This window comes from Podarcis bocagei (genome assembly GCF_964188305.1).
Source record: "Podarcis bocagei genome assembly, chromosome: 7".
NCBI lineage: Eukaryota > Metazoa > Chordata > Lepidosauria > Squamata > Lacertidae > Podarcis > Podarcis bocagei.
Genome location: NC_138132.1, coordinates 32,992,600 through 33,226,945, shown reverse-complemented (window position 1 = coordinate 33,226,945; position 234,346 = coordinate 32,992,600). Strand labels below are relative to the sequence as shown.

Genomic DNA, 234,346 nt, shown 5'->3' with positions numbered 1-234,346 from the left:
CATCATTCCTTGTGGCTTTCTCCCATCAGTTACTAATTATTCGTAACTGAAGCAGTTCTTTTGGGATCTTTTCCAATGGGCACCAGATGGAACGTTAACCCCCAAACCAGCACTGGCAAATCACACACAAATCTGCTTTTTAGTGGCATGGGGTGTGGGGTGAAGGGGGGGGGGCAAATGAGATAAATTAGTCTCCATAAATTGCTTTTAAATGACGCTCAGATATTCAATGACTGCATCTTTTGAAGTTTGCCTTCCTGTGCTGTGCTTGCGTTTTTGATATGGTTGGTTGGGTTTTAAAATTTAATTTCAAAAGGCATATCTGCCAATTCTTACTCTTCTTCCCCTCCCCCATTCTGTCTCTGTTTTGGAATTGGGGGGGTGCGGTCATCTCTTCTCTCCATTTTGTCTATTTTTATCTTCTTGGTTGCAAAGAGTCAGAGGATTTTTTTTTTTTGTCTTGGCTTATCTAGGGGATGGGGAATCAAATGTAAAGCTTCAAAATTGATGTTTTCAGCTTGGCATTCAAATAGTTTTGTGTAAAGGGTTTGTAACTGAATTAGGCCGGCAGCCAAAGACTCCATTCCCATTTTTCATGAAAGAAAACAAACAACCCCCCAAGCTTCCCCAAAGAGATGTGTGTACAGACTGTTTCTGAAGATCAGTGAGAGCCCCTTCCCCTTTCACTTCCTCCAATCCGCAATCTGACTGAGAAATCCTCTGAGCCTAAAATATAGGCAAGATTTCGTATTTGGGAGATAAAAGATGCAATCTTTTACATAAGGCGAGTGTGCATATATGCTTTTTCTAGGGAAATTTCACAAGCAAAAAACCAGACAAACTAACCTATAATTCTGTTCTTTAGTGTTAGGTATATTAATACAAATCTTCTTTTAAAATGTCTTAAATGTTATTATTTCAATAATGTATCCCCACTCATCTACATAACACTTTGCCACAGATGAGACATGGAGATGTATGGAGGCATCAACATCTGCCTTGCAGTTCACTGTAGCAAAATTATGTAATTTACATAATTTACATAAGTTGCATTGTCGTTACCTTACTCCAGCTATTAATTCAGAGGCAAAGGAAACCCAGTACATATTGGGGGATGGGGGCGAGGAATCAATTATGTATTGTTTGCACACTTAAAGCAACAATCATAGTGAATACTGATCGTATTTGCTGGTTGATTTCCATTCTGCACACGGGACGAATAAGCAAACAGTACCAATTTCCATTCTGGGTTCCATTTTCCTTGGAATCAACTGAGAGGGCAGGTCCCTGCCCCAAGGAAACTACAACCTCTCTTTCATTACAGGAAACAAGTGGGAGCAGGAGAAATATTTGCAATCAGGGGCATTATTAGGGATGGTACAGGGATTGCCTTCCCTGGGTCTCTTATACTGGGGCTCAAAGTGTCTGCTTTTTTTTTAAAAAAAAAAAAACTGCTTGCAGGACTTCTGAACAAAGAAGAGCCAGTAAGATCTCAGCCATCCAACATCTTAATCTGCTCAGTGATCTGAATTTGCATCTGTACATACAAAGTAGGTAGTGCGTATTTCATGCAAATTTGCACCATGAATCTGTGCCTGAAAGTATCAAGCAGTGTCCCTCTTTATGCACACTTAGGCTTATTTGCAGCAGGCAGTGGCGTAGCATGGGGGGGCATAGTGGCAGTTCCCCCAGGTGCAAAATTGTTAGGAGTGCAAAATTTCAACACCCTACGCTGTCTCAATGCAGCTGCACACTTCCCTCGCTGAGCTCCATTAGACAGGAAGTAACCTCTCCAGACAACAGAACCATTTTTCTTTTCTTATATCTGCGGCTGTGATTTCCTGGGTGACATCGCTGCCGTTAGACAGTTGAATGCACATGTGTACTCTGTCCGTTTCCTTCCCTCCCACCCATCCTCTGCACAGCCCCAGGTGCTGGCAACCCACGCTATGCCACTGGCAGTAGCTTCTGTGTCCAAGGCTTCACAGAAAGAGAAGAGCACTGTGGCACTTAGGCTCCTTCTTGCTTCTTATGGGCTTCCCATGAGGGCAACTGGTTTGCCACTGTAAGAACAGGATTCTGGACCATATCAGCCCTTAGTTTGATCCAGCTGCAGCAAGGTTCTTCCCATGGAAAGGAGGGTTTTGAAGGAAGTCAGGATGGGGCTATCATGGAGATGTTCCAGGTATACAGGGCAGAAGGGAGAAAGAATAGTGTTGTTTAAATAGATGCAGGAACTTCTGAATATTAATGCTTCCGTGATCTGAAGTTGTGCCACCCCTTCACCACATAAAAGTGAGCTTGCAAGAGCAAATAACTGGAGAGCTGCTGTGATCTCTCACGTCCTGGTGACGTTTAGAAGAATCACTTAAACGTTCTTGGAAAGGTTCAGCTATGGAACCAAAAATTATCTTTATGAACTCACTCCTTGCAAATCGTGCCTTTGGATTTACTAAGCAAGTTGTAAAAGATTACAAACCTCACATAGTTCACTCTTACTATGGAATAACAATCTCATAAAATGCTCAAATTGGAACCATGCTAAGGAGGTGTCTTAGAAGTGGGAACACAGTCTCGCCTTGGATCCTCTGCAGGACTCCTGCCTCATCCCTCTGGGTTTGAAAATAATTGGTGTCAAATTTGAATACGAATCTGACATGTCCCTCTGAGCATGCAACCTTTGCCAACTCAGGAACTAACGTAGCTATTCTTAATAGCAACTTTTGAGGCGGAATAGAAGCGGCTTCACTGGTCTATATTAGCAGTTAATGGCTTGCCAATCTGCAGTTCATTTCCATCCCAGCAATTTCTGAGATGGAATAGTTGATGTCAATAGAGCATCGCTTTCTGGAACTTAGGAAAGAGCTGTGCAGATTGCATTGCATCAAAAGCAGCAGTGTCTTTTTATGCACCTGCACAATGACACAATTCAAATCTCAGCTCCCTAGGCACACTGCAGTCAGCTCTGGAGCAAATGAGTTTTCATCTGTGAGAAACATGAAGTTTTATTGTCAACACTAGTCGGGGGGGGGGCGGATTCCATTCCATCTGCATTTTAATGCAAACTTACCTAATCCACACTTCCTGGACCAATAAGCAAGCTGTAATGAAGCTTTTTCTAATTTTGCAATGCATTGCTTCAACCCCCAAAAGTGTGTCCCCACAAAAGTAACCATTAGAGAAAATTGTACACAAAAATGTGTACATCAGTGAAAAAAATGCACAAAACATTCTTTCCGAAAGGGGGTATTAGGAGAAATGCACACGCAAAATGTTTTTGGATCTTCACACAGATTGTTTTAAGGAAAAAATTGTGGAAATGTGGCAAATTTTGGAGGTGGCAATATTAGAAGGGCATAGAAACTAAAAAGCTGAAAATAATAATGGTGGTGGTGATGATGGAAGGGAGATCCATCAACTGCCAGACCCAGTATTCTTCATGAGGGCATGATGCCATTTTATCCCGAGGAAGACACCTCTGGCACAGGTGTTACTTTGCAGGGGGAGGGAAGGCACAGTGGCACCTGCTTTGGAGTTCCCCTCAAAGCCGAGGAGGCCAGCTGAGATGGCAATGAGAATGTCGCAAGCCTGGTCAGGCTCCCCCAAGATGGTGCCCTTCCAAGATGTTGTTGGGACTACAGCTCACATCAAGCCCAGAGAGTAGGGACAATGAGTGAGGACTGCTGAGGCTGATTGGAGTTATAATCCAAAATATCCTTACACTGGAACTGCTTCAGGTCCAAGAGCATATATATATATAGGAGGAGGAAATTTTCCATGTAAACTGTCCTCAAGCTTTTAAATACTTTAATACCAGCACTTTGAGTTGGGTCCAGAAACTGATGGGATGCCACTGTGGATGACAAGATGTGTGATGTGGTCATATTTACCATTCCTCATCAATTAACTTCGTTGCACTATTTTGGAACAACTGTAGTTTTCAAAGGTACCCCCATGACAGCAGTCTAGCTGGGAGGCCAGTCTTTTCCTCTTGGTCTTTTGCAGCTTAAGATTCTGGCTTGCCTCCTCCACCCGAGCTGCACCCAAATAACCAAGAGGCACCTGTGACTCTTTTTGCAGTCATATTCCACATGGCGTGACCTGTGGACTGGTAAGAAGAAACACACACTGTGGTAGCTGTCTGACAGGTATGTGCATGCAGAATCTCACCTGCACAAGCACAGTCACTGGATCACGACACACACACACCCCATGTCAGTTCATGCAACATCATTGTTTTACAGCTCACCTCCTGTTTGTCTCCAAAATACATAGCAGTGCTATGGGGGAGGAAATAATTGCCCAATAAAAAAAGGATTATAAAAGTTGGGTGATATCTCATAGCCAGCAGCTCTAATTACCCCCCCTAATTATCACTGTGTAACTAGGACTGGAATAAATCCCCTGTTGCAGAGTCTTTGGGGGTTGTCGGGAAAACAAATGGCCCACGGTTGCGCTTGAGCACTGGAGAGACTCTTCGGTAATCATTCTGACCACCCGCGACATCTCCTTCGCCATGTGCGGAGGAAACGATCAGGTGTTAATTAGATGCCTGCTTATTGAGATGCATGCATGCATATTTGTTAACCAAAAAGGGGGGAAAAAGGAACCCTCTGGGAAAATAGATTTGTCACCATTAAGGAATGAATCTGTGCAGAAAAGAAGCAACTCTGAACTCTGACGGTCTGCCGTCAAGCTAGAGAGCTTGCAGTGTCACTCGCAGTGCCTCCCTCCCTCCCTCGCTCTAATTCTGTGTTGTAGTGTGAGAGTACAAACTCAGGCAGACAACGACCAGCAGTTAAAATGGCCACAACTTTATTGGCTGCAGGCATTGGCTGTAGATACATTCCAGCTGCCTCCTGGAGAGCTGGAACCCCTTCGGGGTTGTGCTAAGGATTATGGCCTCCCCAAGACGTTGATCTACCGAGGTGGCTGTCCTATGGCCGCCACTGGAAGCCCTATGGCCCATCTGCCCCACTCTGGCTTCTGGACAGGTACATCCACCGAGACCCCTTTAACAGAGTACCCTGAAAACATAGCTGATCCAGGATGGGCTGATGCACCATCAAGGACTAAGATTCCACCCAATTCCTTAACTGCCTAAAGTTGTGACGTTTTGCTCTGGGGAAGGCAAAACCTCTACACTGGTCAATTCCTTCCTGGCTCCGAACACAGAGGATTTGGTGCATGGGCAGGGCACCCTGTAAGAGGGATAGGGAACCCATAGCAGATGTGTTGGAACTCCATTCCTATCATCCCCAGCCAGCATGGCCACTGGGAAGGGCCACAGCAGCTCAGTGATGGGGCATCTGCTTTGAAAGCAGGAAGTCCCGGGTTCAATTGCCAGCATCTCCAGATAGGGCGGGAGAGCCTCTGCCAGTGAATGTGGGCAGTACTGAGCTAGATGGACCAGTAATCTGGCTCAATAAAATGCACAGCACAGCCCTGTGTCAAGGATGATGGTAGTTTTAATCCAGGAGCAACATCTGGAGGACCACAGGTTCCTTATTCCTGCAACACAGCTAATTAAATAATAATAAATGACCAAAGGAACCACATGCAATTATGTCAAGATGTTAATACACTGAAGAAAATTACATACTATAATGCATTATATTAGGGGGAAGTTGCTTTCCAAAAGAAGTAGTATTAGTCATATATATTAGGAGAAATTTGCACTAAATTTTTGTCTTAATTTGTTTTTAATATTGTTTTTAATGTTGCAACCCACCCAGAGACCTTGGGGTTAAGGATGGGTAATAAATACATTAAGAAGAAGAATGCTGATGAATTTTCAGGAGGGCTTTTAAAATTGCAAAGTAATGCAAAATGTGCAGAACTGAATTTAAGAGTGGAAAAACAGAGAGAAACCAGAATTAACTGATTTGTCTATCCCCACTTCTCTCACAAGGCTGTTCCTGAATCTGGATGCTACAACCAATAAATGCCTCATCTTGGGTGCCCATGCACTGGGATCTGGTGGTTTTGGGGAGGAGGGAGGATTGCCACACAGTGAAAAGCCTCTGAAGCAGACTGAGCTTCTTGGGCAGGTTGCTGTGGGAGGAGGTGATTCTGGGGATGCTCAGGCTGGCCCCAAGCCATGGAGAGACTTAAAGGTCAAAATCAGCAACTTGAATTAAGCCCAACAACAAATTGGCAACCTGTGAGGGCTATAAAATAACCGAGGTTTGGGCAGCAATCTAAATCTGGAAGTGACTAAAACATGACTGACTGAGGCCAGGTCTTGTTTCTCAAAAAAGAAAAAGGGGGGAAGCACTGGGGGCGCGGGGAGTGGAATGCCATACAATGGACAGATACCTTGGTGGTGGCCTCAATCCAGCTACTTATGCATGCAGCTCCTTCAAAGCTATTGGTCCATCTTCCCCAGCTTTGGTTAATCTCAGTATATGCTTCTGGCATAGAAAGATGTCCCTGTCCAATCCCAGGAGACTTCTGGGATAGGGACCATTTCCTCATATATTGCACCCCTTGCAAAATCTGTGTTCTTGAAATCACACCTCTGCCACCAGTGGAATGAACATGCAAATCAGTAGCCCAAAAACTTCCGGATGGCACCAAACTGGCCAAATCCTTAATGTTTTGGATTGCATAACTTTACAGCCTGGGAGCAACTCCTGGGTGTCTGTTTAATGAGCTGCTGTTTCCTATGAAAATGTCAACAGACCTGTAGAGCAAATAACTGCGGACCCTGCAAAAAAATAAAATAATCAAGGATTGTGTTGAAAAACAAGGCTCATTCCTACCATCCTGCCAGGTATGGAATAATTTGAGTGTGGGGGGTGGTTTGAGTTCAGTCTTCTCTACAGAGGTCTGAAAATCCAAGGCTAAGACGGCAGCTGCTCTCTGTCTGCTGAGGGAGGCCTCTTGCTAAGCGATTTCCCAGCCAGAACTGCCAGGGGTTGCAATCCTATTTCTTCCCTGCAGTTCCTGGAAAATCGCTTTCTGGGTCTATATAAATCTGTAGATGCCAGAGAACTTCTGAGGTTTTCAATTTTGCCTGAGTCAGCTCAGGACTGTAGCGGTGTGTGTGTGTGTGTGTGTGTGTGTGTGTGTGTGTGTGTGTGTGATGTACAGTATATGGAAGATGTGCAGTTCTGCAAAACATTTCTCAAGGTTTGCCTTTGACTCAGGGCTTAGAAATGTCTCCAAGCCTTGCATTTCATTTTTCCATTCCTGGGGGAAACCCTTTGTGGGGACAGTTCTCTTCAACGCAGCCTAGGGAGGAAGACTCGGAGTGCAATTGACTGCAGGGGTTTGTGAAGAAAGCAAGAATCAAGGGAAAGAGTTGGTTGCAGAGTTTTGTATTGTTTTTGCAAGCTGTTCTGGGGTGTTTTAAAAATGTACACATATTTGCATCTCTTCCCCCCACCCCCGGCCAACTTTGTACTCCATTTTCTTGCGTATGAAGCAAGAGGATTCCAAATTGCAATTTGTGAAAGGGCCGTAGCTCAGTGGTGTAGCTCAGGTACCAGGGCTGCATATGCCACCCACCAAAGAATCCTGGGAAATGTAGTCTGTCCATCAAAGAGCTGCAATTCTCAGCACCCATAACAAACTACAGCTCCCAGGAATCTTTGGGTGGTCATGTGCTTTAGTGTAGTGTGTACATGGCCTAGGTTAAATCCACAGCACGTCCAATAGGAGGACTGAGAGGACACTTTCAGGCAACCTATTTATTGAGCATTCATCCTGATTTGTTTGCCTAGAGATTAGATGATACATCAATGCAAGGGTTACCCCACAGTTTCTGGTGCATTCCCTGTTACTTTCCTTAAAACAAAATGTCTGATCTTTTGCGGAAGGGAGTTTGTTGCACAAGACCTCCCAATCATTTATAACTGGGATATTCGAACTTGATGGTGTTCAATTGAATGCTACCTCCAAATAGCCACTGTCTGGAAGCATCATCCAGAAAGATGTATTCCTGAGACCCTATAGCCTGTAAGAGTAGAAAGTAGAGTATACTGAGTTATACTGACCAACAGGCTGTTAAATACAAAGTGGTTTCCTATGTTCAATAGCCACAAAATAGCAAATTTGATTGTGGTCCACAAACTTTTGCCATAATAAATTTGTTAATTTTCTGTATTTATATGTTGTTCTTGTATTTACCTGAAAAACCAATAAAAATTATTTGGCTAAAAAGTTGTTACTTTTTTTTAGATGCCACAAGACTCTTTGTTGACATTCAACTGTGTTTCTTGGAAGCTGAACAAGGTTGGTCCATTATGCATTTTTCTTCGACTTGTGTTTGCTGCAGAAGATAACACAGCCACCCCTCTAATAAGCTGTAATAAACTAAATGTCCAAGTGGTTGTGCAGTTAAGCCCAATTCGCAAACAGCCATGATCCACATCTGCATTATGCTACTTGAATGGGGAACGTGATGCACTATTAAGATAACTTTGGGTCATAATATGCTTGTGTTGTGCAACAACTACTTCTCTCATCCGCGTTGGGAAAATCACATATTTGCCTCTCTAGTTAAATAACCCAAACATGCAACTCAAACACTGGAGAAGGTGAAATATATCCGTAGAAATGTGGGGCCAGTTTCACATAACAACCTCGCCTGAAATTTGAGAAATTTCCCATCATTTCCAGCACTGTCTGTTCCAGCAATTTTAAAGTATTCAGCGCTTAGGAAATTGGCCTCTTTATAAAACCTCTCATTTGAAAGCTTGATAGCTGAAAGCCACATCCAGCTCTCTCTGCCTGGGTCCTGACAATGGGGATTCTGTCTTGCTTCTGTCTCCTATGTCCAGGCTTCTATAGCACTTAACACACATTGTGTGATGTGTGAGCCAGGACTGCATTCAGCAACCTTCTCCATAACCAAGTTGGCTGGGGAGGTCTGTAAGGAAAAAGTAGCATTAATGGCAGCTATTTTAGTCCCCAGAAAGTAGGCTGTAGTTGTTGGCTGCTCCAAAAGTCCTTGGCAAATTTCACTGTGGATTTTTCTCTCCTTCCCACTACTTATTAGTTTTCTTACATTTTCTAGTTTGCTCTTTCTTTTTTTGCTTAAGGCAGGCAGCTGCCATTTTAGAACCTGAGGAAGAAAACCTGAATAAAGCTGCTGGTAAAGGGGTGACAGATACCTCGGCGAAGCCATAAGCAACCATGTTAGAACACAAGAAAATATCCTGCCAAAGAACTATCAAGTCCAGCATCTCATGATGACCAACCAGGTGCCTTTGGGAAGCCCACAAGCAACAGCACTTCCTCTCACTCTGGTTGCCTGGCAAGTGAAGTTCAGAGGCCTACCACCTCCATGACTGGAGGCTGAGCATAGTCAGTGTGGCTAGCATAGTCAACCCCCTTTTAAAGCCATCCAACTGGGTGACCATTGCTACATCTAGTGGCAGACACTTCCACAGGTTACAGTAACTATGTCCCGTACAGATAAGTCCTTCTTTTTCTCTGTCTTGAATCTCACACCTTTAAGCTTCTGTGTCTCCACCCTGACAGAAATCACTCCTCTGAAGCTGCTATTTGGTGTGGAGGGGAAGCTGCCCTCAGTGCTTGTTGTGCTGCCTCCCTGTGCTTCAGTCCTGGTCCCAATTGGCCACTGATCCTGCCACACTTGCAGCTGCCATTTTAAAGGTGGCATTTCACAAACCAAGCCTCTTGACCTGGGGCTGCTTTTTGCATGAAAGGCCAGAGGGGAGAACCTGCCTGCAGTCTGTATTTTCACACTGCAGATGTCAGGACCTTCTGCACACAGGATGCATTATTATTTGTTCATTTATATCCTGCCTTTCCTTGAGGGAAGTCAGAATGGCATACAAGATTCTCCCTCATCTTATCCTCACAACAACCCTGTGAGATAAGTTAGGCTGAGGGACAGTGGGTTGTAGTTAACTAAGTTCTACTCTCAGTGCACCCACTGGAATGAATGAACCTAAATTAGGCCACCTTCACAGCTCTGGGAAGGGAATAAGCCAGCTAGACATCTGAAGGGATTCACGCTCCCTCACATCCATTCCCAACCTCTCTCTCTGCTTCCCCCTTTGTAATGCCTCAGATTTTCCATTGAGAGCAAATGCAGGGCTAATTTCTTTCGGCTCCAGAAATGAGCACTGCTCTGTTAATGTAAGTAACCAAACCACAGTCTGGAAGACAAACTGTACAACAAGGCACTGTGGGTTGGCAGGGAGAGGCCCCATTCAGGGATTTGCTTCCATGGGAAGACAGCTTCTGCAGACTCTCTAAGCAGCATTTCACGAATGAAAATGGGGGTCTGCTTGCAAAAACAAACCCCTGCCCTTGTTATTTACTGAATTACTTAGATATTAATAATCCACGCTTTCATGATGTATATCATTGAGGCTTACAGCAAATGAAATACAATAAAATCAGGGGTAGTTCAGCTGGTAGAGCATAAGACTCAGCATTGTGGGTTTGAGCTGTGTGATGGGCAAGAAATTCCTGCATTGCAGGAGATTGGACTAGACTACAATTTTATGATAACATCAGTAAAACATCTTCATTTAAAACTTCAGTAGATACTGATGGGTTAAAAAGAGGATTTCATATTGTGAAGACCTGCATAAACAGTGCAGCATTCAAAAGACGCCTGAAAACCGGACTTCCGGGTTGGCGCCATCGCCGAATGGCGGACTCCCTCCGAGCTCCGGAGGGAGTCTGCTCGGCAGGGGCTGGGTCCTACCGCGCCGGCGACGCGGGGACCCTTAAAAACCACAGGCACGGAGCCCGTGGACATGGTGACTCGGCTGGCACCAATAGCGCCCTCCCGACTCGTGAAGGAGCCTTTTTAAAGGCTTCGGATCGGGTGCCGGGGAGCGGCGTGGTGCTGTGAGTCCTCCGCTTCCCCTGCCGAGCGCAGCCGCATGCCATTCGACGGAGAGCGCTGGCTTCTTCCATTGGAAATTCGGACTTTTAACAACAACCCGTGAGTAATTGGGTAACCGGGTATAAAAGGAGAAAAAAAGAAAAAAAATTCGGATTCGGCACGAGCGGGGGCGATCTAAAAAGGAAGTCAGTCCCCCCCTGATTGTAAACATGCTAAAACAAGGACTGGGCAACCAAGATCGATCCAGAAGTTTATTGCTGATAAAAATTATTAATTCCACGATGCGAAATTACAAGAATTGTGCTGGAGGAGAAAAGTGGAGGGTGAGAGGAAAAGGCAACCCCCCCTGGGAACCGGGGCGATTCGTAGAACCTGGCGAAGAGAGACAGAGAATTTGACAGCTGTCAAAGTAGCTGTCAAATCTTGAGAATATAAAGAGGACTTTGTTACAAGTATTTTGCTGGTTAATTCTGTTACAATTTGATATAATATGGATACAAACTGTTGGGGGAAAAAAGAAACAACAATTTGACTTTTGGATTAGAGGATACAAAGTTATTGCAATCCCCCTAGAGGGGTTTCGGGACATTACAAGCGGTCGTATGTGGGAAACTACTCTGGGATGTGCACAGGTCTTATCTTCTGGGAAAGCTGCAAAACTGAAATACTATTTTGTCTACAGAGGTGTTTATATTAAAAGGAGACAATAGAATTTTCTATTGAAGAAAGGAAGGGACTGGACGTAAGTTTTTGTTCCTGAATAACAAACCTCTGTAGAGATACTAGATTTTGGAATAAGAACGTTTTAGCAGCTGAACAAGACAAGAAACCTGAGAAAGTAAGGAATAAAAAGAACAAAGGACCAACTACGACACGGAAAGAACAATGGGAGGAGCAACAAAGACCAAGGAAACTAAAGGCCTCTATTAGACTGGATTTTTGAAGTTAAACATCAATAAAACAAATAAATTTAAAGAAAACCGGCAAGGTGGAATGAGAAAAATTTGGCTGTGGACTTGAGACCTCCAGGCCGATAACACACAGACTGATGGACATGGGGAATTCAAACCGGGGAAGGGAGGGGGAATTTTGGAATCCGAAGGCTATGTAACCAACTTTTTGAATCTTCTTATATCTTTTATCTTCTATTTCTTTATATAACTTTGGTATCTTGATTTAACATGTTTTCTTTAAAAAAGGGGGAATTCATGGAAGGAAATTGGGGCAGATCTTGGGGGGGAAATCTTTTTTCTATTTCTGTTAAAGATGAGGAGTGATGGTAAGATTGTATAAATTTAAATTGGCTAAAGGGTTAAACATATTAGGTTTTAATTGGGAATGAGAGCTTGTGGAACCAACCTAGGGAAAGGGGAATACGGTCGGGAGGGGAAGGAGGGAGTCCTGGAAAGAAGGTTATGAAAGCAAGAATGTAAATTTGTCTTTCTTTTTCTTTCTTTTCTTTATCTTCTCTATTTTTCTTATTCTGTTATTATTGGAAATGCTAATAAATATGATTATAAACAAAAGACGCCTGAAAGAAGTCAGGGGCAGTTCCTGCCAAACCTCTACTGGCAGGGAGTTCCACAGGTCAGGGACTGCAACTCTAAAGGTTTGGTTCCTGGTAGAGGCAAACAAGGCATCCATGCTGTGGGGAACCACTGGAAGGGCCCCAATGGAGGATCCCATGCTAAGGACCACAGTTTAATCCTCCTTCCCCACTGCACCCCATTGATGTATGCCAGGCTTTGCCAACTTGGTGCCCTCCAGATGTTTTTGACTACAGCTCCCAATATGCTGATGGGAGCTGTAGTCAAAAACATGGGAGTCGGTGGTCTGATGGGTGCTGTGGTCCAAAAATATCCAGAGACTGACAGGCTGGTGAAAACAGGACTCAGTGCTGTGCTGCTTTACCCTGCAAGAATTTGTTCACTGTTGAGTTCAAAGCCAAGAAGTTGATTAGCGAAAAGAACATATATTTCAAAAGCAGAATTGTCCTCCAGTAGTTTATCGGCAGCTTAAAATAGGGGCAGTGAAGAGATTCAATTATGTTTGCATGTTAATGAGAAACTACCTAATTTGCACTTATTGAACCAATACACAAACCAAATCACAAGCTATCCCTTGGAATTCGCACATCTCTGAACTTTGCGATGCAGTTCTCCAACGAAACAACATATTTAAAAATTCATGTATTAGGGTAAAGTGGGGGGGGGGATGCACACATTACTGAAAATAAGATACAACACTGCCATTGTATTATAGGAAATTGTTTGCAAAAATGTACAATGGCTATGCTTTGCCTCCATGGTCAGTGGCGGCAATGCTTCTGAATACCACTTGCTGGAAACCACAGCAGGTAAGGCAGAAGGCTCTCGTGGTCAGATCCTGCTTGCCTTTTTCCCTACGAGCATCAGGCTGGCCACTCTGAGAATGGGATGCTGAGCTAGATGGGCCATTGGCCAACAGGTTCTCTTGTATTCTTATGGTCCCCAGAAATATTTGGGGGAAGCCATGGCTGTTTAAAGTGGCATGATACTGCTTGAAAAGTACAAAGTGGATAAGGCCTCAGCCTCAGGCAGCTTCTCGTGTTCCCATGACAATGGCATCCGAATGGGTTGTCAGCTTGGCTTCCACCTGCAGCAACTCCTTGGCCCTGAACAATCTCATTAAGACGTGTCAAACATTAGGAAGGCAAAGAGAGAGAGAGAGCACTATAGAGAGAGCAGAGCAGCGGATGAGGTGGCTGTGGCTTTCGTTGCCTGTAGGCCTTTGTTCCTGTCCCAGCTGGGCTTGATTAAGCTCTCTTGGCATTCCGGCACGTTTAATAGCTCTTTGCTTCCAGCGCAGGGGCCTGGCAGAGAACGAGCGTTTCGTCACAGAGGCAGCCTCAAGCGCTTAAGGCAGTTGGGGGGGGCAGGGCGGGGGGGGGAGAACCTTCAATTTTCCAACTCAAGAGGGAGAGTCTAAAAGAAGAGCTATCTGGGTTCTGAGCTGTCAAAAACTCTGTAAGGACCCCATCAAGCCTGCTCTGCAGCAGAAGCTGGGATCTGTTCTCCTCGTTGCCTCTGCTCCACCGATTCTCCGCTCTTTCTGTCTTGCACACCAGCCAAAAATAAGGGGGGGGGGGAGTTGCAAACAACTGAAAAGTTGGAGAGGAGGCTTGCCAGATCTGATGGTGACGTGGGCTGCAAGCTCCCTGCTAGTTTGCTTGCTTGCTGGGGACACAATTGCTCTCCAACGCTCCTCTTCCCCCACTGCTTAGGAATATGGCCAGCTGTGTGTAGCACCTCCGACAGGTAAGAGAACTAATCCCTCCCAGTTTGATTCAGAACTCTCTCTCTCTCTTGAACATCTGTTTGCAGGGCTGCGAGAACTTTTTGCTCCTAGGTGATTTTGCTTGCTGAAGCAAGGATGCTGTTTGAAGCAAAGCAGGGGGAGGGGGGTGTCAGCTGGAAGACAACTTTTCAGGTACGGTTTTCAGGCCACCTAAGCTGAGGGAGGTGATTAGCTAAGCTGCTGCAAGTTTGCCATACCACCGTGGATCTCATGCTTTATCACCATGGTTGACTCCTGGATGAAATCCTTCCAGAACCCGCCTAAAAAGCAGCTCTCAGAGTTATCTTAAATTTGCTTAGCTTTAGGGCTCTGTGTTGTTGGGTGTGGGTCTGTATAGTGTAAGCTTAGGGAGATGCGTAGGAGCAAAGACAGAGGCTTTGTAATGCATCATGTACCTTTCCATAAACACCTCCAGATGTGCTTTATGTGCAATAAATCCTGTTTTAAGGGGGGCAATGAGAGGAATCCTTGCCTCTTAGGAGAAGCTTCTTTTCAAGCAAAAAGCATGACTGTATCCTTCTGGAAACAGGGCACCTTTAACAGGAGGTGAAGAAAAGGGGTAATTGTTGGAAGGGGATTTAGCACAAGCTTTCTGTACACACACCTGCGAGGAAATTGTAATGTGGGCTATGTGAGGCCCCCTTTTTATTATTTATCTAACTTGCAGAATTTACACAGGAGTGTGAATTCCCTCCCTCCCCCTTTCATTTGACACATCAATCAACCTGGGATCAAAGGAGGATCATAAATGCAGATCTCCAGATGGTGCCTTGCAAGTTTTTCCCTCCATTTAAAACTTAATCACTTTGGAGATTCCCACTCCCTGCTTCAAGGCAGATCAGCTAAAATGAACCAGGATTATTATTATTATTATTATTATTATTATTATTATTATTATTATTATTATGCCAGTTTGTGGAGCTGCTCACTGTAGGATATGGCCTGGCATAGGGTGGAGGAGAATTTTGTTTGGGCCAGGTATTTCAGCAAATTCATAGAACAATTGAATGGTGGATTGGAAGAGACGCAAAGGGTCATCTAGATGAATGCCCTGCAAATTGACCTAACCCGCACCTTCCAAACATAGCTTGGGACATAGTTAACCTTCCGATTTCAGAATTCTCAGGATTTTTGTGATCTTGGCTCAGAAAGCACCAAATTGCATACAAATGTGCATATTTTAGAACAAATTACATATAGGAATACATAAATATGCATTTAAAAACTTGCTTAAATACCAGTTTCTGTAGAGATTTTCTATAGAAAAACAGATTAATGGGGAAACAGAACAGGATAGACTTATTAATGAGCACCGGTCAAATTGGCACAAAGTGTAAATAGAGGGATTTGCCCCTCCTTTTGCCCCTCCTTAGTTCCTCATGCCATCCAGTGCAAACACCCCTGCAAAGATTAACTTGATGACTAGAGCCAGGTTCCTCAAATTATTTAAAGCAATGTATACTATGAAGGGGCCAAGATACCTGCATAACTTCCTGTGTTTCATTTATGCAGCACATAAATGTGCATCTGAATTTGGCTCACCATGCTTGAAGTTCTCCTAAATGTGTAGGGACATTGCAGAGCTTACCATGGACTGCTGTTTGGGAATGCTTTGCAGTGTCCTATTTCCACCCCCCCCCTCCCTTTCAGTTTTGGAGCTAACTGTGGCTAGCATTCTGTCTGCACTGGTGTTTTAGTTACCCAATAATTAGCCCAAACCCAAGCATGTAAAGCTGGTTCTTTTAATCACAGTTGCAAAATGTGGCTTGGCATCAGCTACGGTTCATGGAAAGACTGGTGCGGATGTCCTTCTAACATCACGGTTAGCTTTAAAACTAGAAGGGAACAGTGAGTCACTGCACAGGTAGCCAAGGTAGGAGGGATGACGACGAGTGTGCCAGCTGGTGGGGCACCCCACTTCCCTACTCACAGGGGAGCCTGGGCTGCGCTAAGTGGGAAAGCGCTGGCAGAGGAGGTGGAAGCCTCTGCCTTGGAGAGATTTCAAAAATCTTTCAAATGCTGGGGCAATTGATTTGGGCTATAACCCATGCATTTAAGAGAGCTTTGCTGGCCTCTGCTTCAGAGTCCCATTCAAAGTGCTGGTAATTGCTTTCAAAGCCTTAAAGGGCTTAGAGCTCAGGGGGCCTGACAGAATGTTTTCTCCCGTGTTGATCTGCCTGTGCCCTCTTAGGCCACTCACTAAATATTTTCGTCAAGTGCTGCCTTGGTCAGGTGTGAGGTGAAGCAGGTGGCAAATGAGGAAGGCAGCATCTATGCCTGTAGCACCCTGACAATGGATCATTGCCTGATCTCTAGGATGCTGACTTGGCGTCCATGTGGTTTTCCTTTTGACATCAGGCAGAGCACACTTTTGGTTTCCCAGGCCTTTTAAATTGCTGAAGTGTCTCTTCTGTGGATTGAACTCTTACTTACTGTTTTTATCTATGTGCAGGTTCTGTGTTTTTTAAAAATTTATTCTTTCTTTCTAAAAGGTGTTGCATAGTGATGCATATGGTAGGATGCAATAACAACACAAACAGGACATGACATAACAGTGCACATCAAAGAAGTGTCAGGCATCACGCCCAGAGGGTCACGTCCAGAGATAAAGAGCAGCTTGAGAATCTGTAGGAACAATTTAATCAAGAAGGTGTCTGGGTAATAGGTCCAGCCAAAAGGGATTTGTTTGTTTGGTTGGTTTGGTTTGGTTTGGTTTGGTTTGGTTTGTTATGTTTTTTAAAATAAAAAAAATTCCTTCCAGTAGCACCTTAAAGACCAACTAAGTTAGTTCTTGGTATGAGCTTTCGTGTGCATGCACACTTCTTCAGATACACTGAAACAGAAGTTGCCAGATCCTTCTATATAGAGAGAAGGTGGGAGGGGTATTACTCAGAAGGGTGGTGGGAATGGGAGATTGGCAGATAGCTGAGATGAGCCTGTTGACGACTCTTAACGACTGCAATAGGTCTTACTGGAAAAGGCAAGGGGTGAGAACGTGAAAAATGGCTAAGTCATGTATAATGAGATAAGAATCCAATGTCTTTGTTCAAACCAGGTCTCTCCATGGTTTTAAGTTTGGTAATGAGTTTTTTAGTAGTTGGTAGTATTATAAGGTCTCCGTGCCTTGCTAATGACACAAATGGGGATTCCAACTGCCTTCAGATTAATTTATCGCATTTACTTTCAGCCCTCAAAACACATTGCTGTTGGGTCAATTTTTTTCTGGCCACATTATGGTCCACCATCCTTGAATAGTGAAGCATGTTGACTTGTTTCCATTGATGGGCAATTTCCATTCTAGCTGTCGCTGAGAAACAAATGATAAGGCATATCAAGCCATTCATGGGGGGGGGGGATGATAGGAGAACCAGTCCTGGATCTAGAAACACAATTTGATTTTACCGTAGTAATTACTTGGACTACTCTAGACCAAAATCCCTGCACCACTGAATACATCTACCACTTGTAGGACATTGTTCCTATCCGATTGCACCATGGTTCATGTGACTTAGCTTCACAGTTTGAGTGTGGCCTCCCTCAGCCTTATTGACACTGGCTTCATCAGTAGTTTTAACCAAATAGCTTTACTCTCTTTTTTTTATTTACATTTGTGTTAGGGGACTCATAAAGTGAGTTTTATGTAGGGCTGTAAATAAATGCTTTCAATAAATAAATATAAATAAAATATCTCAACAGTTCACTCCTGGGCAGGCCCTTCATAAATCTCCAATTTCCCGGTGTTATTCAGAATGGCTTGTTTCCCTGGGTTAGGAATGTGTGCACAATCCCTGGGCTATTTTGCTACAGGCGCTCCCAAGTCCTCGTAAAACACAATTTGCAGAAGAAGGTTAAACCTCTGTGTCTCTGGAAAGGCACAGCAAGCTTCCAGGGAGTCCAGACATTCCCCCTGGAAGTAAAGATGGAGTCCAAAGAGAATTATGTGACGGAATTTCACTTGGGCAAAATTTAAGCCATGGGACTGCACCCCAGGAGTGGGCCCACTGACAAGAGCCCCCTAGACCTGGTGTGGTGAGGAGGTAGGATCACTGGGGGAGGGGGGTCACAGAGAGTCCTTTCCCCAGAGTCCCTCCAAAACCTGGAGTCAACACTGTTCTCTTCAGACTAAACCCAGGAGAAATCTGAGGAGACTCAAACCATTTTACAAAGGGTATCCCATAAATACCATAACCGAGACTGTGGTTTGGCAAAAGAAAAAACTGAGCAGACTCTGGAGATGGAAGGGAGATGTGAGGGATTTCAAAGGGAGTCTGAAGACTTTTGATAAGACTTACAAAAGCATTCAGGGGTAAGTGTGTGTAAATTCCTATCTGCAATAGTTGGTCCAGCCTGAGATGGGCAGGGAAAAGTTTGGTTATAGGATAGGAGGAGGAGGAGGAGGAGGAAGAAGAATAATAATAAGAAGAAAACACATAGTGGAGCAGTTGTAGGTGGCTAGTTACTGATTGGCCACTGTGTGAATAGGATGTTGGATGCCTTTGGATGCTTTTAGCTCTTCTTGTGAACTTGGAACCTCCTCCTGTGCTCCCCCTACTGAGGAAAACATAGAGGAAGGGTCCAGAATTGGTGCCCTCCCCCATCTGCAGACTGGAAACTTGGCTGTGATTCCTGAAAGACCTACTCCCTGCCTTGCAGGCGTTTTCCCACCTGGGCTGGGAAGGAAAGGCCCTGACTGACTCCATCTACAAAAACTGAGGCTGCTGAACTTTATCTTGGGCTGGGGTGTTGCTTAGGGTTTTTTTTAGTGAGAGTGGGTTTGTTGCTGTTGTCACTGTTTTTTTTTTGTATCTTTATTTTGTATCTTACGATTTATGTGGAAATTGTTCAACTTGGTTGTGTGCTTTTTGATGTTTCGTTTATTGCTTATGCCTATTTTTATTATGTTTGTACTTACGTAATTCTTAATATGTTGCATGCCGCCTTGAGCATGGTTTTAACCTTGGAAAGGTGGCATACAAATGAAATGACTGATTGATTGATTGATTGATTGATTGAGTGAGTGAGTGAGTGAGTGAATCGGCATAGTCCGATCCATTCAGAGGTTAAACAACCAATGATTTCTGGATATCGAGACATTGTAAATTAACATTTTGTATTAAAGACATATGGTCTTCTCCAACTACGTTGATACTCAGAGTGGACCCATTGAAATTGCAATCAGTGGGTCTACTCTGCATAGGACTAACATTGGATACAACCCACAGGGGACAAGCCAACCAAAGTTGTTCTTGTTGTTGTTTAGTCTTTTAGTCGTGTCCGACTCTTCATGACCCCATGGACCAGAGCACGCCAGGCACTCTTGTCTTCCACTGCCTCCCGCAGTTTGGTCAAACTCATGCTGGTAGCTTCGAGAACACTGTCCAACCATCTTGTCCTCTGTCATCCCCTTCTCCTTGTGCCCTCCATCTTTCCCAACATCAGGATCTTTTCCAGGGAGTCTTCTCTTCTCATGATGTGGCCAAAGTATTGGAGCCTCAGCTTCACAATCTGTCCTTCCAGTGAGCACTCAGGGCTGATTTCCTTCCAACCAAAGTTAGTTATATGGAAATTCATCAGGTTTCAGTGGGGAAGTTAATCTTAGTAGCTGTGAGATGAGGCTGCCCAGAAGGGGACAGAGCAGGGCAGCAGCAGGGTCGGGATAGTTTTTGGTTGTTGATGCCATGGCTACAAACCTTGTGCTCCCCAGGTTCACCCCACCCCAGCTCAGCAAGTAGGAACATTGTTGCAAACAAGGAACCCCTGCCTCTCCAACACCATTCCTCATGTGCCACGACTAGTTACTGGAATAATAACGGAGTTTACAGCAGGTTCTTTCCTGAGCTGGCAAAATCAGTCCTCCAAAGTTCAGTTGCAGCCTTGCTAACCATCCCGACGCACCCCAAAAATATTTCTATCCTGTTTTCTGGACACTGGCACACATCTCGCCACTCTTGGAACAAATAACCCCCCTCTGCAAACACCAGTTTCTTCTTGTGTTTGAAGTTTCATCCAAGGTACAGGCCAGGAGCAAAATTGGGCCGGGGGAAATTTAGCCAAAAATGAGTCGGGGACACTTGGTCTTCCTTTACTCGGCTCTCCCCTGTTGTCAGAGCTGCTTCCAGATCCTAGCTCACAGGATCACGCTAGCCAGCGATCATTAAGTAAAAGTCTTTATTGAATTACAGTTTCCATTCTCACGCTGCTGCGTGCAACTCTACGTCTAGTGGCTAGATCGGCGAAGCTCCGTCTGAGTCTCCGCCCCTTGTGCACCAACTTAATATCCTAGCCCTGCTCCACCTTTTCCGCCTGACTGTTCTCCTCTGGGTCCCTCTGCCCCCCGGGGTCTCTTCCTTCCGGGATTCTTCTGACGCCGACCCCCCGGACCCCCCGGTCTCCTTGCGCCGGGCTTTAGGACCTGGCTCTCTTTCAGGGCTGCCTACTGCGTCACTTTCCTGTGCATTTGAACTTGGCACGCGCGCCCAACCTTCCACTTTCCGTCTGACCGTTTCTTCGCTCCCCGATGGAGGTGTGGCCACTCCTGACTCATGCCCTCCCCCCTGTTGTGAGCTGCCAGCGCTTCCTCCCTGGCTCCCTTCCTCTTCCCTGCTCTCTGGCGGTGACGCTGGTCCCGATTTCCAACTGCTCTCCTCTGAGTCCCCTCTGGCTCTATCTTCCTGGGGTGCCCCCCTAGACTCCCCCCTTGCCCTGGCCACTGGTGCTCCTTTCTGTGAATCTTCTGATTCACTGGAAAGGCTCGGAGATCTCGGGTCGTCGTCATCACTCATCTTTTCTTCTGCCTCCTCCCCTTCGCTCTCTGTTTCCTCCCTTGCTCTTGCCTCTGCTCCTGAACCCCTGACATCCATCCCCCCCTCGAAGCCCCCCGTTCCCCCCTCCCCTCCTTTCGGTGCGGGAGCTGGGTGCTGCTGTGTCAAAGGGACGAACGTCGGATACCGTTCGCTTCCCGTGGCGGGCCTCCATCTGAAGTCTCCCGGTTCTTCCTCCCTGCCCTCGTCGACGACGGTCACCTCCGCTTCCATCTCTGTGCCGCCGTGCTCGAAACCAGGGTCGTCCCCGAAAACGTCCATGTCCGTCTCTCCCTCACTTCCTCCTGGCGGCGTCGCTCGTCCTGGACCTTCCAGCCACTTCCTGCGCCACTGCTCCTCTGGTCTGTCGTCCCACCAATACGAGGGTTCTGAGGCAGATCCCGAGGGGGACCCCTCCGGGGAACGGGCGTCTCGTATCGGGTCCTCGTCCGAGTCGAACCCCCGGAACGTGCTGGCAGAAAGCGTGGGCGTGAAAAGCCAGTCGTCGAAAAAGTCTTCTGGCATTGGCCTATGTGGGAAGAGGGCATGAAACTCGTCTTTGAGCAGAGGTTCGTCCAAGGCGTAGCCCGGCACCCAGCTGTTCGCACTGGCCGGGGTGCCCTCCTTGGCGAGAAAGTATTCTACCCCCTCTTCCCCCCATCTGGAGTCCAAAATCTCCGTGACTTCGTTGATGCGCTCCTCCTGTGCCACTCCCGCGTGCCCGGTTCTTTCTCTGAGTGGACTCGGTGCCATTCTGGGTTCCTGAAACCTGTGCGGTGCCTTGTAGGGAGTGAGCACCGATCTGTGGAACACCGGATGCATTCTGGAACCCTCCGGAAGCGCCAGCCTGAAAGCTACCGGGTTGACCTGCTCTTCGACTTGGTAGGGCCCCAGTTGCTTATGCCCTAGTTTCTTCTTGGCCAACGACCTGGCCGGCACTGCGTGGGCTGCTAACCAGACCCAGTCTCCCACATGGATCTCTTCGCCAACCCGTCTGTGTTTGTCCGCTTGTACCTTGTATGCGTGTTTGGCCAGCTCCAAGTGCCGCCGCAGCTGATCGTGGACTTCCTGCAACTCCGACGCAAACGCATCTGCTGTCTGCGGCTCCCCCTCCCCCATTCTTTCCAGTCCCGGGAAGGTTCTGGGGTGCCTCCCGTTGTTGGCGAAGAACGGCGTGACCCCCGTGGACACGTGCTTCGTGTTGTTGTAGGCGAACTCGGCGAGCGGCAGGTAATCCACCCACGTCGCAGGCTGTTGATTCGCATAACATCTCAGGTACTGCTGCATGATGGCATTGACCCGCTCCGCTTGCCCGTTGGTCTGCGGGTGTCTCGCCGACGCCAGGTTGATCTTGACGTTCAGGAAGCCCATCAGCTTCTGCCAGAAATTCGAGATGAACTGCTGCCCCCGGTCGGACAGAATAGACCGTGGCAGACCGTGAACCTTGAACACGTGGTCTATGAACAGTTTGGCGGTTTGCTCCGCCGTGGCCACCTTAGCGCACGGAATGAAATGTGCCATCTTGGAAAACAAGTCCACCACCACCAGCACTGCCGTCTTGCCCCTCGAGCTGGGCAGATCCGTGACAAAGTCCAGGGCCACCCTCTCCCATGGTTCGACCGGAGTTTGCAGCGGTTCCAACAGTCCGGCCGGCGGTCTGTGCACTGGCTTGGCCCTCTGGCAGGTGTCACACCTCGCCACGTAGTCCGCGACCTCCCCTCTCATTCCGGGCCACCAGAAATCCCTGGCGACTAATTCCACCGTCTTCTCCTTGCCAAAGTGCCCGGCAGTGGGCGCATCGTGCAGCTGCTGCTGCAGCACCTTGGCGCGAAGTTCGTCTCCCGGCACGTAGATGGCCCCTTTACGGATGAGCAATCCATCTCTCAGCTGGAACCCGTCGGTCGCTGCCGTGCCCCTTTGCACCTCTGCCATCTTTGCTTGCGCGAAGGAGTCATCCTGCAACGCTCGTCGCACCGCATCCAGGTCCACGGTTGCCACGGCGCACGCCCACACTGTCGGTGCGAAGATGTGCATGGCGGCCGCTGGCGTTGCGTCCTCCAGATACTGTAGCTTACGGGAGAGAGCGTCCGCCATGATGTTGGTGTCCCCCGGGACATACTCTATTCGGAAGTCGAAGTTCGCAAAGAACTCAGCCCAACGTATCTGCCTCTGGTTCAGGAACTGTGCCGTGCGCCAGTGCTCCAGATTCTTGTGGTCCGTGCAAACTTGCACCGTGTGCTTGGCGCCGATCAGGAAGTGCCTCCAGGCTTTGAACGCTGCATGAATGGCCAGCAACTCCCTGTCCCAGATGGTGTAGTTCTGCTCGGACTTGCTGAGCTTCCTGGAGTAAAACGCTCCCGGCCGCCAAACCCCCTGCGGGTTTTTCTGCAGCAGGACGGCCCCCACGGCTCTGTCCGAGGCGTCTGTCTCGACCCTCATCGGCCTGCTGGGATCGACATGCAGCAGCTGCTCCTCCGACGCGAAGAGACGCTTGAGTGCCTGAAAGGACTGCTCCGCCTGCTCTGTCCAGATGAACCTCTTTTTCTTGGAGCTAAGCGTGTCCGTGATGGCCGCTGTCTGCATAGCGAAGCCTTTGATAAACTTGCGATAGAAGTTCGCAAAGCCGACAAACCGTTGGACCTCCTTCCGGTTGCGTGGGCTTTTCCAATCCAACACCGCTCGCACCTTGGCGCTGTCCATGGCGAGCCCCTTGTCAGACAGCTTGTAGCCCAGAAAATCCACCTCAGTCACGTCGAATTGGCACTTCTCCAGCTTGGCGTAGAGCCTATGCTGCTTTAGCCTGCTCAGCACTTCCTTGACGTGTCTGTCATGCTCCTGCTGCGATTCCGAAAAGATCAGGATGTCATCTAAGAAACAGACGCACGTCTTGTAGAGAAGTCCCGCCAGCACGTGATGCATGAATGCTTGAAAAACGTGGGAGCCATTTTGCAATCCAAAAGGCATGACTCTATATTCGTAGGTGCCCAGTGGCGTGAACATGGCTGTCTTCCACTCATCTCCTTCCCGCATGCGAATGAGGTTGTACGCCCCTCGCAGGTCTAACTTGGTGAACACGCTGCCCTTCCGTACCTTAGCGAGGAGGTCGTCGATCCGGGGCATGGGGAAGTCCGATGGCTTGGTCACACTGTTTAAGATGCGATAGTCCACGACCAGTCTTTTTTGGGGCGTGTCCCGCTTCTTAACAAAGAATACCGGACTGCCCCCCGCTGCCTTGGACTCCCGGATGAAACCGCGCTCCAAATTATGATCTATGAACTCCTTGAGTTCTTGCAGTTCGTCCTCAGACATGGAATACAGCTTCCCTTTAGGCAGCGCCGCCCCCGGCAGCAGGTCAATTTTGCAGTCATATGGTCTGTGAGGGGGTAGCCTGTCTGCCTCCTTCTCGCAGAAAACCTCCAAAAATTCTGCGTACTTGTGGGGAATCGCTTGCAGCGTGCCTAGCAGCAGCTGTGTCTCCTCTTCCTCTCCTTCCTGCCGGGGCACGATGCAGTGTTCAGCACAAAAGGAAGAGCCGAAGGTCAGCTGCCTCTGGTACCACGCCAGCGTTGGGCTGTGCTTGTCCAGCCAACTCATGCCCAATACAATGGGCGTGTCCGATAGTTGAGTGACGTTGAAGCTGATGATTTCCCTGTGATTCCCAAGTCGCATCACCATTGGTGGCGTCTGCTTCACCACTTGCCCCCCGAGCAGCTCCCTGCCATCCACCGTGACAACCTGCAGGGGCAGCGTGGCCGGCAGCAACTGTATAGCGTGCCGGTCGACAAAGTCTTGCCCTATAAAGTCCGCATTGCTTCCTGAGTCAATGGTGATTGGCACGTCCATGGTGATTCCATTGGGCAGCTGGAGCGATGCGGTGAGCCTCACTACTGGTTTGGGCGGGAGGGGGTTCACGGGCTGTAAAATCTCTGGGGACTGCTTCACTGACACGTCTGGCTGGGCCCCAGTGCCTCTTCCTCCAGCCAGACTGCGTCGTTTCCCTGCTGTGGTCCTCCGTGCTGCGTTGCTGCAGTCACCATTGCTGAGGCTGCAGTGTGCTTGCGGAGCCTCCGGGGACACTCTTTCGCCATATGCCCTGGCTCCTCGCAGATGTAACACTTCCTGTTCCCTCTAGGAGGCTTCGCCGTCACTGTTGTCGGTGCTAGGGCTCTGGCTGCTGACTGAGCCCTTGCACTTCCAACCTCCATAGGTTCTGTCCCTCCTCCAGACGGAGGCGTGGATTGCGCACGCGCTGCTTCTCTGGGAAGGAAGGAGGAGCCCCTGGCTGGTTCACGCCCTCCACGCCCTTCGTCCCTGCTCCACGGACGTTCTTCCAGCCGCACCCCCACCGCCAGCGCCCTCTGAACGATCTCCTGCGTGGTCCGGGGTCTCTCCCCCCTCGCAATTTCATCTTTCACAGAGCCGTGCAATCCCTCCCAAAACAGGTCTCTTACAGGGGCCGAATCTCTGTCCCATTCCAGGGCACTGACCAAAGCGAAAAAGCGGGCATGGTACTGCCTTACGCTGGCCCTTCCTTGCTTCAGTCCATGTATCTGCTGCCGAGCAAGATCCACGTCAATGCTTGATAAAAAACATCCATCCATCGCTTTAATAAAGGCATCCGCATTTTGGAGCGCCGGATCATTATCCCTCCACAAATTGCGCAGCCATGCTTTAGCATCCCCATGCAAATGGGACATGATGAATCCCACTTTCTCTTGCTCATCTCTAAAGTCTTTATTCAGCAGTTGCAGTGCGCACATTACGTCTGCTCTAAAATTGGGGTACTGTTGCAGGTTCCCATCGAAGTGAGAGACCAGACCGCCTGTTCGTCTCGCCAACCCAATTCCCTCCTGTCTGGGTGTCAGTTGCCCTTGCTTCGTAAGCATGTCCAACCTGACCTGGAGATCCCTGCAGGCGGCAGCTGCCTCCTCCTCTCTCTTCCTGGATGCGAGAGCCTCGGCATTCAGTTGTGACACTGCTTCTCTGAGTTCCGCTATCTGCTGCTCAGCCGTCATGTCGGCTGCCGTTCGTGAGCCCGCTAGTAGGCACCTGCTTCTCTCCTCTCCTCGAGGCTGTAGATGCCCACAATTGAGTGACGGAGCTTACTGTCAGAGCTGCTTCCAGATCCTAGCTCACAGAGGATCACGCTAGCCAGCGATCATTAAGTAAAAGTCTTTATTGAATTACAGTTTCCATTCTCACGCTGCTGCGTGCAACTCTACGTCTAGTGGCTAGATCGGCGAAGCTCCGTCTGAGTCTCCGCCCCTTGTGCACCAACTTAATATCCTAGCCCTGCTCCACCTTTTCCGCCTGACTGTTCCCCTCTGGGTCCCTCTGCCCCCCGGGGTCTCTTCCTTCCGGGATTCTTCTGACGCCGACCCCCCGGACCCCCCGGTCTCCTTGCGCCGGGCTTTAGGACCTGGCTCTCTTTCAGGGCTGCCTACTGCGTCACTTTCCTGTGCATTTGAACTTGGCGCGCGCGCCCAACCTTCCACTTTCCGTCTGACCGTTTCTTCGCTCCCCGATGGAGGTGTGGCCACTCCTGACTCATGCCCTCCCCCCTGTTGTGAGCTGCCAGCGCTTGCTCCCTGGCTCCCTTCCTCTTCCCTGCTCTCTGGCGGTGACGCTGGTCCCGATTTCCAACTGCTCTCCTCTGAGTCCCCTCTGGCTCTATCTTCCTGGGGTGCCCCCCTAGACTCCCCCCTTGCCCTGGCCACTGGTGCTCCTTTCTGTGAATCTTCTGATTCACTGGAAAGGCTCGGAGATCTCGGGTCGTAGTCATCACTCATCTTTTCTTCTGCCTCCTCCCCTTCGCTCTCTGTTTCCTCCCTTGCTCTTGCCTCTGCTCCTGAACCCCTGACATCTGTCATAATGGACCTTCTTCCAGAAGACTCGTCATTCCAGAGGCTGGGGTTGTAAGCAGGGTTTCCACTGAGAGCAAATAAAAAAGAAGAAAAGAGGAGACACTAATTTGAACTACAAACAATTCTACAAAATATCCTGTCAGCTCATCCCTTAGCACCAGAAGGCTCCCATAATTGCTTCACATCAAGGAGTCCACAGAAGCTGTGCAACGCTAAACCACGATTCCCTGAAAGCAGCTTTCCAGATGTAGCAGCTAATCTGGGCTCTACTCATTACACACACACACACACTCCACCACACAACCACCAGAGGCTTATCGCTGCAGCCAGTGGATATTGCTGAAAATGACATTTTGATGCAAATTTGGGCAAAACAGGACTGAAATTTTGCAACCACCTTAAAGGGCTTTGAAAGGATGGGTGGCATGCCTTGAGGTTGTACAGAGCAGTCGTGTACCCCTAATTTAGCACCACTTAGGGTAAGAAGTAGCCAACTTGGTGCCCTCCAAATGGGATTGCTGGGAGTTGGAGTCCAAAAGTATCTGGAGGGCATTATGTTGGCTACCGTGACTTAGATCCTGACTATGAGGTACAGTCATCACTTGGAAAGTAGTGTTAAATAGCCAGGCTCTGAGTGTTGAATTCTGATGCTCTTCCTGAAGCAGACAGAGAAAGCTGGAGGGAATCATAGTCTGCTTATCTTATCTCCCTTTAGTAGCTAATATTACCACTGGGTTGGGAAGGGGAGGAGCAGGGATAATTAGCTGCTGAGATAGAAGGTGGGTCTTTTGTTGTTCCAATGAAATGGCAGAAGGTTGACGCTTCTCTTTTCTCAAGGGGCTTTTGCTGACATCTGCTCCCTCTCTCTTCTAGGTGCAGCATTCCCAGCAGTGCCTTCCTGGGCTACCAAAGACCCACCATGTGGGGAACCCCTTTTTCCATCTTGTGCTTGTTTGGCATCGTCTTTGGCACCAGCAGAGGAGGGAAATTGCTTGCTCCTCAGGAAGGTAAGAGAACCATCATGGCCGACACAGACGACCAGTTCCTTAATGGGATGTAGATGGATCACTAAGATTGTGTTGTGCAATACACCTCAGAGAAATCCACAGAAATGGATCCAGGCTCCTGGTGTTTGGAATGAATGTTGGGTTTCAGGTGGTCTGCACCCTTTGCGGAGGCAGTTTGGCTTTGTACACGCTTTCCCTTTTCACATCTTACAGTAAGTGAAGTCAGGATTCTACTGGAAATAATGTGTAACTTTTAATGAACTAAAGCTGAGCCCTACCGTTAATTAAAGTGCCAGCAAAGCAAACTGAAAAACATCCAACTGAAAGAGTTGCAGCAGTTCTCAGCATTAATTAATTCAAGTTTCAGTGTTGAATATATGCAAATCCTTTTGGCACTAAAGAAAGGTTCCAAAACTATGACACCGATGAAAGATGGGATCCAAATCGTTTTGATGATTACTGTGGCTAATTCACGCAACACTGTGTGAGGTGGCAATGTCTTTTAGGGCTGCCTTTCCCCCTTAATTTTCTTAACATACTGTTATAGGTTGGGGGTGGTGTCAGTCTGGATGATGCCCATGAGTCCCTTCCAACCTGTGATCATGTGACTGTGAGGTTACAATCTACAAGAGGAAACCTGGTTAACTTTTGTTAAGGTTATGGTCTCAGCTGGCCTCTTAAGTGCTGCCATTTACTAGTCCATAGAGGGAGTAACACCCCCTCACCTCACCTAGTTGGAAGAGACATCACCTTGTAAGGTAGCAGCAGTACAATGGCCAGAGATTTGTATGTGAGTTTTGGCTGATGCTGGAAGTGTCAAGACTGTCAAGACTGAGGCTTGTCTTGCTCGGTGCTGGTTCCAAGAGCTTGGGGATTCCCTGTAACCCTAATGGGGAAGCAAGATCTGTTGGGGTGTTGCTGCTGAGATCCCCTCCAGCCTATGGTCAGGTTGTATATACGTGTAAATGAAACCATATATCCTAAAGACACTACAGTCTCCATTGACTTTTCATTCCAAGGAAATGGAACCCTGGGGCAAGCACAGGAACAGGAACCCCTGAAATCTCTTGCTGCCTGGAGATTGAGGTGTGAGCAACAATACAATGGTTTGGTGTCAAGGATGAAGGTGGCCTTGGGGCAAGAACTTGGTTATCCACCCCATTATCGCATATGGAATCAAGCCTCTGCTTCAAAGAGCTTACACTTTAAAATTCAGCACCAGGGAATCAACAGAAGAAAGAGAGGAAGGTGAGGCAGAGGAAGAATATGCAAAACATCAGGCTGCTCCCCCTGATAATGTTATAGATTGATAGGTGCTAGAATTCAATTAAGGTTTGGGGATGTCAAAGCTAATTTCCTTAGAGATGATAGCCAGATTCATGTGTATTTAAGGTAGAATAATTGAATCATAGAGTTGGAAGGGATCTCAAGGGTCATATAGTCCAATTTCTGGGTGTGTATTTAAGCTGTGTGATATTCTGTTAATCCTTTAATTAGCATGTGTGAAGGCTCATTAAATCAGACCCAGTGTGCTGGATTGTGTGTCCGACATTCTTAATCCTGTGAAATCAACATGGGTTCAAAGGCAATGAAGTCAGCCTTTGAGGTGAGAGTCTGGGGGTGTAAGCACTGCAAAAGCATCATAGAACTAGGTGTGGGAATACAGATGAGTGGGGCCTCTCTCTGTGTTACAGAATACCAGGGCTTAGGTTAGCAAGGTGAGAGCAGGTGGGATGTGACTGTTCTCAGGAAAAGGCAAGGCTGCTACTGCCTTTGTAAGAGGCTGGCCCCTCATGGGATGGGATGCTCAGAACCCCCTTCATGAGGCACAGGTTGTATATATGTTCAAATAAACCATATATCATAAAGACACTGCAGACTCTGCTGTGCCCCATTGTCCAAAAGGGGACACAGATCCTGGTAAGCACACCTGGTACCCCTGGAATCTTGCACCACTCAGAGATTGGGGTGGCATGTACCAATATGTAAAATAAGAAACAAAGGGGAAATGCTCCTGAGCATGTGGAAAGGGCCTCTTTGTGACCACTGGCTAACTTCAGCTTCACAGTTGCTACTGCACTTGTGCACACTGCTGACCATCCTGCAAAACTGGTGCATGTGTCAGCCTCCAGCAAGAGGAACTGCAGGGCCTTGTGTGTGTTTTCTACTGCTTGCAAGCCTGGTGTTGCCTGCCACAAACATCTGAGAGGCAATCTTGTCCCCAGGTGTGAAGGTCCTTGCAGTGACCTCCGGATCAATCCCAGGCCGAAAACACTGTGATTTCTGCACCACCTCCGCAATCGTGCAGGACTCTGGAGGGCAAAATTCAGCTGTGAAAGGCAAGATAAACCTCGGCTCATTGCTGAATTAATCTGCTGGCATCTCCGACTGACGGATAGAAGTGCTCCAAGGTGCATGTTCAGCAACAATTTGCTGTGACTGATAGCTGCCTTCATCGCTCCTGGCATTTTGCTGCAGGCGGCCTCTTGAGACTTTCGTGGGCTGTCCATGCAGCAATATGAAATGGACTCCAGCACCCCGCCTGGGTTATCATAACTGGATGTGCATATCTGTCCGTTCAGTTCAGATCCCCAATTCGGTCTCCATTCCTGGGGAGCTGCTATATCTAGCCAGGGAAAGGCCAACTTTAGCATCGTGGAGCGATGGGTGGTGGTGGGGAAGGAAGGCACTCTGCTTCTGATGGGGGCCAAAAGTGCATGTTTGCCACAAAATTGGCTTCTTTGCAGTGGGAAAATGTAGAAACCCCAAATATAGGTAAATATTAAAGAAGGGAATGATAGCTTGATGGAGAAGGGACTCCAACTCGCTAGTGTCAGAGGATAATGCTTTGTATGCAGAAGGTAAAAGATAAAGGTAAAGGGACCCCTGACCATTAGGTCCAGTTGTGGACGACTCTGGGGTCAGCATTTGTCCGCAGACAGCTTGCGGGTCATGTGGCCAGCATGACTAAGCCGCTTCTGGCAAACCAGAGCAGCAAACGGAGACACCGTTTACCTTTCCGCCGGAGCGGTACCTATTTATCTACTTGCACTTTGATGTGCTTTTGAACTGCTAGGTTGGCAGGAGCAGGGACCGAGCAACGGGAGCGCACCCCATCGCAGGGATTCAAACCGCCGACCTTCTGATCGGCAAGTCCTAGGCTCTGTGGTTTAACCCACAGCGCCACACGATACTGTGTCCAAATGCCAGGATCTCTGGGGTTGTTGTTTTTTTTTAAAAAAAAATGATTTGGTAGCAGGTGATGTAAAAGACCAATAATTAGAATAGAATCATAGAATCATAGAGTTGGAAGAGACCACAAGGGCCATCGAGTCCAACCCCCTGCCAAGCAGTAGGCAGTAATGGGCAAAAAGTACAAATAATCTAGCCAGGTATTGGGAGCTTCCTATGTTTCAAAAGTGTAGATTCTTTCTCTCTCTGACATATAAGGGAAATGGTGACAAGATTTCTACCCCACTCTGGACCCCTCCAGACCAGAGATGCTTTTTGTGAGTTTATTCTGCAACAGGTCATTGATGGAACAAGCGTGCATTAAGTGCTCTGGAGGCTGCTCCACTATAATAGATCCAGTAAGAAATGCCCTGTATGGGAACATCTTATGCTCAACAAATGTGTTGAGGGGTGTGCGTGCATGTGTGCAAACTCGCATGTGGGGGTGCTGAACTGAGTCTTTGCCCTGGGTGAAAGAAAGCCTAGATTCACCCCTGGGTGGTGGAATGTCCTTCATGGGATGTTTTTAAACTCTACTATTCTATTATCCTATGACCCGAGTGCAACAGCAGCACTCTCTTGCATTTTCCAGCAACTGGTCTTCGGGGATACAGTATTTTGTCTCCAAAACCAGAGGCCTCCTACATGCATAGCACTTGCTTTGCCACTGAGCTATATAGACCTTCCCCAGAGTTGGAAGAGGGAGTGGCTCAGAGGAATGCAAGAAAGAAAAGGCAAGCAGGGAGAGAGAAAGGGAGAATTGGCAGGAGGGAGAGGTACAAATGGGCAGGAGCTGGAGGGCAACTTTTACATATGGATTGTTTAAAAAGAACAGAATCTTTGGTTGCAGGCCAGCCAAAACTCAACTGGGAGGTGTCTGTTGTGCAAACACTGATGGGCGTGGAATTAACACACGATGCATTACCGAAAAACTATTGTTGGATTAAAGGATGGTTCAATTACTCCCTGACAGTCTTCTGCACAAAAACTGCCTGCAAGATATCTTGAGCTGAAGGACTGCTGAGAGGATTTGACAGATCAAACATGAGTCACCTTTTCCTTCACACCTCCCCCCTCCCTCCCTCCCTCATAATTTTTAAATGTGTCTGGTACTCAGTGAGCAGATACCCCTACCTCCTTCCAGTCCACTGGTCATATTTACAGTGCTGGTAATACACACGACACTTTGTACCATAAGCAAAACTGATAATCCTCAGTCCCCAAGGAGCCTACAGTCTAAAATTCCCACTAAGTTTACCGAGTGGGGGCTTCTGCAACTCCAACGCTAAGTGCATAACCCTCCAAGTGTCCATATTTTCCAGGGACAGTCCTAGAATTACAAAAGCCATTGTGGCTTCTGATTTGATCCCAGAATGTCCCAGTTTCCCCCGCCAGCACTGAACTCAGGTCATAAGCCAGCACTTGTCCTGAGTGGCAGTGGCAGCCACGGCTGCAAGGAGGCATCCCGTTGCCTCTGCCTGCCAGCCTCGTCCCTTGGGCAGGTTGTAGCAGCACTGGAGAGTGGGAGAGGAGGTGGAGAGGCTGCAGTTGCTGGAGAGGCCCAGCCCTGCAAGGCTACTCTGGGCAGGATGAAAGGGGGAATGGAGCAGAGCACAAGTCTTGATTTTTATTTTTATTTTTAAAAAAGGTTTTAGGCATCTGTGTCAAATCTTGCCCATTTCTAAAATTTATTTACAGTCATACCTCATGTTGCATCTGCTTCAGGTTACGTCTTTTCAAGTTGCGTCCCGCAGCAACCTGGAAGCACCGGAACGGTTACTTCCACATTTCGCTGCTCGCGCATGCACAGAAGCACTAAATCATGCTTCGTGCATGCGCAGAAGCGCTAAATTGCACCGGCGTGGTGCTTCTGGATGTGAATTCTTCGAGTTGCGGACGTGCCTCCAGGATGGATTGCGCCCGCAACTCGAGGTTCCACTGTATTGGTGGGTGGGTGTTTTTTTGTAAATCTACCAAAGAATAAAATACAATGCAATGCAATGAAATGAAATCAGGATTAAGGGGTTTTCTCAGGACAGTGGGCATGTCTGCTGGTGTAGCGGTGGTGGTACTTGCCCTTCTTCCAATAGGAAATGCTGTGCAGGGTGGGGGAGAGAAATGGGGGTCAGTGGGGGGAGGGAATGAGAAATGTCCTTATTTCCATCTGATGAATGTTGGAGGGTATGTAAGTGGAGGGCAGGGAGAACTGGTGCCCAGACATACTGGCAGAGTGGTAAGCAGGGAGACCAGCAGTAGATGGAGCCAAAGCCAATGGCAGGCAGAACCAATTCATTGGCATGTATAGTTATGCAGCTCCCGCAGGATCAAACGAGAAGAGGAGAGCAGTGATAGCATAGGAATAACCCCGCAAGGCCCTTTGAGACTCCAAACACAGAGCCTGCTGCAATTGGAGGCAATCTGTTCTGGTTCCTTGGGCACAGAGTGCTTCATTTATGCATCTGTCTTTGTTCAGTGGCAGATGCACTTATTCCAAGCACATCTGTGGCTCCCGCTAGCTTTGTTTCAAGTCTTGGGGTGGGGCGGGGCGGGTGAGTTGCTTTCCTCTGCTGGATAAAGGAGGGGGTGGAGAATGTAACATCTTCCATGGTGGCTCCAGACAACAGGGTTTTTTGTTTTCATTTATTGCAGAATGTTTTAATCTAGTTGGCAGTCCCTCTCTCCCAGCCCGACCCCTTTCCCCAATTGAAGCTATGAATTTGAGCTGGCTCGCTGGTCTATCCTGCACAATATTGTCTATTCCTGCCTGGCAGTGGCTATTATCATAAGAATATGAAAAGAGCCCTGCTGGAGTGGACCAAAGGCCTATCTCATTCAGCATCTTGCTTTCCCAATGGCCAACCAGATGCTTAAGGGATTTTTGCAAGCCAGGCCTGAGGAGAACAGCATGTTCCTCCTCGTTGACCCCAGCAACAGGCATTCAGAAGCATTACTGCCTCTGGTGACGGAGGCAGGGCCTAGCCATCATAGTTAATGGCCATTGATAGCCTAAGCCTCCATGAATTTGTCTTGTAGAGCCATCCAAGTTGGTGGCCGCTGGCCATCACTACATACTGTGGCAGAATACTGTAGCACACTATGTGAAGAAGTCTTTCCTTTTATCTCTCCTGAATCTCCCAGCATTCAGCTTCATTGTGTGGCCTCTAGTTCTAGTACAGTGGTACCTCTGGTTGCGAACGGGATTCGTTCTGGAGCCCTGTTCGCATCATGAGCAGAACGCAACCCGCGTCTGCACGTGCGCGGGTTGTGATTCACTGCTTCTGCACATGCACGTGATGTCATTATGAGCATCTGCGCATGCACGAGCGGCGAAACCTGGAAGTAACCTGTTCCATTACTTCCGGGTCACCGCGGGACGCAACCTGAAAAGACATAACCTGAACTGAACGTAGCAAGAGGTACGACAGTATTATATGAGAGAGAGAGAGAGAGAGAGAGAGAGAGAGAGAGAGAGAGGAAGTAGGGGGGGATTTTCCCTATCCTTTTTTCACCCCATGTATATGCACCTTTTAGTCTCCTTTTAGTCAGTCTTTTTTCTTAAAAAAAGACCCAAATGTTGTAGCTTTTCCTCAAAGGGAAGTTGTTTGAACTCCTTGTTTTGATCATGAACATACAAAAAGCCTGCTGGATCAGGCTAGTGGCCCACCTTGTCCAGGATCCTGTTCTCCCAGTGGCCAACCAGATGCCAGTGGGAAACCCACAAGCAGGATTTGAGCACAGGAGCCCCTTCCCCTCCTGTGGCTTCCAGTAACTGTTACTGAGAAAGATTGCTGCCTCCAGCTGTGGAGGCAGAGCAGAGCCATCAGGGCTAGGAGTCATTGATAGCCCTCTCCTCCTCCAATCCTCTTTTAAAGCCATTCCGGTGGCCATCACTGTCTCCTGTGGGGGCAAGTTCCATAATTTAACTATGTGATGCTTATTTTTTTTGGTCCTTTTCCAATCTCCTTTTTGAGGTGAGGTGATCTGAACTGTACACAGGATCCCAAGTGTGGCCTTGATGTAAATTTGCACCTTGGCATTCCTTTCCAGCGTTCCAGGCTGAGAAAGGTCTTTCCCCAGCACTGCTGCGTGAGATCCTTGTAACTGGAGTTGCTGGCAGCTGAACTTGGGCTCCATTTCTGCTCTGCTGAGGCCCTTATTTATTCTGTCTCTTCCATTGCCTCTCTTGCACTGAAGGCTGCTCCCCTTTTAAAGATTTGCTTCCCTCTGCCAAGTGCCTGAGGTGACATTTCCGGGCTTAGGTTCAGCAGTGGCTATAGAAACCATTTCCAACCAAATGGGACCTTATAAATGGATGTTCTGTGTCACAAATAGGACAAAGCCTGGAGATACATCTGCAGTTGCTTATTGGTTCTATTTTTGGAGCTGAAGATACTTTGATGCCAGGCCCAGGCCCAGGCATTTTGCTTCCTGGGGTGGAGCAGCAAATTGTGCCCCCACCCCTACCAAGGTAGTCTACTCCAGAGTAAGATAATGCCAGTCATGTGTGCCTCCTCCCACCCCAGCTGTCAAAACACAATAATAGCAACACACTAAGTTACCAACCGCACGCGGGTGGCGCTGTGGGTAAAACCTCAGTGCCTAGGACTTGCTGATTGCAAGGTCGGCGGTTCGAATCCCTGCGGCGGGGTGACCTCCCATCGTTCGGTCCCAGCTCCTGCCCACCTAGCAGTTCGAAAGCACCCCTAAGTGCAAGTAGATAAATAGGTACCGCTTTATAGCGGGAAGGTAAACGGCATTTTCATGTGCGGCACTGGTGCTGGCTCGCCAGTTGCAGCTTCATCACGCTGGCCACGTGACCCGGAAGTGTCTTTGGACAGCGCTGGCTCCCGGCCTCTTGAGCGAGATGAGCGCGCAACCCTAGAGTCGGTCACGACTGGCCCGTACGGGCAGGGGTACCTTTACCTTTAAGTTACCAACCATTGGCTGCCCTTTCATCTCAAACCAGTTGCCTAATGACAGGGCTGGCTCTTTTCCTGTATTTCAGGCCCAAATAGAATACAATAGAGCAGGATACGGTTCATGAGCAAGCAGAATGACCTAAGAGAACCCCATGGATAGAACTGTTGCCCTGTATCACAGCTTCCTGCCTGGATGGGCTCATTCCTGATCTATCTATTTGTCCAATGCTCACATACTCTGGTAGTGAGCATAATATATTGAGGCAATTAAGCTATTCAGGTTAATGCTGTGCTGCCTCAAAAATACTGCCTGTCTCTGGCAGGGGCAGAATTTGGGTCCCCCAATGGCTAGCAATGCAGCCTCTCCCTTACCTGCTTGCACTGATGATGTCCAGAGTTCATCTGCACTCCCTCCAACTTTCACATGCTCTCCTTTCATTCGTCTGTGATGCATTAAACAGAAACATTCCGTCTTCCTGACTTATGAGCTTGTTTTTCTCAGTTATTGGCTAAGCACACGGTAAACAGCAGACTCCTCTCGTACGCTCACTGCCCCACTTGTTCTTGATCGTTTTCCTCTTCTCCTGTTTTGAGTTATCGTGGCAGCTGCCACCATTGGCAAAAAAGAAGGGCTCAGTGCCTATAGATTATGTGGGGGTGCAGCTCTGGAGAGCAGGAAAGAAAATGCCCCTTGAAATTTAAAGAGGCAGTTAAGATCTCCCTTGCAAAAGGCAAGCTTTGGGGAAATTGTGGGTAGGTGGGTGTTCTTGATTTCGTTCTGCCTTACTATGGTTTTATGATGGCATTTATAGTGATTATTTATTTTAAGAAAATGTACCCTGATTGGAGAATCTGGTTGAAGCTATCAATTGCCTGAATCAAATAAGTCAACATAATGCCATGATGTGAAGCCACAATTTGTTCTTGGCTTATAAAGTGTGGCTTGTTCTAACTATGGTTTAGCATTATGTACAAACTCAACAGCCTGCCTTAACCATGGTTTGTTTGTCCCTGACCCCACCCCACCTGCTCACTAAGCCACAGAGGCAATAGCAGGTGGTGGTGGGGAACAAGCTTTGGATATTCCAACTGTGGCTTGTTTTGTCTTTTGTCAGATGACTCATGTTTTGTTGAACAAACTATGGCTAAAACAAACTATGTGTTTATGTGTTGCATGCAAGCATAACCAGTAGCTAGGAACAAGCAAGGCACTTGGGAAAGGCACCTTCAGTTTTTCTAGCTCTGCTACAGATTACCCATTGTGATTTTGGTCAAGTTACTTAAGATGCCATAGAAAAATGTAGTATTATTATCCTGTGTGTTCTACCTGTCTGTGCTCACCTGTCCCTCACTCCCTTTGCTCACTGGTGCTCTTCCTTGGGGCCAGAAGGACAGCTATTAGAGTCAGGGAAGTTTGGTGGTCAACACTGGACCTTGTTGAATGCCTGACAATACCACTTCTGGCATCAGAGGGTCCCTATAGCTACCTGTAAATATCACAGAGCATGTTATCTACACTGCATATCAGTTGTTTGGCTCCTCCATGGACAGTGAAAAATTCAAAGCAGTCATTTTGGAAAAAAGCAGCATGGAGAACTAGCCACCTGCAAAGGCCAAAAGATTTTGCCTGTTGCTGTTTCAAGTCAGTATGTGAACTTGACCCTTCCACCCCTCGCCAGCTGTGGCCAGATGTAGCTCCCCTTCCCAACTCTTCTTTCAAGCCTCGTTCATATTATTGAAACTCTGTTGACTTCCTTGGAAATTCCTCAGACGTTGCGTCAGAACATGAATAACTTCTTTGAATCTCACTTCTGACAAAATCTGGAGACAACTTGTCGATGTGGGGAATCCCGCCACCAAACACTCCATCTTGAGACAGTTTAAAAGTTTTTATTCACTCTTTCTGTCACATTGCTATGTATTGATTTGAACCATTTCTCCCTTGCCTTCTGCCTAGAGGTGTTTGGGTGGCAGCTAACAGCTTCCCTCTCAAAGTCACTGTGGATTTTTGCTGAAGGCCAAATGGTTGTGATGTTGGTTCTTTATCTAGAATGTTCCACGCTCTCCTTTTGCTGCACAGAAAGTGCCCCAAATGATCTCCCAAGGGCATCCTATGGCCCACGCTAGCACATTGACTTCCCCTTCCCGTTGTTGTTGTTTAAATAGTCCTAGCAGAAAGATGTTAAGCAGATGTTGTAGCCTGGACCTCAGAAGGGCCCTCAGGAGCAGTTTTTCGGGAGCTGTGATGTCTCTTTATAGACACATGCTGCAGTGAACCGTGGCCACAGCTGCACACTGGCTGTGATGATGCAGCTCAAGCCAACACTCCAGGGAATGCCGCACTTCCGAGATCATTCATCAGGGAGGAGTCAGTTTCTGACTTTGCAGCTCTCTGGTATGACACCAAAGAACATTAAAGAGAGCTCATCCTAATTTCAGCATCCTAACCCTAATTCCAAGAAAAGCCAACCAGATGCGTTGAAAGAGGGGTGAATCTGGCAAATTTCAGTTTCTCTCTATTTCTAATTTTTCCAGTCCTGAAGTCAGTTTGCCACATTTCTGCACCACTAGAATTCATCAGCTTTTTAGTGTGCATTGTTCCTAGTGTTGACATAGTTCTATGCTATAATAGACACATGGAGGGGGCTTGCAGGACTGCATTGCAAAATGGGTGTGGTGCAGATTTGTGGTTTACACATTGCTTTGTGAAATGTGAATTGGGTAGATTCACATTAAAATAGGGAGTGAACCAAATTTCTCCCCCATCCCCATCTCAGGGTGAAGAGGCAGCAGTCCCCCCCCTCTTGTTTTCATTGGTGTAATGTCTTCAAAGGTACACTGCCTCTGATTGAGGAAGTTTCGTTTAGATAACCTGGCTAACCATGAGCTTGCCTAATTGTGAGCTTCCCTTTTAAAAGAATGCCAGTGTCCACAGACACATCCTGTGGCAGTGAGTTCCATAAGCCAGCTGGGCTTTGTGTAGAAGTCCTGTGTTCTTCCTTTTTTATTATTAAATGTATTTATATCCTGTCTTCCTCCAAAATCAGGATTCAAGGCAGCTTACAACATTTAAAAAACATCATCATCAAGTACAAAGTGACAATGACATACTAGCTAACGGCAATAGTTAAAATATATTAGAACACATTTAATAAGATATTAACAGACTTAAGAGATAGAGGAGACTTTTCTCTCCCAGATTTGAAATCGTATTTTGAAGCAGCATGTCTTGTTTCGATACGGGATTGGATAAAATTGGAAAAAGAAGAAGAGTTAGAACTAGAAGGACACGACAATAGATTTGGCTGGCACTCATATTTATGGTATGGAAAAGGGAAAAAACATAAAGGCTTTTCAAACTATATAATAAGAAAGTCATTAATAAGAGTGTGGGGAAAATATAAAGATCTGTTAGAGCAGAAAACACCATGGTGGCTGTCACCCAATGAAGCATTTTCACTTAAGTCAACCCCCAAAGTAAGCTGGTTGACATATGTTTTGTTTGTTTAGTCGTTTAGTCGTGTCCGACTCTTCGTGACAACATGGACCAGAGCACGCCAGCCACTCCTGCCTTCCACTGCCTCCCACAGTTTGGTCAAACTCATGCTGCTGGCTTCGAGAACACTGCCCAACCATCTTGTCCTCTGTCATCCCCTTCTCCTTGTGCCCTCAATCTCCTTGTGCCCTCTCCTTCTCCTTGTTCCCTCAATCTTTCCCAACATCAGGGTCTTTTCCAGGGAGTCTTATCTTCTCATGAGGTGGCCAAAGTATTGGAGCCTCAGCTTCATGATCTGTCCTTCCAGTGAGCACTCAGGGCTGATTTCCTTAAGAATGGATCGGTTTGATCTTCTTGCAGTCCATGGGACTCTCAAGAGTCTCCTCCAGCACCATAATTCAAAAGCATCAATTCTTCGGCGATCAGCCTTCTTTATGGTCCAGCTTTCACTTCCATACATCACTACTGGGAAAACCATAGCTTTTACTATACGGACCTTTGTTGGCAAGGTGATGTCTCTACTTTTTTTGACATATAGAGAGTTGTTAACAGAAGAAGAAGGTAAACTCAAACTAAAAGAGTATGATGAGCTGAAAGACTATCTACAAAGTTGGTTACACCATAGGCAATTAAATGAAATTTTAAAGGAAGACAATAAAAAGGGGTTTAGTTATACAATCTCCGGATTTCAAAAAGAAATAGTGGGGGGAAATGTTAAATTGTTTAAAAAAGCATATAGTATTTTATTAGAGTGGGAAACCAAAGATTAAAAAAAACCCTTATTGGATCAGAAACACAGATATTTCTGCCAAGGGAAGAAGAGGTAAGAGTAATGCAGAAAGTACCACATCAATTTGAGGCTAAGATCTCCTGCCCTCCTGGGGCAGGTGCCAACTGACTGGCCTGGCAGAGATCATGGAAAAAGGAGTAGTGGAGAATTGGGTGGAATTAATCCTCTTCTTTGCATTTGATTACAGTGGTACCTTGGTTTACGAACTTAATCTGTTCCAGAAGTCCATTCTTAAACCAAAGTGTTCTTAAGCCAAGGCGTGCTTTCCCATGTGGGGGACTCAATTTACAAATGGAACACACTCAACAGGAATCGGAACATATTCTTATTCCAAGGCAAAGTTCACAAACCAAAACACCTACTTCTGGGTTTGAAGCATTCTTAATCCAAGTTGTTCATAAATTAAGCTGTTCTTAAACCAAGATACCACTGTGTGTATTTATTTTCCGCAATGAATATTTAACCACTTTTACTGTGTTTTTTTGACCACATATATTGTTAAGGGCAATGTAATGTACCATGGATGGATTCAATGTCATATTAAACATTTTCTTTGTGACTTATTATTAACATTATCTTATTTTATATTGCTAAAGCTGGTTAAGTCTGAAATGTACTTGTACTATGTTTCAATCTTGTAAAAAAAAAAAATTGTGTAAGATACATTAAACTTAAAAAAAGAAAAGACAGGAAGGAAGGAAGAAAAAAGAGCCTAAATTGTCCACCATCCAAGCAGATCCCAAAGTGATGTTGAATAAGAACAACAATAATATGCAATAAAAGCATAACATGTCAAGTGCGAAACAATAAAAGCTAAAAGACAACTGCTGAAGAACAAAAAGGAGGACCAAAGATGAATGTAGCTTCTTTAAAATGCCTGGACAAATGATGTCTTAACATGGCGCTGAGAGGACTGTGAGATCAATACCAGGCAAATCCCTCTAGGGAGAGTATTCCAAAACTGGAGCAGTTTAGGGCTTTAAAGGTAAGCCCTTGAATTGGGCCCAGGAGCAGATAAGCAGCTGGGGAACTTATTGAAGAATTGATGTAAATTGCTTCACCAGGCAAAGTACTTTCCGCCAGATTCTGAAGCTTTGGAGTCACCTTCAAGGGCAGCCCTATTGTGTAACACATTTACAGTAGCCTAACTTGGAGGTTTCCAGAGCATGGATCACTGGCGTTAAGCTATCCAGTAAGTGAACTACAATGACAGATGCTAAATGTTAAATGCTAATTTGGCATTCCGGGCGCCCCCTAACAAACCACAATTTCCAGAATGATTTTCTTTTGAAGGGGGTAGCCATGAAGTTTAAATACGTACAAAACTGACAAGATGTTTGTTGTGTAGGTATGCTCCAGGTTTTCGCCATAGTTTATGAAGATGTCTCTCTCCCTTGCAACTTCTTCACTCTCTTAAAGGTTAAGGTACCCCTGACCATTAGATCCAGTCATGGACAACTCTGGGGTTGCAAGCTCATCTCGCTCTATAGGCTGAGGGAGCCGGTTTTTGTCCGCAGACAGTTTTTCTGGGTCATGTGGCCAGCATGACTAAGCCACTTCTGGCGAACCAGAGCAGTGCACGGGAACGCTGTTTACTTTACCGCCGGAGCGGTACCTATTTATCTACTTGCACTTGACATGCTTTCGAACTGCTAGGTGGGCAGGAGCTGGGACAGAGCAACAGGAGCTCACCCCGTCGTGGGGATTTGAACCACCGACCTTCTGACTGGCAAGCTCTAGGCTCTGTGGTTTAGACCACAGCGCCACCTTCGTCCCTCTTACTTCACACTTAATTTTTCTCTTCTTAAAAAGAAAGAAGGAAAGAAAGCTGGAGTGACCCACTTTCACTTGGGTTGGGGCACTCCCCATTAGTGGGGTCTCCCTATTTTCCAGTTAGAGATCATCGATGTGTCATAGATAACTTGTAGGACTTTGCTCACTGAGACCAAGTTCATTCTCCATTGAGCCATGAAAAGTACTGGGCAGCCTCAGGAAATGTCTGGCTCTCAGCCTAACCTACCTCATTGGGTCATTGTGAGAGTGAAATGACATGACTCCTTGTGAGGCACTTTGAGCTCCTTGGCCAAAGGGTGGAATTCATAGGCGATGAAGAAATGCTTTGCCTCTCGGCAAGGATGACGCGGAAGGTTTGGAAAAAATGTGCACATCTTTTACTTATCTGTCTCAGAATATCCACAAGAGAGATGCATCATCCCGGTTGTCATCTAATGTGGAAACTGGATAGGGATCAACCCTCATTTTGCCAGAGGCACCTTGAAGGAGCTGGAAGATATCTGTGCGTATGCAGAGTGGAGCTTCCAGCCATGGCTTACTCTGGTGGCTGTTTTAGATCTCAGCAACATTGCAACGCATTGATAAAATCTAGAGTATTTTTTTGTGTAGTGCAAATAACTAGATAATCTTTGGGGACAGAGAAAGCTTCACAATAGTAACAGAAATAGTTAGGAGGGAAAGGGAAACTGGGTGGAGCATGGCATCACCTACATTTTATACACATTTATTCCTGTTCATGGAGAGATTAAAATGAGGGTTTTTTGTCACCAGTGCTTTTTTGGGGGGGGACAGACGCAGGGGTACACATACCCCCAAACATTTTGTGAATCTTTGTACTTTTGTCTATTTACTGTATTTATTTTTCCTGATTTGAACTTTAAAATGGTGATTTTCTTGAGTCAAAGTGAGAGTACCCCTAAACATTTTTTTTTAGAAAAAAGCACTGCTTGTCACCCTCCTTTTTTAAAAACAACAACAATCCAAACTCAGTTGACTAATTGTATGAGATTTAGGCCGGTTTACCTGTATATAAGCCCTACTAAATCCAGTGGGACTTCTGAGTAGAAAAGGGATTTTCTATTAAGATTGCAGCCTTCATTAATCAACAGAAAGAGCCCCTTGTTTTGCAAGGGGAAAGGGTTGTTTCCAACTAAGTTTTACTCAGAGTAGACCCATTGAACTTAATGGGCCTATTTATTTCAACAGGTTAACTCTGAGTAGGACGAGCATTGGCCACAACCTATGCTTGCACAAGGCTTGTTCAGGACATTTTGTTGTGTGGGTCAGAGGGCAAGACGGTGCCTCCTCACCCCATTCCAAGTTTTGAAGCCAGGAAGACTGATACCTGAATATTACTTCACTATGGGTAATGAGCAGCATCCTGCACCACACCTGAAGAGAGAAGGCTAGTTTAGGAGATGCAGGGCAGACATTAGTCACACTGTCCTGTTCTACAACACCTGCCAATGCTCTAACACCTTCCCCTGTTCTCTAACACCTTCCCACTTATCCAGAAGCTGCCGCCTGAGGCAGCTGCCTCCTGCCTAATGGTAGGACTGGCCCAGAGGTCTGCATCTTGATTCTGTTCCCCATCTGCACAATCTGTGTGCCTTGATTTTTGTCTGTGCAAGGCTCTAGTGTAATCAAGGCTACCATGAAATGTGAATGGTGGGCTTACCTGCTCATCCTCATAGTCACTTTGTTGTGATGGCGTCTTGCACACGTCTGCTTAATTTCTGTGGGGATATGTTGTACCCAAGCCAGCTTTCAGCACAGGCTTGCTGCCGGTTGGGTGGGACTGCTATGAAGAGAAAACAAGGTTTCTGGTAAATGCATATCAAAGGGCTGAGTCATTTGCTTTATACTACACTATTATTCATTGTCTTCGTTTCCGAAATAAAGTGCAACACACTGGAGTAGAAGGATCTCACATGGGGTCTTGGCAAGGCAGGACTTAGCGTCATAGCATATATGGAGATTTCTCAACAGTTCCAAAGTTCATAGCAACACCCCCTAATTCTGTTTGTAATTGTTATTCAGACGCACTTCCCTTTGTAAAACAAAAGAACAGACTAACAAGTTGCAGCTTAATTTTTAATGGCAGGTTATATGGGCAGCTTTCAAATGTATTACAGAGGTACCGTGGTTTATGAACTTAATCTGTTCCGGAAGTCCGTCCTTAAAGCAAAGCGTTCTTAAACCAAGGTGTGCTTTCCCATAGCAGCAGGGGATTCAATTTACAAATGGAACACACTCGACAGGAAGCGAAACATGTTCTTATTCCAAGGCAAAGTTCACAAACTAAAACACCTACCGTATTTTTCGCTCTATAAGACGCACCAGACCACAAGACGCACCTAGTTTTTGGAGGAGGAAAACAAGAAAAGAAAAAATTCTGAATCTCAGAAGCCAGAACAGGAAGAGGGATCGCTGCGCAGTGAAAGCAGCAATCCCTCTTGCTGTTCTGGCTTCTGGGATAGCTGAGCAGCCTGCATTCGCTCCATAAGACGCACACACATTTCCCCTTACTTTTTAGGAGGGAAAAAGTGAGTCTTATAGAGCAAAAAATACGATTCCAGGTTTGCAGCGATCTTAATCCAAGTTGTTCATAAACAAAGCTGTTCTTAAACCAAGGTGCCACTGTACTCAATCCATGTTCAATGCACTGTCTTGCAGATGAGAAATGTCCCCAAATGCAAAAGGAAGGTCTCCGGTTGGACCAGACTAGTGACCAATATGTAAACATAACTGGTAAGTTTGTTTTGTCTCTCCCAAAAAATTCTTCTCCTCGCTGGCCTCTGGCTACAACCTCTTTCCTCCCTAGGAATTTGCAAGGGGGTAGAGATAAATCTATCTAATCAGCACCTGTGGATCTGAGACCCAGCAGAATCGGGCAGGAAGATGCACTTAGCTCAGGGGCAGCAAAGAGAAAACAAAACAACCACAAAGTCATGCAGCCCAAGGAGTGTCCATAAAGCTGCCTGAGGATCTCTTGCAGTGTCACAGGCAGGACTGGCAAGCGTTCTGGTCTTGAAGCTGGGAAGAAAGATGGGCAGTGTGACCTAGCATTTCATAGAATCATGGAATCATAGAATTGTAGAGTTGGAAGGGACCCTGAGGGTCATCTAGCCCAACCCTCTGCAATGCAGGAATCACAGTTAAACATTCCCTGACAGATAGCCATCCAACCTCTGTTTAAAAACCTCCCATGAAGTAGAGTCCACCACCTTCTGAGGGAGTCTTAGCCTCCAGAATTTGTTGGAGCAAAAGTGTGTGTTGTCATTTTTCAATGCCTTTCCTATTTAAATAAGTGAAGTTCTCCATCCCAAGAGGCATCTGCATTTGATCTGCAATTGTTTTTACACTTGCAAATGCTTTGACATTGTTTTTACAGCAATGTAATTGTTCAATATGTGTTTTCTATGGTAATGTGAAAATTGCTTTGAGATCCTACACAGGAAGTGATTCATAAATGAAAACTAATGAAATGAAAACCAATTGATTAGTATCAAGCTCAACAGGGTTTATATAATATGCATGTGAACAAGTTAAATGTGACAGGACAAGCCCTAAGCAAAGAATATTTTAAAATGTGGCATTCCAAACATAGAACTTTCAATCAACCAGGGAATAACAGACAAAAAGAGAGAAAGAAAGGATAAACTGTATTTTTTTGTAATGCCACACAGAGCCCTTCACTTTCTACTTTCTCACATTTTCGGAGTTTAACCTGCCCCAGCAACTTGTCTGTAAAGGGAGAATGGGAACTTGGGCGTCGGTATGGGAGGCTGGACTCTCAAGCTATGCTCCTTTCTCTTCTGTGTCTTTGGCAGGATTTAATCTAATTAAAAGGTTTGCTCTGCTGAAGACCTCAGCCATTAAGAAGATCCGCAACCCCAAAGGCCCAATGATCCTGCGACTGGGCAGCACCCCTCTGGTCCGACCGACAGAGTGAGTATGCCTGCTCTCGATTACAAAAACTAGTACGTAGCTGCATGTGCCTCAAGGCATCAGTGCAGTCGTTCAAGTTATTAAGCCAAGTGGGTCTTATTTATTCCCATTTAGGAACTGAGTATTCACTATTGCAGAGATAACAATAGAGCTTATTGTAAGACCCTGCTGGATCTCTGCAGACCTGCTGGATCCCTGCTGGTTCTCACAGTGGCCAACCAGATGTCTATGGGAAGCTCACAAGCAGGACCAGAATGCAACAGCACTCTTCTCATGTGTGAATCCCAGCAACTGGTATGCAGAGGTGTACAGCCTCCAGCAATTGTGCAACAACCTTGCAACATGTGTCTTGAATTCCCATATTGTGGATGGGGAACTGAGGGTGGCAGAGGCGCACAGAATGATTTGCCCCAGGCTTGGTGGGATAGTGGTAAATTTTGAACTTGCAGAAATACAGCATGGTGTGGTGGTTAAGAACGGTGGACTCGTAATCTGGTGAACCAGGTTCACTTCCCTGCTCCTCCACATGCAGCTACTGGGCTAGTCACGCTTCTCTGAAGTCTCTCAGCCTCACTCACCTCACAGAGTGTTTGTTGTGGGGAAAGAAGGGAAAGGAGCTTGTTAGCCACTTTGAGACTCCTTAAGGGGAGTGAAAGGCTGGACATCACGTCCAAACTCCTCCTCCTCCTCTCCTTCTTCTTTTTACAGCCTTTTGAGTCTGTACCTATACACAGTGGTACCTCGGGTTAAGTACTTAATTCGTTCTGGAGATCCGTTCTTAACCTGAAACTGTTCTTGACCTGAAGCACCACTTTAGTTAATGGGGCCTCCCGCTGCCGCCGCGCTGCTGGAGCATGTTTTCTGTTCTCATCCTGAAGCAAAGTTCTTAACCCAAGGTACTGTTTCTGGGTTAGCGGAGTCTGTAACCTGAAGCGTATGTAACCTGAAGCGTATTTAATCCGAGGTACCACTGTATCTTCAAGGTATACTGTACAGTGCAAGAGCTGACCATAGGGACAAATATTAGGAATAACTGGGCAGGAATAATCAGGTGCACAAATAAAAGATGAGGGGAGCACCTAGTTTGACAGCAGTACATGCGAAAAGGATCTAGACTTGCTCTCCACTGCACCTCAGAGCTAAGGTGATGCAATCTGCATTGGGTTGTGGAGGCTCAGCTTCAGATCCCCGCTTTTGAGTGTTCTTGGGCCAGCTGCTCTGGACCGGTCAGCTTAGCCCACCTCATGGGCTTATTGTAAAGATACAGTGGTGCCCCGCAAGACGAATGCCTCGCAAGACGGAAAACTCGCTAGACGAAAGAGTTTTCCGTTTTGGAGGTGCTTCGCAAAACGAATTTCCTATGGGCTTGCTTCGCAAGACGACAATGTCTTGCGAGTTCCTGCGGGGTTTTTTCCTCCCCCCCTTTTTCTAAGCCGCTAAGCTGCTTATCAGCTGATCCGATCAGCAGATAAGCCGCTAAAAGCCGTTAATAGCGCTAATAGCGCTAATCCGCTAATCCGTCAATGGGCTTGCTTCGCAAGACGAAAAAACCGCTAAACGAAGAGAATCACAGAACGGATTCTTTTCGTCTTGCGAGGCACCACTGTAAGTTGGTGGCCTGTGAGTGGGAGAACCATATCTGCCCCTTGAGCTTCTTGGATGAAGGCAAATGAGAGGCCCGTGGGCTTTCATGATGCAAGTGCTGGACTAGGCTCGGGGAGATCCAGGTTCAAATCCCCACTCAGCCGTGATGCTCACCAGGTGACCTGGGGTCAGTCACCATCTCCCAGCCTAACCTTCCTCACAAGGTTGTTGTGAGCATGAAATGGAGGTGGGGAGAGGAACCATGCATGCTGCCGTAAGCTCCTGGGATGAAAGGCAGGATGCAAATGTAGTAAATCGAATAGCCCTTGGGGAGTAGACATCTTATTGGGGTGTGTCTTGGACACATCTCATTAGGGTGTGTCCAATGAGTACCAGCCCCAAACTCAAATAAATTTACCCTGTTAACTCTATAAAAGAGCCTGCGGTCTCCCTGAGCAAGGATTGTGTGGGTGCCTCAGCCTCAGCCACAGCCTGATGGCTGGAAGGATGTTTTAATCCTAGAAAGTAAATCACAGCACAAGAGCAAAGGACTTGGGCCTTTTCCAGGGCCATTATGCAATCCCTGCACCATGTGTGTTTTCCTTCCTCCACTGAAACTTGGCAGGCAGCCTGACGGGTCTAGACGGGTAGATTGAAGCAGCTTAAGCTGTTTACTAGCTAGGCCTTTCCTTTCATCAGGACCCAGCAGCAGTGCAGAAAAAGCAGGCTTAGAAACTGGCTTCCCTCTTCTCCTGCCTCTGCATGTAGGACAGCCTTTAATGTCTAAAAGGGGAGGTGCTGCAAGGACTCGTCTCCTTTCCAGGACTTGCTTCAGTTCAGGCACTGGGGCTTTTGATCCCCATGAAGTAAATCAGAAAGCACAGCTGCACTCAGTTCCCAGTTTATGGGGCTGCTTTATTCTTCCTGTGCATTTTGGCACTTAAAAGTACGCAGAACGGAGAAATTTAAGCACTGCAATACAATAAGATTAACATTTTGATAAACCTCATAAAGGTGACCTGTAACCATAACTTAAAACAGCAACATAAGTAAAACTGAAAGCAGCAGGACCTCCAATCTTCACAAATGTCAAAACACACATACACACCCACCATGTCAGTTTACACAGTAGCCTCCCTCTAACATTGAACATTGGGTGGCTTGGGCCAACAGCTCTGTAGGCAAAGCAGGACCAGCAGGAAACAAGGGCAAGACATCTACATTCTCAGGGAACTCTGGAGTTTGCAGATGGACATAAAATCAGTAAAGAGGGAGAAAACATCAGTGGCATCCCCCCGTTCCCATCCAACAACAGGAAAAAACATGCATGTATGCATGTGGTTGCATGGAAGTGAATGCACACACAACACACAACTGAGCCTGAAATGAAGTCTGGAGTGGTGCTTCAGACCCTCTCTTCCTCTGTACAGCCTCCCTCCTGCCATCCTACCTCATGAGGCCTGTAGAAGGAGATGCAAGAGGCCAGAAATAACAGCTTCCCCTGGGAGGAACAGAACATTCCACTCGCCTGCAGCTGCAAGTTTGAGGAGGAAGAGGAGAGGAGAGGAGAGGAGAGGAAGACTCCGCTCCAACAGTGAAGGGGAAGATGCAAATAGAAGAGCCCTGGGCACTCGGGCACATGTGCACAGCAGCAGCAGCAAAGGCAGTAGAGAACATACTGAGGACATTTTGTTGTGCATCTGATTGTCGGGAAGACCTTCAAGTAAAAACGCTCCTCCCTGCCAGAACTCAGTCTATCTCTTTCTCTTCCACAACTGCCTAACTTATTCTCTCCACTCCCACCCAGACTGGGGAGTGTTTCATAGCTAGTAGCCATTGGCCATGAAAGACCATCAAGGAAACCAAAATGATCAAAGGGAAGGAGCAACTCGCCTTTGAAGAAAGGTTGCGGTGTTTGAGACTTTTCAGCTCAGAGAAAAGCCGAGTTAGAGGTGGCATGATAGAAGCTTATACAATGGCATATGGTATGGAGAAAGTGGGTGGGGGAAAGTATTTTTTCTCCCTCTCTTACAACACTAGAATTTGTGGACTTCCAGTGAAGCTGAACATTAGAAGATTCAGTTGAAAATACTGTATTTTTCCATGCATAACACGTCCCCTTGTATAAAACACCCCCTATTTTGGGGGACTCAAATTTAAGAAAATGGGGGTGGGATTCCCCAGAGTTGTCGAGCTTTTTGGGGGGAGGGTTGCCCAGAATTGTTGAGCTTTGGGGAGGGGATTGCAAAATACCCAACTCACCCACAATACTGCTAGCAGCCTATCGCCAACACAGCAACCAATCGGCAGCAGCCATTACCACTCCCACCAATCAACAGTGACTAATCCCACAATCGAACTCTAAACTACCCATATATAAGATGATCCAAAAATTTTCATGGTAGTCTCTAAGAAAAAAACCTCATGTTATACACGGAAAAGTACGGTACTTTACACAGCACATGTTTAAACTATGGAACTCATTCCTGTAAGAAGTATCAATGGCCACCACCTTGGATGGCTTTAAAAGAGAATTGGACAAATTCATGGTGGAGCGGGCTATTGATAGCTACTCTCCCTCCATGGTTGGAGGCTTCTGAACACCAGTTGCTGGAAACCACACCAGGAAAGAGTTCTCCTGTGCTTGAATCCTGCTTGTGGATTTCCCACAGTAATCTGGTTGGCCACAGTGAGAACAGGATGCTGGATTTCAGGGACCATTGGCCTGATCCAGTAGGCTCTTCCTATTTTCTTTGGTAAGGTTTACTTAAGCCACCATGTTTGGGTCTTCTGTGCCCACTAAAGTTTTGTTTTCAACAAAACGGAAAGCCAAGAGGAAACGGGCAGAGGATGATCACAACACTAATTTAAGTGCCTTGGGTTTTCTGACACAGTTTCCCTCTCAACCACTAAGCCAGAGCACCTGCCCCACCCACACTCAGAAGATGTGGCATGGCAGAAAAGAGGCCAGTGGCTGCTTAGATCCCGATGGTGCCACCAACATCCAACACAAATATATTCCAGCATGTATGATGGTACTTTGCTTTAATGCTCATTCAGACACCTGGAATTCAGCCTTCAGAGAAGGAGGCTCTGCTACAAAGGATTTGAGGGCATTGGAAATAGCTGGTGCATGGCAGAACAGTTGCCGTGGCTCTCCTTTCAGAGTGCTCCCCTCCCCTCCACCTTCTTAGCAATTGCCGCTTTTGTTCTGTTCCAAAGAAGACAAGTCTGTAGTTGTCTGCAGAAGGCGTGCAGTCACCTCTCAGGGGCACATGTGGAGTAGGACCACTCAGATAGTACCAGCTTCAAAGGAAACAACGGTGAGGGCCAAAAGAAGACAAAGACAAAGAAAAAGAGGGAGTCTGTGGAAAATCTTACAACTGAATTCTGATTTCAGTCACCGAAACTCTTCTAAGAAATGACAATAACTAAAAAGATATGTATAGATGTTTAAGCTTTCTTGAATGCCAGAGCTGAAGGGTCCAAGCAAGGGGTGCCACAGGGCTACCACTAAGAAGTCCCTGTCTTGCCATCCTAACAGGTTTTATTGGTCAGTGCATAAGTAGGAGTTCAGAAGCAAATAATAGATTACAAGCAGGTTCACATAGATACATTTTCATATTTCAAGTATATTTTAAAAATTGTACACAATGTAACACCCTTCTAACACAGGTCAGTATTATTATGGCTTTATTATAAAAGGGAGTCTGAGAAAATAGTGGATTGCTTAACATGGCTACTGTGCTATCTCCTATCTTATCTCTCAGTTCATAGTGTGGGGCCTAAGGTGGAGAAGAAGCTCTAGGGCAGAGCCCTTGGTGAGCAGTGGCTGGAACCAAGCTGTGGAGTGAATCTGAAATTAGACAGTGGAGAAAAAGTGAAGAGATTTATTTGCCTTTCCTTTTTGAATTTGACAGTGCCAAAACATTTCCTTTGAGTCCCTTGGGGTTTCCCTCTCTCTCTCTCTCTCTTTCTCCCTCTCTCTTTATCTTCATTGACAGTTTTTAAACAGTTTCTTAATGCAGGGATGGGCGCTGTGGCAGTTGGGAATAGGTGTGTTTGTTTAAATGCTTGGCTAGCTGAGGGCGCCTCTGTTATGATCTCCTTCTGCTGGTTCTTGTTTTGCCTTGGTGATTCATGAACCAGGCACGATGACCCCACAATAAACACAGAGAGAGGAGCAAATGAAAGACAAACGACCTGGAGCAGGGCTTCCAAGAAGACAACAAGGAGATCAATGTGCATCCGGTACAATGGCAATGCCAGAGGTGCAGGGGCCAACAAGTATTAGTTCTGGTCTCATTCCTTTGCTGGGTAGGGGAGCCTGAGACCAGGGGACAGAAAAGCTCTCCACCCACACACTGAGACTGATGAGGAAACCGTCTGTGCAGTTCTTTTTTTGTGAAGGCTGCTATCGTTCTCCCCCATCACCAGTCACTACTCTTTACTCTGGCCTGCGAGACTCTCTTATCAGAATTCTTTGCTGCAAGTCAACAGTGGAAAGAACTCAGAGTTATTTTCCAGGTTAGGAAAAACAGCGGCGGCAATGGGCTAGCAAAGTGTGGCATTGGCACGCCTGCCAGTCTGTGGTGCGTTCAAAGCAGGGAGATTTCAGCTCCTGCTCCTGCTGCATGCAAAGTGCTTGTACCCTCCATCCCGGCTCTACATCCTTTTCTTTGCATTCTCAGCTTGACAGCAAAAAAAAGGAAAAAAGTATGGCAGTTTATCCAACTCATGTGGAGCCTCCATGTAGGATACTGTGAAACTGTTTTCAGCCTGGGCGGGGGGGCAAGTCACAAGTTATGCAGCCTGATCTCCATTATTGCTGATAATTTTGATGAAGTCAATGCAAATGTGGCCCACCAACCATGTCTATCGGCCTGGCAGGTGCTTGACGACCTCTCCCTGTTTTAGCAGCCCTAAGCAGAGAGAAAGAAAAATCTCAGACTGTTTATCGTGCCTCTGGCTAGGGATAAGAGGATTTCCCCAGCTCCGTTCATTTATTGATCTGATGCTTTCCTTTGCTCCGTCTACAATTCCTCCTGCATTCCTTTACTGGGGAGAATTTCTAAAATTAACATCAGAATTGGCTCAGGGGCAGCTTCTCCCCTGCTTTCTCTTCCCTCTTTTCATCTGCATCTTTCTCCACAGCTGCAAACCATCACTGATGCAAACCACCAAAAACTGAGAAATCAGCACCACCCCTCCAGGGCCGGCCTGCCTATGAGGCGGGGTGAGGCAGTTGTCTCAGGTGGCAGACCAGGGGACAGTTGAGAGCCTGGACAGATCCAGGCTCTGACGAGCACACTGCTCACCACTGCTACTACCACCACCTGCTCCTCCTCCACCACAGCCACCACGTACTTCTCTCCAACCTTGCCTTTTTCCTCCTACCTCAGGCTTCCTCAACCTCAGCCCTCCAGATGTTTTTGGCCTACAAGTCCCATGATCCCTAGCTAGCAGGAGCAGTGGTCAGGGATGATGGGAATTGTAGTCTCAAAAGATCTGGAGGGCTAAGGTTGAGGAAGCCTGTCCCAACTCTGACAGCAGCCGGAGGTGGGGTCAGCTTTAGGGAGAGCAGCTCCAGTTTTGCTTTGAGTGGTGTAGTGTTTTACGTACATTACTTACTTTCATCTTAATGGAACACTCCACAAAAAGATCTTGATCCAACCATGTGCCTCGTCACATCATGTATACTGTTGTGTAATGTCTCATCAATGCACCCGTGTGCATCAGGGATTTTTCTTTTTTTAAAATGTACCCAAAGAACTGTAAATGCAACCATGCAAACAATCAAACATGGATAGGGTAGACGCTTATGCTAAAGGGGGGAGTATTATGAAACAAATATGCTCATATTAAGATAGGGTGGTCATTTATGTTTTACCAAATAAGAGAAAATCCATTATCAGAAAAAAGAAGGCATAGGTTTGTGCAAAATTTGCATGCACTTATTTATATGTACAGTGGTACCTCTGGTTATGTACTTAATTCGTTCCGGAGGTCCGTTCTTAACCTGAAACTGTTCTTAACCTGAAGCACCACTTTAGCTAATGGGGCCTCCTGCTGCCGCCGCGCTGCCAGAGCACAATTTCTGTTCTTATCCTGAAGCAAAGTTCTTAACCTGAAGCACTATTTCTGGGTTAGCAGAGTCTGTAACCTGAAGCGTATGTAACCCGAGGTACCACTTTACAGGACTGTATACTCCAAAGCCTATGAAAAAATTCTGATGTAGAGAATTTTTGAAATAGCTTTCCCGAATTGCCACTGATGTCTCCATTGTTTGGTGGCATTGTCTGATGTTTTAAAGGCCTCTGTCAGGTGGGGATAGAAAAATCTGTCAATTTCGCTTCTCTCAGTTTCTCATTTTTCCAATCTTAAATTCAGTTCTCCATATTTCTAGAACAATTTGTGATTATTATTATTTTAAAAAAATATCCTCATGAAAAGTAATAAGCCTTTTAGTGCAAATTTATCCTAACAAATACATTTCTGTATACAGTTTGACTAACATACATATTTTGCAAGCAATTTATCCTACTATATGGTATGTTTGCATGTTATTTTCAGTAATATGTTCTTTGCCATTATGCACCCTTTCCCCCAATGACTGAATTTTTGCAAACATTGTCTGCTTGAAGAACTGCATTGCAGAATTCCGAAAGGTATGGATTTTGAGGGATGGCTACATTTCAGTGCCTGTATTATCTCACATAGTGTGAATTAGGTAGGTTTGCCTTTCCATGCGAACAGAATTGAATTTCTCTCCCATCCCTGGTGGCAGAACTTCACCTCTTAAAAGTCAAAGGGCCCTGATTCTGACCTCTGTCTGGCATCCAAATAACAGCTCATTCCTGACGCACCTCTACAAAGACCATGTGATGCAAGGGGAAGTCTCTGTAGTGGAAAAACTTGGCATAAATAACTGGTGTTGACCAAGCCCCAGAATTGGTCACTGATGGGCAATGAATGTTGCAATAGTAGGATGGATTCCACAGATGAAATTGATTCCTGCTCTGCTAGGCTTCCAAATCTCCTGATTCTGTCTGGACTGGAGATGGGCTGTTGTTGCTGCTGTTTCTCTTTTTGAATGTCCTGAGAAATGAACACAGATGTTAGTGGTTGCTGTTGCTACTGGAGCAAAATTGTTGGACTCACTCTGTGTCTACCATGACCTCATTATAGTAATCCTTTTAAAGTGTTATTTATGGTTTTTTTGGGGGGGGGGGAGAAAAAGCTTCTAAATGGTTTTTAGGCTTACCTCCTTTCCTATCTGACAGAGTCACTGTGCCTTTGAGCATGGCCAGAAGGTACTTTCGTGGCGTCCACGATAATGAGGGAAGCTTTGTTCTTGTGTTCATCTATTTCTAATTTTATGTACTGTCAACACACCCGCATTGTTTCATGATTTAAAATAATGAGTTACAGTGTTATAGACATGGTGGTACTTGAGGGGTAAGGAAGAGGAGAGGGAAATAAGCAAAAACAGGCACCATGGCTGTTGCATAAGTCTGTTCTGGAAGGGTCTGGGGCTAGCAAGAGTTCTGAGGAATGAACATCATTGAGAGCTCCATCTGAGACACATTTACACTATACGTTTCCCCACTAAGAATCCAGGAATTGTTGAGGGTGCTGGGAATTGCAGCTCTGTGTGGCCCTTACATGATACATAGCTCAGTCGGCAGAACACAAGACTCGTAACTTCAGGGTCGTGTGTTCAAGCCCCACATTGAGCAAAAGATTTCCACATGGGGGGAGGGGTTGGACTAGATGACCCTCATGGCCCCTTCCAGCTCTACAATTATATGATTCTCATTGTTCCCAAGCCTGTTGAGGTGATGGGAGACAAGGCCTAGTTGGTACTGACCCCAAGAAATCTTTGCCCAACCCCTTCTTTGTCCTCTATTAAGCAGGCTCTTATGACTATTTCATTCTGAGGTGCAGCTCTGAATTAATTAGAGCCCCCAGAGAATGAATTCTAATTTAATGTTCATTCTGTGTTTTATTATTCCATTTCATTGCTGCTTTGTTGTTTTTAGAATTGCATTGTAGATTTTCTTTGTTAATATATTTTTATGATTTTTTTTGCATGAAAGAAAGGAAACTCAACTGTAACCCACATTATGCTTGCAGTAAGAAATGATTTAGTGGGCTGGTAGAAGGGATTTATTATAGTCTGACCAATTAACCACAAATCCTTTGAGTAATCATCTGTCTTTAGATATATTAACGTTAATTAAAATAAATTGGCATATTGCTCATGGATGCCTTTTTTGGAAAAAAAATGAAGAAAGTGAAAGATAGTTTACTGCTTAATAAACAAAAGTGAGCACTCATTAGAGAGAAAGGTCATTGTTAATATGTTCTTTTTCTTTCCATAAGTCACCAGAGCCAAAATAGCTGCAAAACAACAACACCCCGACAGAAATTGAACTTTCACAATGAAAGGGGACCCCCACCCCACTGAATAAACTACAGCTGTTGTTGATTAATCTGCCAATTAAAGTTTCATTTCCATCTAATATGTGTGTGAGCATACGTGTTCTTATGGACTGATACGTATCTTGCCCAACATTTTCTGTGATTGTTTAATTAGTCTCCTTGAAAATAAGGTGCAAGCTTTGATTCAGTGTCTGCTTGGTGTATTTGCAAAGAGGAGGCTGCTTTATAGTGAGTCAGACTAGTGATCTATGTTTTATGATGTTTCATCCATGATTTTTTACTGAACTTTTTGGTGCACACCACCACAATATTTTTCTTATCAACTGGCAGTTCATAAATAACCGTAGAAACAAAATAATAATTTATAAGGCTAGTTATAAACCATGAACTCAATACGAGGTGACTCCCATAAATGTGGGAGTTTACCTCAATGGCCAAGTTAACTGATTACATCAAAATGAAAGAGAAAAGACAAAGACAAGATAAATTAGCAACAAATTGGCAGCCATTTATTAAATACAGCAAGGATTCAGGGTTACGTCAAAATATATTGTGCTTTTACACCGTTTTGAATTCAGTTCTAGCAAGGATGACAAGATTATGGTGTAATATATTGTCAAGGGTTTTTGTTATTCTTTTCCACTTTGTGTGTTGGGGGGTGGGGGTGGGGAGCATGTGACTGTGGTTTCTATTTTCCTATGATTTCCCCCCCTTTTCATTTCTTTACACACACATATGTATCCCGAGCAAAAGACCCACCTGCTATCACTACTTTCACTGGCATGGCTGCTCCTGGGCATCCAGCATTGTCCTTGAGGCAAAATGTCCCACCATGGGAATGATGTCATGAATTGCTGTAATGCCTTTCTAGAGCTTTCTTGCCTGCCCCCCCCCCATGGCTGCCTCCCTTTCCTCACATCTCTCCCCTCCTCTTTGTTCCCAGACAGCTATTCCCCCGGGGCTTGCCTGATGAATTCACCCTGGTGGTGACTCTACTCTTGAAGAAACAGACCAGCAAAGAGAACTGGTACCTCTTCCAGGCCACCGATCGTCAGGGGTACCCCCAGGTACATCACACTAGCATGGTGCATCCTTTCCAGGGCCTTGTGGCTCTTTCTGTCCTATCATGTGCCTCTTCTTTCCACTGAGGGCAACCAGCTTCCTATTCAGCTTCCTATTACCCACCTGATCCACATGGGCAAAGTTGCCAGTGGAGCTGCTGTACCTTGTAGATTCCAAAAGCTGTTGCCACCTATGCAGTTGCTATCTGCACCCATGCCTACCTACATTTCTTTCACCCAGGAAATGTGACACATGCAGCCTTCTCAAAATGGGTGCTCTCCAGATGTTGTGGGCTTTAACTCCCATCAGCTCCAGCCGACATGGTCAATGGTTAGGGATAGTGGGAATTGTAGTCCTAAATATCTGGAGGTCATTAGATGGTGGGAGATTGCTTTAATGGCGCAAGGCAACATCATGGAAAGCTCCCAAGTAAGCAAGTTGCTCCCATAAAGACCAAGAGTGGGCTGGAGCCTTCTGTGCCTCCAGGGCAAGATCACCCCTCCAAGGCGATGGAGGAACCCACAGTGGTGGCTCCAAACCAGACTGAGCAGTAAGCTCCTCCTGAGAGGATAAGCTAGAGTCAGGCTCTCGCAGTGCTGCAGAGGGTGCCAGGATTGGAGGTGAAGCTGCCACAGGAGTGTAGTAGGCTCAGTTCCCCTGGGTGATGTAAGAGGGGAAAGAGTGGAGTGCTGGGGTGGCTACATCACTGAGACCTTCCCAAGGATCTGACTCCTCATTTGTAATTCCCCTCACTTGGTGCTGCTGGTCCAACAAACCTAGCCAGCTCCTTCTTGTCTGAGTCACAGTTCAAGCCTAAGCTGCTACCCATGAGGAGGATCCTTGCCATAGAAGTGAGCCTCACAGATTTCCTAGACTGGCCTTGTGTTGTGCTTTCACCATTGAAAGCTAGCATGGGAGTGTGGCCTGGGCAAGGGCAGAGCACTGGATCTGGCTGGTTGCTTCCCACCTGAGCCATTTTGGCAGGTGGGAGGAACATTTATTGCTTTGTTCCTCTTGAAGGTTCCTCTCCCAGGTGGTTTCCTGGAGCCCAGCTATTTAAAGTTTCTGTTTAATCCTCCAAGCATTGATTAATCCTAACTTTTATTAGACCCAGGAATTGAGGGGAATCCGGTTCCCCACAAACTCATAACAATATGGAATATCTCAAATGGCTAAACTAACTGTTTTTCTCAAGAAGTTATTTCAGAAAACATGCTGATCCAAGTTAATGATAATAATAAAGCATTCCTCTCTGGAATAACAGGCATTGAGACCACATTTATCATTCTGTGTTCTTTATGATAATATAACTGTATTTTATATCTGTCACTTCCTTTAATAAAAAATAATATATAGCTAAAACAGACAATGATTCATAGTATGGCAAATATACCACTTGTGTTGTGGGATCTGATGGTCTGCAACATTAGATTTGACCCATTTCATAATGAAGGGTGTATGGACCAGAGGGAAGACTGCCCTGGCAAAAAAAGAATCACAAGTCTTCTCTCAGCTTGCCTGCTGCTGCCACAATCCTAATATCTCTCTGTTTAGTGTGCTTTCTTCATCTTTCTGTCTCCCTGTCTCCCCTCATGCCTTTCCTCTCTGCCTCTCTTTCTAGAACATTCTCATAGTCAGCGCCGTCTCCTTTCACCCCCTCAGCTCTCCCTGGGGATCAACAGCAAAGAGCAGAGCCTGGAGTTCCAAGCCAAGGGCCAGGACAAGGAGTTTGTCAGCGCCATCTTTTCCGGAAAAGGGGTCTCCGCCCTTTTCGACTTGAAGTGGCACAAAATGGTCCTTAGCATCCAAAGCCAAGTGGTTTCCATCCACATCGACTGCAGCTACATCTCCTCCAAGCCACTGCAACCCCGCCGGCGCCTGGCCAGGGAAGGCAACGCGTTTGTTGGATTGGATGCCGTGCAGGGTGCTCCTGTCACAGTGAGTCATGGTGGGGCTTTGTGGGCAAGCTGTGGCAAGCGGACCATCTCTCCATTTGGGGCTGCTTGGCCTTTTCTCAAACCTAGTTAGGCTCAAACACACATTGGTATCTATGAAGACACCCCCAACTCTAAGGAATGTTGCTAACATTTTAAAAAAGTGTTAAGCTTCACTGGGAACCTCTCATAAACCTTCAGGTTTGTCCTGGCATTCTACCGTAGGTGACCTGCATACTTTTTGCTAATCTTACATTTCTAAGAAGAAAGAACCTCCAAATTGTCCAAAAGTTCACTTTACACAAAATTCAGTTCTATTGAAGCTTCTGTCTGTAAGGGATTGTCCCTCACTCCCCAGAGAACAGGAGTTGGTGTCAGGATTGAGGCCACTAAGCTAGGCCACCTTTGAACTTCAAGACATAGCTATGAGCTAGGCTGGTTTTATTCTTTGGGGGTTTCCTTTTTGTGATTTCTGCCAGGCCTATGCAGGGATGCAGGTCAGAGGTTCCCCACCTCTGATCTACAATGACCGGCAGCAGCTCTCTCTAACCCTAACCCAATCCTACCTGCAGATAGTAAGGATTGAGCCAGGGACCTGCTGCATGCATAGCAGATCTTCCACCACTTGAGAATCTGCATGGTGACAGAGCAAGAAATGACTATATATTTCCAGGAAGAGATTTTGAAATGCTTGAGCTGATCAGCCAATGCATAATTAACAACAAACGAAGCTATTTTGGTGTAAGTGCATTCTGCAATAAATCAGGGAGCTTTAGCAAATCCTGTTCTAAGCCAGAAGCCAGCACACGAAATTCTTGGGCAAGGTTTGGAGCCTTGGCAAGGACTACTGCCACCACCACCAGGCTGCTGTTATAATGCTGGTGGGGACATCATTGGTCACTTCTACTGCTGCTAGCTGCTTCCCAGCAGCAGATAGAATGGACTGTGGGGTGGCCTCGAACATGAGAACATAAGAAGAACCTGGCTGCTGGATGAGCCCAAGTCTCTCCCAGTCCAGCAGTTTGCTTTCACTGTAGCCAACCAGATGCCCCTATGGGAAGCTCATAAGTAGACCCTGAGTGCAAGACCACTGCTCTCCCCAAAATGATCAATGGGATAGAGAGTGACTCCCCAATGAGAAAAGGCTGCAACATTTGGGACTTTTTTAGTTCAGAGAGAAGGCTAGCAAAAGGTGATATGATGGAGGTGTCAAAAAATTATTCATGGCATGGAAAAAGTGAGTGGGCAAATATATACTGGATAAGGCTAATAACAGTTACAAGCCATGATGGTTATGCTGTACCTCCATGGTTGGAGGCAATAATACTTCTGAATACCTGTTTCTGGAAACCCAAGGAGGGGAAAGTGCTCTTGTCTCTCAGATCCTCCCTGCAGGTTTCCCACAAGCATCTGGTTAGCCGCTGTGAGAATAAGATCGTGGACTAGCTAGGCCATTGGCTTCGTCCAGTAGGCTCTTCTTCCATTCTTATGAGGCACAGTGCCTCTGATATTGGAGACACTACATGGCCATCATGGCTAATAGCCATGTGAAGCTCTTGGAGTTGAGTGGAGCTCTAGGCCTGCACCCCTGAACATTTTAATTATGCCATTTCCCAGGGTGTGTATGTTGGGAGCAGGGCTGGTGAAGTAAAATGGCAGTGCTGGGAATTCAGTAATTTGGGCCCTGTGCAATTGTTGAGTTAACTCCTGAGCTGTTAAAAGCTTCAGAGTTTTACTTAGACTCCAGATACCTAGAGTATGTCTTTGTGGGATTTCCCTATGGCTGGAGGGCAAATGATGCCATAGCAGCCTTGCTGACACTAAGCAGGTCTAGCTCTGGTCAGTGCCTGTGTGGGAGACTGCCTGAGAACCCTCACGTATCCTGCCTTAATTTCCTTGATAGAAGGAAGGTGATATTTAAATGCAATAAATGAATAGATGTACTGACCCATTAGACAGGTATGAGCACAGTTCGACATGTGCCAGATTTCATCTCCCAACCCTGACCCCACCTCTGCTTCTAATTCATGTTCATAGTTGCGAAGAGGTCAAAATGAGGCAATTACCCTGCCAAGATCAGGATTTCTGATTGTTCTCTCTTTTCCTATAATAGAATTGGGAGTGACAGTTCCCTTTTGGAGAGGGGATTTCTCTCCCCACACATTTATCCCACTATGGCAATGCCAGTGGGGAATTTGGAGAAGCACCAAAGGAAATATTTCACACTATTTCCACTTTCAGAATGTGTGGCGTTGTTTTCTTCTTAAGTAGAACTTTAAAATAATGCTGCTCCAAAACTCCTAGGCCAACATTTAAAGGTGGCAATTTGTGCCTACCTGATGGCCTTGAGGGGAAATGTGCTGCCTTGGAAGAGGAGAGGTCCTGAGGATAATATATAGAACCTCATTCTCAGAACCAAGCCCAAGACCTACCAACCCTTCACCAGAAACCATTTGAGAGGCAGGTGTCTGAAAACGTAAAGACAATAGGTAGCTCACCCTGCCATTTCTCTTGCCCAGAAGAAGCTTGCCAGGTGTGGTGGAGCCCGGTAGGTATGTCACTGTCACTTGCTGGGCGGGAAGATGGCATGGAGGCTGCAGATGCATTGACAGGGGCACCAGATTGGCTCTGCCAGTGCGTTTTCACTGCACTGGTCTCCCTGCCACTTTTGCCCTCTCCTTCTTGGGAAGCAACTGGGACACAACTGGTGAGAAGTTATCATAATGGCACCGCCCCACCTGATGAGCCACTTCTGCTCATTCCTCCATTGGGATGTGTACTTGTACCACTATGATTTCCCATGCTTAAGTGAAGGGCTGGCTGAGGCCTCTTCTCCAGGATCTGAGGAACCAGGGTGGATATTGGATCTCCACCCTATAACAGTTTGCTTGTTTCTTTGTTTGCAGTTTGACATTCAGCAGCTTCACATTTATTGCGACCCAGCCATGGCAATGCATGAGGGATGCTGTGAGATCTCTGATAACGGGGTGAGTAATACTGCAGATATGCAAAAGCTGTCACTTCTGTTTATGTGTGTGCTCCTGCATTTCCTCAAGCTGAGGTTGCAGGACTGAGACATTTATCCACAAAAGCTGTCAGACAACTTTTCTAGAGTTGAAAGCACTGCTGTCTGTTTTGCAGGTTTTTATTATCTACAGTGGTGCATCAGGTTCCCCATTCAAAACCACAGGCAACAGCAGCAATTGATATAGATGTGATCTTGCATTGTAGATGCAATCTACTCAGTTACATAGCAACTTGCATGTAAAAACTGCTATGCTTTTTTTGGGTGGATCCGATAATACGTTGACACCTGCTGCCTGTTTGGGATAGTTATTTTTTATTATTTTTTGGGGGGGGAGTGGATAGTTATTTGAAACAATGTTGGTGTGGTTTTTGCTTCAGAAAACCTTCACTTTCAGGTCTATGCAGTCATTCCCCTCTACTTACTTCTCAACAAGCTCTGATCTTGTTCAAATAGTACAGCCTCATTGTGCCCATAAATTCAGTGGTGAAGAACCTCCTGCCCATGGGCCTAATCAGGCCTACGGGATTCATTCGTAATTTGGCCCTCAAGGCTGTTTTCCCCAAACCACGCCCCACACCTGACACCACACCTGACACCACACATGACATCAGGTGGGCACCTTATAAAGACACGGCTTGCAAAGGAATACTCAGGAGCTTAACATGTACCGTATTTTTCGCACCATAGGGCGCACCGGACCATAGGGCGCACCCAGTTTTTAGGGGGGGAAATCAAGAAAAAAAATCTTTCCCCCCCCCAGCCCCAAAGAGCAGCGTACAGGGTGCGCACAACCTCTCCCTGCCGGAGGGGTTGTGCGCAGCTATGGAGCAAGCCAAGTTTTGGCTTCCCCTTTAGCCCCATGCAGCCTCTCCTTGCCGGGAGACGCTGCGCAGGGCTAAAGAAGCCATAGCCTCGTGCAGCGTCTCCTTGCGGAGGGGTTGCGCACAGCTATGGAAGAAGGCAAGGCAGCGAGCGGGATGGATCCCGCTCACTGTTTTGCCTTCCCCTTTAGCCCCGCGCAGCGTCTCCCTGCGGAGGGGTTGCGCACAGCTATGGAAGAAGGCAAGGCAGCGAGCGGGATGGATCCCGCTCGCTGTTTTGCCTTCCCCTTTAGCCCCGCGCAGCGTCTCCCTGCGGAGGGGTTGCGCACAGCTATGGAAGAAGGCAAGGCAGCGAGCGGGATGGATCCCGCTCGCTGTTTTGCCTTCCCCTTTAGCCCCGCGCAGCGTCTCCCTGCGGAGGGGTTGCGCACAGCTATGGAAGAAGGCAAGGCAGCGAGCGGGATGGATCCCGCTCGCTGTTTTGCCTTCCCCTTTAGCCCCGCGCAGCGTCTCCCTGCGGAGGGGTTGCGCACAGCTATGGAAGAAGGCAAGGCAGCGAGCGGGATGGATCCCGCTCGCTGTTTTGCCTTCCCCTTTAGCCCCGCGCAGCGTCTCCCTGCGGAGGGGTTGCGCACAGCTATGGAAGAAGGCAAGGCAGCGAGCGGGATGGATCCCGCTCGCTGTTTTGCCTTCCCCTTTAGCCCCGCGCAGCGTCTCCCTGCGGAGGGGTTGCGCACAGCTATGGAAGAAGGCAAGGCAGCGAGCGGGATGGATCCCGCTCGCTGTTTTGCCTTGCCCTTTAGCCCCGCGCAGCGTCTCCCTGCGGAGGGGTTGCGCACAGCTATGGAAGAAGGCAAGGCAGCGAGCGGGATGGATCCCGCTCGCTGTTTTGCCTTGCCCTTTAGCCCCGCGCAGCGTCTCCCTGCGGAGGGGTTGCGCACAGCTATGGAAGAAGGCAAGGCAGCGAGCGGGATGGATCCCGCTCGCTGTTTTGCCTTTCCCTTTAGCCCGTACAGCCTCTCCTTGCCGGGAGACGCTGCGCAGGGCTTTCCTGGCTTTTCTGGGAGGTGGGGGAATTCCCTCACCTCTCGCAAAAGCCTGCAAAAGCCGTGAGCTCTTTAAAGGGGCTGCGCGGCTTCTCCTGGCTTTCCTGGGAGGTGGGAGAAGGGACTGATGCGGCCAGTCAGTCCCTTCTCCCTCCTGTGGAAAAGCCCGCAAGAGCGCACGGAGCTTGTGTGCGGCTCTTGGGGGCTTTTCCCGCCTGCCTCCCCCCTGCATTCGCTCCATAGGACGCACACACATTTTCCCTTGCTTTTTAGGAGGGAAAAAGTGCGTCCTATGGTGCGAAAAATACGGTAATCCTGTTTGTTCTTTGGCAAGCAGGGCTGCTGTCAGCACCAACCAGCTGTTTGGGACTGAAAGCTAGCAACTTAGAAGTTGCCACCTGATGACACACCTGTCATGATGGGTGAGGGAAGTGAGGATCCAGCCCACCAGGCTGAAAAGTCTTATCACCTGAGCCATAAACTTTGGTCTCCCAGTTCCTGGTCTGTCACTAACCCGTATTTGTTCCTAAGCAAATTTTCTGGGGCTCCCCAGACACAACCAATTTGGGCAGCAGTAAGAAAAAGAAAAATTGTAAGTAGACACAGTGCTAGGATGGGTGGAGCCCAGTTCCCTTATAGGGAATCAAAACTGCCTCCTTCCTGATCATCAGAATGATAATTTTGTAGTTTTAGGGGGGCATGCAGATCAGCCAATGGGTGGCTTGTCTACCTGTGTGTATGCAGGTGAGTGCATGAGGGAGTGTAGGGTGGCTTGCAGCCCCCAGAGATTGGCCAAGGGTAAAACCTTGGACCAAAACAAGTTAGCCACCGCTGCTATAAGCCCCAGGTCATGCTGGTCCATGAAGAGCTAATTGCCTTGCTCATCAAAGTTATTTCAATGCTTTCCTGTTTCATCAGTGCTTTCCCGAAGCATCTAAAACTCGTCGGGATGTGGAAGTCATGCAGAGCAATGACCTGATAGAGATCAACCCTCAGACTGAAGGCAAGGTCTACACCCGCTGCTTCTGCTTGGAGGAGACCCAAAGCAAGCAGGTGAGGAACACCAACCAGCAAGAAAGAACTAGCATAGCCCAGAGCATGGGCAGCCAGCATGGTGCCTTCCAAACATTTGGAACTACAACTCCCATCTGCCTCAGCCAGCATGGCCATTGGTCAAGGAGGATGGGAGCTGGAGTCCACAACATGTGGAGTGTACACTCCAGTTACTCCCAGTGTAGAGCTATGAATCAGGAAGCCGCTAGCTCAAATCTTGTTCCTGTTGTGAAGTCAGGACATGACTATAAGAAAGCCTCTCAGTCTCCCATCTGGGGGTTGATGATGCTGTCCTTCCCTGGTGAATTGTAATGGTTATGACAAGCTAAAGTATGTGGAGCATTTGTAATCATTACATAAGACAAAGTGTTATTGATTTGAAATCCTCTGGAAAATTCAATTTACTGGAATTGTACAGCCCAAACTGTGGAAATATGGGGTGGTTGAGGTTCATGGGTTTTTGTTGCATGTGTACTGACAGCACAGATGTAAGAAGACATAGTTTCTGTTTCACTCTGCCTTTGTTGCTTGTAGCACTGTTTCCATTCCACTGCATTTTGTCTTCTGCATAAACTGTCATTCTTCTCACTGTCCGCTGTGACAATATTGTGTAAATTATGTAAATTCCATCTTGTCATTATGTTATCCATTCATTTCAATGTAAAGAAAACATGATGCAAATGAGAGAAAATGCAATCGATTTTGTATCATTTGCAGTCTGAAAGTAACAACAGCAGTGAATAGCAATTGCATTTGCTGGATTGATTTCCATTCTGGACATGGGATGAACAAGTGAACATTGGCAATTTCTAGTCCTGTTTCTCTCTAGCAGACAGCTAGGTTGATACAATGTGATTAAATAGGATGGATTTGTGTGGAAAGAATTTTATTGCGGAAGAAAAGCTGTGAGATCATTACTGAACAACCATTGCAATGTTAGCCTGCATAAACAACACTGAAAACTTACATTGCGTGTGCTTAGCCATGTTCACCAATATCTTGCTGCCACCCCCAGCATCTGCCACCTGAGGCAGCTGGCTCACTCTGCCTAATGGTAATGGTTATGTCCAATCACATTGTGTTGGACATAGTACCATGGCATTGTTCCATTTACTGTGTGATCCCTGATAGGATGGGATCACCCATGTAACCATTATCAGAAGCAGCAGTCAGGATAAATAATGGCACCCAACAGTTTTGAGAAAAGATAAGTATTTGGGAGGGGAAATTACCCATCAAAATAAGTACTTTTGATCCACAAATCGGAAAGTTGTAGAGACTCAGTGCAGTTTTAATCCTCTGCTGAGATAGATTTAATGGTCCAACTGATGGGAAACTAATTTGCCTGTTCCCACCACCACTGTAGTATGGAATAGAGAGAGCATTGCTGGAATTAAACACCAGTCATCCGTTCAACATTTGCTGGGAATATGTTTGCTACCAATTTAGGGATTTTATTTTTCACTGTCACATCCTACTGAGAAGAAATACACATCAGAGAAGGGACTGGGAAGGGGGGAGCAAGAGGTTGCAATCTAAACCATCTGAGACTACTGCCAGCCAGTTGTGCGCTGACATGATGGATAGAATATGGAAATATTTACATCCCTGCTCACCAAAGATGGTTCTTAAGGGGGCTAGCAACATTTTTTAATACAAAAACATGATATAAAAGGAAACATCAGTACAAAAGCAAAACACAACCTTCGGCAGATTAAAAACAGCAGCAGAATTGATTAATCAATCATTTAAACACTTTATTATTCAATCACTTGGTACATAAACAGTTTTTTTACCTTCTCCCAGAGGTGCAGTTACTGCTTGATTCCTGTCCTATAACTTAAGTTTTCTTTCATCTGGTGAACAACATTCCTGTTTTTGATAGCTCAAGTGTAGGCATTCATATCTGATATATGATTAAATTGTGCTTCTTTTATTTACATAGAAAAGCCCCATTTAATTCAGCATATCTTGTAGAGGCATTGATTTGGTTTTGAGATGAATTGTAGGGCCAATAGATGCTTACATCCAGATGATTTAATATTAGCTTAGGCTACAGTCCTAACATGCTGATCCTTGTGGTTGAAGGGGGTTAGGAGGCAGCAGATGCATCCATCTGCTGGGCTACGTCTCTGTGGGACTCCGTTGCCCTGGAAGCCCCACTCCCAGCCATAGAAAGTGGTGGTGTTCCTGCCAGTCATAACCAGCATAGGACCCCAGAATGATCTGTAATGGGGCTGGGTCACAGCAGGGCCAGCCATGGATCCACTGGGTTCTGAACCAGTCCATTTAGCAGAGAGGGCTTCCTGGAACTGGCATGGCTTTGAAAAGTCACTAAAACCACTGCCCACTTCTTCTGCCCTGGCCAGCAAAAGCCAGCAGGATGTGATGGTCAACCCACCATGGCACTCTTAGTGAGTATATGCTTTTGTGTGCATTCTTTGGTTGGAGAACTGCATCATAATTTGTGTCTGCATTTTGAAGGACAGCTGCCTATCAGTTCTTGTCTTGTTTCGTGAAGTGGGTAGATTTGCATTAAGATGCAAACCCTGCTGAATATTCCCCTCATCCTGAAGTGGCATGGACATCTTTGTCCAACTGTAGGTATATATGACCCTGGGGCATTGTGTTCTGACTTGCCCAAGGAAGATATGCTGAACTCTTTGACTTGGAACTGCCTTCCCCCACATATGGGCCTCCTTTCCCTGTTGCTCTCCTCTCCATCCTTTGAGATTCTTTCATTGATGAGAACACAAGCCTCATTCATTCACCCTCTGGGACAAAAACAAACCTGCCTCATTTTTTCCACAAGATTTAATGGCGGTGATGAGACTAGGCCAAAAGAGCCAGACTGAAGAAAAATGCAACAAGAGCCAGAGGATAGAAAACAGAGCTTATCAAGGGGTGAATCTTGACAGGATGGAGCAACAGATAAGTGGGAGCGGGGAAAGTATTCCTACAAGTGTGTGATGATAAGAATCTTGCTGGTGGGCTGGGAGAAAGAGGCCAGGGTGTTAGGACGATGTGTAGGCGGACTAGTCCCTGGGTGGTTGAAGTGTAGGTGGATCTATGGCCCTTCAGAAATTGCTAAACTACACCGCCCATAATCCGTGGCCACCAGCCATGCTTGCTAGGGCTGATGGGAATTGTAGTTCTGCAATATCTGAAGGTTCCCCAGTCCTGACTTTGAGTGATGTAGAGACAGGCATGTAGCTGCTGCACAGCATGTTCCAGGGGCAGCTAAACAAGGTCAGAATGGGAGGAGAATTTACTGGAGACAAGTGGGTTTGTTTTTTTTTGCAGTACACAGATGGTGCAAAAGGGAGCAAACAGCCCAGAGACAGGCAGTGCTGAGACAATCAAAATATGTGTCTGTGAGCCATTTGGCAGATAAGGGGCATCACTCTCTGTTATAGTCTCTGATTTGAATGCAGCAGGTCCTGAGTTCCTGGCATCTCTGGCTAAGGCTGCAAAAAAGGTTTTGGAGAGTGATGCGGTGGTGCAGTAGAGCCACCATCCTGACACTGGCACCACTGCCTCTCACTGGGCTATTGTGTGAGTCGGGCGGGATGGTGGTGGGGTGGGGCTGAGCAGGTGAGAGTGCCAGATTGGCTCTGCCAGGGTGCCCACACAGACATGGCTTCACTGTCACCCTGCCCTGCCCCCACAAGGTCCCGGTTAGCAGCAACAATTTTGCTGTCAGGAGAACCACTCTTCACAAGCCGCTCCTGCCTTGAGGAGCAAGACTGGAGAGCCAAAGGCCAAGATGGGTGATGGAGGAGGTCACTTGACCTCCTGAGCTTCTGCCATTTCATTTCTTGTTTAACACAGGAAACTGAATTGGTACAAGTCAGACCATCCAGCTCAGTACAGTTGTAGCTTGGAAGTTGAACAGCTTAGTTCCTGGACATTTTGGCTCCTGAATGCCGCAAACCCAGAAGTGACTGTTCCAGTTTGTGAACTATTTTTGGAAGTTGAATGTCTGACGGGGCTTCCGTGGCTTCTGATTGACTGCAGCCAATCAGCCAATCAGCCAACACTTTAGTTTTCGAACGTTTTGGAAGTCGAACAGACTTCCGGAACGGTTTGCGTTTGACTTCCAAGGCATGACTGTACTGTCAACACTGAATGACAGTTTCTCTCCAGGGTTTCAGACTAGGGATGCTAAGCCCCTTGGGGAAGGGGCATAGCCCAGTGGAGTGCACCTGCCTTTCATATAGAAGGTCTCAGGCTCAGTCCCCAGCATATCCAGGTAAGGCTGTGAGAGCCTCCCTGTGTAGACAATACAGTGGTCTGGCTCCATATAAAGGCAGCTTTGTGTGTCCTGTGTTCAGGCAGGAGACCTTCCCAGCCATACTGCAGGGTGCCAGGATTTGAACTTGTGACCTTCTGCAAGCAAAGCAGATGCTCTATCACTGAACTGTGGCAGTGCACTTCCAAATGCTGTGATAAGCACCTGTTAAATGTTAATCTTAGTTCTCTGAACATCAGCCATTTTCTCCAGCTGCTGGCAACCTTCCCTCTTCACTCGGAGTGAAGGACAGAAAGAAGCTGTTTTGGCCCACATGGGAGGCTTTCTATGTGGGAGGGAGCATGAGAGCATCCAGCAGATTTATGGCTTTGAAAGAGGATTGGACAAATTCACTATCAGCGGCTACTAGCCATGATGCCTAGGCTCTGTCTTCACCGCTGGAAGCAGAAATGCAGAAATTGCTAAGAACCACAGGGGAGGGGAAGTTGCTCTTGTGCTCAGGTCCTCCTTGCATGTTTCCCACATGTATCTGGTTGGCTACTGTGAGAATAGGAAATAGGGATGCTGGACTAGATGAGTCCCCTTTGGCCTGACCCAGCAGACTCTTCTTATGTTCATAGGCTAGAAGAATGGTTTGTGGACTACTAGCCAATAATACTGTCTTTTCTCTGCTCTCTTCCAGGAGGAGGTGAGATCTTCTGGAAAGGTTGGGGTAAAAGAGGGCCAAGGTGACAAGGTGCGGAATCATATATGGAGCGTGAGTTAGTAATTTTGCTTACATAGCTGTAGCATCTTAGAAGAAATTGAGCTACTGATCAGGGAAACTCCAGTTCTGACCTCTCCTGTTATGAATTTTTGAGTCCTTGTGCCCATAGCTTTTTCAGATAATGCTCCGTGGTGACCTGGAAGTAACGGAGAGCGTTACTTCCGGGTTTCACCGCTCATGCATGCACAGATGCTCAAAATGACATCATGCACATGCACGGAAGCAGCAAATCACGACCCACACATGTGCAGACGTGCAGACACGGATTGCGTCTGCTTCAGGATGCCAACAGGGCTCCGGAACGTTCGCATCCAGAGGTACCACTGTATAGTTAAATAGGTTTGTTTGAACCACGACTTGGTAAGTTTGCTCTTTGATATATTCAGCTTGAGACAGTGTTGAAACATCCTTTTTGTATTTTTAATTTGTTTTTAAACAAATAAAGAACAGTGTTGAAACATTAACAGAGAGAAATATCAGAGGGGAAGTTGGAAATGTGGAATTGAAGGAAGGACAAAAGATCTAAGGTACAGAAGAAAAGCTGAGTGTCATCAGCATATGGGTAGTATTGAAAGCCACAAGAATTCAATATAAATGGTTGAAATTCTCATATTGGATTGTCAGAATGACATTTTACAAGGCAGTTTGAATTCAATTTCTTTTGAATGGGAACATTGGCAAATGACCTATGGAGAGTTTTGTAAGGTGTTCTACTTTGGGGAGAAGTTTCTTGAGGAATTTCTCCAAGCACACACACACACATAATTTCTTTCAGTGATATTCCAGACCTTTAGGGGCTGAGAATCAAAACCCTGCTTGTCCCTGCTTACCATGTAGTACTTAAGTCTTCATTGATGCTAATCCTTTCCTGGAGAGCTCTCAGTAAACTGTTCCTTCTGAGGGCTTCTTTGTATGTTCCAGACTCCTGAGCTATCAATGCCTAAAAGGAAGCAAGCAAAGCCTTCTGCGCTCTGGCGCTTATTACACAGTCAGGAATTGTAGCCTTCATAACATGCCTTTGCAGTTGCTGCTCCTTGTTCAGACCATTCTGGATGCCATAGTCATCCGGAAGATTGGATTGCTGACGTGGATATTGTCTTTCCATTGATGCCATCAGTTATTCTGAACCCACAGATGCCGGGGGGGGGGGGATGTTGTATAAGTGTAGGTAAATGAAGACCTCACTTGCCAAGGACCAAAGGAACCTTTCCTCCAAGTCATCAGAACTCTTCTGATGTCACTTCCATGCCACCACAAAGAAACAAAAACAACCTCGGCTCAGTCCTGGGACAAGCTTTAGAAATTATCAAAATTAAGTAAAAATGCAATTGGATGCAAAAACCTTTGCACAATTTTGCCAAGGTGGGGTGGGATTATGAAGGGGGTTGTGCAACTGAATTCACTGGGGAAAAGGGAAGCCTCTGCACTTCATTCCATGTCCCACTGTAAACAATGAAGAGCACGCCTTTAAAAAAAATGGTTTCTTCTGAATAATAATAATAATAATAATAATAATAATAATAATAATAATAATAATAATAATAATTTATTTATACCCTGCCCTCCCTGGCCAAGACTGGGCTCAGGGCAGCTAATATCAGGTATAAAAACAATTAATTAAAATACAACTTAAAAACAGGATTAAAGTACAACTTAAAATGCAGCCTCATTTCAGTGGAAGCCCAGCTCAAAAACTGTTTGGGGGGAGAAAACGTCAAATCTTCACCAAGGCCAACGATCCAGACTGGTCCTACGTGGGCCAGAAAAAAGCCAGGGAAGTCCCCAAATAGGGGTTCCATCACAGAAAGAAAAGTAAAGAGAGAGGGGGATCAGGCTGATTCCAAGCCAAAGGCCAGGCGGAACAACTCTGGCTTACAGACCCTGCGGAAAGAAATCAGATCCCACAGGGCCCTAGTCTCATGAGATAGAGCATTCCACCGGGCCAGAGCCAGTGCTGAAAAGGCCCTGGCCCTGGTTGAGGCTAATCTGACTCCCTTAGGGCCCGGGACCTCTAGAGTGTTGCTATTTATGGACCTTAAGGTCCTCTGCGGGGCATACCAGGAGAGGCAGTCCCGTAGGTACGAGGGTCCTATACGAGGGACATTATGCTCAAAAGCAAGGTGATCTATGGTGCTCTGTGGAGTTTCTGTGGATATCTGAACTCACAGGAATACTGTGCTGAAATAAATGGGCAGGTTTCACATATCCCAGCCTTACACCTTGCTGGTGTGCTGGATATACCCAGAAAGGCATCTCTGCAATTTCCACTACATTCTGACATCCCTATCAACAGTGTGTAAGTTTGCATTCCAAGCACCATTCCTTCAGTTGCCCCCGATGCAGGGAAACCGCAGCAGCCACCAGCTGCCTCGGCCTGCCTGGTTTGGCTTCTTTAGAGCTGACCATCCCATGGGAAGCATCTCACACTTAACTGGTTTGGTGGGAGGAAGCAGTGGTCAAGCCACAAACCCTCACATATAATAAGAGTCTTTCGCTGTGCCCAGAAATTTGCCAGGGAAAGGAGACGGAGCCAGCTGCCTTTCAGACAACTGAGTCCCTTCACTAGCTCACTGGAGGCTTCCACCCAACACCCCCTTCACTAATAAGCTGCTTGGCCTGTACTTGGGAATGGACTATAGGAGGATTCAAACCGATCATATCACAAGGCAATCAGAGAAGGTATTTGCTTAACCCCCCAATACTGCATTTTAGTATTTTCCTGATTGCATTAAAAATAGCCAAAGTTTGATCATTTGTGTCACTGCCCATCATACTAACAGTCACAAAAATGCATAAACATTACAGAGTGATTGATAGTTTAACTGGTAGATGGATGAAAGAAGTCCTTGCCCATGGGGCGTAAGTCAATGAATGAATTTATCTAGTAAACCCGCACATGTTTGCAAACAAATAAAGCAACACTGCTGAAGAAAAACACTCTCCCCTGACCTTTGATGGACCCTTGCGCCACAGCCAACATCACCATAAACATGGTGGTCCATCCTATGTGAGGAAAAAGCAGGGATGCCTTTCTTAAGGTGGTGCCCACCACATATTGATTTTTTTAATGTACTTAAATTCAAAGCAAGTTTCTTTTTTAAAATTAAAAACTGATGTCCAATTCATGGTGGCATCTTTTTAATTGATCAAAATGTTTTAAATGTCAGCTCTCCAACCTGGTGCCCCCCCAGATGTTTTGCCTTGGTGCCTAGGGTAGATGAGACTTGCCATCCAAAACATCTGGAAGGCACCAAGTTGTAGAAGGCTGCAATAACTAATTGCTTGACTGCTAGTCAATTAGTTAATACAGCCTTCTCAACTCACTTACCTGAGGAAAAGCCCCCACTGAACACAGCAGGATGTACTTCTGAATAAACATGCACAGAACTGCATTATAACTGTTGCAGCCTTTATTAGAAAGCATCTTCCTTTCCAGTTTTCTAATTGTTTTGTTCTTTTTGCAGTGTCCCCCATGCTCACAGAAGTCACAGCTTTCAAATGTAAGTCAACGGGCTGGTGTTAATATCACATTGATTTTCTAATGAGCCCTTGGATAAGGCAGGCTGATGGATGTCAGTTGCTGATGGTTCAAGAAGCAACATGGGCTCTCTTTAACTTCCAGGAGTGGGATCCATGCATTTGTGGATTTGGAAAAAAATAATAATCTCCATAGGTCCAGTGGGCAGGAACTCGGGTCCAATAGTAACTGTTCCTGGAAAACTGTTAATTAGGCAGGAGATGAGCTGAACTGGTGGTCAAGAAGGCAAGGTCATGCTTAGAAAAAGAAAGTACTCTGGGTTTGGCATCTCTGGTTGCCAGCTGGATATTCCACACCCATCAACATTCCTCAGATGTAAATAGGGACATTTCTCACTCCCCTCCAACTGAACCTCCTTGATCCTGCTGAGCATTTCCTATGAGAATAAGGGTAAGGCAAGACCAGCCTACCTCTTAGGGTTGTTGTAACCCCACAATAACACCCCCCCTTCTCTCTTTTTTAAAAAGACCCACAATCTTGCTTGCTTCAAGAGTTGGCCAAACACTGTTGGTACTCTTGGGAACATTGTCCCACCTACATCCCTTTCTTTCTGGTGTTAGAGCAGCATCATGACTGTTTTGCTGCCCCAGCTGCAAATGTAGTTGAATGTGCAGTTCGCCAAATTAGAGAAGCAACTGACATAAACTTCTAGTTGTGAGCAATGCTGAAATCACCTGACACCCCCCCCCCCACACACACACAGACACAGGGCCTCTAATGGGACAAGGCTGTATTCTTAGATCCTTCCTCATTTGGCAGCCGAACTGCTGACTCAAAAGGCTTCTCAGCAGCTGCAGAATTGTAACCTCAACAGGGACCATTGATTCATTCATTGATTCATTCATCCCAGTGGCGGGTTCCTTCCCCGGAACCTGGATTTCCATCTTCATTCTCCCCTGCCCCCCAAGTCCTTTTACCTGTCCCAGTTGGCTGAATATCCAACTTTGTCCGCATGCTTTCTAAAAGGAGCTGTCCCTGTGATCCCACCCCCCCATCCTTCCACCACTTTCCCCTGTTCCTTCTGGCTTGCATCCACTGGAACATCTGGATCACTGAAGAAATCCGTGATGGCTTCCAGATGTCAGCAAGGGTTCCCATGGCAACAACTTTGGCACATGGAACCACAGAGGATGAAAGGAAGAGGTGGGGAGGAGAGGCTGCATCAATGCTACTCTTTGCACTTTTCCCTTTCCTTGCTTACTTTAGTTACTCTTCTGCAGGGCTAGATGGTGGGACTGCCAAGCAGTTGCACAGGAATTTGTGGGAGGGGAAGCCACAGATCTGAGTCTTGGTGGCTTTGCCAGAGTCCCTTTTAGCCATTACTCCCCAGATGTAATGGGGACCCTGTGGCTTGACCCTCAACATGAACTGAGGGACAGGGGCAGATTTGTGTGTGAGAGAAAAGGACAATAAGAAGCTTCCTTATTCCAGTCAAATCATTGGCCCAGCTAGGTCCATATTGCCCACAATGACTGCCTCTTTCTCAGCCCTATCTGGAGATACTGGGGGTTGAACATGGGACCTCCTGCTCTACCACTGAACAATTGTCCTCCCTTAAAAAGCCCACTTTATTCCATGCCAGATGATTTGTCCATCTAACTCAGGATTGTCTACAGTGACAGGCAGTGCCTCTCTTGGTAGAAGATAAAAGACCTACCCAGCTCTATCCAGAAATGCTCAAGATGAGCAAGGTGCAGTGTTTTGGTCCTTCTGGCTTGCCGTACAAAGCTCAAGCCCTGGGCTCTTAGTTTCCATCTGCATTACAAGTGGCAGCCGGCTACATGACTTTCCCCTCCATAACTGTATTGTATTAAAGTTATTGTTGTTTGTGCATCCTGTTTGTGGCCTTTCCTTTGCGATACTTCTCAGCAGGGGACTTTTGCATACAGAAAATATGCTCCGCTGCCACTGAGAGCTGCCCTTTCCTTGACTGCAGGCTCTGATCTCCACCTCCAGACCTTTCTTGCTCCTAGTCCGAAGGGAGCCAGCATCTAACATATTAAGAGCTTCTTACAAAGGCCACCAGTTCACTCTTGATGAAATGCAAGGTGCTGAATCGTCTCAGCAGCCCTGGGCCACAACTCCTCCCTCCCACCTTGTGCACAACAATATCTCTGAACTTGTTAAGCACCATATCTCCATGACTGAGCCACTGGCTCCTGCTTATAACCTTGGAGAGCCCCCGTCAGTCAGTGTAAGCAGTACTGAGCTAGATGGTCTGAGGCAGCAGAAGGCAGCATCTTATGCTGCTTTATAACCAGTCTGTTGGTTAGCCTGAATGCTCTAGCAGAGACCTGCACAACCTATGATGCTTGGTGAGCTGAATGCAGACACTATACCAGACTTGTATTGTGGTGGAGAGGGGGGTTATATTGTAAGGTTTTGCCCACCCTCACATTAGGGTTAGGATGAAGTGAAATGCACTCTGGGCATGCTCAGGGGCTGCCTTTTCACATTGGTGACCTAAAAATGAGCTAGGGCTTGTCTTCCCCCTCTCAGATTAAGCTCAAGCCACTCTGAAAATGCAGGCTTTTGGGTGAGATTCTCTGTTCTCTGAAAGATGCTTAAAGCACTCGGTCTTATGTGACTTCCAGTCATAAGAATAAGTTTGCCTCCTTATGAACCTTCCTCCTGGCAAAGGAGGCCGTACGGAGCCAATGGATACAGCAGCTGCAGAATAGTAACTTTTGACAGGGGCTTTTCATTCATCGCAGTGGCAGCCAATTTTCCACTGGTATGTTTTAAACTGAAAGTCAAAGCTCAGGGTCTATCTTTACTTCAGTGTGTGAATGTGTGTGTGGTGGAGGGAGGGAGATGCTGTATAATTGCATGGATGGAACATATGGATGCCAGAACCATCTGCAGTGGGTCTTGAAGTGGAGATGTGCAAGGAGTTTTGAACCTGGATGCCATCACATTGCCCTGACTAGAAGAGTGAACAGTAATGAAACTAGCCAGTCCTGATTTCCTCACTTAGACCCACATCTTTTAGCATCTCCTTCTCTTTGCCACAGATTACCTCCTTGGATATCCACTTTGCCTCTAATCTATGTAGCTATGCAGACATCTTGCCCCTAACTTTAGCAGGCAGATGGAGCCCCATGGGCCTGACCCAGCCACCAAAGCCTGTGACTAATGCTGGCCTCCATCTTCTCCATCCGTTTCTGGATCCTTTTTCAGGTTGTTCCAGCAGTGTTTATAAGAGGCCTTCCCTCCCTCCCTCTCTCAATAAGACACCTACATTTTCCATCCTTGCAGCTTGACTAACTTTTCCATTTGTCTTTTCCTTGGGGGAAGGAGGAAAGAGTTCCTCTCTATCTTCTTTATGGCAGCCTCTCAAGTTTGAGGCCTGTTATGTTACCTTTTAATCTTCTTTTCTCTAGGCTCACGTTACACAGCCCCTGATAGTTTTAACGTTTTGTCGGCCTGAATGCTTGCTTTTCAGTCTGTTCCCGTTTGACCTGATTCCTCCTTTTACTTACTCTTGGCATGCAGAATGATCACCGAGGCGTCTAGCAGGTGCATTAATTTTGTTTTTATCTCTTCAGGCCACGCTGGGTCCGCAGGGCTTAAAGGTAAGTCTTTCACCTAAGCAGAATCCCAAATGGTGGCGGCTGCTTCAGGCTCCACATTCCTAATCTTATGCAGTTAACATTCCTAGAAGAATTGGCTGTCTGGCTTGCCATCATTAGTAGGGCTAAAAAGGACTGCTGATCACTCTGCATTTCCTTTTAAAGCCTTCTTCTGATTAGATTAAATAAACAAACAGACTACAACATAATAAGCATGTAAATTACCTTATCCAGAACGTTCCCCAGATTGTAGTGCATATTTGTGTCTTGATACTAACAGGCAATAATGCAGGCCATGTGCTCAGACGTCAACCACTCCTTTTCTCATTATTACTAGGGATTTGTTATTTTCTCTTACTGCATAATTATTGTCATCGCTTGCAGTGGTTCTCAACCTGTAGGTCCCCAGATGTTGTTGGACTACAACTCCCATCATCCCCGAGCTCTGGCATTGCTAGATAGGGGTGATGGGAGTTGTAGTTCAACAACATCTGGGGACCCACAGGTTGAGAAAGCCTGGGAGGTTTTTGAATATTAAGCAGTTTATAAATGTTTATATTGTTAACTGCAGATACTGCACACAATCCAACTTCTGTCATTTGCGAATATTTTTATTTCAGGATGTTTGTAATTATTTTAAGGTAAGGGTGGCTAGAGTGTTCCTACTGGCGCCTGAGGTTGTGTACACATTATATATTTGAAGCACATTGATTCCCCCAAAGAATCCTGGGAATTGTAGTTTGAGAACCCTGGGAACTGTAGCCAGCACCCTCACAGAGATACAATGCTCAGCACCCTTAGCAAACTAAAATCCTTGGGATTCTTTGAGAGGTCATGTGTTTTAAATAGATAGACTTGTAAAGAAGGCAAACAACCGCTGATGTTAGAAAAGCTGCTAAACCTGCTATTCATTTTCAGACTAGAGACCTCAAGCCAAGATTGTGGCTGATGCTTATGCACACCTTAATCAACAGACTGTGGGAGAAATGCCTTCCAATGCCACCCACCCATGCTGTTGCTGTCATCCTGTCTTTCTCTTTCTCTCTCTCTTTCTCATCCCCTCTCTATCTAAATCCCACCCACCTTTCACTCCCTGCTCCTAACTGGAGAGAGAGTATGCGAAGGGCAAGGATGGCATTTACATCTGAAAGAGATTAATAAACTAGCATATGTGTTTGCATCCAGACATCAAGTGATGTCATGTTTTTGTATTGTGCGCTGCTCACATCCACAGCATGTGGGCTTTTGTGTTTGATTTGTGCGCTCCGGAAGTGTCTTCTGCCTAGAGCTTCTGTTTTCTTTTCAATGGCATGACAACAGTGCTTTTCTCAGGGAGTTCCTTCTCTCTTTTCGTGCAGGGTGGGAAAGGCGAACGTGGACCACCAGGCGTCTATGGATCCAAAGGGGAGAAAGGCGATCGTGTAAGTACAGCATGGTTCTCCTCGCTCTGTCACACTTGGAACTTTGCTGACATGCTTTGGGGAGCAACACATTTACCATGTGGGAGAATTGGCATATCCAAATCCCAATGCCAAACCTTTGTTTGACATCATCATCATCATCATCATTGTTATGTACTTTGTGGTTTTGTTCTGTATTTTAAAGTATTTTTAATCTGTGAACTGCCCTGGGAACTTCAGATGAAGGGTGATATACAAATTTAATCCAGGCTGGCCCACACTCAAACCTGTAACGCTATTATTAATTTTCCAGGGTGCTGACTGTGTCCGGATCTCACCTGAAGCCCCATTACAGGTGAGTTGCTGCCCAACCCTGGAGAGAGGTCATGCCTGTTTGGCTTCTCTCTCCTCTTCTTTGTCCAGTGTTGCTGTCCTACTAACTCCCTGTCTGTTTGTTCCTTATCTTTTCTGAAGTGTGCTGAAGGCCCACCGGGAGAGAAGGGAGATCAAGGAGAAAAGGTAAGCATGTATATACAGCAGGCTTTGCCAACTAGTGCCTTCCAGAAATTTTGGACTACAACTCCCATCAGCCCCTAGTGCCAAACTGTTTAGGCCTTTACACACCATTGGCTCTTGCACCACCCACTTTTGCCTTGGACTCCGCCCACGCTCCACTCTGGCGCCACCCACCGTCAGCTTGCATCCCCTACTCTGTGCTTACTCTGTGCATTATGGACCAGAGGGAGGGAGAAGGCTCCTGCTAGGACTGTGAAAATGGGTGAGCTTTCCTGCCCAGGTATTTTTCAATTTCAAGTTGAAAATTATTTTGAATGAAATTTCTCTTCAGCCTTACCTGCAATAGATTAGTAGCAATCTTAAATGATTAGTTACCAATCTTAAATGACCCATTCCTGCCTGTGCTTAATAAAAACCCACTTGATCAGAATGTACTACCATTGTTATCACTGTGACATTTTGTTTTCTGCATGCAGAGAATTGTTTAGTGTGGAAAACAATCTGATCATGTGAGACCCTCACTTGCAACCTGAAGGGTTGCAGCTCAGCTGCAGGTTTACCACCTTTGTAAGGATTAAGGGTTGAAGACAGAGAGACTATCCCCAGGGGCCCAAACTCTGATAACCTGCCCTTGTTCATCATCTGGCATTGGACAGAACTTTTTTAGACTGACCTTTGATGCCAAAGAGTGCTGTGGGACCCAGAATTTTGCATACGCCTGCATCTTGCTTTCAGAGATTGGTCCACTCAGCGGCTTCTTCATTCATTCTTCCGAGTTCTCTAGTTAATAAGCTCCACAGACATCCATGCATAGATGCATCAAATTCAGCCCCTACTCCTTAGCCTTCTTGGTTTAGCCTGACCTTAGCAGGTCTGTGTCCATCGAATGTCACTTCAACTTGGCCCAAGTCACCCTGCTCTGACCTTTTGTTGACCAGCCACCTGTCTCTTTGCAATCTCTAGTTTGCTGTTTTGCAAAACGTCTGTTCTTCTTTCCCACTTTGAAAGCTGCTGATTTGAATAAAGGCCAGTGTGTGCTGGGCCAAAGTTTATACTGTGAATGATAAATATTTAGTCACGGCATCCTGTGGTCAGGCCTGTCATGACACTGTGTGTGTCTCTGTGTGTCTGTGCCTGGCCAGCTGCATCCTGCCCTGTCCACTTAATGCATTAACAAAAACCAGAAATATAGTGGCACTATATATTTTGTCAGAGCCAAGGGCTTTTGCTTTGTATTTCAAATTGATATGAAAAATTTAGCCTCTCTCGCTTAAGAACTGCTGATGGCAAACCATTCTCCTCTCTGCCTGTTCCCTCTCTCATCTCCCTTTGGCCTCCTCCATTCTCCCAGAATCCAACCTTCCTTTCCTCTTCTCTTCTGCCTTTTCAGGCCTCTGCCTCCTCTTTTTCTAGGCCCTTGCTGCTGCTTCACCTCTCTCTCTGAGATCACAGCAATTCAACCAATGGCAGCCAGAACCCATTCCTTATGTGACAGGTAGGCAGCTTAGCTAATGGTTGACAGAGGCTTCACCACTTCCGCTGCCACCATGTTCCGTTTAATGCTTTACAGTAGTCTTGATCTATAGGGGCTTGGGTCCCATGTAGAAACTGGAAGCAATAAACAGAGCCCTTTCTGGCCTAAGCAGGTCAAGTCAGGACCCTGGACAGCTCCTAATGGGATGTGATGGGAAAGCTGTGGAAAATGTTGTCTCAGTAAAGGGGCAGAGAATAGATCCACACTACGCATTTAAAGCATATTCAGTGCACATTTAAAGCATGTAATTTTCCCAAAGAATCCTGGGAACTGTAGTTCATTCAGAGTGCTGGAAATGGTAGCTCCAGAACAGGTGTGGATCTGCCTTGAGCTACTTATTTCAGCTACCCAAGTTATTTATTTATTATTTCATCCCACACGCCCCCCCCCCTCAATGAATATCAACAGATGATCACAGGGTGGGTACAAATGAAGAGGGAAAAAATCAATTAAAACAGTACAGTCATTAAAACAAATAATATATAACAAAAGTATACTTATTACTGTCTGAGCACGATGGGAAAGCTGTCATGGCCTCAGGCTGGGATGGTGTAGAAAGGGATGCTAATAACTCCCCTCCCCCTCCAAATGACAGTTGTGAAAGTCCTTAGGCTTATATGTATATGCTTATATGATGAAACCAGCCCTCAGCATTTGGGATAGCATGGACTTAACAAATCTACACCACTAATAAATAATCCATTATGTTTCTAACAGGGACCTCCGGGATTGGCTGGAACAGTTGGCCAAAAGGTAAGCACCCCAGCTTTGAGAAGGAATAGTTGGCTCAAGGGAAGACGCTGACCCCTTGAAATTTGTTCTCCCATGACAGAAGGTCCTGCTACAAGAACTTTATTTATTTGTCTTGTTTATTTATTTCCTGCGTCTTGATGCTACCTTTCATCCAGAATGCTCCCAAACTGCCTCCTAGCTTTCAGAGAAATGACTTACAAGAGCTCTCCAGGGGAGCTGTGATATTAGCTAGAAGAACTGAGGGCCTCTGGCTGGCTACAAGGACTGGATGTCAGGCAGGGAAGCAGGGGTGCCAGACTGTGGCAGTAATGAGGATGACCCTAGAGTGGCCTTCCCCAACCTGGCACCCTCCAGATGTTTTGGACCACAACTCCCATCATGGAAGTTGCAGTCCAAAGCGTCTGGAGGGCACCAGGCTGATGAAGGCTGTACTGGAGTGAGGCCAAGGCAGAAACTGAATTAATTGCTAAGACATGTCATCTCTTGTTTTCTCTAGGGGCAAAAGGGTGATAAGGGTGACTTTGGTCTTCAAGGAAAACCAGGAAGCCCAGGGCGCGATGTAAGTTGTGCAATTTTGATTCTCTCTCTTTTACATTCTCTTCTTCCAGCCCTCCTTCTCTTTTTCTTCCTTCTCTGTACTTAGGATTATACCCTGAATACCATGCATTTGGGGACCATTTCTGACTTTTCGGGGGTTAAGTGCACCAGAATTCGTCACTGCCCTTTCGTATGGGTGCAGGATCAGCTTCCTTCATTGTTATTTTTTTAACTGTATTTTGCCACTACCTGCTCAGTTATTTTGGCATTTTGGGGTGTGTGAGAGATGGCTGCCATGATTACCCTTCCCCAAATGCCTGAGAACAGCAAGGCATCTGCATAATTTGGGGGTTAAGAAAATAGCCCACAGGACAACCAAGAGCAAAGTCTTGTTCCTGCCGCAGCATGAAAGAAAGTTAAAAATAAGAAGTGCCCCCCACATGACAGCAAAGCCAATACACAAACATCCTACAAAGAAAACAGTGAATTCCTCTCCTGTTCAGAGGCCTGGATTTACTTCCCCCACCACAAGGATTGTTTGAGCGTTAACTTTGAGTGATTCTCCTCACAGTCCTATTCCTCACAAATTAAGATCTGGAGAGTCCTGCACATGCTGCAGTGTTCACTGTGTGGCTTTTTGGCTCCCTTGCCAGATTTGGGCAGGGTCGTCTTCCATCATGTCTTCACTTCTCTGAATCTGCCAGGAAGACCCTTACTTAAGCTATATACACATTTAAACACAACAAGGTGGCCTTTGCATGTTACTGTACACACTAGAGACGCAGGTGGCGCTGTGGTCTAAACCACTGAGCCTCTTGGGCTTGCTGATCAGAAGGTTGGCGGTTCGAATCCCCGCAACGGGGTGAGCTCCTGTTGCTCTGTCCCAGCTCCTGCCAACCTAGCAGTTTGAAAGCATGCCAGTGCAAGTAGATATACAGGTACCACTGCGCCAGGGGTCCTTTACCTTTACCTTATACATATTTAAACACAACAAGGTGGCCTTTGCATGTTACTGTACACACTAGCGAAGGGGTGGGGATGTCTTCCCCTGATGCTCACCACCTGATTGGCAATGCGTGCCTGCAAACCCCACCCCCCAAAATGAAGCTGTCATCTGTGCATGTACAATGACTGTCCCAAACATACACACCTCAGTGAATGTGGCTTAACGTTACAAACACCAGCTGTGGGAGCACACTGAAGCCATAGTAAATGGTAATGTGTACACAGCCATAGAGCTGCTCTACGCATGCATGGACATTACTTGATTAGAACTGGGGCAAATCTGTTCGTTTTGGTGCATTTCTGTTTCTTGTTTCTCACATCTCAAGTTCAGATCACCACATTTCTGCATAATTTTGTGGTGCTTTTAAAGAAAAAATTATCATGAAAATTTGTCAGCAGGTTAGTGCATATATCTCCCAATGCAGAAGCTTTTGCATGGAATTTTTCCTAATATACCATTTGTGTAAGCAAACTCCCCTAGTATTGATTATTATGCACACTCTCCGCTAATATATGCATTTCTGTATGCAGTGTTTGGTTGAAGAACTGTATTACAAGATTTGTAGAAGTGTAAATTTTGAAGGATAGTTGCATTTTGGTTTGCATGTTGCCTCAGGAAGTGTGAATTAGATAGCTTCACAATAAAATGTGAACTGGGCCAACTTTCTTCCCATCCCTACTGTGAACAGAGCCGTGTGTGTGTGTGTGTGTGTGTGTGTGTGTTGGTTTGTTTGTTTGTTTGGGGAGGGTCATCTGAAACTTCATCCTCTGGTGTGTCTGTGATGGCTCAGCCAATCACACATGCAAGTTATTCATAGATGCTACATGTACATTTACATCACTGGCTGACTTATCTGTGTGACCCAAGCTTTGATCTTCTCTAGCTGGTAGGGATACTTCAAACAGTGAGCAATGACACTGGGAAGTTGCTCTTATGGTGCTGTTCAAATCTGAAACCTCCAGATGTAAAAAGAAGTTTATTATCCAAATAAACACCCTTGAGGTTAAAGAAAAATGTATGAGGAAGATTACTCATCAGTTCACTTAAACCAAAATAGCATTTAATAATTTTTTATTTGACATCTCCCTGAAATCCTTCATTTGTTGCTTCCTCATATGAGTGCATTTCTGCCTGGCAAAACAGAGATATGATGCTGGAAGCTGAGCTGTTGAAAACAAATGTTGCATTTCCCATCATTGCTGTGTCTCCCATCATCAAATCTCATTTTCACCACATGGAGATGCGTTTCAAAGCATGAATGCTCATACTACTTTGGGTGACATTTCCCCTTTAACTCTATTGTACCATTTCCCCCTGAACTATTATTGTCCATTCTGGCTTCCTGGATCAGAAGAGCAGGGACTTTAGAACGATTGCTCAGAATAGATAAACCACACAGCACCTTGTACTTCTCTTCATTGATCTCTCCTCGACTGAGCCAGGGTCATGGAGGAACATGACATAAGAGGAACCCTGCTGAATCCATAGGGATAGGGGAGACCTCTTCACATTTTAATGCAATTCTGACAGGCAAAAGCACCCAAGGAGAGTGCAAAGTATGGCCAGTGATGGGTATTTCGTTGGACGAGGGTGTGTGGCTGGGGATGTGTGAGCTGGGAAGAATCCTAGAGAGGCCTAGAGGACCATATTTGCCCCCTAGACCTGAGGTTCTGCACCCTAGGATAGGGGTTGAAATATTGACCCCTGTGACTGGCCAATAGTATAAAGTCAGTCCAAACCCCTGCAATGCAGGAATACACACCTGCAACCTTGACATTATCAGAACCATGATGAGCTAACCAGCTGAGCTATCCAGGCTGGTACGTAGATCAGGGAGATTGTGCCCTTGAACTCTGCTAATGCTGCCTGCTTGACTGGATGGAGGACAGAGGGTGTGTGTGTGTGTGTGTGTGTGTTTTTGTGTGTGTGTTTGTGTGTGTGTGTGAGAGAGAGAGAGTAGACTACTGTACAAAGGGGAAAATTCTCATTTGTTGTTATGCACTGCTGAATGTGGCCCCTGGAAGATTGTTTAAAAGAGAACATGGCCCCTCGCACTCAAAGGGAGTTCTGAAGCCTCAGAATATTACCCCACACACACAGGCAGCTCCCTTGACTAAGCCCCACCCTCAGCCCATGAGGCCCCCCATTCATACCTACAGGTATAGGGCCCCCCATTCATACCTACAGGTATAGGTATATAAATTTAATAAATAATGATTCAAGCTCTGAAGGTTCTGACAATCTGGCCCTGTTAAGTGGAAAGAAGCCCCGCCCTCATGCATCCTGCTTTTTCTTCCTAACCAGGGCCGGCCTGGGGAGATTTGCGTGGTGGGACCCAAAGGCCAAAAGGTACGATTATGCTTCTCTTGGGGGTGGGGTGGGGAGCCAGCATTCTACTGATGGGCTTGTCACTAGTAACAACTGTGCCTGTCTTTTTAGGGTGACCCAGGGTTCGTGGGTCCTGAAGGTCTCGCTGGGGAACCAGGACCCCCAGGTCGGCCGGGTCCACCTGGAATTGGCCTCCCAGGAAAACCAGTAAGACTTTCATTTCTGCCTGCCTTCTATTTCTGGCTCCTTCACGGCTTCAATCCTTTGTTAAAATTATGTCTCAGATAATTGTGATGATGTGCCAAGCTAGGTATGTGGGTCTTTTGCCTGTGGGTGGAGACAAATCAGATTGGTACTGGCTGGTGGGGGCATTCAACCCCTGCTGTCCCCAATTCCATTTTCCTGATCTAAACCTCCCTCTTTCCAAAGCTGCTATTTGCCACGTGGGTGGAATAGAAACATGTAGGTTCTTCCCTGCAAGGCGAACAACAATTTGTGGAAGATAATTCGCCTCAGGGAAATGGGGGGGGGGGGGGTTAACACCACCTTCCCCATGCACTGTGGCACTGTGTGATTTCCCAATTCACACACACACCCATGTCCCAAATATCTGCTTTGAACTAGGGGGAAAGTAAGGTGCTCTGCCCTTGGGTCTTCTGCAGCATGCCCAGTCTGTCCCATGAAATGAAATGCCTCAGTTGGCCCTTACTTTTTGAGTGCAGCTTGTGGTTAAAATTCCTTGTAGCCTGCTTTGGGGGTGGGGGTGGACTGAGAAGAATTAGGCTGGGTGGTGGTACCGATCACAGATTCCTGGTCTGAACATGTGCTCATAGGTACCCTGTTCGTTAATTCTTCCCATACCTACGTCACTTGTCAGGCTTCCTCTTGGGGCATCTAGTTGGCCTGTGAAAACAGGATGCCAGAATAGGTGGCCCATTGGCCTGATCCAGCAACAGATCTCTTACGCTCTTACTGTAATGTGCCTGACTCTGGTTGGTGGACCTTGGTGTTTTAGGTAAAAATGAAGTAGATCCTGCAGTTCAATAGATCCTGCCCTTGGGATATTTGGAGGCAACTCTCCTATCTCCCCCTTTAACCACCTCTTCTTCAGCCTATGCCTACTCAGCTCTTTCTACCATCCATCATAGAATTGGGTTCCAGGCTCCTCATTATCCTCTAGACATGCTCTAGGTTTTCCGTGTCCTCAAAATGTGGCACACGGAACTGGACACAGAACTTCAAATGCAGCCCAAACAGTGGACCTATTACTTCTCATGATTTGTACAGCCTATGATTGCATTAGCTTTTTCAGCAGCTATATTGGACTGCTGGCTCATGTTCAGCCTGTAATAAACTAAGGCTCATAGACAGTGCTTTTTTCTTTTTTTTTTTAAAAAGGTGCTGGTAATCACCATGAAGTTGTTACAGAAAGTGCCACACTTTTTGACAACAACAAGATGTGCCAGTACTGTGCGCCCTTGAGTACCCCCTATGCATACATTCTTTTTATATGTACCACTGCCAAACCAAGCAAGTCTCTCCCATCCTGTACATGTGATTCTGATTCCTTCACTTGAATGAAGGACTTTATAACTGCCTCTGTTGAATTTTCCTCTTATTGGTTTTAGCCCAATATTCCAGCTCATCAAGATCATTTTGAATCTTGATTCTATTTAGCTATCCCTCTTGGCTTTGCATCATCTCCTCTGCACCCTTATTGAAATCATTCACAGGGCTTGGGACAGAGCCTTGTGGCACTTTATTCAAGATCTCCTTCCAGTTTTATGCAAAACCCTTAATCAACGTTTGCTGGGCATGATGGCTCAACCATCTGTGGATCCACCGAATAATAGTATCATCCAGCCCACATTGCACCATCTTGCCCACAAGCATATTATGAGAGACCTTGTCAAATGCTTTACTGAAAACAAGACCTATTATGTCCATGGCATTCCCATGATCTACCTGACTTATAACTCTATCAAAAATTGAGGTAAGCTTGACCTGGTATGGCTTGTTCTTGATATACTTGACTTGTGGCAACTCTTAGCAATCCATACTTTCTTTTCTAAATGTTCACAGAACAAGCACTTAATAATCTGTTCTAGAATTTTGCCTAATGTCAGACAAATTGGTCTGTAGTTTTCTGGTTGCTCCTTTCCCCTCTTCTTGAAGACAAGGACAACATTTGCCCATCTCAGGTCTCTTCTACAACCTCACCTGTTCTCCAAGAATTATTAAAGGGTAATAGCATCTGATTAATTACTCCTTCAGCAACCAGGGTTTTCATTCATCTGACCCTGGAGACCTGAACTCATTGGAAGTAGCTTGGTGTTCTTTGACCACCTCCTGGACTACAAATAACTCATAATCATTTCTTCTTCTCAAAAATAATCCCCTTGAGGCAATACAAGAGTTGAATAGTTCCTCCTCCTCTCTATTACCTATTAACTCTTTACCCCACTTCCCCAAGCAGCAAGCCTACTGCTTCCTAGTTCTTCATTAAATTTTTCCAAACATAACCAAGAAACCCCTTTGGTTGTTTATAGCACCCCTCGCTAACCACAGGATTTTGTTAAGTTTTAAAAATACATTTCCTTATGGTTGTGGAGATAAATTAGGAAACATGTAAGCAATAGTGTCAGATGACATGAAGGGAAGCAGGTGATGCTGAGCAGGACTTCACAGGGATCCAGGAGAGAAGCTCTGATGTTCTGCTTTACCCTTTTATCCCTCTTTCTGACAAGCAGCAGATGATGAGGATGAGAATTACAGCACTGTGCAAAGAAGAAAGCTCTGCCCCAAGGAGCTCACATCTATCTTTTGATAGCAGAGGGCAGGTAACATCAGGAGACAAGGGAAGGGAATGGCGAGGGAATGGCGAGGAACAGCAGAGGGTCAGGAAGAGTAAATGTGAGCAAATGGATTGACCCAAATCTAGGTTACATATTTTATTGTGCAAACAAAAATATGTGCAAGCTTTCAATTTGAACAATTAGGCGCAGAATTTGGAGCTCTTTTTAAAACTCGCACCGCCTGCAGTGTCATGGGCAAACAAACCCTTTTAATGCCTTACAGTTCCTCGTTAAGCTGTTGGCCCAACCACAGCATCACTCTGGTGATATTTTTCATTGTCTTTTGTGTTTGTTTTGGTTATTTTTCAAAAGTGTTTTAAAAAGAAAGAAAGAAAGAAAGGCATTTATAGAATTTTGGTCCTGTTCCAGCGCAGCCACTGGCAGCCAGGAGAAACATCGAGCAACAGCCAGTGGGTGTTGAGCCTAAACAATGCTCACAGCACTGACAGCTTTGTGAAAAGAATTGCTAAGAGGAGCTGCTTTTCAGGAATCTGAAATAGGGGCCCTGGGGGAAGCCTGTATGTGCAATTCATTCTTATCTTCCCCCAGATACCACCCAACCAGTCAGCCAGTGCCAGCCAGTGCCAGCCAGTGCCAGCCAGCTGCCTCTACCTCTGGGAGTCCAGTCTCTCATATATTCTCATCCACTTTGGGTTCCATATTAGTTGGGGAACCACAGGTCCAGGGACAAAATGTGGCCCTCCAAGCCTCTCTGCCTGGCCCTTGGGACTCTCTTCAGGCAACACCCACCTCTCTGGCCACAGTTTCTTTCCCCTGCCCTCTCATCCACCTTCACCAGCCTTGCTCCATATCCCCTTTGGCTGGAATGGTCCCTTGAACTCTGATAATGCTTCTTGCTTGCCTGGACGGAGGAGAGTGTGATCAGCTTGGGAAAGGGCAAGTACACACATTCCCACCCTGTCAGCATAATTTAACAGCTCCATAACCAAGATAGAAGGAATGAAGGAAAGGTCAAACTCAGGTTAAATTACATAGAAATATGCCAAATGTACACACGGTAACAAAGGGCACAAGTGTTTAGAAGACTGCAATGCAACTTCCCCTCTGTTATGCTTTCCATAGTCATGGGTTCAAAAGTTATACAGGATACAGGGTATGTAATGGGCACAGCAGACCTTGGCCTTATTCACACTTACCTTTCCTTCACGCTCCCCAGGCATGGCCTGTGCTCCACTTCCAGGCATCTTTTTTTTCCCTTCCCCAGAGCTTTGTCCGCAAAAACCCGCTCTTTAAAGGTCAATTGGAGCAAGGGGCAATTTACAGAAGGCCTGAATTGGTGTTTGCTCTGATTGGGTGCTAAAGAGCTGGTTTTCATGGGGAAATTCCCGGGGCAAAAAACAAACAAAAACAAATTCTTAGATGCAGAGCTTTTAAGCGCAGACCTGTGCCTGGAAAGAGAGAGTCAAGAAGCGGCAGAAGTGGCACATATTCTGGGTCCTGTTTGGGATAGCAATGACCTTGGTGGATCATTCAGCTTCTGAATACAACCAACTGTTCTGCTTTCATTATAGGGTGATCCCGGTGGCCCACCAGGTCCCAGAGGAGAGAAGGTAGGCATAACCATGCATATAGCTTTGGATAGTCCCAGTGATTATCATGTCCCAGAAAACTAGTTTTTTCTCTTGTCTAGACCTACTTACGTGGCTCTTATTCTCTGTTCTCTATTTCCAGGGGGACTCAGGACCTCCAGGGCCAGGCGGTTCAAGTGGAAAGCCAGTAAGTTCCTCCTTCAGTGAGTAAACCACCAAAGCAAAGTGGGGAGGATCCACAAAATTGCAGCAGATCCCAGAACCCCCATCATAGGATTGGGGGCTCATGCTTTGCATATTTCTGTGCTCTTGACTAGGCTTTCTCCACCCAGGTCATGTGACCACTGACTGACAGCCAGGGAAGCTGGGTGGGACCTTGCTTATTGGGTAGCTGCTGGGTTTATTTATGATATGTATATGACACTGATTTGTAACTCCTCTTGCTTATGGAGCTGGATACAAACCTATACCACCTGTGTGCAAGAGAGAGGCATACGCAGGCTCGAGATAACTGTGGTAGGTGGGTGAAAAAAATCTCTCAAATGGCTCTATAATAACTCAAATTCCAAAGCAAATGCAGTCCATTGTCCACAAACTGTAGGCTGAGAGAGGCTTTTGCGAAGCAAGACAACCCTTAAGTGTATTTCACAATGAATGGTGGAGTTCAGCTTCTGAATGGTTTACAACAAACTTGCAGTGTTGTCCAGAGGCATTAGCCCCCCCCCCCACTGCTGCCTGGGGATTTGGCTAAAGTGCAGAGAGCAGCTTATAATTAACCCAGTCGTGTTATCTATTGCTTGTATCACTGCGCTGCTGAGGTTGAGCTGTGAGAGTAGCACACAACAATCCTACGGTGTAGTTCACTGTCATATCCCTGTTGCAGATAGGAGGAATGTGCCGAGGCACAGTAGCTCTTAGCAGACCAGAGGTGGAGCTATCCCCCAGGTCAATTCAAACAATGGAGAGGGCTCAGGCTTTATGGGCTTGCATGCAAAATGTCCAAAAAGCTACAATAAGCCAATACGTTTTGGACGTGAAGATTCAAATCAGAGCCGAACCACCTGCCTTTGATGCCGATGCCGCAGGCTCAAGCAACACACATGTGCCAGGAACGTACTGCAGCATTCTGTTGTGGCGCTCCACTTGGCATTTAGTGTCACACTTAAACGATGACATAAAGGGAGAATAAACTGAATGTACCAATGCAGCTGTTGGGAATGAAGTCATGCCTCGTTCCACGCCCAGCACTTGCTCCCTAAGGGCTGCTTAGATTGTTAAAAGTCTACATTGCTCAACAGCTGAGGTTTCTGCCAGTGAGGGAAGACTGGCGGGAAACAGCAAAGCCAGAGGGGTTGTGGGAAGGCTTTGAGGGGGCATTCAAAAGACAGGCAGAGTGTCTGTGTGGAATGGGATCGTAAAGGCGAAATAAATCATTTTTGTGACAATGACTATAGGGATGGGGGAGAAATTCAGTTCAGTTTGCATTGAAGGGCAAACCTACATAATTCACACTTTCTAAAATAATATGCAGACTGAAACACAGCCATCCTTTGATCTGACAATCAGCACACCCCCTATAGTCCTATTATATGGGAACAGGGCAGCACAACTTAATGTGGCAAGCAGAACTGTCTGTTCATGCCTGTGCTGGCATCTCTATTACCTTGGCAATGGACGAGGCATCACCAACTCCTCTGCAGTGGGTGGAGTAGGTGGGGCGGCCTCTGACAACTTCAGAGATGGATGCTGTGTATGAGCTGTGCTCTGGGGTGACTGATGCAGAGATGGAGTAGGGAAACCCCTCCCCCACAGTAGGTCCTTCCCCATGATCTTCCTCCCCAAGTGGCTCATTGAGCTTCCAAGACTCTGGCATGATCTGTGCCTACCTACTGGGTCAGTTCCCAGGATCATCCATGGGAAACTCCTCTCCTCTCCGCCTATGCCCAGCCAGGTCCCTCACTGGGGGCCCATGACATCATGGCAGGAATTCCCATTGAAGTTTCCTAGGATTGATTTCCAGATACACATGAATAAGTGTAGGCTGCAGGTTTCCTGATCTGCAAACACATTAGCTATAGCTAGTTCCTGGTCTCATAGGAGCTTGTTTATTTGTTTCATAAAATGTATATACCATTTAAGTGTAAAAAAAACCTTGACACAATGTACAAAAAAGGAGTTGCATCACAAACGGAAACCTTCCTTCTTTCTCTGCAGGGGAAACCCGGGGTCCCAGGCCTGAAAGGAGACAAGGTGAGTAGAAGGAAGGCAGGATCAAGGCAAAGCCTGTGCATTCTCTGGTTTCAGAGAAGGGCATGAGGCTCCTACCCCACTCCCCACCAAGCTCCATTATCACCACATCTAATAATGAACCTAACCTGCCCTTCCCATAGGGTCCCAGGTCAGGTTATAGCAATATACTATACAGCTATAACAACAGATAAAACAGTTACAATTACATATGAAAAAGCAAAACTTTTCCAACCAGAGGAGGATAAATAAACAGCAAAAGAGGTGTAATGCTTAAGCTGTAAAAGGCCAGGGTAAAGAGGCTTATCTTCAGGAATATGGCAAAAGCTGTACAGTGAAGATGCAATAGGCACCATTATGGGGAAGGAGTTCCACAGTTATATCCCTTTAATTTGCTCTTCCCTCTATTCCATCCCCCACACCTCCCAAAAACTACTTGCCCGAACAAGAGGATCTAACTATGTTTTGTCTCAGGAATAATTCATCTTAATGCATTTTGTTTAAATAATTTTCTTTCCATTTTGTGGAAGGAAGCAATGGAGACCTTTTCCCTTTGGCCCTGTTACCTTTGATTTGTCTTCCTTTAGTTGAAATCTTCTTCACAGCATCTTGAATGTCTCTCAACAGGGGGACCCATGTGAAGTCTGTCCCACTATCTCTGATGGGAACAATGCAGTCAGCATCCCTGGGAAACCAGGGCCCAAAGGGGAGCCTGGACCTCCAGGGAAACCGGGCAAATCGGTGAGTCCCAGGTCACTGGGTGAAGGCTTTATCCCTTGAGGGTGTTACAGACAAGGAGATTCCTGCATTGGACTAAATGACCCAGGGAGTTCCCTTCCAACTCAACAGTTCTATGATTCTAAGAAGCAAAGGTGTTTGGTTGGTGGGGCAATTGCTGAGTTATTGGACCCTGGAGTTCTAAGCATTTCCTTTGGTCTCCTCCCTCCCTCCCCCCCCCCCCCACCTTTCTCTTTCAGGACAAGCCTGGCCCTCCAGGACTCAAAGGCAGCAGGGTAGGTGTCAGATTCACTTTCTGTGAGATTAAGAGCAGAGCAAGGGGAAGACCCAAGTCAGGGCACATGCTTTGCCTGTAGAAAGCCTTGGGTTGAATCCTTTGCATCTCTGGTTTAAAAAGCATCAGGTGACACAAAAGACCATCTCCCTTATATCCCAGACAGCCACTGCCAGACCAGCACGGGGCTTTGACCCAATTACAGGTAGCTTCCTATGTCCGTCAAGATGGCCTGTAACCAACAAGAACAGGTATCCCTTGACCCAGAAGCTTAGATGTTGTGATGGAATAATACCACCTACAGCCTTTGGGCATGAATCTTTCCTTGGCAGGTGTGACTGTTTTCCCTGCAGTTCCCTCCTCTAGACAGAGTGAACTGGATGATGGCACACAGCCTGAATGCCCCACCTGGCATCCTTCAGGTCAGTGTTCTTCAACCTTAGGTCTCCAGATGCTGTTGACTTGCACCTGCCATTGTTCCCAGACAGCTTAGCCAATGGCCAGGGATGGTGGAGGCTGTAGACCAACAACATCTGGAGACACAAGGTTGAAGGACACTGTCTCACTTCACTGGTTCAAGAACTGTGGCAGATTTCTGACACTAGGTGAATTTGTTACCTATTAAAATGCATATTCATTCATATATATATATATATATATATATATATTGTCAGGGAACTGCCATCAGAGCATCAGGTGGTGGAGGGACTCAGGCAGGATGAAAGAGACTCAACTGCTGAAGCAGGGACCAGCAGGGGGAGGAGTGGGTCTCTGAGGGAATGCGAGCAGGAGGGAGGGCTCAGGGAGGCTTCCAGCGAGAACAGTGGGGAGGTATCGGAGTCTCCCATAGGGAGACCCATACCTCGCAGGAAACTGTCACGCCGTGAGTCCAGGAGACGCGTTTCCGTTAAGGAACTTCTTTGCTGGAAACGCTTCCGCAGACAGCCACTGTCGGACTCTACTAGTGACTAGAGCAGACATGTCTGAGGAGCTCCGTCACACACGGAGGTTTGTGGGGGCGCACAAACTCTGAGGGAGCACGTTTTCACGCACAAGCAGCTAATCAAACCCTCACAGCAGTCCGACAGTCTTTGTACGCTGCCTGTGCAAGAGAAGGCATCATGAGCGAACCAACCGGAACCGGAGGAGCAGGGGCTGGAGCTGGTCCAAGCTTGGAAGATAGATACCGAGCGTTGGAGGTTCAACTGGCCCTGCAGACGGCGAGGCTGGAGGAGAGAAGGGCTCAGGATGCAGACAAGAAGGGGAGAGCCACTCAATTCCCCAGAAAGGTACCAGGATTGGTGCAGAAATTTGGGGGGGACCCCAAGGACTACCATGCTTTTAGGACAGAGATGCAATATGCCCTTAATGTGCAGTTCGATGAGTTCCCTGATGAGGAATCGCGAGTTGCTTTTGTAATTGGGCATCTTGAGAAAGGGGCTAGAGACTGGGTTCGACCCCTAATGGCAACGCACAATGACATACTAAAGGACACAATGAAGTTCTTTCGTGCAATGGATATCATGTTTTCCAGCGATATTGAGGAAGGGGTGGTGCGCAGACAGCTAATGGCTTGTAAGCAGGGGAGTCGATCTGTCCGTGAATATTGGACTGAGTTTACCATGCTGATTCACAGACTGAGTTGGGATTTATCGGCGGCACCCGTTCAAATGCTATTTGAAGAAGGTCTTTCTTCGGGGGTGAAAGACGAGCTGGCACGGAGCCCCAGGGCGGAGTCTATGGATCAGCTGACCAAATCTGCGCTGACCATAGGAGCGCGGCAGGAGGCAAGAGCCTTGGAGAGGCGGGAAGGGAGAGGGGAACGTTGGAAGGAGTTCCGCATTCCAGACATTCCTGAGCCAGCTTTCCCGCCGGCAGAGCCGATGGAAATCGGAACAGCGCGCGCGCGCGCATTTTCAAAAACCAGCGAGGGAGCTAAGAAGGAGGGAAAGGGCCCCCGGAAATGCTATCTCTGCCAACAGCCAGGCCACTTTGCCAGAGTCTGCCCCCAGAGGAAGGAATGGCAAGGGATGGTGGGAGCTGTTGAGGGGGGAGAAGAAGGGGGAGCGGAGCAGGTAAAAGCCAACGCCTGGTTGCCACAATTGGGGCACTGCAGCCAGGCCAAAGAGCAGTGAAAGTGCCCGTGCCAGAAGCTCCTCGACCTGCTCTAGTGATTGAAGTGTCGCTAGAGCTGCAGAATGGGCACCCCCTAAAAATAAAGGCGCTATTGGACTCAGGCAGCTCCTGCAATTTTATGAGCAAGGAGTTTGCTGCTGAACACCAGATACAGACCATCCCTTTAAGCAACCCCCTGCAGGTGACCACGATTGATGGCAGGGAGTTGTTGGGAGGAGGAGTCCGCTTGCAGACTGTCCCAATGATAATGAGGGTGGCAAGGCACACAGAACTGATAGCGTTTAATGTGGCCACCCTGGGAGGCGCTCCCATTATTTTGGGAATGAGCTGGCTAGCTCTACATGATCCGCTGGTTGGCTGGCATCAAAGAGTGGTGTCCTTTGGTTCAGCACATTGCCTAGAACACTGCAAAGAGGAGAAGGGTTCAGTAGGGGCCCAAGCCACCCTAGCAGGGACTGAAGTAATGGGGAAGGTGAAGGTACCACCACAGTATGCAGATCTCAGCGACGTGTTCAGCGAGAAGGAAGCTGACCAACTACCACCTCATAGACCCTTTGATTGTCAGATCAATTTACTCCCTGGAGCACAGCTTCCCGTGGGCAAGTTGTATGCCATGTCAGACAGGGAAATGCAGGAGTTGCGAGGGTTCATTGACAAGAACCTGAAGAGAGGCTTCATCAGAGAGTCCAAAGCAGCAGGGGGGAGCCCAGTGTTCTTTGTGGACAAAAAAAATGCGGACAAGCCGAGACTTGTATGTGATTTTAGGCGGCTGAATGCAGTGACTGAACCGGTGGCGTTCCCTATGCCCAGAATTGATGATATTTTGACCATGGTGAGGAAGGGAAAGATTTTTACAAAGCTGGATCTAAGGGGGGCGTACAACCTGATACGCATAAGGAAAGGGGATGAATGGAAAACCACCATGTTTACCCCTTTGGGGGCGTTTGAATACCTCGTTATGCCATTTGGATTACAAGCAGGCTCCGCGTGTTTTCAATCTTTTATGAACCACGTGCTGGGCCCTTTGCTCTACAAGAATTGCGTTGCCTTTCTAGATGATGTGTTGGTGTATTCTGAGAATGAGGAGCAACATGTGAGAGACGTCAGAGAAGTGTTGAGCAGACTGCAAGCCAACAGGCTGTGGGTCAAACTGGAGAAGTGTCGGTTCCATACCAAGGAGGTGGAATTCCTGGGGTACCGCCTGTCAGACAAGGGATTGGCCATGGATCCCGGCAAGGTACAGGCAGTGCTGGAATGGAAAACACCCAAAACCAAGAAGGATGTGCAGAGGTTCCTAGGGTTTGGAAACTTTTATCGTAAGTTCATCCGCAACTTCGCCCATCTGACGGCGCCCATCACTGACTGTCTCAGCAGTAAGAAGAAGTTTGTATGGACGGCGGAGGCGGAGCGAGCGTTTGAGGAACTGAAAAGGGCCTTCGCCTCTGAAGAACAACTTCTGCATGTGGATTTACGAAAGAAGCTAAGGGTTGAAACAGACGCATCTGACAGAGCCATAGGGGCGGTGCTTCTTCTGCAGCCGGGGAAGGAGGAGTCGGAGTGGCGTCCGTGTGCCTTCTTCTCGCGGAAGCTGAACAAATCCGAGAGGAACTACACGGTGTACGACCGAGAACTGCTTGCTATTCATGAGGCGTTCCGGAGATGGAGGCATCTGCTAGTTGGTGCACAACATAAAGTGCAAGTGTGCACGGACCATAAAAATCTAGAGTACTGGAGAACGGCGCGAGTGCTCAACCAAAGGCAGTTGAGATGGGCCCAAGAGTTCTCCAAATTTAACTTTGAGATTTGTTATGTGCCAGGCCCAGAGAATGTTAGGGCGGACGCTCTCTCACGCAAACCTGAATATTTGGAGGGGGAGGGAGCACCCGAAGAAACCCATATCATTCCAGAGGACCGCTGGGTGTGTGGGGCGACTTTGGTGGGGCAAAGGGAATTGGTAGAGGGTACGGTGCAGGATGCATACGCCCAGGGGAAACTCAGGGATCTCAGAGGGGAGGAAGACAAACCCGGTGGTTTTGAGGAGAGAAATGGGGCATTGTATTATAAGGGAGCGTTATATATACCTGAAGGGGAATTGAGGGAGAAAGTACTCAAGCAGCTGCACGATAGCCCCACAGCAGGGCACTTTGGGCAACACAAAACCATGTGGCTGGTTACCAGGGAATTTTGGTGGCCCAAGGTCAGGGAAGATGTGCGGGAGTATGTGAGAGGGTGTGAACAATGCCAAAGAGCCAAGGGGGAGAGGCAGGCGCCGGCTGGTTTATTAGAACCACTGCCCACACCTGAGAGACCGTGGGAAGCAGTGGCAATAGATTTCATGACTGATCTGCCAAGGTCTAGAGGGAAAACAGCCATCATGGTTGTAGTAGACCTGTTAACTAAAATGGCCCACTTCATAGCCTGCTCACATGCGGTTACAGCAGAAGAAACCGCCAAATTGTTTGTAGAGAATGTGTTTAGGTTGCATGGCGCCCCCTTGAGGGTGGTTTCAGACCGAGGGAAACAATTTACTTCCAGGTTCTGGAGGAAGCTCATGAGCTTACTGCATGTAGAGGTTAATTTCTCGACGGCCCGTCATCCTGAAACCAACGGGCAGGCGGAAAGAGCAAATGGGGTTCTCCAACAATATTTGAGGTGTTATGTTAATGACAGAGAGAATGATTGGGTGGAGAAGCTGGCGTTGGCAGAATTTGCCTACAACAATGCAGAGAACGTGTCCACGGGGATGAGCCCCTTTTTGGCTAATCACGGGTGCCATCCCAGAGCCTTCCCAGGGGGGGAGGGGGAGAACTGGAGCGTTCCAGCTGCAGAACAGTTCGTGGAAGAAATGGAAGCGATCCATCGCCAGCTCCAACTCAACTTAAACAGGGCTAAGGAGGAATATAAGAGGCAAGCAGACAAAAACAGAAGGGAAGGTGAAAGCATCAGGGTGGGGGACCAGGTGTGGCTGTCAACCCAAGGGTTGCCATTCAAAGGAGGTTGTAAGAAATTAAGACCCAAAAGGCTGGGTCCGTTTGAAGTCATACAGCAGGTCAATCCAGTGGCTTTCAGGCTCCGGTTACCGAACCACATGAAGCTGCACCCAGTTTTTCACAGGTCGTTGCTGTCACCGTATAGAGGAGACAGTGAGGGGAGGGTCACTAGGGGACCAGCAATGGAGGAGAAGGAACACAGCTACCATGTAGCGGAGATCCTCGATTCCAGGTGGAAGGGAGATCAAGTAGAGTATTTGGTAATGTGGGAAGGGGAACCGGAGTCGGAAAACACCTGGGTTAGGGCAGAGGATGTCAATGACGAGGTTTTAATAGAGACTTTTCATCAGAGGTTCCCACGTAAACCTCAGCCTGTAGCGAGGTTCCGAAGGGAATACTTTGCCACCACCGACGAGGAAGAGGAGTTGGAGGGGTTCCCAGATTCTGAAGAGGAGGAGGATTCAGCTGGCCAGGACGACGATCGATGGAGAGAATTGTTCGAGACGTCAGAAGATGAGGAAGATTCGTTTCGGGGTTTTAGCCCTTCACCTCCCAGGGGGGAGGAATTGGGAGGGGGTGAGGGGGGCCCTGGAGGGGAGGTGGATGTCAGGGAACTGCCATCAGAGCATCAGGTGGTGGAGGGACTCAGGCAGGATGAAAGAGACTCAACTGCTGAAGCAGGGACCAGCAGGGGGAGGAGTGGGTCTCTGAGGGAATGCGAGCAGGAGGGAGGGCTCAGGGAGGCTTCCAGCGAGAACAGTGGGGAGGTATCGGAGTCTCCCATAGGGAGACCCATACCTCGCAGGAAACTGTCACGCCGTGAGTCCAGGAGACGCGTTTCCGTTAAGGAACTTCTTTGCTGGAAACGCTTCCGCAGACAGCCACTGTCGGACTCTACTAGTGACTAGAGCAGACATGTCTGAGGAGCTCCGTCACACACGGAGGTTTGTGGGGGCGCACAAACTCTGAGGGAGCACGTTTTCACGCACAAGCAGCTAATCAAACCCTCACATATATATATATATATATATATATATATATATATATATATATATATATAAACACTCTTCAAATTAAAGCTGAAATGGCACAAAGCAGACCTACAAATGAGTGCATGGGAAGTTGACATGACCCAGGATACACCGATTCTGTGGAGGACTCAAGTGAGGGCCAGTTGTTGTGGCCCCTTGTGGTCTGTTGAGACTGTGAGCTGTGTGGATCCAGGAACACTTTTGAACAGAGGTTGGGTGGGCATCTGCCAGGGATTCTTTAGCTGTGGTTCCTGCATTGCAGGGGGTTGGAGCAGATGACCCTTGGGGCCCCTTCCAACTCTACAATTCTGTGATTCTGTAACATGTTCCTGGTTTGTCTAAACTGAAGCAACCACTGATGGGGTACAGCAGGTGCATCTCTTGCTGATGCCCTCTCAGCACCACCAGCACCACCCAGGCTCAGCTGCCTCACCCAGTTGCTGGTCGCATGAACATTTCCATTGCCTTCTGATTCTTTCCTCTCCCTTTTCTTTTTATCATTCTTCAGGGGGACCCTGGGATCAATGGAATTAAAGGGGAGAAGGTAGGTGGCCATTTGCTTTTTATATGATCTCTAACCCCTGTTTTTGGTTTGGTTTAATAGGGGTCACACTCTGTAGTGGGGGGGGGGAGTTGTGCACATAAGCCCCACCACAAATGTCCTCATGTGTGCTGTCTCCCACCTCCTGCCTCGCTTTGTCCCCAACCTTTCCCATGATGAACAAGGAAAATTTGCACAGGGATTCTACTTGGTGTTAAATTGAATTAGAATTATGTAATTGTGGATTTTGATAAAGCACAGTCCTTGATCATGAGATGCATTCGAGTGAATGTGAATGGAATTCCTAGGCAGGCCTTCTCCTTTTAATCCTGGGCTTGTCCAAAGTTCTCTGTAGCCTTTGGGGAGTGCTTGCACACATCTCTGCTTTAGTTGTGATTAGTGGCAAGGGCTTAGACTGAAAGCAATCTTCAACTAACAGCATCTTTTGCATGCCTGCAGATTCTCATTTTAGCTTGCAAACTGCAGAACTCCTTAGGGAAATACTGCTTCATTTGTAAAAAAACAAACAAACAAACCAAAAACAGTGAGCATTTTGAGTTGGGTAAATTTTGCATTCTGAACAAGGTGATGATGAAGTTTTGCTGATGAAAAGGAACAGGTTTTACACAACTCCTCCATCTCATTGCCTTTAGCCAGTTGTTCCTCACTGCAAGTGACTAGGCATGTGGTTATTTACAAGACTGCTGGATACCTTTGTGCAAATTATTTCAGGCACCCACAGCCACAAATGATACTTACTGCAAAGTCAATTTTGTAATCCATGTAAACAAGGAGACCCGTGCATTTTAGGCTTACTGAAATCTACCCATCTATGTCTGTCCCAAACCAGCAGTTTTCCCACGGTGCAAGCGGTTGGGGAGCAGGCTTGTACCATATCCTGCAATCTGTATCACCATTTGCATTGTACTGGTATGAAATGAGCTATTTCTCGCTAATACCAAGCATTGTGCTTCTTCTTCTTTAAGGGAGATCAGTGTCAGTCATGCAGCCCTGCAGCCCAGCACCTTCAGAAAGCACCCAAAGGAGAACCAGGACCACCAGGGATTGGCCTGCCTGGGCTTCCCGTAAGTATAGAGCCATTGTGCCTCTTGCCTTTAGTGTAGGGCACTGCAAGGATTTATGGGAAGAACAAGGGTGGAATGAATAGCAGTGCTGAAGTGATAATGTGAAATAACACAAGGGTTTCTAGTCCTCATGATCATAGAAAAGCACATGCAATCCCCATGGCAGTTTCTGTGAACAGGCAAGTCTACACAGTACAAACCCATTTAATCCTCTTCACTTCAGCCTGCGGAACTCTAGTTCTGAGAAGCATTCTTGATGACATCACTGAACTACAGTCCTCAGGGTTTGATGGGATGTCATGGCAGTTTCAAAGCTGTTTGGATTGGTTGTGTGAATAGAATGTTCCAAATGAGAGCAGGTCTGATCTTAAGGTACTATCCTGGTTAAAACCACATCCAGAACTTTTCCTGGTTCTGCCAACTCCTTCACTGAAATGATTCTTCTTACTTTTCTTTTCTTTTATTTGCTTTCAGGGCAAAGATGGCCTTCCAGGGCTGTCTGGACTCAAAGGAGAAAAGGTAAGAGCAAATTTTCAGGAGACAGTCAGAGGGCTGGTTCCGGAATACCTTGCTTTATCTCTGTTCCACTGCAAATGTAATTAGCCAGAATTTGAGGGTGAATCCAGTGATTTTTATCACAGGGTAATAATACCTCTGTAAAGATGCTTGGTGCCTTCTACTCTCTCTCTCTCTCTCTCTCTGTATGTGTGTGTGTCCAGGCCACATACAGTTTGTAAATCAAATAAATAAATAAATAAATAAATAAATAAATAAATAGGAAGTGAAACAAGAAGATCCCTCTTTCTCCCGGGCAGACATTTGTCTGACAATACGAGGAATATAATTAATATTCTAGAAAAACTACAAGTGAATATCAATACTAAAGCAGTCTTGATATTTGTGGATGCAGAGAAAGCCTTTGACAATATTTCTTGGAGTTTTATGAAGAAGAATCTACAGGGGATGGGGTAGGACAAGGTTTTGAAAATGGTATAGGTGCAATTTATTCAGAACAAAAGGCAAAATTAATTGTGAACAATGTGATGACAGAAGAGTTTAAGATTGAAAAAGGGACACGACAAGGTTGCCCAATTTCTCCATTGCTTTTTATATCGGTCCTCGAGGTTTTGTTAAACATGATTAGAAAGGACCAAGAGGTTAAAGGTATACAAGTGGGAGCTAAACAGTACAAACTGAAAGCATTTGCTGATGATTTAGTATTGACTGTACAGGAGCCAGAACCTAGTACTAAAAGGGTATTGGAACTGATTCAAGAATTTGGACAGGTTGCAGGTTTCAAGTTGAATAAGATGAAAACCAAGGTTTTAGAGAAAAAATTAACTATGAATGAGAGAGAGAAGTTTCAGGAGGAGACAGGATTAACATTGGTTTAAAAAGTGAAATACTTAGGGGTTAACATGATTGCTAAAAGTGAGAATTTATTTAAGGATAATTATGAAAAATGTCGGATTGAAGTGAAAAAGGATTTAGAAGTATGGACAAATTTGAAGTTATCATTGTTAGGCCGAATTGCTGTGATAAAAATGAATGTGCTGCCAAGGATGTTATTTTTGTTCCAAACATTGCAAATTTTGGATAAGATGGATTGTTTCAAGAAGTGGCAGAAGGATATTTCTAGATTTGTCTGGCAGGGCAAGAAGCCTCGAATAAAATTCAAGATACTAACTGATGCTAAAGAAAGAGGTGGATTTGCCCTGCCGGACCTTAAACTTTATTATGAATCAGCTGCTTTTTGCTGGCTGAGAGAATGGCTGCTTCTTGAAAACACTGAAGTGTTGGATTTAGAAGGTTTTAATAATGTATTTGGTTGGCATGCATATTTGTGGTACGATAAGGTAAAAGTACATAAAGCGTTTACAAATCATATTGTTAGAAAAGCATTGTTTAATGTTTGGATAAGATATAAGGATTTGTTAGAAAAGAAAACTCCAAGATGGTTGTCACCAATGGAAGCGACGGCACAGAAAAAACTCAATATGGAGGCCAAATGGCCGAAATATTGGGAAATTCTGGTGCAAGATGGAGATCGAATAAAATTGCAGAGCTTTGAAAAATTGAAAAACAAAGTGCGAGATTGGCTCCATTATTATCAAATAATGGAGGCATACAAATTCGACAAAAAAGTTGGTTTCCAGGTGGAAAAATCAAAATTGGAAATAGAATTGTTAGATTCAAAAAGCAAGAATTTGTCAGGAATGTATAACTTGCTGTTGAAATGGAACACTCAGGATGAGACGGTGAAATCAGCTATGATTAAATGGGCACAAGATGTTGGACATAACATAATGATGGCTGGCTGGGAACGGTTATAGACCACAGGTATGAAATTTACGGCATGTAATGTCCTAAGAGAAAATTTAATGAAAATGATTTATAGGTGGTACATGACACCAGTTAAGCTTGAAAAAATTTACCATTTGCCCAATAATAAATGTTGGAAATGTAATGAGACTGAAGGTACATTCTTTCACCTTTGGTGGACGTGCCCAAGGATTAAGACATTCTGGGAGATGATTTATAATGAAATGAAAAAGGTATTTAAATATACCTTCCTTAAGAAACCAGAGGCCTTTCTCCTGGGCATGGTCGGCCAATTGGTGCTAAAGAAGGATAGAACTTTTTTTATGTACGCAACAAGAATACTCATTGCGAAGTATTGGAAGACACAAGATTTACCCACCAGGGAAGAATGGCAGATGAAGTTGATGGACTACATGGAATTGGCGCAAATGACTGGCAGAATCCGAGACCAGGGAGAAGAGTCGGTGGAAGAAGACTGGAAAAAGTTCAAAGACTATTTACAGAAATATTGCAAAATTAAGGAATGCTAGAAGAATGTTGGAATGAAGTGATATGGCTTTAGTAGAAAGGTTATAAGGAATTAAGTACAAATAGATTAATAGAGTATTAAAAGAAAAATAAGGTTGAAATGTGTTAAGATAATTATAGGATAGGAAACAGGGGAAGATGGAAAGGAATTGCTAAAATAATTAATAGAAGTGGAATACAAAAAGGGAGGTGTGAGGAGGTCGTGGAAATATGTGAAAGAAAGATAATTCATTGAAATTTATTTATTTTTTCTTTTCTTTTCTTTGTTGATGTGTTTTTAAATTGTTTTTGTTTTGTCTTGTTAGTTTAATGTTTTAGTGTAAGGTAGTGTCTTTGTATTGTAATGTATTGTTTTTTCTTTTTTGTAGTGTTTAAATTGTTGTAAAAGCAATAAATATTATTAAAAACAAAACAAAACAAGAAGATCCCCCTTATGTCAGATTCATCTGAGCAGCAGTTTTCTTGTTTCAAGATGGTAGATCATTTGAGCATCATTGCAGCCATTTTCTGTCTTCAGCAACTCACCTGTTCCTCTTTGTACCTAGGGAGATACTGGAGCTGTAGGACCTGCAGGCAAAGCTGTGAGTATGAGAAAGTTCTGCAAGTTTAGAGTGCGTTGGTTGCCCTCTGGGAGCTGGCTTTTGTGATCTGAACAGCGTTGGAAGATATGAAAACAAGAACAAAGTCAGATAATAAAGGGATTTGGGGGAGTTAATAAGTCACTGTCACTCAGGGGGAAAACAGGTAAGTAACAAACACAAAAACAGTAATACAGAGTTGCAGATCTGCAGGATGAAATAACAGCAAACCAGGGTACCAAACATCCAGTTCTTTAATATGAAATATGAAACTCTGTGCAATTTTCTTTGTCTTTGTCTTTTACTTTGCTTGCTAGACAGTCTGGTGAATTGTCCCCTAGCATAGTTGCTAGACCTCAAGATTTTTATTGCATCAAGCTCAAAAGCTTCAGTTCATGCTTGAAGAGAAATGGCGTACTGCTCTTCAGTACATTCTGATGCTTCCAAATTAACTCTAATGGATGGCAATGCCATGATGTATCTCTACCACAAGGAATTCTCCGAATCTAGGAAAGGACCCCACCTCCTTCTCCTCAACCCTTCCTCTCATTCTGTGCTTAAAGCTCAGCAGTTTCTCACTCCTCCTGTAATTCTAGGGAGCCCGAGGGACGAAAGGGGACACTGGAGATTCAGGAGTCAAAGGCGAAAAGGTGAGAAAATTGGTATCAAAGCATGGAAGTGGTTGTGTAACTCGTTCAGATAAGTGAGCCTTTCATCTTGCTCACAATCTGTGGCCCTCTCCTCTCTTATCCATGTCCCCTGTTTTGCCATCTTGTATCACAATTCATTTTCTCTCCCCTGTAGGGAGAACCTTGTACTGAGTGCCCTGCCTCTCTGGAAGGTCGGGAGACCATGGTTTCCATTCCAGGGCCTCCAGGAGAGAAGGGTGAGCAAGGGCTTCCTGGTGCTGGACTTCCTGGAAAACCAGTAAGTGACCCTTGGCGTGGACCTCCTTTGGAGAGGAGCAAGGGGTGTGGCAATAGAGCTAGAGGGAAGGTGGGTCCCATAGGCGAAAGAAAAAGTTGCATTGCAGGGGGTTGGACTAGATGACCCTTCCAGCTCTACAATTCTGTGATTCCTGGGGCAGGTAGAAAGGTTTTGTGAGTCTATGGCATAGTACGTTCCTCCTAAATTAGACAAACTGGTGCAGAAGCTCAGTGTAGAAGATAAACAGGGCTGAGAATTGGGAACTTATTTCTAGTGGGCTTTTCTTATTAGGCTGCCTGGCAGACTTGATTTGTTGGAAGGACTGTCTTTGTGGCAGGATCCAAGGGGCCAGTGAAGTTTAAGCAGAAAAGCTTTTTCTCTTATATTGCTTGCTGTACTTTTTCAGGGAAAACCCGGGGAATCTGGAATGAAAGGTCAGAAGGTAAGAGAAGTCCGCCTGCTGGAGTGCTTCTTTGCGAGATTACATAACCCAAGGGGGTTGGTGGCCAGAGCTGGCTTCGGAAAGGGGTGAGGAGGTCTGGCTTTTTCACACTCCTCGAGACAAAACCAGGGGCACAGGAAATGCATCTCTAGGGAGCAAATATATTCTCATTATATTTACACAGTATAATTGGAAAAGCAAGCTACAAACAAAGTACAGTGATCTATAAGAAGTTGCAAAAGACCAGAAGGAAACACAAATATCAAATATGCATGCGGTGCAATAGGAGGAATGTCAACACCCACAGTCCAACACTGCTAAAAATCTCATCAGTGCAAATGAATCCCTTCTGTGCCAAATCGTGCCAGTTCCCGAAGGGCCCCATAGCAGTTCAGTTCCTTGCTTCTACACGTAATAAGGCTTTGGGTACTGGGGCTGGAAATACCCCCATCTCAGTACTTGTAGAGTCATTTGCCAGTCAGCACAGAGCAGTGGTGAGGAATCTTCAGCCTATGGGCCTAATTAGGACCACCAGGTCTCTCCATTTGGCCCACAATATTGTTTTGATCAAGCCATGCTCACCTGTCCTACACCAATGACAACCGATGTGGGGCTAAAAGCCCCATGCACAGTGCTTTGGGAACTCCAATGATCAGATGGTTGTCAGAACTCTTGCAGACAGTGCTGTGCAAAAATAGCTCATCTGATGGCATTGTGTTATCGGATGATTGACAGGTTGATGTCCCCACCTATTTGTCAGGCATGGCCTGCAGGGTGTGTGTGGAAAAGGTAAGGGTCCGTCCTGCTGGCTGGATCTAGTCCCCTTTCCTTCCCCCTGCCCCTCCCCTGGGTGCAGAAGACAACACTGGGCTACAGAGACAAATTGTATGGTTTGGTATAAGGCAGCTTCATGCACTATATTGACCTGGGAGTTATGTGGGTTACAGGTATAAGGCTTTGCAAGGAGGACAGGGTCATATGTTCAACAGCATGAGAGACAGCTGTCCCCAAGTGTGGTTGTGTAGAGTGCCCAAGAGGCAAAGGAACGTATGGCTGGTGTGTGTGTGGTTTTTTTTGGGGGGGGTGATTAAAAGAATTGTTTAGAAGTAATTTCATCAAGTGCAGGTTGCCAGGCAAGGCCAAGAGAAGTGGCATCTTTTGAAATCGATTTTACACAACTCTTGAAGGAGCAGTCTACCCTAGGCTATAGTGTTGTAACCACCGGTAAGCATCACTGCAAGAGAAAAGTGTGTCACAGCTGTTGTTGCCTACGCACAGCCACTAGAGGGAGGTGCACACCCCTTTCCCTAGCAACCACATTTAGGGGGGGCATCACCATGCAGCCTTTAAGTTGCCTGGCAACCTTGTATTTGAATTCTTAATGCTTTAACGTTGGTTCTAGTAGGTGCTAGGAAGGTTAAAAATAACATTAAGAGACCCTATTTGGGTGCTACGTATTTGTGATGCCTTACAACCACCAGCAGAGAACCACAGCCTCCATGTTTCCTAACAACCACTGCTCACAAAGCCCAGTCCTATCTCTACAGGCTACTTCAACACAAGAATATAGGAAGCTGCCTTATACGGAGTCAGATCATTGGCCTATCTAGCTCAGCACTGTCTACACTGACTAGAAGCAGCTCTCCAGGGTTTCAGGCAGGGGACATTCCCAGCCCTACTTGGGGATGCCACTGGGGACAGAACCTGAGTGCTTTTGTGGGCAGTACAGGCGTGCTACCACTGAACTACAGCACAAAACAATAGCAGGTTATTGTTATATTTATATCCTGCCTTTCCTCCAATTATCTCTCACCTCGCCCTCAGTATTATCCTCACAACAATCCTGTGTAGTAGGTTAAGTTGAGAGACAATGACTGACTCAATATTGCGTGGCGAGTTCCCGCCCCCCACCAGGATAAATAAACACACGAGACACCATAATTAAGCCAATGGCTTCTGAGATGGCTCGCCGATATGTAAAAGAAGGGGCGCTCCGAAGCGTTCCCGCCACGAGGCAGCAAGAGCACAAATAGATTTCCGAAGCGATCAGCTGGGAAGCGGGAAACGTGGGGCTAGCCGGAGAAGAGAGGGCGAGCCCCCTCCGCTCCGGCCCTAAATAGGGCAAGCCACGCTCCCTCCAGCCAGCCGATTGGCTGGCCGGGAGGCGTGGCCGGACGGGATTCCCCTGCTCTCGCGGGGGCTGAGACCAGCCCCCGCTCACGTGGGGAAGGGCGTGATGCCCGCAACCCCACCTCCTGGGGCAGGCCCGGAAGTGGCTTTATCCACACAACAGCCCTTCGAAGTAGGTTAGGCTGAGAGGCAGAGACTTGCACCCGAGCACCCAGTATACTTTGATGCTGAATAAACATTTGAATCTGGGTCTGCCCCACAGTTCTCGTCTGTCCCATGAGCCACTACATCCCACTGACTCTTGTAGTGTTGTGCCACAGATAATAAGGGTACTCACAAAGAGCAGCAGATTTTTACTTCATAAACTAGCAATGGAACCATTGTTTTGTGTGATTTCTACCGCATAAACAAGGCAGATTTTGGCGTAGTCTTGGAAGTCCTAGCAAAGAAGCTAGAGAATTCCTCTCCCCACCTCCCAAAAGAAACCCTTTCTGCCCACTGCTTTTGGCTGCCCCTGAGTTACAGCACATGGTTCAAGTAGGCCTATGAAAACAGCCACTCCAGTCTGTATCCCTTGTTTCTATGATGCTGTGCCAAGACAATGGGCTGCCTTTTGAAGATGGTTCAGAAACTTCAGGAAGTGAAGATTTCAGCAACCAGATGATTGACTGGGACCTGGTGGTCTGGGAATATACCACCAATTCTGGCCAAACGGTGCTGGCAGCAGATTGCCATTTGTTCTAGCATGAGTTTCCCCAGGGAAATGCAGCAGGGAAAAGAAAAATCTCCGCTCAGACACAGATCTGGAAATCCCTGACCTGTGCCTAAAAAGCATGGCACAGTGTGGATGAGCTCTATATTGAAATCAGCATCTTTCAGGCTCTCTCCACTTTAGTATATAACCTTTACTATTATTATTTGGATCTGAACTGTGCCTTGAGGTTGGGTAAAAAAAACAGGGAGGGTGAGAGGTCTAGTTTGTCATTTTAATCTTTTTGATAGGTTGTAAAAATAAATAAGAACAAGTGTGTATAAAAATCTATCCTGTCTAGGGTGCTTCAGGAAGCCCAGGCGATCCTGGCATACCTGGCACAGCAGGTTTGCCTGGTCTTTCTGGTGAACCTGGAGTAAGAGGTCCATCAGGAGCTAAAGGTGAAAAGGTGAGTAAGCCCCTTGTTGGGGTACAACCACCATGCGGCCAAGAGGGACCAAATGTTTTTGGAACAGGATGTGTGTGCGCACCTGTGCAAATAACCAAACTCACCCCAGGGTGAGCTTTCTCACCTGTACAGTGGAACCTTGATTCTCGAACTTGATCCATTCCAGAAGTCCGTTCAACTCCCGAAATGTTCAAAAACCAAGGCATGGCTTCTGATTGGTGCAGGCACCCCAGAAACAATAGCCAACAGCTGCACTGGATGTTCGGCTTCCGAAAAACGTTCAAACACTTACTTTTGAGTTTTTGGTGTTCGGGAGCTGATTTGTTTGTCAGCTAAGCCATTCGAGAACCAAGGTTCCACTGTATTGGCCTGTCAACCAGTAGGAGTATTTTATTGCACTTGCAGTAGTAAAATTGCCATCTGCAAACAAGGCACTGAGTGAGTGGGAGAACGGTAAAAATAATGGTTGCTATCACCATTATCTCCCCACCCCCACTCTCCCCAATGCTCTGGAGCAATGCTACATCTAAGGCAATGGGAGGAGGATACAAATTGGTGGCTGGGCCACTGAAAGAGGAGCTGGTGTGTTGTTGCTGCTGCTGTTGGTAGAGATTTTTGAAAAGGGGGAGAAAGGAAAATGCCCATTGCCATTGCTAAGGATGAGCTGCTCCTCTGGTGCCAATTTTTTTGTGCACACCTCTCTGATTTTTTTTTTATCCTTTATTTTTATTTTTTGGTGCGGGGAAAGAGGCTCTCCCAAGTTCACCACAAGCAAAAAGGGCCACAAAATTTGGAGCCCATTTAAGTTCATCCCTAATTCAGCTTGGTTCATATCAATTATTGTGTACCTGACCATTAGGCAAATGGTCCTCAAGCATATCTCTCAGTGGGGTGGGGTGGATCAGAATCCTGCTTGATGTCCCACCCCTGACTCCCCTGCTTTAAAGTTCATGTTTGCAAAGAGGAGCCTACACACACTAACTTTCTTTGCACGATCCAAACCATCCTGTCTGGCAGGGCGTATGCCCATAAGCACACATGTAAAGAGCCAGCAGACACAATTGCAGCTTGCCTCCTTGGTATGGTCAGTGACTATCCACATGGGCCTCTGGTCTTAAATGTTTACATGATGGAAAATTTTGATTAGGGATAATGGGGTAGGATATCTGGGACATCTAACCTGGTCTCCTGTTTGCTGACATATCACTCTGCATTCTTCCCCACTCTCACAGGGTGATGCTTGTGACTCTTGTCCCACCCTCAGTGGAGACCTCACTGGTGCGGTTGGGATCCCAGGAAAACCAGGTTCAAAAGGAGATCGTGGACTTCCAGGTGTGGGACAGCCAGGCAAACCTGTAAGTAGTTTTCCAACTGATCAAAATAGTGGTGCTGAGAATGCCAAATTCAGAATTTAGTCTGATAGTCTGTTTTAAGATTGGTTCAGTCATTAACTACCATTACTTTGAGTTATTTATGTGAACAAAATTGAACAATTAAGGCTGCATCCCTAGAACCAGATACATTTGGGGTTGTATAATAGATTGGTCAACTGTTGCACGACCTTTTAACCAGTTTAGATACCTGTGGGTATCACAAGCAGGCATGAAGGTGGAAGGCCTTTGCCCTGCTTCCAAGTTAGCATCTGGTACTCAGGTACTCTGTACATTTATTTGTTTATTTACAGCATTCTTATATCACCCATTAATAATAAGTTTTTGGAAATTCCATGCAACTACAATAGCTGTTGACTTTTGATAGATCTTCCACAAATATGTCTAATCCTTTAAGATAGCACAACTTGCAATAGCAACTTTCATAAGTTAATTACGTCTTGTGTGAAAAACTAATTCCTTTCATCCGTCTAGAACCTGCTGCCAATCACTTTTATTGGATGACCCAGTGTTAACTGCCTCATTTTTATTCCTTTAATTAACTGGCTCGATTTACATTTCACAACACCTTCACAAAGGATCTCAATAAAAGATCTTCCCTCAGTACAGGTGACCGTTTCTGTTCAGTATGAGCATGTCAAATAATTATAATTTTAAACACTAGCATTCCTTGGTAAGACAAAGGAAGACATCTTTGTTATTTTAAAAGCAAGTCATGCTCTAACCCTATTAAGTTTGTGAATATAATATCGTTTGTGAGATAACCGATGATGACGGCAGTATGGCTCTGTTTTCACAGATACTGATCTTCAAACATAATTTGAAACAATATGAATACCATTGTTCGTACTGGGAGTCTCAAGAGATTTGAGAAACATATTCTAAGCACACCCCATGATTTCATAAAAGCACAGGAAAGGCAGAGAATTTGCAACAGGGTCTCTGAATTCAGCATCTTGAAAATCTCATTTAAAAAAGAATCAAGTTTCTATCCCTCATGGCTATGAAGAGAGGCTTGAAAAGGTGTAGGCAATGTCTATTCCAGTGTGCAGAAGAGTAGGGTTGAAATGGTCCTGCACTGAGCATGGCATTATCCCTTCCTGCAACTAGCTGAAGCAGATGAAATTATGCACACTAGGGAAATTATGCAAATGTTCGTGATTTATGAAGGTTGCATAATTCTGTTTTTCTTGATGCAAAATTAGAGTGATCAAGATGCAGAATGATGTTATCTTTTGGTTGTTCATGACAGCAAAAATATCCTTTCACAGGATGAGGCTGGAATAAGAGCCTCATATTTCTTTGCTTTACAAATATCCTTTTTGGAGTACTTTTTAAGAAGTTATTTTAAAAAGTTTGTTTCACAAAGCTAGTAACTTTCTGATAGACCAGTATACTATTAAAAAAAAATATCTGCAGCACTGAAAGGTCTAAAAATGATTAATTGCGCCCATTAAATTTTCCAGAACTACTCATTTGAAATCGAATGTCAATTTAGAGCAAATGCTGACTGTTTTAGCTTCCTCGGATAAACAGCTAGCTTTCCCCCTAGCTTTCTAGCTCAGAACTATACAGCAACTGAAAACCTGCTGTGAACTCATAGAAGGTAGACAATACGTTCCTCTAAGGCAACAGAATATGGATCAGATGTGTTGCAACCAGCATGAGTGATTTCTGGGGGGCTCTAAATTATTCAGGCTAATTCTACTGCGTCTTCCCTCCTCTCACCACCAGGGAAAACCAGGACTTCCAGGAGTTCAGGGACCTCCTGGCTTGAAAGGACTGCAGGTGAGCAAGGGCATGTACCTAGTTTGCATGGACAGATGGGGCTGCTTTCTCCCAAGCACTGCTTAAACCTTGGCGTGGCTACCTATTTTGACAGCCAGGCCCAAGAGATAAGAGGAAGAGTGAATTGCCATTGCTAATGAGCCACAAAAGGTGCTCCACAACCATCCAGTTGGGGTAGTGAACGAAGAGGATTAAGGCTGCGGTGCAGAGATGCAGGAGGAGGGAGCATAAAATTCCAGGGAGGGAGATAAGGGGAATCACGGAGCCAAGGCTGTTGAAATAGCTATGACTCAGGTGTGCTTCATTCTTTGGGTGATTTGGTGATGTCGTGCTTCTACTAATCTGTCTGTTGCATCTTTCCAGGGGGAACCAGGTCCTCCAGGGATAGGAATCCAAGGTCCAGAAGTGAGTATGGCCAGTGTGTGTGTGTGTGTGTGTGTGTGTGTGTGTGTGTGTGTGTGTGAATAGTTTCTGCAACCATGTGTTGTGATTAGAACAAGACCCACCCACTTCTCTCTTCTTTCTCAGGGGGAAATTGGACAGAAAGGCTCTCCTGGCAATCCTGTAAGTAGAATCTCGCCTTGCCTTGTTCAGCCACATTAAGGCAGGTCAGCCACAGTAGACCTGTCATGCCTAGACAATGACTCAGAGGATCCCTGAACCAGGCTCTGGTGCTAACCTATAAATTGGTACTCACCTGGAAGGCCTTAGACTCAGGGTCTGCGTAGCCCTGATGACCCAGCAGCAAAGTCCCAAGAGGAGCAGTGTGGAGTTAACTGCTTTGCAAGGGGTTATGACCTAGCATGGAAATTAGCACTCATTTGCAGAAGGCTCTTCGATATTCCAGACAAGGGGAATGAGATGGGGTCTGGGGCAGAGTTTTATCAAAGCTCATTTTCCTTTTCTCAATAATCTTTATATGATTCCCCTACCCAGAGACCTCCAAATTTGCCTTGTCGCTTTAGTTGCAGGTATAGTCGACTCTGCCCTGAATGCATGGGCATAGCCAGAGGGTAGGGGTGGGGGCAACAGCTCACCCAATCAAGCAGATAAGTAAAAATACTTCACTGGAAGTAGCAATAATCAGAATGTTTGAGATTGAAAGACTCACTACGGTCACTTGGAGGATGATTTTTCTTAGGGTCAAAAAATAGTAATTTAAGCAACTCTTGTTGAGAAACTTCATTCTGAATCTACTAGACAGAGCTAGACAGAGGATGATGCCCCCCCCCAAATCCTGGCTATGCCCATGCCTGAATGTGTAGGCTTCATTCACCATGGCAAGTGGAGGATGCCCCAAAGGATGGCACACAGAACATATCTAACCCAAAACTACATCAACTTTTTTGTGGTTCCTCCAGCTAGGAATATACGGAACCTTCTGAAATTGATAGCAAGAAAATTCAATGGCATCTCTACTTTTTCCCCGAAAGGCTTTGCAAACTCCCAATGCAACCTTTGCTAACCTGGTGCCCTCCAGAGGTTTTGAGCCCATAATCCTCATCAGCTGGCTAGTCCAAAGCATTGGGGGAGGGGGAACCAGGTTGGCAAAAGCCTAACAAAAGGAAATGTTTTGCTATTGAGATATCTTCATGTTTCCAGAACCCGGCTTTGTTCTTCCTGTCTCTTTCACTTGTGCTGTGATTCTCTTTTTTCTGTGCCACAGGGACCCCCAGGACCTCGAGGGCCACCAGGAAATGTTGGGGGAAAGGGGGAAAAGGTGAGCATTGGCATCTGGGTTGTATAATTTTCAGTGGGAACTGAGAAATGGCATCTAATAGCCTTCATGGCTGTGGTGGGTTCATCTTTAATTTCTTATTCATTACCAGTGAACTGTTGCATTGAATGAATGATGAAACAGATAAAATATCAGTGAAGTGACATGTACTCCTATTCCAAGGTGAACCTCAGTAGAAAACTGCTTTAATTCTGTGCTGTTCACAGTGCCATTTCGCTGAGGATAGAATTACTGGTTTGCACCCTGCAGCAACTATCCCATATTCCATTGCATTAATATAGGAGCGTGGGAGACACTGCGTTTGCAAAGTATACTTTATATCCCACAATATCTGTGCAAGATATTAGAAAACTCTAGCATAGATTGTGTTGGGCCTTAACCATGTTTTAGAGCAAATTCCACCATTAACATCAGAATGTTGTCAGCTTGGATGTAATATTGCTCTTTTCGCTATAGGGCTCCCCAGGTCTTAAAGGTGCCATAGGACCCACTGGGCCTCCAGGTGCCAGTGTTACTGGCCCACCAGTAAGTGCCATTGCTTTGTAGCTCTGGAAATTTTTCAACCAACCAGCGCTTTGTGCTTTCTGACTCTTGTTGTCCTGATATTTTCCTCCAGGGCCGAGAAGGCCAGCAGGGCCTCCCGGGAGTTCCTGGATCCGATGGTTCAAAGGTGGGCAAGCTGTGTGCTTTGAAAGAAGACTTATCTGAAAACTAAAATGATCCTGTTTAATCATCTGGCTGCACCAGGTTCTTAATTACCCGTGAACCACTCACTTCTGACAGTCCCACTGCTGGCAAAAACCTGCACTGGCCTTGAAAGCCTTAAAACAAAAGGAACTTGATAGGCCTGTCGGATGCATCCTGCCATGGCTGCTACATGGATGGAATCCAATTAGTGAAAGATTCCTCCCTTTCTTAAAAATGCCCAGGTGCCAGATCCACCCTTCCTTTAGAGACAAACTTCTGCTTCTCACTTCCCTAAAAAAGCATGGATCTGAGGTTTTCCGTTTGTCCCACGTTTCTAGGGACAGGTCTGAGCAGTTTTTCATTTGTCTCACCACTTTCCCCAGGAAAAGCCTATGTTTGCTGCTGAATTGTAACAATCCACAGCAAAAACTTATTGACATTTGCTCTGATAGTGTAGTAAACAGCAGGTTTTCCCAGGGAAAAGCATTGGGACAAGCAGAAATGTGTGGGCGAGCCCTCAGTGCCCTCTTTAATATTGAAGAGGGGCTTGTGCAGCTAAGAATTCACTCATGCTGCTTCTCACCTTCTTGGATGCTCTGTGAAAAATTATCAGAGTGATGCCCCTGAGTGCTGCTGGCCCTTTGCCCGCCTCCAGGCCACAGCACTTGCCTGACCCCACTCTCTTTGGAAGCAGGCTCTGAAACGAAAGTGTTGAAAGCCTGAATTTTGAAGCTTTGGATCCAGCTTTGGCATGACTAATGTGTGGATGTTTCGTGTAAACACTTCATTTCCACCCTAAAATAAGACTGACTAAAGATGACTGAAGTGGCCGAGGGTCAAAGAGCGAAGCATGCAGCACAGAACATGCTTTCTCATTTGCAAAGCAGAGATGATTGTTCATGCCGTGGCAGTTTTGAAATCTGCAGTGCAAATGCTCAGCGCTGCTCTAATGACGAGCGGTGCCTCAAAGGCCAACATATGGCGCTGAAAAATAAATTGGATTTGGGGTGCGTACTTTTCTCTAATAACTCCCAATGTTAGCAAGAGAGATAAAGGGGGTTATTAATTATGCGCGCCTCTTTTGAGGGAAGACCTTCAATTATTCAATAGGTGCCACTGTGCGCAGCCTTCAAAGATCTGTTCCGTGGTCCTTGGTGTTCTCAAGTTGTTCCGATTGAATTTAGCATGTCACTCAGCTTGTTTATCAGTGCAGCAATGCTGTTATCATGTCGGGTGGAAGGTAAGGGTGGGCCGTGCCACAGATGCTGGGGGCGGGGAGTATATAGTTCAGTGGTAGAGCATCTGCCTTGCATGAAGAAGGTCCAAATTTCAATTCCCCATGGCATATCCAGGTGCGACTGGGAGAGACTCCTTGCCTGAAACCCCAGAGAGCCACTACCAATCAGTGCAGACAGTACTGAGCAAAATGGACTTCTGACTTTGAGGTTTAAACCTCCCTTCCCAGTGATTCTCTCTCTGCCCCTCAAGCTGGTTGGAAAATGCTGAGCAGCAAAAAAAGAGAGAGGGGAATTGCTCCTTTGGGAGTCACAGCTTCAAGGCATGCCAGGCACCTTGAGGTAGTAGTTCCTGGTGGAACTGGCTTCCCTCACTTTTCTTAGTGGGAAAGGTGAGATGCAAGGAAAGACTTTGGGAACTGCTACTTCAAGGTACCCCAGGTGAGGAAAACCTTTAGGAACCTGCACTCCAGGTATCTTGAGGAGGTGGATCCTGATGGAGCCAGCTTCTCTTACCATTTCAGATGGTCCTGGCAATGATCATCAAGTGCTTCAGAAGATTCCTAGGAAGAGCTGAGGGAACACAGAGGAATTTGTTTGTTTGTTTTTACTTGAAGCCACTGCCACACAAAACAGGTAGGTAGCTGGAAGGCCAGTTGAAAAGGCTTCAGGAGCTAGTTCTGGCCCAGGGGCCACTGTTTACACCCCTCTTGTAATGTAAGGTAAGTCCACATGATTTCTGAGCAACAGAGGAGTTTTCTAAATGTGGGCAAGGGATTACCGTATTTTTCGTCCCATAGGATGCTCCGTCCCATAGGACGCACCTAGTTTTTTGGGGGAGAAATAAAGGAAAAAAATTTCCCCTTTATTTCCCCCCCCCCCAAACCAGGTCAGGGAAACCGAACCAGGTCGGGGAACAGCGGGATGGCGGCGCTGCGCCTCCTTGCTGTCCCCCGAACTTGTGGGGCTGGCCGATGTCTGTCCGGTGGGCGGGGCGCTCTGCTTCAGGGTGCCCTGCGCGCCGGGCGGCAGGCTGCTATCCGCAGCGTGGGGAGCCCTGCGGGGAACTCCCGCAGGGCTCCAACACGCTGTGGATGTCTGCCCGGCGGGCGGGGCACTCTGCTTCAGGGAGCTCCTCGCGCCGGGCGGCAGGCTGCTATCCGCAGTGTAGGGAGCCCTGCGGGAACTCCCGCAGGGCTGCCTAGGCTGCGGATGTGTTCCTGAAGCCTGGAGAGTGAGAGGGGTTGGTGCGCACCGACCCCTCTCGCTCTCCAAGCTTCAGCGAAAGCCTGCATTCGCCTCATAGGATGCACCCAGATTTCCCCTTCATTTTTGGAGGGGGAAAAATGCGTCCTATAGGGCGAAAAATACGGTTGTTAGCTCAGAGCTCAGAGGTTCCAGACAGTGGGACGTCAGAAGGCATGAAAACGAGTGAAAGAAGCAGGCCAAAGAGAGCTGATCAAAGGAACTTGCAGGTGTGCTTCTTTGCACATCTGAGAAGCAAATGGGACCATGAAATCACTCTGCACATGTGTGCGCATGTGTGCTATTGCCAGCAGCATGCTTCTCCAAATATCTGACTCTTCTTTCTCTTCCTTTCTTTTTCTCTAGGGTGAAAAGGGAGCCAGAGGAGAGAAGGTGGGTCAGCCTCCTTCTCCATCCCAATTTTTGCAACACTTAAGTTCCTTTTGGTGTCTTTCCACACTGTCAGCATCTTATACAACAAACACCTGCTGTTTTGTCATGTGCTGCACACAATTCTCCCAGTTCTTATCTTTCTGGGGATGCAATGCACTGGCTGAGAGAAGCACAGTGCACCTTTGAGTAATCCAACATGTGGAGGAGCCAGAAACACCCTGCCACTCTGCCACTCCTTGTTCATGTGGACCAGAAGTGTTACTCTGGGAATAACAACCCCTGACTCTTGATTAAGTGTCCCATTCCAGAGCCCCTAAGAACATAAGAAGAGTCCTGCTGGTTGAAACCAAAGGCTTATCTATTCTTCTCCCACAATGGCCAAGCAGATGGCTCTGGGAAGCCCACAAGCCATACATGAGCTGGGATAGCTCAGCCAGTAGAGCATGGGATTCTTACTCTCAGGGTTGTGGGTTTGAGCCCTACATTGGGCAAAATATTCCTGCATTGCAGGGGGTTGGACTAGATGACTCTTGTGGTCCCTCCCAACTCTACAAATTCTATGATTCCATTGGCACAGTAGCCTCCAATAGGAAAGGATCCCTGTGCTCCCACTCCTTGGTCCCCAGGTGTCTCTCCCTCCTTACCCTCCTCACCTTTATCTTCTCAGGGAGATTCTGGTGAGTGCAGCTGCCAGCCCGGCCCTCGCGTGGACTCAAGCAACATTGGTCTTCCGGTAAGCATCACTACATGCTCCTGCTGCCCCCAAGGCCTTGGGGATTCGCTGCCAGGCTGGATGATGGTTCAAGCCACCTGTGCCCCCCCCATTCTCCGCTCAACGCCTTTGCTGCTCCGGAGGCTGGAACGCCCATGTCCTGCTTGGCCTTTGCTAAACGCTCTCCCCTTTTGGACCCGCAGGGTGCCCCAGGACTGTGGATCGGGACTTCCTGGCAGCCGCAGCCGGGCCCTCAGGTGTGTGGGTGTGTGTATGTGCATGCTTGCTCCTCTGTGCGTAGCGACCTTGGCTCCTTTCTCCCCATCGCCCGCCCCGTAGCTCTCTTAACCTCTTCCTCTCTCTTTCTTTGTGGTGTTAACAGGGACCGCCAGGTGTTCCAGGCCCTCCAGGCCCACCAGGAGCTCCTGGGAGGCAGGTAAGTGGTAGGAGAGCCATATACCCCAGCATCTTACAGACGAGAACAGGTATGCATTATCAGTGCCAGCTCCTGTATTCTTTGTGGTGGGGGAGTGGATAAGGCACAGCATTAGTGGACTCAGTTAACCTGGAAGAGACAGGGCTTCCAAGCCCAGAATTCACTCCCACTACCCCTGACTTCCTTGGTTGTGCAGTGCACAGGAAGAGTGACAGCTCTGCTTAGATGGGGACCCAGTCCTGGTGCTGTGTGTTGTGCTAAGCAAATGAGTTGTGTTGTGTCTGTGAGCCAGTGTGCTGCCCTCAGCAGTTCTCACCGCACCCTCATGGAAATGACCTGGAATGCTAAAAAGCTTTGGGAAGGTGGAGAAGTCCAGCAAGAGTCCCAATGCCATGACCCTTTTCTTGCTGGGTCATCCCTGTGTTGGTTGATCAAGAGCAGGAGGCAGAAATTGCTCTCCAAAAGCAACACTATACCTGTTTGTTCTATATGTTGCCCTGGCAAAGGGGAGCCCTCGGTACCACTTGGATGGAGAACCAGTTCACAACATTTCCTTTCCTGCCCTTCCTGCCCTCCCAGAACACAGATATCAGTGTGGGGTGATGGCTCTAGTTCCTCCATCCCAACTAAACATAACAGCAGAGGCTTGTTTTGACTTAAGACACATTGATTGGTTACAGAACAGAGAACTGTGGCAATGTTCCACATGGCACATGTACAACTGATGTATTCCCGTCTTATAGACCTTTTCATTCTAAAGGGCATCTAGATCTTAGGCATGCCTCCCCATCCCCTCTACACAATTGTTGGCTGCAAGAACAAAAGGTGTGCCTTCTAGAGGTGGGGAGAATACCATGCAAGCGTTATGAGTCCTGATCTAAGTTGCAGAAAATCACACCCACCCATGATACTTCTCCTAAGCCTTCACACCCCCAGCCCTTATCTTTATCTTATCTTTCTTTAAGTCTTGTTTCATCTTCTTGGATGCTCACCAGATTTCTATGGGTTCCCCATTTATTTCTGAGATTCATCTTCTTGACTGCCACTGCTTCTGTCGGTGATATCCACAAGGGTGTTTTTCTTTCCAGAATATCTCTGTATTTCCTCCATACATTGTACAGGCTTCTTCTTATTACATGATTGAAGAAGGCCTTATGTGTTTTTGCTTTGCCATGGGGGAGAAATTTGATTCAGCTCACATTTAAAAGTGGGTCTATCAAATTTGCACTTTCCAAAACAATATGAGAACCAAAACAGCATGCAAAAGTATGTTTATTAGGAGAAATTTGAAATGAAATGCTAAAAAAAATTCATTAGCATTTTTAAAAGGAAATTGCTACAGAAATGTGGAGAACTGAATTTAAAAGCTCATCCAGACTTCTGCTTGTTCCACTGTTCCCCGCCCCCCAGGAAAGTCTACTCTCTAGTACTGAATCAGAGCAAACATCAATCGGGTTTTTCATGAATTTACATTTGCTCTGAATGAGTGCCAAAGAGCAGGTTTTCCCTGGGAAAGGAGTGGAAGAAGTGGAAAACTGCTCGCACCCATGCTTTCTAGGTGTGGGATTGTGGAAGTGGGGATGAGCCCTAAGACTGGAAAAGCCGAGGACTAAGAGAACTGAAATTGACAAATTTTTCCATCCCTAGTGTGGATGAAGAGCCATGCTGGGGACTTAGGGGAGCTCAAAGGGAAGAAACAGGGTTCATCACATCACTAGATCTCTCAGGTCAGAGAGAGGAATAGGGAAGTCCTGACTTGGTGGTGACAGTCACCAGCAGACTGTCAATGATTGGTTGTTACCCTGATGAAGAAGGTGCATAGGAGGCTGCCAACCAATGGAGAGGCCAGTCTAGGAGCCAGTCAAGGCTTGAGGAATAAGTAAAGGAGTTGGAAAGGCACAGAGAGGGGTGTTCTGCTGCTCGCTGGAAGGTGTGGAAGGCAAGTATCGTAGGTCCCAAGTTCTGGTGCTTTTGAGGTGCCAACATCTTGCAGCAGAAGCCCTTTGAGATAGCAAAGATCACTTCAGGAGGCAACAGTTGGGAAGCACTCAAAATATTCAAAGTTTCTCCTTGCCTTTAGGGCATCCCAGGACACAATGGCTTGCCGGGACTGCCTGGGCCGGTGGGAGACTTGGTAGGTACAGGACTGCAGTGTCCGCCTTTTCCTGCCCTCGCTCAGGCCTGTGCTTAGTGCTGCCCCCTTTTGCTCAGCTCTTCCCCAAGCCTCCTCCATCACCCCACCAAGGAGAAGTGCAGAAGAGGTGCAAACTAGAAGCTATGTTTTTATCAAAAGCAGCGACCAGGAGGCTGCTGGAGGGAATCTGTTAGGTGTTTATGCTGCTTTTGGCACAATTCCCTAGAAGCTCATGGCTCCGATAAAAAAGAAAAGGAAGATGGCTCTGTTTTATCTATGCATTTTTCTCTCTCTTTCCTCCTTTCCATCTCCCCATTGCAGGGACCACTGGCTGCTGAGAGCATGGCTGTCCTCAAGGTAAGGCAAAAAGGACCTCTGGCTGGCTTTTGCTCCGGTGTGAGTGACAGAATGTGAGATGGCAGCAAAAGCTGTCCTCTCAAGAAACGGTTAGAAAATCACCTGCCCAAGGTGTTTCTGTGTTTGGATGGAGGGCTGGACTGCAGCAGTGATTCAGTAAGCCATGGTCTGTGGGGCATTCTTCAGGTGATCCTAGAGACTATGATAAAATAATTTTTGAGATTTTAATTATTTATTGTATTTGTTTATGTTTTTTATTTTATGTCTTTATTTTATTTTATTTTGAGTGCCACCCTGGGCAACTTTCCAAGGAAGGGTGGCATAATAACAATAACAACAGCAGTGGCAACGGCAACAACAATAATAATGGAAAATATCAGAATCACTTGCCACAGCAAATGGTGACAAACTGCAGCAGAATTGTGCTGAGCGCACAGAGCAACAGGGAAAACGAGGCAATTATTAGGAAGGCGTTGCCACATTTGCAGATGCTTCATCTTACTGAGATGCTAGTCAGTGAAAGTGCTTCTGTAACAAACCCCAGTGCAGAAATGACACAGACTGTCCTGCCAGTATCCTTCTCACCAGAGCTGGCAGGATTCCTCCACTCCTCGTTACTTGTGCATCATTCACAATACAAATAGTACATCATTTAATACAAATGTTGACAATTAATGTTGGAAAGGCAGCAGGCAGTGCTGGAATATTCTGCTTCTCAGCCTCTTTTTCTTCTTCCCTTGCCAGAACATTTGTGGAGACTGTGCTAACATACAAGCTTCCCAAGTCCCCGGCGCAACCAAAGGCGAAAAGGGTGACCAAGGCATGCCGGGAGCCCCTGGCATAGATAATTGTGCACGGGTGAGTAGCCAGTCAGGCTTTGGTCACATCCAGATTCCTGTAGCTAGGCCTGAAGAGCACTGTAAATCAGACTGTGAAATCAGTGACCTTGCAATAGCATGAGTCTATAACAGCCCATTCTGCCAAGATGATGTGACACATTTGTGAATCTTAGTAAGTGATGGGAAGTGCTAAAAACTCAGGACACATGAACATTTGAGAGCCATTTTTAAATATATATATATATATATATATCATTATGTTTATTGATTATAAAACAATTCTGAAGGCATGAAACACACATATATCCAATACAAAAATTTCATCTCAGAATGTAATATACAAATGTGTAATATGGTTCACCGTCAAAATAATTCTGCCAAATCTTTCACAACAAATCATTACAAGATCTGTCCATCCAGAGTTTCCACCTCTGTTATTTCTTTCCCAATAATTATATTGATCACTGCCCAGACTTTATTTTTCCATTATCTAACCACTAGAGTTTCTTCCTTTTTTCTGTCTACTGGCAATTCTTAACATTTTGGGAGGTGATATATGTTAAATGTGATAAATTCAGGGTGGTGTTTTTTTGTTTGTTTTTTACTGTCGGAGAGCTCAAATATCAGAAAGTGACTTTTTTCTCAATGTAATGAAATCCTGCCCTCATTCCCATAATAAACCAGTAAATGTTGACAAAGAGTGCAGGAGAGCCCCAAAATATGCTTGCAGAGGGAAATGCTTTCTGGTGCTATCTTGCTCAATCTCAACAAATCACAGAAATGCCTTTGGTCAACGTGCCAACATATAGTCCTATGATGAGTCCCGGTTTTATATACAGAAGGGGGTTGTGACTGTGTGGTCAAGTGGCCCCCTTACCCCACCCCCACCTATGCTTTGGACTTCCTGTTTGCATGAGAGCTACACAGATAGAGCTCACTGCATCAGTCATGGGATTCAGGTTGACACATGTTGGGCTCCACCTGTAGGGGTCCCTATGGAAGTGATAGGCCCAACACAAGGACATTGGGCATGACCAAGAGTAGGGCAATCATACATATTTTGCCTTATTTGCCAGCCCCTTTCCAGGCATGACCCAGAACTGACATAAGCAGCTCCAACAGCTGGGTTTTCTTAGATTATACCTATCAAATGCCACTCATGGTCCAAGACTGATGCCTTAGCATCCACTGAAATAGTGCAATGGATTCTGCGGTGCACTAATCAGGTCACCCACTGCTTCATTGGCATCCCTTGAAAATATGGCTGCTCACGTGTTTCTGGCAAGTGCTGAGCTGTAATGCTAAGTCGTACTACAAACTCTGGCTAAGAAATTAAATTTCTGCATCTCTTCTGCTTTCAGTGCTTTGCTCTTTACCCCAGAGCAGAAGAGGCTCGGGTGAGTAAAACTCTTGGCTGAGTATCTATGGAGAGGGAATCATGGAAAAGATAAAAGCCTAAAATATGCTGTGAGTTAATTAATCAATAGTACCTTTCTTCCACCCAGTGGTATGCAAAAAGTATCCTCATCAGCACATGCTATTTGCACTAAGGGTTCATCATCAGCCAAGTGAGGGAGACCAAGTTTTGTGTCCTCTTGATCATCATGTTCTCACTAGCAGTGCTGTACAGGTATATATATGCCTGCAGCAAAATGCCAGTCTATACTGATACAGTTTGAGACCCTTTTGCTCTATACTATCCTTGATCCAAGACACTTCACTCTTCAGCTCAAGTTGCTGAGACTTCAGGTTCAGCAAAGCTTAGGGGAAGCTTAGGGGATTCTGAAGATATGTGTATTTCACATCATTCCTTGATCTCCAAAGGTACCTTGAGTAGATTATTATGGTGAGCTAAAATCCGACGATAATTCCAGAAAGTCAGTTGTTGTGCCTTCCACGGGTGAAATACCATGGCAGAACCATGGCTTGGCATAAATGTGGAAGGATGCAGGTTCCTCTGAGGAGGAGATTGCAGCTACCCTTGCCCTCCATGGTTGTTTTACTGCTAAGTCATGGCCTGGACAGACCATGAGCTGTAGCTAAGAATAAACCTATGAAGAGAGCTTAACCACAAGCCCAGGTTTGGGTAGTTCAGTGTGGTGCAGTAGCAAAAATAATTGCGTAGCAAGGTCCCAGACCATCCCAGGATGTTGGAATAAAGACACATGAAACAGTATTTTGGGTTAATGGGTGAAAAAGGCCACAACTTTATTGGTTACAGAATGTGAGTGCTATTGCCTTAGGCATTGGAAACCACACGACTATATCTGACTCCTGCCCATCCGCAGGAAGTCTTGGAAGGGTTAACCACCAGTAGGGGGAGGCCTGTTGATGCACATCAACTAGAAACTCCCCCAGGGTCACTGCTAGGGGTCATGCCATGGCCCTAGCCCCCCCCCCCCCCGTCTGGGGTTTCGGACAAAGACCACGCCCCTCGGATTCCTTTAATGGAATACCCTTGAAAAGGGGGTGAGTCCTTGGCTGCGGGCAGTTTAAATAGCCCACGCCACGCCCCCAGACCGTCCGGATTGGTCAGCCAGGGATGATACGGCCGAGGACCCCCCAATGGTGCAGGGGCTATCCCGCTCCATGCGCATGGTTAGGTCTTGCTCCCAGCCCGCAACGTCATTTCCCTGGGAACCGGAAATGGCTCTGTGGAGGAGAAAACCAGGCCAGTGAAGGAAATTCATCCAGTTAACAAGCAGAATCGAAGGCAGTATTATTGTATCTGAATAGTATACAGCACAAATAATTAAGGGATGGGTGGAATCAATAAAAAGTATCTAACCACAAAAATATCTAAGCAAGCACACCAAACCAGATGGATTGTCTCTCCTCTGGGCGCCAAGGGGAGGGGCTGTCAAATAGCAAATGCAGCTTGGAACAGTGCGGTTGGGCAGTTTTAACTGGGTATTGGGCAGTTTTAACTGGGTATTGTTGAAAATAAGAGATCACCATGGCCCTGTTCTGTGATCCTGTTCAGAATCAAGGACCTTTGCAACTTTATTTGTCATTTTAAAAAAATGGTGGAGATGCAATGATATATTACCCACTTTAGAATGAGTCTAAATATAGAAGTATTTTGTCTGTAGTCAACAGTGCATGCAAATAGGCAGCCCGAAACAGCTGCTACACTGATTTAATTTTCTATGGGACTGTGGGTTCTGGAAAATGTAAGTTCCCTAGCCCAGTGCCAGTTCACTGATCTGTTCTGATGTGAATTCTGGCATTCAAGTTGGGTCTTGTTCCAAAGGGAAATGGATCCAAAAGTCTGAGTTGGCTCCTCCTTGAGGCTGCAACCCTATATGCACTTAGCCTGGAAGAAGTCCCATTGAACTCAGTGGAACTTACTTCTGGGTGAACATGCCTAGGATTGAACTGTAAATTATGCAATCTTAGGTCTGGCAATGACCAATTTTACTGCATGGTCATCATTGCTCAGTTTACTGAGATTTCTCTCTAGAAGCTGTTTTCTTGAAATAAGTCCAAATAGATGTTCATTGGTGGTGGGGTTGTGTGAAAATCCAGGACTATTGGACTAAAGCAACTAGCATAAACAGAGAGCTCATTCTCATGACCTATGTCTTAAATATTTTTTCTTTCTGTTTGTCTATTTAAAAAAATCTGGAAGAGGACAAAGAGCACATCAGGAAATTTTTACCAGTTGAATCACAACTACCAGAACTGCAAACAGCAAAATGTCTTGTGGCACCTTAAAGAATACAGTATCAAATTTAATTATGGCACAAGGTTTCATAGACCATGGGATTGAGCCATAATCCTGAACTGGTAAACATATATATCACATGACAGGGGAAGGAATGAGTAGGAGTGAATTCAGAGGGAAATGAAATGCAAGAACAACAAAGATTGACAATTATCTGAAAGCAAAATAGTTACAGTGACTGATTAACAAGGTGGGACCACTGCCTTCTTAACTGGACAATGTAACTATTTTGTTTTCAGGTAATTGCATCCTTTGTTACTCCCACTTTATTTTCCTCTGAACTCATTCCTGTGCTTTTTCACTCACTCATATTTGCATGTATATACGATTGCCAATTCAGGCTTACACTTAGTGCAATGGATGGAATGTGGTCTTCAGAAGCCATTTATTCATAATAAATTTGTTAGCTCTTAAAGTGCCACGTAACACTTTGTTGTTCTTCCTTCAACAGACCAGCATGGCCATCCTTCTGGTAATTGCAAGGATCACGTTAGCTTGTAAATTGAAGGCTGATGGAAGTCCTCCTCCAGTAGATGCCATTTTTTGTTTGGAAACTGCTGGCATCCTTTAACTGATTAGAAAGGTTGGGATTGACTCAATGCATCTTGTCTTTCCTTCCAGGGCGATAGCAGCAATGACCAAGATTGTGCTGGAGGTCCCGGCCATCCTGGAATCCCTGGATTACCTGGAGAGAGGGGGGAACAGGTAATGTCACCCGATGCTTGATGTTTTAATTATGTTTTTAGATATGCTGTAAGCCACCCAGAGTGGCTGGGGAAACCCAGCCAGATGGGTGGGGTATAAATAAATTATTATTATTACTATTAAGACACCAAGAAGCCACAATGCTGCCACAGTATCTTGAGTTTAGGAATTATAATTTTCTCTTTGCTTCTCCTTCTGTGCAGGGCCTACCAGGCCCAAGAGGACCTCCTGGACCAATTGTGAGTACATCAGCTTCTGCTTTTTTGTTTCCATTTCAATAAAGATTTTTAGCTGCCCTTCTGGTGCCTGTGCACCATTCACAATTTGCAACAATTTAAAATCACAATGCAAATGCTTTTGTTTCCTCCCTCAAGCCTTTGCAGCATCCTTTTCACCACAAGCTGAAACCTGTCCAAAGAGTCACAGAGAGAAAATGCATTTAAATATAACCTTCCTCTTTTGTGCCTGGTCCATGGTGTATATTTGGCCTTTTACATCCAGGCTGTGAGCAACTGCTCATTGTGTTTAATGCAAGTTCCGACTAAAAGGGCTCAAATTGCATTGGGGAGAAGGAAGGGATAGGCAGGTCTCTGTACTCTAAGGTAGCCTTGCTTTGGGGAAATACGGCGATGGATTCATTTGGAAAGGTGAGTCCATCGCATTGGTGCTGCGATGGGAGAAATTAAGTCCTGCTTGTATCAGGAAAGCCCTGTCCATTCAAGCCAAATCTCTGCTTTCAGTTTCCTCCGTCTTCACCCACCTTCCCTAGCCTAGCCAATGTGATTGCCAAGGTATGATTTCACTGTTTCTTCCCATAGGGCCCCCCAGGTTTTCCTGGAACGCCTGGCGCACCTGGATTACCTGTAAGAACCCAGTGTAGCACGTGCTATGTGCAGTCCTTTGTCGCCGCCGCTTGTTTGGCTTCTCACCCCTCCTCTTCCTCCCTCCTACTCCAGGCTCTGTATCTAATAGCACAGCCAACCTCCCATGCACACTTGGTCACATGATCTAACCCCTGCCCCCATATAGTCAAGTTGCTTGATAAAGGCCCATCTTCTGTAGATGTGGATCAGCAGGACTGGAAGGCTCTCCAACCTTTTGGCAACATGGGAATCATCTAATCTGGGATTCATCCTTGCCTCCAAACTGGTTAATCAGGGTCATTCTGTGGTCTTCCCTCAGCCCCATACAAGCATATTCTAAAACCTTCCTGAGTTTCAGCTGTGAAGGGACATCTTCACCTCTACCAAATGCTGAGAAACCTTGACAGATCTAGTCACATTTCTGCCCACAAAGATTACGCATAGAATAGATTCCCACAGTTAACTTTTCTCTCAGTGCATAGCTTGTCCAACAATTGTTGGCTGTTCATTGTGAGTTGAATCCCTTCAGATGAAGTGGTTCCACTTGACTGTGAACCCATGGTGGATAAACGCTGGAAAAATGTCAAGGTACAAGAAATGAGATTCCAACTGAACATACGCAAAAACTTCCTGACAGTAAGAGCTGTTCAACAGTGGAATGGTCTCCCTCAGGAGGTTGTGGACTCTCCTTCCTTGGAGGTTTTTAAGCAGAGGTTGGATGGCCATCTGTCATGGATACTTTTGCTGAGATTCCTGCATCGCAGGTGGTTGGGCTAGATGACTCTTGGGTCCCTTCCAACTCTAAGATTCTATGATTCCACTCCAAAATGAAACCGCCTTCCTTCTGTGTCGTGTATGCAAATTGTGTTTCTGGTTCTTGAAATCCTCATTCCACCCTCACCTGACCACCACCACCACCATTGTTAATTCCTTAATCTCATCCCTCAGCACCTCATCCCACTAATGGCACTGTAACTCCCACAGTCTGTGTGATTAATTGCTATGCGGTGTGGCCCTGTGCTGGTGTCAACAGTGTGTCCAGTGAAAACCATCACTGCCCAGCACCGCCATGTAACCCGAACTAACCCCACATTGTTAGCAGCACCAGGGGAGCCTCCCCACTCTTGTGGGTCACATGACAATGAATAGAGAAGTCATTCTCATATTCCATGTTGTGTAGCTCTGTCAGTTAGATACAACACCCAGTTAAGGGCTGCTTGTGACACAGTGCCTTCTGAATAAAAGGTAACTGCTGGAGTGACTCCCATTGACCAGATAAATGAGCTGATGAGTTGTATGTACAGCCAGCTGCTGCTCCTGACAATCCTGTAAACTGAAAATGATACTCCATTTGCTAAATATTCCACTGAAAGTTGCTAGCAAGGATGGATGAATGAGTTGTAATCTCTGGAGAATTCTGCCTGCGTCTTGGAATTTCTGTTCAGAAGTGAAGCCCAGGTTTACTCCGTTCACCTTCAGTCTCTCCAGATCTTAAATGGAATAGGATGGACTCTGGCTGAAACCCTTCTCTCCCCAGTGGCTTATAAGGGAAATAGTAACCCCTCCATCCCACAGGCGTTGTCAGGAGGTGCCCATGTTTCTCATGCATTTTCCCATCACTTTCCTTATTGCAAAAAGTCTGGCCTTTGAGGGAAGCCTGTTTGCTGCACAAGAGCTCCAAATTAAGTTAGATTGCACAACCCAAATTTGCTAGTGTGTGGCGGAATCCCTCCTCAAAGCAGAAACAGTCTAGAAGTTCCCTAGAACACATCCACTGACTAGAGTTATTTCCACAGGCTCAAAATGAATTTCCTAATAAATGATCTCCTGTGCCATTTGGGGTTTTCCTCTTCTTTGTGCTCTGGCTTTTTGTGTCGGGATACTTCTTATGCTGGGGCTGCAAAAATGGGCCCACCTTTCAGCCTGTCTTACAGTTCACTTCCTTGGCTGCTTTGAGAGACTGCTTCCTCCTGTTTCTTGAGCATCATGTGTGGTGATGGTTGCCCACTGCTAGTGGTGGAGGGAGCACAGCAGCTGAAAGCAGGAGAAGGAAGAGTTATTGAGTTACATCACGGAGGGACAAGGTGGGGGCCTGGTTTTTTCCACCCACTTTATTTTCTTTGGAGGTGCAGCTGTTAAAGAAGATTATCTGAATGACTTTAGATATCCAGAATATTTAAAATGAAAGCACCACAAAAAATAGAAGGCAAATTTCCTGCAAGCAACTACTTGTAAGAATTCTGGCAAGACTCTCATAAGGAATGGGGAAACAATCCCCCCCACACACACACTATTCAATTTTGGGGCACAATTCAACAAACGTTAATCAGTATCCACAGGGATTTAATTCATCACACAAATATCAACCTGATCCCATGCTTGCTTACACAAAAGTAACCCTCACTGAGTTCATTAAGATTCAGGACTAAAGCATAGGGTTGCAAACTAAGATTGATTTTGTTTTTACCTCAGTGGAATTTAATCAAAACAACTTGGGCTGGATTGTGTCCTCCTCCTGAACCTATTGGATGATACCATGGTTGGAGACTGGGATTCGATTTAAGCAGATTTTTGTAGCTCTTGCAGAGGTAGTTTTAAAAAATACCAAAAAATGGGATAAGATGAAGATACTGATTTCTCTAGGATCCTCAAAATGGAAATGCTGGAAATGTGACAGGTCAACCAAACTGTTGCTGAGAATCGCAGGTGGGGAGGATGCTATTGCACTCATGTTTAGCTTGCCGGTTTCTCACAGGCATCTGGTTGGCTACCGTGCAAACCGGATGCTGGACCTGATGGACCATTAGCCTGTTCCAGCAGGCTCTTTTTGCATGTTTGTGTTATTAAAGCTTCTCCAGCTGTTTTACTGTGCAACACACACTACTGTGCACATTCATCAAATTGTCCAAGATGCCTTTTGCAGAACACATAGAAATCCAATCAGTTGACTCTTTTGCCATGATATCATTTCTGGAAGAATTTTTTTGTGGGAAGGGTTGGGGGTGTTCATAGCACTTTCCCTTTGAAAGAGTATCAAGGTAAGCCCTGTCACTTGGACTTGAAGGTAGGTGTGTGTGTTTTCATGTGTGTGTATGAAAATTCTGTCATACAGATAACACACAGATCATGCAGCAAGGTTCTCCTTGACTGGCCCTTTTCTTGATCAGCATCTTCAGATGTGGGAAGAAATACTGTTATAAGCACTGCCGTTCCAAAACTTTGTTCAATGCATTATCAATAATATCTTATTGGTCCAGTTTCTTAAAAGAAGAGCCATCTGTGGAGAACTGAATGCCAAACAATCTTAACAAGAGGTAAAGCTTTCCAAGCAACAGTAGCCAGATGAAGGTGGTATTTGATTGCCTCGAGGCCACTCAATACTTGTGTCTCCGGGCTCTCATTTCTGCAATCCTCCATTCATCCCCACCCTGCTATATGGCTTAGAGCACCCTCCCATCCACCCACACCAAATGCAATTAAATGAAAATGGGACAAACAATGTGAAACACCCCTTTTTTGTACTTCTTCCCAAAGGGTCTCCAAGGTGAACGTGGATCACCTGGGCCCCCTGGATCCAAGGGAGAATCGGTGAGTAATGGATCCTGCTTCTAAACTCCAGAAGAGCTATAAAACATGCAAGGGGCTTGTCGATCTAGACTAGTCCTCCCTCCCCAACCTGGTGCCCTTCACATTTTTTTGACTACAAGTCCCATCAGCCCCAGCCAGCATGGCCGTAGTAGTCCAAAATATCTGGCGAAGGTCTAGAGCACCTTTCAACTAGATGTCTTAGATGGATTGTTGTTGTTGTTTAGTCGCTTAGTTGTGTCCGACTCTTCGTGACCCCATGCACCAGAGCACGCCAGGCACTCCTGTCTTCCACTCTTAGATGAATAGGTGCTGTTAACCCTAGTTGAGATCCTCTTTGTGTGATCATGGGTCTGAGTGGCTGAAGCAAATAGTAGCAGGTGGTTTTAGCAGGAAACTCAGTTACTAAGACAACCAGAGACATTTTTAGTGCATATGATGGACAATCCAATATTTTGATGACTATTTTCTCTCAATGAATGGAACCATAACTCTGTTATCAAAGGTGATGCCCTCTATATAGATTGTCTAGATCTGGAGAGATTTTCTTGACACTTACCCAAGACCAGCATCTTACCTTCTTCAGTAATAATTTCTAACAACAACCGTCTTTTGGGTAACTTACAATTATTAATGAAGATTAGAGGACACATTCATTTCTGACTTTTTAACATTCAGCCATGCTTTTTGGAATGGTTTTGCAACACAACAACAATGATCAGGGTCTTCAAGAATGAATGGAAGCAGTTTGTCTGGCACAGTGGTGGTTGTCTGAGACCACAAGACTATTGTGTGTTGATGCTTTTCCAACATCCTTTTCCACAGGGTCCTCCAGGTCAGCCTGGATATCCTGGCTCAATGGGTCCTCCTGGGCTACCTGTAAGTATGGCATGCAAAGGGAAGGATGGAATGGCAAATTAGGCAGGCAGAGAAAAGGTGGAGGGAGGATGGGAAAGGTTTGGCTCCCTTGCTGGGTGGGGAGGGCCTCAGGTGTGCCGCCACACAAAATCTATTTTGGTAGTGCAGGAAAAAACAGATATGACAGGTCAGCCAGGCCCACACGTCACAAAGCAGGAGTCCGCAGGAGAGCTGAAATGCCTCAGGCAAAAACAGGCTCAAGCACATTGTATTTAGTCAGTTTTTGCTATCCAAAATTCACTTTTATAAAAAAAAATTGCTTTTGAATAATTTTACAGCATACCCTGCTGAGGACCCTCTTCGATTTTTAAAGATTTAAGGTGTAAATTATCAAACATGTCAAGTTAATATTTAATGTTCTCCATAGTAAAAATACCCATGTTTGTTTTGTTTTAATTCAGAATTTGAAAATTCAAAATGTAAGGTTTAAAGTTCTGAATGTAATGGGGGGGGGGGTGGAGGAAAAAAATCACTGGAAAAGTTGACTGCCCTGCTCAATTAATCCAGTATCATGTGATGACAAGTCTTCTCCTTTCTCCTTACCTACCTAACCTACTACCAGGGTGCTAAAGGAGAACGAGGATACGTGGGGTCATCTGGAGAGAAAGGGGAATCGGTAAGCGCCTGTCTTCTCCTGCCTGAACATGCCTGCATGATCCTCAGAGGCCCTTCCTTGAGGTTAGGTGGATAATGACTGGAAGGTGAGCCTTTTCAGCTGGGGCACTGCGCTCTGGGACATGCTCACCAATGAGGCTCGCTTTGGTACCTACTCTTACATCCTTCTTGAACTTGGCAAATATCTTCCCCAACCTGGCCTCATTCCCCAGATTGTTACAGTATAAATGTCTCCTCTGTCTTCCCTTTGTTTCTTTAGGGTCCTCCAGGCTTGGATGGTCCTGCAGGGCCCCCTGGACCAGCGGTAAGCTCACAGCTGAGTTGTATGTATGCTCTGAAATAGCCAATCAAACTTTTATCAGTGGGCACCTGGTGTCACATACAGTGAGCCTGGACTTTTGCCAGCAAATGGTTAAATTGGACCACGTTAGAAAGAATTGTTGCTAATTAAATTTCAGTGGCACCTTGTGAAAGACCAAATTTCGCCCCCTCTTTCACCTTCTGATCTATTTACTACATCAGTAGTTCCTAGTTGGTGGTCTGTGGGGGGTCAGTGACACCATTCATATAATAAAAGCTACCATACAGATAACAATATTTTCAAAAGTAAGAATTGGCTTTTAAAAAGGAGTCCTCAGTACTTAGCTAATTGGGAACCACTGCATTGTGTCATAATTGCAATGCCCTGCGGTGACCAGAACCGATCATGCTGCCCTAAATCTGCCTCTGCTGAAGAGGTACAACCCAGATACAAGTTTAGCCATCCCAGCAAGAACTAGGTCAGCAATAGGTAGGTTTGTTGCAGGGAGCTCCTTGAAAAGGGTGTCCCCCCCTCACCTTTGTTTTCTCCGTACATCAGGGTCCAAGAGGAGAACGAGGACTGCCGGGCAGCGGAGGAGAAAAAGGAGATCAGGTGAGGTGTTCCTGTATTCGGATTCTTCTAGTTTAGTAGCGGCCAAGATATTTGGCAAGTGGGCCACAGGTCAAGCCCAGTGTGCCACCTTGCTGTACTCTAGCACACTTATGCTTTCTTCTTCTTCTTTCTTTGGTGATCACTCAAAGCCGAGTAAGATTGTCTTCCATGAACACGGTTTTAACAGTGAGTCCTTAAGTGACTGTGGAGGCCAATTCTGGATCCACATGTCCTTCCACAGTGGGGACATACGTTTCCAGGTGGGAGTTGATCACGATGAGGGTTTGTCAAACGTGCCTTCCTCTTAGCTCATTTCTCCTTTCCACCCTGAGTTTGTGCTTCTTCAAAGCCCATTACGCCTTTGGTAAAAGCTGTTCTCCAGTTGCAGCACTCGCAGGCCAGTGTTTCCTAGTTATCAGTGCTTATACTAATACTTTATTTTTAGATTTCCCTTGAGAGAGCCTTTAAACCTCTTTTGTTGTCTACCAGTATTTCACTTTCCATTCTTGAGTTGAGAATAGAGTAGTTGCTTTGGAAGATGACAATCAGGCATCCGAACAACATGACCAGTCCAACAAAGTTGATGTTAAAGAATCATTGCTTTGACACTGGTAATCTTTGTTTCTTCCAGTACACTGACATTAGTTCGTCTGTCTTCCCAAGTGATGTGTACAATTCTCCAAATTGATGGAATCTTTCAAGGAGTTGGAGATGGCATTTATAAGTGGTCCATGTTTCAGAGGTGTACAGTAAAGTTGGTAGTACAATAGCTTTTTTAAAAAGCATTTTGGTTTCCCTACAAGTGTCCCGGTCCTCAAACACTCTGCATTTAAATCTGGATAAAGCTGCACTTGCAGAGTTCAGGTGATGCTGGATTTCGGCACTGATGTCAGCCCTTGTGGAAAGATAACTGCCCAGGTAGGAAAAGTGATCAACACTTACCAGAGTTACACCATTAAGTTGGATTTGTGGTGCTGCAGAGGTTGTTTTGTGCTTGTTGGTGCAGCACTTTGGTTTTTTGGATATTGAGCAATAGGCCAAGTTTTCCATAAGCTTCCGCAAAGATACTTAGGGTTGTTTGGAGGTCATCCTCTGAGTGTGCACACACTACATTGTCATCAGTATACTGAAGCTCTATGACAGAAGTTATGGTTAAAGAACTTAACATCTGTTCGATATGATTTCTACCTTGATGGGGAGTTTCCCTTTGACAATGTGTAGAATCATGGTGATGAAAATAATAAATGGAGTTGGGGTGATAACACATCCCTGTTTAACGCCTGATCCCACTGTAAATGGTTCACTTTGAGAGCCATTGTTATTTGTGATTGTTGCCATCATGTTATTGTGGAGGAGCTGAAGGATGTTTACAAATTTATCTGGGCTGCTGATTTTCAGAAGGACAGTTCACAGAGCAGTACAGTTTACAGTGTCGAAGGCCTTAGTCAGGTCTTCCATTTTTAATATTTTGAAAGGGTATGCTTAACTTTGAGACATTTAGGAGACACTGCTGTAAAAGATGGAAAAACTTACCCAGGGAGAGCCATTCTTTCCTCCCTGAAGCCTTTTTGCTAAACAGTTTAAGACCTTCTGTTGGAGTCCAACAGCATTTGCAGAGCCACAGATTCCACCATCCCTCTAGAGGTTGTGCTACTCTTCCACTCTCTGGTGGGGTGGGGGTGGCAGCAAAAACAGACTTAATGCAATCTGAGAAGAAATGGACACCCCCACACCTGGGAAAATACAAAATGGCCATTATTGGATCATGGCATTCTGTGGATATCCTATTTTAAAAAGCAAGTGAACAAACAAGCAATTCCATACTTTGCATGCTTAGTTTGAAAGTACTTAGAGTAGCTGCAAAAGAATTTTCCTCCTTGTATTGTGAGGCAAGTAAGGACAAAGCATGTCAAACTGCTACCAGACAGTGCTGTGCTAGCTTAAACACTCCCTTCTGCTATGTAGAGTTTCCCCAATCCGGGATTTCCAACCAATGTGTCTGTTAAAGCTTGAAATCCTGTTTCTTCTTGGGGGGTAATTGATCACCTGGCTTGTTTGCTGTTTCTTTGCCAGCCAAACTCCTGCTGGGAGAGAGACAATATCCTGCTGTTCATCCTTTCTGCCCTGTTACCTGCCTTGGCTCAGAAAAAAATAAGAAAATGGTGGTGGATGCCTTGGAAGGGATTTTCATCCATCCCAGATTAGCTGGCATGTCAAGGTGAAGTGGGCTTAAAGCCAGAGGGAGGGGACCATCTATGCCATCCCCTCTCCCCACCACCACTTGTATGGGGAATGAAAAAGAGCTGCCTAACATTAATATTTATTTGCTTATGTATTATTTATTTATATTAAACATGCTTCCAGACTTTCCATAAAAATGGCCAAGGCAGCTAACACCATTAAAATGACATAAGTAAAATACAGCATAATGACAAGGAGCAAACACAGCAGATTAAAAAAAACAGCAACCCGAACAGAACAAAAGAAGCTTTTTTTAAAGCCTTCATTATTTCTCTGCATCGCCTTCCTCTGCCCCAACTTCTATAGGCTAGGCAAAAACTACACCAAACAGCACAGTGAGTAACCATAGTTGGAATGTCAACTCCAAAATTAGTCACAAATTGTATAATTACCACTTCTACAGCCTGACCTCTTTTTATAAGGCACTTAGGGCACCATACCTTGGCATTCCCTGGTTTAGGGAGTCATTTGCATCAACCCTGTGAGATAGACAAGGCTGAGACTGGGCCAAATTCATTTTTGTGCCTGAGTGGTGAGGATTTGAACCAGTCCGTTCAGAGTTTTGATCTTTGCAGAGTAAAATGACTTCCATACCTCTTCCATATCTCACTGGAGAGCCAGTGTGGTGTAGTGGTTAAGGGCGGTGGACTCGTAATCTGGTGAACCGAGTTTGTCTCCGCTCCTCCACATGCAGCTGCTGGGTGACCTTGGGCTAGTCACACTTCTTTGAAGTCTCTCAGCCCCACTCACCCCATAGAGTGTTTGTTGTGGGGGAGGAAGGCAAAGGAGAATGTCAGCCGCTTTGAGACTCCTTCGGATAGTGATTAAGCGGGATATCAAATCCAAACTCTTCTTCTTCTTAAATGAATGCAGTTGGGGAAAATGACACTCTTCTCCCTTTAAGTGTTTTGACACATAAGCCATCCTTCCAAAGAGCTCAAAGCATCTGCCAAGGTGGGTCTCTCCCGAGGCATTTTAAATCAGGGTACTTCCCAGGTCACCTTCCTTAGCTTCAGATACCCTTTTTGGTATTTAGATCGGGGTAACCAATCTTTTTTCCTTCTGAAGGCCACATTCTTGGGCAACCTTCTGGCAGGTGTGTGACAGTGGTGGGCAAGGCCAGGGCAGAAAGCCCTGATATTTGTACACAACCCCCCCCCCCAGAGGTTTAGCAAAAGGCGTCACAGTTGAAGGACATGCATTGCAGCCAGGAGCAGATGTTATGGGCTTGGCTTAGGAAGAGTACCGGAGGTTGGACATAGAGGGCTGGGGGCTCCTCACCCCTGCTTCTGATGCTCCCCTAGGCTACAGCACGGCCTTCAGTGCCATTAAGCCGCTATCTCCAAACCTGCAGCCCCAGAGGTTTCCCTGCAAAAAATGTGACTCTACTCAGGTACCTATTTGGTCCACTCTGCTGTGGCTTTACTTGTGGTTGATCAGCATTTCCTTTCTTCCCAGGGATTTCAAGGTCAACCTGGTTTCCCGGGACCACCTGTAAGTATTGCACATCTCAAAGGGGTTTTTAGATTCTGGAGCACTGGGTGTGCTGGAACAGCACCGTGAAAAAGCAGGAGACCCACAGACCTCCCCCCTTCCTCCCTGGGGATTTGGATGGGAGTTTGTGGTTATCTTTAACAGAGCAGAATCCTGAAATAAATCCAATTAAGGGGGAAGGATCTTTAGTCCTGTTTCAAGAAGGCAATCAAGATGTAAGAAAAACAAAACGAAACCAGCCTTTTGTCTGATTATTACAGAGGGATTTTGCTGGGATGATGGGTTTTCAGGAGCAGATGAGAGAAGCTTACAGGCGGTGGCTGGCAGAGGGTCACCATAGAGATCAGAAACATTTCAAATGGTGTGTGAAAACTATCCAAAAACTGCTTTCTCTGCCCCTTTTTGTAAAAGAGGAATTGAAGGGCTATATCAGGAATCTTAACATTTGGAAGCTTTAAGCATAGTGGAGATGTCGGCTCCTTTTCAGAAGCAAACTATCAAGCAAAAGGCAGGGCGGTCTGCGTGTGCTGCCAATTTAGCATAAGTGCAGAAGAAGCCATGGAACGTGGCGCCAGAATTCAGCTTCCTGAGAATCTCAGTTTATATATTCTTAAAAGCATATTTCTAGTGCTTACGGTTGCAAAAATGCACATGAGCAACGCCTGTTGAAATCTCAGAAGCCAAAAGGGTGGTCGGATAAGATTTTGAGCAGGCAGGGAGGGGCGGAAGGCAGCTCCAGCGCCTTGGCCTCTTCCTCGTTATAAATTATGCAATGAAATGGAAATTATGCAAATTTGCTTAATCTGGATAATTTATACATGCTGCAGAATTCAGCTCTTTTTAGTATAGAATTTTGATTTTTTCCGGTTTAGCACAAAGCAGCCACTTTGGCCTGACTGCAGCTTTCCTCTCAAATGAAGCTTGTTTATAGACTCTAAAGCCAAATGGCTTCTCAAAACTATCTGTTGCTTTTTGCTTATTAGGGGCCGCCAGGCTTCCCAGGGAAAGCAGGACCACCTGGACCTCCAGGGCCTCCAGCAGAGAAGGTGAGTAGGGGAAATAATAGTAATAGTAGTAGTAGTAGTAGTAGTAGTAGTAGTAGTAGTATTTATTTATTTATTTATTTATTTATTTATTTATTTATTTATTTATTTATTACCTGCCCATCTAGCTGGGTTTCCCCAGCCCCTCTGGGTTGCTCCCAGCAAAATATTAAAAATAGAATCAAACATTAAAAAAAACTTCCCTAAACATGTAAAACATGGCTGCACACCACCCCAGTCTCTGAGTGCTGCGAGATTCCAGGGGTTCCAGGCACTCACCTAGGAGCTGTGTTTCCTTTTGGAAATGCGGCACAGTTGAGACTGTGGTGTCTTTATGATAAATGGTTTATTTACACATATATACAACCTAAGTCTATAATAGAGGGGTTCACAGCATCAACACCACAAGTAGGGTCTTTCTTCTCCCACAGCTGCAGCCTTGGATTCAAGCAAAAATCAGGCATGATTCTGACTCTCTGTCTTCCCAGCCTGCTGCTTCCTGTTTCTAGCCTTTAGCTCACATAACTCTTAACTCTGGCATTTGTCTTTCTAACTGCCAGCCACTTCCTTTGTTACCTTAACGTTCCATACTTAGCCTGGTTATTCCAGGAATTGAATCCCTGCCAGATCCAGGAATTAAAAGGGTTCCATCATACATAATATTGAAAGGATGGAAGGAATGAGTCTCACTTTTCCTGTTAATGGCAGGGAATGGGGAAGGACTAGCCAGTATCAGTGCTTCACCCGTGTCCCCTGCCCATTGCTGATAGGCATCTGTGTCCCCCTTTCTGACCAACCTCCTTCCCTTCCCTGCTGCTTCTTTCCCTTCTCACCTTAAAGGCTCACCTTGTAGCAAGGATGGGGAAAGCAGCGGCAAGAGAAAGGTCTTTCTCTCTGCTTCCCTCTCCTCCAGTTAGAGCATTGCCAACACCAGCCTCCCATGTGGAGGGCAGCTTTTGGGAAACATTGCCCTCCAGGCATCCCTGGAGAACTATGCCTCCCATGTTTGCTGTATAGTGTAGTTGCAACGTTTTAGGAGTCCCAATAGTGGGAGGGAGAAATGGAGACGTTTTCTGCATTCCTTCACTCCCATACAAATGTAGGAGAAGGGAAGGAGAGCAGAGGGAATCTGGGGGCTCATAGGGATGGGGCAAATTGCAGGAGGGCTAAGAAAGTGATTCAGCTCATCCATTCACTATTTATAACCTTTCCTCGCAAGCATTGGAAAATGCTTGAGTTTTATTTCCCCCCACTGGACAGTAGGAGAAATCACTGAAAGCAAGTAGAAATTGGGGTGAGCCGAGAGGTCGTCATCCATCACTACCTGAGAGTGTGATGTTCCTTCATATGACAAGACAGCCTTTGTGGTTAGAGGGTGACCTGCTGAACCAGGAAGGGGCAGGTTTAGTTGCTGTTCTCAGTCAGTCGCTGTGGGCAAGTCACAGAGTCGTTCCAATGAGAATTGTCTTCAGACCTTATCCTCTACCCATGTTTGTTGACAAAACACTATCCGGGAAGAAGGGGTCATTTGTGCTACATCTTTCAGGAAAGCTCTCTAGCAGCACCAATGATAACTCTAAGGAGAAAATAGCTGTTGAGTTGCCCAGGGAAAGAGATGGGGCTGGGAGGGAAGAGAAGTGTAGTCAAAAGGAGCAGATCACCCCTGCTTCCTGGCCTCTGCTGACACCTGCAGCTCATTGCTAGGATAGCACCTGGGGAAAAAATGAATCAATGATTCAAGTCTTGGAGTCATAGAATTGTAGGGTTAGAAGTGGAAGGGACCACAAGGCTCATCTGTTCTAACCCTCGGCAATGCAGGAATCTTTTGCTCAACGTGGGGCTTGGATCCACCTGAGATTAAGAGTCTCGTGCTCTACTGACTGAGCTATCCCAGCAGTTACTGGCGAGTAAGCCTTTTGCTCACTTACCTGTTCCTTCCCGCTTTTTCCAGGCACAGATGGGGTTTTGCTTTTGAGTTTTGCCCAGTAGTTTTCCTTGCGATGTTACAAAGGAGTATGTAAAAATGGATTGTTAATAGGTGAGAATCTAAAGCTATAATATATTAAGATAAAGGATTAAGATAAAAACAAAGAGGGAAAGGATTTGCTGAATTAACTAACTGAACTGGAATACAAAAAAGGGAGGTGTGAGGAGGTCAGGGAAACAAGTAAATGAAAGACAAGACATGGAAAGATTGATTTGTTTTTAATTGTTTTTATTTTTCTGTATTTTGTATTTTCTTTTTTCCTTTTTCTTATTTTTGTAATCTTTTCTGAAACTTTAATAAATATCATTTAAAAAAAAATAGTTTTCCTTGCGATAACCCGCTCTATAGCACTCAATAGGAGCAAACGTCAATTTGGGTTTTCTGTGGATTGCTGTTTGCGCCAAGTGAGTGCTAAAAAGCAGGTTTTTGTGGGGAAAGGTCCAGGCAAAAAAACAACAACGGCGCTCAAACACATATCTCTAAAGTGTGAACACTGCTTGGAGAGAGTGGAGGAAAGGTGAATAAGCCCTCTAGAGCAGTGTTTCCCAACCGGTGTTCCGCGGCACACTAGTGTGCCGCGAGATGTTGCCTGGTGTGCCGCGAGAGGTTGCCTGGAGGGAGGCGGGCGAGTCCAAAAAAGGTTGGGAAACACACGCCAGCCGGGGTCTGCCTCCGCGTTGCATCAGCTTCCTCGCTCTCGGCGCTCTGCTTGCCAGCCTGGTGGCCTCTGCCCCGCCCCGAGACTGGAAGGGAGGGACGGGGCTTCCACTGCGGCTGCGTCTCTGGCTCTTTCGACTCATTCCTCCTCCGAGTGGGCTTGAAAGAGCGGCCGATGGATGAATCGGCCGGCGACCCTGAAGCCTTGTGCAAAGTAGAGGAGGCGGAGAAGCGACGGCAGGGAGCTTAGGCGCCGCATCCGGCTCATTGCGGGAAGTCAAGATGGCGGCGGGTAAGTGTGGGAAGCAGCTTTTTCCCTCCGCCGCCCCCCTCTCACTGGGAATAAAGGGGGCCCCGCTGGGGGGTGACGTTGTAGAACGCAGAGTTCTTATTTTGGGAAGGTTTGAGGGGTCGGACTAAGCGGGTTGGGGGCTGGTCTGGGCTTCCGCTCCCTCCCCTCCCCACGGAGTGTACCTGCGGTGCAAGGAGGCGCTCTGAGCCACTGCTCTGGGAAAGGAAGGAGGGCGAGGCGGCCTGGCCAAGTGCAGGGGAGACCCGTAGTGGGGAGCAGGGGGAGGAGGAGGCACCGAGGAATGGAGGCGGGGGAGACTCCCTCGCTTTGCAGAAACTGCAAAAAACGAGGCAGGAATTGGGTTTGTTTTTGTAGCTCAGGACGTGCTTCGCTTCTGGTGTGCCTAAGGCGGCCGCCCCAATTATCCCCTAGCCCGTCTTTCCAGGTGCTGCCCCCCCTCCACAAAGGGCCATAGAACTGTAGAGTTGGCAGGGGTCCCAAGGGTCATCTAGTCTTAAGTTTCTCTTTCAAAAAGGAAACGTGGGTTAAAGCGGCGACGCCGCCCCCCACTCACTTTCCTGCTCTGGCTTCCCTAACAGTTTTCCGAGTTGCTTCACTGGATCCAGCCCCCTTTTCCACAGGTGACACGGGGCTGGAGGGAGGGAAAGAGGGCTTTACGTCGCGCACAAAGGCAGCCTCCTAGAAGCGCTCTGGGCCGGCGCCGTTTCGCCGAAGGCGCCGGAGGACCCCCACCCTCAGCTCCTTCAGAAAGGACTGGAGCGGAATAGCCCTTTCTCTTCTTCCCCAACCCTTGTCGTTGGAGGAGTCCCTCAGTCCCTCGCTTTGCTGCCTCCTCCCCCCCTACCCCCGAAGCTTGGAGGTTCCCCGGCAAGGGGGAGGGAAAAAAATTGAAACTTACACTTTCGTGCGTCCCTCCCGGCGTGACGCTGCGTGCTGACATCACGGGGCTGTAATGGTGGTGTGCCTCGAGATTTTTTTCATCAAACAAGTGTGCCTTTGCCCAAAAAAGGTTGGGAAACACTGCTCTAGAGTTTAAGGGAGGTGGATATTGGCTGAAATGTGTAGCTTGAAAGTGGTATAGAAAGAATGGCTGCCTGAAACCTCTTGTTCAAGTAAGACACAGCTGCTGGGGGGGGGGTGGCAAGGTGAGCTCAAGCAGGTCTTGGCTTCTGGGCACTTCTGCAATCCTCTGGCACTGATTTGTGGGAACACCTGTGAATCATTTGCTGCAATACACCCCATATACCAGCCTTTGCCAACCTAGCACCCTCCAGATGGTTTGTATGGCAACTACCATGCTGTGTTGAGGGGAGCTGGAGTCTAAAAACATCGGGATGGTACCAGAAAGCCTTTAGCACTGACAGCTGTGCTTCATATGCCCACCAGGTATCAGCTGTCATGCCCAGGTGGTCTCCACATGCTCTTTCAATCTCCCCCGATCCAAATTATCTCCCCGCCCCCTTGAATTCCCCAAGGAAAAGATAGTTAACAGGAGGAAGGCAAAGGAATCGCGAGTGCATCTGTCACGCCCAGCTCCCTTTTGCCTCTATATTGGTTTCTTCTCCATGCACGGCAGTCATAGCAATGTAATCATTTGGTGTTGTGTGGGTTTTTACAGGGTAGCGATGGGATGCGTGGCTCTCCTGGCATGGCGGGCCCACCAGGGCCTCCAGGACCCCCTGGAATACAAGTAAGTATGCTGGTCGCTCAGCAGTTTACGGATCCTGAACATGGATATGAGACAACTAGGCTAGATTAGCCATGATACTAAGTACTCTGCAAGGGAAAAAGACGCAGCTCCACAATGAAGCCTCTGTTATGGTAGTTATTTAGGTGATGCAAGCCAACCCCATCCTGCACTTTAATTTTCTTAAACTCTCTGAAGATTCTCTGCTGCTCATGACTGGAGTGTGCTTTTCTGGGCAGTTGTGATGCTTCTTGGCTCACATGCACCTGTGATGGATGGAGTAATGGATGATTCTAACAAGGAGACTTAATTTTTCCCGTGACACTTCAGACCCTTTTATGGCACACCAATATGCCCTAACATGGTAGTAATCACTGGGTCACTTAAATAATAGCTCAGTTCAGACATCACAATAAACCATGGCTTCTGCTAGCCATTAGAATCCAAGCCATAGTTTGTTCTGCCAATATTCAGCAAGCAAACCATGGTTTAGAGCTCCTTGTCAGCTTTCATTTTCCACCCTCAGCTTTGTAGGTTGATAAATTCACTCCTATATCCATGGTGCAACTGCCTCAGAAGCTGGAATGATAGCTGTAACTATGATTTGTTGATTCTGGCATTGCACCAAACAAAATTTGCCACAAACCATAGTTTACAAGCTAGTTTCAGCCCATTGTTTCTCACTTGGCTTGAAAACTATGCATTGTCAGCTCAAACATTACCCCAAAACACAGTTAAGCTTCCTTAGTCGCCATTCAGTGTAACATCTGAAGTGAAACTGAGCCAATGTCTGTGAAGCCCATGTGCATGCTTATAATGCAATATATAAATATAAACTGTTGGCCATGTAATCTTGGTTATCTACATGACAGTGCAAGGAATGAATGCATCTATAACCTGAGTTTATTTCTAGGGTCCACCTGGTTTGGAAGGACTAGATGGGAAGGACGGAAAGCCAGGGCTACGGGTAAGGATGCGAATCCCACTAGATGGTGGCAACGTCTTCACCTACAACTTATTTTGGCCTTTAAAACACACACACACACCATCTATTATATTGTGTCTCAGAATTATTGGTGAGCTCACCTCTGCCTCTGATCTGACCTTACCCCATTGGGCATTGATTGCTTGGGGCTTCAGCACCGTGAGACCAAAAAAGAGATGAAAAGCATAGCATTCTGCTTGACTCCAGGACTGCATCTGGGACAGCAGGCTAAACCCCTCTAGTGGGGCTGGAGGAGTGATGGCTGCTTCCTTTGCATGATGTAAGGAACTTTATGCTTCTGATAGTGTTAAGCCTCCCGGTAAAAACCCCAGGTTTGCACAAGCATCTGCCCTTTGGTGGTACTAACTTGTTGTTTTCTCTAGGGCGACCCAGGACCTGCAGGACCTCCAGGAAGGATGGGACCTCCAGTAAGTTGCAGGTCATCTTATGACCATGTTGGACCTATGGAAAGTAGGGAACCTTAATCCCACTGCTTTCCCCTTCAGGGCAGCCTCTTTTCCCACTGAAAGAAGCTGGTATTGACAAGGGCAGTAGGACAATGCCCTTTAAGTAATCTGCAGCTGCTGTACTTTCAGCTTGAAATGCAGACATTAGCAGGTGGCAGTACCATTTATCTACATACTGTGCAAAGCTTCACTGGCCAATTTCTGGAGGTCAGGGTGTTGTTAAAGGTGCAAGAGCAAGCTGGGATGGGTGTGTGTTATGTTCTGGTCCACTGGCAACTATAAAAAGGGGGGATGGATCCACAGCTGCGGGCCTAGAGCTTAATTGCTCAGCAACTATGAGAGTTACTCTAACACAGCCTTTGCCAACATGGTGCCCTCCAGATGTTTTGGGCTACAGTTCCCATCAGCCCTAGCCAGTGCTGGCAGGGGCCAATGGGAATTGTAGTCCAAAGTATCTAGAAGACACCAGGTTGGCCAAGGCTGCTCCAGCACCTTCAATGAAAACTCTAATTTCTTCTTTTCTCCTTCTAGGGCTTCAAAGGGAAAACAGGCCACCCCGGTCTTCCAGGACAAAAGGTCAGTGACTGCAGGCATCATTAAGTGATAGGTGCTTTTGAGGAGGGAGCAAAATTAAAATAAATCAATGCTATCTGTAAGATGGGCCCAGTAAGGAAAATGGAGACAATTCCATATAGAAGTGTAAAAGAAGGAATGCTCATCAGACAGGGCCTGCCCAAGACAATTTGGCACCTGAAACAAAGCATAAAATGGCACCCTCTCCATGCAAGGACAGAAGGGGTAAGTAAGGTTCTACATCAGGAACAATGGGGGGGGGGGATAAAGATCTACATTGCTATCTGCTGCCCCTGTGGATCCTGCCGCCTGATAAAGTCATCTTACCTTGCTGCATGGGTGAGCTGGCCCTGATCATAGAACATGGTTGTGGGTTAAGAATTCAGTTTCCTGGAACTTCAGCTTTCATTTAAAAACAAAACTGCAAGTTTCATGTTATGGTAGCAGCAGTAGGCACTAGAAGACTGCTAAATAGGATCTCCTGTCCTCAAGGAGCCAGGACTTTAGAGGGAGCCCTGCATGCCTTCTTTCTCCCCCCCCCCCTTGATAATTAGCAGAATAAATCATGAAAATTGCAGGGAGGGGGTGAAACTTAGTAATGTGAAGTAAAGCATGCAAATGTACTTGTTTGATCTGTGCAGGCCACAGGATTCTTCTTGCAGAATTTGGGTGACCTATTTTTTCCTAGAACAGAGTAGTCAAACATCAAAGGTGTTCTGAAGCAACAGGCTACGAAATATTTGGGGCAATAGCCCTCCAGTGTTCTGCAGCAGAGTCCCTGCTTTGCATGTAGAAGATCGCAGATACAACCTGCAATTTCTTCAATTGAAACATCAGTCACGCTAGTGCATTGAGAGGCATGCGCAGCAATCATAGCAAGCCCATCCTCCTATGGATCTATGTTGTTGGGGTCCCCAGGACCAGAGAGTGTCAGCTTTTTGTGGAATATCCCATATAAACACGATGAACCATGCATATATTACTTCTTAGGGTGACTGTGGCGCTGCAGGGCCACCTGGGAATCCTGGCCGGACTGGAGCTGAGGTGAGTTATCAGCACGCCACCAGAAGTGTGTTGTTTTTACAGGTCAATGCTCTGGGCACACAGCACAAGACTTGTACTCTTTTATTTTGGATTCACAGACTGATGGAGTTAGCCACTAAATCCAGCCCACAGCTCTGATGCACAATGGGCTGTTCTGTCCCTGTAACACTCATGCTATGCCCCATTGCAGCATCAGCTGCATGTGTATATAACCATCACTTTCCTGGGTCAGGAACTTAAGGCGAGGTCATGCAGGTGAAGCCTGGGGCTTTGCAGACAGCAATTCACAATGATAAACATGCTGGGATTGGCAAGATTGCTAAGGGAGCAGGGCCAAACTAAAATATGGACATAGTTCCTATCCTCATACTGTGCAGACCTCTTATTTCTCCGATGTAAGGGAGTGGCAGCCATTCCCCCAATGGGGAAAAGGAACTTGGGGACCTTGTTGCTATGGGGATGTTCATTTGCCAGCTCCTCCCTGAATACCTTGTGACATGCAGAGCAGCCTGCAGTGCAAGCAAGAGCAGATGCTTCACAGAAAGGTAGCTTGCAAGTGTGAAAAAATCAGAGTCACTGGCCAATATGACCTGGGTATAAGAATGTATATACAACATGTGCTTAAAGCCTACTATATGAGAAATCTGAAGATGAGTCATTAGTCTCCACTGAATAGAGTCCTGTGTCTGCTCTGAATTTCCATGTTATCCTTCAGCTTTCTCTCTCTCTCTCTTTTCCTTCAGGGAGAGCCAGGCCCTATGGGACCTCAAGGCAGACCAGGTCCTCCTGGCCACCTTGTAAGTCAAAATACTTAATTCTCAGCCTTTGCATGATTGTTATTGGGGCTCAGGCTGGGTCTGAGTCACCTGCTAAAATCAGTTCCTGCTTTCCAGAAGGTCCATGATGTGTGGATTCATGTGAAACATTATGCAAAAGACCATGCAGCTAGTTAATTTTTCAGTTTGGGTCCTTTCTCACTTTTTAGGATTCCTTAAAAAAACCAGTAGAACAATCTGCAGCTGTGCTTTCTGCACAAGCTAATGTGGAAAATAAAAACAGGACCCCTCCCCATAAGAATAGTAGTTGCACTTAGGAAGTCTTGTGAATAATCAGAATAGTAGTTGTATATTCTTACCCCAATGCAGAAGAAGTTAGACATTGCTAAGTCACATTGAAAATGTCAGGGTTCCAGTTACATCTCACCTACGCTTCTCTTTGCCCTGCCACTTTCCACCAGGAAAACTTACAGTTTAGCGCTGAATAGCAGATTGCTATTCATACCAATTTATCACTAAAGAGGAGGCTTTTATTTGATCCATTTTTCAGTGGGACTTAGCTGGATCAGGGCCTCTGAGATTTCTGCATGTCAAGTTTGGACAGTGAAAATTTGCTAGAAAGTTGGATCTTGGAAAGCCAAATGCAAGTCCCATCTTGACTTTGAGTTCATTGCATAGCCTTGGCCAACTTTTGGCTCCAGCATGGATAGATCTTACAGGGTTGTTGGACAGCTGAATGTACTGGAGGCTGTGAAGCTCTTTGGTAGTTTAGAAGTGCTCTCTAAGTGGGATATAAAACCACACACAAAACTGAATCACCTTTAGGACCAAACTCGATTTGGGAGGTAGCCATGTTCGTTTCTTCACATGGCTGCAACACTCACATATAGAGCAGGGGTGATCTGTACATAAAGCAAAAGGGAGCCAAATCCTGCCTTGCCTTATCATACACAGTTGCTTTGGGTGCTCTTCTCCCCAAACTGACTCCAATACCACAAGTGAGAAAAGGTGAAAAGTGGGTAGTGGAGCACAGGGATGAAAGACAAGAGGAGAGCTTGGCTCCCTTCACCCGTGTGCCCCATTTGATATAAATAAAGATCCATCTTCTCCCATGTGAGTGAGACAGACCTGTGAACAGCAAGCCTCATCTGGTCCAGAGTCAGTGAGTGATGTGAGTGAATGAAAAAATGTAGCTTTGCAAAAGTGCAATAAAAGAGCACTTAGAATCTCAGCTCTGTTGGTTGTTTTAAAATTTTACTGCTGACATAATTATTCTACTCTGCTTTATAGTTGGTTTTGGACGCATTTTTAATTTGGATTTTAGGTAGCATTTTCTGAGCTGCCTTGTAGGTCTTTTTATGAACCAAAAGGCAGGGGTAAAGCACTAATAAATTCCTAAATAAAAAACCCCTAGTGTGCGTTTCCCCATCAGTTTTCTGTCTGTACTGCATTCCCCGGTTAATCCTGTTATTAAACTTGCTGTGTTTCTCTGCCTCTTCAGGGTCCCCCTGGAAGCCCTGGGCAGCCAGGCCCAGCAGGACTTTCTGGAGTTGTGAGTATCATTCCTGCTACTCTTGGCTCCCTGTTGGCAGCTGCCGCTAGAGAAATGGTCAGCTTCCTTTTCACATAAATAAGCAGCCAATGCCATAGTTCCACTATAGAAAGCTATGGTGCAGCAACACTTAGCATACCATGTGCAGTTTGGTCATCATATCACAAAAATAATATTGCAGAGCTGGAAAGAGGCAACCAAAATGATACTTAAGTGGAAAGGGTACAGTGTTTGGCGGTTTTAGTTTAGAAAAAAGGCAACATCACTGAGGAGTATAGAATTATGGAAAAAGTTGGTGTAGAGATGTTTTTCTCCCTCTCATAATACTAGAACCCAGGGTCACCCTATGAAGCTGAATGTTGGAAGATTGAGGACACACACAAAAGGGCGGACTTGTTCACGCAGTTGAATTATAATGAACTGGCTACCACCAGATGTTGTGATGGCCACAAAATTGGATTACTTTAAAGGGGGGGTGTAGAATGGAGGAAGGTAATATGCCTATGTACCTCTATGTACCTCTGACTACCAGTTGCTAGGGAACAAAATGGGAGATAAACTACAATGAAACTGCATGTTGGAGGTTTTGTGAGAGAAGTTCCATATATACAAAATCTACTGAGAGTCAGCCCACAGTGCTCTGAACACAGCCTTGGGGGAGAGTCCTTATTCCAGAGTTGACTGTTGCACCCCATTAGCTATACACTACAAAGGCCTACATCAGGGTAGACATATTGATGCTCTCCAACTCCCATCACCCCTGACCATTGGCCATGGTGTCTGGGACTGATTTGGAGCCCAACAACATCTTCTTTCCTGCATCTTCTTGGCTGCTTCTAGCAGTATCTGATGCCTAAAACCTTCTCTCCCCAGGGGCTGAAGGGTGAGAGGGGATCGCCTGGGGAAAGAGGTCTCAGTGGGATTCCAGGCCAGCCAGGCCCACCGGGTCACCCAGGCCCACCGGTAAGTGTGGCGGGTTGGAATCGGAATGCCTCAAGATCAGTCTGCTGAAAAACTGTGCGGCCAATCTTTGGTTTGCATTTTAAGGGCCAGCATGGTCCAGTTCGAAGAATGTTGGGTTTGGATTGGGGGATGCACGTTCAAATCCCAGCACAGCCATGTAGCGCATTTGGTGATGCACAAAGCTCATATGAGAAGAATATGAGATCGTTACAAACCATGATTTATGGGCCTAGATTCAAAATGAAAAGAAAATAACCTTTTGCTTCTGCCCCCCCCCCCCCCGTTGATTCCTAGGGCGAGTCAGGCTCAGACGGACAAGTGGGCAAAGAGGTATGGTAATTGTGGCCTCTGCAGTCTTCTTGAAGACCTTCCCTCTTTGGCAGGTGGGGGGAGCAGTGCCAGAAGAAGCCTGCCCTGAGCATGTCTATGGGGCAAAGCATGGTGAGTCTTTATCTCCATGGTTATTGCTTCCCTTTTCCTTCTTACTAGGGTGCAGCAGGAAAACCAGGCCCTCCTGGACCCTCTGGACCAAAGGTAAGTGTGGTGGCTGAGATCTTAGTATTAGTCTCCAATCCCGTTAAAATGCCTCATGGACTTCTTGCCATCTTTTTTCTTCCAGGGTGAACCGGGGTCTGTAGGAGAGAGAGGACACCCTGGTGAGAAAGGCAGAGCTGGGATGCCAGGAGGGCCAGGAAAGAGTGGCGAGATGGGTCCTATTGGGCCACGCGGCCCCTCTGGGGACAGAGGGCAGCCTGGTCCTCCCGGTCCCTCAGGAAGTCCAGGGAACCCAGGATTGCCTGGGACCATGGTAAGAGATGGGGAGTGTGTGGCTACTGTTTGAGGGGTGCAATGGGAGACTAGAATGCCAGGCAAGGTTTCCAAGCAAGGCTTGGTGCTGACAGCAGGTGAAGTGTTTGGCTATAGGCCTTCTAGTATACTGTGACCAACTTTAATAAAAAGAGACATAACTGATTAATTACAATGCAATACAAAACCAGATGCTGTACATACAGCAGAAGTCCCAAATCCAGCCCCATACTAAGGTTTGCTTCTGATTAATGCAATATAGAGGGGGAAGACCTCACTCAGCCATGACACTTGCTGGGTACTTATGTCACTACTTTCAACCTAGTTCAACTTAAAGAGTTGCTGTGGAATGAAAAAGCTGCTCTGAGCTCCTTAAACAGAAGGGGACAAATGCAAAAAGGGAAAACAAATCAGAAGTATAAAATTCTGCTTAATACTATGTGCGTTGAGAGCAGGTCAAACCCAGGGCCTGTGACTCAGAAGTCACCTTACTAAATTTCTTTGAGTGTTGGCTGGGGCTAATGGGAGTTGTAGTCCAAAACATCTGGAAGGCACTGGATTGGTGAAGGCTTTATGACCCACCTGATTTGACAGCAAATGAGTGACAGCTAAGGGACATGTATCCAATGGAATGGGTTGCCTGAAAAAGGTGCAGAGTAAGGGGAAGAAACTATTAATGCTGAAAATTGCTTAGGATATGCCATGGGAAGGTTCTTGGCACAGGCTATTTAGAGGACTACAAAAGTAACAGATTCTGCAGGATTAGCGTTTTCTCTGCCGGTGTATCTCTTTGCTGCTAGGACAGAGAATGACTTCTGCCTTTTCTCCTCCTCATTTTTCTTGCTAGGCGGATGCCATCAATTATGATGAAATCCGGAGGTTCATCAGACAAGAACTGAACAAAATGTTTGATGGTTAGTAGCAAACATTGCTGGGGTGGTGGTGGCAGCAGCCATATTGAGTGGGGAGAGAGATGCTGCTTTGACAGAGTGAAGGACCAGAAGAAGGTTGTCTTCGACCGCATTGTGTTTGGGCTTTTTAGAATCTTTACAAGAATGGTGTTTGATAAAGAATGATTTCTTGGCAGAGCTTTGAGGCTCCACCTCTTCCACCTTTGGCTTCTACTTCACAGAAATATCATCTCATGGCTTTGCCATTTGGGACCATTGAGCAGACTGAGTGTAGCTGTTCCTTCTTTATTGGATAAGTTGGACAGATCTTTTAAGCAGTGGCAGCCCTGCCACAAGATGATGTGGCTGCCTTGGTGGTCAGATTTTTGTGGGGTACTGTGAAGAGCAGTAAAGTGAGAGACCTGTGCAGATTCTCTTCATCTCAGCGAGTTATGTGCAGAAGAATATGCTGCTGGATACATTCTTGTACCTGCCCTGATTTTATGAGCTTGTTTCAAATAACAAGGATTTAAACTTGTGAATGGACAAAAATAAATCCTTGTATACATATAATTTAGCCTACCGTTCCCAGGTTGGGGGAGTGGGAGGTAAAGCCATGGAGGACTGTGACTGAGTGGTAGAGCATCTGCTTTCCATGCAAAGTCCCAAGTTCTGTTAAATCCCTGACATCTCTAGGCAAGCCTGGAAAAGATTCCTATCTGAGAACCTGTAGAGATGCTGCCAGTCAGGGCAAGAAATATTGAGGTACATGGATTAATGATCTGACACAGTTTAAGGTGGCTTACTGTATTTCTTTGTCCCTATGATTGCTTCATGGGAGCCAAAGTAGCTTCCATTAAGAACTTAAAAGACCCACTTAGCCAAGCATCCTTTTCTCCCAGTGGCCAGCCAGCTCTGCCTTTGGGAAGCCTGAGCACAGCACCCTGCCAGCCTGCAGTCCCCAACAAATGGTATTCAGAGACGTACTGCCTCTGACAGTGGTGGCAGAACACAGTAATTGTAGCTAGCAGCTATTAATAGCCTTATCCTCCGTGGATTCATCATCATGCTTGATATTGTGGATATGTCTTTAAAAGGCTAAAGCTCCTCTCTGCTACTCCTCTCTCAGCATTATATATCATAGTACACATTCTAGAACAGAAGCTTGTTCCATCATTCCCCTAGCTGAGACCCAACCTAGGATTTATTTATTTTTTAGTGGATTTATAAACCACCCTTCAAGGCTCTCAGAGCATTGTACAATTTTAAAATAATAAAACAGATAGGATAAAATTCAATAAAAGGACAATACAAAATCACAGGAGCTGCAGCCATAAAATTCAGTAGTCGGTATAATCCAGCAAAAGTCATAAATACAAAACTTAGATCAGCCATAAAACAGACTGGAATGCCTGAGCAATTTTTTTAAAAAGTCTTTTGCTTAGTACCACATATATATAAATAGTATTTTTTGCTATTGTGAACAGCTCTGAGCTTCCCAGAAATGCAGCATACACATATTCAATTAATGAATAAAAACCAGTTTAAGCAAGCTTCAGTTGCATGACAGCTTTCATATATGGGGTGCCACAACTAAGAAGATCCTCTCCCTGGCTACCATCTTTCTATTTCCCATAAGCTACCTGTAATGGGGTTGAGTTACTCGTGCGTAAACTGCCACCGTTCTAGGCTTAATTGCCTTGGTTAAACCGTTCTGACTGCAGGTCAGGGAGCCTCCCCTTCGCCTCTCGCTCTGATGACAGTTCCCTGACACTACCCAATAGAAAGCCCCTGTTGTCCCTGCCACTAGCTTGGGATGCTAGAAGAATCCACTGGGCTCAAGTTCCAAAATGAACCCTCCCAGACGAATATGCACATTGGAATGTTGTTTTGTTTTGGAATCCATTCTTCAACAACCAAAAATGTCACCCAATTTTTGCCTTTAAGTTATGGCATGGCCTGAGGACTACCTGAAACCCTTTTCCCTGTAGTGTTTGGTTTTTGGTATAGCATTCAGCTGCTTGGAAAGACTAGACAGCAAAGCAGCTTCCACACAGCTTGCACATGAGGCTGGATAAACCTGTAGGATGATGAATACCGCTTTCAAAGTTTGTACAGAGGAAAATGTGGTTGCCCTCTTGTACCCATGGTAGTGGCCATCTTTTTTTCCATACAATGTCCCAGTGTGGGGAAAAGATGGCCATGGGTACCTGGGACCAGTCACTCCTTTCTCCATACAAAATTCCTGGGACGGCCAGGGGCTTTTGCAGTTCCTTTTTCAAATGGTGCAACAGTGGTGCTTTCTAGCTAAGTGACAGCTGTACAAAAGAAAAAAAAGGAAAAACTTTTTTAAAAAAAGGTTTTTCTCTTTTCAAGAGAGTTTTGTGCTGATATTTTCCCAAAATTCTACACATAGATGGGACAGGACAGTCTTTATATTGATTATAACTGTTCAAAACTGTTCAAAACTGATGCAGACTCATTTTTGACTATTCCATCCATCCATCCCTTCCAGCAAGAGCAAACCATCAGTGCCCAGACCAATGGGCCATCTCTACAACAGCAAAGCAAACACTGCACTCTCTTTATCTCCTCCTGCAGAGCGGATGGCATATTATACCTCCCGGATGCAGTTCCCAGTGGAAGTGGCTGCTCAGCCAGGAAGACCAGGGCCCCCTGGTAAAGATGGTATACCTGGACGGCAAGGGGCTCCAGGTCCCCCAGGAATGCCAGGACAGATTGGGAGAGAGGGTCGACAAGGTGTGCCTGGAATGAGAGGTACGCACTTCCATTTCTGTCCCTGATAGTGGCGGGCTCAGAGGGCCTCTTATACCCTGCAGATTAATTTGTTTTGGCTCATTTCAATGACAACCTAAGGATTTGGATTTTGGGATGTTCTAGGTATTCTTGCAGTGAATGATTTATTCCTTCTCCTTGCTAGCAATTACATCTACCAAATTTGGCATGAAACTGACCAGTGTTTAGCTATTGAGAAGACACAAGCATTAGCCTTAGCATCAGTATCATAAAAGACCTACATTAGCAGCAAACTGATGCAATGAGAACAAGGCTCTGTGCTTCTGTTACATGGAGACAATTCTGTAGGTGCTGGTGGTGGATCAATCACCTTGCAGCTTCTCTTCCTTTTCCTTTCTCTTGGTGCAGGTGAGCCAGGTGCCAAAGGTGAAAAGGGAGACAAAGGGATTGGAATCATGGGAGAGACTGGCCCTCCAGGTCCTCCAGGTACAGGCCTCTTTTTCTTTCTTTCTTTTTATTATTATTTTATTTATATTTTGACAAAGTAATAATAATAAATAAAATTAAAATGTGTGTACTTCCCCCCCAAGACCATTCCACTGTAACTATCCAACCTCCCAAAAGGAGGTTTGTGATGGTTTGATCCCTTTCCGTTTTAACAGAACAAATTCTACAAATACCTTCCATATCTCCTCAAAATCATTTCTGCTGCATTTTCCCCATCTTACCTTAACAGCACGTTAATTTATCATTAATAGCTATATCCCACACCTCTTTATACAATTCTTCCATTTTATATTCAGTTACCTTGCCCCTTCCACTTCCTAGCTAAAATAACCCATGCAGCTATGAGCAAGTCCTTCATATCCTGTGAACCTTCTACCCCATCATAAATTGATAATAATGCTACCTCTGGACTTTTGGTCAGCTTTAACCCAGTGATTTCTGTTATCTCCTTAAACACCCTTTGCCAATTGTACTTATTTACATCCCCACCACTTGTGAACATAAGTCCCAGGTTCCTGAGGCCTCCTTTTCTTCCTGCACCATAACAGGCATCCTTTTTAAAACAACTTGTTTACTTCATTTGGGTATGTGACGCCGCAGCCTCAGAGTCGGTCACGACTGGACCTAATGGTCAGGGGTCCCTTTACCTTTTTTTATACACACATACATACGCACATCATAAGAGTGAATTAGTTAATACGGAAAGTAAGGGTGAGTTCTTTTTCTGTAACTTTATAGAGATATAAAGGTTGACTCCTCCTTAGAGACTCCTGGCCTTCATCCTCCTCCATGCTCTCACTGCCTGTTCACTTGCCCTCCCCAAGCATGCAAGCAATGATGGATGGAGATAAAGCCTCGTCCTCCACTTGTGGTTGTGCAGATTTGACCCAGAGGGAGAGGGCAAGTGACATGAGGAGTAGCTATAGTAATGAGGAGGTGGGCCTCCTCAGAAGGGACTGCAGCTTGCTCAAGCAGTAAGGACTGCGAAGGGGGTGGGGAGGATGTGAGACTTATTCCCAGAAGTTCCTGCCCTCCCAGAAAGTGGAAAGCACAAAACAGTCTGCATAAGCCCCAATGGATGAAGCTTATGAAATGACCCTCTTTCTCAATTCTTCTCTGCAGGGATCCAAGGACCACCAGGGTATGGCAAGATTGGTCTTCCAGGACCTATGGGACAGCAGGGCATCCCAGGTATCCCAGGACCCCCAGGGATTACTGGGCCGCCTGGAAAAACAGGTCACTGCAACCCTTCAGATTGCTTTGGCATGATGCCTCTGGAACAGCCAATGTATCAGCCCAAAAACATGAAGGGGCCTTTAGGCTGAAGCACTAACAGGTTTTCTTCTACAAAGGACTCCATTGGGATTCGCCAAAGTTCTGGTCCTTGTGACTAGTCGTGAATGATTATTTTTTCATTGTTGTTAATATTTTGACTATATTTTTTTTCGCCAGTGGGGTTCAACCGTTCATAATGATATTTTGTTTTTGTTTTGTTTCAAAGACAATGATCCAAGCATGTGTGGCTGTGTGTATGTTTGCCTCAGTATTCTAAAGGGAAGTTGATTTTGTCATCTGTGTTCAGCAAAATACATTTCAAAATAATGCTTCAGTCTTTCAATTGCTGTGGGCAAATAATGGGTAGATTACTTCCACACCTCTTCTGTTCGTTAGGAATGAATTATTAGCCTTTCAACAATATGTGCAGGTGCATATTCCAGCAGGAAATTCCAGTAGCTGTGCAAAAAATGTGGAAGTGCTCCTATTGTTAAGTTCAACAGAACTTGTGTGAATTGGCATCTTTGTCATAAGTTTAGGTTAAAACTTGAAAGAATGTGGAGGGGTGGATATGGAGGGTGGAGTTCTAAAATGGAATTAACATTGAAATTCTGTGTGTGCCTACTCTGTATTAAGCCCCACAAATTGACCGAGACTTGCTCCCAGATGAACATTGGAGCTGAACAATACTGAACCTTAGTTATTCTGTCTGCAGCAAAAAATGGCAGGCACTCCTGCATCTAAAAATAACTGAAAAATCAGTTCTATGTGACACACACCCACACAATTTTGTGTATTATGATGTAATTACATTTTTGTCCAAATGAGCAAAATTCTGGTTTCTTCCATTTCTATTGTACGTAATGTGAAACTTGGCCAGGGGCAAGGGATAGGGATTATACCTTTTTAATATACTGGAATCAGTGACTTTTCTTTAATGTTACTGGAACATCAGTTGTTTACTTTTCATAAAATATATTTTTCACTCAAAAAAAAAAAAAGACCAAACAATGCTTATCCAAAGTTAAAGATTTTACTGACTGCTGGAATCTCTGGGCATTACAATTGGGAGATTTTAGAGTCAGATGAGAAACTGCGGTCAAACATCACTTTTGCTCCCCCTTAAAATAAACACACCACACCCCTTCATGGTAACCAGCTCTTTCATGCAATGGCATACTGGGGAAATGTGGATTTTTTAAAAAAATTGCTCAAAAATTTCCCCCCTCCCAAAAATCCTCTTGTTCTTATATGCCTTCAGACCTCAAATTACTTTATTTTGGAAATAAGAATTGGCTACCAAGCAAGCTGTTTGTGTTGCTATGTAGCTTCTGTCAGCTATTCCTAGACTTAAAACTAACTAGGTTAGAGTAATTGTGAGCATCTCATTGCAATAGAGGTTTACATGAAATATGCCCCTTAACGGTCTTGGTAGAGGAGAGTAAGTAGTGGAGTCTTTCCTCAGCTGAAGAACCTTTCCTAATGGTTAGCCATTCTATTTAAATAAATGATGCCTTGTTTCCTAATTGGTATTTGGCTCACTTTCATTTCAACCCTTTGGCTCACATGCTGTGTTTAAACCTAGCAGATTACAACACACTTTTATGCCGTTCCGTGAACAATGTCCATTTACCAAATGGACTCTGCAGCAGGAAACAGCCAGAGAACGGCAAGAATTCTTGTTTGACAACCTGCTTTGGTCCTTTTGTTAGAAAACAAGGGTTGTGATTAGAAATAATGGTTGCAATTACAAAATCTTGGCTCCAAGCATGAAAATATGCTGGTTAAGTAAGGCTACACTAGCTCAATCACACAAGGGAGGGTTTTCTCCTGTTCTTTTTTCTGAACAATCTAAAACTTAGTTTGACAATTTACACACAAATCTCTTGTCTCTTTAATTAGAGGGAGACCACTTTCACCAAATCTAGATGAATCTGAAATCATACTCCGATACTCCAGGATATATGAAATTGCAATAACCTTGTTCTTGAATGAAATGGATTCATTTCACAATACAGTGGTGCCTCGCAAGACGAAATTAATTCGTTCCGCAAGTTCTTTCTTCTTGCGAGTTTTTCGTCTTGCGAAGCACGGTTTCCCATAGGAATGCATTGAAAATCAATTAATGCGTTCCTAGGGAAACCGCTTGCCAGGCTGGCGGTGCGGAGAAGGGCTTTTCTCCGCACCGCAAGCCTTCAGGACAGGTACGGGAACAGAGGGGAAGGCGCGCAGCGCTTCTCCTCTGTTCCCGGGGCTTGCGTGGGAGGAGGGTTTTTCCTCCCCACCGCCAACATTCAGAACAGCATTCTGAATGTTGGCGGTGGGAAGGAAAACCCTCCTCCCACCCCAAGTCTTCAGGACAGCCATCCGATGCCGGGCTGCGGGAGGAGGCGTTCCCCCCCCCCCCGCCCGGCATTGGAGCTTCGTTCCGATGTCCGGGGGCGGGAGGAGACGTTCCCCCGCCGGACATCGGAGCTTCGTTCCGATGTCCGTTGGAGGGAGGAGACGTTCCCCCCACCCGCCGGACATCGGAGCTTCGTTCCGATGTCCGTTGGAGGGAGGAGACGTTCCCCCCCCCGCCGGACATCGGAGCTTCGTTCCGATGTCCGGCGGTGGGAGGAGACGTTTCCCCCCCCCCGCCGGACATCGGAGCTTCGTTCCGATGTCCGGCGGCGGGAGGAGGTCCGAGGACAGTGGGGAAGACGCGCTGCGCTTCCCCGCTGTCCCGGAGATTTCCCTATGGGCTGTCGTCTTGCGAAGCAAGCCCATAGGGAAATTCGTCTTGCGATGCGCCTCCAAAACGGAAAACCCTTTCGTCTAGCGGGTTTTCCGTCTTGCGAGGCGTTCGTCTTGCGGGGTACCACTGTAATCTTTAGGCTAGACTACTGAAATTGCATTGTGTGTGCAAGTATCTTGGACAGTCTGGGAAATCAGCTTCTGTCTTCTGCATAAAAGACAGGATGTTGATCTTCACTCATAAAAGCCTAAAAGTTTTTGCCCCTAAATACTTAAGAAGCTGCCATTATATAGCCCATTGCAAACAGCATAGCCTCTTGAAGTAAGAATCAGTGCATTTAACAAATTTAAATCACATCCTCTCCAAAAACTTATAGTAGCTCATGATCTAATGTGTACCATTGGATATTGGACTTGGAGCCACAACTGCAGGATCAGTATTCTTACTGAAACACATAATTGAATTAACATTGCAGTTAAATAAAACAAGATTTTTAAAAAGAGAGATAAAAAATATAATTAACATCAATGTAATTTATAAAATATAGTTATATATCATAATACAGCTCAATACATCTTATGCAAAACAAGGCAATGAGAATAATAGACACTAGGAGCAAATGACATTATAGCTTCCGAAAAGCTCATCTGAACAAGAAGGCTTAACGTCAAGAAGAATCACTGGGCAAATGTCCCATAGCTTTGGAGCCACCAAAGAGAAAGCAATGTAACTTTTACTGGTCTTGCATCCAGTGCTTTTTTTCTGGGGGTACTCGAGGGTACACAGTACCGGCACCTCCCCCCCCAAACGTTAAAACTGTGGCACTTACTATAACAACTTCATGGTGAGTACTGGCACCTTTTTTTTCTTTTCTTTTTAAAAAAGCACTGCTTACATCACTTAAACATAAAGCTTTGAGCAGGGAATCTATTCAAGATCCTTAAAAAAGCAGCAAGGGGTGTGCCTAGGGATTTCTGGTCACCTGAAAGATGCATGAACAGACCCTTGAGACGCCCAAGGACCTTAAATCTTCCTTTGAACCCTTCTCATTGCCCCCTGCATCAAAGTCATTTGCCTTGACTGTTTGTCAGCATTGATGTGACTCCATTGCCCGCTCCCCAAAGAGCCTGTGCATTAGCATACAAGGGCACCATTACAAGGGCACCATTACATCTATCTTCTTCCATATGTTACCATGATTGCTCAGAATACAAGCCTTAATATACATCTGAGGACTATTTCTCAATATTAAAATAATAAGCTATTCTGGAACATGATGATTGGGGAGACAGGTTGGAATTCAGCTTACATGTGCCATGAGAACCATTCCCCACTGCAACCCTGAATCGATGCTGCTGGAGGATAGGCAATTTATTTGTCTGACAGAACTGGCACAGAAATCTGCACACTTTCCAAATACACAGGAAGACAGCTTTTAATTTTAGTTTGTTTCATTATTGTACCAGAGTGCCAATGACAGTCACTCAGAAAGCAGCAGATACAAGATCAGAGCATTTCAGGAAATTGAGTTTCATTTAAAAAGTAAACAAAATAGAAATTTGACATTTATGATGAAGGCTGTCCAGAGAAGGAAAGGAAAGAGAGAAGGGTGAGAAGTGATTCCACCAAGAGCCTTTTAACCATGCATTCAGGTGAATGGAAGTTGAAAGGGGGTGGGACACACATGCCCATGTTTGTTGGGTGCCAGGATTGGATATTCACACTCCCATCCCAAACAGTGGAAAGGTGCAAAGAACTTCACTCTGTGTAGTAGTGATTCAGGTAGGAGTCATTTTTCCATTGGTGGAGAAGCATACCAACACCATTTCAGGTGCCTGTCCTTCTCTGCTCTTTTAAATATGGCAGCTATTTTGTGTTATGCAACACACCCCACAACAACCAATTTGTGACTGCCACCCACAGCACTTTCTCAAAATTCCAGATGTGCCCATTGTCCCAAAAATGTTGGAAAGGCATGGACTCTAGTTGGGTTGGGAGATTAAGATTAACAGAATCATAGAATTGTAGAGTTAGAAGAGACCCAAGGGTCATCTATTCCACCATCCCATGGAATGCAAAAATCTCAACTAAAGAATTCATGACAGAAGGCTGAACAGGCAAACTTGATTGCCTTATATTGCTTGGGGGGGGGGGACAACTCACACATCCTCCAATTCACATTAACCTGAAACTGGGCTTCTCATTTTTAAGTTCGGACATATTGAAGCCCCAAAGCACGGATGGCTTAAGACTTTTTATTGCCTTTAGGCAGATGTGTCGCTTTCTCCCCCCAAATGATGCAACATCAGCTTTCCAAGCACAGAAGTACCGGTAACTACTTTTCAGTGGGATATGGCTTCTTATGAAAATAAACTGCAAGAAACTGTTTTTTCGTGTCTTTTAAGCTCTGTTGGAATGGCTATGGATTTAATGCTAAAACATGAATTTTCTCAATGGAGGGTTGACCTTCAGATTGATGATCATTCTTTTGTCTTTTGGAAGGCACAAAATTCCCCCCCTTTTCTGGAACTCAGGCTGTGCCACCATTTCTTAGCATCAGGATAAATCTAAAAAGAAAGTAAAAAGAGACTTCTCGTTATTTATTTATTTAACTTATGAATGTGGAAGTGAAAGTGGAGCTGGGATTCCAGGCTAAGGCTATACAGTATTAATCACGGCAAGACCCATTTCTAGAACCACCTGCAGTTCAGTGGTTTGGAGGGATAAAGATGCACACCCAGCTGGGAGCTGTAAAAAGCGAGGCAAGTAGAGCATCTTTCTCTGGCATACAGGAGTCATTGATTTAAGGGGTTTTTGAGGCAGTTACAGCTTTTGATTAAAGACTCTCCAAAGGATAGGGAGGTCCTAGAGCAGTGCTACATAAAAGCATATATATATATATATATAATTTTTCTCTAAAAAGTGCACAATAAAGAAGATTTTTAAAAATAGTTAAAACTACAAATCAGCCTTCAGTTAATATGCCTGCTCAAATAAAAAATGATTTATTGTTATATTTTGCTATTACTTCTGTTTGTATAATGCCACGGTGGCTTCTTTGTGTAATTATTTCTGTTTCTGTTGTTGTTGCCACTCTGGCGGCGGCTCTTCGCTACTCAATCGCCCTGAGGTAAAAGCGAGGGAAGCGGAAGCGGCTCTTAGCAACGGTCGGCAACGGCTGAGGGGGCGGGGCTACGAGCTCTTCCCCGCGCACCAGCACCTCCCTCCCCTCCCAGGGAAAAAGAAGGCCCGCTTTTCTTTTTATGGACTTCCTCAGTCACAGGACCCCGCCCACGGTGGGTGACTGACGGGAGCTCGGCCCAAGTCCGCGGGAGGCTCAGCAAGCCTGTCCGCCAATTGGCTGCGTCAGTAGGCGGTACCAGAGCGGAAAGGAGTGGGCGTGCCAGCGGCAGAGAGGAGGGGGCGGTGGCCCGAGCGGCTGTGAAAAGCTCAATGGCGGCCAGCTACCCGTATGGGCAGGTAAGCGAGCGAGGGAGGAGCGCCGACCGCCTTCTCCTGCCCCCTGCCGAGGGGAGCCTCCAGGGGGATGAAGGCCCCATCTGCTGCCTAGGCGACGGAGCGTTTCCGGGGGAAGGGGGAGTTGGACGTTGCCTAGGGAACGGGCAGTGGGAGAGGACCCAGGAGTCCGGGGCGATGGAGATAGGAGTCTGGAGGGGGAAAACGTACGCAGACAGGAAGCGCATCTCTCCCAGAGTGACGTCATTGCCGGCGTGGGCCTGTGAGGTGACATAATGGTTAGGCTCGAGTGCAAAGGATTCATTGGAGGAGATGTTGGGGAAGGGTCGGAAGCGTCTGGCCTGATCACTTGGGTGATCAGAGGAGAGCTGGTGTAGCAGAGTGACAGGCAGCACTGTCCTGTGGGTGTTTACTCAGAAGTAATAATAATTTTATTATTTATACCTTGCCTATCTGGCTGGGTTTCCCCAACCACTCTGGGCGCCATACAGCATATAAAAATTTGCAAAACATCAGTTATTTTTTTAAAAATCCTGATACAGGGCTGCCTTCAGATGTCTTCTAAAAGTCAGATAATTGTTTATTTCCTTGACATCTGATGGGAGGGCGTTCCACAGGGCAGGCGCCACTACCAAGAAGGCCCTCTGCCTGGTAAGTCCCACCGTGATCAGTAGGGCTTGGTCCCTAATAAGTGTATTTAGGAAAGAGGCTCAGCTGCACATAGTAACCTCCTGGACTGAATCTCAGCTGTTCCACCAGGCAACCTTGGCCTCTGAAATCTGCCAGTGGCTGCCCTTGCATGGGTATGGTGGGAAATGAAAAGGTGGCTGCTTCAGTGTTGTAATATGGCTGGGATTGGCCTGGGGCAAGCTGCTTCTCTTTCAGCCCTAGCCCCCCACCCCCAAGAATAGTGACCCATTTAATAGTTTTATTATGGGGATTAACATGGAATTATTTAAGCACCCCAAGACATTAAGCTATGAACCAGGAAGTCCTTGGTTTGACTTTCACCTCTGGCCCTGTACTCACTACATTAGCTACTCTCATTCAGCCTCTGCTTCTCCCATTTGCAATATAGAGATGGTAATACTGGCCTGCCTTATAGGGTTGTTGCAAAACTGAAAAGAGCCAGAGAAATGCTTGATGGTGGTGTGATGATAACTTAGCTGGTTAGAGCATGGTGCTGATAATGCCAAGATTGCAGGTTTGGTCCCAGTAATGGGACAGCTGCATATTTCTGCATTGCAGGAGTTGGACTAGATGATCCTCAGGGTCCCTTCCAACTCTATGATCTGTAAACAGAGTCATTGCTTATTGCTCCTGAGGGAGAGTGCCTAGGGAGCATAGCTGCTATAGTTGTGTTAGGAGAGCAAAGTCCTGACAAGCAGTACATGTTGCATAGGAACGAGAGAAGCTTCATTTCACAAACCCCTCTTTCCTGGGCAGCATGCCCCCCCCGCCGCATCACACCTGTCTTGGCCACCAGAGCCAGGGACTGTAAGAGACAGCAGGTAGGAACCCCTGGCCTGTGGCAGACGTAACAATTCACAGCTTCAAGAGTCCATGAGATTCAGCTGCAGAGTGATTCTTTTTGGAACAATGAAAAGTGGGGGGACCATTGTCTATTTTAGTGTGTGTTGTAAATTATGTTGCAAGCCACCCTGGGTACTTTGCTTAGTAGGTGTGGTAAAAATACTCCAAAATAAACTGCTGGAGTCTCCCAGTGTCCTTTCCTCTGTCATGTCCAGTCAGTCTGACCCAGCTATGTATATGGTGCCCATGCTAGCCAAGTGCTGTCAGTCTTGATGTGCAGTGGCCTTCCTTGACATGCACACACACTAAGCTCATCCCCAGCCAAATGCAAGATTCCTCCCTCGTTTCCTTTGTCTTTCCTCTCTCTTTGTTTTGGCTTTGCTGGCCACCTTGAGATTGTAAGCTCTGTGGAGCAGAGACTAGCCCTTTCTCTCCTTACATCACCATATAGAACCTTTGACCCTTCACATGTTGCAGTCTGAGCAAAGATTGCCAGTGGCCAGGGATGATGGGAGCTGTAATTCAGCAACATAGAGGGCCAAACCTACCCCAAATGAAAGGTGTTAATGCTTGATGCACTTGTTTGTGGTGATAGTTATCTTTGGTGACTAAGAGACATGTGCTAGAGTCCTTTGATCAAACACGTTTGGAAGCTTCTCTTCACCTCTCCTCCATTGTGTAGAAGAGGCTCTGTGGTGTCAGGGCTGCAAAGTCATCTCCTACTCTGCCTGTTCAGCAGGTTAAGCAGAGAATCATTGCTTCCTGGGCCATTGGGTTCAGCTGTGGCCTTGGGATTTTCCATGTACTGAGACACCCCAAATGCAAGTTCTTCTTACTATGCCACTGACAGCAGTGCTGGAGATGTGGCACTATCTGATTTTTGCAATATTTCATGCAAATTCCTTGCCTATAAGTAACTGTGCAGCAACATCATTGCAAAAACCTTTCCCCCCCCCCCCAAGACCTTGGACTCTAAATCCTGGGAGCCATCCCTGCTACTCTGCTGGTTTCTCGGGGTCTTATTCCTTATCCCTGATTAATTAGTCCAAAATATCTTATCAGACCCAGTTTTGAAGTTTTATTTACTACATTTCTAATGTAGCACTCGGTGATATATCCCCCCCCCCTCACACACACACACACTTTATCATTCACAAGAACCTTGTGATGTAGATAGAGAGGACTTATCCAGACTTCCATTTGTGCCATGATTTGTAGGCATAAGACCATGTTTTCCAGGCATGGATCCAAGCAGGGCTGCTGTTGTTTTTGTCCCACCAAGAAAACTCTTTTACCACTGAATTGGAACAAACATCAATTGAGTTCTACGTGGCTTGATGTTTGTTCCAGTTCAGCAGTAAACAGCAGGTTTTCCTGGGGGAAGCAATGGTAAGGGAAAAAAACCAAACTGCTCAGAAAGCACAGACCTGTGCCTACAAATTGCAGCACAAACAGAAGTCTGGATAAGCCCAGAGACTGATTGGATCAAGGTTCCCTAAGAAACCAGATCCCTAAGAAACCAGAAGCCTTTCTCTTGGGCATTGTCGGCCAATTGGTGCCAAAGAAAGATAGAACCTTTTTCATGTACGCTACAACGGCAGCAAGAATACTCATCGCAAAGTATTGGAAGACACAAGACTTACCCACTCTGGAAGAATGGCAGATGAAGATGATAGACTATATGGCTTTGGCTGAGATGACTGGCAGAATCCGAGACCAGGGGAAAGAGACGGCGGAAGAAGATTGGAAGAAATTTAAAATTTATCTTAAGAAATATTGTAAAATTAATGAGTGCTAAAATGTTGTGGTTATAGAAAGTAAGTGGATTACAGCTGTAAAGATTGAGTAGAGGAAAAGAAAAGGAAACAATTAGATAAAATTAAGGAGGAGGATTTGCTGAAATAAATTTTGAAATTGGAATGCAGAAAGGGGAGGTAGGAGGAGGTCGGTGAAATAAGCTTTAAGAAAAAAAGGATTTGAAATTATACATGTTTGTTTTTGTGTTTGTATGTTTGTATTGTGTATTGTGTGTGTTTATATAAATTGTGAAAATCCAATAAAATTTTTATAAAAAAAAGAGAGACTGATTGGATCAAGGTCGTACAGTATGCTTCTTGCCTGAGTGGGGTGGTTGGACCCAGGACTCTCTCGTCCTGTTCTGACTGTCTGACCACCACTCCATACTGATTGTACATACTCATAGTTCCTTCCATGCATTGGTAGTGCCACTCTGCACTCAATCCAGGACTATTGGGTTAATCTCTCTGCATTATATTATCTTAACTATGCACTGGGAATGCATAGGCCCCTCTCCATCATTGCATATTAATGGGGTGTAGAAATCAACTCATTCCCCCTGCCACTTTCATAGCCTTTTCCTTTTCCTGTAGGGTTACCCTGGTTCTGCAGGACAAGCTCCAGGTGCTCCGCAAGGCAACTATCCCGGAGGAGGCCAGTATGGAGGTGGGGTGCCTCCTGGCAGCTCCTATGGTGGACCAGCGCCTGGTGGTCCCTATGGGCCACCCTCAAGCGGAGGACCTTATGGCCACCCTTCCTCTGGGCCTCCTGGTGGAATGTATGGAGGAGGCCCAGCACCAGGAGGACCTTATGGGCAACCCTCTACCAACCCATATGGTGCTCCTCAGCCTGGCCCCTATGGGGCAGTAGGTCCTGGAGGTGAGTGCTAAAAGAGCTTAGGGCTGTTCTGATGACTGTGTGCTTTCAGGTGGATTAGTAGTGTTCATGACACACAAATTCATTAAATGTTCCATATTTTTAATCTATAGCCTTTAAATCTGGGTGGGTATTGTTTTTGTTTGTTTCTATTTTAGGTGTTTTGTGTTTTTATATTGTAAACTGCCCTGTGATCTTTGGATGAAAGGTGGTATCAAAATTTAATCAGTAATCATCATCATGGGGAGGAGGTCTAATGGATTGCCATATGGGGCGTGCTTTCTGAATTCAAATGACATGGTACTCCATGTCTTGTCTGAATGATGCCACCCGCTTTTCTGGGGCTGCTGGTATGTATTGCCCTGTTTTCTTGCTAATGAAATTTCATACCAAATTCTTTCTTTGAAAAAGTATTCTTGGCAAGACCTCAAAGCCAAACCTGCGGGGTGGTGCTTTTCTTCCCTCCCCATTATAGGGTTGACAGACAGTCACACACATCTCCAAAATTACCTGCAGTTTCTTCCATGTGCTGTCCATGCCGTATCGCATCTGGGCTTCAGATTCTTGATACAAAGTTTCAGTTTAGGATCTAAAAACTTGGAATTTGTCACTTTAAATATCAACACTAGGAGACAAGAAATGGCAAACCATACCTGAACATACATTAGTTCATGCTGCTATGATGTAGTGGTTAGAGTGTCAGGTTAGGGCCTGGGAAACCAGGGTTAAAATCCTCACTCAGTGATGAAGCTCATTGGGCCACCTTGGGCCAGTCACTGCCTCTCAGCCTAATCTACCTCGTAGGTGAAATGAGGAGAGGCAGAAACATGGACGCTGGCTTGAACTCCAAGAAAATGATGGAATATAAATTAAATAAATAAAGGTACATGTGGTCTTTAATTGCAATGGTGGGCTTTCTCTCATACGAACACTGATCAAACCCCTGCCGGGGAAACTTTTGTAAATTTGAAAAGAATGTAAACTTCTCTCTCTCACACACACATTTTGGTTATTAATTAGCACACCACAAATACCATTTTGCAAGGCTGAGTGAAGCTTGTGTTTTGCAGATGTCACATTTCTGCCTCCCCTTTCCCAAATCTCCCAAGATTCACTTTCTTCTACTTACAAAGTGTTTCAAGCACCCAAGCGTCTATCTTTGGCATCTATCATATAAAGGGCCTCTTGGTGTGCAGCTGGAGCCCTTGACTCGAGTTTTGCACCGCAGCGTTGGAGAAGCAGTCGCTAATTGAATTATTCATCTCCATTTAGATAGGCAGTTGAGAAAGACTGCATTATTTAAGGTTCCAAGGTGGGAGCCAAAAGGCACTGAAGCTGCCACCCTGAGTGGCGGAAATAAAAGTTTATGGCTGCGCATCTGTCTCCTGGAACTGGGTAGCATTTACATCCTGCTGAAACAACACACCTTCCGCATGTTTGCACTCAACTTTACAAACTATCTAAAGAGATCCCATTTATTTCCCTTCTGTTTTTACAAGGCTTTGCATCCCAGCTCCTGCTGGGGGGGTTGAGCCGTCTTCCGCAGGATTAATAACTTGGCTATTAAAAAAAACCTTTTAGAAAACAATGGCTGACTCAGCGGGCATGAGAGAGGGCCTGTCCAATCCCTGTTGCTCTAGCTGCCAAAAATCTGCTGAGCTAAAAGCTTACTGCCGGTGGCAATGGGCGTTTGCCATGCCTTGATGAATGGCCATGCGGTTCTCCTAATTTGTGTTCTGCCCTTTCCCCAGCAGGGAACATCCCCCCAGGTGTGGACCCAGAAGCCTTCTCTTGGTTCCAGAGTGTGGATGCTGACCAAAGCGGCTACATCTCAGTCAAAGAACTCAGGCAAGCCCTTGTCAACTCCAACTGGTCCGCCTTCAATGAGGAAACTTGCTCAATGATGATGAGTGAGTCCAGATGTTGATGATTCAAATCAAATGTGCTCGGAGTGGGAGGGGTCTAGAATATTAATAATCTCATAATACTCTGTACTTTGGTATGGTGACTAAGACATGTGGAAATAGACAATTGTGGAAGACGCAATACAAGATTCTCTTTAAAAATACTTGTATCAGGTTTGGGGACTTTTCTGCTGACAGTTTCCCTTTGAAGTTGAAAATAGATGTGCCCTGCATCAACATACAGTGGTACCTCTGGTTACGTACTTAATTCGTTCCGGAGGTCCGTTCTTAAACTGAAACTGTTCTTAACCTGAAGCACCACTTTAGCTAATGGGGCCTCCCACTGCCGCTGCGCCGCCAGAGCACGATTTCTGTTCTCATCCTGAAGCAAAGTTCTTAACCTGAAGCACTATTTCTGGGTTAGCGGAGTCTGTAACCTGAAGCGTATGTAACCTGAAGCGTATGTAACCCGAGGTACCACTATATGTGTGAATTTATGCCAGAATGCAAACATCAGTTTAAAAACTGTTCTTGTTATCTGAGGGGACTCAAAACTTCATAGCAGATGCCCACTTTCCTGATCCTGCCTCAGGTTCTAATTCTCAAAATAGAAGAATATGGAACTATCAAAAGGGACAGGATGCACTAGGCTAGCAAAGCATTGCTAATCGCTAGCAGGCCTACATGATTGGAAGCCAGAGTGAATCAAATGTGAACCAATTCAAAGACCATTTTGGTAATGAAGGTGCAAGGTAACCTTAAGAAATCCTCAGCGCCACCCTCAACCAAAATTGCAAAGTGGAATCATTTTGTTGTTGTTGCAAGGATTGCCACATAATGTGTGCCAGGGGTTGCCATTTTAGCACCCACTGGCATGCATGCACCTGGCACTCACAGGTTTCTCTTCCCTGCTCCTCCCCTCTGCTGAAATTAGGCTCAAAAGAAGCATTCTGTTGTGACCAATGGGACAGGTTGTGGTGTGTGTGCTTCATTGTGCAGGGAAACTGCCCACAACATTTTCTCTGATTTGCAAATCTGCTCACAGGCCCCAAAAGGCTGACAAACCCTGATTATGCAGAGTGCATTGAACACTTGAAATGAGCTGTATAAATGCCAAGGCTGTTTGATGTTCTTCAGTTGTGCTTGAAGTTCATGGACTCCCATGCTTGCCTTCTTCAGAAACGTGAGATGCACGTTTCATCTCCCTCATCATCATCATCCCTCATTATTATTATTTCAATTTTTGTCCTGCCGTTCCTCCCAAAGGAGCTCAGGACAACCATACAGCATTCGCAATAAGACATAATTAAGACCCAACAAAGACTAAAACAATTAAGGGATATATTTTTAAAATTTCACAATTCCATCTGCTAAACGTATCACCCGTCAAATACTAACCCCTGGGTGAACAAAAGTGCCTATAGATTTCATCGGCATGTTGGCAATGTGGGGAACAGCTGCTCTTCACCAAAAAGGGAGTTTCATAACCAAGGTGCTGCCACAGAGGAGGCCCTGCTGCAGGCTGCCACCATTACTCCCAGGCCACACTTGCCAGCAGGGCCACCTGCCAGGTTTCCCTTGCTAGCCTTAAGGCTCAAACTGGTTAGCATTGGAGGAGGCAGGTATTTTAAAGTCCTTAGCCCCTGAGCTATTTAGGGCTTTGTATGCCAGTACCAGCACTGCATCTGGTGGCTCACAGGCAGCCAGTACAAAGCTTTTAGGACTAGTGATTCATGGTCCCATCTTGCTGTCCCTCTCAACAATCTGGCAGCTGCATTTTGCATCAGCTGCAGCTCCTGGACTGTCTTCAAGGGTAGTTCAACATAGACTACATTGCAGTAATTAAAATGGGAGTAGTCCACATAATAAATGTTAGAGCGTGTGTGCTTTTTTCCAGACCATCCTGCTGAAACAGTAATTAAGTTTAATATCTTCTGTAGTCTTCGAAAGATCCTCCAACCTTGTTTGTGGAAAGCATTAGTGTCCTAGTGGCAGCACAACCCTAAGAACAACCCCATGCTTGTCCTTGCTGCTGGCATGTGGCATGCAGAAGGTATTGCGAAGAATTGCATGTTACACTGGAGACAGACAATAGTTCTCAGAGGGCTGAAAGCAATGTGATAGAGACTCTGCTTTACTCACATTGTTTGGTCTCACTCTTTCCTCTGGTCAAACAGATTTTGCTGGGTTTTGAAACATTACACAAACCTGGTGAAGCAGAGGCAAAAGTAGGATTAGCTACCTCTCTTGTGTCGCCTTCAGTTCTTGGGGCTGTGTTGCAAGGTGGGTATTCTGTCTCTGGTTTTGAGTCAGCAAGTATATGGGACCACTGCTCAGTGCTCCACTCTTTTTTTACTGCCTCTGCAGACATGTTTGATAAAACCAAATCTGGGCGAATTGATCTCTATGGGTTCTCGGCCCTGTGGCGTTTCATCCAGCAGTGGCGGAATCTCTTCCAGCAGTACGACCGCGACCAGTCAGGAAGCATTAATTGTAATGAGCTTCACCAAGGTGAGACATAACGAGGCAACAGTCCTTAAAGCCTCAAGAGGCTGTTCACGATCTCTAACGCTGCTGGAGAGTGGCTGTTTTTAGGCAGAGGTCTGTTCAGATTGTTGCTTTCGGGCTCAGAGGCCATTCCAAAACAATTGTGAAGAACAGACTGAGGTTTCCACCATGGTTAGTAAGAGTTCCCTCAGTCAGGTAATCTCTTGTGTCCCTCTGCTGCTAGGCTGAACCATCCAGCCTTCTGTTGAACTGCTGACACAATCTAGATCCCCAATAACTGTGATGAGATTGAATCAATGCATTGTGACTGGAACAAGCTAAAGCAGCCTTTGGCAACCTGGTGCCTTCCAGATGTTTTGAACTACAACTCCCATCAGCTGGCAATGGCTGAGCCTAAAACCTAGTAAACTGATAAATGTGAAGTTTTTGCATCAGGCAAACATGCCTCTTGCTTAGTGTCTGGAGAGCAGATGAGCTGATTTCTTCAGGAAGCTTTGACAGCAGAGCAATGGCTCATTGGACTTATGTGGTTCCTCGAGAGTGGAGCCATAGCTCAGTGGGAGGCTGCATACGCCTCATGTGAGAGGTTCCCAGTTCAGCCCCTGACATCTTCCAAGTAGGGTTGAACAAGTCCCCATCTGAAGCCCTGGAGAGCTGGCATCAGTCATTGCAGACAACACTGAGCTTGATGGACTCTGAGTAATGCAGCTTTTTCTGGCAGTCTCCGTAGGTTCATGAGAACCTAAATGCAAGTCCCTAGTGCAGTTCTCTGGAGTGCCTTGGGGCTAGGCTTGGAAATGGAGAAAGAACTGGTCTAAGAAGAGGCTGAGCAGACACAGAGTTAGCAGCGGTTAGATGATGTGCCAAAAGAGGAGTGCGGAAAAAAATGCATCATCAGGGACCGCTGAAAAACGTAGCCATGTAGAAATACTGGCATGGTTCTTGGGTGCTTGAACGCTCAGCTCTGAGTGACTCAAGAAAGGCCATCTTGTCTCAGTGTTATGTTAGTATTTGGGTGAGAAGAAAAAAGTTTAGCACTTGGGCAGTTGATGGTGATAATAATAACAACTACCATTACTGTTATAGCATTTTACCCTCCCCTTCAGTGGGAAAGATTTCCAGAGTAGCTTACAAAGATCACTCATAAGTCAACATTCATAATAAGACTATAATAACAGCTGTGAATCATTTGTGTTTTCCATCCATGACTGTGTGAAGCGTGGATTCTCATTTATTCTCTCTCCCTGCCCCCTGTTCTCCTAGCACTCTCCCAAATGGGCTACAGCCTGAGCCCCCAGTTTTCCCAGCTGCTGCTCTCCCGTTACTCACCGAAGGCTGCCAATCCTGGCATCCAGCTGGACCGCTTCATCCAAATCTGCACCTTGCTCCAGTCCCTGACCGAAGCCTTCCGGGAAAAGGATACTGGGATGACGGGCAACGTACGACTCAACTACGAAGACTTCCTTACGATCTCGACCGCTCGTGTGTTGTGAGAGCCAGGGGTATTGATTTTGTTGGTGATCCCACTGGTGGCTGGTGGCATTTCCTTCCACAGAAGGAAGGACCACTTTGTCTGGAGGACATTGTGTTGCAAAGGAAAATGAAATTGCCCTTCTCCATCACACCAGTGTAACTCCAGATGCTTAAGCTAGGTGGATTCTTGGAAAGGGTTTGGTTTGATTGCATTGAAACAGCTGCCTCTTATAGCCACTAGAGGGTGAGCCACAAACACCAAGTCTGACTGTCTGTGCCAGGCAGCTCTGCAGCAGCCCCCACTACCCTCTGCCTGAGTTCTCTCCTCTTCCCCCACTCAACCATCCCACCAAGAAGTTAGAGGAGTTGGTTGCCAAGAAGTCTGAATAGAGCTTCTTGCTCCTAAATTACCCTTCTGTAGTTTGCATGTGCAACTTGTAATCGCCAAAGCAGAAAACAACACCTAGGGAACAGAATTGGGTTCCATGCTTTTGTGTCGACAGCAGCCAAAATTCCTGCATTCCATGACATCCATGCCAAGTGCAGCTCCCTTCTTTGCCACTAGATGGGGAGACCATCAGCCAAGATTCCAGACTTCTTCTTTTTTCTGGGGAGGGGCTTTCCCCCTGAAGGCTTGACCTTCTGGTTAATGTGTCGCGGCAGATTTCTTTTTGCATTGCTAAAGTGCAAACTCCCTTGCCAACTGCTCACTTGGCACTTCTCAGTTATTTTCTCAGTTGCCAACACGTTGCTTGTGATTTTTGTAAAGGCCAAAATCATAGATAAAGATGTGTCAGAAAGAGACTTATACCCAGGTAAAACTCTGTACAATAAAGGACCCTAAACACACTCTTCCCCTTCTGAGTGTTTTTTTCGTGCATGAGAACTGTACAAAATACTGTGGGGATAAAATGGGATGACCTAGTGCAAAACCACCCTGAGCTGCTTTGAGGGTGGCTAGGATGCAAATATGTTAGATAGAAAGCACCTGGAAGTGGGTGATACACATAGGCGCCGACTCCATGGGGCTTGAGGGGGCTCGAGCCCCCTCAAAAAAATTTTTGGGGGGGCTCAGCCCCCCCAATAATCTCAGGCGGGCGCCCTTCCAGCAGAGCGCCGCCGCCGTCCCCCGCCTCCTCCTTCGCCAGCCAGCCAGCCGCGCGCCCTAATCGGAGAGCCCCGGCCGGAAATCCCGCGAGAACAGGGGAATCCCGACTGGCCGCACCTCCCAGCCAGCCAATCGGCTGGCTGGGGGGCGTGGCTTGCCCTATTTAGGGCCGGTGCCACTTTATTTGCATATTCATGAGCTTATTTATTATTCATGAGCTTTCCCAGGCCCCCCCCAATATTTTTTCTAAGTCCGCGTCCCTGGTGATACAATCCTCAAACAGCCTGCCAGTTCAACGCACAAGAGTGGAATTCCATGTGGCAAACTGCCGGGTTCTCTTCTTTTTATATTGAGTATCCAGCCCTTGTGGTTCCAGAAAATAACTATGAAGCACACTAAGGCATCGGATTCACAGGCCAGAGGAGAGCTGGGCAGGCAGTGATACATCAGACAGTACCTGATTTTTCTCCCATGACCAATTATCTGGGCTTCTGCATCCTCTTACCATCTGCCCAATGTTCTTTCCTTGCAAAAAAAAGCAGCCATGCATGTTGAATTTCATACATTAGTTTACACTGCTTTAAATTGTTCTTTTTAAGGGGCCAGGGGCCATACCTCTGGCAGGGCTGGCTGAGGCTGGTCAGGGATGAGGGGAGAGGCATTTGTTTTCATGACTTCCCATCTGCCGAGTCCTGGCATTCAGGCCCTACTTAGCCCAAGGCAGAGTGGCTAACTGTAGTTTTGAGTTGTACCCTCACCAGGAGCGTGGTGGGCACAAAACTTGAAAATCCTTATTAACAAAACACTATATCCTTCCACAGATAGTAAATGGTTGGTGTCTCTGATGGTGGCACCAGAAGGAGCAACTCCCTCTGTGGCTCAAAAACTGATGTTCTGGATGGTGCCTTTGTCTGCCTCCTGATCTCTCTCAGGGGACACTTGCTGGCTCCATGCCAAACAGCTCCCTTCTGCCTCTAGACATGGAAGTAGCATCTAGGTTCCATGTTGACCCTTGAGAACACACTGACTGCAGCCAGACACATCCAAGCTGCACAATTTGTTTTGAGGGCAAGACTCCGGGTAAGGAGGTTCAAGCCCTCTTTCCGTCGCAGCGTAGAGCAAGTTCCCCAAGCAAAGAACAGGCTTCTTGTACCAAGCCCATTTCCCAGCCCCTTTTCTCACTTTTGGCCAAGATAATTGTGGTACACCCAGACTCAGGATGTTTCTTTTTAGGTAGTTTGAGAACTTCTGTCAGATTGGTCTGGTGCCTTCTGGATGGAGAATTTTGCAGCCACCGAAACAGCAGGAGAAAGCAGCTTTAAGCTATTGCTGTAATTTCTCTTGCAAAAACAAACCGGGGGGGGGGGGGGAATCCGCCATGCAAATGATGAGATTAACTTTTAGCTTTGGAAGAAAATTGAACTGCTAATTACTCTTTCAGCTCTTAACGAGCAGCCTCTTCATTAGGCACGGTGTGCGGTTCTGGCTACTGTGCCAGGCAGTTGGCTTTCCTGGTAGCCTGAGAGCTGCACTTCTAGCATAAAATCACTGCCTTTGCAGCAGAGCAAATAATTCCCACTTGTGCATTTCCAAGAACTCCTGGCGGTTTATGCATTGGCTCACCAGATGCAAGTTGTTTATTTTCACCTCCCTGCAGACATAATGTCAAAAGCAACCTCTGCCTGGAACTCTTTTCTTCCCACTAGTCTCGAACAAAGAATTTGTATTTAGAGAAGCAAAGGTAGGCGAGAAATAACAGCGTAGATTAGTGGACTGAGGTGCTTGGTGAATGGATCTTTGTCTGTGGAGTCGTGACAGGTTTGGAGGGCAGGATGTTATGAATGCCTACCCACTTTGGCAAATTGGATGCCCTTACCTTGAATTTCCTGCTTTAAAGAAAAGGTTTCTGCATTTCCTCCAAAATTTACATAGTTGTGACACACTTCCCCCATCCCAGCTAAATTAAAATGGTGAGCACCTTTCCTTCTTATACCTAAAATGTTTGCATTCAGAGTATGTATCTAAAAGAGCTGCCTGCCTTTCTGTATGAATCACTGAGGTACTTAACTTGAAAATGAGGGGTGAGCTCTGAGCAGTGACTCATACAGAAACACAACAGGCACCCTCTGAGAGCAATTTCACTATATATCTAGTGACTGGATTGTTCAGTTGCACACAACACAGAGTCACAGCATACCGTAATTACCTGTCCAAAGAGGTGAAGGCAGAATAGTTGCAGGGAGTTTCATTTGTGTATAAGTTACACACACTTTTCAGTTATTCATTTCTCATAGAGCATAGGTTGGGAATTACTGGTTTAATTCTTTTACTGATGGTATTATCTTGCAAACCTGGAGCATGCATCTAGATGGTGCAGAGGAAATCTAAGATTCTGAGTGGGTCTACTAGAGAAGTAGATCGGCAGTGTGAGAATTGGTTCCATTATTTTAAAAAGTAAAGCTTTTTTCTCTAACCCATACCTTTTCTGGGAGCACTTCTGTACACTCATTCCTGGCAGTAGGTCCCATTGAATTCAGTTGGAGTTCATTCTGAGTAGATATGCACGGTGCTGCACTATTCAATTATTCAGAGACAGAATAGCGTTGGTTTGGATGGGTTAGAGGCGTTTGCAAGGAACTAAGCTCTGTCTTCCGTGCCTTCATTTTACATCTGTTGTAGACAGAGGTGTTCCTCAACATCAAGTACCACTTTTGCAAAGAATTCCCCTGCTTGGATGGTAGAACAGTGGCTTTCAAGCTATCTTCCAGGGCACCTGGGCATTCCTAACTGGTCGGAAGAACAGCCATTCTAGGACAGCAGTAGAACTGGGAGGATTTATTAGTAATTTGCTAAAAGAATTTCATTGGATGGGTAAGATTGTATGAATCCCAGTGGTTTAACGAAAATGCAAATAATTCTCCACCTACCCCATTCCAGCACTTCTGAACCCTGAAATGTGTGATCTGCAGTAACTCATGTAGATTTGCAATTCTTTATGTAAGTCATCTCAATGTATCACTCTGGGTGCAGTGCAGCAGGTAGCTGGATCCACCTTGAGCCATCATTTTGTACCTGGTTTCAGTTGTGGATGACACATTTCTAGTAAAAAATAGACCACACGAGTCTGAAGTCTGTGCCTATCCTAGGCCACTCTCCCCTTCACGGATTTCCCACATGCATCTGCTTGGCCACTGTGGACAGAGTGTTCGACTATGGAGTCCATCAGCCTGTTCCATCAGAGCTCTTCTTATGACCTTATGCTCTTTGATAGTAGAAGGAAAGGCTGAGCAGGACCTAGTCAATTCCCCACATCAGTTGAGGGTCCCCACTACAACGCAGGCTAGAATCCTCTGCACACCTATAGGGTCCGTTACAAGAGATAGAAAGGATCTCTTAAAGACAGGAGTTTTAAGTTTTTGGAGCTTTTGTTCTGTATGTGATTTGTTTTTCTTTTACTTCGATTATTTACATTAACGCTTTCCCCTTACCTTAACAAAAGCACCTGAGGCAACTCATGAGCGTGAAAAAGCAATGCACAGCCAAATTAAAAACTAATGGGCAGGAATCAACTCTTTTTCCTGCATCTCAGAGAGGTAACTGATGTTCTTTTTTTTCTCAGCCCCTTTGTAATCAAGACCTCTTTCTCACACAACAAAGTGAGTGGCTGAAGGAAGGGTGCAGATAATTAAACACAGGGCACTTAAATGCTCTTGCATACAAACAGTGGGTTGTATCTAGGATTAGTCTACTCAGAACAGACCCATTGAAATAAATGGCATGGCTAACCTCAGCCAATTTCAATGGGTTTACTCTGGATAAAACTGATTTGGAGGTAACCCAGTGCCTTTTCCGCCATTTTGCTTCTGTATCTCAGGTGCCACATAAACGCTGACATAGTGTCTGCACCTTCAATATCTTTTTGTGCTCAAGTGGTTGAGTGAGCTGTTTTCCCCATCTAGAAATGCACATCAGGGGCAGTAGGGCATGAAGGGAAAGGGCTCAGTGGTCAGCCACCGGCTTTGCATCCAAAAGGCCCTGTGGTGTTTTTTTTGCATCGCCTGATGGGGCAGGGAAGGCCCCGTCAGAAACTTTGGAGAATTGCTGTCTATCAACTTAGAAAATGTTGAGTTAGGTGGACCAAAGGTATGACTAGGTAGAGCAGGGGTAGGCAAACTAAGACCCGGGGGTCAGATCTGGCCCAACCGCCTTCTCAGTCTGGCCCGTGGACGGTCCGGGAATCTGTGTTTTTACATGAGTAGAACATGTCCTTTTATTTAAAATGCATCTCTGGGTTATTTGTGGGGCATAGGAATTCATTCTTCTTTTTTCAAAATATAGCCCCCCCCCCAAGGTCTGAGGGACAGTGGCCCAGCCCCCTGCTGAAAAAGTTTGCTGACCCCTGAGGTAGAATATACCTTCTTGATTTCCTTTTAAGGCAACACTGCCCTCTAGTGGCTACGGGTGCCCGGCTTCCTGACAGCTGCATTTTTAAGTGTCGCACCGTCCAAGCGAATTGCTTTGTACCACTTAATTCTGCTGAGTGTATACCCTGGCCCTGAATCTCCCTTTCCCTCAGTGTTTCAGCACAAGCTTTGCATGCAAAAGGTTGTAAGTCTGATCTTTGGAATCTCCAAGGACGGTTTGGAACAACCCCATCTTAGGCCCTGAAGAGTCAGTGCAAAGGCAGACAATATTGGCAGAGACAGTATAAGGCTGCTTCCTGTATTCCTATGACAACCAAACAACGCACATTTCAGGACCAAAGCGGGGCGGGAGGAGGGATTGGCAGATTTAAAAGAGGAAATTACCTCCTGCTCACAATAAGCTGTAATCATATTCGTCCTAAAATGTCCTCCGTATCATACTTTTCTTGAAAGCATCATTTTATTCCAGGCCAGAGTAATGCCATGGGCAAGGTTTCCCAAATTTCTCATAGAAGGAGCACACTTGTTATGTGGAAACTAAAGGGACGCTTTGCTGTTACACCAATTTTCAGTGAAATAGTAAGAGCTACTCTCCCTCAGAGGCTCTGCCCCGCTCCCTGTGCTCTTTCTGCAGGAGTCACTGATCTTGAATAGAAAAGTGCAAGCCCAGAGCAGTGACTCACACAAAGCACAACCACCAACCTCCTCTGAGAGCAGGTATTTATGAGGTATTGGGAATGACTGTGCGATAGAAGAAGAAGAAGAAGAAGAAGAAGAGGAGGAGGAGGAGGAGGAGTTTGGATTTGATATCCCGCCTTTCACTCCCCTTCAGGAGTCTCAAAGCGGCTAAGATTCTCCTTTCCCTTCCTCCCCCACAACAAACACTCTGTGAGGTGAGTGAGGCTGAGAGACTTCAGAGAAGTGTGACTGGCCCAAGGTCACCCAGCAGCTGCATGTGGAGGAACGGAGACGCGAACCCGGTTCCCCAGATTACGAGTCTACCACTCTTAACCACTACACCACACTGGCTCTTGAGCTTATCTATGCAGCAGAATTACATGTATGTGCTCACATCTGGCAAAGTAGGAAGCTAAGGTGCAGCAGTGGCTCAAGTCCAGTTGCCTGCCTGGACTTTGAGAAACTTTGCTTCCATCAGAGGAACAATAGGGGATGACATTGGACGGGGTGTTTTAAGGGGCCTTGGCTATGGAACTCCTTCCTGTAGGAAAGCTACATGGGCCCCACATTGCAGTGTTTCAAGGCTCTTTACAAATGGTTCTCTCAGGCTTTTAGTTTGGAATGACCCTCATTTCCTCTGTTGCCGTTGGAATTGTGTTGTCATCCCCACCCCCACCCCCCGCTGCTCCACCTTTTATGTTTTTATTTCTATTCATTCTTTATTGGATTCTTGGTTTTTATTTTTTGCTGCCTTTTTTTACCTCGTAAGCCACTTTGGAAAGGGCTTTTTGGCAGAAAAGAGCCTGGAAGTATAAATAAGTAGGGCTGTGGCAGACTAGCCTCCAAACGAGGAGGTAATTTGGGCTCCAGGGAACTTTTAATAATTTGATTTACGTTCTTTCTCCAGGAACACAGCTTGGGAATTAGCAACTTAGAGGAACCGATGCCATGTCTCTGGCGGCAAATAGCAGGGGTTTTATAGATTTCTCTGTGTGATATGCATCCCTACTCAAAAAGAAATAAATACATTAGTCTCTACAACCCTAGTACTGGGGACATGGCCAGTTTTTCTTTCCCTCCTCTTCTCCCCCGCCTTTCCCCCCCTTTAGGAGAATCTGGTATCTTCAAAATCTTTATGTGCCGCAAACACCTTCTGCAAATGCCTCCAAAGAGTGTCAGCGGGCACCTTCTAACCTTTTTTTCACAAGTACTGCTCAGCCTTTTTTTAGCGTAAGACACAGGAAGGGGTGAAGTGTTTACCTTGCTAATTTCTAGCACCTCTGTCCATGGTGCTGAATATGATTTGCTAAGAATGCGTTGGCAGCAATCACAGAAATTCAAAAATGGAATTGGTACAGGAAGCACCTGTGTCTGTAGTACAAGGGTGATCCAGATGCTGCTGGACTCCATCTCCCAGCAGTCCCCGTGACCAATAGCTAGGGATGGTGGGAGTTGTAGTCCAGCAACATCTGGAGGGCACTGGGTTGGCTGGCAATACAGAGAAAGAATCATAGAATGGTAGAGTTGGAAGGTGTCACAAGGGTCATCTAGTCCAACCTCCTGCAATTCAGGAATCTTTCTGCAATGTGGGGCTTGAACCCACAACCTAGAGATTAAGAGCCTCATGCTCTTACCAACTGAGCTAAGAAGCTGGCTGCTCATGCCATGTGTACTGCCATTTATGGGCAACTCTTCCCTATTTGTAATACAGACTCTTAGCACCACATGAACTGAGTCTCATGAACAAAAGGCTAGTCCAGGCAAAGGCGTTGTTGTCTTCTGCTGTTCATTTCAGTGAAGTTTCAATAGAGAAGCTCCCTGGGGATGGTGTCCCACGACTTCTCCCTGCCTCCTAGATCCAAGTATGATACTTTGTCCCAGCCTGCGCTTGCTCTCTAAGCAGCTAATGCACAGCCTCGGCTATAAAGATTTCTTTGCTGCATCAGCTCCGCTCTGTGACCTGTGGGTGGTCTTCTCCCGCTTGCCACATTCATCACGCCAGCTCGGCACGCAGAAGAATTTTGCTTAAAGCTGCAGAAACAAGGGAGGAGAAGCCTAATTCCATCTGCTGTAGTGACTCCCAGCCGGAGATCCTTCGAACCCCATTAAAGTTGCTCACTCCTTCAGTTGGCCCCTCCAGCTGCAGCCAGCAAAGGGACTGTCGCAGAAGGAAGGGACTGATAAGAGGAATGGAAGCTAATTCCAGGTATAAGTCTTGTCAAGGAGGGCTATCTAACACCACCAGGAGATGGGTATTTTCTGAATAAATCATCTCTCTGTTAGGGATTTCGCCTCTAATAATGGGAGGAGGGGTTCTTATTTATTTTCTGCTCTTGTATCATCAGAATCACTGGCTCATCTCTTCAAGAAGCGATCCTGTCTTGAAAAACTCTTGTCTTGCATGACACAGTAAACTATCATTTACCAGGGTTGTGCGAATGTACAGACTCCCAGAGAGGAGTTGCTTTGCCCCTTCTCTCTCTCTCTCTCTCTCTCTCTCTCTCTCTCTCTCTCTCTCTCTCTCACACACACACACACACACACACACACACACACACACACACACTTTATTCCTGTACCATGCTGAACTAAGCCAAGGTTTGGTTTAGCTCTCTCCTCACTAGCCACAGGCTGTAGTCACGGATAAACCTTGGTTTACTGTGTTGCATGAACCAAGTTGCAAACACTCCAGAGAGGATGCAGAAGAGGTCAGATCGATCTCTGTTAAAATAATAGCTCTAGCTGAGTCTGTTAAGTGTCACTTTGCATGACAAAAGAGTACAGGAGACTGGCTGCCACAGAAACTACTAGCTGGAGATGCTTCCAGAAGGGGGTAGGCTTCCCCTCCCATGGCCGAAGGTGATGTCATTGCTTAGTGTGAGAGAACAGTGGTCCTGAGGCAGTCTTAGTCTGGGCTGGAGAGGCCTGGACTGCTTCCTTCGCTGAATCCAAAAGTCACCTCTAGAATCCTAATGGAGGAACACAGATAAGCACAGCATCAAAGCAAGCCAATTACCATATTTCAAAGCAAATGAATATAAACATATATGAGCTCATTCTTGCAACAGCTACCAATTAGTTTTGAGGTTATCTTGACTACCAATATGGCGTTTGCAGGCCTTCCAGAACATTTCACCTTTGGTTTAACGAAAAATCTCATCAGTTGCAGTTGCTATGGAGGTGTGGTGATGCAAATTCTGCCTTAAAGTAACATATATCTATCTAATAAATGGAGCCTTTGACTGCAGCAGTGGAAACTGCTGGTCACATTAAATGCCAAGAGCATTTGTTGGCCCGCAGCTAGTGTGACATTTTCCAAAGCCTCTCAAGGGATGAAGGAGCAAAGGCACCTGACATTTCCATGGAAGGAATGAATCATTATCTCCTAGCAAGGCGCAATTACCAATTCATGGTGAGGCAGGCACTGAAGACCTGAGACCTTCAGCCCTCTTGCTATCTCTTCTCAGGCAGTTGTGGTTGCAATGAGAAGCTGCATAGGTCAATGGGTATGTGGGTTTTTCTTTTTTATTCGGCATCTGGGGGCATGAAAGACTATGAAAGCTTTTGAGGTGTGTGTGTGAAACCATTGCAAATGAAGCTTGCATTCTGTGAATTATTCCTCGCTGCTATCAGTTCTCACTCCTCCCAAACCAAGGCGGGTTCATGTGTCAAGTGGAGGATAGATGAATGGGTTTAAAAAAGAATGAGACAGATTCATGGAGGATAAGGCTATCAGAGCCTTCTAACCCTGATGGAGATCTTCTACCTCCACTGTTGGAGAAAGTGTGCTTCTGAATACCAGTTAGGCGGAAAGAGTTGATACACTCAGATCCTGTTTGCAGGCTTCCTATAGGAATCGGGTTGGCCACTATGAGAACAGAATACTTTTTGTACAACACATACCATCTACTGATCCATCATGTGTCCGATGAATTTTTGACTTGCGTTGCTAACAACTTCATCTCTCTAAAGGTGGAAGAAGGAATGAGGGGATCTGCTATCCGAGACTTAATAATCCTGACCAGCAGAGAAAACCTGATCACTGAAATGAAATCATGCGGGAAGACCTTAGGAGAGAGGGACCATATGTCACCTTGGAATTTGTGAGCATAGTTAAGCGTGTATTTCCTGGATTTCAGGAAAGCCAACTTCAAGGAGCTTAGAGAAAAAGTTGGGTAGAACCTCATGGTTAAATGTTCTGAAGGAGAAGAGTTCAAGAGGGATGGGACATTGTGTTAAAACGGCATTGCATTAAAGGGAAACGGAGTGGAAATAGTTTGCTTTTAAAAAGAAAACATGCTGTTTTATGTATATTGGGGATGGGGGGTTCTTAAGTATTGTGGTCTGCTTCCCCACCGCCTGAAGTTCTGTTTGCTTCCAGTTCCGTTTTGTGAAGTGTGACATTATGGGGCTTGCATGAGAGAACTTCCTTGCCCACAGAGCTGCGAGAATAGAATCGGCAATAGCCGCTTGCGGTTCTCATCCCTCCACAGAGACAAAAAAGAGAGGAGTTTATACATTTTGGGTTGTAGCCAATGTTAGTCATACTCAGACTAGATGTATCTAATCCTAATTGAAATATAATAATAATACATGGAGACATCATTAAAAAATCCTGTACAGTAAAAGTTACTTTTGGCATTTGGGAACTTCCATATTGCCTTGTGAGGGAAAGAGCTTCATGACAAGTGACTGAACTGACTCACTCTAGGTCACGGCAGAGCAAGACAACAGAGAATGCTGTGAAAAACACACGGGCAAAACCCTGTTAAAGATTTGGCAGCCCTGTGGACCCCATTTGGAGAAGATACAACCAACCTTACCAGCAAAGGTGTTGATACCCGGAGCAAGGACAGAGAAGTTCATGTGGAATGCATAGCCCATAGGCTGTCACCAATGGAAGCCAAGGCTCAGAAAAGATTCAATATGGAGGCCGCATGGCCGAAATATTGGGAAATACTAGAAAAAGAAGGAGATACTTGGAGACTGCAGAGTTTTGAGAAATTAAAGGATAAAGTGCGAGATTGGCTACATTATGCTCAGATTAGGGAGGTTTTTAATTTGGATAAAAAAACAGGTTTCCAGGTGGAAAAATCGAAATTAGAAACATAACTGTTAGAATCTAAGACCAAGGTACTTTCAAAAATGTATAACTTGCTGTTGAAATGGAACACTCAGGATGAAACGGTCAAATCAGCTATGATAAAATGGGCACAGGACATAGGGCATAATATTATGTTTGCTGACTGGGAAAAGTTATGGACCACCGGAGTGAGGTTCACGGCATGTAATGCCTTGAAAGAAAATATTATGAAAATGATATACAGGTGGTACATGACCCCAGTCAAGCTTGCAAAAATATATCACCTGCCCGATAATAAATGTTGGAAATGCAAAGGAACTGAAGGAACAGTCTTTCACCTCTGGTGGACATGCCCAAGGGTTAAGGCTTTCTGGGAAATGATCTATAATGAATTTAAAAAGGTATTTAAGTATACCTTCCTTAAGAAACCAGAGGCCTATCTTTTGGGCATTGTCGGCCAAGGGGTGTTAAAGAAGGATAGAACTTTCTTTATGTATGCAACAACAGCAGCAAGAATACTCATCGCAAAGCACTGGAAGACACAGGATTTGCCCACTCTGGAAGAATGGCAGATGCAACTGATAGACTACATGGAACTGGCTGAAATGACTGGCAGAATTCAAGACCTGGGAGAAGAGACGGTGGAAGAGGACTGGAAAAAATTTAAAGACTATTTACAAAAACATTATAAGCTGTATGAATGCTAAAAGAATGCATGATAGAAAACAACATGGCATCAGTAATTTAGTGGTAAGATGTACAAATAAGTGATGTTTAAGAAAATGATGAAATTCGAAGTAATATTATGTTTAAGTTAAGCAGTTCAGTATATGATAAAAATATTGAAAATTTGGGACATAATATTCGAGAACTATAAATTAAGAATTGAAATAAGGTAATAAATTGCTGCTTATAACTATATGACTGAGAACGCAGGAAAGGGTGATGTGAGGAAGTCCAAAGATTATGAAAATATGATTTATGGATAAATTGATTTTGTTGTCCTTTTTTTTCATTCTATGTTTATTCTTTAATTTCTTCTGTTTTCTTTTGTTTTGTTGTATGGTGATGGTATTGTATATGTTTGTTGGTTTGTTTTTTGTTTAAAATCTGCAATAAATATTTTATATTAAAAAAAATGGAATGCATAGCCCATAAATATGAAGGTTATGAGCAATGTGGAACCCATGTTGCTATGGCAACCTTGAGGTGCGCACAAAACCTCTGCACCACCCTCTCTTGGTTGATAAGGGAAGTTACTGCTCTTTCCCCTTCAAAAGTACATAGAGCTGAAGTTGGAAGAGTGACACTCTTTCCCACTTTCTCTTTCAGGAATTTGTGGATTATACTCAACCAGCTTTTCCCCTTTAATTTTAATTTTTATTAATAATTTATTTACAACATAGTCCACAACAACTCATACATACAAACACACCCACCACCATTGACAATTTAATTATCAAAATTAAACTCCTATCCCCTTATATAAAGAAAACATAACATAAAAATAAAAGACTTCCTTTATCCTGTAAATGGCCTCCTTATTTACTTCTTGTATACTGTTTCTTTTATACGTGATTATTACAATTTTTCCTAGTTATGACTTAAAAAACCGCAAAGTCTCCTGTAGAAATTTATTGAAACAAGTCCAGGTATATATTTTGGGGCACTGTTTGGTAAAGTATTCTCTGCATTTTCCCTATTCTTTTTGAAATTCTTGTCCGGGTTGTCCCTTAATTGTCTCTGTTAATCTGGCCAGTTCAGCATAATCTAATAATGTATCCCACCATTCCTTTTTTGTTGGCACAATTTTTTTTTCTTTCTTTCCAAAATAGACCCATTGAAATGAATGTCCCTGACTAACTGAGACACGTTAATTTCAGTTAGTCTACTCCAGGTAAAAGTTAGCTGAATACAATCACCATGTGCTTTTCAAGGCACAGATTAGTTCCACCCAGATTCGTTGGAAAATAAAATGTGTGGGGTTTTTTTCCTTGAGTGACATGTGTGTGTGTTTTTGTGTACTGATCTGGATGAGTGAGGAGAGAAGCGATCAGAGGGGAAGTCACCCACAACAGTTACTTAAAATTCCAAATGGGTCCCTGGGTCTAAAAAACATTAATGACTGGCCGCTGTTTCAAGTGACCCACAAATTCAGGGACCGTCTTATTCCTGACCTTATTCCTGCTTTAAATTTTAAAAATGGAGGGATGATAGGAGCAGTATGGGGATGAATGGATAGGGTTGCTAACTCACTAGGCTGGTATGTGTGCATTTAAAACTATGCAATTTATGCAGAGAAACAACTTCTATGCTAGCCACCCATCCACCCGAAGTCTGAGCATTGCCCACAGACCCCATTCTGACCCAGGCCTCAACCAGGTCTTAGCATCTTTTTCCAAAAGTCAACAGTTACAGAGGAAACAGTTAAAGTTGCTGTGCAGCACTCCTGCTAAAAGCAGGGCCATTTAATTCTCACCCCACCCCTAGCCAACATCTCCGGCTTAGATTCCACCCCAGTGCCCATTTCTCAAGCTAATAGAACGTAGCTTCTGATTGTCGGTTCCTTTTTACTGTACTTAGATTGGAGTGTGTGTTTTGGGGAAGAAAGAAAATTAGTGTTTTCTGTTCCACTCTCTTTCAAAGGCTCATATTTACAAAGGGAAGGAAAAAAAAGCAAGATATACATTTTCTAGGTTATCGATTCTCCTCCTACCCTCCAGCCCAAGTGCCCAGAGTTGCTGATTTCAGACTTCTTTGCTTAATGGGATAATCTTTTTTGGAGGCTCAGGGCCATGGCCTGCATTTGCAAGAGACATAAAGCAGGACAATTTGAGCTGGTTGCTTAAGAGGATTTAAGCAATGTCAGGAAGTTTAGACATGAGAGAAAGACAAATTGTTTTTTTTCTGTTGGGAGGCGATGGGGATTAGGAAGCCACTTGGATCTCAGTCCGAGTCTGGATGGAGCCCCAGAATCAGTCACAGAGCGCCGGGCAAATAATATATTGCGTGAAGAATGACGGTGTGAGAGAATAACCTTGAACATGTACAGAGTAGCTTTGCCTCGCCGCTGAGAAATCATAGCCTGCCTCCAGCCAGCTTGGATTTAGGAGTTGGCTTCCTCAGATTTTCCTAACGGACGCAAGCCACAATTTGAAACCTTTTCACTGTTGATGTGGAGGGGAAGTTCTGTAATATTCCATGAACAGAGGTTGCTTCTGTGAGGTAAATTGTTTATGATTTACCTCCTCAGAACTAGTGTGATGTAGTGATTAGTGCCGGAGTAGGATTTAGGAGACTAGGCTTCAAATTCCCACTCAGCCATGTTGTTTATTGGGTGACCTTGGGCCAGTCACTGTGTCTCAGGCTAGGCTACATCGCAGGGGTGTTATGAGGGTGAAATGGAGTGGGGGAGACTCACATACGCCACCTCGAGGGCCTTGGAGGATAGGTGGGATATAAATATAATAACGAACAGTGCTTTTTTCTGGGAGTACTCAATACTGGGAGTATTAAAAAAAAATGAAAAAATGTGGTACTTACTATAACAACTTCATGGTGAATACCAACACCTTTTTTCCTTAAAAAATGAAAAGCACTGGTAACAATAACAGCAACCCTAGAATTATAGAGTTGGAAGGTACCCAAGGAGTCATCTTGTCCAACCCTTTGCAATGTAGGAATCACACAGCTAAATCACTAGACTCCATGTGCATGGTGCAACCAACATTTAAGCAATTTTAAGTCCCATTTCACTGCAAGTTGAGGCCCAGTGTCAGACCCAGCTGGGCATCTGCAGAGCCCCATGACATGGCAGAGGATGCAATGCTGACTGGAGATACTGGACTGCTCTCCTCTTTCCGGGGCGGGGGGGGGGGGTGTCAGCAGAGAGAGAGATTGCCAACTACCACCGGGCACTCCTCCCATCAGAAAACAGAGTACTGTGATTACGAAGCTGGAAGAGTCCTAGAGGTCCTTTGATCCAATTCCCTGCTCAGCACAGCATACAACTACAGCCTTTCCGACAGATGGTTATGCAGCCTCTGCTTAAATAAGGCCAGTGAAGGGCAGCCCACTGCATCCTGAAGCTCAAGGAGGGCACTGTCCTCATATACCCAGCTATAAACAAAGGTTCTCCTGGTGCTTATTGCAGTACAGCTTGGGGGAGCAGCCTCCTTCCACAGACTTTTAGGGTGATTTTCCCATTCTGGACATGCGCAAGGGGGCTACACAGGCTTCACATTGTAAGATAGATTCTTCATTCTCCACTAAGGCCGCCTTTGGGTCAAAGGTTCTTGGTTAGCTGAGCTTTGGTCCGCAGGCAGCCTGTCCTGCAGAGAGATAGGTAACTGTTATGCAACCTTTAGAAGACACCTGAAGGTGGCCCTGTATTAGGAAGTTTTTGATGTTTAATGTTTTACTATGTTTATATCTATGTTGGAAGCCACCCAGAGTGGCTGGGGCAACCCAGTCATATGGGTGGGATATAATAATAATAATAATAATAATAATAATAATAATAATAATAATAATAATAATAATAATAATGACATCCCTATTTTAACTGAAGAAATGATGTAAACAGTTGGTCCAGGCAATATAGGTTTGGGTAGCATTATGTACACATTAGCTCCAAGTAACCACCTTGCTATTCTGCTGGTGTTGCTTTTTGGAGCTTTAAGCCACAAACCCTTTTATTCTTTGACTGCCATTTTTATTCTGAACAGAAATAAGTTTATTTGAACTTATTTATTTGAAATGGGTACTCGCTAATTCTGGATAATTCCCTTAAGTAATTTAAGTAACTGAAGTACCACACGAAGTCCCCAGGTAGATGCTTTGAACTCCAGATCGAAGGTCTCAAATACCAAAACCTTCGTGGTCTGCCTTCTATGTAACACAAATGATGCTCATTTCCTAGAATTAGGACTTAACATGGGCGACCTCCATGGCACAGCCTGTAAGATTTTGGGGGGGGGGGGCTGACTTACCAATGCCCTGCTGCCAAAGGCCCACAAAGACTTGGAGCCAGCTTTGTATGATCATTAAATGTTCCTCATCCTAAATTAATGGGGCTTCAAAATACCTAACTTTAAATGGATCATGCCTTAGGGCTTTATGCCAAAATCAATCCATTACTCTGTCAAATGACTTTTTCTGCAGGACTCCAAACGTTTTTCAAACATCATTACTTGTTCTGCCTGAAAATTGTCTTGAGGCGGTGATAGAATTTTTTTTTGCACATTAGCTTTTTTTCTATTGTAGTCAAACTCCTATCATCCCACACCCAAATAAATACTAACTTTGCCCCCCCCCCAAAAAAGCCCTCCTCTCTCCTTCTCTTGCAATTTAGCACATCAAACCCTGTTATTTTCATCGCCTCACTTAATGACAACTCCCTACTTTCCAAAACAGTCTTCAAATTTTGGCTTGAGACGGTGAGAGGCTTTCAGTCAGTGTGTCTCCAGTGCCATCTCCTGGGCAGAACCATAACTGTAAGGCTTTAGCAGAAACAAGTTTGACCGAACGGGCAAGACATCTATTTTGATGCAGGTAGACACAGTTCTATAAATCCTCTGCAGGACCAACTGAACTTAGGCAGCCTAATAAAGGGTACATTACATTTATGCAACCAGATGTAACTAAGGAGTGAATCCAAGAGTTTGCTTAGCAGGCTGCTAAAGCAAAGGAAGTATCTATAATTCTACCAGTCCATATATTTTGAGTTCCATAAATGTATGGCAAAAATATTTGATAAAAATCTAGTCTTAATCTATGCCCCTGGTGTTGTCAAAGTGTTACCTTGGAAATCGGGAGAGGGGGAGAGGCGGTGAGAAAAAATGGCCTTAGACCGCCATATGCAATCACGTCAAATGTGAGATTTCAGACCAGCAACAACCTCAGACAGCAGAACTCATTCACTGAGTCACCCCACTACAAAAGCACTTAGTGCACTTTTGCTTATTCCCAATCAATTTAGGACACTGGGGGGGGGTGGGGGGGGGACACTGTTTTGGGAAGTAACTTTGTCTCCAGGAGCTGAATAGTTTTGCGTTTCCTCAGCTGGGGAGACATAATTGCCATTTCATTGTCCTTCCACTAGTCTCTTGCAGCAAAAACAAAAAGTTTGGGGGCACCTTAAAAAGACTCAACACTCTTAGTACAGAATTAGCATCCATCTACCACACAGACCATGAAGTCAGAAAGAAATGAAATTCAGAAAACAGAAGGCTGGTGCCCGGTCTTGAGCTCCTGAAATTCCCCAGGATGGCACAAGATGGCAGCATTTCCTTACTCCAAATGCAGTGAAGGGTGGGGAGGGAAGGATTTAGCAGACAGCTGATTTAGCAGACAGCTAAATCAGGGGTGCCTACACTATAATACAGGGCCAGATTTAGGTTTGATGAGGCCCTAAGCTACTGAAGGTAATGGGGCCCTATATATGTCCAGGTGTCCTTTGTCGACAACAAATTGTCACTTTTTTGTGTTGAATATATGCTATATGGTAATTTATGGACCTAACAGGTATCTAAAGCCATTTGTATTTTATCAAAGTAATTGTTGAACTGAAATACAATTAAGAAGAATTATATTAATAGTGAAATGAAATTAAGAAGAAGTATATTAATAGTGAAATAATTATTAAGCTCTAACTTAAAATGATTGGGGGCCCATTACTTACATCATAGGCGCCTACACAACACAAAACACTGTTGCTGAATGTAGGTTTTATTTTACTTGGTTTTTATCTTACATTTTGGAAATGTACATCCAGTTTTTTCCCCCCTCTAAATTTTTTTGGGGCCCCCAAGAGAGTGGAGCCCTAAGCTATAGTTTGCTTAGCTTATACGTAAATCCAGCACTGACTATATATTGAAGGATTGCAGAGTGGTTTGCAATTCTCTTGTAGTAGAGACACAGCAGACATCTTCACTTGTATCCTGACGTTGTTGGGGTTTTTTTTATGTCGACAGGCCTGTTCAGTGGTTTCAACTTTTAAGATGAGCTGGTCAGTGATGGCTGTTGCCCACCAGACCAGGGAAGCTGCTAGGAGGTCATGGGGGCATGACCAATGAGCGGTCACAGAGGTGTGGCCAAATTGTTCTGGTTTTCTCCACAACCTCCTCCCTTGTAAAGTTACAGTGGGCACTTAAGCACTGCAATTTTGCAGCAGCAACTGGCTAAAACTGAAAAGTGCCTCACTCTGATTCAGAAAGGGGTCCCTGCTGTCACGATTCCTAGTGTGGATTCATGCTAAGCAAACTGTACAGAGGTGAGCCCTGTTTAATTCTCTGGGGATTGCCACCTTGTAAGTATGTACAGGATTGTAAAGCTGAACTGGCTGGTCTTAAACGTGCAGCACAGGACTGTTAACAAGTTACCCCATAAATTTCCAGAGCTTCTTTTCCTGGCCTGCTCCTTTCCCCTGGGGAAACCACTTGAGGAGTGGGGGCAGCGATCTGGTCGTCCCAGACTGCCGTTCATTCCAACTTGGAGCCAAGGAGCAAGTTTTCCCTGGGAAAGGAATGAAGAGAGGGGGGAAACCACACACTCCTCCCATGCCTAGAAAGCGTTGCTCAAGCAGAAAACCGCTCAGACCTGTGCTTTCTAGGCACAGGGAAAGAGGAAGTGTGAACGAGCCCTGATAATCATCCATCCCAAAAAAATTACTCGCACACAGAAAGCTAGCTATCAAGGAGAGTCCAACTTTATGCTTGATATGTTCGGTTTCCACGCACAGGAATTTGGAGGTGGATGGGGGAGCAATCAATCTTGTGGGTCCCCACCTATTTCTGATAGTTTGGTATGTCCCAGGTTTATCAGAAGACACTCGAGGACACAGACAGGACTTCCAGAATGGCTACTGCAGGGGGCAGGAGGTTTCGCATCTAAATTGAGCCGCTGTCCCATTTTCCTGGCAGGGGACTCCATGAAGAAGGTTTTCCAAAGGTTAATGCATCCCAGCATAACAGGAAGCGAGACAATGGCCGAGGCTCTTATCTTGACTGTGCAGCTTTTCCAGGTGCTGACCTCCCCCCGCCCGGCTCTACACACATCCAGCGGGGGGGGGGGGGCATGCCTGCAGACGTCTCAGAGCAAAAGCCCCTGGGGCCAGAGCTGAGGCTGGAAGTGAGAGCAGGAAGAGTTTGCTTCTGTCTTTTCCCCTTCCCGTGGTGCTTTGCAATGAGGCCAAGTTTTTGCCAGGTAGGCCAAGTTTGGGTGTATCAAAAGATACCTCTGGTCACAAAAGTAGTTTGGCTACAGATCAGACGTGACACAAAAGTGTGATGGCATTCCTGTCCTTTTTCAATGTAAAACAAAAACCCACAAGATTGTCATTCTTGACTCTTTTTGCAACTGACATTTTCTTGCTGAAATTTTCCCCCAAGAGGAAAAACCCCATCGGGACAAAAAAATAAATAAAAAGCAGCCTCTTCAAGAAGTTACAAAGACGCCAGTTTTCCTTTGTACATTAATGAATTTTTCAAGTTTAAGTGTCTTTAGGAAAACCTCAGTGTTGGTTTCCAAATACCAGCGGATAACCTCTCCCAGTTCAGTGTGTGTGTTTTCCTGGGGTGTGCATGCTAAAATTTTGCCTAAGGCTCCAGGTGGAAAGAAAGAAACCAGCCACACACAGTTCTTGCCACTGTCTTTGATGCACTTTATTTACAAATAAGCAAAATAAATATAAAAAGGCTCTTAGAAATACAAAACCTTCTGCATAGACAAGATAGTAGGATTGTTTCTGTCTTTGAATAAGTTCTTGATCTACGCCTGATCAGAAGCAACTTCTTTGGAATGTAATAACTTGAGAATTTGGAGCAGGGCTCCCTGCCGCTGCCGCCACACACACATCAAGTTTCGTTCATTCATGCAAGTGTCAGCTGTTAGTTGCAAAGGTGGAGATTCTCTCTATGCAGAAACCAGAGCATGTGGATAATACACAGGTGCTCTGAGCCAGCTGAAGAGATCCATGTACATAAATAGACTTTTAACACATGCATCACCTCCTGGATCAGTAATCTTTCCATGATTCTTTATGGAAAGCCGCAACAGACAAACTGGTTATATTTATTTAGGTTTGCAACATTTATGTCTCTGAGCGCTTCCAGGCTGTTCATATTTCTGGGTGGAATTTAGTCACATTCTGGGCAAATTCCGGTTGTGCAATTACAGTTGACTGAGAGGTCCTGGGCAACAAACCCACTCGGTCAGACTTTCAGCAATAGGGAAAGTGACAGGGAAATGCTCCGGAATGTGTGGGATAACATTAGCTGGATGCAACACCCTCCGCAGTCGTCCACCAGCCTCCCCACAAGCAAATCAGGATGAATGTTCACTAAACAGCAAACCCCAATGAGCCTCCCTGCAAACAAGTCAGGATGAATGCTCAATAAACAGATTGTCTGGAAGTTCCCTGTTTGTCACCATTCGTTTTAGTTTTCATCTTTGCTAGCCCATAATTTGCACAAACAGCAATGACAAACCTAAACAGCATCTTAAAAAGCAGAGACATCACCTTGGCAACAAAGGTCAGTATAGTTAAAGCTATGGTTTTCCCAGTGGTGATGTATGGAAGTGAGAGCTGGACCATCAAGAAGGCTGATTGCCGAAGAATTGATGCTTTTGAATTATGGTGCTGGAGGAGACTCTTGAGAGTCCCATGGACTGCAAGAAGATCAAACCTATCCATTCTTAAGGAAATCAGCCCTGAGTGCTCACTGGAAGGACAGATCCTGAAGCTGAGGCTCCAATACTTTGGCCACCTCATGAGAAGAGAAGACTCCCTGGAAAAGACCCTGATGTTGGGAAAGATAGAGGGCACAAGGATAAGGGGACGACAGAGGACGAGATCGTTGGACAGTGTTCTCGAAGCTACAAACATGAGTTTGACCAAACTGCGGGAGGCAGTGGAAGACAGGAGTGCCTGGCGTGCTCTGGTCCATGGGGTCACAAAGAGTCGGACACGACTAAATGACTAAACAACAACAACAATTTGCACAAATGCACCTATATCCAGTCAATGTTATGCTGTGTGCTTCAAAGGGGCAGGGAGAGCAGGCACTAATATAATAGCCAGTCTCCTAACATGGGGAATAACTGGGTTCTGGGAACATTTTGGTCAATGGCGCTACCTGAAAAGGCAAGGCCATGGCTCACTTTTGCTGAATTTAGCAGCCAAGTCAGCTGTGACCATTTTGAATCCCTCAAGTTTTGAAATTATTTTAAGCACAGGCTGTACATGTAGCAGGAAGAGGTGGCAAGAGTCCTGAGGTGGGAGAACAAGGTACATAATATCAAAGGGCAGGTGGGAGATCACATTATTCAATGTGCTGATACATTAAAATCTCATTGCGAGCACAGCAGAGTGCATGGCTGGGGTTAGAGCTTTTAAAACCAGGCACTCGTAACATTTATATCAGCTACGGTAGGGTTTTTCGTTACTCTCAGTGAATTATTTTTAAAACCTGGGGGAAACATTTCAAAATGGCATCGCCAACCCGCAGTCTAAATCAATTATATTTTATTATTATAACCACTAGGTTCTTTCATCTCATTCTCCTGCATGACTTGGCCTCGGGTGCAAGTGATGACTTGCATGTGTAAATGTAGGGCTGCCATATGTCTGGAATTCCCTGGACATATCCAAGATTCGCCTGTTGAAAATGGAGTCCCAGTGGAATTTCCAAAAGAGGTTAAAACAACTGGGAACCCATAGCAACCCATGTTGAAAGTGTTGTTGTTGTTGTTTGTCGAATTTCCTTTTAAAAAGCTCCAAAACTTCAATTTTATCAGAGATTTCCCAAAGAAAGCTCAGCAGCTATGGCAACCCTATGTAAACAGGCCATTGCAGATAAAATGTCGCAGACTGGAGGGATGTTCACTCAAACCTCACTACACTCCAGCAGCCATGCATTGGTTGGCCATTTGTAGGGTCTTCAGACACACAGCCTTGAGGAACCTTGAGAGAAACTCCCTTCTTCACAAAGATTTCACCACAGTTCAAGGACACCAGTTACTTCACACATTCAGCTACTGATGAACTGCACAGCAACTAAATGTAGAGAAATAAACTGAGACATGTATGCCTGTCTGAACATTCTCTGGAAGAGGGCTACCAAGTTTAGGCAATGGGTGCACAGGTGTACTGATGGCAATTCATTACATTTTCTTATCTTTCCTTTTTCAGTTAAAAGCTTTGATAAGGAAAAAGAAGAAGGGAAGGAGCTATAATAGCCAGGAAGTGGGCAGCATAAGAGGATTGCCCACAATGATTATTGCACAGTAGTTACAGATGGATATCAGAATCTAGGCTGTTCCTAAAAACAGCTGCAGCTGCTGCCAACAGTTTAGCGAGGACAGCAAGTCAACCTAGGATGGAAGCGTGGACTGCAGAGCTTGACTGTATCCCCAATGCACATTTCCATTCCCAAAGCACTTTGAAATGGACAGGTGGATGGAGGCAGTTCTGTTCTGCTTTCACGCAGTGGCCTAGTTCTCCTGGAGGTGGTCAACTTGTGTCTGGGTTATTGCAGACTGCGAGTGGAGGCACACATGATGGAATACTTTTCATGCCAAAATTAAAAATGCCATCTACCTGGACAGATGCCATGGAGGTGGGTTTGCACCTTGCTTTCTCCTTAGCATGCTCGCTTTCCTTGTTTTTATTTAAAATTTTCATAGAACAGTCCATGCATCCATCACCACCACCTGCAGTCTGAAGTGGTATAGTCCCAGCCACAGCTTTATGGGCCTGTGAGGTATAAGCCAAGGTCCAGGCTTAGAAAATCCACAATCACCTGGATGTCTCTTTTTCTGCTTTGATCTGGGCACATGTACTTGGTGGCCCCTCCCTTGTTAAAACTTCATTTGGACTCCATATGGAGTGCTGGCACAGACGCTTACCCTAAAGCCTCGCTGCCTCAGTCAGGCGTGAACGCACTCCACTTTAATGTGCACTTTCACTCTCTGCTTCTTTCACATGAATGGGGGCAGCTCAGTGTTTACACTGACGCTTGTGAAGCTTGCAAAAACTGACAGAACCAGCCACGACGCCTGACTAAAGCCCCCTTTCATCAGCACCAAACTCCCAACAATGGTCTTACTAAGCCAGGGTGGGATTAAGCACCCAAAGACCCCCACATCCTGTACAGAAGGCTCAGAGACAGGCGCTAAAACATGAAAGAAAGGGACAGGGATAACTGGTAGGGGCAGAGTGAGGCCAGAGCAGGGGAGAATGAAGGCTTTCAATATGGATAATATATGGGCTGGTGCACCGAGTTCTTCATGTCAGCAAAACTCTGTGTTTGCAAGAGATCTCGGGAGGACAAATGAGAAAACAGCACGGGATTTTAAAGAGGTTGGGAGGAGGGGGAAAAAAGGATTTCCTATTTTCTAATTTGGAAGAGAGGAGAAATGGCATTGTGGTAGGGAAAGAGCACGGGGCTCTAGCAGGACAGGGGGCTGATTCTGGCTCGCTCTGCCAGTAGGCAGGCAAATGCATTTTTCAGATAACTGAAGGTGGTACAATGGAGTCATCCCCTGTGGCACAAACAAACACTCTACTCTAGCACAGAGTAAAGCACACAGGAACCCCATGCCGAGTTCCTTCCTCCAAGAAGCACAACTTCTTCTGCAAACTCCTGACATCATGATACGGTGTGTTTTCCTGCTACAGAACATTGGCCGCCCTTGGCAGCAGTTGGGCAGTGTTCAGCTTAGAGATGTCATAAGGACATGGACTAAGTTATGGAGAACTTGGCTGAAAGGTTGCCATTTTCAGTGTCAGCCCAACCTTTTTTTAATAACATGTTGCTTCAGCCTCCTTAATGGATGGTTTCTGCCATGTTTCAAAAATCTGCCAAATTCATTTGATCAGAGAGGATTGCCAGACAAATACAAAGGGTGTGAATACAATTAACAACAATGCCTCCTTCATACCATCCTCAGCTCTCTTGAAAACTATTGCTTGTCTTCCAATTGTTTGGTTGATCACCAGGAATCACAAGATACACAACCTTTTTTGGGGGGGAGGAACCCTAGCAGTAGTTCGTTCCACCACCCAGGTGAATTTACCACATGCCTGGGCAAAGCTATCTAGAAAAACCCAGTCTTTGGGGTTGTTTCTTCATTCTGTAACTGGATGCCATTTCCATTTCAGGATTGGGCCTCCAAGAATGATGGACCTAACTGAGCAGTTCTAGAAATGTCTTCTCAAAATCACAGCACTTCCTGTGATTTGGACTGACTCCTCTGTTTGTGAGGGCATCACCTGGCAGACTTGAGATTTGGGATTCCTTCTTTTCTTTCATATGTCAGCCAGGCTGAGGTAAAGCAATGGGAATACGGAGTGGCTAGGAATGAAACTATGGGAGTGTTTACGAGAGACAATGTGTATTAGGCTGTGAGGCCTGATTGTTTTTGTGTGGTCTCCATAAGACTGGCGTTGGTACATGTGTGAGGAGAAGGAGCAGCTAAGGGGAGATCCCATGTTATCTGAGGCCCGAAATGGTTTGACATGAGAAGCCCACAACTGTTGGCATTACAATGGCTGCCAATTCCTCGAAAGAGGCTTGTTCCTGACTCAAACCACTGTCGAACATCAGGTCAGAGAAACCAGCACTTCCGAAATGGCTTCATTTTGAGGCACTGGTGAGGTGTACAAGAGATTACTGGATACCCACAGAAAATGAGATGCTGATTTGTCCTCCCATACAGTTCACTATATGGCATTAGCCACTCTTCAGGCAAAATTGACAGGGTGTTCCTTATTTGCTTCTGATGTCTCTCTGGCACACTTTGGGCTTTGTGTGTAGGCTAACAAAGATGCAGAGGAGCAAGGGGGTGTCAGACAGAATAACTTTCCTTGGTCCCTTCTGACAGAACTTCCCCTTCTCCAGCTGTTTCTTGAGTTCTCAAGGAGCTTCCAAAGTTTCCAAGAAGGCCATCCAAAGCCTTTTAGACATGCCCAGGGCTTCAAGAACAGTCCTAGGCCTCACACAGTCTTGTGCAGATCCCAGAATGTGGTCAAGAATTGTTCTCTTCAGAGACAGACACAGTGATGAAAAGGAGCTGTGTGGTGTTCTTTGGCTGGTCCAGATCTCGGATTTGATTTTGTTTTCTTTTTTTGGAGAAGAAAAAAGGTGTGGGCAGCAAAAGGAAGGAAGTTCTCCCTGGTGACCTGCTGATGCAAGGTCTGCCTCCCAAGTTCCTCACTTCTTGTGGTGCATGTCTTCCATCCCAACTCGGCCCCAGACGCCTACCACAAAGGTTTCAATCTCACACTCATTTTCCCCACGGGCAATGCGGAAGTAGCCGTTCTCTCCCCAGTCCTTGCCCCACGAGTTGGCAGCAATCTGAAGCCAGAGACACAAAATTGCCCAGAAGATAACATGAGCCATTAATGGTTTCCGACAAAACAGCTTTTCACATTTATACTGCGCCGTAGCATTCATACATAGCAATCTTGTTGCCATCCTTACAGCAAGCATGCAAGGCATGTATTGTCAGCATTATCCCCATTATCTTGCAAAGAGAAAAAGAGAAGCTCACCTAAGGCTGTCAAGTGAGTTCATGGCAGAGGCGAGTTTTAAACTGGGGATTCCTGCTTTGTAACACTATCTCATAGTGGCTTTGCTACACCAAGTCTCACATTAAAACGAGGATGGGGAACATTTTCATCTCAACAGGCCAGATCCTGAGCCCAGTGGGTCAGTGACAGGTGGAGGGGGCACCCACCTCAGGGAACCCTTTTTCCTTTGCAGCATGGCTTGATGCCACCCGCTACCAGCTGGTTGGTGGTGACTTCAAGCCCTGCTGGGACCGGCTACATTCCAGAGTTTCCAATCAGCTGACTGGCACTGTCTTCAAACTTCATTTACAGCAGCGCTTACTTGCAGACAGCGGAGCAGGAGAGATCCGGAGAAATAGATGTCTAGGATAACGAATAATTATTAAAAGGTCCCATAGTGTGCTTTGAAGGTATATTTTGCAGCCACTTGCTGAAGTTAAAACAAATTTGGGTCTGGGTCAGTGTCTCGATCGTCACCCCCACACTGAGGTTGCTCCCTGACACCCTGTTTAATGAGCATTCATCCTGATTTGTCTGTGGGGAGATTAGATGTGTCAAGGGAGTTTTATCACACACTTTCATTTCCCCATATTTTTCTTTATCGCGAGTCTGATTTCTTAGGGAAGCAGGTTTGTTTCACAAGAGTTCCAAATCAGCTTTGAGTGCACAGGCTGAATTTGCCAGGATTTGACTGAATTCCACCTGAAAACAGTGACAGTCTGGAAATGCCCTGACTGGGCACCCATCTATGCCACCTTGAACTCTATGATGGAAGACCTTAAATGAAATACCTCAAATGAACAATACCTAAATTTGTGGCAATTCCTGGTTAAGAAACGGCAGCACTCACCCAGTATTTCTGATTTGATCCATCAGGCAGCTGTTTCTCTCCCCACCTGTGACACAGAATGAAAGAGACAGCTTTGTTGAGTGGTCCTCCTTAACATGTGCTATGCAAAAGATTTCAGCCACACATTTGCACACCACCCAGGCATCTTCTGATGAAGGACAATTAACAAATATTAGGGAAACTGCTTGCAAAAAAAATGTGTATATTTGGAGTAATCGGACCAAAACGCTGATGAATTTTCATGCAGATCTTAATACAGTAATAATAATATTACGTGGAAATGTGGCAAACATTTTTAAGACTGGAAAGATAAGAAACCAAAATGAAATTTGACTGATTCTTCGGTCCATACTTACAAATGAAACTGTGAGTGATAAATATTTTGCCACACTTTAACTAAAATATGATAAGGCCAAAAGGACCTGGAAAAAAATATATGCTTCAGAGGCAACATCCAGTGTTTGGGCCACTAGGCAGCCCTGTTTAGGGAAGTTTTTAATGTTTGATGTTTTATCATGTTTTTAATATTCTGTTGGGGGCTGCCCAGAGTGGCTGGGGAAACCCAGCCAAATGGGTGGGGTATAAATAATAAATAATAATAATAATAATAATAATAATAATAATAATAATAATTCCCATTCCTTCTTTAACATGCCAGGAAGCTGTTTTATGACAGACTTGCTCAGTGGGATGCATTTCACAAAAAATGAAGCATTGTTGTTGCTTTGATTGCTAGGTTTTAACCAACCCCATTACATTCATCCTTCCGGTTTGAGAAGATCATAACAAGAGACCCTCTGGACTCCAGCATCCTGTTTTCCACGATGGGACAACCAGATGCCTCTAGGAATCCCACAAGTAGCACATGGAGGGGAAAGCCTTCCTTGGAAGCTGCCCTATACCAAGTCAAACAATGGTCCATCTGGCTTAGTGTTCTCTGCACTGACTGGCAGCAGCTGTCTAAGGTTTCAGGTAGGGGGCATTCCTAGTCCCACCTGGCGATGTTGCTAGGGATTGAACTTGGGACCATCTGCATACAAAGCAGATGCTCTACCATTCATTATTGCCCAGAATCTGGAGGTTACAGATAAATATAATGTCTAGTAGCTGCTGGTACATGAATCTGTCTAGTCCCCTAATAAAGCCATCAAAGTTAGTGGCAATACTTCATATTGCCTGTCCGGGAGAGATGCCCAAAGTTCTTGGTCAGGTGTTAGCAAAGCAGGCTTGGTGTCCGACTGGAAGGGGTTTCCCATTTCATTCCTTACTGATTAGCTCAGAATCTGGTCTGTCATTTCCTTCTGCAAGCAGCTTGAGAAGATAAGCCCAAGTGGAAAAGATAGCATGATCTAGCTGGCTGGGAGCCCTCCACTTGTTTCTCCTTAGCTTGCCCCCATAGTTCAGTGTTTTCCTTTGCCCTAAGCAGAGGCCTTTGCCCATCTCTGAGTGTTTTGATCTCAGTGTTGGAATGGGTAACTGTGGCAACATTCTGTGTACTTGCAGTCTGTGAGTCAAGTTAAAAAGACTCAAAGCATCGCCTGGTGCCAATGTTTTGTTTAGGTTTCTGCTGTATTCCCAGCTTGTTCCAATCCAGTGAGAATTCCTCGTCCCTCACACAGTATTATAAGTAGCATTATTATTATTATTATTATTAGCATTTCATCCACAACAGCTTAGAAGTGAGAAGACAATCTATTCCCTTCCCTTCAGGCTCTCAGTCTAAGGCACAGCCCTCAGCACCCTTCACAAACTACAGTTCCCAGAATCCTTTGGAGGGTGCAAAGCCATGACTGTTTAAAGTGATATAAAACTGCTTAAAATGTATACTGCAGATGATGCATTAGTTGTTTTAGCCATAACAGACTAAAAACACACACAGCAGTCTCCCCATTTCATCTGCGAAACGTTGGAGAGTCTTTTGCATGCTGTGGAATAAGTCTCTGAAGCCGTTTCAGTCCTGGTGAAAGAGATCTCAGAGGGGAATCTGCTCCAGCTGTGCTCAGCTCACCCAAAGAATGACTCTTTCACCCGGCTGGCGGCTGTTTGACGTCAGAGAGAAAAGTTCTCACTTTCCCCCCAAAGAGTGGCCTTATCTGGCAGTGACTTGTTCTCAAGAGCCTCTACTCTCCCCCTGCGGGGCCTCTCTTGTTAGTTCTCCTTCCTCATTCCTCGAGCAGCAGTGAGCTGGCATGGATCAAACTCCGCTGTCCAGTCAGTGCCCACCAAATGAGGGAAAGTGGAGAGGAAGCCACGAGGCACCGCAGAGAGGAAACATGTTGAACTCCCTATGGTGCCCACTATCAAACACACACACACAGAGAGAGAGACAGAGGCAGGCAGAGTAAGCTCCAAAGAGTCACAAGGCCAGGCAGTCATCATAGAATCATAGAGTTGGAAGAGACCACAAGGGCCATCGAGTCCAACCCCCTGCCAAGCAGGAAACACCATCAGAGCACTCCTGACATATGGTTGTCAAGCCTCTGCTTAAAGACCTCCAAAGTAGGAGACTCCACCACACTCCTTGGCAGCAAATTCCGCTGTCAAACAGCTCTTACTGTCAGGAAGTTCTTCCTAATGTTTAGGTGGAATCTTCTTTCTTGTAGTTTGGATCCATTGCTCCGTGTCCGCTTCTCTGGAGCAGCAGTAAACAACCTTTCTCCCTCCTCTATGTGACATCCTTTTATATATTTGAACACGGCTATCATATCACCCCTTAACCTCCTCTTCTCCAGGCTAAACATGCCCAGCTCCCTTAGCCATTCCTCATAAGGCATCGTTTCCAGGCCTTTGACCATTTTGGTTGCCCTCCTCTGGACACGTTCCAGTTTGTCAGTGTCCTTCTTGAATTGTGGTGCCCAGAACTGGACACAGTACTCCAGGTCCAAGGGGTCCAAGAAGAGCCACAAAGAGGAAGGAGTAATGTGAGGAAATTCTGCCCCCTCTTCTAGGTTAAAACAGTCTGTGGAGGATGTCCTCTGCAACTCTCTCCCCCCCCCCACCCACCCAAGCCAACCCTGGGAAAAGAGAAGAGGCCTTCAGGAGCACCTTTAAAAAACAAAAACAAACATTTTTCTTTACCCAAAGGTCTCCTTTATTCCTTTTTCCTGCAACTGGTGCCTTCTCCCAAATTCTGGGACCAGGGCCAAGCTCACACACCTCTCCACCAAAACATACACAGGCCAAGTTCATGCCATACATTTATAGCACCATGATAGCATTTTAACCAGTCATGCCTTCCCCACCCCAAAGGATTCTGGGAGCTGCAGTTGTTATGGGTGCTGAGAGCTGTTAAAGGTAAAGGGACCCCTGACCATTAGGTCCAGTCGTGGACGACTCTGGGGTTGCGGCGCTCATCTCACTTTACTGGCCGGGGGAGCCGGCGTACAGTCATGCGGCCAGCATGACTAAGCCACTTCTGGCGAACCAGAGCAGCGCACGGAAACACCGTTTACCTTCCCACTGGAGTGGTACCTATTTATCTACTTGCACTTTGACATGCTTTTGAACTGCTAGGTTGGCAGGAGCAGGGACCGAGCAAAGGGGGCTGACCCCGTCGTGGGGATTCAAACCGCTGACCTTCTGTCCAGCAAGCCCTAGGCTCTGTGGTTTAACCACAGTTATTAGGAGGCCCCTATTGCCCCCACAAAGCTACCATTCTCAGAGTGGTTCAACAGTCAGTTGCTTTCATGCCCTGCTCTGAGGCTCTCAGAAGCTGCTGTCCACTGTGGGAAACAGAACGCTCGACTGAACCAGCCCTATTGGCATGATCCAGTAGGACATAACATGTGAGAATACCATGCGATTGGATATTCCTGTGATCAATAGAAAGGCAGCCCCTGAACACCTCTCCACCAACATTACCCCCTCAAGCAATATCCCTCACCCAATGACTTTGACGGAATGGGTGCCGTGCCGTCGGTACTGTTCTGGCTTCCCAGCTGCTACAGATGTGTGCCGATAAATGCCACTTCTATACATGAAGAAGTCTTCATGCACCTCCATGATGGCTGTACAAGAAGAGAAAGGAGATGAAGTAAGCAACAGGAAAAAGACGACAGGCACAGACCCTCCACCTCTGACGTTGACTTCACCACCAACCCTTTGGAGGCCTGTCTGCACTACAAACGTGTATCAGTTTTATAACTCTTGTGGCTTGCGCATTCACACTTGCATATGTGCACCCCAAAGGATCCTGGTAATTGCAATCTGGCAGAGAATCCTTTGTTATACTCACAAAGCCAGAATTTCTTCAGAAGATGGAATAATTATTAAGCAAGTTTGCTGTGTGAACACACCATTTAGATTTCTATGATAGGTAGACTCGCTGAATTTCCATCAAGAAGCAGGTGTGCATTTCTGCACTATGGATGATGGAGCTGATCATGGGGGCCAGAAAGGATTGTGATTGGGCTTGCAGGGCTTGGAAGGCAGGAGGTAAAACTTGGGTGGTGATACCCATTGCTAGTAGTCTGCAGGTTGTGTGTTTCCATTTTTGAAAGTCAGTATGGCATTGTGAACAGAATGCTGTACTTGAATAGGAGGGAGCAAATTAAGATCAACTGACCCTAACACAGGGTTGTATCTAACTATGTTTTACTCAGAGCTGCTCCATTGTGATTAATAGGCCTAGCTTAGTCTTACTCATTCATTTTTATGGGTCTACTCTGAGTAGGACTAGCACTGGCTACAAATCTTGTTCATCTATCATCATCATCATCCTACTACTACTACTACTACTACTACTACTACTACTACTACTACACTTTTGAGATTTAGACCACTGGAATTAATCTATTTTTCTTTCTTTCCACCTGTCAAACTTTTGAACAGCTTTGTGGTGCTGAACGTCCAATGTGCTCTACTTTAGAAGACAAGGACATGGCTTTCATAATATCTAGCTCCAGACACAAATTAAGCCCTCCACCCCCACCTACCCAATGGCAAAACTGTTTGTATGTAGTGTTATATGTTTATCAGCACAACCCTTCCATGATTGCTGGTGCTGGTGAAATGGAGCAAACACTTTCTGTGTGTTCAAAGAACATGTGAAAGGATTACACAGGCTGCCCCCTTCCTTGCTGATGCACCCAAGAATGCCCCCTTCCAACTATGTGCAGGGGGGTGGTTCATGACTGGACCTCTGATCATAGGGCCTCTTCCCACATGTGATGAATGCACCGGTGGCAGAAGGACACGCAATTTCCTATTAATTAATGCAGTGTTTCCCAACCTTTTTTGGGCAAAGGCACACTTGTTTGATGAAAAAAATCTCGAGGCACACCACCATTACAGCCCCGTGACGTCAGCGTGCAGCGTCACGCCGGGAGGGACGCACGAAAGTGTAAGTTTCAATTTTTTTCCCTCCCCCTTGCCGGGGAACCTCCAAGCTTTGGGGGTGGGGGGGGGAGGAGGCAGCAAAGCAAGGCAGGAAGGAGAGCGCGGCTTGGCTGGGTGAGCTTTGGCAGGGGCAGGGAATGAGAGCCGCGAGGCGGGCGCTGCGGACGGAGGCGCTGCCCGCCGAGCTCGCAGGCAGCCAGGCAGGCAGACGGCGAGAGCCCCGCGCTGGGCGGCCTCTCCTCGCCGCCGCTGCCCCGCCTCTCGCCGCCCGACTCACCCGCCTCCCTCCAGGCAACATCTCGCGGCACACCAGGCAACATCTCGCGGCACACTAGTGTGCCGCAGAACAGTGGTTGGGAAACACTGAATTAATGCATGTGGGTTTTCTTCTGTCTTACGTCACTGTCTTAGAAATCTCAGTCATAGATGTCTGTGAACCATTGAAAGCCAGAGTCCAACTCCCTCGCGCTTAATCATTGATAATTTCCTAACGGAGGGTCTGTCTCGATTGTGCCTATCCTAAAGATCACAAACCAACTTCTACTGGGTTCTCTGAGGGTTACAGGAGCAGTGCAGGTTGCTGTGACAGAGGCATGTTTTTTTGTACAAAATATGAAAAGACAACATTTTTGGGAGCTGGCTCCCTGTTCTCATCATTGTGTCTTCCATACTGGGCACCACAGTGCTGTAAATAATTGTTTCTACACCAGGCTGGCAGTGGGGATAAGGCTGCCAAGTCTATGCCCTCTTCCTGGCCAGGACATAGCACTGGAGCAAATTGGACCTCTGAGGTTCTAAATGCTCAGGTAGACTGCTCTTCCTCAAAGTGCTTTGTGGAAAAGCTCTGTAGCTACAAACCTCTCAGTTTTTTCCCCCTGGGGGAGACCCATAGCTCACCTTGCACTGGTCCATTTTCCATCAACTCCTTCATGATCTCTTTCTCCTGCAAGCAGACGGAAGAGTAGCAAGGCGTTTTACAAACATATCATAAACAGCTTTAAAAACCCCATAGAAAGAAGGATACTTTGTAAAATTTCCTCCCAATATTCTCCACCATTTTTGATGGCAGATCCCGCTGACAGCACCCCAGAAGGATGCATAGGCTAGGACTTGGTGGAAGATGCAAAAGGTGGTCAGGCTGCCAGCATAGTTGATGCTGAAGCTTCACCTTGCAGCAGGAAAATACTGCTTTGTGACAAAAGAAAGAAAATCTGCTACTGCAACTTTTAAGGGTGATCCCCACCACAAATAAAGTACTGGGACCCTGCCCGCCCCCACCACAAATATAGATGTGCCCACCAATAGGACAGAGGATTTAAAGTGGCTATTTGCACACAGCTCTAGCTTGAAAACCCTGCCCAGAACGATCAGCTGTGCTCAGCCCATGCTCTACAGCACTCACGTTGGAGGAGAGGCGATACGCAGGGGTGGACTGGAAGATCTCATTGGAGTCCGTCCATGGGTTGGGGCAGCGTGCCGTGGCTTGTCTCTTGCCCCGGCCTGTGGAGCGGCTATGCATCATGCAAGGGGTTGCAGGCGGGGTGCTGTCTTTTTCCTGGCTTGTGAAAGGGTAGCATTCATCTGTCACCACTCTGGAAGACCAAAGGTGGGGGAGAGGGAAAGGAGAAAAGTATGAGATTTTGTAGGTAACTGAACGGCTTATGTGGAGACTTGCTCACTCCCAAGGGTGATGTTAAGAACATGGTCTGTACCTTAAAAAAACCAAAACCCCTCTAACCCGGGATGGGGACAGCATGAACAGCGAGGTGATTATTTAACCTTTCCCTCCTATAGAAATGGAAGGAGGAAGGGATTCACCCCCCCCAAATCAGGAACACAGTATGGGGGGGGACAGTTTAAAAACACCTTCCTCATGTGTCATGGTCCTGATCTTCCACCCCTTGCTCCCCCCCCACAAAGCTGCAATTATTTATAGATTTTTTAAAGATACAAGCAATGCCAACCCACCTGCCTAATGCCATCCCCTGCTAGATGTGTTGATACTTTCCCCAGCCTTCTAGCCTTTCCAGTCATCAAAGGCTAATAGCCCCAGCCCTCCAGCCCTATAAAAATGCCAGACCAGTATTGCCTAGCAGTTTTCAAGACACATGACAAGGAGAGTAATGGAGGCTGATCTTCTGCGAAAGACAATATGTACATAGGAAGTTGCCTTATTCAGAGTCAGGCCACAGGTCCATCTAGCTCATTAGATAGTAATATGCCAAGGAACTGTTCTACTGTTGAACTTTGTTTCTTCCCCATGACTGCTCTTGTGTGCAATTTTTTTGGGAGGGGGGATTCCAATTCCATACACGCTAGTGGTGAAACACCCCATGCAGAATCATTGTGCAGCAGATGTAAACTCCCCAGAATCTTCTGCAATGCACTGGCCTTCCATGGTAGATATATGTAGAGGTGGAAAGTCTGAACATCACAGTTCTCTAATTCAACAGCCTGCTGTAAAATGACAATGCCTGAACATTTGAGTTTAAGTCAAATTCAGCATATGATCCCTTTGTTCTTTCTGCCTTCATGGACTCACGGTTGAGGCAAAACTGGGGGCCTGGCAGAATCTGGGAGATCCAAAAGGGTTCTGGAAAGACTCCAGTGCTACACTAGACCATGCCACATTCGCACAGAGACCTTTTCTGTCCTGTGCAGGTTGGCAACTTCATCAACTTGCATTGCTACACCAGGTTCCATTTCTGAATGTGACGAAGTGGACTTTTTTGCACAAACTTACCCCCTCCTGCGCAGGAACCACCAGGCCCCATCAATTCGGCCCCCACTACAGCCTTGCTGGTTGCGAGTGTTGCAGGAGAGGAGGTTCTGGGGCGATAAGGCGGGAGTCATGTGTCCCATGGAGTGGATGGAGATCCTGTCCGAGGCCACCGCTGGTGAGAAGACACATGTGGTTAGAAGTCTGGAGAGCTAGTAATGAGGATGAAGCCAGTTTCTTGAATCACAGGAGCATTAGCATTGTGCTACAGTAGCATGCAGTTGATGCAGCTCTCCTATTTGGATTTTCAAAGCATAAGGAATCTCCAGATTTAGGGAGGAGAAAGTGAGGGGCAGGAGTAGTAGGAAGAGAATGTCGTATGGATGGGGGGGGGGAGGCGCCAGAGGTTCACAATCTGCATTAAGATGAGGCATGGCTGGCCCCTCTATGTGTGAGAAACAGCTTGTACAGGGAAGTCTAGGGCGTTGCTTGAAAGAAGTGTGCCTCCCTATGAGTGATGCCCTCTCAAGAACTACTGTTCCCAGAGTCCCTTAGCACATGTACAATGGGAGGAAGAGGCAACAGAGTGTCACAGCAGGAGGGTGGAACAAGCACTGCGATAATAATCAGGGACACGGACATGCCAGGGATGTTGGAAAGGAGCCAGTACTGCAATTAAGATTTACAGGCCTCTGAAGATGTGTGAGTCATTGGATGAGGCCCATTCCCAGAGCACCTAGAAGAACTGGCAGTAGATTGCCAGGTACAGAAAACATCTGTATGGTGAGAGGTTAGCCTAGCCTATCCCACCCCAAAGCAGAGCATCAGGAAGGTAGCAGAAGACACGTCCTCTCCCTGCTCTATCATTGTTATGGCACATTCTTTCCACCTGTGAGGTGAGGTACCTGCAGTAGAAAAGGCCCAGGATCCAGCACAGTTGCCCTGGTCCAGCGGCTCGTGGATCATTCCTGCCCACTTCTCAGCAGCGTTGAAATGGGAAGGCAGCACCTCATTGGCATCCATATTCATCTACAGAGAGAGGGGAAAGCAGGAGAAGGAAGTCACTAGAGAGCAGGGAAATGTACCCAGGATTCACAGCGGAAACAGCAACAGGAATCAGGCCATATCTTGCAACAGGCTCTCCTCGGTTGCTGCTTCAAGATACTCACTGGAGCAAAATTGTTGGTTCTTCTGCTCCAATTTAGTGCTAAAGAGCAGGTTTTCCAGGGGAAAGTAGCAGGGCAAAGGCAAAGCAGCCAGACCTGGGCACAGACAGCATGGGACAAGCGGAAAAGCTCTTGAACCCCATGCTTTCTAGGACAGGCAGACTAAGCGGGACAAGCCCTGAAAGTCAAGAAACCAGAATAGAAGCTGTGTAAAACTTCCTGCCCTTTCCTGCTACTTCCTCTCCCAGCTTACATAACCTTGAGAGTTCCCACGTTGCTCAGTCTCAAAGCAACAAGAGCAAGAGCAAAAATTGCTCAGGCTTGGAATCATGTCCTGTTCTGTTGACGGACAGCTTGTGCTCGTAGCCCAACAGACAAGGTCTCGTCGCTTCCCTTGCTGGAAAAGGGGGGCCTTCAGTCCAGCCTGGCCTCTTCCCTTTCCCTGTTCTAAAAAGAGAGCAGAGATCTGGGGGCCACCCTGGCTTGATTCCTCTGACATTTTAGCCGGCTTCCTTTGGTCTGGTGTTTGCTTTAGGGGAGCAGATTACGTCAGGGATAATGCACTGCTGAATCAGCAGCCTCTGCTGATGTCCTGAGGGGCTGCAGTGGCCTTCCCAGGAGTGGGAAAGAACAACACAGCCAGAAAAAGAAAGGACATGTGTCCCCTCCCCCTGAAACCACCCTCATCCCCAGGACTAAAATTGCTGAAGCAGCTGAATTTGTTTGCAAACATCTCCAGGGCCCCTGACGTCTCAGGATTGTTTTGTAGATTGTATGATTGATGGTGAATTTGTAATGTTCTATTATGTTCTATTGTGTTAGTGTTATTTGTTGTTTGTAAACTGGTTTGGGATTCGTTTGAATGAAAAGCGACATAGAAATACAATAAATCAAATCAAACGCTTCTCTTAACAAAGTCACACATCTTCCCTCTTTTCCCCACAAAAAAGTGTAAGTGACCTCCCTCTTATATTGTTGTAGATTGTAAGCAGGGCTTTTTTCAGATGGAACTCACCAGAACTCAGTTCTGGCACCTCTCAGGTGGGCACCATTGACCTTATAAGTGAACAAGGGAGGCATTCATGGTGAGTTCCGGCACCTCTTGCCCTAGGAAAATAGCACTGATTGTAAGCCTTCCTGATTTAGAGCTCAGCATTCCAGGCCATCCTCATTACTGCCACTGTAAGGACTGGATGCCTGACTACCGTATTTTTCGCTCTATAAGAAGCACTTTCCCCCCTCCAAAAATTAAGGGGAAATGTGTGTGCGTCTTATGGAGTGAATGCAGGCTCCATGGCTTTCTCTGAAGCCTGCAGAGCGAGAGGGATCGGTGCGCACAGATCCCTCTTGCTCTCCAGGCTTCAGGGATAGCCGCCCGAAGCCTCCAGAGCACTTCGAGTTGCTTTCGCTAAAGCCAGGAGAGCAAGACTCTCCCTCTCTGCGCAGCGCCCCTTCAGCTAAGCTGCAGGAGAAGCGGAGCCCCTTCCATTTCTCCTCCCGTTTCGCTGAAGGGGTGCTGCACAGAGATCCCTCTTGCTCTCCTGGCTTCAGGGATAGCCATCCAAAGCCTCCGGAGCGCAGCGGGAGCCCCCGCTGTGCTCTGGAGGCTTCGCGTTGCTTTCGCTGAAGCCAGGAGAACAAGAGGGATCGGTGCGCACTCCTGGCTTCGCTTCGCTGGAGAGGCACTGCACAGCTTTCCCTCTCTGCACAGCGCCCCTTCAGTGAAGTGGGAGGAGAAATGGAAGGGGCTCTGTTTCTCTTGCCACTTCGCTGAAGGGGCGCTGTGCAGAGAGGGAGAGAATATTTTTTTCTTGTTCTCCCTCTCTAAAACTAGGTGCGTCTTGTGATCCGGTGCGTCCTATAGAGCAAATAATACGGTACATTGGCTTTTGGCCTGATCCAGCAGACTCTCCATGTTTTCTCTCTCTCACGCCCCCCCCCCTTTTAATTACTGTCAGCAGGTAACAAAATCGGGCTTGAAACTGACCTCTCAGAAGTCAGAGGGGTAACTGGGTGTGAGTTTCAGAGCTCTCAGAGCTACGTGCCTGAAATTTATCCCTTATCCCTTCTGACACAACTGGGAAAATTATGACATGTTCTTTTGTATTTAATTTTCAGAAGCGCAGAGGAAGAAAACTCCCAGGCTTTGGAAAGAAGAAGTTCAGAATGAGCCTTTCTGGATCATCCACCAAGCGAGACTTACATGGAGTTCATTCATGTTCATGACAGCAGTGGGGGGTTTGATGGTGCCAAGCCGATACTGGATGCCCTCCTCTAGCGTCATGCCCCAGAACTGGCTGTAGTTGGAGGCTCTCCAGCTAAAGAAAGATGGAAGAGACTCCATTGAGAAGATGAACCTTTGCTCAGGGAGACCCTGAGAGATCCATTAGAGAGTGTGCCAGCATTCGGAACTAAGCAGCTACCTTGGTAAGAAAACACCACCAGTTCATAGTTCTTGGATATATGACAAGCCAGCTCCCTTTCCTCTTGGCATTCTTCCTTGACTCAGAACTGGCATGCAATTTAAAGGGAGACTCTGCCTGCTCAGTCTGCCCAGGAAGGGTGAGAACCCCCCAATTCACAAAGAAACTAATTGATTGCTGTGGCGTTTTGAAGAACTGGAATGCAATATAAAACAATAACAATCAGTTCTAATTCTGTACATGGCATCCCTGTGCCAACAGAGTCAAAAAGGACCACTGAGAAACAAAATGGAGGCATTGGTATGCTCAGCTGAATACTGAGGTATGCAGCTTTCGGAACACTACTGTGCCATTACATAATGGGCATATAAGCACCACTTTATGTCAGATATATACTGACCACCACATGTATCTTATAAGTTTCCAGCTTCTACCCAGAACAGACAACAAAAAACCACTGTCTGCACTCTGCCATCAAGCTCTGTGATACAACCACATCTGTTTTAACCCAGTGGGTAGAGACTCACAACTGGAATTCCTTATTAGACAACAAACACTTGGAGATTTTACTGCAATCAAGCTGTATATAAATGTTGCTAAATAAATCAATACAGTACACACACACACACACACACACACCACACAAAGTGAAAATGCAGATCAGCAAAGCCAGACAGGTACCCAGAAAGGACTTATTATACAACAGGCCTAGATAACACAGCTTGTTGTTACTTGTAGTTCCCAGCTAAATCCACTCCAAGGAGCTACAGCCCATCCTGGACAAAGGTACCTCCCTCTCACTGGCCTTGGGTGGTAGGTCTTACTTATAGACACATCCTCAAGCTAGCACAGCTCCTCACCAAGAATAATAGGCCACAGACACAAACACAGGGACCAGACCCTGCAACAGACCCAGGTTCCAATCCTGTCTCCACAGCTCCTCAGAAAACACTACTGCAGATCCTAATAATGTCAGCCAAAATGTCAAGGGGACACTGACCAGCTCATCTTACACGACAACAATCTCTCATTTGCCAGCGATGCCTTTCTGCATCCTACATAAGAGCAACAGAACAACGGCTGTGCAAAAAGTATAAATGGACTGAACTTGACACTTGAAATAGCAATTTAAAACACACACACACACACAAAAAAGCCCAACAACTGTAGGGGACCATTTCAGTGTACTTGGACACTCTGCCATGAACCTTGTTCTTTAACAGAGGAATTTCAAAAGAAAACTGAAGCATGAAACCAATGAATCACAGTTTTTCTAGTGGTACCATTTTTCAAAAGGTTCAAGTCTACTAGCTGCCTTAAATCAGGATAATGGGTTAACTCTTGGGGGGTGAGCTTGAGGGACAATATCCATGAGGGTCCTAGCTTGGGTTCCACAGACCCCTGGGCCACTCGCCTCAGGTGCAGTATCAGGAACTTGTTCCAGGTCCTCAGCTAGTGCTACAACATCTCCAGATCCAGCCAACCTATCCTTTTATGACACTGAGGTAAAGGCTGGAACAATGGCAGCTTTTTCTTTAGGCTTATTCCTTCCTGCCCACAGCTTTGACAACAAGCTGCAAAATGGTGGATATGTGGCTCCACTCCTCACCACTGCTACACTTCCCTCGGAATGGAGACCACCAACTTTTGTTGGACCCCTCCTCCCTAGCAGCCTGCTTGATTCGTCAAATTGAGGTTCTTCTTCTTACCCATAATTCCCTCTGTTGATGGCATCTATCATATCCCCATTGATGAGGCAAGCGTGGTTTTCACAGGACCATCGCCCATTTCCTTCACAAGTGCTGAGAAGAGAAGACATGGGAAACGTTAGATATACGAAGCTATGGAAGGGTGGTAAGCTAGTAGCCAAAGGGAGATACTTCCAGAAGTCTAGGTCCAGCAGTGGCCTGCGAGGTGGTGTGGAGCCACCCTCCTGACACCAGCTTTGCTGACACTGACCTGAATGCAGTGAGCTTGGGCAGAATGATGATGCCATAGGGGCTGTGCAGGCCCACTGGCAGAGCCAATCCAACACACTCCCTCTGGTGTGCCCAGGCAACTTCAACCTCGCCGCCAACCTGCTTTACACCAGAGGTTGCCAGTGCATTGCGTGAAGGTGCATAGCACCCACCAAGGTCTTCCCTGGCAGACCACCTTGCAGCTTAAACTGAGCAACTCAGCAATGAGCAGTACAGAATTCTTCAAGTTTGTTACAAAGGACTCTGCACCTTGTGGAACCAGGTGCAGATCACCTGAGGATCAAATTTATAACTGTACAAAGGAGATAGGTGATGAGCCAGGGCAGACCACAGCACAGATATAACCAAGGCAGTTCTGACTTCCATAGGAACCTAGGAAGCTGCCTTAAACTAAGTCAGAACATCTAGCTCAGTGTTGCCTACACTGATTGGCAGTGACTCTCCAGGGTTTAAGATAGAGGATATTCTTAGCCCTGCCTGGAGACACCAGGGATTGAATCTGGGACACTTTGCAGGCAAAGTAGATGCTCCACCATTTAACTACAGCCTTGCCTTCTACCTTCCCCACAAGACTCCCCCCCCCCCAATCATCTTGGCCCTCTTTGCTGCCGCCTTTGAAGGTGCTCCAGTGTGTCTACATCCAAATTCAAAGTGCAGAATCTACAAAAAGACACAGAGCTCCAAGTGAGATCTGACTAGTGCTAAGAGCTTTATTGACTTATTGGAACAGGCTCCTTTATTAAAGAAAGCTTGAGATTCTGAGGATGCTGGAAGTAGAAGGGCTGTAGCTTGGTGGCAGAACATCTGCTCTGCATGCAGAATGTCTCAGGTTAAATTCCCAGGATCTGCAGGTGGAGCTGGGGGAGACCACTCTGAAATCCTGGAAAGCCACTGTTAGACAGTTGAGTTGGCTGGACACAATGGTCTGACTTGATATAAGGCACCAAAAACCATGTGCACACACACACGCTCTTAGACCAAGCTCCCCCTGCACATGGTCTATGGCCAGGCCTTCTGCAAGCACATTGCTAGCACAAGGTGCCCTAATCCTTTTCACGAAGCCTTCAGGAAACACGGTGGCCTTGCTGACGAGGAGCCAATTCCAACATTAGCTATGCTTCATAGAACGCTTGGCATTTTCTCTCGGCCAAAAGGCACTTTAAAAAGCAACAACAATCCTTTCCCCCACCCCCTTCCCCATCCTGAAGGCAAAAAAGGTTTTGTCCTTTTACGGACCTGCCTGGCAGCAACACTCTCCCCTTAGAGTCTGCATCCTGCCAGGGCCTGCTGTGCAGTTAACTGGAGCTCATTCGGGACTCTCTGTTTAACCCTCATCTTCCCTTTGCCTTTCGGACCACAAGGAAAGCTTTGTTGCTGGATCTGGTCAAAGGCGCATCAAGTCTAACACCATGTTCTCAATGCCATGGTGAACATAAGAACAAAAGGAAAAAAGAGTCTGCTAGATCAGGCCAGTGGCCCATCTAGTTCAGGATCCTATTCTTGGAGCAGCCAACAAGATGCCCATGGGAAGCCTAGAAACAGGACCTGAGCACAACAGCACTCTCTCCACTTCTGACTCTCAGGAACTGGTATTCAGAAGCATTACTGCCTCCAACCATGCAGACAGAGGCTAATAGCCACTAATAGCTTTCTCCTCCATGAATTTGTCTAATTCTCTTTTAAAGCCATCCTAGTTAGTGGCTATCACTGTCTCCTGGGGGAGTGAGTTACATAGCTTGACCATGCTCTGTGTGCATTGTGTTTACACTAAATAATAATAATAATAATAATAATAATAATAATAATAATAATAATAATAGTTGTTGTTTTATTTGCATCAGGCCCTTCTGACTGTGTTGCCCCAGCCACTCTGGGCGGCTTCCAACAAATACAAAAGCATAATCAAGCATCTTCATTCTTCCAGCTTATTTCAACGCATTTCCCTGTCACTTTCCTAACTGCAAAAGTCCATGCAAGTTTCTAAAGCAGATTTTTTGTTTTGCAGATCTGTTAAGCAGTGCAAACTGAAAGCTCTAGCATGCACTCAGATTCCTTCTGCCAAATGCTGACGGCCTGAAGGGAACCTTTGGCAGTGAGACTTTGACTGAAAAAAATGCTTCTGTGATCAAAGAGCCCAACTTACCAGAAGTTGCAGTTATCTCTGTAGGTTGAGCCTGTTGGGAACTTGTGTCCACTACGGATGCAGGCTGGAAAAAAGGGAACAAGGAGAAAACTGGGATGGGAAACTGAGTGCCTATGGATCCATATAGATAGCAAGAAGGCTTACATTTTGGTAGAGGGGCTCAACCGCCCAATATCAGGATTCAGTGCAGTATTCTGTACAACTGTTTACTGCTGTGGATGCTGGGAAAGCAATATTTAGTTAGGCTGATTGCTTGTACTAAAAGCCCAGATGTCATGCTTATATTGCGTTATATTTATTGTACACTTGTATTTGAATTTATCATACTTTATTGTATTTTTCTTTTCTATTTTTTCCATCACTTTGGGGGCATTTGGGCCAAAAAGCAGTATGTATGTATGTGTACACACACACACACACACACACACAGAGACAGACACACACACACACACACACACACACACACACCAGCCATAATCAATAGGAACCAGCAGTGGAGGAGAGACTCCTGATTGCTGGGAATCTCTCTCCAGCTTTTGGAATACAACCCCCAGCAGAGTTTGGGAAGGGAAGACTCTGCTCCAGTTAGTGGGAGGGGCAGCAGAGAAATGGTTTGGGAACCAGTTGCGCAGTTTCAAACCAGCTAAAATCAGATAGAGAAGAAAGAGCAAGAGCTGAGAGCACTGCTTGGGTGTAGCTGCTGGTGTTTATGGGCGTCTATTAACCCCTGCCATGCTCTGATTGTATACTGTAAGCACATCAAATATTACAAAAGACATCATTAAGCCTTCAGGGCTTTATCATCTGAGCTAAACCCTGTAGCACATTTCTTGTAATTTCTCACTAAAATATTGTAAGGCATGCTGGGAGAACCAACACACTGATGTAGCCTGGCTTAATTACGTACCACTCCCTGGTTCTGGAGCAACAATAACTTACTGTTTAGAAGCTTCTCTTCCTCCATAAATGTACATGGAAAGTATGGGATAAATTCTACCCTTTTAACCTTTCCAGAGTACAAAAGGCTGGTTGAAGCTCGCAAAGGTTGAACTGTATAAAATCTCACTGTGTTCAGTAGAGTTCGCACTCCTGCGCTGAGGGTTTGGATCGAGAGCTCAGGGTCAAAGTTTGATTAATTCAAGGCTGGAGCATGTTTCAAATGCCATTTTCCAAGTCGGGCTTGGAAAATGTGAAGGGAGGGGCAAACCCTAGCTCTTAAGAAGACAGGAAGAGCCTGCTGGTGGCCCATTGAAGTCCAGAATGTACAGAACCTCCTTAGTTGTGTAGGGAGGGGCAAGAGGCAGGTTTCAGGCATGTAATTCTGCTCCGTGAACCCTGAAACTCCTGTGCAGTTATCCCTCTGCCTTCTGAGAAGTCAGTTTCAAGAAGATATGTGTTACCTGTTGGCAGTAATGTACAGAAACGTAAGAATATACAAAGAGCCCTGCTGGACCAGGCCAAGGACATCTTCTCACAGTTGCCAATCAGATGCCTACAGGGAGCCTGCAAGCAGGACCTGAGGACAGCAGCACCTCGCTGCACCTGCAGCTTCCAGAAACTGGTATTCAGAGGCATGCTGCCTCTGACAGTGGAGGTGGAACAATGTGAATGTGATAAGACATGATCTTGCGGCAGTAACAGAAGGTGGTGTTCCTGACCAGCTTGCAAGTCAGGAAGCCTCCTTTGAGAAGGTTGTCTCTGCCATGAACTCAGCAGGATCCCCAATGCCCTGGAGAATGGCTAGCTCTCAGTGTAGGCAGTACTGTACTAGAGGGGTCAATGACCAGAAGGCAGGACATCTGGTTTGCAAATCATTTATTATTATAATTATGATTCACTTTAGGGAGAGCTGGGGATGTCCCTGGTCTATAACCCTGACAGCCATTGCCAGTCAATGAGGATGAGGCTGAGCTAGATGGACCAATGATCTGGCTCAGCATTAGGTTGCCTCCTACGTCTCAGGATAAGGTACCTCCCAATGTGAAAAATAGCAATAAACATGACAATTTATCTGAGTATGCCCAAAGTGCTTTTTTCCCACCACTGGGGGTGGGAGGGTGAAATAGTCCATGCACACCAAAACCTGAGAGTGTGGAATTGGTTTCCCAGCTAGGGTTTAGCAGTGCTCTTTTTAGAAATTAACTGCTTGGGGCAGGGAGAAAATTTAGCCCAAAATGAAAATTTCTATTTCCCCTTTGGATTCAGCTTTGATGGGGTTAAACGTCTTATTTCAGAGGGAAGCCAGAGCCCTGAGGGAAGCTGAAGGCATTCCCCACACCAGCCCTTCTATGAGACGCTCAAGAGAAAGGCGCCTATTGTTTTTAAGCAAGGATGGAAGGGGAAATCACATTTTCCTTAAAGGGGGTCAAGGGGATTTTGCAGCTGCTGCGGAAGTATCCCTACTGGGACTCTGGGGACTGTGATTGTGCCAAGGGCATGACACATCTAGTAGAGGCATATTTAAGGACCCAAACACTGACGTCTTCAGCATGTGGAGTGGGGGGAATGGGAGAATACCAATAATAATAAATATCCACACATTTAATCATAAGGTTGGTCTTTCTCAGATCAATCCGAGTGCCCAGTGTAACATTACAACAACAGCATCCTAATTATTTTATCTGTAAGCCTCCTTGTGTCCCAGTCTGGGGAAAAGGTAGGGTGATGATCATGATGATGATCATGATGATGATCATGATGATTTGGCCCCAACATTGGGCACTCCAAAATGCACTGCCTCTTCTCTGGCTATCTTCTCCAATGTGGTGGTGCTGGTGGAGCCTGAAGAGAGCTGTGGACCAAAATATCTGGAGGGCATTTGGTTGATGAATGTGGCTTTCTATGCCGGCTTCCACAACAGACATTTACCATAGAATTGTTGTTCTTTCTTCATCATTTTTTTTTACAAGGCATCTACACGATGTCATTATCAAAGCACTGCCAGCCTGTGTTTCCCCTGTGCTCTGTTTTCTGCAGCTTTTTTTTCAGACTGCAGGAAATCCAGTTTGGGGAGGAAGGATCAGAAGAGTAGCATGAACTCAGCCTGTCTCATCTACAACTACTAAGCATGGTTTGGATGCATTTAGTGATGAACTGGGCAGGAGAGTCTATCGCCATGCCCCTAAACTTTGGCACACCTCCAATAGGCACCATTCTATCCATGTGCTTATTTCTTTAAGCAATCTTGGGTAGTGCTAGGAACCAACAGCCTGCCTGCTGCGACTTTCCTTCTGATCTGTTTCTACAATCTATAGTATTAACACAGAGGAAGAGAAAACGAAAACACACACAAATGCAACCATTCATAATTGTCCAGCACACACAGCCACTTATGCCCACAGACCCTTATCTGACCAAGTCACAAACACCTATCTCAAAACATCTAACCTTCTAAACAACTTTTCTCAACCCTGTGCCCTCCAGGTGACTTGGACCATCAGCACCCCAAGCAGTGTGAACAAAGTCTGCAAAGCAGCCCACATCTGTACCCCCCTCCTCTCCCCTCAGACTCACCTCCATTGTTATATATATCTACCCACCGATCAGGCAATCCACCCGCAAGTAACCTACCTTTCTGCACAGCAAATGGAGGTTGGATGCCCAAACAGTACTCCCAGAAATCGGGGCAGCAGTCAGAGACAGTGCGGTTGCAGAAGAGGTCGCAGTAGCAGATGGTGTCCAGATATGGTACTGTGCAGCCATCATCCCTCCCAGGGCAGCAAGCATTACGGCGTTCGCAGTAAGAACCTCCTGCGTCCCGGATCCCCCGTTCATGCAATCCTGGGGCCAGCTCCCTCCGCGTACGAGATGCCCGGAGAGCAAGGGCCTCTTCTGCCAACAGCACTATGGCCAAGAGATTCCAGAAGGCCTCCATTCTTCTGTTTGATCTTCTGGGATCTGCAGGTCCTGGAGAACAATGAAAAGATGGAGAATCACACAGAGGAATCGATCTTCCTTTTACACTATGTGGAGCTTGGTTGGATACATACCAACTTATCCACCCCGTAAAATGATGCTCAAAGTGATTTACAATACAAAACAAAAACACAACATAAAAAATTAAAGTGACCTGTTCAGTGCAATAACATCAAGGACAATACTTCCCCCTAGCAGAACAGAGTTTCTGGAACTCTGACCCAAATCCTCCAAAGAGCACCCCAAAGTGTAGTCACAATTGTGCCCCTGAAGGCAGACGCTCACAGCAGGCACCAGCAGCCCTTCACATTGATCGTCTCCCTTGGGTTGCTCTGCACCCTGCCTGGCCTGACAGTCAATCCCCTCCATGAAACATGCAGGAATGTGCAGGGAGCAATTTTGCAGGGGAGGGCGGGCAGTGTTCAACATTCAAATGTTTTGCCCCAATAGGATCCTCCTATTCAGCTGGCAGCTCGAGAGAAGAAATCCCACGGGTCTCACCAGCATGCTCTGGGCTTCCCTCGCTGGAAGATGGTGTTCAGCTTGACCTTCAGGTATCCAGGAGCACAGGGCTGGCTCAGCCAGAGTACAGTAATCATGTCTCTTACATCCTCTGATATATCTGTCCCAGCCATTTTCCCTGAGCCCAGGCTTTTCAAGCCAGGAATGTAACTCGGGACATTTTCCTGTTTACGCTGCCTTCAGGATGGAAAAAGAAAGCAAAAGGGTACAGCCTTGAACTTGTGAACTGAGCAGCTGAAAGCAGCCGATCAAATGAGGAGGGGAGAGCACTGGGCGTTCTTCCAGGCTGGCTTTTACTGGAGGACAGAGACACCTCATTTTTACACCATCCTCAAAACATGATGCCAGCCTGAATTCCACACACCCCCACCTCCAATTTAATTCAGATTTAATGAATTTCTGGGGGTAATCTGATAAGGGTTTTTTCCCCCCCCTCAAGATAACTGTTGCCAATGATACATTTGGAATATGAAGCTAGAACTCCAAAGTGACTGTTTCTGAACTGTGGTTGAAGTTCAAAGTTTCTCAAAAAAGAAATTGGAGGAAGGATGAGCCCCCTCACCTCTCATGTTAGAAAGACTGGGTGCTGGTGTCTGCTGTGCCCCCTAGCCCCAGAAGAGGAAGACGGCCTCTGCCCCATTCTTATTCCTTCTCTGGCATCTCCCCTGTGTCCTCCCATCTCATGGCCACCTGGGATTAAGAAGGCACCTTCTATGATCTCAGACTTCAGCAATGCAATAATTTTTCTACTCTCAGCAGCAGCCATCTCAAGAGGAGGGCGGCTCAAGGTCAGAAGGCAAGGAAGGAATCTGGGCCTCTCCCCCCACCCCACACCTCTGCCTTGCTCTTCCAGATGCTAGGAAGTAGTGGGGCGTCATTTTGATTAACTGTCGCCTTCTGACCTCAGTCGGCAAAGTCCACGGAAACACACAGGGCGGCTCATCAATCTGAGGAGGTGGAGCGTTCAAGAACGGCTCTCACCTCGTGCAAGGCAGGGAATCTGGGCTTGTGCCTGTTGGTGTGCGGCTTATCTCCCTTTGAACTGTGGTGTTTGTTATGTGACTGTACAACTATGGAGGTTTTCCAGCCCAGAGCCGGCGGCATTTCAAATGGAAGAGGAATTTTTTTTTTAATTGAGGGGTTTTTGTTTGTTTTTTGTTTTGTTTTTTTGTTTTTGGTTTTGTTTTAGTAGTGATGGGAAAAGATCTCCAAAAGACATAACTGCAAAAGAGGAGAACTTTGTGCCCACTTTACAAGAGCACAGTTTACACAGTACATATAACACAATCTGCAACAGTTCCAGTCAATTCCACATCCCTCCTAGCGACAGGGGATGAGTGGCACCCACACCCTAGTTCCCCACCCCAAACACAAACATTAGCAGCATGTTCTAAATTTCACAGACAGTTATTAAATATAACCTTTCCTGGTGCACCTTTATTTAAACACATTGCTGATAAGGGAGTCTACACAAACACTCGGGACTGGGGGCCTTCCCTGGCAATTGGAACACTCCCCCCTGCTCAGACAAAACTCTTCTTCACTAACTAAACACGGGAAGGAGAAAGAACACTTATATGTTCAAGCCCCCCCCCGCCCCCCCAAAATACCATTTCACTGGGGACTTCTTAAACGACATCAATTAGAATAGAACTAGAATAGAATAATTAGGGTTTCTTAAACCAGAATCCCACCCTTTATTTTGTGATGCACCAGCCTCCCCTTTCCTTCCCCAGATGCCTTGGATGTGTGGGAGGCTTGTGGGGGGGGGGGGTTAGAGAGAATATGTAGTAAAAAAAATCCTTCTTTATATGGGTCTTTTAAGAGATCTCCAGCATATCTGTCTAACTCGTTGCATTTTTATCCCACCCTTCTTCCAAAAAAAGCTCAAGTGGTGTACATAGCTCTCTTCAGCTTTAATCCTTACAACAATCCTGTGAGGTGGGCTAGGTGGACCCAAAGCCAACCAGTGATCTTTGTGGCTGGACAAGGATTTGAACCCAGCTCTCCTCAGTCTGACACTAACCATGACAGCACCCTGGTTTTCTTGATCCACAGACTTCTGCACCCTGACCGTTGTTTAGGAAGCTTTTAGATGACAGAACCCAAGGTGGCATGCCTGTGGTTCCAAGGTGGTCAGCCACCGAGGCATTGACTAGACCCAGAGCTGCTTAGCTTCAGCAGATGCCTTTAGACTGTCCCCTGGACCTTGATCCCAGGGGTGGGCAACCTGATGCCCTCCAGATGTTGTTGCACTCTGATCTGGAACCTTGATATAAATATGCTTAGTATTTTCCTTTGTAGCTTCAATTATATTATGATTGCCTAACAATGGACCACTCGATTGTTGCTCTCACCTGTGCATGTAAGCATGGTTTTAGTAAGTTGGCAACCCTAGTAAGCAGAAGCACCAAGGCCAACTTGTGCATTTGGCAACCTAGCAAATCAAGGACATTCATGCACATGATACATTCACATATAATACTTAAAAAAAAAAAACATGCACCAATCCTCTTTATTCCATTCTATCCTGCATCCCCTCCCCCCCAAATTTTTCTGTGATAGACCTTTTGGGTGGTCAGTCAGATATGATGGGAGTTGGAGTCTGGAGGGTCACGAAGGAACATAGACCAATGAAGACCTTTGTCCACCTAGCTCAGTATTGCACACACTGGCTGGCAGCTCTCTTCAGACAGGGGACATCCCCAGCCCTGTGTGGAGATGCTGCGGGGTTGCGGTTGAACCCAATACCTTCTGCATGCAAAGCAGATGCTCTCTCACGGAGTTACAGCCTTACACCCCACACGTTTCCCCATCCCTGCCCTACTCCACGTTTCACACCTGGCCGTGTAACACTTACCCCACCAGCTTCCCAGCCTGAGGTCCAAACCTGAAAACGAGGTTCAGAGGAGCCTCAACAAGAGAACAGCCTCGCCTTCCTGCCCCGGTGATGCTCAGGCTCTGGCCAAGTTGGATCGCTTTTCACCCGGAGAGGAGCAGCCGAAGGGAAGGGCGGCGGCATACCAGAGAGGCTGATCTCCTGAAGAATCAGTCGCGCAGGAGAAGGCGCGGGCTTCGTGGACCTGAAGGGGGTGTGAGCAGCAGCTCTGGCGCTCGCAGGCAGACAGGCAGGCAGGCAGCCGTTGCTCCTCGCCGAGGAAAAGTCCCTGGCAGGGGCGGCAGGGGCGGGCGGACGTCTCTCTCGCTCTGCTGCCCGGAGATTCAAGCGCCTCTCTTAAGTACGCTTCCCAGCCCACCGGCTCCCTCGATCCAGTCCCGGCAACCAAGCCTGCCGCCTGCCTCTGCGGCCCGCCCAGCTTTACGCAGGGGCAGCGCGGAGGACCCTTCTGGGGTGGGGCGTTCAGTGGTAGTTTTTCCTAGTGGTGAGAGACGCAGCGCTAGGAAGGGACATTCCCCCTCCCTTCCTCGCTTTCTTTTTTTAAACAGTCGGTTTTTATCTGCTTTTAAAACCTCTTTTTATCGTTATTTTTAATGAATATTTTATCCTGTTATGTAAGCGACTTAGAGCTGGTTGTTGATTAAGCGTAATACAGTTGATTGTTTTTTATTATTATAACCATCATCATCATCATCATCATTCATTCATTCAACGATTTCTCAAAGAAATTCTCCAAGCGGTGTTGTGCAAGTCTGGTTTTACGCAAAGCAGTACGAAAATACACAAACCAACTAGAAGCAGATAGAATCACTGAAAACAGTTATAAAATCAGTAAAACTTTCAAGCAAAGTATACCTAAAATATGCAGCTGAATGGGTTTGTTGAAACAGAAAAGTTTTCAGCAGGCAGCTAAAACAGTATGGTGAGCGCACCAACAGGCAGGGAGTTCCAGACTTGCTAAATAAATACTCATTCTTTTATATAAACATTTCCTCTCACTTGCACCTCTGGTGGGGATCTAAGCATGGCATAAGCACCACACTAAAATAAATAGCAGCTTTTTAAAAAAAACAAATAAACACAAGGTTCTAGTCCCTGAGACTGCAAACATGAGAGGGAGTCCTCTTTGAATTTCAAAAGCAAGCATGAATAAAGGCTGAATCAAATCTATAGGCAGCCAGGGTGGTGTCTAATAAATATAAATAAATATTGCTGGACTTTCACACTTCCAGTCATCTCTGACTATTGGGCATGCTGGCTTGGGCATGATAGGAATGCAGCAGCATCCGGAAGGCCACAGATTATTTTCTTCTCGTTGGAGTGTTGGGTTTAAACCTTGGAGATCCCAGTGCACATCCCTGCATAGCCAGAAAACTTACTTGGTGAACTCAGGACAAAACCTTTCTCTCTCTCTCTCCCTCCCTCCCTCCATCCTCCTGTCCCATCCTCCTATCTCATAGGAGTAATTATGAGAAAAGGGTGAGAGAACTTTGACAGACTGTTGTATAGTGTTGGAATGGGAGCAGGGAGTCCTGAGTTCAAATCTCCACGTAGCCATGAAGCTCACCAGTCCGATCTTGGGCAAGTCACCCCCTCAGCCCAACCTACCTCACAATATTGTTGTGAGAAGAGGGCATGGAGGGTATGCTAAAAATGCTTTCAAGCACTAAAGATCCCCAGTGGTCCCATGGAGAGATTGGGGTTGTTGTTTTTAGTACCCTGTCCCTACTAAGGACATTTGGTTTGGAAGATCAGTAAATGATTATTCACTTAACAGCAGCTTTCTTCTGTCATGGAAGAAGTCAGAACCACCTAAATTAGAAATCTGGTGGATAAAAATTGGGGGCATTGCCTAGATGATAAAATTAACAAATATAATTCTGGTTTGGGAAAGTGGGCAAAGGGATAACAAAATATTATTTAAATATCCACCTGGAATAAATGAACACTTCAATGCAGTCAATCCTTATGTGGTCTTGAGGGAGGGAGAGAAAATGATTTTTTTAAAAAAAAAATGTGGGAATGACAGTTTAACAACTGATTTGGTAACTTTAATAATTATCTGCTAAAGGAAAGAAATGAAATGTTAAAAATTGCTTATGTGTTTGCATCTATTATGATGTTCATTGAACTCAGTGGAGGCTGGTCCATGAGGTTAAATGGGCAGAATCCAACCCGGCTCAGCCAACTCCTGCCTGTTACCTGCCTGCCATCTTATATACAATGACTCTGGGGGTGGGTCTGCCTACAGGTGTACTTAGGGGTTGGTGTATTCAGCCCCCTCCAGGGTTGCAGGCCCTTCGAGGGGTGGGTGTATGACATATATGTGTGTGTTGAAATGCCCCTACTGTTGTGGCAAGATCAAACACAGGAGAGTCCTTATACTACGGCACAAAGGCATGTGAATTTTCTCACTCTTCCTCCCACAATCCAGACACTTAGAATACTTGGGTCATGTAAAATGCAATAACATCTAATGTGGCTATTTGGGTTTTTTTGGGGGGGCAGGGATGCTGATACAGCTTCTTGACAAGGGTGCAAGGGACCCTAGGTATGCCTCTGGTTCTGCCTGCCATTGGCTCTGGCTCAACATCATGTTGGTCTCCCTGCCTTTCCACTCCACCAGCCACCTCTGGTTGGAGATGATTTTGTACAACACTCTACATGATAATTATAAATATGCATGCTTTAAAAAAGTGTGAGTGTTGGGGAGAAAAAACTGGCAGCGCATTCATCCCTGGGGAAGGGGCCTCTGCTGAAGCAAAGCCTGACCTGAAGCCTCAGTGAAGTCTTCCAGCTGTGGTTTCCTCTTCCCACCCCAAGAAGGATCCACATGGAGATGTGTTGCCAAAGATCAAGGCCGAATCCGCCTCCAAAGACATGGGATGCAGCATCGCATCCTGCTTAAGCAGGAGCCAGCAGGGCAAGGATGCGCTAGCCAGCTGCACCCTCGATAAAGGCAGAGAGATATGCCACCAAACTGTGGCATCCCTCCACAGGTTTCTCTTGGCAGCACTCAGTGCCGAACCAGATGGCCAGTTGCCCATTGGCACATGCGAGAGGCTGGGCTGTGGTTGCGCCAAGAAAAGAAATTAGCCACAGTGGTTGGGCACACTGCCAACTGTGACCTCAGGACGCTGGCAAGAAAAGAAATGGGAATTAAGCCAGGCTGCCACTATCTGTGGCTGGCTGGGATGGAACGGCAGGCATGAGGAGGAAGGCTTAGCTGGAGCCACAGCCCCACCTGAACTCAGCCTACATTAAAAAATAGAAATCTAAGCTTCTGATAGCTGAGACACGCCTTTCTGAATTGAAACATGGAGCACATTTCATCCCACATCTGAAAAGGGTTCCTTTGGAGGCATATAAAACCAAATATAAAACATGAGCCACCCACAAAGAAGTCCAGCTGTTGTCTTTCTGCATGAGTCTCTCTTCTGGCCCTCATTGGAAGAAGGCCAACCTGGAGCAGAGATTCACCCAGGGGAGCAATGAGAGCTGAGATGAAACGTCTCCAAAAATAACTTGAGAAATTCCTTTTTCGGAATCCCTCTGAACTGTTGGTGGAATGGGAATTTTCCTGCCTGTGAATAGGGTGGAAACCTCTGAGGACCATTGTGGATCCAACCCACGGTATTGTTATGAGTTTTGGGTGCTAGGGTGTGTGGGTGTGTGGGTGTCAGACACCCATAATTTCTAGGTTTGGTAAGTGTTAGAATACAATCAAAACTTGACAAGTTAAACTGGAAGGCACACTCTTAATAGCTGGACTGAGTTTCCCCCGATCATGGCTGAGTTGTTAAGCAAGCAAAGACAAGATCACCCATCAAGAAAGCCATCAACAAGGCTAAGATGCTCTGCCACATGCAGAGGGGTGGGGTCCCACTCTGATCTCTGAATTAGCTGGAAGAACAAAGGCCAGTAGCAGAGTTTGAGGTTAGCAGTTTTTGCCGGAGGAAAATCAGATCAGTCTGTAAGCAATGGAGAAGCAACACAGGCAATTACCTAGTGAAGGGTTAGGAGTGATGCAGCGTAGAAGTAAAGGAGCAAGCTGAAGAGAGGGTCAGAGCATGATGGTTGATTTCTCTTTGAATCCAAGGCTGTGGCTGCGGGAGAAACAAGACCCTATTGGGTTGTGCATGCTGTGAACCCCTCCATTGTAGGCTCATGTTGTATATATGTGCAAATAAACCATACAGTATATCCCAAAGACACCACCATCTCCACTGTGCCTCATTTCCAAACACAACCCCTGGCTAAGTGCCTGAACCCCTATAATCTCACACTGCTGTGGAGATTGGGGGTGGCATGTTAACATTGTGAAGGGAAGCATTAATGGGTTGGGCCCCTCTTCCTTCTAGCCCTTCTCTCATAGCCTATCGATTCCTTCCTCCATCACCATGAACTAACAATACAGTATACTTCGGGTGAGAGGTTGGACTGAAATTTCGCCAAGGAGAATTTTTTGCATTAAATAAAACGCACAGCATCAACAACCTTTTCTAGAATTATACTTCTCTGGAGAATATTTGGAGAATTTCCCTCACAATTTTGCCACCCATGGATACAGTGGGGTCATTTTACTTAGAACTGGATGCAATGGGCAGTTTCTTATGTGTGTGTGGAGGGAGAGGTCAGTACACACACACACACACGCGCGCACACACACACACACACACACACACACACACACACACACACTGAAGGAGCATGTGAAGATTTATGGAGCTATACAAACTAGCTCTGAAACATGCATGAAGTCCCTTCATATGGTGCCTGAACATGCAAATGATGTGTGGCTCTTGCATGGTGTGCCATGGTAGGAGTGCCTAACCCACCTCATGAATTCTTTCAATGCTTTGAGGGATTGTTTGAACCCCCTTTTGTCACCCATCTCTCCCTCAGGAGTGAGCACCTTCCTCAGTCTCACCTACTGAAAGCTGCAGCAGAATAATTTCTGAGTTAATTCAGGGAGAGCTTTGAAATAATAACACCATCATCAACAACAATTTATTTATACACCACTCATCTGACTGGGTTACCCCAGCCACTCTGGGAAGCTTCCAACAAATGAAAAAGCTCATCCATCTCTTATTGTTGCCATTAGCCAGTAGCCACCAACCCATTTCAGCAAGCATCTTCTAACCATCAGTTCCCAGTGTAAGACTTTTTCTTGGGTATTAGCAATACATACACCTGGAAAGGGAGTGTTCTCTTCACAAGAGGACATTATCAGTAAGAAGATACAGAGGCCTGGAAGGAGGGTGAGCCTGGTTGCTGCTGGCTTTGAACAAACCACTTGCTCAAAAAGGTCTTACCCATAGTAGACCCAGTGAAATTAGTGGACATGACTAACTTAGCTCCATTAATTTCAGTGCATCTACTTTGAGTAGGACTAGCTGCCTTTTACAAAGTTTTCTCTCATCTCCCCCTTTCCTCTTTGACAGTTGGGGGCCTCTGCCTCTGCCTCAAGGCTTGCTCTGGGATTGACCTGCCAGCGTCCCATTGCACAACCCCAAGTGGCAGGACTCTGCACAACGGGGTTCCTGTTGCACAACCATGTGTCATGATCCCTTGCACAAGTGGGGTGGGGGCGGAATAAGAGGAACTGAAAGCATCTTGGAAAGGCAAGGGGGACAGCATTGGACCCTCTTCCAAGAGAAGGGCAGAGGAAGTGAAAATCTGGGTCTGAATCACTTTAGCACCAACGTCCCTCAAGCAAAGTGCTGAAGGGTTAGGAAATGTGGAGGGAACATCACTGAGTCACCCCAGGGCTGTGACCTTGAAGTCAGGTGGGGACAAATATGCTGAAGCAAACCCCATCCATCCACACGATGTGCGTCACTTCATTTCTGCAGAAAAAAATGCCAGCAGTCATCCCCACGACAGGCAGGACCACTTCCCCTCAAATTTTGCATCTATAATTAAAATAGAAATGCATTCATCTCAGCGTGCTGGGGGAGGCAGTGACCAGGTGAGCTGTGTGCCTTCCTCAGCCTGCTGCCTATCAGGTGCTGCTCACTGTCAAGGGGCAAAATCAAGGGCTGCCTAGTTTCCTAGTCTCCTGCCAACCTAGCAGTTTGAAAGCACGTCAAAGTGCAAGTAGATAAATAGGTACCACTCCAGCGGGAAGGTAAACGGCGTTTCTGTGCACTGCTCTGGTTCGCCAGAAGCGGCTTAGTCATGCTGGCCACATGACCCAGAAGCTGTACACCGGCTCCCTCGGCCAGTAAAGCGAGATGAGCGCCGCAACCCAGAGTTGGTCACGACTGGACCTAATGGTCAGGGGTCCCTTTACCTAGTTTCCTAAGCACCAGGCTGGTCTTTGAGATCAAGTATTGCAGAGGCAGATTTAGAGAAATGCAATAGGAGATGTAGTCCAAAAACATCTGGAGGGCGCCAGGTTGATGAAGGCTGTTCTACACAGACCTTCTGATTAACATATGGTGGTCAGAGTGGTCGGTGGTTGGGGGATAAGAAAGCAACCCCAATCCCACCCGCCACTGATGAGTCATTGTTGTTCCCCACTGTCCATATAAGACCAACATTTTCTGTAGGTCCAAGGGAAGGTTGTGCAGAGCTCCAGTGAGATATTTTGCTAGTTCACGGAAACTCTTTTTTGCTTTCCTCCAAATTCCTCAGAAATCCCCACCCCCAACAGGAACCTCCAGAATTCATTCCAAAACACTGAAACCCAGTACTGCCTTGCACAACAACCACCCCCTGGCCCAAGAGGCACGGTTTATAGAGGTACAAGTACAAAGCATGGGTGTCATTAGGCATGTCCAGGCCAGCCTCTTAAGAGCCAGAGGCCCACTGCTGCTCTTCAAGCGACAGACCTTTGACTCTTCAAAGGTCTTTGCCAAACAATATGCAATTACCTTCCAAACCCATTCCACATGCCCTAGAAGAGGCTACTGTAATTTAGCAAAATCAATGCTGACTCCATCAAAGAGGAAGTTGCCCAATCCTGAAGAAGCTTTGGGGCACCAGTGGGTCAGGAGGAAGTTTCCAACTCCTGGCATGCCATTGCTCAACTGGAGCTCCCAACTTATTCTGAAACAGCATTCAGTGCTCGCTTCTTCTCCATAGAAATATAGGAAGATCCCTGCGGATTGGGCCTATGGCCCATCTAGTCCAGCATCTTATTCTCAGAGTAGCCAATCAGATCCCTCTTCTGGAAAACCAACAAGTTAGGCCTGAGTGCAACAGCTGCTCCACCCCTGCAGGGCTTCCAGAACCTGGTATTCAAAAGCATTGCTGCCTCTGACCATGGAACCAGTGCATAGCCATTGTGGCTAGTAGCCATTGATAGCCTTGTCCTCAACGAGTTTGTCCAATCTTCTTTTAAAGTCATCTGTTGGTGTGGCTGTCGCTGCCTCCCGTGCAAGCAAATTCCATAGTTCCACTAGGCGCTGCATGAAGAAGTGCGTCCTTTTGTCTGTTCTGAGTCTTCCAACATTCAGTTTCATTGGATGACCCCAAGTTCTGGTGTAATGAGAGAAGGATAAAAACTCGTCTGTCCACTTTCTCCATGCTCTTGCTGGTGTTTCCACATTCAGAGGCCAGAGAGAGAGAGAGAGAGAGAGAGAGAGCCCAACAGAATGCAAATGGGATAGAAGCAGACATAAGGAAGGTTGGAGATACAGTGGTACCTCGGGTTACAGACGCTTCAGGTTACAGATGCCACTAACCCAGAAATTGTACCTCGGGTTAAGAACTTTGCTTCAGGATGAGAACAGAAATCACGCTGCGGCAGCAGGAGGCCCCATTAGCTAAAGTGGTACCCCAGGTTAAGAACAGTTTCGGGTTAAGAATGGACCTCCAGAACGAATTAAGTTCTTAACCCGAGGTACCACTGCATTTGCTTGCCAGAGTGGAAAAACAACAACCAAGTGGAAGTTGAACCAGACATTCCTCCTACTTGTGATGGGCTAAAACAATTGTACAAATTCTTCTATCGGGGCCCTATTTTAAGAAAGAAGCATCACCTTTAAGATAAGTTTATACAACTTTGATAGATTTTTCTAATCCGCCAAAGCTCCTTTTCCTGTGCTGGTGACTGTAAGTCTCACTTCCTGGCGGTAGCAGCAACCCCACCTTCTGGTGAAGGGGCCGGGTGTTGGACAGGGTGTCAGGAAGGCCCAACAGGACACTCGGAGACCCAGTGTCTCCTCTGCACATATTTTAGCAGTGACTGAGTGGATGGGAATGTGCCATGCGTCATGTGCTTTCCCATGAGCCCCAGGGGAAAAGCAGCAGAGATCCCCCTCCACTTGACACAAGTCTTTAGCCATTGTAATGCAAGCAGGGAATGCCTCTTCCCAGAGCCTTTCTTTTCTCCCCTCAGCCTGGCACTTGGATGACTTTTAGTATGCAAGAATGTTTATTTCCAAAAGTCCCCCTCTTCATTTCCCAAAATAAAGATGCTCTTTCTCACATTGCTCTTGTTTTTTAGCCAGTGGTCCACAGAGAGTACACAGGGGGATCCCATTGCACTTTGCCAGAGAGAACATCCCTAGTGATTACTGGAAAAGGGAGGCAAAAGTAAGAAAGTTGGGTTGGGGAAGCAGGTGGGGTGCTTAGAGAAAGAGGAGGAGGAGGAGGAGGAGGAGGAGGAGGAGGAGGAGGAGGCAAAGAGGATGCATTAGAACTTCTAAAAGTACAGCCAGGGCCAGCCCACTCAGGAGGCACACTGAGGCAGCTGCCTTGGGCAGTAGAAAACCACCAGGGCAGCTCCCAGTGGGAGCCCCACTTGCCGCAACCACCACTACTGGAGAAGTGAGGAGAAGCAGCAGCAGGGAGTTCCGGCAAGCTCTCATAAGATCTTGCAGTGCTCTCACAAGACCTTGCAGAGCTCTGCATGAGATCTTGCTGCTGCTACCACTTCTGTGCCCTTCCTGCCTCCCATGCTCCATTCCAGCCTTGTTCTGGATGGATTTTGCAGTTCAGTCTTCAGTCTACAACTGACTCCACCTTGGGACTGATGCTCTTCTGGATCTGCCCTAAGGTTCCATTCTGTGTGTAACCCTCATCACACTAGGCCTTGCATGCTAGCTGTCTCCCTGCCATAATTCAAAAAGTAAAAAACCAGGACACCCCAGAAGTTGTTGAGCCAAATAAACACAATTTTCTGATTGACCTGCCTATGATCCAGGACAGAGCGCCACCTTTGCCAACCTGACATGCTCTCCAGAAGTACTGGACCTAGCACAGTCCCTGCATTGCATGGTCAGGCTGATGGTCCTTCAAAGGATTTAGAGCATGGGTAGGCAAACTAAGGCCTGGGGGCCGGATCCTGCCCAATCGCCTTCTAAATCCAGCCAGCAGACAGTCTGGGGATTAGCGTGCTTTTACATGAGTAGAATGTGTCCTTTTATTTAAAATTCATCTCTGGGTTATTTATGGGGCATAGGAATTAGTTCATTTTTTCCTTCAAAATATGGTCTGGCCCCCCACAAGGTCTGAGGGGTAGTGGACCGTCCTCCTGCTGAAAAACTTTGCTGACCCCTGATTTAGAGGGCTTGAGACTGGGGAAGACTATCCCAAATGCTGTGCTGCCAAATAGACCATGGATCTACACAGACCGCCCTGTGCCACAAGAAAAGCACAGCTTCAGTGCAACCACAGACAAACAAGAAAGGCAAGAGAAGGGTGGCCTCCTCCGCTCCCCATCCCTGAAGAGGCAGAGTCCCTCTCCATTCTGATCTAGGAGGGAGGGATTCCATCCTGCCCCCAAATATGCTGATGTGTCATATCAGGAGTATGAATGAGACCCAAATCACTCAATCACCCCAAGGGCATTTTCACTGGGTGAAAGTTATAGGCAAGAAAGTTATTGGCAAACTGTTTTCAGATATGGAGGAAAATTAAAGGGGCAAAACAGGACCTGATGAAGCTCTGCTTGCCCTGCAGAGTATTGTGGGGGCAGCCAATGCTGTTATGCTGCCCCTTCAACATCCACCCTGCAGTTGTCCATAACCCTGATGCCTGGATCAATATAGGAAAAAGAAATCCACAATCGTATGTTACGAGAGAAGGGTGAGCGTGAAACTTCCTGATCCAAGAAGCCAGAACTGAGCCAGCAGAAATCAAGTTTCATAAATTAATTAGTTTACCCAAGGCATGTCAAAAACATTCACAATGAAACCAACCATTGCAACCTTTCAACATCTGGTAAATTTTCTAAATTTGACATGAAAATTCAGATTTCAAATTTCAGAGATGAATAGATGGATGATGTCATTATACATTTACTCAATTTTATTACAATACACTTTTCAGAAAGCATCAATGCTAAATGCTGTTGTATGTCACTTGTCAAATGTATTCCCAAATGCCAGCAACTATATTTCAGGTCTTAGTATCTTCTGACAAGTGCTGAATATTAAATATTTACGCAATATTCACACCCCCAGAGTGCGTTTGGAGAATCTCTCACTCAAAACTTCAGACAAAAAATTGAGTAAAAACTACTACTCAAGTGTGGTATAAAAATGAATATAAGCACCTTAAGATATGGGCAAATTAAAATGTTATGTCCATGTAGACACATAATGAACAGACTTGTGCGGCAAACAGTGTTCTGTACGTACTTAGTGACACAATTGTCTTTTCCCAAATTCTCATCTGAGTTTTGTTTGGGAGGCTGGGGTCCACACATCTTTATCTGGGTTGTGATTGTTTGCAGTGGAACCTTGGTTCTTGAACTTAATCTGTTCTGGAAGTCCGTTCAACTCCCAAAACCATTTGAAAACCAAGGCATGGCTTCTGATTGGCTGCAGGAGCTTCCTGCCCCCAAGTGGAAGCTGCATCAGACATCTGGCTTCCAAAAAACATTCGAAAACCAGAACACTTACTTCTGGGTTTTCAGCCTTCAGGAGGCGATTTGTTCGTCAACTAAGCCATTTGAGAACCAAGGTACCACTGTATCTGCCACAAGAAAATTAAATAGGCAAAATTGGAAATTTAGCAAGCAAATTTGTTTCAGCCCTTACATTCTTAGAGCTGCCAAGGAAACTCCTTTAGAAGACTTTTCCACCACTAAGAGGTGCTGCGTTGTGAAGGTTAATTATTCACATAGAGAAGCCTGGACACTGAGATCACAGCAGGCGGAAGTCATGGCCTCCCTGATTCATTTCCCCCTTTCTGCCTGCTCTGAGCAGCCCTGCCTTTAGAGATAAGAGCACGTAAGTCCTCCTCAGCACAGGGACACCAGTGACTCACATTTCCTTCCCTGGCATTCCAAGGTACCTTTTTCATTCCAGCTAGCTGTCAACCTGGTGAATATTTTACTCCCTGGAACCCTCTGCTGGTAAATTACAGGTTTTCTGCATTTCACCCCTGTGATGTTGCACCGTATCAACAGATGTGTCACACACACACACACACACACACACACACACACACACACACACACAGCTTACAGGAGCTGCAGATCTCAAGAAGGATCATTAATGCACATGTGGTGAGCATGCCAACTTAGGCAGCAATTTTGTGCAAAGGTGGTTTTTTTGGGGGGGTAGATCTCAGTGTTTATGTAACAGATTGTACCACCCAGTCTGGCATGGGCATTTCTATTGATGGCTCCAGCTCAAAGTTATGCAGAAGGAGTTAGTCAGCTTCCTCAGGGGGGCGGAAGTCACAAGGCATTGGAAAATGAAAACTGGCTGCTTGGTAGAGCAAAAAGAATTGGGCAAATTGCATTGCTAGAAAAATCCACACACCACAATAGGTGGATAAGAGACATGGTCAAGCAGGACAATCTTTTGGACACCTGGTTTCCATTTTTGTCATATATTAAGGGGTGGGGTTCACTTAAAACTCATTTTGGAGAAATGCTTTTTCTTGAAGAGTGCATCTGATGGGTGAAACAGAGACATCAGAACTGTCCCTTATGGAAGTAACTTGTTTTCTGTGTTTAAGTCTCTTGGTGTATTTAGTTGCTGGTGTGCTTGCTCTTTATAATCCCCACCCTCTACCCCACAAATTTTGTCTGAGTCCAGTGCTAGGTTGAACAAAGGGATTCAGGAGCCCAATTCTCCCCAACCACACACCTGAGCATGTCACAGATTAAAACAGGGACACTTTCAAAGCATCTCTATTTCTCTATTACTTGGTGCAGTTCCCCATTGTCTCAACCACCGGTGCATAGCTGAAAGCTCTTTCCTCTTGCCATATGACATTTTAATCTATCCTGCAATAACCTGTCTTAAAAGCAAAAAGGAGTATTTTTGTTTTTTTTAAAAGTATGCAATATAATATTATGGTACCCTCTTCCCACAAAAATAAAAATAAAAAATTATAATGTAAAAGAAAGATAACCAGTGGCCAGGAATGGTGAGAGCTGGAATCTAGCAACATCTAGCAACACTTGATTTTAATATTTAAAAGGTATTTTGTTTTGTGCTTTTGTGCATTATAACTGGATTGCAGAATCCGTGCAAGTGCATAATCTGCCTAGGAGTTGCATTTTGATCCACAAGCAAATTTGTGAGCCCCAGATTGAGTTGGTCTGCCATGAAGTAGAATGGACAATTTTCTCCATCCCTCACACATGACACTAAACATCTGGTTTCATGCCATGAAAACGAACAGTTGCTGATTCCTACAATTCAATTATATACTACAAGCTCAGGAGCAGGGCAGGCTGGATTTATTTACTGGTTAGTTAGCAACCCCACAACTCCAGGACAAAAATTATATTTCCTTGGAACATCAGAGGGTGCTTCTATTTTTAGGTGGGATTCAATCGCATCCTGGCAAATTCAGCTTGTGCGATTATAATTGATGGGGGTGGGTTTGTACAACACACTTCTCCCCAAAATCAGCCTTTTGGCGATTAGGAAAGTGATGGGGAAACACACTGCAGAGTGCAAGAGAACCTTTGCTTCCATGCATAGCTGTCAAAGTTTCCCTTTTTTAAAGGTAAATTCCCTTATTCCGAATAGGATTCCTCGCAAGAAAAGGGAAAAGTTGACAGCTTCTATGCAACATCATTTAACCTTCCCACAAGCAAAGCAGAGTGAATGCTCAATAAATAGCCGACATTGTCTAATCTCCCTGAAAACAAAACAGGGTGAATGCTTAATAAACAGTTTGCCTGGAAGCACAAAAAGACCCAGTCCGCGAGTGATTCCTCTTACCGTGAGGAATTCAGCACCATTTGTAGGAGGCTTTGTGTGCTTAGCATG

At 46.0% G+C, this 234,346-nt stretch overlaps 3 protein-coding genes across 11 annotated transcripts; 2 read left to right on the top strand and 1 right to left on the bottom strand.

Moving 5' to 3' along the window:
• Positions 1–13,779: 13,779 nt before the first annotated feature.
• On the top strand, positions 13,780–156,556 carry COL16A1 (collagen type XVI alpha 1 chain). Of its 5 annotated transcripts, XM_081200001.1 has the most exons (71): positions 13,780–14,130; positions 27,708–27,841; positions 44,748–44,822; positions 45,905–46,022; positions 56,995–57,118; positions 58,776–59,051; positions 61,954–62,034; positions 64,861–64,995; positions 69,930–69,983; positions 73,478–73,513; positions 77,100–77,126; positions 78,482–78,544; positions 78,837–78,878; positions 78,998–79,042; positions 81,291–81,326; positions 81,823–81,885; positions 85,174–85,218; positions 85,309–85,404; positions 89,585–89,623; positions 89,745–89,789; positions 91,817–91,852; positions 92,477–92,590; positions 92,827–92,862; positions 99,527–99,562; positions 100,546–100,644; positions 101,119–101,163; positions 104,040–104,075; positions 104,669–104,722; positions 104,877–104,999; positions 105,406–105,441; positions 108,624–108,731; positions 109,964–110,086; positions 111,857–111,910; positions 112,274–112,315; positions 112,439–112,474; positions 113,577–113,630; positions 114,105–114,173; positions 114,265–114,318; positions 117,182–117,208; positions 117,876–117,941; positions 118,124–118,177; positions 118,303–118,356; positions 120,437–120,490; positions 120,812–120,847; positions 121,592–121,705; positions 123,048–123,083; positions 126,035–126,118; positions 126,322–126,357; positions 126,937–126,981; positions 130,516–130,569; positions 131,392–131,445; positions 132,047–132,100; positions 132,359–132,403; positions 132,959–133,012; positions 136,712–136,747; positions 137,731–137,793; positions 142,366–142,437; positions 143,348–143,401; positions 143,803–143,847; positions 144,418–144,462; positions 145,450–145,503; positions 146,247–146,300; positions 147,781–147,831; positions 148,705–148,794; positions 149,089–149,124; positions 149,284–149,328; positions 149,414–149,602; positions 150,449–150,515; positions 153,093–153,269; positions 153,657–153,734; positions 154,878–156,556. In XM_081200001.1, exons 2-71 carry the CDS (start codon positions 27,754–27,756, stop codon positions 155,078–155,080), a joined length of 4,869 nt encoding a protein of 1,622 aa, XP_081056127.1. In that variant the 5' UTR covers positions 13,780–14,130; positions 27,708–27,753; the 3' UTR covers positions 155,081–156,556. The 5 variants fall into 5 exon arrangements, with proteins under 5 accessions (XP_081056127.1, XP_081056129.1, XP_081056130.1 ...); XM_081200003.1 differs by lacking the exon at positions 118,124–118,177; XM_081200004.1 differs by lacking the exon at positions 120,437–120,490.
• On the bottom strand, positions 112,565–218,838 carry TINAGL1 (tubulointerstitial nephritis antigen like 1). 2 transcript variants are annotated; one of them, XM_081200054.1, is made up of 12 exons: positions 218,817–218,838; positions 217,388–217,723; positions 213,818–213,881; positions 211,405–211,497; positions 209,476–209,590; positions 207,012–207,135; positions 206,131–206,281; positions 204,790–204,979; positions 204,285–204,330; positions 201,934–202,057; positions 198,051–198,096; positions 196,253–196,985 (listed from the first exon to the last, which is right to left on the bottom strand). In XM_081200054.1, the coding sequence occupies exons 1-12, from the start codon at positions 218,821–218,823 to the stop codon at positions 196,842–196,844; spliced, it is 1,440 nt and encodes a 479-aa protein (XP_081056180.1). In that variant the 5' UTR covers positions 218,824–218,838; the 3' UTR covers positions 196,253–196,841. The 2 variants fall into 2 exon arrangements, with proteins under 2 accessions (XP_081056181.1, XP_081056180.1); XM_081200055.1 differs by lacking the exons at positions 196,253–196,985; positions 198,051–198,096 and adding an exon at positions 112,565–112,576 and having other exon boundaries at positions 201,903–202,057.
• Positions 161,028–172,183, top strand: PEF1 (penta-EF-hand domain containing 1). Of its 4 annotated transcripts, none has more exons than XM_081200072.1 (5): positions 161,028–161,247; positions 165,168–165,453; positions 167,205–167,360; positions 169,722–169,865; positions 171,126–172,183. In XM_081200072.1, the coding sequence occupies exons 1-5, from the start codon at positions 161,221–161,223 to the stop codon at positions 171,353–171,355; spliced, it is 843 nt and encodes a 280-aa protein (XP_081056198.1). In that variant the 5' UTR covers positions 161,028–161,220; the 3' UTR covers positions 171,356–172,183. The 4 variants fall into 4 exon arrangements, with proteins under 4 accessions (XP_081056198.1, XP_081056197.1, XP_081056196.1 ...); XM_081200071.1 differs by having other exon boundaries at positions 161,032–161,247; positions 167,202–167,360; XM_081200070.1 differs by lacking the exon at positions 161,028–161,247 and adding an exon at positions 161,407–161,511.
• Positions 218,839–234,346: the final 15,508 nt, after the last annotated feature.

Coding starts and splice junctions, on each gene's coding strand:
- COL16A1 (XM_081200001.1), top strand. CDS start 27,754: ATGTGGGGAACCCCTTTTTCCATCTTGTGCTTGTTTGGCATCGTCTTT. Junction 78,879..78,997: donor CACCTGAAGCCCCATTACAG/GTGAGTTGCTGC, acceptor TCTTTTCTGAAG/TGTGCTGAAGGCCCACCGGG. Junction 79,043..81,290: donor AGGGAGATCAAGGAGAAAAG/GTAAGCATGTAT, acceptor TGTTTCTAACAG/GGACCTCCGGGATTGGCTGG.
- PEF1 (XM_081200069.1), top strand. CDS start 161,422: ATGGAGATAGGAGTCTGGAGGGGGAAAACGTACGCAGACAGGAAGCGC. Junction 161,512..165,167: donor TGCCGGCGTGGGCCTGTGAG/GTGACATAATGG, acceptor CTTTTCCTGTAG/GGTTACCCTGGTTCTGCAGG. Junction 167,361..169,721: donor AACTTGCTCAATGATGATGA/GTGAGTCCAGAT, acceptor CTGCCTCTGCAG/ACATGTTTGATAAAACCAAA.
- TINAGL1 (XM_081200054.1), bottom strand. Junction 213,882..217,387: donor TCCATTTGCTGTGCAGAAAG/GTAGGTTACTTG, acceptor CCTTTTTTCCAG/CCTGCATCCGTAGTGGACAC. Junction 202,058..204,284: donor GGAAAATGGACCAGTGCAAG/GTGAGCTATGGG, acceptor CTTCTTGTACAG/CCATCATGGAGGTGCATGAA.